Source organism: Metopolophium dirhodum, chromosome 6 (genome assembly GCF_019925205.1).
Source record: "Metopolophium dirhodum isolate CAU chromosome 6, ASM1992520v1, whole genome shotgun sequence".
Classification (NCBI taxonomy): domain Eukaryota; kingdom Metazoa; phylum Arthropoda; class Insecta; order Hemiptera; family Aphididae; genus Metopolophium; species Metopolophium dirhodum.
The window spans coordinates 21,393,169-21,666,205 of NC_083565.1; the positions used below are offsets into that span (position 1 = coordinate 21,393,169).

A 273,037-nucleotide genomic window follows, 5' to 3' on the forward strand; every position below is an offset into this window, starting at 1 on the left:
ACACAGAATCGTTTTTCTTATACAATGATATTATATCATTAAATTCAAATTTAACACCATCCATTACAGTGACCCACTAGTAACCTCCTGTATAGCAGAGCGACATCCACTTAGCCACCTTTTTAAATTTCAAATTTGATAAAGGTTGTCAAAATTAAAACTTGAAATGCTTATAAAAAAAAACTTTGCAATTTTTTTTTGATAAAGGTAGATAATGTTATAAGGAATCTTTTATTACATTTTCAAATCTTAGATTTAAAAAAAAAATTTTCAACTAAATTCTCAACTCAAAATAATTTTTCTAATTTTCGTGATTTTTCCGTATTTTGTCAAGATTCGTACTTTAAATGCTTATAAAAAAACTGTGACTAAGGATTTTTAATTTGTTTCATCTGTCCTTGAAACAATATAATAGGAGCTTTCTATTAAATTTTTAAGCTTTTTTACCCAACAAATAAAATTGTATTGATATATTTTATAGAAAAAAAAAACTAAAAACATTGGAAACTGAAAATGTCCGTAAATAGCTCAAAAAAGAATCATAAGAATAAAAACACCTATTATCAATATATTGTAGAAGATAATATGTATAAAAAGGGGTTTATTACAGATAGGCCTATGCACGGCGTTGTTCGTTGGTAGTACACTAGTACCGAGTCACGATTCACGGATCCGCGAGTTGTGCCACACAAGTTGGGTTTCGTTAGGTTTAGTGAGGTTTAGTGAGGTTTAGTGAGGTTTAATCTAACCTAACGTTGCTGACGGCTTTGGACAGTATTATTATAATTTTTTTTCTATAAATATCAATTAAATTTTATTTGTTGGGTAAAAAAGCGTGAAAATTTAATGCAAGGCTCCTGATATAATGTTACAGTAGCAGTTGAAATATATTAAAAATACATAGGCACAATTTTTTTTATAAGCATTTTAAGTACGAATTTTGAAAAAAATTTTTCGTTTTTGAATTACAACAAAATACGAAAATTGTTACTTGAGAAATCGAGTAAATATTCAATGTTGTAAAAATTTGAACTTAAAACGCTCATAAAAATTAAATTTGATTTGCTTGTAGACCAATTTTTTTTGATAAAGGTAGATAAATTTATAAGGAATCTTTTATTACATAGATTATTACTTAGAATTAAAAAATAAATTTTTATGAATTCTCAATTCAAAATAATTTTTCTAATTTTCGTGATTTTTCCGTATTTTGTCAAGATTCGTACTTTAAATGCTTATAAAAAAACTGTGACTAAGGATTTTTAATATGTTTCATCTGTCCTTGAAACAATATAATAGGAGCCTTCTATAAAATTGTTAAGCTTTTTTACCCAACAAATAAAATTGTATTGATATATTTTATAGAAAAAAAAAACTAAAAACATTGGAAACTGAAAATGTCCGTAAATAGCTCAAAAAAGAATCATAAGAATAAAAACACCTATTATCAATATATTGTAGAAGATATGTATAAAAAGGGGTTTATTACAGATAGGCCTATGCACGGCGTTGTTCGTTGGTAGTACACTAGTACCGAGTCACGATTCACGGATCGCGAGTTGAGCCACACAAGTTGGGTTTCGTTAGGTTTAGTGAGGTTTGGTGAGGTTTAATCTAACCTAACGTTGCTGACGGCATTGGACGGTATTATTATTTAGATTTAAATAATTTCGATAATGGTAGCGCCATCTAGCGCCGCCCAAAAATTTTAAAACTAAGTCGTGCTTGAAGAACTGGTCCTCGCAGTTGCTCAATTTCCTAGCTAGATAGCGTTGTCATATACGATTTACAACACGGGCTAAGATGAATCTCCAAAACTTCAAGACACTGCAATTTTATTTGCAAATAGTTGAGTAACAGAATTCATATTTTTTATGCCATATAGATATTGTAGTTTGACTCCAAGATTTTTGTATTCATTTTTATGTCGAAATATATAGAAACGTATTTTTAAAAAGTAGGTAGGTACCTATCAATTTTTGATTCTGAGCGGAGCGAGGAAGCTACCCACTAATTAGTGGTTTTACAATGGTGTTCATTTTTATTTTTTTATATCTTGAATACAAAATTTTTACCAGAAAGAGTACTTCGATTTCAACATTTAGTACCTTATCTTTTAGAAAATTGGATCAGGATGGTACTTTAGAGTGGTCGATTTTATCAATAGTTATTTAACGCCACGGAAAAAACCATCGAAAAATTTTAATTTCTAACACTTTGTTTATCACCATAGAAACGAATTAAAAATAATAATATTACAATATTAATTCAACTTTTATGATAATATAATAAATAATAACAATATAAAATATCCAGACTGACAAACCGTCTCCGCTCTGAATCGTTTTACTTATACAATGATATTATATCATTGAATTTAAGTTTAATACAACCCTGAATCCATTATACAATGACCCACTTGTAACCTACTGTACATCAGAGCGATATCCACTTACCCACTTTTTTTTTATTTGTCTGTTGTATTTGCATTTTTCAACACATGATTATATGATTAACTATTTTGTGTTCATTTATTTTTAATTTTTTTAAATTAATTTTTTTTTTGATTTATGATAATACAATGATTATTAATTGTGCTTTTTATAAGCGTTTGAAGCATAGACCTATATAAAAGATTATTCTTTTATAGGTCTATGGTTTAAAGTCATGAAATAGGATATTTTAATAAATAATTACAATTTTTCTTCTAATAGTTTTAGTTATTATAGTTATGTTGTAATTAAAAAAATATTAACTGTAGGGATACTCTTCACACAAAAATTAGAAAGATCCAGACCTGGGTAAAACACTTTTAAAAAGTATTTGGAATAAATATTCGATTACTCATGAAAAATAGTACCTATTCAGAATATGTATTCAAATACTTCTTAAAAACAATATTCTGAATAAAGTATTTAAAATACTTTTCACTTGTTGTTATAAATATTAAACCATTGATACTTTTCATCGAGAAAATTTTAAATTAGCACCAACATACATAATTTAATAATTTAAAATACAATATAATATTTATGTTGTTAACATTTGATTTAAAATTTTAAAATTTGTATAATACTGTGAAAATATCCCGAAGTACAAGAAAAACAATCATTATTGTAAATAAAAAGTATTTTTTAATAGGAATAAAATAGGTACTTTGAAAAATATTCTAAATAGTTATTCAGAATACTTTTGGCAAAAGTACTATATAAGTATTCTAAATAGTACCCAAGATCAAAAAATCGAAGTATAGGTACCTGTCAGCGGTATTTAAAAATATCATAATTTATTTGAATAAATGCATTATTAAAATAAAATTGAAGGTAAGCATGCTTAGTGAATCATCAACAACTTTGTATTATACAACAATAATAGTTGTATATAACTATAATTTTAATATACATATTTGTATAATTTATTAGTTAATATATTATAGGTAGTATTATGTTCTATATTGATGTTTATATTTTAGTAATGTAATAGTATTGTATAAATTCTGTGTCACTTATTGTTGGAATAAAGCCATGTTTATTATTATATAGTTAACTAAAATTCCTAACGACCTTAGGGGCTTCAGTTTTATTTAATACTTTAATCGGTATAATTAAATTGGTAATCAATTAATAATAATAATTATACAAATACATCAGAGAATCTTCGAAAACGGTTGAAATTTTATTGGCGCGCATCTGTTATCACTATTGTTGTTACCACATCCATGGTTATTGTGATACCATCAGACTCCATCATTTCAAAACACATTTTTTACGTGCCCGAATATGTTCCGATGCTAATGGCCCGCCTGTAGTCTGTTGTCTGTTCGTTATCTGCTCCTTATGCCGTAGACCGTGGACATGTTTATTGTTTAATAATTGATTCCAATCAAAGTTTTTCTCTAGTTGTGTTCATCATTAATTACATATTTTTATTACTCAACTTTCTGATGCTAAGATATATATAATTTTTTAGACATGGAAAGTAAAGTGTGTAAAGTTATTAGCACTAAGAGAATCCACAGTGACGACGATGACGATAATATAAATTCAAAACAAACAAAAAGACACACTAGTCGAGATCGTCAATCAACGAAAGATAAATCTGACAAAGGAGGTAGTCGTAATTATGAAGAGTTGAAAGTCGGTGATCCATACTATTCAGGTGGAACTGCTACTGATAACCGTAAAGGTGGAGATCGGTATAAGGATGAATCTAGACATAGAAGACGCCATAGGAGTAGAGATCGTCAAGAAAAAGAAAACAGATCTAGAAATTCAGACAGCAAAAAAGAGGAAAAAATTGGAGCTCCATACTATTCAGGTGGAATAGCAGGGATTGATGAACGCGAGAGCGGTGAAGAAACAAGCAACGATGAAGATGATAAAATTGGACAACGGTACTATTCCACAGAAACGGCAGATACTCAAAGAAAGAATAGTGAAAACTATTGGAACAAATATGCCAAAAAAGATAAAAGGCCAAACGTATGTGTATATGTCCAACTTAATAAAAATTGAAATAAATATGAATAATACTTTTTTTTTCTCAGGGTGACGTAAACGATGTACCATTACATCAGAAAAAAACCGTGGAACTACTTACATCTAAAACTGGAGGTGCCTATATCCCACCTGCTAAATTGAGAATGATGCAGGAAAGCATCACAGATAAGTCAAGGTGTTTGTCACATTTAATTATTCTATTTCAAATAATTATAAGGAATACACATTTGGTGCTTATTGGTATATATATTTTGTAATAGAATTGTCTATGCATTAAGTTTTAATAGACAATGTTTTTTTTTGTTGATTTTACACTTATTTATTTTGAATTTATGGTAATACCCCTATAAAATCTAGATATTTTATGCACCCAATCAATTAACAATTAACAATACATTAACATCACGGTTATCTACACAAACGTGTAGATAATAGTGATTAACATTGTCTATTTGAGTTTAAACAAAGTCTCAAGTCTTTTAATCTATAAAAAAACGAAAATACTAAATTGTATATGATGTGGATTGTATTTTCATAATAGTATTGACTAATGAGTAAGCGGTGATAGCTTACAACACATTAGACCAATATTTTTCAACCACCATGTCAAATATAATGTGTGTGACGTATATGTATGATAAATGATAATTGATAACTATTGTGTGGAAAAGTATGAAATAAAAAGGTAGATAAACATTTAATTTAACATAATATAATGCAATTATAAATATTTCTAGCACTGGCATTAAATATTTTAATTTTTTTTAATAATTACATTTTGTCCAAAAAAAATCTAGTTTATAGCATTTATCTAATTATCTACGATATTAAATTCTGCATTTCATATAATTGTAATTTATGATAATTTTAGTGCCGCATATCAAAGAATTGCCTGGGAGGCATTGAAGAAGTCAATACATGGTTTAACCAACAAGATTAATGTAGACAATATAGGAAAAGTTACTAGAGACTTACTACGAGAAAATATTGTTCGGGGTAGAGGTTTACTTTGCCGGTCCATTATGCAAGCTCAATTAGCTTCAACAACATATACCCACGTGTATGCTGCTTTAGTGGCCATCATAAACACAAAAGTAATTGCATTTATTAAAAAATATTAAATCTTTATTTACATAATTGGTAAATAACAATTGCATTAAATTATTTTTAGTTTCCAAACATAGGAGAATTACTGTTAACAAGGTGTATTGTACAATTTAAAAGAGCATATCGTAGAAGTGAAAAATCTCAATGTTTAGGATCAGTAACATTTATTGCTCATTTGATTAATCAGAGTGTTGTAAGTTTCAATCTTTTAATGTGTTGTGTTAAACAATAATTATGACTACAAATAATTTTTATTTTATACTTCAGGCACATGAGATATTAGCTTTAGAGTTATTAACTCTATTTGTAGAGACACCTACTGAAGATTCCATAGAAGTAGCTGTAGCATTTTTGAAAGAATGTGGGCAAAAAATGAGCCAAGTCTCTAAAAAGGGAATGAACGCCATTTTTGACATGCTTCGGAATATATTACATGATGGGCAACTTGATAAAAGGGTAAATAAAATAAATATATATTATCAATATTTTAATATCATACTTCATAACATAAATAATTGTTAAGAAAAATTATTTTTTATTATCATTAAATATAAAAATACATACCTAGTTTAAGTGTTTATTATTTATTTATTTGTTAACACAATGTGTGTAGTGCTAACATTATTGAAATAAACATACATTTTTATGTAAAAAATGTAAAAACCAAGAATAAAACAATTGCATTTTAAATACTAAATTAATTGTAATTACGAATAGTAGACTAATTATAAATATATCTTAATTTGAAATAATACTATAGAATAATTATAATTTGTCACTGTAAAAACATTCAAATCTAGGTTTAAAAATGTATAATATACTAATTTTTTTCTTTACTGCACTTATTTAGTTATTTATTTTAGATTTTGTTAAAATGTTATAGGTTCAATACATGATCGAGGTCATGTTTCAAATCCGCAAAGATGGTTTCAAAGATCATCCAGCTGTAATTGAACAACTTGATTTAGTCCCAGAAGAGGATCAATTTACACACCTACTAACTTTAGACTCTGCTAAAGATACACAAGACATTCTCAGTAATTATACATTTATTCTGAAATAATATTTTATCTAAAATTTTTTGTTTTTTTAGATGTATATAAATTTGATACGGACTTTGAAAGTAATGAAGAACGTTATAAATCATTAAGAGCCGAAATATTAGGTTCGGACAATGAAGATGACAGTGGTTCAGAAAATGAGGGTGATGATGATGGTGATGACGATGATGATGACGATGAAGAAGATAATGGCGAAGAGAAAGGTACAATTTTGTTTAATCTAAAATCGAGTCTAAAATGAATTGTTTTATTTTATTAGTGATATAAATTAATTATTTAGTTACAACTTAATAAATTAATTATAATTAAGAAAAATGCATAATGTTAAAATGTTATTTCTTTGAATGAGTTCTTAAAATATATAATTATTCTATAAGATTCATAAGTACACAATTTGAACATTCAATAATCTATAATATGTCTGTTTTATGAATAAGCCCATAAGATTTAAAATTAGAAATAGTAATTTTTTAATTACTATACAATTCTAATTAAGATTTATTGGGTAACATATTACCATTACATTTAAAATACAGTTCCAGTTTTTTTTAAAATTATTATTATAATGTTATTAAATTGTATTGCTAGTGGTTCATCAAAACTTATGATTTATACCTAAGTATTATATTTTCAACTTTTTTATAAACTATATAAGTTATCTATTCTAATAGTAATAATTTGTTAAATATTATAATTTAATATCTATGTATACAGTAAAAATAATTATGCACAGTAGTTAGGCTGACTTGCCCAATTAAACTTAAAAACTATTTTTTTAGTTTTATTTTATTCATCTGCAAAATCTCAAAGTTGTATGTGTTTTAAATTTTAAATTTATGGAATTGTGCTTCACCTGATAACATAAATGGTTGTAAGAAAATTGTATTAGTGTCTGAATGAAATGATTGATTGATGGTATTTTGATGTCCTATTTTGAAATTTTTCTAGTTTTTGCAAAGTTTTTTCCTGATAGGAGAACTATCTAATAGTAGAGAGCAAAAAACTTGCTTCTATTATAAAATAGCACATTTCCAACCAAGGATATTTTTCTATTTTTTCTATACTTATAATAGTGCTTTACTTGTATATATTATTTCCATTCAAACATACAACATAGCAAATTTGGGTTCAGCAGAACCAATTTTGTTTTGTTATGTTTAATATTAAGAGTGAATTGACTGTGTATCATTAAATGAAAAGGTAAGAATATAATCTAGAGCACATCATAGGATTATATTGATACATAAAAAAACTTACATACTACAAATTCTCATTGTCAATAAAAAAAACTCGTATTATAGAGACATTTTTTAAATTGAATTAAATGCATTTAATTCTCAAAAGTATTTCGTTAAACAGAACATTTTATTAAATAGAAGTTTGTTGTATAGAATTTTTACTGTATTATAATTTTAATATGAGCTATAAACTTATACTTTACAATTATAACATAATATTACAATCATTTTTAAATGCTCATAACTTCATAATAGTTTAAATATAAATTAAAATCTAAATTATTGCCTATATAATATTTTTACCCTTAAACTGTATGATAATTGGCCAATTCCCTATAATAATAAAGGGTTTTTTTTTATTTTTAAAAGAATATTTAAAATCTATTATTTGAGGTAAAATAAGCAAATTATACATTTATACAATATTATATACAACAATAAATTAACAACAATGACGTACGTCACAATTTAATTATGAAACCTTAGTATTTTGTTCTCTTATGTCTTATTCTATTAATTTATTTTAATAGTAATATTATCATTAATCAATATTACAAATAAAAAAAAATGTATATTTAATTAAATATGTAGCCTATTAACATAAACTTTGAATAGAAAAATTAGTTGACTTAATCAAACAAAAAAAGTAGGTGTTGGTTTATAAAGTATATCTGGTTTATGTGGAAATAAAATAATTTATACTTCCTAATTTTCTGTAATCTTAGTATTAACTTTTTTTAATGTATACTTTGTATGTTTTAATGATTAATAATAATTTTATTTGTTATATAAAAAAATGATTAAATATTATTCATTAAAGTTTTATATTTATTTTTTAGAAGGAGAAGGTAAAGTTATCATTGATAATACAGAAACTAACATGATATCGTTAAGAAAAACAATTTACTTAACGATACACTCCTCATTGGATTATGAGGAATGTGCTCATAAACTGATGAAAATGCAGCTTAAGCCGGGCCAAGAGATTGAAATGTGTCACATGTTTCTTGATTGTTGTGGTGAACAAAGAACATACGAAAAGTTTTTTGGCCTTTTAGCGCAAGTAAATATTCAACTAAAATATAGTTTAACAACTTAATCTTTTATAAAGAATCTAGTGTTATTCATTGGTACATTCTTATATTTTCTCTTGACTTAATTTATATTTTTTAACTGTTTTTAGAGATTTTGCCAAATAAACAATGTGTTTATTGAGCCATTAGAAAAAATATTTATTGACAGTTATGCAACTGTTCACCGTTTAGAGACAAATAAATTGCGAAATGTAGCAAGATTTTTTGCGCATTTATTGTTCACCGACTCTATTTCATGGGTAGTTTTGTCGACAATACATCTTAATGAAGATGAAACCACTTCTTCTAGTAGAATTTACATTAAAATTCTTTTCCAAGAATTAGCAGAACACATGGGGCTTAATAAATTGAATGCTCGAGTTCAGAATCCGTAAGTAAAATTGTTGCAATCTATTTTAATACTTATTTCATTTATTCAATATAGGTATGTTAATTTTTAATACATAAATAATTTGTTGATTGTTGATCGTTTCAGGGAATTAAAACTAGCTTTTGAAGGAATTTTCCCTAAAGACAACCCTAAAAATACTAGGTTTTCTATCAATTTTTTCACCTCTATTGGTTTGGGAGGCTTAACGTAAGTTTTTATTTATATTTTTTTTAAATGTTAATTGTTAAGTAAAATTATTTATTTGATCATTTATTCGGTGTTCTAGTGATGAATTGAGAGACTTTTTAAAAGTCCAACCAAAACAAGTTCCTGCTATAGCTACAATCATTGACCAGCTATCAGAATCATCAGATAGTGACAGTGACAGTAGTTCAAGTGGTAGCAGTAGTAGTAGCAGCAGCAGCAGCAGTAGCAGCAGCAGCAGTAGTGGTTCCAGCAATAGCAGCAGCAGCAGCAGCAGCAGCAGTAGCAATAGTTCAAGCAACAAAAGTAAGTACTACAGCTAACTAAGTAAAAATTTTATATTATCTGAATAAATATACATATTAAACATGATGTGATTATTTAAAATATGTATAAATAGGGCTGTTTGATTGTCGTAATACATACTCGACCGTCTAAAAGTATTAAATAATTAAAAATTTCAGTTTATTGAAGGTTTTTATCAAGAAGTGCTAGAGTGCTCGATTGTTGAAATAGTTAATGACCTACTAAAAACAATACGTCAAAATTAACTACAAAATTACCTATTGAAACAATTGATTAATCGAATAAAAATTTAAAGCAATAAAATATTGATTAATACAATCGATAGAAGTTTAACGGTTTAAGTTCAGCTGTATTATATTTCCTGCCAGATTTATGATTTACTCATAGACTTATGCATTTGTTGGCTTTTATTCAATATTTTAATTTTCAAGTGAGATATGAGCATTTTTAAATTTTGATATTTCACATACCCATATCTTTCTTGAACATGAAAATTTCGAAAAATCGGCAACGCTTAAGCACAGATAATGTTTTTATCTACACATTTAATAATAGGTAAATTATTCACTCTAGTATCAAAACTAACAGCACACTATTGAAATAAGTGAACAAAAATTTGGTATGTCATACGTATATAAGACGTAGACAACAAATGCATGGGTAGCATCCTCTTAGGATTTTTCAAATACAATGATTTATCTTTAGATTAATATTTAATACACTTTTAAAATACTAAAAACTAAAAAGTATACAGGGTTTTCTGTTGATTCTGATGATTAGATTGATGACCAATAACATGTTGTCACTGTCAGTGGCTATTGTCGTCCTGAGCTATTTAATAACAACTACATTAATATCTATAGGCAGGGCTGAAAGGGTGGCCACAGGAATTTGAATGGGGAGCATACTATTTTCAAACATTAGGATGTGTTTTAATGTATATATTATACAGTTTTTTTTCCATAAAACTTCAGGTCTAGGAGTGTGTATGGCTACTTGCTACTAGACTTCCTCAAAGCGGCGACTGCCTTATGACATAACTAAGGATCCTTAGTGACACAAATTTTAAGATCTAAAGTGGTGCAAAAACTAAAATTGTAATATAGTGTAGATAGGTAGGTTTACAATTTTTGTAGATGGGCACTAATTTTATAGTTACATACTAATAATAAAATGCCCCTGTTATAGGAAATACATTTAAAGACTAAAACTCACAGCAGTTGAGTAAAAATAAAAATAAATCCATACCTATTTATTAAATTTCATAATAGTTAGTTATAGAATTATTATTGGTAAGTTATTTTATAATGATTGCTAATACTAATTAATTAAATTTTCAAAATATTTTATTATATTATAATATGTTAATTTATAGTTAATACAATTCAACAAACAAGAGACAACATTCAAAAAGATTTTCTTTTTAGTACATAATATTAGAGATAACTTTCTGTACTATAGTTTTTTGATTAATTAATACGTTTTACAATGTACGGTAGTATTTTGATTAATCGGTAATATAATTAATCAGTGGGGACTACTTTTTAAAAAATAATCGATTAAACCAATTAGTATAAAACAAAATATACAGCGCGTTGAATACAATTTACTTTTATCATGACGGCATCTTAATAGCTAATAAAATTCAAAGATTATATTATTCTATTAAATAATTATGTATCTATTTTCTATTTTAATTATAATACATGGTCAGAATTTTTCAAATCTCCAAACTTCAATATTATTGCTTTGATAAACTATTTTAGGACACTAGTAAATAATTTCAGTTTCAACTGAATTGTTATACATACTATAGCTAATAATATAACTATATAACTTGATATTCATACACTATACAACATAAAATAACATAATATTTTTATCAATTAATTTAAGTTTACCTTTTTTTTTTAATTTAATATATCAGGGGTAACCACAACGAGGCTCGCTAGCTAAGTTATTTCTATAAATAAATAAATGAATAAATGTTCCTTTGTTTGTTATAAAATGAAAAATGTGTTAATTTTATAAATCATTTTATAAACATATCTTAACAATGTGGCTCGTTTCAACTAGCTTCATAAATTTGCGGTTCCCAAAATTAAGATTAGTGGCTACCACTGGTAATATTATATTTTTATCAAACATCCAGGTATGTTATTAATGTAATATTTTATATTTTATAAAAGAAAAAAGTTGTAAACATAAAAATAAAAGTATAAATTGTGAGTAAATGCAATGAAAAATGTTTTATTTGTTTTATTCAAATGGGCTAATGCCTTAATCATATCACTTAACTAATGTAAATTATAAATTAATAAAATAATAATAGTGGAGCTAAGTGAGAGTCTTGTGGTGAAACACTTAATGTATTATTAAAAGGATCAAGAATAAATGTCTTAACCTTGCAATCGGCTTTCTGTTAGTGACTTAAAAAATAAACCATGGTAAAAATGATTACAAATTCCAATATATAGTTTTAAAAACTATTTTAGATGTTTTATGATACCTAATGTATTTTAAAATTACCACTCATATATTATTTAACATTTCATAAATATTTTTTCTTGTATTTTATAGAAAATAAAAAAAGAAAAGATCATGAGAAATCTAAGAAAAATGCTGAAAGAAAAGAAAATGAAAAACCTAAAAAAAACGAGAAAAGAAATGAAATTGATAAACCTCGAAGATATGAAGAAAGAAAGGACAATGATATGCCTAGACAAAAAGAAGACAGAAATGAAAATGATAGTTGGAGGAGAAATGAAGATAAAAAAGATAACGATAAATCAAGAAAATATGAAGAAAGGAACGATAAGACAAGAAGATATGAAGAAAGAAAAGAAAATAATGATAAACCTAAAAGATATGAGGAAAGAAGAGATAATGATATGGCAAGACGAAATGAAGAAAGAAAGCTTAATGACCGATCTAGAAGAAATGAAGATAGAAATGAAAATGATATATCAAAGAAAAATGAAGAAAGAAAGGAAAATTACAGACCTAGAAAAAATGATGAAAGAAAAGAAAATGATAGACCGAGAAGAAATGAAGAGAGGAAGGAAAATGATAGACATAGTAGAAATGAAATTGACAAATCTAAAAGAAATGAAAATGAAAAATCTCGAAGAAATGAAGAAAGAAGGGAAAATGATAGATCTACAAGGAGAAATGAGGAAGGGAAAGAAAATGATAGAAAACGGTAAATTATATGGTTTAGTTTTATATTATTTTAACTTTTAATTATCTACATACATATTATTATATAAGAAAACCATTCAATGTCAATAATTTTTTTGTAACAACAAAAATAAATGATTCATTGATTTTATTTATTTTGTTATTGTACACATTATTATTTAATAATTATTGTATTATGTAAATTATGTAATTTAGTGTTTGATATAAAAGAAATGATTAAATATAATATTTTCTATTTATGATAAATATTCAAATTACTGAATTGGATTAAAGTCATTAAGTTATAATAAATAAAAATATATACCTTAATTATTTACATAATTTACACAAATACATAATTATTTAATTTTACAACGTAAGCAAACTCTAACCCTCGCAAACAGCAGAGCTCGTATTTGTGTTGCTAGTTCAATTCACTAACTATACCTACGAATAATCATATTATTTTTTCATAGCAGTTCAACATACAAAAATAACCTGTGAAAATAAAATAATTATTACTAGTAAGTAGTAGGTATTATAAGCTTCCTTTAGAATAATTTTTCGTATGCTTTAATTTATCATTGATTTCAAATTTACGGGCTACGGATGTCCATTTCCGTATTCATCTACTACAACTACAGTGTACAGTTGGAAGTTACACCCATTTAGTCCATGTGTACCATCTAAACATATACGTTGTCCTTTCCAAATTTTAATGATAACTCAGATTGAAATTGAGTCATTATTACAAGACAAAAATCATTCTTAGTGAAGCATGCAACACAATATTATCATTTAACTCATTGTTGCTTATAATATAAAATTGGACGATTTATCACATACGTCACACCTAGGTAAATTGTTAATCTCGCACATGCTTACGCGCACCACACGTGAGTGTGTTCATTTAGTGCTATTCAAATATATTCTCAGGATCTGCTAAATATTTGATGCACGGATCGATAGGTTATCAAAGTTCGACTTTATTTTTATATATTACGAGATCATAGATCATGGTTGCTCGTTTCTGTCTCGTTACACTTTCAAGTTAGCCACCTAGGTAGGATATGCGACGTCGTCATAGACGTAGTCAAATTTGATGCATTCATTTGACGTCAACTAATATAGGCAGGTATATTATAGACATTAGGTAGGTGACACTCACCAAAAAAAAAAAAAAAAACACTACACGACACAACTTGAGACAGTGGCGGTTTTGAGGGTGAGGCGAATGAGGCACCGCCTCACTTGTAATTTTCAGGAAAATAAAATAAATATATGTTTCTTTATATTAGTATTTTGTACTATTTTGAGTTTTAAAATTTTAATCGTATACTTTAATTTTTAATTTTAATTTATATAGGTACTCGTACTTTGGACATTAAATGCTTTAGAATTTAAGTTTAATTAACAACAATATTGAATATTATTTTTTTGTACAAAACTTGTACAGTTGTCCCTACGAACGCGAGAACGGCTGCGCGTCGATGTAACACAACTTAGCGCCCGGTGCCGCCACCGCTAAAGCGCCTTAGTCTACGCACGCACATATTGTAAGCTCGTAAAATAGTGTGAATAGCGCATGCGCGGACCGCCGCCAGAGGCGACTAAAATCAACCGCTCAACGGTATTATAAACTAGTGATGGGCACAATCGAATAGTTGACACTATCGAATATCTATTCGAATGTTTTTGACATAACCGATTTAGTAGTTTTTAATAGAAACTATCGAATAGTTCGGTGGACTATTAATAGCCTAAGTGGTTCTCGTTTGCGTGAAACGGCTCTTATTTTTTTATTATGTTGTACGTTTGTATTGTTTTTAATACAGAGATGACCACATGAGACATGAGTACCTTTATCGGCAAACGGGTCGCTGCTCTATTGTATTTTTTAGACTTTTGACTGACGGCGGCATCGCATTCTTATTTGTTAAGATTAACCAGTGGTGAATATTCCAGCTGTTCTGGTTATTTAATTTGGTTGCGAGTTTAAAACGATCTTATCATAGGTCTATGGGCAACCAGTACTATCTATTCGATAAATTATTCGAATAAAAACGATTCGATAAATTATTCGAATAAACTGTTCGAATAGTTTTCATATTCTAATAGGTTATAGATGACTATCGAATTGTTCAAATAGTGAACTACTATCTAATGAACTACTATGTAATATGCAACATCAATAATAATTTTTATTTTTATTATATTTATTATTTAATTATTTATAAATTAACTTAACTTGAATTTGATTAAAAGTAACTCGTTATTTATTAAGTTTATATCAATTAAAATAAGTTAAGTTAAATTAAATTACATTTTAAAAAGTTAAAATTAACTTAACTTTAACTTTTTAACTCGTTTATGCCCAGGCTTGTATAATACTAAGTGCAGACAATACAATATAATTATTATTAATATTCAATGTAAGTTTTTTAGTGGTTAGTACGTCATATCGCTTTAAACGCGCTTGTGTCATAATGCATTATTGTAATTTATAAGTATTATAGCTAATAGCTCCTAACCGTCAAGTTGGAATTTGCGTCGGAAAATTGTAAAACGAAATATTGGTAGAACGCGTCCAACAGTAAATTTCTGTTCTTCCGATCCGGTATGAACTGACCGGGTTTCCGTTTGAAGATTTTGTTGTACGGTGTTTCCAGCGGTGGTAATTTTCTAAATTTCCTTTAATTATTTTATGATTATAAGCAGGGCTCGTAACTTCATGCACTAACAAATGCATAAATAAGCATGCATTCATGCACTAAAAATTGTCAAAATATGCATTAAAAAATTCACTAAAAAGTTCAACAATATTCATTTATATGCCCCAAAATTTTTAAATTATGCACTCAAAATATGCGTTATGTAAAAAAAATCATGAGCAAATTTTAAAATAATAAAAATAAATCCGAAAATTTCAAATTCCGTCACTAAATTTGGCAAACGGCCCGCAACTGTTTGTTTTGCTTTCGGCATTGTTTAAATAAAATATGAATAATGTGTACGCGGTACCTATACCCAGTGATGTAAAAATACCGTATTTTATTTTTCAGTTGTATAATACGTGTATTATACATGGATTATACGTAGGTGTATAATACAGTATTTTTCAAAAATCGTATGTAGTTTAGATAATTGTTAAAAATATAGCTACCAGAGTGTAATAAGAATGTAATATCAATAATATTTCAGTTTATTTATGAATTATAAAACATTTTGATTATTAAATCATGTAATGGCAGTCTGGTAATAAATTAATAACTACCTAATAGAAAATATATGAAAATGTATTGGTTCTAAGTTTTGAGTACCTATTAGGTTTTAATATTTGCAGTTATTTGAATTAGTACCTATGTAATTATTTAATTAGTAAGTGTTTACTTTTTTGAATCAGTTTTTAGACGTATTAATAAATTATTTGCCAAACGAAATGCATTATAGGCATAAGCCTCTTTACAAAATATTTCCAACATAATACTTGGTAAAATATTTGTCAACAATAGCTTTTTGCTTTGAAGGTCATTCCCATAGTAAAAACAAACAGTTACTAACGTTTAGTAACTTCCATTAATTGTAACTTGTAGCCTGTAGGTAGTTAAATAGAATTATTAGAATTTAGTAGAATATTACACTACGGTCTTAGGTGTAGTGTCCACGATTATGACGTATGACTTATCAGTTATCAGTAAGATATCAGACTACTATTTACGAACGATTTACAAATGTTTACGACTAGAATCATAGAACTTAGGTTAGTTGATCTATGACTAGAATAGTCTAGTCCTTTGGTGTTGATCTTTATAATATCTTTCCTATAATATGATCGTGACTTCCACCTACTAATAACCATGTTACTTGTGTGGCCGTGCTCCGTCGTTGTATTACTGTTATAAGTTGAAACATTGTGTTGCGTATATTTTCTCTTTATTATTGATCTACCATTTACCACAATTTTTTTTTTATACTATTTGTATTTTATTTTTTTAAACATGACGTATAATACGTTTGTATAATACAATTTACATCACTGCCTATACCTCACACGAAAACACTGAAACAGGAAATTGAACGGACGAACGCATACGATTCATACGAGTACACTATACTCTTTCAATGTATACAATTATAAATGCGGGTTGGTGAGAAGCTGCACGCGCGTACATGCAGGTTCGTTTTGACGACAGAATTTGTGGTAGCGATTACATTGTTTCCGCGGTATTACGTAAAACGCATAAAATCTAAATAGGTATGTATTAACCTAACCTAACCATTTTTTTGATAGGACACTAGGTAAACACACACACACACACACTCACACAAGAATGAAAATAAATCAAAACACTATAATAGTTTTGTAAACGGGAAAGTAAATAGGAAACAAGAAACTTTTCAAATATTTGTCTAAAAAATATTTACATGAAATAATATGCACTAACGACTGTGAAATATCGACTAAAACAAAAACATGCACTATCAAACTTCATATTACTATTGTTATGAAACGGATTTGTATCTCAGTTAGCATGTTTTCCTGTGTAGCAAAAAAAAAAAACATGCAGATATGCGTGAACTTACGAGCCCTGATTATAATAAGTAACAACAATACACGGGGTTGCTTCACAAATTTGCTGTGCGGTTGCGCGTGGGTTAGTGAGAGAAAACATACGCGGTGCCCTGATACCAGCGCATCCCAAACGGCTCCCGTCGAAAAAGGTTTTCCGAACAGGTCAATTCCCAAACGGCTCCCGTAGGCAGGGCACGGACCCAGAGCAAAGATCTAGGGGGGGGGGGGGGAGCAACAATTTTTTTACAACACAAATACAATTATAATAAAATATTATACTTTATTCTTAATTTAAAAATGTTGTCATAATAGTAAAAAAATAAAAGTTATAAACGAAGATTTGGTCTCCCTTACCTACCACCGTCAGAAGTCTTGAATTGTTTCACAGACAATTTAATGGCTGTCAAACCGAAAGACGATAAAATTGTGTAAAGTGTTCGATTATATTTCTAACATTATGTAATGTCAGATAGCCGTTTCCCTCCGGAAATGTGGGCTGAGTGTTCATCTTCCCTTTCTTTGACTACAAATGGCTGTGAATCGTACCACAGCAGATTCAACAGTGTATTCAATACTGCTCATTCCAATATTTTTAAGGTTATTGACACATTAACCCAAATACAATCTGAGACTCAAATTAAAGCTCGAAGTCATGTAAATAAACCGAAATTGACAAAAAAACACCAGCTCATTGAAAACATTATTCAAGAATTTTCATCGAATTTAATACCAACCATAGATTATATAAAAAAAAACACTGCGTCAAAAATTTACCTATTGTATGATTTTTTCAGGGTTTGAAACCGTTTTCAAAACCGATTTCAGAAACCGGTATAAACTGTTATAAAACAGAAACCGAAACCGTAATCAAAACCAAAACCAGAAAAAATTGGATACCGGTATTATAATTTAAAACCAAAACCGTAAAAATTGGAAATCGTTTTTTTTTTAATTGTCGTGTTTTTAAATACGTAAATTCTATTAATACGCATAATTAATACTCATAATAAAATTGAGATCATGATTAAAATGTTGATAACCATTTCATTATTCGTAAAAGAAAATTGGAAACCGGTGTACAAAACCGAAACCGAAATCAAAATTTCTTAATACCGGTATTGCTAAGTTGAAACCGAAATCGTAAAATTTCAAAACCGGTATACAAAATCGAAGCCAAAACCGAAATTTTCTAATACCGGTATTGAAAAATTGAAACCGAAATCGAAAAAATTAAAAACCCGAAACCGAAATTATTTCAATCGGTTTCTCAAGCCCTGGATTTTTTTATAATTTTACTTATATGTACATTTATTTTTTTACAATTTCATTTTCTATTTTTTAACATTTAATTTACAAGATATAATTTTTATAATTTAACTAAAAACAACAACACATTTTTAACCACACCTCTTTTGAGACAGTCATAAGTCTGTATGAAGTGGGAAGGAATTTGTGTTTTAAAAAACCGGAGCCGTTTGGGAATTGACCCTATTGTAAAACTGGAGCCGAATGGTCTACGTCCGCCCTGACATCCCCTGCTCAATTCACAGTTGCTCTTCGGTATCGTCACATACTGTCAGAAAACGCCATTATATTAAAATGTTCAGGTCAATGATTATGGATTTAATGTATCCTTAAGTTGGCTAAAGCCTACAGAGGTACTGCAGTACTTGAGGTATACCTAATATAAAATGTTAGGCTTGATGTTATAAACTTACTTGGCAGCCATTAATTATGAAATGTTCACAAAAAAAAAAAAATGTTAATGCAAATTTACATCACTACTCCTAATATATTGTTTCAAAGACAGATGAAAAATCCAGTCACAATTTTTTTTAGTTCAAATATTGACAAAATACGTAAAATTCACAAAAATGCGCGAATTATTTTGAGTGATAAAAATGTTTCTATTAAAATCGTCTTTTTGAAATCGACTCTCTTATATTTTCGATAAATTCATAAAAACGTTATATTTATAAAAAAAGCAATTATTAAAAATTGTTGTAATGAGACAACATCCACTGACACATATACCCCAAAAGCATATAGTACGCGCCATCTCGCAGTCATTTTCGCGTTGCTATTTTTTTTAAAAACTACACAAAATGATGTACCTATATAGTCTATGTCGTAACGTGCGACCGAAAGAGTGCGCATTATGATTTATAACACCCAGGCCACACGCAGTCATTTTACCCAAATGTCATCCAAATTAGTACAAAAAAGCAAGGCTGGGCAAGTTAATGATTTTTTTAACTCAGTTGAGTTAAGTTAATATACACCAATAACAAAAAGTTAAAAGTTAAAAGTTAATTCAATTATAGGTTAACTCAGTTAAGATAAAAGTTAATACACACTTTTTGTTAACTTTTTATTAATCATATAAAATAAATCAAATAAAAGTGTATTTTATTCTTAAAAATAGAGGAAAGGAGTTGAAAAAAAATAAGTAATATGATAGTAATATACCCTGAAAGTATTCAAAACACTTAATGAGTTTCAATTCGAATACTATATACTTTAAGTCATAAGTACTTATAGTCAAGTCTTTAGTCGTATATACATTTTTTGGTTTGAATAAATAATAAATTATCCTTTATTACAGTAGAGGCCAGAGGCATACTCAGGAATATTCAATGGAAAAAAAATATGTTTCATGTTAATTAAATAAACCAAAATAAATGTGGTTTTAATATATTATTAATGTTTGTGTTTAGGCTACTATACTACTATAGTAAGCCAAAATTCTAAAAAATGTTGTTTATTGACATACAAAATCGTTATGTATATGACAAATGTAATATGTCAAAGAGCTGCTAATAAACACACAACTCTACCTAAACATATGTTTTTTTTAATTTGGACCAAAAGCAACAAGTATGGATAATGGATATGCCATATGCGGACGCAATAGCTGAAGGTTTGAAATAATGAAAAAACATGGTCTTAAATTTATTGTGGTTATTTATTTATTGTAAATATGTATTTAAATTGTACATTAAATAAACACATAAAAAGAACAATAGTCAATAATATCATAACTATAAATACCTATATATTACTGGTTATTTAATATGTAATTACGTCCAAATTTGAACGTAAAATAACAATAAAAAAACTGTGTTTTATATTTTTGGGATTTTTTGGTTACCTACTTACGTGGAAACCTTAACTTAAATTTTCAATTTTTAGCTATAATAGTTGAACATTTTATAGATTGTTAACTACAAAATCAATTTAAAATTTGATAAACGTTGTCAAAATTGAACTTTAAATTTTTATAAAAACAATCGGCATATGTATTTTAAATATTTTTCAACTATTATTGTAACAATATATCAGAAGCCTTGTATTAATTGTTCACTCTTTTTGACCCAACAAATAACATTTTATATTACTTAAAAAGTATTCTGTGGTGAATGGTGATACTTGCAAACTTCTGTTTTTCAAATGAGAACCTTTCTTTTTTACAGTAAATGTTTTGTTTAGTTAATTCAATTATAGGTTAACTCAGTTAAGATAAAAGTTAATACACACTTTTTGTTAACTTTTTATTAATCATATAAAATAAATCAAATAAAAGTGTATTTTATTCTTAAAAATAAAAAATGTTTATTAAAAAATAAATATATAATACTGTAAGGTATCAAACAAATTAAATCTTGCGCTAAAAACACAAAAATTAAAGAAAAATAAAACATGTTTTAATTATTATAATATTGACTCATAATGTTTTACCGAATCAAAAAGACGACACAGATTAACCCATAATAGACTTATAAAACGATTTTGTGAACTACAACTTTTGGCCTCTTAGCCATCGATATATTACAGGTGCAAGCTCATTAAACAAGACGTGCATTGTGTACTAATATCCTTTAAGTAATCACAGTAAACAGAGATGTTATAATATATTAAAAAAAATAGTTTATAAATATTTAATACCTATTTGGCACGGGGTATATTACACTGTCCTTCCAGCATTGAACTTTTTTTTTTTAAAAACTCTGCCACTAATTAGCTGCAATTAGCATCCATTTATTCATGACTCTTGTTGTACGAATTATTTATAAAAACAGCAAGAGAGGACTGCCGTAACGTTACCCCTGACCCCCACAAAAGAAATAATCACCTTTACACAATTTTTGTTGAACAAATATGAGACCGCCATTGGCACGGATTTGGGTATGGTAGGCGTATTCGTCGCGTAACGTCAAATTGGATTAACTCATCAACCGCTCAAATTCAAAGTCCACGTAGAAAACTATGAAAATATATATATATATATATATAATATACTATCGGGAAAATACTTGGCTACATATTATTATTGCCTATACGACAAAATAACTCGGTACGAATTTTTCTTAATCGTTTAAAACATTATAGACGTACAAACAAGAAGCATTAATTGCATCAAAACCCCGAGCACCGCGGTGTGTGCTCAAAATTATTATTATTATTATTATACTTATTAGTTAGCGGCTAGGTATAGCGGCTTTATGCTGGCTTACATACTATCAGGCGCCGCATGGGCCCACGCAATCTATACATATATAGGTACCTATATACAGCTGCTACTAAATGCGCAATGAGCTTACCGTGGATTTGGTCGGGTGAATTAACGATATTATAATTATTTATCACGCACGCAGTTGTAGTGTATACGGTTAATTCGCGGCTCGTAATATTTGATGTGCATTGTGCATTTCAAGTTGAACGGAAGTCATTAGTCTCTCGGACCCGTATCACAATATTCCTCGGAAAACCACTATACACGGGCGTTAAATACTTTATAATGACCGGTTCGTGGCGAGATCATAGGTACAGGTACTGTGAAATAATATTGTAATAATAATATTAGTGCCGGAACACACTATGCGTTTTGTCGGTTGCCGATTAATACAGTCCCGATAAACCGCAATCGGGAAAACTGACCAAACTACACGGTTTATCGGTTGCCGATTTAAAAAGCGCGGCAAATATTTTAATTTAAAATATGTTATTTTAAATATCAGGCTATATTATGACTGCTTTCAACGAAATTGAGCTTGTACAGAATACTATATTACTATATACTGGTATAATTGATTATAGATTAATAAGAAACCATATTTTATATGTAATACCTATAATATTTATAATTATTTGATTTCAACGAATTGGTTAAATGACGTGTATAAATGTGTATATCTACGTCATTGTAGAATGTTATAAGATAATGTGTACATGAGCACCTACCTAGCACCTAAGTACGATTTAGTTTGCCTTTAGCTGCAAGAGTGTTCGGATGTCTTGTTTGATTTTTATTAAATTATTCCGAATTTGCCAATAAATTAAAATTAAATGAGTTCTCTTGCGGAAATACTATGTTTGGCTGAAGCTGCAGGTGAACTTGATGAACCAATACCATCAAAGAGTAGAAGATACTGGGTCCATCCACTTCATAGTAGTCGAGATGATGATAACCGATTTACTGTATTTTTCAACGACATAAAAAAATATCCTGAAAAGTTTTACGATTACTATCGTATGTCAATTTTATCATTTGAAGAACTACTAGAAAAAGTGAGGCCAAAAATTACAAAAGAGATCACCCATCTACGATATCCAATAAGTGCTGAAGAAAGATTGACGGTGACATTAAGGTATGTTTTACAAGAGAGTTTAATAAAAGGACAATAATATAATTATTATAAACAAAATAAAGGACATAAAAATATTGACTTTTTTCATTCATGAAATGTTTTATTACTTTTTTTAAAATATAAATCATGCATCATTACAGGTCGATTAAAAGTACCTTTATACACCTAGTTAAATAATATTTAATACTTAAATACTAGTTCAATTTTATAATAATTAATAACATTGGATTGTACAAAATTATAATAATTTTATATTTAAAATATGAATATAATATTAAAACAGAACCATTACCTCATGAGTTCTTCTTCTTCTTTAAATTTTTACGTAAATTATATAATATAAACTAATAATGAAAATAAAATACATAGTACCTACTTGGTTGATAAATGAAATATAATTCTAGTGAAAAAATAGTTATTAAAAGTTATTGAATACAAAGTGGAATATAATATTCTAAAAATGTATATCAATGTTTATTCTAAATATAATATATTATGCTTATGAATTATTGTCAGGTGGTGAAAGTTGCGAGCTTGGTGTATATTGTTGGCCTTGAATACTAGCGTGTTCTGTATTAGAGTATTGGGAGTTATGATGATTTATAGGCATTTCATTATGTGCCAACGATGATTGCGATTGAGATGCGTATGGATATGACTGATATGAGTATGGATATTGCATACTAGAAGGTATGTTTTGAGTCACAGGGTAATATGTAGGTGTAGGGTATGGACCGCCAATTGGATGACTGGGTGTAGTTTTTGGTTGAGTTAATTCTTTCAAATATTTGAGAGCATGAATTTGAAAATCTAATTTTTGATCATTATTTAGTTTTTTCAAAAATGGAAGAAATGACAATACTAAATTTCTATCTGGATCCGAATCTTTTTCATTATTTTTTTTTAAATGTTCGATCAAACTACTTTGAAATGGTGTTACTTTGGTTTTTTTATGTTTAAAAGTTTGGAAATAATGTGAATCATTACGCTGTACCTCAGATACTTCAGAAATATCATTATCATCCATATCGACTGTATCGTCCGCACTATGTCTTGCATCATCTTCTACTGCTTCAAAATTACCAGTTGTTCTATAAATGAAAAATATAATAAATATAATGTTGACATTTTTGCTCAGTCAAAAAGCTTGAAAATTGAATACAAGGGTTCTCATAAGTTTTTCTAACAATCAATAATCATCAAAAAATTTCATAAACGCATTAACACAATTTTTTTAGAGACATACTTACTTTCTTTTTTTAACTGTGACATTTAAAAAAGACAAAGTTTCAGCGTAAGCATATGGTTTTCTTTTCATTCCCTCTGATCCACTTCTTACATTTTTTTCTTCAGACAAATATTTATTGTAAGCATCACGAATATGTCTCCATTTTTTATTCTTTAATTCATTAACTAAATAGGTATAATATAAATAATTTGTATTAATTACATTCAAATTTTGTGATAATGATGAATAGTGTTGAATATAATATTATTATGAAATTGCTATTTTTAAGTCTTGTAAGGTATTTGAATAATTGTATTTTAATACTTTTTTTGTATTTAAATACTATTCTAAATACTTAAAAGAAAATATATTCGATTATGGATTTTTAAAAATGTTTTTAGTATTAGATTCTGAACGGAGTGTTTTTTATTTTTTTATTTTTGTGTCTTAGGAGAAAATCCGGAGCAGTAATAGTGCTTCAATCTTAAAAATCAAGGGTGGTTTCGGATAGCAAAGTAAATGTATATTGTACTTTGAGTGGTAAAAGTAAAAAATTTTCAGTTATTTTAAAATGTGCCGTTAAACACAAAAAAAAAAAAAATTAGAAGAAAACGGGAATTTTTACGCAAAACCAGTTTTTGACAAAATTGAATTTTTAATTTGGCTGTTACTCAAAACCTAAAAACTGTAGATACTTTAAATTTTCATTAAATTGGCATTACCTATACATGGTAAAACTTTTGATTTTTCTTGAGCTATTTATGGACGGTTAAAATTTTCGATTTTTCTTTTTCTTTTCTTAAGTTTTTTTTTAAAATGTATATAAAAAAATTTGCCTGGCCAAAAAAATTTGAAAATGTAATTCAAGAATTCTCATAAGTTTTACGTATAACCATTAAAAAAAATAGGTCACGTAGATCACAATTTTTTTTATATAAGCGTAGAAAGTTTAAATATTTACTAAATATGATAAAAATGTTAGATATTTTGAAGTCGAACATTCATAAAATTTTAAGTATTTATACCTAATGTTTGAAATTATGTTATAAAAAAATATTGCATTGTTTTTTTAAAAAGTGAAATTCTTATATAACATAATAAAAACCTGAAATTGATTTGTGTAAAAACAGCATTATTTCAACGTTTATTAAACTTATTGCTAAAATACTTTTTAAATTTTAACAGATATTTATCAACGGGAATTCATTTCTCTGCCCTACATTTTGATTTTCGTATTGGCAAAACAACTATCAACCAAATCGTCCGTGAAACTTGTATGATTTTATGGTCAGTGTTACAACCTACAGAAATGCCGGAACCAAACAGAGAAAAATGGATTGAAATTTCGGAACTTTATTATAAAAAAACAAATTTTCCAAATTGTCTCGGGTCCATTGATGGTAAACACATAAGATGCAGAAACCCAAACAATTCTGGATCTCTTTTTTATAATTATAAGAAGTACTTTTCAATCGTACTTATGGCAGTGGTAGATGCGAATTTAAATTTTATTTTTATCGATGTTGGAGCGTACGGGCGAGAAGCTGATTCAAACGTTTTTCGAAAAAGTGTAATTGGGAAAAAGTTATATACAAATCAACTCCAAATTCCAGATCCAGTATTGTTGCCATCAACAGAAAATAATATACAACCATTTGTATTTGTAGCCGATGAGGCATTTGGAATACACACAAATTTATTACGACCATATCCAGGACGGGGTCTGAATAATGCTCGTAGAATATTTAATTATAGGTTATCGAGAGCAAGACGTACCGTGGAGTGTGCTTTTGGAGTATTGGCCAACAAGTGGAATGTATTGCATACGGCTATTCTAGTAGAACCCGATTTTTGTGATCACATCATAAAAGCATGTTGTGTTTTGCACAACTATGTAAGAAAGAGAGACGGATGTAATTATGATGAAAATACTGCAGATACGGCTTATATAAATAACCTGGACGATTTTGAAGGATATGGCAGGTACGTAAATCGTAATGGGATGGAAATAAGAGACAGTTTTGCGAATTATTTTATAAATGAAGGGGCTGTGCCATTTCAATATAGAACAACAATTTAAAACTATGACAAATGTGTAGTTAGTATTAAATTGTGTGTAAATATTTTCTAAATATTCTGTTTTAAATAAAATATAATTGAATATTTGAATAAATATATTATTATTATAATATTATGTTAAAACTATCGTGAGAATAAAGTGTAATATAATACAGTAATATGTTAAATTAGGTATGTATTGGTGGTTATTTATAAAAAAATATTACCAACATAATATTTAATTTTGTAGATATAATACTGTTTATTTTTGGTCAGGTGGCACTGCTGGGAGCCTTCCTTCTCTTGTTATTATTTTTCTTTTTCACAATACTTACTTAAATTGTCACCACACTTACTCATTATACACTTATGTGTAGATTGTAAATATACTTTATTTTTAATAAAAAAAAAAAATAAAAAAAAAAAAAGAAAGATATAATACTGTAATATAGAATTCGTATGTATCATACCTATATATTAATTGTAATTACTATACTATTATACTATTTTACTACATTACTACTTAATTATAATTACCTTTTTCTTCTTTTTGTTCGGTTAAAAAATTATTCCAATTTGTAGAATAAACAGCCTCCGCTACCTTCATCCAACATGCACTTTTCAAGTCCTTATCACTATATTCTTTGGAACTCATGTCCCATAGACAAGGATAGTTCTGGACTTCCGAAATTAATTTCTCCGTCGAATACATATTTATAATTTATATAAAAAAAACTAAATATTTTATAATTTAAATAAGTTTAAATAAAAAGCTCTATCAACCGCAACCGATACTCCGTAGGTGTGGTCGGCTCTATACAAAATAATGTGTTGTGGGGTAATTTCGGAAACGCATCGGTAAAGTCAACCGCAACATGTTGCGGCTGGTTCCCGACGGTATTAAATCGGTTCGCCGAATCGGTTAGTCTGGCCCGATAGCGCGGTTTGTATGTTTATTATAGATGTTGCGGTCGTCTACCGATCGGTTGCGTATTATCGGCAGCCGACAAAACGCATAGTGTGATCCGGCACTTATTGAGTCCATAATATAGTCGTCGATAAAATTATTATATTTGAAATTGCTTATAATAATACAATTATTGGTATTCGACTGCTTATAGAAAATATCCAAACGAAGGCCAATGACGATAATATTATTTTACCATAATTCACGAGGTAAGGTGATATTTTGTTCCTTTTTGGGGACACTTTATTCCTTTTTCAAAATAATCAAATGCAGAACAAAAAAAAGTTGGGTAATTTGATGTCGCTCTGCTGTACAGTAGGTAATGGATGGTATTAAATTTGAATTCAATGATATAATATCATTGTATAAGAAAAACGATTCTGAGCGAAAACGATCATTCAGCCTATGATATTACCAGGTATATTTGATGATATTATTGTGAATAAAGTAATTTATATATAACCTATTTACGTGGAACCCTATCAAATGTTGTAGAAATATGAATTTCAAACGTTCATAAAAATTTAATTTTACTTTCTTGTAGACATTTATTTTTTTGATAAAGGTAGACCAACTTATGGATAATCTTGTATTACATTTTCAAATCTTAGATTTAAAAAGAAAATTTTTTTTGAATTTTCAACTTAAAATAATTTACTTATTAAGAATGCTAATTAGAAAAAAAAACTAAAAAAAATGGAAACTGAAAATATCCGTAAACAGCTCAAAATATATCAAAATATTCGGAAAATATTATGGTGTATAGAAAATGCTTATATAAACATTCAGTCAAAATGTCATGTACCTACAATCATTTGTTTTAGTGTTGCACCAAAAACCAAAATCGATTTTCTCAAAAACAGATTTTGTGTAATAATTCCCGTTTTTCCTTAATTTTTATTTTATTTTTCACGTCGCTTTTGAAAACTACCTAGGACATTTTTACTTTTGACCCCCCCAAAGTACCAACTAGATTCACTTTCCTATCAGAAACGATACTGTTGAAGAAAATCCAAACACATTAACTGTCCTAAAAGGTGATGACAGACACAAAAAAAAAAAAAATAAATAAAAAAACACACATCATTGTAAAATCAATACATTCATCGTTCCACTCAGAATCTAAAAAACTAAAAAACAACACACATCATTATAAAATCAATACATTCATCGCTTCGCTCAGAATCTATAAAATCTTAAAACGGAACGAAATGTCCTATTAGTTATTACCGAACAAAATGTCCTACATACTGCGACATTTTGTTCCGCGGGGATATTTTATTCCTCTCGGTGGACTTTTTGTTCCGTTTTGTGATAAATTTGATCCTTTGAAAAAACTTAAAATTGGAACAAAAAATCCTATTACGGAACAAAATGACCTAGTGCGACATTTTGTTCCGCGGGGATATTTTGTTCCCCTCGGTGGACTTTTTGTTCCGTTTTGTGATTAATTTAATCCTTTTATAAAATTATATAACGGAACAAAATATTACAGTGGAGGTCAGTGGCATTCTCATAAATATCCAATGGAGGAAAGGAGTTGAAAAAAAATAAGTAATATGATAGTAATATACCCTGAAAGTATTCAAAACACTTAATAAGTTTCAATTCGAATACTATATACTTTAAGTCATAAGTACTTATAGTCAAGTCTTTAGTCGTATATACATTTTTTGGTTTGAATAAATAATAAATTATCCTTTATTACAGTAGAGGCCAGAGGCATACTCAGGAATATTCAATGGAAAAAAAATATGTTTCATGTTGTGCTCAATTGCTTTATATATTTTATTGATAAATATATAGTCGGACTAAGTACCTACATAAGCGCAACTAGGGTTACATTTTTGTGGGGGATACAGCCTACCTAACAAAACTATATATTTAAAATAACTCATGGATCTATATCTAAATCAATAAGTGACTTTTTTTTTTGGGGGGGGGGGGGGGCTAATTCGTAGTCAGAGGGCTAAGCACCCCTCAGTTGCACCACTGTCTAAGTACTTGGCAGTGTTGCAAGATAAGAGGAGTACTATTAAGACAGACATAAACCTTATTTTAACAAAAAATATTGTTGCACATGAACGACGAAAATTGTCTGGAGTTGTAAGTGAATAATAATTAAATAAACCAAAATAAATGTGGTTTTAATATATTATTAATGTTTGTGTTTAGGCTACTATACTACTATAGTAAGCCAAAATTCTAAAAAATGTTGTTTATTGACATACAAATTCGTTATGTATATGACAAATGTAATATGTCAAAGAGCTGCTAATAAACACACAACTCTACCTAAACATATGTTTTTTTAATTTGGACCAAAAGCAACTAGTATGGATAATGGATATGCCATATGCGGACGCAATAGCTGAAGGTTTGAAATAATGAAAAAACACGGTCTTAAATTTATTGTGGTTATTTATTTATTGTAAATATGTATTTAAATTGTACATTAAATAAACACATAAAAAGAACAATAGTCAATAATAACATAACTATAAATACCTATATATTACTGGTAATTTAATATGTAATTTCGTCCAAATTTGAACGTAAAATAACAATAAAAACACTGTGTTTTATATTTTTGAGATTTTTTGGTTACCTACTTACGTGGAAACCTTAACTTAAATTTTCAATTTTTAGCTATAATAGTTGAACATATTATAGATTGTTAACTACAAAATCAATTTAAAATTTGATAAACGTTGTCAAAATTGAACTTTAAATTCTTATAAAAACAATCGACATATGTATTTTAAATATTTTTCAACTACTATTGTAACAATATATCAGAAGCCTTGTTTTAATTTTTCACTCTTTTTGACCCAACAAATAACATTTTATATTACTTAAAAAGTATTCTGTGGTGAATGGTGATACCTGCAAACTTCTGTTTTTCAAATGAGAACCTTTCTTTTTTACAGTAAATGTTTTGGTAAATAAATTTTTTGAAAATGGAGGTACCTGATTCAAAATCTGAACTAGTACCTTTTTATTTGTTTAAATGTTAACACTAAGGATAATAGTCATTAAAAATGGTCTTATAAAAATATAAAACAGAATGTAATATTAGATCTAGTATTTATTAAGCTTTGACCATTTTTACAAATTATAATAATTATTGTTGTTAGATATATGTAAATTACTAAAATGCATTTTACCATTGCCTACAAAGCTAAATAATGAACAGTATAAAAGGTTGAAAAAAATTTCAATAATTTTAAAATATGGTTTTAAAATATGTATAACGATTTCAAAAAAATTCTTGGTGAATCACTCTGTATATATTACTAGCAAATAATATTTTTTTAATAATGAACTCATCTTATATAGACCAGATGCAGTTTTACAACATTCGAATACGACGGACCTCAGAGTTTCTAAAAAATAAATTAATAAAGTACAAAGTATTTACGTGATGGAGTAATAGTTTAATATTGATTAAATAATACATAGAATGATATTTTAGTGCGCCGATTACATAATATAATTTTACAAACATTTATCATCTTCACTATATATCAACTTAATGTTATGATTATAATGTATAATTTATACGATGTGTAAAATAATAAATAATTGTGATACTATAGGGAACATCGTAAAGATTATCAAATAACAGTAGGTAATATAGAAGTTTTGTGTTTTCATTGTTTTTTTTTTCACACATTGGAACAAATTTTTGGGAAACAGGCGACCGTCATATTTATGTAGGTAATATTTCTAATATTACCAATCAGAAGGGTAGTTTTAAAAATAAATTACGCGCCACTGCCGCAGATTAATAATGATAATAATATGTATTATAATATGCACGACGACCGGTCACTGCGGCGGCAGATATACCTTTTGTGTGAGAATATTGTGCGAAGTGAAACCGTGAAAACAATAATATTAAATTCTTCACGGCGGTGGTGATCGGATGCGTATGTTATATACTATATAATATTATTACACAGTGCAGTATTATTTTTTTTTTAAGAACAAAAATCACAATTGTAAATAATTGAAAATATATTATCATAATATTATTTTAATTATAATCTCACGGCGGGCTTGCTGACTGGCACCGTACGGGACTTACACGCACGTTGGTTCCTCAACACGGTAATGATTGCACCGCGTCCAATTCTTCAAATTGCCCAGCTCTTTGTCGATGCAAATGTAACACTCAAAATCACAAACGCACTTCTTCGCCGGGTCCGTGCATGCTGTGTTGCATTCATCTTCGGAGTAGTACTGTCGGACACCATCATCGTTTGTATAGCACGTGTAACACGTAAAATTGAATTTCTCCCAGTATCTGGTTATGCACGGTCTTTTATCTTTGAGGTGGCAATCTGACTCCAGACATTGCTGGCACGTTTCGAAGATTATGTTGTCAAACGCCGTTACGACGAGCGAGTACAAGTTTAATGAATCGAACGTCACCGTGAAAGCGAACACGACCAGAGCGGCGTATGGCAGAATCATATTGTTGTTGTTGTTTATACCTACACAAACCTAAATATGCGGTACGATATCCGTTATTTCAGAATCTGCTCCTTGGCGGATCGCTTGCAGTGTTGTCTCGAAGTCGATGCGGTGAATGAGTGCGTGTGTATTATCGCCCCGATAATTAGGTATATAAAATATAGGTGCAGGGCGAACGATAAACTATATTATAATTTGTTTGTGCGCTAATAGCTGATTGACTGTCATTTCGGTTAGCATATCGTTTTTATAACCAAACAGGTGCCGGTTACGCAATCGTGGCGTCGTGTAATTGGTCAGGTCTAAATGTGGTAGGGTTATGCAATGGGCGGTCGAATATTGTGATCACGACAAACCTACTATAAGTATAATATTTGACTTCCGTCGTATAGTGTGTGCCAAAAATCCCCTATCGCTCCAACATCATCTCAGTGTCAAATCCACGTGGTGATGCTTACAGACAGTGTTGGGAATTATCTAGATAAGATTTTTTGAAAAAAATTATCTTTTAGAGTATCTAGATAATTATGTTACGATTTATCTAATGTTCATCTTAGATAAAAAATTGGCTTTTCTAGATAAATATTATAGTACCCCTACAAAATTATAAAACCAATGTTACTAAAGTTCTTAAATAATATAAATTATTTATAAAATTAGAAGAATATATTTCTTGTTATTATTGTCAACGACGGTATTTCGATAATACGAGAACCTGTGTGCGGGCATGCTATACATCGTTCTCTACTAGCCATAAATCATGAGCTTATTACAATTAATTAGGTATAGGTTTATTTCCCCGCATCCATTTTAAAAATAAATTAAAATTAACTTCGTAGAAATGAGAACGCACCAGTACGCTGATGAAAACCGGTTGAACCTCCGATAATGATGCGTCGAAGCGCGATGCAGTGCGTTTTTTGAAATAGTATTATTTCATAAGACTAAATTTAAAGTTAAGACAATTTAGATATCAGTACCCCTCATAGACCATAGACCATAGTCCATAGTAGTATAGTTTAGTAGCCTCAAATTATATTTGATCAGTTGATTACCCATACCATCATAATTTAATATATGTAAATTTATTACACTAGGTTATGTTCAGTATCTAAAAATACATTGGTAGTTTTATGTCTTAAATTTAAAAAATACAATATCATTTTGCTAATTGATAGTAGCAACTTGCTACTATGGCTTGATTTTCAGAAAAATGTAGGTATACTTATATGGTCACAAATCCTATATTTTTGACTTAACAAATCAATTTTGTTTTACTGGTATCATAGTTTTTACTTTTTACAATGAAAACTTAATATACATAAAAAAAATAGTCATACACTCATACATCACGATTAATCAAAGTACCTATTATAATATTATGTTAATTAAATATATGATACTAAAACAACTTTGTATAAAAATAATTATATCTCATTTGTATTTAAATAATAATTAATGTATTAATACAATTATTGTATTACATAAAATGTATCACAATTGAAATTTACTTTTCATTATAGTTATATTAAATATATTTTTAAAATAAGTATAAAAATAATAACCAAAAAGCTACGCCTAACTGATCTAAGTAACTTAAACAAGGCTATATTGTATACAGGTACTAATATTATTATTATTATTATTATTAAAATTATTGAAAATATTTTTTTTATTAATATTTTGCAGTTGTAATTTTATAATTTATATTTTGTTTTATAAACTATTAAAAATTTTGTATTCAATAATAAAACAATACGCTTATATTTTAGCATTCAACTATTAAACTATTTCTTACCAAACATTGATTATAATGTAATATTTACTATTTATATGTTTTTTAAATATTTAAGGTGAAGTTTATTCTTTTTTATATTGGTTTAATATGATTTACAAGTGGCTATAGCCTATAAGTGCATACAGAGGCATTTGACAATATTTATTTAGAACCAACTTTTCCTTGAGATAATACAAATAAATAATTTTTTACTTGATTAGTTTGTATTAAAATGTATAAATTATTATTAATTCATTATTGTATGCATTTGTATAACTAAGTAGGGGTAGAATTATTATAGTACCTATTAAAGAATAAAGAGTCAGCTAACTACATAATTTTGAACATTCAAACCAATACCAGTATTCCAAGTATTGGTTTAAATGTTTTGATGTTTCATTCTTATAGCTAAAATATTCAAATAGTTACATTTGAAGGCTCAATCCGTTGTTATTATAAATATTATGTCAATATATTAATATATATCTAATATTACAAAAATACTAAAAAACATTAAAAATAAGTGTAAAAAAATGATATTTATCTAGATATTTATCTAGATAAATGTATTGTTGTATTTATCTTTATCTAGATAAATTACATTTATGTTATCTTTATTTTTATCTAGATAATATTTTGTTAAAATTATCTTATCTTATCTAGATAATTTTTTAGTTATCTATTCCCAACACTGCTTACAGTGTAAGTTACAGATTTGGTTTTTTCGACAGCAATTTATTTGAAACGCATGACATAAAATTGTAATTTTCTTATAGATTACCGATGATAAAACCACCTAAGGGGAATGCAAACGGACAGTTTTCAAGGAGTTAAAAACAGGCAATTCGCAAATGTGCATGCGTAGTAAGTGACATTATTCATTAGTGTGTATGACTGTGTGTAAATAAAATAGCGGAGCACTCCCGCAAGATCACGCCAACGGGTGAACGCTAAACAATTTATGCTCATTTGTATGTAATTGTTGTCAATCTTACCGATGGATCTAATAACCCGATGAGACTACTAAAAACTTATTTGAATTCGTTGATAAGTCTACTTGAGATCGATCAAAAATAGTCTGTACATAAATTTGCACAATAAGCCATTAAACCATTATTGGGATAACAAGATTCACAAACATAGCATGAATCACAGGATAGAGAAATTAACCAATTGATTATACAGTGCATTTAGCTTATAACCAAAAGTTTATTATAACTCAACAAGGGAGAATAGTACGAAATAATTTATTATCTTATAAGTGTATAGAGTAATTCACTAAGCATGGGCATTGCACCCCCCCCTGTATTCATTTAATAATTAATTCATTCAAATTTGGAATTTTTTAACTTACTTAAACTTTAAAGGCCATATTTAAAATTTCTTGAATTTTTGTATTAGGTACCTACTGAAAAAGTATTCTGTGATGATACCTACAAACTTCAATACAGTAATATGTGCTTCAATCTAAGGTTGGCACAATAACTGTGATCAAAACTTGAAAGTAGTTTTTGACATGATTAAAATTTGAAATTTAAAATTTCCTATCCTGACAAACCATCTCCGCTCAGAATCATTTTTCGTATACAATGATATTATATCATTGAATTCAAATTTAACACCGCCCATTACAGTGACCCACTTGAAACTTAATGTACAGCAGAGTGTCACCCAATTACCCGCTTTTTCGTTATTATTTTTTATACGCAACGCAATTTGTAAAACGCCATGATTTAATTTACTTTATTATTACAATAGGTAGGTACGTCAGTATTGAGTTAGGTATAAGTGAACTACAATAATATATGATAAAATAATATTAAAATTGTATAATGTGTGTAAATGTTTATATACCATGTTTTAAGCAAAATTAACTTAACGTACTGTATAGGGTAAATAGTAATGTATCTAATAATAGTAATAATATACAAAGTAATTAACCAAATGCTGTAACATAATATAATTTATGGTTGTGCACACAGGTGAAATGAACAGTGATTTCGCTGCACCTGACTATATTTATTTTGGATATTTATTTAAAAGGCTTGTATGGTTATAATAAAGTATAAATAATTTTGAAAATACGGAATCTATAAATATAAAACAAAGTTTAAAAAAAGGTTACTTTCACCAATTATAACTCAACGTGATATTATATTACCTAAACTCTGAAAGTCTGAAATAGATACACTTAATTACAATTAATACCTGCCATTTCATAGAGGTTTTTAATATGTTAATTTATTTATACAGTACTTAATTGATAAAAATAAAATAAAAAACAAAAGTCAAATATAAAGGGTTAAAATCAGTATTAACCGAAACCGACACCGAAATTTTATATTTTTGAAAACCGAAACCAGAACCGGAACTGAAAATTTGGATTTTTTAGAACTGAAACCAAAACCCAAACCGACAAAATCTAAAGGTTTAAGTCCCTGGTTAAAAGACATTTTATAACTAAATGATGGGGTAGGAAACGCTCTGCAGTACAGTTGTAGGCGGGGCCGTGGAGGTCGAGTGTACCTATCTCGTCGTTGAGTAAATTTTACTGTAACTTATTATATTGTGTTAAATTACGGTGAACGATTCAGTGCGAAGACTGACCCTCTATAATATTACAAAACAATTGTATTATACATTTATATTGCTATTATTCTTACTTGCGTTAAATCCCCAATCCTATAGGTTATACAAATTGAAGATTTTATGCATTTTTATCTTCAAAATATCTAGTTTTTAATTTAAATTTCCAATTAGGTATTGAGAAGTTTTTGTTTTTGATCCACAAAGGTACATAACCTATACTAAATTCACCGAATTTGACACCCATCTGAAAAGATAATGAAGTTGAAAATCTACGTATTTTTACTGTTTACTAGAGTAATATTACAAACACAATAAAAAATCAACACATATCATCATTGTAAAATCAAAAATTATACCTTAGAATCTAAAACTATAGGAAAGGTATAATATACAACTAATTTTTGAGTAACTGTATTGAATATCTTAAGAGTGCTAATCATCCAAATCCACCCCTAACACCTATATCTACAGTTGCAATAATGACTTGTATGGTATCTTCTAAGAATAATATTAATTGATGTGCTTTTAACCATAATTATTTCACTAAGGTATCTAGATAGTCATGATATTAAATATGATTATCACTGTTATTACCTACCTATAACAATTCAATACGTGTACCCAATCGTTTAAATATTTTTATAGACTATATTAAATTTAATAATGATAGACAAATGATAATTTATAGACAGGTATTTTAAAAAAAAATGTAATTTATTCGTTAAATATGTGTAAGTAATAATTACTGTTTCACGAGTCACAGAATTATTATACCCGTCGATAATTATTTATAAATCTTATTTTTGAAAATTATTATCTAGAGGTATAATGATCCTACTGTTATAATAATTTAAGTATTTATAATCGAAATCAAAATTTTAGTTTTAGTTTTGAGTCTACTATTTATAGTAAGTTTTGAAGCACGAACTTATACGACTAAAAGGTCTTCCTTATTAATTGGCCCAACCTCTTGGCTATTTTTTTTTTAATTTTTTAGTTAATATCAAATGTATACAAATATTTACTAAATTAAGCGTGGGATAAAAAATAAAATAAAATAAATAAAATTCAACGAATCAACTGACACGAGGAGAATGACGTCTAAAGAAAGACGACCACCGAACGTAACAAAAAAGTTTATTATTTACAAATACTCATCAGGTACAGTATCTGTGGGGCAAGGCCGTGGACACCTTACCCAGACAGCATTTTGTAATGATAACATTATTATAATAGTATTATAATAACTTTATGGTAATATTATTCGTTATTAGAATGTTATAATAATATTATTATAACATTTTTTTACTATACATTTTAAAAGTAATTACAGTAATTAAAATAATATATAATATGTTTTATACGTTGCACCTGCAGAGGTTTTTCGACCATTTTAGGAAGCAAGCCCTAGGAAAGTAGGAACCTTTATAATACCAGTGGCGTCATTTGTGGCGAGGCTTGGTGGGAATTTTCCCTTTTCTGATTTAAAAAGCATGAGTCGGTGCCCTGTGGTTTTCAACTATAACCATTAGGTACTATACCATATAAGCTCAAAAACATGCCTATACTTATAGGAAAATATTATACTTTGGATGTACTAAGAAACGTTTGTCACGATGATAAATCGGTAATTACTAATTAATAGTTGGAATATATATTCATATTTAGACGCATGCGTGAACGTGCATAAAAGCTGATACCTATGTATGTAGCTAGGTATGTGTTTTATAATGGAAAACGTTTGAACGCGCGCATGGCTTCTGATTGGTTATCTAGCGTCAATGCGTCATGTATACAAAAGTTGTAACGTTATTAGGATTCAACACTCGTCATAATCTTAAATTGCACGGAATATATCATTGAGGATAGGTCGAGGCTTGCAATTTTCAAGGTATCTTCGTTCCATTCAAAGCGGTGCTTGCTAAAGTATTTTGAGATGCAAGGTAAACGTCGAACATTTTTAAGTTTTAAACACCGTTACACCGAATATTAAATAACGAGTTGAACACAGTTTGAATTCTATAGAGTTGCCATTTTTAACGGGCAATGAAGTATATGCTAGATCAGCTAGTTTGTAATAAATGTCGCGGGCCACATTCGGGCAACAAATATATTTTATTACATTTTCAAAAAATTGTAAAAAAAGTACATGTAATACTTTAAATATGATCGTTTGCCCTCAAAGGAAATTGCAATACAATAATATTTAATATAAAGTACTCACCGGAATTGTTCATGTTTTTTAAAATCGAAACATAAAATGTCTTCGTTGTTTTCCTTTTTTATCTCATACTACAAATTAAAAACATGGATATATTATATTATTATAAAAACAAATTACATTATTAGCGTACTTTTATTAATTTTTCTTTCTGAATTAGAGATGGCTTCAGCCGACAGTAAACTTGTATTGTCTTCTCCATTTTAATATATAATTAGACTTGTAAGACAAATAAAAATTACGCGTCCAATATATTTTATTCACAAACTATTATATGAAATAATGCATAATGAAAACAAATCAAGACCAAGTAAAATATATTAATATCTCATAATATTTTGGAAATGTTGGCCACCTAATTAGACAATAATATAAGCCAAATACACTCATTAAATACTCGTAATCTTGATAACTATTATGTGTTTATGTGCACAATAGTATACGTGTACTGCCTGCCCGAACTCAAGAAAAATGTAAAACATTATTTATAATAATACAACCAAGTGCATCAACCCGTAGTGCTATTAAGATTATGTTTCAAAATAATATGAAAATATAAATATAGAAATTCAGAATACGAGGTTAATATTATTTGGTTTGGGGCGGGTGGTTGTCCGCGTCCGGGCGGTATGTAGTAGCGCAATATTGCACAACATCCCTGTACACATCAATTATTTACAGTGTAAAAATTAAAGCATGTCAAAACATGGAACCCACGTTATAACTTATAATGGAATCAATGTGCTTATGTGCACATCGTGACAAAATAAATATTATGATAATATATAAGATAGCTAGGTATCATCACAGTTTCTTTGATACACAACCTCCGCTCTTTACTTCACCTGTATCGTAGTTCACCGGTTCTTATTGGCTGCAGTCAATCACATTTATTTATATGTATGAGTTATTATTTAAGCATCATCGCCCCATTTTTACGGTTAAATTATGCATATTTTATCCAAAATATGATTTTTGTAATTTTTAAACACACCTGAAAACCATATTTTCGAATCATTGAGATTTTTTTGCACCTCTTAAGGATGACCCCAGTGAAAATAAAAACTTCCGTTTTTCAAATAGGAAGCTCCTTCTTTCATTTTTAATTATTAAGCCGGTAATTTTTTGTATAACTTAATACTATATAAACATACGATCGCACCGTGATCCCTTAAAGTTTTGCTCAACGGATATGCATTAGTCATTAATAGTAGAACGGATGACACTAACAGATTCCTATACTGCGAATACTGCAAAGAATCAAATGATATCTACATAGTAGCCTGCAGGCTCCTTTTAGAAAAATCTTAAGACACGTGGTCCACAAGAGTATGCACATACAGTCAAATACACAAATGTCTTTGTGCCTGTTTCATGCACTATAATATTTAATTGTGTACGTTTATAAGTCACACCGTATATTATACAATTTGAGTGCTAAATAACTTTTCAGAATACGCCAGATAAGTAAAAGGAAAAAAATTAATAAAAATAAGATGTTTGACCTTTTTAATTGCAAAATAATTCGATTTTCCAAATAGCTGTGTGGTAAGTAATCCTTGCAGGACGGGTGACATATAATACTCTATATTATTACTCTTTAGGAAATCAAGGTTTTTCTAATTAAGTACCGACAACCGCTATATTAGAGGCACCACCAATTTAAAATTTGTAACAAAAATATTATATTTTCGTTTGCCGAAATAAAATTGTTGTGTTAGCCTATTATATTATGTAAAATACGAATTTTTTTATCCTTTTTTATTGCACATATTAGAGGGTTGGAGTAACCTAACCTCTCTTTAAAAATGTCAAGTTCATACTTTTATCTTTTTTGAGAACTAGCGATATGAGTACTTGGATTTTATATACATAGGTTTAAATTGTCCTAAATAATTTATTAAACTACTCTCACGATAACAGTGTTGGTGACAGGGAACAAATTGTATACATGTTCGGAAAAAATCGTAAACTCTACTTACTTGTAAAAATTCATAGAATGCCGTCTGCCGCTGTGTTATATTTTCATTAATTAATTTTTATATTTCTTCCTTATAATAATATATATATATAATTTATTTATTACCTCATATAATGCACACATATAATATGATGTCATGTACACAAAACCCTTATGCCGTTAGCCAGCCGTTAATTTGTAGTTTTCAATTATTCACTTCACAGTATACTACGAAAACAATAGTGTTTCCCTTTCACGTTTATATTATGAGACGATGTAAAATATAAAATCACAACACAATATCGATAGTTATTTTACTTGTAGTTAGAAAAAAACAATAATATTGATAATTTATTGAAACAAAGACCATAATAACGTATTTTAATGGAAATATTTGATTTTCAGATACAAGTTTTATAATAATTTTATGTTGAAATTTGGAAGAAATTACATTATTGAATAACCGTTTTAGTAATTTTGTTGTAATTGTATATTATTAATATTATTAATGCAAATTACCGGCTACCGTATTAACAAATAAGTAATAACAATATAAATTTAATATAAAATATATCCACACTGACAAACCGTAACCACTCAAAATCGTTTTTCGTATACAATGATATCGTTGAGTTCAAATTTAATACCATCCATTATACAGTGACCTACTTGTAACCTACTGTACAGCAGAGCGACACCCACTTGCCCACCTTTTTTAATGTGATTGTGTATTGTAAACAAAAATAAAACGTAGTTGTTAAAAGTTTAAAATCTCTAAGAATAATATAATAACTTTTGAATTACAGAAAAATAACTTAAATTGTTATTTTGGCTTTAATAAATCAGATTTTACAAAATTTTGATTTATATTTTTAATGTTTTTTTTAACTGTTCTAAGAACATCTTTTTAGGAACTAATATTGCATCGGACTTTCAAGCTTAACACTCACAAAAATAAAGTCGAAAAAAAACGCACAATCAATATTAATATTGTAAGACCAATATAAATGCACCACATATCGCTCGGAATCTAAGAATAAACAGGTTTAATTATAATATAGTAGGTACAATGACATGAGCAAATATTTATAATATTGTTATCTGTACCAATCGTGTATAAATATTTTTACTCACGTGCAAATTGTTTTACCAGTTATTGGTATATAATATATTTTTTTATTAATTTACCAACTTTTACCACTCACGAACATAATATTTTTGTGTCAGCCCCGGTCACACTTGAACAAGGTAATTAATTTTAGTCTTTACCACTTGTATTGAACATGTATAGCATATATTGTTATTACTTATCAAATACACAATATATTATTATATTTTGATGTTTTTGCGTTAGACTGACTGGCATATTCCACTCCAAATGACTGCAGTGTTTTCTATTTGCAACGTGAGTTAAAACAGTAAAACGTTCGATATTGTATTTTATTAGTTTTATGTTGTGTGTAGTATATATTGTGTGCGATGTTATTTTTAGATTATAAATTATTCTATTTACGTATCAATAATATTAGAATATTAAATAATTTTAATATTTATCTTAAATTTTAAGAAATAAATAAAATACGAGTTATGACCATAAGCTTTATCATAAAAAAAATAAAAATTTATATTTCGATTTTACACTACATTCGTTATATTTTATGATAGGTAGTATATTTATATTATGTATAAGTAGTTAGTATATAATATTATATTATACTCGCATTTTTCATTTAAATGTTTAAATTATTCATTAATTGTATATTCTACTAGTTGTTAAATTAATTAATTATTATCAGCGTTTAACATTTTATCAACTCGCTAATATTAAGTTAACATTGTTTGCCAAAAATATACATTAAAGTTAAATGATTTAATTCTCAGTGTGTCAAAACGTACTTTGAAATAAACATTGAATCAATAACTTTTGATTATAAATTGTCAGTTCGATATTAAGTAAAATAATATAGTAATATTATAAAATAATAATATATTTAAGCAAGTAACATACGTAGTTTTTTTTATCCATTAAAACAGTTTAAATTTTTCATATTAGGTACCTATTATAATATTACCAAATGTATAATATTTTATATTTTGTAATTAGCTTAGAATTATCACAGTTGTAAAGTACTTGTGGTGAATGGTTAATAATTATTGTTTTAAATTTTATTCATATAAACAAAATACTAAAATACCCTCTATCGCTCAATCATAATGAATTCGCATAATATAATATTCATTTATTAAATGGTTAGCGATTTTAATTATTAAAATCATCGATTTGGACATATTTACAATGGAATTTTGTATTGTTGTATCTAAAAATTATTGCATAATTTAATTTTAAACAAAACATTTGTACAACACAGTGGTCGTAAAATCGATTTTGACAACGTTTCGAATAACGTAGTATACGGTGTTACATTTTTTTTTTTTTTTGCAAAGCGGTCATCTGAATTATGAAAAGTTTATACATTATAACATACGCCCGTATCCAACGGTCGTTGAAAAGCTTAAAACAAAATATGTCAACCTTATCCTCGGACGCGTCCATTCACTCTCACGAACCCTCGGGATAATAACTCCTTCACATATTTTGTGTGTTCACAGTTATTTTATTTCACCACAAAAATTCGGACGATTTCGTTGTCCACGTACATACTTATAATACACAATAGTGACGTGTGTACGTGTGTGTGTAATTAAAATTTAGTAATATAAAAATTAATTTTGCAATCGTTATAATATCGTCGTATGAACAGCGAACAGCATGAACAATATTATTATACCGGCAAATTTTATCAGAATTTAATTTTCCAGAAAAAAAATGTATAAATTAAAATGTTATGTAATAATAAACTAATATAATATTCCTCGGTAGGTATTTTACTAGGTGACACATACAATAATTACAATTAAAAGGTGGAAAATATTATTACATTTAACACATAAAAATATGCAGCGTTAACAACATTAACACGACAGTTTTGTTCTGGAGATGAAAATATTATGTAGAATTCATACTCATAAGTTTATTTAAAAATGAAATAATGAAAAAAATTTACTATTAAAGGTTGTGATTTGTTTATTATTTTAAAATGTTTAACAATTTCGCATAGTTGTTAGTAGGTCAACTGCAATGGCTGCGTATAGGTTCAAAGCAGATTTTGAATTGCTTTTTGTCATTTTTTTTTATCTTAATACTACTGTACCTAATACACACGTATTTTAGTGTTATACATTTGTTTTTAGTATACTTTAAATTTAGAAATTGGTTTAGTGCGAAGACAGACGAATTATATACCCGATTAAAACGTATAATATGAATTTACTAAAATCTGCGGTGGTCGGGGAGCAGACTTCGTATACGTGAAACGTCCAGTGTTTTGTTTTCTTATATTAATATACCTAGTGTGGTCATCGGCCGAAACAAGTCTAAACACCAATAATATTATTACGGTTTGTGTGCGTATATACTCCACGCAGCCGTACGATAAAAATGCGCCATTATAAGATTTTGACGATGGACCAAACTGGCTACACTGTACAATGTCGTCGCCGCCGTCGTCCGTCCCAACTCCATCCCCTTGTCACGGGACGGCCGAGTTTAGTGGTGTGGGTAGAGGGTTGTCGGAGGGACGGTGGCGTCACGGGTTGGCGGAGGGATGGCTGCGTTATCGGGGGTTGAAGAGGGTAGTCGTAAGCGTATGGGCCGTGTTTGACGTACACACACATTTCAGTAGTGTGCTTTCGGTGGTCGGTTGCGAACCTCTCGCGTTTCGCCATGCCGTCGCCGACCCTACAAGTCTGAGTGGTTATTATTATATTTTGTAAAATTGTATTCGTACACGATACCGTTATACTTTACGCCCGACCATAATATACTATATTGTTATTGACCACGGGGTCGACGTTTTAATTTGCCACCGTCGCGACGTTGACGATTTCCGTTCGAATTTTATCGTGAATTTGTTTTTACCTCCATATTATTATATTATAGGCACACGTGTGCGCGTGACAATAATATTACTATACCGCACTCGTCGTGTAGGTACACGCCGCGTTACTCTGAGAACAGGTAATTTGGTGTGTTGTCATTAATACCTAATTAATCGTTTTCTGTTGATAGAAAACAAAAAAATCTACATCGGCAAGTGTGACACCCTCGCGGTGTAGGTACAACGTATTCGGGATAAACCGCGGTATAGTGATGACGATTTAGGCACGTGTTATAAAATATATTGTGAGATAAAACTGAATATTATGCGTTTTGTACCGGCACGTATCTCACGTATAGTAATAAAAGTCTGCACTTTATTCGATTAGTCCGACGTTTTCGCAGTGACTGCATTAATTTAATAAAATAATTAATTAATTAATGATTTACCTCGCATTGTGTACGCAGCAGCTAGTTTCTACATATTATTATGTCGGCGAAAATTAACGTTTAAAACCTGTCATGCGGCTTAAAAGAAATAACCGACACTGCTAAACTTACTCAAGCCTAACGTCAACCTAACGGCGAATATAGGTATTTATACGTTTATTCAAACCTACATCCGTTTTCTATTTGTGTAGCTCTAGATAATTCTCGGAAAATAATATAATGCATTGACTTCCGTGTACACGACTTTTGCGCATCGTTCAATTAGGCTGAAACATTTGGTTGCATAGACATCAACTATAACTATACTCATCGTGCTTCGTATCCATAATTAAAATATCTAAATATATTAACGGCATTAACTGATGGATTAAGCTTTTACAGTAATAATATTACTAATAGTAATACGTTTTGTTTTTATAAAATAGTTAAAATCATTAATCGTGTTTATCAAAACTGAGCGAATGCTATTATTGAAATGACTCGTTACCATAATGGTTCCATCACCTCTGTATTACGCTTTCTATTATTGTTACATGGTAGAAAAAAAAATGCTTTTCTAATAGTGTACCTAACGGGATCTAAATAATTGTAATACCCAAAGTAAAGATTTTTAGAAATTTATCAATAAAAATTAGCAAAATTAAAATTGTCCAAAATTTCCATCCAATTTTTGTTGACTCATAATATTATATTATTGTTTTTATTAATGTTTATAATAAATTATGCTCATTACTGGCCGTATATTTCCGTGTTTGTTATCCATTTGAGTATTGTGTTAATATTATCTTAGAGAACTTACTTACAATTTGTATTCAACTAACACAACCAAATAAAATACAATTTCAAAGTATACGCAATTGTTTATTTCTATTTGAACCATTCAGCGTGAATAAACAAAAATTAGTATTAACTACCTTCATAAAGTAATAAATATATATGCATATCAACATGGTTTTAAATTAACGAATTATTTTTCGGGTCAACTTAAAAATCCTAAGTTATTACAATGGACACTTTTACCTTGTACGGTCATTAAATTAATCGGAAAATTAACTAACGTCTACAGTCGAGTTTAAACGTTTAAAAAAAGTAAACATTAATGTTTTAATAAGTTGATAACCACGTTTGGACAAATCAACTGTGAGTGATGGTTTGTAATATGCATATATGTTTGACAATTAATGTAAATGATGTGCTTTGTTTTTCGATTTCGATATTTTCCATACAGTTATACTGAATGTAAAATTATTCTAAACGTAAATTTCCAATATTTTTCACATACCCCAGTGAATACTTTTACTGTAGGTAATTAAAATAGTTATAATTGATTTTCTGAAGTTGTATGGATTTCTCGTAGATAATCTAAATATATTGAGTAGTTGTGAACATCGCTAGGTACTTCACTTCGCATTGTTTTGAAACTTAAATAGTCCTTAGGTAATCCTCAAGTTTTGTTGGTTTTATCTTGTAAATTGATCATCCCCAGATATAATAGTACTAACTTAGTAATTTACGTTAGTACAGTTGACGGGATGTTTCTGATCATTTCAATCAGATAAATGAAACAGATAACATTTTGGTAGTAGCTTATATACGTCTTGTTTCCTGGATAAATTAATTAGAGGCTGTATGTAAGCGTCTGATTTATGATGTGTAAATCAATTTCAGATTCCAAATCATCTTACTGGTTTTATATAATATCAAGAAGTTTGTAATCTTCCCACTGGAGTTCAAATCACATCCTGTTCCATTTCATAAATTATTATGCTTACCATATTATTACGATAAATTGTCAAAGCTATAACTCCAACTCTGCCTTTTAGCTACTTTCTATATTTCAACGTAATATCGTTACGTTTCGTTGATATTTTGATTGAACACACACTTTTATACATGCCCTATAGTATATGTACAGGTATTAAAAATAAATAAATATCTCTACAATTTTAACCACGAATAAATTTAAAATCGTTTCCTGTTTAGTTATAACTTATTTTTATTGAATATGTCTGAATGTTAGTCCAAAATATGATACATAATATAATTTGCATATACAATACTTATTATATTAATATATTTTAATATATTTAACAATATATTTTTATTCAATATAAAATTAATATTCAGTCAAACGATAATAAGTGGGTATATTACGGGTGTGAGTATGTATAATTTTTTTTTAAATCGTCTATGATCTAAAATATAATGAATAAAAATATTAGACTAAAATTCTCTTGAGATTTGTTTTCATTTGACTTGTTTAATTGGCAATTCACTTTTAATATCATTTTTAATAAGATTATTTATTTATGAATGTTGGTTTTGATGAATTGGGTTTTTTGTCTGTCTTTATAATGCATAATAATATAATAATATTAATTAGAAATATGAATAATTTATCCATGCGTTGATGTTACTGTAAATATTATTCCTTGGTTTTTATTTCTGCATAAACTTATTTTAGATTCTGAGTGAAACGATGAATGTATTGATTTTACAATGATGTGTGTTTTTTTTTTTTATTTTTTTTTATTTTTATTTTTTTATTTTTGTGTCTGTGTACACGATAAGTAGTCGAAATAATGCTTCGATTTTCGACTTCAGTATCTTGTTCGATGGGAAAGTGAATATCGTTGGTGCATTGGGGAGGTCAAAATTTTAATTTCCCAGTAGTTTTCAAAAGCGATGTGAAAAACAAAAGAAAAATTAAGGAAAAACGGGAATTTTTACGCAAAATCGATTTTTAACAAAATCGATTTTGGTTATTGGTGTAACTCTAAAACAAATGACCGTAGATGCATGAAATTTTCACTGGTTGTTTATATTTGCATTTTCTATACACAATACAATTTTGAAAATAATTTGACTTTTTTTGAACTGTTTACGGACATTGTCAGTTTTCAGTTTTTTTAAATTTTTTTTCTATAAATATCAATAAAATTTTATTTGTTGGGTAAAAAAGCTTGAAAATTTAATAGAAGGCTCCTAGGTTATTGTTTCAAAGGCAGATGAAAAAAATTAAAAATCCTTAGTCACAGTTTTTTTTTATACACGTTTAAAGTTCAAATCTTGAAAAAATACGGAAAAATCACGAAAATTTGCAAATTATTTTGAGTTAGAAATTCATAAAAAATTTTCTTTTTAAATCTAAGATTTTAAAATCTAATACAAGATTCCTCATAAGTTTGTCTAACTTTATCAAAAAAAAAATTTCTACAAGAAAGTCAAATTAAATTTTTATGAGCGTTTTAAATTCATATTTTTACAACATTAGATATTCACTCGATTTCTCATGTACCGATTTCCTTATTTTCTTGTAATTCAAAAACGAATAACTGTAGATACATGAAAATTTCACTGAATGTTTATATTAGCATTTCCTATACACCATACAATTTTGAAAATATTTTGACACTTTTTGAGCTGTTTACGGGCATTTTCAGTTTTCAATTTTTTTAGTTTTTTTTTCTATAAATATCAATAAAGTTTTATCTGTTGGGCCAAAAAGTGTAAAAATTTAATACAAGACTCCTGATATATTTTTACAATAGCAGTTGAAAAATATTGAAAATACATAGGCACAGTTTTTTTTTATAAGCATTTAAAGATCAAATTTGGACAGAATTTATCAAATTTATAATTTAATAATTATTTTGTAGTTAAAAATTTATAAAATGTTCAACTTTTATAGCTAAGGATTGAAAATTGAAAACAAGGCTCCACGTAAATAGGTTATTTATAAATTACTTTATTCACAATAATATCATCAAATATACTTGGTAATATCATAGGCTGACTGACCGTTTTCGCTCAGAATCGTTTTTCTTATACAATGATATTATATCATTGAATTCAAATTTAACACCATCCATTACAGTGACCCACTTGTAACCTACTGTACAGCAGAGCGACATCCACTTATCCACCTTTTTTTTCATAAATTTAGAATATTATGGGCACATTTTTTGGAATATTATCTTATTTTTGTACAATTTATTGATATAAATTTAAAATTACAAATATGTATTCCGTTACTTATGATTCATAATGTAGAATATTGTAAAAAAATCATTAAATCGTGTATAATTTTAAATTCAGAGCGAAACTGTGTGTAAAAAAATTGTTGTATACAATATGTCATACTTAACCTTTTATGACAGTTTTGCTTAGATTTTCAACTTCAAAATCTTTTCTTGTAGGAAAATGAATCTAGTTGGTACTTCGAGGAGAGTAAAAAATGTTCAATTATTTTCATAATTATTGGGTAAAACAAATTTTTTTTCGCAAATCCAGTTTTTGACAAAATTGGTTTAGGTACCCACTGATTTTGCTGTTAGTAATTCAAAAACTAACTATCGTAGTTACTTGTATTTTCCCCCAAATATTAGCATTTTCTATTCATGGTAACATTTAAAAAAATTTTCAATTTTTTTTGAGCTGAAAAAAATTCTTCTCTTGAATAAAAACTTTAATTTATAGCCACTTCGATTGCCCTTTTTTTTTTTTTATTTATAAATACGCCTCAACTACCGGGGTTATTGGCGTTTCAAAATACAAATTACAGATTAATTAAAAATTTTGCATAAGAATTATAGAGTATGTAAAAAGAAAAAAACAGAATGTATATAAGATAATTAATATGATAGGTACAATAAGTTTTCTGAAAATATACATCGATTGCCTTTTTTATAGTGTACACCGCATTACTTATAACAATATAGTAAAATAAATTACTATACTATTTATAATAGCGAGATATGATACTATAATAATATTATATACTTAGTAATATTGGCATTAGACTGACAGGCCCATGTCCGCTTAGAATAAATTGTTTTTCGTATGCAATGATTTATCATTGAGTTCAAATTGATCACATCCGTATAGGAATACTGTAATAGTGACCTACTCAATGACGAGGTAAAATCTAATTTTTCTGTATAGCAGAGCGGTTTCCTACTTTACCCTTTTTTAAATATAAAATACAAGAATGGAAATAAATGCAACTGGTGGGCAATTCAATGCATATAATAAGGAAAAGTTATGGTATTGTAGTGAATAGTTTTTCGCTTTTATTTACCATCCTTTTTATAATATTATGGTGTTTTATAATATTTTGCATGATTTACCGACGTAACGTATAATACGTGTACATGGAACAACTTAGACGACCTATTGTAAAAATCGACCCATCGTTGTCATTCATTAATTAATTATATTATTAAATTTATTAGAAACGTTTTGACAAGTTACAGGTTACGGACTACGGCGCACGATACGAATAAAGTAAAATGTGAAAATTTACAACATATTAATATTATTGTACTCTTACATAATTCATCAAACAATAAAAACTGAACAAATATTATATCAACCAACACAAATTTGTTATAGTGTTATACAATGTTAGGTATTCATTATGTTTAATATTTTAATGTTATAAACGATATCATCATTGTCGTATTAATTCGGATACTTTAGAATTTGAATGCAATGAAAATTAAGATGTATTTGTTTCATTACCTAATCGAAACGAATGTAAATTATTCAAAAAAGAAAAGAAACAAAAAAACAACCTGAGAAGTGAGAAGTGGCTCCGCTGCAGTATAGTATGTATAGGCGCTCTTCGTCGTAAAATAATTATTTTCACCTGTAATTTATATGTTATTAATTAATTTGAATTCAATGATCGTTCTATTTGTTCAAAAAACCATTCTCAATATCAGAAAATCTTATTGCACATCTAGATTATTAGGGGAACCACTATTCCAAATTTCAAGATCGTACTTTTGTAGTTTTCGAATTGTGGCGATGAATGAGTGAGTGAGTGGTATTTGGCTCATATATAATATATGTAGATTGTAGGAGATTTCAAATTCCTAATATAAATAATATTTTAAAATTTAAACAAAATACATAAAATCGTTTTTTTTTCAAATACCTGATTTCGTCAAAATGTTATCTCGAAATGACTACCTGGAATTAAAATTTAAAACACACAAGCCTTGGCTAGGTATTATAAAATGTTATACATTTTTAACAACAAATAATTTCCAAATTTTCGTGATTTTACAAATTTTGTTAACATTTGAACTTACAAATTTAAATCCTTATTAATTAACTAAGACCATTAATAATAAACTCAGCTGTGTAATATACAAATTTTAGCTATACTTTACTGTAGTAACATTGTGGCTGGAAATTATTATCAATTATGATTATAATTATAATTTATTATGATTGGTATTTACAGCGTTCAAAATACGTTCACATAATTAACATCATGCATCGATGCATTATCGTAATTTTCAATGATTCTATATTATTATAGTAGTGTATGTTCGCCATATGTATAGCCGTAGATGAAAACAAATTTTTAATAGGAACTATCGACCATAAGTTATCAGGTGTATCATAGAAACATTAAAATTAATTTTTCACATTAAGTATATTCATTATTAGATACAAAAAAGAAACAAAATCATAAACCTAAAGTTTTTGAATTAAAATTAAATTTTATATATATATATGCCAATATATGTTAGTTATTACATAAAATATATGATTTCCAAGTTGTCGCTTAAAATTATTTTGATGGCATCACTTTTATAATATAACCCTTGTATAGTTACGAGGAATGCATAATATTATATTTAATCGGTAATCCATAAGGTTTAATAGATACGAAAGGAACTGGATTATAAAAAGTTTTACTAAACTATTAGAAATCGGCCTTTGCACCTTCAGATTAAAGTCAAATAGACTCAGAAAATATAATAAACCAATGGAAAATTAAAAATTATTTTTTAGAAATTTATATTTAACTTTTCAAACTATACTTTTATTTTATGATCGTCCTAATTACCGTAAAGTAAAAAGTATGATTATTATTATTATTATTAGTATCATCAATTATTGAGATTAAAATCGAGTAAACTATCACAATGTAGTCTATTTCTTGACAAAATTTGACCACATTAAAAAGTTCATAATAAAAAAAGATCATAATAATATTATATTTGAATTAATTGACTCGTGAAACTAATGTAGCAGATAACTCAGGAAAATAATTTAACATTTAAATCTACGGCATAATATTATTAACACTAAGTATTTGTGTAATGGACAGAAACCCACAATATTTAATAACAATAAACTAAAATATAATAAAAATAAAATGTGTACAAAATAATCAAAATCAGTATAGGTACGAGGGGGGGGGGGGGGTAGGTACTACGATTGTAAATTACAATTTTAACAATAAATGATTTTTTTTTTTTTGATTTTGATTTCATTGATTGATTGTAATTTTCTCCGTGGAGATAATATTATACTCATGATTATAATTATATAGTCATAATATACACCACAATGGCATACGCAATTCGGTTTTCGATAGTCATAATAATATATTATTATAAGGGTATCGAGATGCAAATCAATATTGTTTAAAAAATATATTTTATCCTTTTGCACGAATTCGGAAAAAAAATGTAACAAATATAAGCGGTGGAATGCAATGACACTTTACAATGATTCCGGGAAATCAATTTACGACAAACTGTTGAATTTTAATTATAACCATTACGTATGATGTTCGCTGTTACTACTGTATTGGTTTGTATTAAGTCAGACTGTAAAAAAAAAAAAATCTAATAATATTCTTTTATTTGTGATAAAACTAATTAAAATCCATGTAATATAATAGAAGTGGTGTGACGCCGCCAAGTGAATTAATTACTTATATTTCAGTAAGAATTTAAAAATACATTAAAATAATAATGAAAATATTTTTCATAATAATAATACTATGCATTACTTACTATGTTTTATAGAAATTTCCTCGGAACTAATAATAATGTATTTTGAAATAATGCAACGGATTATTTTCTTTTTATGAATTACTATTAAATTCTAAAAACATTTCTCAGGAAGAGATTATAAGATATAATCCCGTTCAGGGCGAAGACTTTTTGAACGGAAAATGGATGGTGAATATTACGCGTTCAACAAGCGAATTTGGCAGTAGTTTTTGGTTGGAATGCGGTTATTTAATATTTTATAACTAATGCATACAAATTACAAATAATAATAATATAAATAATTTTATTAAAATTCATTATTAAAACTTTAGGTTCATTTTGCTGTTATTATGGTTCACTTGTTCGAAATAGTTTGATATATAAATAAATGATAAATTAATGAAATTCCCTTTAGAAACAAAATATATTATATCGACTTATACTACCTATATATATCGTTATTCAATAATATTGAATAATGATTTTCGAAATCCGTTAATGTTGACAATATTGTGAAAATGTGAACTACATAATAATTATCCGTACGAATAATATTATGCTATTCACAGTAGTAGGTAATTCTCACTGATTTAAACGCTAAAAATCCATGTTTATTACACTGTGGCAGGTTCAGAATGAATCGAGTTTAGTATTAATAATAAAATATGTTCAGTTTTAATTCAAATACACATACAGTTTAAAAATGAACATTTTTTGTTTTTATTTGGTGGTAGAGGGGGGAGGGGGGCTCAAGTATTCTATAAAATATTTTTAACGGTACCTAGGCAATATTGGAGTAGCTCGTCGGTTTTAGTAATTTTCTCAAAAACGACCGCGACATTTTAAAAACTGCCTCTTTGGAATACAAACCGCGTACTTACAATCAAACTTTATAAAAGTTCTTATTTTCCCCTAATAATGTTAAGAGGCTGATTTCAGCGCACTAATTGTGTTACCCCTGTGGCGTTTAATAATACAGAAAATTTGCAGCACACGTATTTTTCATACGTTTTAGACCAATAAGCGGAAGTAAATTACACATACTTCTAAATGTCCGATTTAAATTGTTTATACATGTATGAACTCATTGATAAAAAAATCTAGGCTTCTTAGGAAGTCAATTTTAAATTTATAATGATCTTAAAGTGGCCATTTTTTTTTTAGAAATCCCATGAAATAATTACATTACATTTGTATTTATTTTGGGAACATCTGATTTTAAATAAAAAAAAGTGATTCCCAAGAAGCATAGTCTAGAAGTTTATAAATTCAACCATGTTTTCGAAATTACAATCGAACTAAGGGAAGTATGATTAATTTACTATACAATATTGCGGTGTTAGCTTTAATATTATAGTGAATTTATATAATATCATCAAACTCAAAGGTAAGGACATTATTTATTTCATCTCATAGATTTCAGTGATATTTTAATTTCAAAGGGAGTAATGAGTATTTTAAAATGATATATTTTACAGTTCACTTATTATTTAATATTATCTAAAAAACACTAGTTTGGTTCTTCTGAACGCATGAGACTTGTTATACAATCCAGAAAAAGAAAACAAATAGCGTGCCTACATGTCACTAATAACAAACAAATATTTTATCATTATACAATAGCTTGTTTTAGAATTAAAAATATTTAATTGTTTTTTTTATTATTGCTTATAATATAGCAATAAGTACTAAACGATTACCGCTCATTAACTCAGTTTATAGATTGAAATTATCATTAACGGGATTTAGGGATATAATTCTGTGCATTTTATAATAATTATTATATTTTACTTTAGTATGGACAAATGTTTAATCAATAATTACTTTTTTTACATACACAAATTATAGAATATAGAATATATAGAATATAAAATTTTACGGTTTGTTCGATTATTATAAGTTGTTTTGAAGAAACAGTGTTTTTGGTACATTATCCTATAGGCAGTAATAATATTCTGAAGTGATAAAATCATTGATCATTTTGCATTACACGAAACCGTTCTAAAATGTCTAACTAAATATTCAAACATAATTTGATTGAGTCGGGTTAAAATGATTAAGCTTCTAATAAGTGAAATTATATAATACCCATGCAGTGTTAGTGTTTCCCTGTCATAGATGACGGTTAGGAGTGGAAAATGGACAGCGTAGCATAATTAATAAAACCCATTTCGGGTAAACTTTCTAAAAGTTGTAAGAATCGGATTAATTTTTATAAAGTGTACTTTTTTAATATTTTTAAAATATAAATAATTAAATTATAATGTAGTACCTCAAAAACTTTTCGTACCACGATTACTCTTAATATTTGCTTTTTATGACAGCCAATATAATGTATTAACTGATTAGTTTTATAAAAATCTTCCCATTCTTATATCTATGTAAATTTGTATTTTTTCTGATTCGTTTGATATTTCTTGAACTAGAATGGTTCGACAAAAATAATATTATGTAGTTTCATTATTTCCATTTCCAGACAATTATATCCGTTACATATTGTGTAGTTCAAAAGATAGATATTTTGATGTTACATTACTGACTCGGTTTTCCCCAAGGCAATATTTTTATATCGTTGATAATGGGGACCAAGGTACGAACTTACAAACGAGTTCATTTTGAATTCATTATACACGCAGATAACTACCGTAATGGGGAAGCGTTGAGAGTATTTCTTGTTTTTAGTCTCTGGGGATATGTGATTCAATTTTAAATAAAATCTGTTTTAAACATTGATTTTGTATACATTGTTTATTTATTTATAACTTGAGAGACAGTCGTGTGATATCATATTATTAGGTTTTCCCATTGAAAATATCACAATTTACCATAGATTGCATTTCCATAATATGTGACGCGTTGTCGGCACGTCCTATTATATAGAGGTGTAGAGGTATTAGATAGTGTTCTAGGTTCAAGATCGAATTCAACAAACTATATACCTAAATTCTAAAACTATTAAACTTAAAGTATTCGAATAATTTTCAATGGACATTTTTTTAATGACACTTAAAGTCGACTTGAAAGTTACTATATTGAATCTCAATTATTTAGAAAGATAATACATTTTGTCACTTACATTTTAAATGTGTTATTGAGCTATTATATTATATAAAAAAAATCGAGCGGTTAACAAATTTATAGTGGTCACTGATTATATTTCATTAATATTTGGACAAAAAATTTGCATATGATTTATTTATTAATTAATTATTAGTATACAGTTAGGGTATAATAGAGGTAGCCAATAGCTGCTGACAAATATTAATTAGATTTGTCAACGTAAATACTAAGTATGTGATAACTTTTTTTTTCCCAAAATTACCTTTTTTTTTTAAATATTTAATTTACGATTATCGTAATATTGTTATAATATCTGAGTTAAAAAGGAATTTTCAAAATGTCTATATGAATAAATTAGTCGTGCAATTATTGGTTATGTATGTTATTAACATAATAGTAAAATTTCTACTACACAATGTATACATAATGTATAATATGTTACGGGCAATGTGGAATACTGGACAATGTGAACCACGTTTTTTTTTTTCTAACCAACTAATATTATTTTTTATTTTCATTATAAATTATAATTTTATAATAACCTATTGGCTATTTATAAAAATGTATAGTATTGCTTTTTTTATAATTTAAAAATGTTTACCTATTTATAATATTTTTTTAAAAAACAACGATTATTAATTTTATTATCATATTACGTGAATTTTATCATCATATTATTTTTATAATAAATTAAATTCAATGCAATTTTACAATAAACTATGAAACTAAACAATGTTATTAATTTTATTCATATATTATAATATTACGAATATTTTGATGGAATAACAAAAAAAATTAACAAATATTATCGTTTTGTTTTTATTATTACATTGCCCGTAACATATATACACATTGTGTTACACCAGTTTTTAAAATAATATCTAGGCATTAATGATAATACAAATAATATAATAATTTTGTTGTAGTAAAATATAAAAATAAATTACTATCAGTCATATTTAAAATAACTTTGTTAAATTATGAAACAGTTATAAATTATAACTGTAATAAAAATTAGGGCTCGGATTTATATGTATTTATATAACCAAAGTACGTATTTATACAACAAAAATATGTACATAAATATGTGCTAAAGAATTCAAAATATGTATTATCAAAAAAAAAATAAAAATAATAATTATAATTCGTAATAGGTATAATAAATTGTAATTGCCTTCATACAGGAGGCTGGCTTTATTATATAGTATATATGAGTACTTAATTTTTTGTTAATCTCAATTTTATATTGTTTTATTCTTACTATGTAATTGTTAAGCTATCATAGTCTAAACTAGCGGCTTTTAAATAATAATAAAAAAAAAAAAAAAGGTATAATAAATTATAATAAAATATTTATATTTATCTAATTATATTGATTGCAATTAATAACATTCATTTTTAAACTTTCGAATCCAAAAGATCGCCGATATTGTCGTAAAATTTTTATAATAATAAATAATAAAATAAAATGTAATAAAAATTGTTTATTTATTTAGTTATCTAATTATTATATTGATTACAGTTATAATAATAACATGCACTTTAAAATTTTCGAATTTAAAAGATCGTCGATATAATATATAGTCATGATAACCTTTCAATAATTCTGAACTCTGAAGAAAAGACATTAAAACAGTATAACTGTCTAAATAATATTTGAGAAAAAATTGAATAGTTGAGAAATATGTAAAAACATGTATTTATGACAAAATATGTAAAAATGTGTAAAATCAAATATAGCTCGTTTTATCAAAAAACTTGTGAAACAAATTTATCACTTGCCGAATCTTGTTTATCACGTTGCAGAGAAAATATGTATTTACATATAAATCCAAGCCCTAGTTATAATAGTTTATAATATTATTATGTTTTAGTGTTATTGTTGTATTCACTAAAAAATAAAAATCACTGTTAAATTTTCGTAATTGGCGAAGGATATGATTTTTTAAATAAATATAGTTGTGGAGTTGTGGTAGAAGTTTTTTTTTACACGTTATGGCTTTTTAAATAATGCACCGGCACCACGACAGTCTTAAAACAGTGGCTAAACAATTTATGACCTTAATGTACATTACATTGCACTTAGAAATAAAGAGCGTTAAAAATAAATGAAAAGCTTTCGGTTACTTTACAAAAAATATTATAGATTCTTCATTTTATCGTACGAAAAAAACCACTGTTCAAATTTATAGTTTCTAAACAACTTTATCTATAAAAAGATCTAAACATTTAGAACTATTTTAAAAATCTTACTTACTTTGGTATATATTAAATTAACCACTCGTTAAAATTGTAAATAGAAATCACGAAGCTATAAATATTGACAAGGTTTAAGTGATCAATAACAATTAAACAATAATTATTAACTTTAAAAGTGTAATAAAAACGCTGTACAGTTTCGTGTATAAATAACCTAGTAATATTTAACAATATTACGTTCCGTAGAAACGAATAAAAAATTACATTATAATATTAATTCTACTTAAAGGCTATAATAAATAATACAAATTTAAAGAATCCAGACTGATAAACCGTCTCCGCTCAGAATCGTTTTTCTTATACAATGATATTATATCATTGAATTCAAGTTTAATTCAATCCATTATATATTGTCCCACTTATAACCTACTGTACAGCAGAGTGACATCCACTTACCCGCTTTTTATATTTATATTTACCTTTAATTTATTTTTATCAAAATGAAGAAAAAATAAAATTGTTTGTACGATGTAACATTGGTGTAAAATGTATTACATTTTATTTAGTGAGTGAATGCTTAAAAACATAAATAGTTAAAAATAAATAAACTTCTTAAATTTTGGTTATCTAAAAATAACAACCTGGTGGACTTCAGAATATAACATATTATGTTTACCGATTATTTAAAGATTAAAACGTTAAATAATATTTTAAGACATTTTTTGCTACAATATCTTCTACAATTGAATCGTTAACATTTTAAAGCTTTAGTTGATAGATTAACACCGACAATTAGTAGGTACCTAATTAACCGCTTATTATTAACACCGCGCCGGGTTATCTATCCGACTAGCTATTTGTGGCGAATTCAAAAGTATTTGTTAAATTATAAAAAAAAAATTTCGTTGGTATATAATATTATAAGTAATAAACTAATAGATATCTTTCCTCCCCTAGGAAAATTGAGGAATCATAGCTGATATATTTTTGGGTACAGTGGACTATAACTGCATGCAGTTGAAAAACATCTAACATCATGCTACATTTTGTTAGGAATTTAATTTAATTTTTTGTTTTCATCGATGATTTGTGTTTTCATGGTTATAAACAAAGCGTTCCGAAAATCGGGCTCGTAAAAATCGGTTGATAAAAATAAAGTTGTACCCAGCCCCAAAACATAATAATATTATCTATGTTAAAAACTAAAATAAATAAAATTTACATTAGTTACCAGAAATCCGTAATACTATTATATAGAATTGAAGATGGTAAGAACAAGATTGCTTGTTAAGTTGCTTGGTGTGGCGTGGTGGTTGAATTCAGTCACGAAACGTGTTCCGAGTGCAAGCACCGGCTGGTGTCACTAGTTCCGGGATGGGTAACACACGGGTGTTTTTAGTGATAAATCCTTGCACACACTTACACACACGTGTTTCGATTCAACCCTACAAAAAGCTAATATTGCTATATAGTTGATATAGGTCAATGAAAAACAAATAATAATAATTAATAAATATCCATATAAATCAGCATGGTTTTTTTGTTAAGTGAACTATTTTAATATAAAATAAAATTACGAGCGTATTATACCATATTTTTACTATTACGCACACGCCTCAATCTATTTTCGATATATTTTATCATGATAGAAGGGCTTAAATTACGTGCTTTAATACTGTGGCTAAAGTATTAACAATGTTTCGTTCTTGGGATTACGCACAGACTTTTTGTTGAAACAATACTTTGGTTTCGAACGTAACAAACGAAAGACGTTTGGGTCACTGCCAACACTATAATATACTATATAGGTACCTACTCGATATAATATTACCTATAATACAATATATTTCACAGCGATGTAATACGTCTTATCGTAGGACTTATGGCACATCGAAAAAAATTACGCATTAACGTAAATGATAAAATATATGTTTTGTTGAATACGACAATAATTATATAACATAAAAAATATGTAAGCCTTTTTTTTTTTTTTTTTAACTAAAACAAAAAGAAAAACTAAAGAAAAATACATATAGGGGCACGTCATAATATAAAATCAAATATTATTTATTCGCGTTGTTTTCCAGTACGTTGTGGTAACGTTGCACTAATGTAATAATAATATCCTGCATTAGTGCATTACCATTTACCAATCCAGTATTAAGGTGAGTAAAGGTGATACCAAAATTGAAACCATACGTCTTGATCAATACGAAAAATATCTGAATTTAAATAATGACGTTAATACTAGTACTTCTTAAGACGCAAAATCAAATCAACCCAGTACATAATATAATATTATATATAAATACAACTGAGCGTTTATAATGAATACACACAGCTTTTAATCTGAGATGCTAACAAATTCCAATTAAACATTTAAAACAATCACGGAACCACGAGAAAGTTTTAACATAAATTTGGTTGCGATATTTTTGGGCCCCATCAAAAAGATTTTAGCATAAGAGCGAGGTTGTAATATTTTGTCGCAACTGCTTTCAGAAAATGGTTCATCTTATAGCATTGCGGTGGAAATACAATTTAATAGCTCTAAAAACAAAATATTATTTTCCGGTATTATAGCGACTATATAGTATATAGTACTTAATTATGTTTTAAAAAAAATATAATAAAATGGCAAATCTGTGATTTATTATTTGTGGATATAATAGTTGTGTATAATATAAATAGTATGACGAGAAATACATCAAAGTTATGTCCCTACCTATGCATAATTTATGAGATTTTTGAAATTTTACGTAATCATTGCAGAAAGTTACTGAAAAATTATGCGTAATATTTTAATAATTTTATAATATTTCTGGCAAATGGTAAGCGATAAATCGTATACACATGAGTAAAAAACAGTTTTACGCTATACAAAATATTACGGATTTACAATTTTATAGCTTATTTCGATAAGGTTTTAAATAATGAAATATTATGTTCAGTTTTGAATATAATTATAATTTATATATTATAATAAATAATATATTAAATACCTAAATGTTTGATTTTTATTATTTCTTTACGTTTTATGGTTAAATATATTACCTATTATATTATAATATTATACTGTAAGTCATTGTTACGTACAAAATGACGTCCATATAGAATATGTAAATACAATGTAACATTAATTATTGACAACCGGACTAGGTACAATAAATATAATTTTTCAAAACAATTTTTTTTTAAACTTCCATTTTAATATTTAACAACTTTTTATTTTAAAAGCAAATTACGGTTTTCACAGTTGAGTTCCCACTATCTACTAGTAAAGTCTAACAAAACTTGGTCTTTTGTATAAAAATTGGTATTTTGCATTCTAATTTACGCTCTAAGGACTGTCTTACAATATATAATATACATAATACATATAGTTAAAATTCCTATTGTGTCTTGTTTTATATCACACAATTTGAATTTTTTTTATGTCTTACGAATGCGTAACTGTAATATAACTGTATTATAGGTACTATCGTATTCTTGTATTTTTATTTTCATCACACTTTATCATATATATTTGTTTGAAACGACTTGATATTTTAAAAATGTACATTGGTTTTAAATTAGAATTGTACAATTAAATTAAAGACAATAATAATGATTTAGTAATTTGATAAAATAGTACTATCTATTATTGCAGATAATTTCAATTTTAGTTTTAAAATGCTTGAGAGTGGCTTGATAGTGTCACCATTGGATTACTTCTGTCTTAAGATCCACTCATGTATTTTTGATTACTCTTAGCATATATGCTTATTTTGTCAATTGATACACACTGGATATTACTTAGGTATTTAAAATGAAAATGTTTTAAAGGTTGGCAAGGTTTAAAAATTAGTTTGAAAAACTATAAAAGAAAAAAAAAATTTTTATATTTTTTATTATAACATGTCTTTGAGACATTATTTGTAGGTTTTTGAATTTGTAACAAAAAATACTGAACTAAATAAGAAACGATGACGATTCGGTTATTTAAGAAGATAATTTCTGATGTATTCCTCTCTGCAAATAATGTATTCGAAACTTATACACAAAGGCGCCCAAGTACACTAGGAAAACTAATTATATGTGAAACTTGAAACTACAATTGCATAAAATTGTCTCATACACTTATATATTATAGTAGTTTGACGCTGTAATGAGTTTCGTGCAACTTATTTTTTTTTTAAACACGTTTTGCATGCACTTTTAGTTTTCACTTTGTCCATCAGTACAAAACAACATTTTGTCGTATTGATAAAATAAAATAAAATAAAGTAACAAACAAGATTTTTATAAGGACTTATGGATTTCTGATCCTTAACATGACCAAGTCACCAAGTAATAGCTAATATCCAATAAATGCAATATTATAATTAATTAGGTTGTAAGAAGAATGAGTATATACTCTCAAGAGACACCCTACTAAATATTCCACTATCATACAATTATATTATATTTACATAGTATTATATAATATTAGGTACCTATACATTATAACTACTTATATTAAAATTGCATGCAGGTCTGGTACCCATTGTTGTGCTATAATTATAATGGTATTTATAATTAACTATTTAACGTTGCACGTATATGTTATTATTTTCATTAAGGTAATTTAAAATTATTTTTATTTTTTACTGAATTTATCGTTCAGTATTGTAGGTATTAACTATTAAAAGACCCGGTGCCATTGTAATTTTGTACACAAAATTACTCTCTATGGGAATAATGATTCTGTTCTGTAGAAACAACAAAATTTGATAATTAATTTTTTTACTAATATTTGGTAGTACTCTACAGGCCGCACCGAACTCAGTTTTTCAATATTTTAATCTTAAACTTTATTATATGTCTTCAAAATTAGTACAATTTCAAGCATTTTTTTATAAATTATATAATACCATTGCAGTGGCGTATTTAGGAATTTTGCTAGGGGGGGGGGGGGGTGAAATATATAATAATAAGTACACCCATAAATACGTACATAATATTTTTAAAATCTTCTAACTTGTTGAGGTTAGTGTGAATCAAGGTTAAATGAGAATGAACACAAATTATATAGTACCTAATAGCATTTATTATAAATTCATACTAACGTAAATTCCGTGTTTAATACGATAAACAAAAAAAATAGTTATAATACAAAATCCCGTTTTCTATTTTTTTTTTGTATGCTCAGTTCATCGATAACCTCATCTGGCATGATTATTGTATTGACCGGTGACATGCCAATAAAGCCAACACATTAAGAGTTTTACAATCATAGTTTAAACCTCGGTTACGCTTAACTTAGGTTTAAATTATGATTATAAAACGGGCCCTAAGTCGGTTCCAATGAACAAAGTATATAATAATAAATACTTAATTTATAGTTATTATTCAATATTAGATAGGAAAATTTATAAAATATTTACTTCTGTCATACTATTTATTAGGTAAGACTTAATACTTAATAATAACTTGAAAAAAATCGTTCAGGCGTGGCAATTGATACAGGCACAGTACAAAATATTTTCAAGAATTCATGAATATTTGGATAAAACTCTTTATCACAAACATCTAAAGCATGTAACCCAGAGGTGAATACAATTTCTTCAGTCACTAACTACACTTCAGTCACTAAAAATAAAGCCACGCCCTATGGTAAATCTACTGCAGTCTTCATGATAATTTTGATTTATTTACCGACTATTTATCGGTTTAGTTTATTATAAATACTCATGCATGAAACATAAATCATAGAAAATTAAAAAATACAGTACACCATACTACCATAGAGGTATATGTTTTGCTGTCCAATAGACATATATATGCCGCGAACGACTAGTGCCGTATAGTATATCAGAGCGGTAAAAATACTACGGCTAGAACATTTAGAAAACAGACATACTTAAGAGTAAGAAATAAGAAAACTTAACTTTACAAAAAAAAGGTCAAGAGGGGGGGGGGGATCTAAAAAAAAATAATTCCCGTAAAGTCGTTATTTCGATATGATACACCCTATCGACCCCCCTCCTAAATAAGTATCGGGTAGTAGATTAGTGCGGAAAAGTATGAAAACTAAGGTGGAAACTAATATATAACATTTCATTTTCAAATGTTATAGAATTGCGGGAAATTTGAAAAACTAGCACCGAGCCCCTTTTAAAGGAAAATTTAATATGTACGATTATATTTTATTTTTTATTTCAAGGTCTTGAGATTATGTAAGTTACAAATAAGTTTTTTTGGTTATTCGATGATTCTTTTTATGCGTTATTATTACTAAATATTGACTTTAAATATCTTATTTTTTCAAACTACAAAATCATGGTTTACATTTCTAAGCAAAAAATGTTAAAGATATCTAAACTATTTATTTCATGATGATATTCCAATCTCGTAAAACGTATATATATTTGAATATTCAACTGAAATAGTTAAATTATATTAAATACAAAAAGATATACTGAAATCGCCAAAAAAATGTTAATAATTCATTATGATAATATATTTATGACAGCTGCTCGACTCTCAACATGTCATTGGTGACGTCTGTGGAAAGATCATTGCGTGAATGTCGTTCACTTTCGTTCCGATTTCGTCACCCGAATGTATTTTAGGATTCAGCTGTCAAAAAGCCAATATCCTGTTATACCTACCTAGCTAGTACCTACTGTTATTATAATAATTACAGTTTGTATTTTATGAACATCTGGACAGATCAATTTGTGAACGGCGATTGACGAAATTTTTATCGCCGTCGTATGACTCCAACATTTTCAACCAAAAATCGATAAGAAAAAAAAAGAACATAATTTAATATTATGATATAACATCAAATTAATGAAAATTATATAATATTGATGGAACAAAATCTAGACTCATTTTTTTTTCAAAGATTATTACATAACATAATATAGTACCTACCTATGTTTAATTATTTATTTTGGCTATTCTATTATATATATTATTTCTATTATTTATACAGATCAAAAAACGTACCAGTTGCATTTATATATTATGAATCTAACACTAAACATCTCTCTAAAAATCGGTGTTATGTAATATTGTATTATTATATTATTACTGGAAATATATTTATATTTATGTATATAATGTCATAATATATATGTATATAATATTACATGCTAAGTCTGTATACATATATATATATATATATATATATATATGAGTAATTATAATATTTAGTTCTTGTGAGTTATATTATTAAATAATAATGATTGATATTACAGTACCTATATAAACGTCAACTAAACGTAGATTAAGATGCTCATCATGATCAAAGAAATAAGCATACAAAATCAGTTATTAAATAGTGTTAATAATCAGGAAAAAAAGTTGTATTAGGAGAAATCATAAATTAATATTATGTGTGCATTTGAAGCTGTCGATATAATATTGTAACAGTTTAACTGTTAATGTTCTCGTAATTATATAATGTTTTAAATGTATCTTTAAAATAATATGACTTCCGCATTAAAAATGTCGATAGAATAAGTACCTATATACAATAAGACATTGAATGATAAAAAAAAAAACGTAACTATTAAGTATAAATATTATGAGTTTTTTTTGCTTGGCCTATTTTATATTTTATATCAGATTGCAATCATGTTATATGTGCGTGGATGAACTCTGGATTTGCTTACCTCAGACTTTTTGCTAATCAATGTAAAAGTCAATGGTTTAATATAACAATATTTATAATATCCTCAATGAAGATTCATCATACTAATAAATAAGTACTGTAATATTGGAATTGAATAAAACAACTACCAACACTTTTTTTCAACAACGAGTAAAAATATGCTGTTCGGTTTAGTATTTTAGATTCTGAGTGGAACGATGAATGTATTGATTTTACAATGATGTGTGTTTTTTATTTTTTTTTGTGTCTGTCATCACCTTTTAGGACAGTTAAAGTGTTTGGATTTTCTTCAACAGTATCGTTTCTGATAGGAAAGTGAATCTAGTTGGTACTTTGGGGGGTTAAAAGTAAAAATGTCCTAGTAGTTTTCAAAAGCGACGTGAAAAATAAAATAAAAATTAAGGAAAAACGGGAATTTTTACGCAAAATCTGTTTACGAGAAAATCGATCTTGGTTTTTGGCGCAACTCTAAAACAAATGATTGTAGGTACATGAAATTTTGACTGAATGTTTATATAAACATTTTCTATACGCCATAACATTTTCCGAATATTTTGACTTATTTTGAGCTGTTTACGTACATTTTCCGTTTCCATTTTTTTTAGTTTTTTTTTGCTATAAGTATTAATACAATTTTATTTGTTGGTTAAAAAAGCTTGAAAATTTAATAGAAGGCTCCTAGGTTATTGTTTCAAAGGCAGATAAAAAAATTTAAAAATCCTTAATTACAGTTTTTATTTATAAGCATTTAAAGTTCAAATTTTGACAAAATACGGAAAAATCACGAAAATTAGCAAATTATTTTGAGTTGAGAATTCATAATAATTTTTATTTTTAAATCTAAGATTTAATAATGTAATGCAAGATTATCTATAAGTTTGTTTACCTTTATAAAAAAAAAAATGTCTACAAGAAAGTAAAATTACATTTTTATGAGCGTTTGAAATTCATATTTTTACAACATTTGATATTCACTCGATATCGTGAAAGCGTGAAAAATTAATATAAGGCTCCTGTTATATCGTTTTAATAGCAGTTACAAAATATTAAAAATACATAGGCACGATTTTTTTTTATAAGCATTTAAAGTTCAAATTTTGACAAAATTTATCAAATTTTTAATTTAATAATTATTTTGTAGTTAAAAATTTATAAAATGTTCAACTTTTATAGCTAAGGATTGAAAATTGAAAACAAGGCTCCACGTAAATAGGTTATATATAAATTACTTTATTCACAATAATATCATCAAATATACTTGGTAATATCATAGGCTGACTGACCGTTTTCGGTCAGAATCGTTTTTCTTATACAATGATATTATATCATTGAATTCAAATTTAACACCATCCATTACAGTGACCCACTTGTAACCTACTGTACAGTAGAGCGACATCCACTTACCCACCTTTTTATATTAATTTAGTACATACAATTTACCAACTGTCCAAAAAAACTGAAAATATTTTTTTATTCTATAATCATTTTTCGAGATGTCTTATTACCTCTTTAAGAAAATTTGTCAACATAATATAATACCTATACGTGTAATATTTTAATTATTCTACTTGCTCTGGCGAACATCGGTGTAGACATACAGTATTTATTTGAAAAATCTCGAAAAGGCTGAGTTTTAAAATACTTTTCAATAAAACAATGAACAAACACACTTTATTTTTTCACCAGGTTATGGTCATAGTTATTGACTGCATTATACAGGCAAATACAATATTATGCCAATGGTTGTATGCGGATAGCACTGATAATTGAACAAGTTTTACTATCCACTTATTGACAAATTATAATTCTATCATTTATATGTATATTTTACATATATTTACATACTATATGTATATTTTCACTGCGGTGGACAGAGGAGTAACTGCTTTACGTTTTATTATAAGAGAATTTGATAATTTTTTTTTTTTTATAGGTTTACCCAAAACACATAATATATATTCAAATACGCTCGTCAAGATGGGCGTTGGTCATTCGAACAGACAAGATCGCTCGTGTCCTTTGGATGGTGATGGTGAGTGATTATAACTATATTTACATATCCAATTATAAAAGTGTAGACATATTATAATATTATATAGACAATAAACAATTACAAGTATCGTTCACGTGACGTATCAATTATGTTACACACATTACACATAATATTATTATATCACCGTCAGTAATAATAATATTGTTGTCATAGATCATGATTACAATAGAGATTCAATGTGGCCATATTATTATATCATGACCACATTACAGCTTCAATTAAATTTTAAATAATTTATTGTATTTTATCAGATGTCCCTCGTAAATAATCATTGTGAATGTTATTTTTTTGGTTTGCTAATCGATAAGAAAACATAAAAAAAATAAAAAAAACTGTACAATTTTGTCCATTTATTTCTATTTAAAGATAATTATGTTATATGGTACTTCTGTACTTTGTTTTCTGTTTTATTTATCGCGAAACGTGTCGGTGAAATATTGAAATGTAACGAAATTGGGAACTGTAAATATTCCATAAAATACAGTACCTATAATGATGTTATAAAAATATACGATGAAAGAAAATTATATTTTTTTATTGTCTTTTTGTCAAATTTTAGTTTCTGAGCGGAGCGAAAGAATGTATTGATTTTACAATGATGTGTTTTTTTCTGTCTGCCAGCACCTTTTTAGGATAGTAAAAATATTCTGATTTTCTACTTCAACATCTTTTCTGGTAGGAAAATATCTGGTTGGTACTTTGGAGGATCAAAACTAAGTAAGTAAATTCCCAATAGTTTTCAAATGCGTTGGGAAGAACAAAAAAAAAAGTAATTTTGCGATAAAATCAATTTTTTTTTTGAAGCAACTCAAGAACTCATAATTGTAACCTTTTCACCAAATGTCTATTTTCCATATATTATAATAACTAATTTTAATTGTTTTTGAGCCATGAGAAGTTTATGATTTTTTTTTATCAATTACGTTTTATCAATTTATAATTTTTTGCCCGATCAAATACTTGTAAAATATATAATACAGATATAAAATTTCTCATAAGTTGTTAATATTTTAATTTAAAAAAAAAATAACGTTATGAGTGCAGTTAAAATTTGGACTAAATTCATAAAAAGCTCGACAATTTAAAAATTATTTTTTGGTTAGAAATTCATAAAAAAATGTTTTTTCACAGCTAACATTTGAAAATGTAATAGAAGATTCCTCGAAAAGTTATTCCTTAAACAGAAAATAAAAGTTTACTGTTAAATATCTTTAACTCTATGGGCGTTAAATTATACTAAATTCTAATTTTCTTTATGTATATAATTAAATATTATCTAAGTGTTGGTACGCATTTACGATTATTGTTTGAATGTATATATTATTAATTGTACACATTACGCAATATTGATATTTGAATCAGGAACAGTTTTCTAATATAATATGATATATTTTGTATTTGTCCCGTGATCCAAGTAACGGCACAATTTTTATATTTCCTACCTACTTTAAACCGATGATACACGTCGACGATAGGTTAACACATTTTGGGTCGGTTGATTTTACCAAAATATCATTATAATTTTGAACTGAATAGTAAAACTATATTGTGTTGACCCAAGGTAAGTGTGAAATAATATAATACCTACGTATTTCATCGATGAACCGATGGCATTATAATATTATGGAGTCATTCCATTCACAACCTCATTGGACAACCGACCATCGTAATAAGAACTAAGAAGTATTATTATTTTCTTCGCTTCAACATAGTACCTAATAAATTATTTATTAGTAATGGTTGGAGGCCGTAATTAATACATATTGAAGGTATTTTATGACTCACGCGTAAAGGTTTATTATACATTTATAAGACTATAAGCACGGACGATGGACATAATATTATATTGAAAGGCTATTGTTGTTATGATATTTTATTTTTTTTAATACTCAGCATAGATGTTTTATTCGATTACACAAATATTATCGAATGCTACATTTCACAGTGTTACCTCATAAATTACACCGATAAAAGGGCGGAGAGCGGGGTTAGTTGTTACAATTTACACATAATATATAATTTAATAATAATACTTTTATTATTATCGTAATTAACGTTTGGCACAATTATTGAGGAACTTCTTATAGGTATCATTTTGTATCAAAATAGTAAGAAAAGGTAAATTTTTACTACTAAAATAAAAATGTTAATTGAATCGTAATACAATTTGGAGACTGTTGGTACTTGTTATGCACAGAGACTGTCGATTGCGCTCCAATGTCAGGTAAACAAAATGTTCCTCCTTTATCATGTTGTTATTGCGTCTTGTTACAAAGTAACTGAGCGTTAAATTACACTATTTATAATGGTATGTAGTGGTGTACAATAATAATGATTTGAGATTGAGAAAATTAATTAAGCTAAACATTTTACATAAACACATATAATAATATTTTCATATCATTATTTATTATGATGTATCTAGGTCATATGGATCAGTCTAACATTTAATGATTAAAATAAAATAACAATAATAAACAGAATAAACCAGAGAAAGTCGCTCTGATGAACAGTAGGTGTCCAGAGGGGTCGCTGTGACGGATTGGTTATATTTGAAGTCAATTATATAAAATCATTGCATTCGAAAACCGATCCTGAGCGAACACTGTCTGTCTCCCTTTGATATTAGGTACTAAGTATATTTTATGATATTTGTTGCCCCCCTCCCTCCCCCCCAAAAAAGACTAACTAAATTCACTTTCTTCCCAGAAAATGTGCTGAAATAGAAAATCAAAGGATTTTTACTACCCAAAAAGGTAAACACAGACACAGACAAAACAATTAAAAAAAACCACACATCACTGTATAATACTAAAATCAATACGTTCATCTATAAAATTGCAATTAGTATTAAAATATATTAATTTTATTTAGTTTAATATTATAAACATAAGTTTTAAGTGAAATAACATTACGGTACTATTATATTAAATTGTAAGGGGGTTTTATTTTATTTTTTAAATTGTTTATCAATACATTCTCATAATTTTATTTTCATATGTTGACCCCGACCCAATACAAACTACGAACTATCTTCATATTTTTAATTTACCTGACTTAGGGACGCAACCAAACACTGGAAAGGTATAAAAGATCGAAATTGGACGCAATCAGATAACGCCCGTTATGCAATAGCTGCAATGTTTCGTAACCATTTTAAAATCGTGGGTCAACCCATCAAACTTCACATGATGTCCAGTTTTTTTTAACCTCTACCAGGAAATTGGAAATATTAAAAACAAAAAAATACCTTTGGTACATTATATTATACTTTGGTAATAGGTATTGTGTTATTTTTATTTATTATTTTTAGCAACATTATAATAGTCACATACATGAGTGTAGTAATATATTATAATTTATAATATTATTATTTAATGTTTAAGTTGTTTTTTTTTTTTTGTTATACCAGCATTAATGTTGTACATCTCATAATAACCGAACATTCCATCAAATGAAATGTCAAATGGGTAGTTTTTATTCATCTTCTTACTAGCAGCTCGAAAAGTTACTTTTAAAATACTTATCTAGATTTTATATTACTATTTTGTTTGACATATTTTATACGATTCTAAAACCAATATTGACAGGCATAATAATAACATGTCATAAATGGGATTATAGGACTCGATAAGATATAACACGGAGACATACCACACGTCCACATAGCATTACGTATGTAACTATATATACGCATTGACGTTTGATTGGAAAATAGTAGTAATCCAATTTTGTTTAAATATATTTATATTTACGCATTGGACTATTTTCTTGCACGAAGACATAATATTAGAAAGAAAAAAAAAACATTTTAAACCTCAATGCTCATGGGAAAAATATAATATATTGATTATTGAATAATGATGTACGTTTTGAATTATAATTGCTTTATCTTATTTAAACCAAACAAGTTAATAGGTGCATATTTAGTGTCTTTGTATGTAGTGTACCTACATTATATTAAATGTGGTTACCAAAATTAATGGCAATCGCATTTTAACCGGGTCGTTTTGAACATGGATTTTGATGACATTTAAACCAAAACGTTCAGGTAGCATTTCGAAAGAAATCGAGCTAAGTCTAATGACTGATAAATGATAATATAGTGACCACAATGTTCAGTTAGCTGATTTGCTGCTCTCTAAAAATGCTCCGATCAGTACCTCTATAATATATATTATTAAGCACGTCAAACTTTGGAATGGCAACTTGTGTCCATTATTAACGTTTTTTCTGTATGTCAACGACGGCTACCTCTTTAACGGAAACAATAAACATGTGCCGTTTTATTTTCCTTCTTGAATTTTTACGAACCGTTCAGATCCATGGTCGCAACCAATGACTGATTCCATCCACCCATATAATTTCCTAGATAATATTGTCCATTATCTACTCCCGACATTGTTAGGTAATCCTAAGAGCTATGACGATCCTATATCTGACATACGGGGCTATCTTCTTGACCATTTTTACCGTTTTGACCGTTTTGTGTTCGTTTTCCGCGTACATTTTAATAAATAACTAGTTTGTGTGTTAAAATGTAATCGACTTCGCAAAACGATAAAGTCAATTTCACACGGTTATTTTATTTAAGTCATATTTAGACTTTTAGTTGTGTGTTATCCTACACGGCCAAGTTCCAAAAATTGAAAATCAACCGTCCTAACCGGATATATTATAGTAACATTTCCACGCCTATTAAAAAACGATTAAAAAACTTCGTATTTTTTGCACGAAGTTTTATCTCGTGAATATTCGGCTGAAAACATGACGTAAAAGTTGACCAACGATGATCACGTGGACGGTAATAATTGGTGACCACCGCTGGCGCAACAGGTGCTGGCGGCGCTCTGGTCAGTGGCACTGGTCGGGCTGATGAGCACAGAATAACTGTGACAGTAAGATTTGAGTACCCGATGATGTCCACGACGGCCGTGTCAAATGGACAAGTCTGCAGTGGACCCGTAAGATGACTTTTACGAGTTCACGTGTGGCAAGTTTGACTCAGAGTCGTCAATGTGGACAACTACGAATTCACGTGCAGTGAGGTAAACTTTATGTTCGCGGACAGACTGTGGCGGCTCTTGAATGTGCGGTTTGATGGGCATGGACTAGCAACGAATGAAGGACCGGGACTGGGTCAGTGTGGCTGGTTGGAGATCGATGGCGAAACGTGAAACGGCTCCACGGATACTGGTGTGGTGGACGGACACTGTGTACCGGTTCCGTGGCCTGGACACGCCTATGACGGCACTTTATGGGGGGAGGAGGGCATTTTCAAAACAGCAATGATATTATTATTTTAGGGGCGGAAAAAATTGTACACGTCAATCACAAAAGCGAATACGTCATGTTGACGTGGACCGCGCGTCACTGGAGCTCAACCCGGTATACCTTAAACACGTACTGAGCAACAAAAAAAGGCTAAGCTATAATTATACTACTGGAACACGGTATGCCAAAGTTGAACTCCGGAAGTCTCTCTGGGTTTGAAGTAGGTACTCCTGACCAAGATGGTTGACGGTGACATACCGATCGGTGAGAGCCAAGACCGTGGCCAAGTTGGTGGCCGACCACCTGTCCGTAACGTTGAGCGAGTACCTACATCAGCAGGTTAACGCCGTGCACGGATAAGTTGATCGGTGCAATTACGGTAGATGGTTTATTACCTACTTCTCGTTGTGGTTAGACTATATGGTAGAGATTATTTAGATTCTGTGTTGTTGTTTGCTAAATTATGGTGTATTCGAAACTTTGAGAATCTGCACGTGCCGGTCAACAAGTCCGAATAGATTGGAACCTAACCCTGTCGATAGAATATAGCAAACAATTAGCGGTGGGTAAATCCTTTTCGATAAGTAGACCTTTTGCTGCCCTCATAATTCCCCCCCCCCCCCAAAAAAAAAAAAATGCTTGGTGAAATTTTCACCCACACCTCTCTTCAGAGGTTACGCGTTCTTCAGTCTTTGATTAAAATACCTAAAATATTAAATTGTATTTAAATACCTACTGTCTTTTACAATATGATATAACTATAGAAAATAATAAAAGGAATTATTTCCTATAATATTATCTTTATTTTGTCAAATAAATTATGAAAATAATATCGAGAGGTAGTAACTGAATGTGAGTAACGATCTGTGACATAAGTATTTGTTCTCAATAATATTTTAATTAGTTTAAATGATGACTGATGAGAACGGTCTTTCACAAATGAATAGACTAGCTTATAGTTGGAATACCTATAGTATTGCTATTTTTAAAAATATGTATAATAAAAGTTCTCTGAAAACTTCTACACTTTTAAATTATCAACCATATTAAAATCAAGTTTCCTAATAGGTAGCAAATAGTCTTACCCAAGTATATATTTAGTATTTACCAGATTGGATTATTCTAAGAAAACACGTCGTATTCTATAAATAATTAATAAACCAAGTTGAATCACTATCCACATCAATATTATTTCAATATGATGATTCAAAACTGTTTATTTGACCTTTCTTATAGTTTAACCTGATGTGCAAATTTTATCATAAAAATAAATTCCGTTGTCTGATTTTTTAGCGTTTATTCTCCATTATTATTGTTATTGTTACCATGGTCTTCATCATTGCTTTGTTTATTTCATTCGGCTAATGGGCTATTCGCTCGTCGTTAAATCTAGGGAAAAAAACAAAACGATTCGCTTAACCACGAAACCGTAATACTTTTCGGCGACAATTAATGATTTTATTTATTAACACAATGAACGCGTCAGTAGAATAATGTACAAGGGGAGTATTTCGCAATGTTCAATACAACGATTGCATGTAATTGATATTATTTACTCTCGAAATAAAAGGCTTTTGGTAGATACAATAGAACGGATTCCCTATGCTGTTCGTGCATGTCCTGTCGGCAGAGACTTTTCTATTAATAGTTATTATCTACTCATTTAATAGTATTTTATTCGAGTATCACCAACTTCTAGATATATTATAAATCATGCATCTACTTGAATGTATAATATAAACCATAGTTATTATTTACATCTACGAATATGACGTGTAGTCATAATATGCCATGACACTATGTTCGAACTTCGATTTCTTAATTATATTTTCTTTTAAAAACCGTAAACACAAATACATTTTTTTAACCCAAATATTGATTGACGATTTGATTGGAATATTGACATCGAGTTCCAGGGCCCATGGTTGGCATACGATATTACATTGTTTGGTTCGTGTTTAGGACTATAATGTTTTTTTTTTTTTTTCCCCAGGAACCGTCTATGACGATGCAATGATGGTGCCATTGTTTATTGTTAATTCATTATTATATTATTCACATAATAATATATTGTTTTATAACTAAAATATTAGCTAAAATATTTTTATTGACAGTAAAATAGTAAATACTTATCGAACATGTCTTATATTCGTAATTTTAATGTTTAAAGAAGAAAATTATTATACACGTTTTGGTCCAATTAATATTTTAGTTCCGGTTTGGATATATCAAAAGCTATTAATGAACACTTTAAATCGTCTAAACGTACATATTAGTTTTTTTTTTTTTTAATGTTGATAAAAGTTTGTTTCTAAATCAATTTAAAGGAGTGGCTAAGCAACGCATCTTTTTTAGCTGATCGACAGAATCCACGAGTTTCCACGATTGTCAGTAATCCTCAAATGCAGCCATGTGGTGATGGAGTGCACACTGCAGATTAGTGCAAACGTGAACTGATCAGCCAAATAATAGTTTTTACACAAAATGCTACTGTATAATAATTAATAATTTCAATTGATTACAATGAGAATGTGAATATGAATGAGAAATGAAAAAAAACTGAAAACTTTATAATAATTTAATTAAAATTATATTTTATTCGTGTACACATTCAATAAATTACATAACTTCTGTTGGTCGGCGTAAATTAAAAAACATTATTAAAACAATTAAACAATATTGCGTTGTTAAAATATTTTTGAGTAGATAATATGCAGTAAGTAATGTTTGCATATATGTTGATTATTTATAATGATATGTATGATGTTTAAAATACAATATCATTACTTAATGAAAATAATTGAGTTAAAAACGTTTTCATGAAAATCATGCCTATAAATCGATAAACTTACATTTGAACACAAATAAATAAATAAACAATATATATATAATATATTTTACCATCAAATTATCTAATATAGGTACATTCATGTAAAAAAAAATAGATTAAATTTATAAAAAGTTATTGACAAACACTGTGAGACACGCATGTATACATTGATGAACTATTGAACTGTATTATACTATTATATTATATTAACTATTATAAAATTTAAAAATCTATGTGTGTGTATCAGTCATGTTTTAGACCATGAAATGTTATATATTATGGTGGTATGTCTAAAACTTTTAGGAATTATAATAAAAACGTGGTATTTTCTTAAAATATGTTAACTTTTTTATTTGTTGCAGCTGTTCTCTCAAAAACTATGTTTAATATGAATAATTTAAAACACGATAATTGTATGTAATTAACATTTCTTATACATACTTTTTACCCGTTGGTATTTATATTGGGATAATTTTCTATGAATTTGATGCATAAATGGCACACATCATCAATTTTTTTTTAAATTCACAGCTACCATATTATATTTTTAGACAAAAGTTAAAATCTAATATAATACCACGATACGACCTATATGTTAATGTAGTGATATAAAAATAATATGTATATCTCGTACATACCAATTTTATTTTTAATTATTTGATCAAAATACAATGTTCAGTGACGATAATATTGTGCCCCGCAGTAGATAATTTATTTAATGTTTCTACATTAAATACGAGAGATGGTTGTTAGCAGCAGCAACTAGTGCGACTATCTGTGTTTCTTATAATACTTCAAACGGAGTGAGCCCTGCGAAACAAAGATTATAATCTTTTTAACTCATTACAATTCCGTTTGCTCGCTGAGAAAACTCTATCTCGGACACCATTGTCATTTATATCCGTCTCTTTATTTTACAGAATCGATTAAACAAATTAAAACGATTTCGTCTGGCATCTGGTCGTAAAAACGTAGATAGATGAAAACTGATTGAACCCCATTAAATTGGTCAGTGGACCATTTAATACGCCATAGGTTGCTCGGGTTCCGCAAAGTAATCCGATAAAATGTATCCAACCCTAAAATGATTATGGTTCGGTAAGAAAAAAAAAAATTCCGTCCAGAAACCAAAAATTACCAATAACCCATACGTGTACCGTACCGGCGTACTGGTTTCAAATAATCAACGAAAAATGATCAGGAAACGCACACGTTTTTTAAGAATAATATTATAAACTTACGTTTTCCAAGACGTAACGAGAAAAAAATTAAAACGGACTATGACGGACAGCTGTCTAGTTGTTGTTGTAGGCGTCGAGTGTTGTAGCCTTACTGTAATAAATGACGTGTTAAATTCGGATTAAGTGAAAAATCATTCGACTTATGCGAATAACGATTATTTGAGCGGAGACCGCCTGTCAGACTGTATTTCTTAAAATATTCTATTAAATATGTATACTCAATGACATTATTCATTTATTTTTCCATTAGTAGAACTAATTTTTGTTATTATATATATTACAATTATATATATTATTAAATATTTATGATTATAATTTATTAAGTCTAATCCAACGTACTGTAAAAATACGTGAATAGGTTCGTTGTTTAAAGAGCACAACATTTATCTAAATATTTTAAAAATTGAATTATATGTATACTAAATATGAATGTTAGTATAATGGCAAAAAGCTCTCCAAGTCCTAAAGACAAATATTTTTTTGAATTTTAAACTTTTTTATAATAGCGTATAACATTTTTTACTATCATCTATTGAAAAAAAAAAACTAAAAATATTTACAATTTAAAATGCACTGAAATTAAGCTACAAAATATTTTTAAAATGCAAATTTACATTTTTGATGGAATTTCTATGCAGGTAAATCTAACTGCGGCAATTCATTATTTTTAATTACAACATAACAACAAAATCGATATTTTCAATTTTGGTTTTAACGTAAATAAAAACGTTAAAACCCAATTCCCTTCTCTATTATTTTAGTAGTATCTTAAATATATAATATTATTATCATTTGATACAGACCTATATATCGCAACGGCCATAAATGTTTAACGGTCACGTTTATAGTACTAAAAATGGCCAACACTTTTTATTCTCGGTAGTCGTTCGACGGACTTGCGTAAAAAATACAAATAAAAATCCCAGCAAGGTCCGATTTACTCCAGAGATGACCGATAACTTGATACTCAAACGAAACTTTCTAAAACTTTTGTAAATTAAATAACAACACTATACAAGCACAGGTGCTCCAAGTAACCATTGGTTCCTATACCAACATTTATTTGCAAGTTAGTCTGTTACAGGCTATTAACTATAAATATTGAACTATGAACCTAAGGATAGTACTAACCAAGAGTACTCCTGATCAAAAGAGGCTCACCTACACCGAGAAGCACCACATCAAACACTATTATTCAAAGACGTCATCTTAAAAACGTATTTTTCTATTAGAAACTTTTGAATACTTATTGATTTAAATATTTAATTACTTTCTTAATCCGTCATATTAAGTCTTTGCTAAGAGCTTTATTATTTATTTAGCTTTATTTAAATATTATTTTATAATCATAAAAACGGTTAAATTAAATGTTACGTAAATTTCAACTTGCAAGCCCTATACATTTTAATCTGTTAAAAAAATACTTTATTGTGAAAACAATAATTGTTAGTGCCTAAATAAACTATTCTGTTCTTTTCGAAGTGAGAATATGAAAATAAGTTCATATATTTAACATAAGTATATAATATTAAATGTTGATTTAATAAGTATAAGTGTATACTTACTTTACGTTTTAAATGAATTCGATTTTTTAGTTACTAGAATAATTACTGTATAAAAAAACAAATTTATATTCTACTTAATTAACGGTAGGTAGTTAAAATATGGTTTTTTAATGCCTAAGGGTAAAATAATTAGAGCACACAACTGTTGAATTATCAAATAGATTATTGAAGAATGAAATGAGTATAAAACGATTTTAGCAAATATATATTATGATGTAAATTTCAATAAATGAAATAATATTAAGATAAAAAAATACATAGTTATAAATATTATTATTCTAGGCGTATGAATATAATAATTATTTTAAAACATCACAGACAATAATATTACATTTCTAATTGTTTGTGTACAGCTTAACATTTCATCTACAATTTATTAGCCAGTATTGCAGTTCAAGTTTACAACGAAGACAATATTATGCTAATTCTTAAAATATATTACTATATTAGTTTGATAACTGCATAGTAAATTTGTTTACATTAATCTGGTAGAACGATGAATGGGAACTCAATTATTTAAATTCAAGAAAATATTTTAACAAATATATAGAGCATAACATGCAACATTATTATGTTATAAATGTAGTCATGTAGAGTATAATATAATATGAAGAAATGTTCTAAAACCAATATCGTATGATACACACATGTTACAATGATGGATATTATATATTATTTTTATTTTTGAAAGATATTTACAATATATTTTTACGAATAATAAGCAATATGATTAAGAGTATTTATGACTTATATATAGTTATGTAAATTAATGATTTAACATGACGTTTGCCATTGATAGCATTACTTATTTTGTACACTTAATAATTAGAGGTGATTTTTTTTTTTTTGTGAAATAAGTTGTCAAGTTGCTTATTTAGCAGCTCACAACATAACTTTCATTTAAGACGTCTTGAAAGATTACCGGGAATTGGAGGGACGATTGTGGGTTCGGGTGGGTGGAAAATACTGCGGCAACGTTTGTATAATAGTTTTGGTTCTTCATGAAAGGATTTCATCTTGAGATACGAAATGTATTGTGTGGTTATAAACGTGGGAAGGGGCATATTTATTAATTATCTGAGTGCCATATTTAGAAATATTTGAATTTTGATGATATTGGATTTTTTGCATTACCCCAAAGTCGAAGGTCATATGAGTGCAGTGTTGTGAACCCCTGTCTGTATGCTATACGCAGTATGATATATAGTAATAGTATAATATAGAATAGTGTGTAAGCATATTAATATGTGAACAGGCAGAGTCACGCGGGCTAAGGGAATTCGCTGTGTGGACAGTTTTGAGCCCGAGCGAGCCCCTACCGTGTCTCGCTGTCTGTATAAGAGTCAGTGTAGTACTGTCAGACCATCGAGCAGAACTTCTGTTAATCTTTTAAGTCTAATTATTTAAATCTAAGTATTCTGTACAACTGATTATATTAATAAAGTATTAGTGATAACTCATACACCACGTATTTCTTATTAGCGAACAAACTCGGTTTTGGAGACGTCCATAACAGCAGACAGCTTTAATCAGGTATTTGTGAATAAAAAGTTTAGTGTTGATGAGTGTGTATTCATTATTACTGCAAAATATTTTTAGCAAGCGTAGGCGATAATTTAAATGAAGCCTTTTGGATTTTAAGTGAGGGGCCTACGTAAGTATATGATTTAATGATAGTCCTAGGTATTCGAACGTGGATGAAATAGGTACCATAACTGTATTATAGATAGACTCATGGTCAAGGAGAAAGTCTGAGTGCAAATGTAGTCTAGACGGATTTATATTGGTTTATTTTGAACCACCATTCGGTGTACCAATCTTCCATGAGTGTTAAGTGAAGCTATAACCGGATCAGAATTAATGGAAATCATGGCCTTGTCGTCTGCGTACTCCAAAATTAGGTTGTTTATACAGTGATCAGAGGCTTATTTTGTGTCATAAAAAAAACAGTGGAGAGTATTCTCCCTTGGGGGGACACCAGCTGAAATATTGGCTACAGTTGAGAGTGCATAACCAAATCTAATTTAAAAACGACGATTTGACGGATAAGATTTTATGATTTATATATTATGTAAAGGGTCCAAGAATGTTTTAGATTTCAGAATAGGTCATTGATAGGTTAAAACCTTAACGTGTACAGTAATTTTTATTTTCAAGTGAGTATCATAATATGGCATCTATTACTCTGTATTCTGTGCACTTGTTATATTATAGAGTGGGTAGAGTGGAATCAACATTGAGAATCAAGCAGAATAGAATTTTCGGAAAGTCCTTGGTGAAATTCGGTACAAGAGAAGTTTCCCCAGAACTAACGTATAGAAGGTATATAGAGTCAAGTGGATTTTAGGCTGGGGGACTAAAATAATAGGACACAACATCCAAAATATTGGAAAGTAGTGAAGTTTTAATGTGACATTAAATAGTATATGAGTAAGGTGGATAATTACTTTTTTTTGGTAGACATCAAGCAACTTTGCCTGTGATGAGATCAAAACCAAGGGATTCATTTTAAGGGTACTTATCAATTAAATATTCAACTTCGCTTAGTGTAAACTGTTATACTGGATGAAAAACCGGAAGTGGATAATTCAGAAACTCAACGCACATTCTTAATTATGTTGTTTTGAATCATGCATTTTTCTTAACGCCATTACTACAATATTATTTTGTAATTTAAAATATTTGTTCTACTTATAATATAATAATATAATATTGTGCCTTGAATAGTCAAATTTAAAAAAAACAATAATACATTACAAGTAAATGTAGGTAACTAAATTATTCATAATATTATTATAAAATATATTATTGAAGATTAAAAAGTAAATAAAACAATACATACTCGTATAGTGTGTTTACTTTAATTTACAAAGAATATTTTATGAGGACGCCATAATAAAAGCTCGCATGTGTTGTATCCGTCATAGAAACGTACAATATACTCAATTTGTGTTCAGCAGTTCCAATTAATGTATAACATAAAATACTCTAATAATAGAGTGAAATTAATGTTATATTATCAAACTCAAAGGCAAGAATTTTAGGTATCTATGTTTTATTAGGTACCTACGAGTTTTGTTGATATTTAATTATTTTAAGTAGGTTATGTGTATATTATAAAATACCACAATTTAAAAAATACTTATTCATAACTCTCTTAAAAATTAAAATAACGTAAAAAACCAACGAGAAACCCAAAATCATGTTTTTTACCAATTAAAACAAAATTCTTCGGAAGTTATTTTTACGGGAATTCAATAAAAAAAGTTAAGCGCGGAGCTACAAGAATTTTTATGAGCAGTTAGAGTTCAAATTTTGATGACGCTATATTCAAACGTATATTAATGATTTTTAAGGTTTTATTTTTAAACGATTTGTGGTGTATGGTTATTATTCAAAAAATATTTATCGCAGACACATGCAAACTTCCAGCATTACTTATATTATCATTTTATATACCAACAAAATTCACTTTCAAATTATTTAGACTAATATTAAGCTATGCATCCCAATCGTAGATACTTTAAATGTTCATATCTACAAATATAGAAATTTCTATAGGCATACTTATTTGTTATAAGCTATTACCATATTGATTTTCGACGAAATTCATTAAAATCAGAAAAATTTACAATTATTTTGTCGTTAAAAATCCATACATTTTTCACTCTCAATACAAGGTTCCTTCATAAGTTGATCTTCTCCAAACATTCTAAAAATATCGAAAATACGTCACATAGGCGCAATTTTTTTTTTATACAGACACTGTCAAAAATGTAATTTTGATGAAATTTTAAAATCACATGCATAATAACGGTTTTAGTTATGATGTTGTAATTCAAAAATTATACTTTTACTTTTATGACTTGAACACTGTCAATAAGTTTCAAAATATTAGCTTTAATTTGATAACATGCGACGAATTATTATTCAAACAAGAAATTGGATTATTTTCTATTGCAAAATAATTGGTAGTTAGAGGAAGTGAAAGCAGTGAAGATTACATAATACAGACTTCATTATACTAGGTTTTGAAACGTTCATCGCTTGATGTCGGAAAACAAATTAAATTTAGTGAACTAAATGATTTCGAAGGATGTAATTTTTTTTTTCTATAATTCAGGTAATTCAACGACTTAATTTGATTTGACCATGATTTATGCGATTTGCTCCGTAGTTGATTTGATTTAACGTTAAATTGCTTAAAGAGAATGACGGGGAAGAGATGGCATTAACAAAAAAAATACAACAACTCTGTTTTTCACAATGCACAGTGACAACTAATTGATTACGTTTTCAATTGCGTGTTGCTTTCTGTTGGCCTAGGTGGGAGTTTCTGTGTGTGTTTTATTGTTTTAATTTAACTTCCTTTCTTTTATCCTTATTCTAACCCTATTCAATTCTGGCAACCATTGAACTATCACAGTATATATAATAATATATGTGTGTATAGCTGTATAATATTATTGATGTACACATATTACACAGTCGTGTGTACATTCGAAGTTTTCATTGTAATCTTGTTGATCTACGATTGACTGTGATGAACGAGCAATTTATTATTGAATTTATTTTTAAACAATTTTCATTATTTTACGAAACGGTTTTTTTTTTTTTTGGAATTATTTTTTATCAGTGCCTCAATTACGTCAAGGTTGTTGGCTTACAATATTTACAACAGTAATATATATATAAGTTTACATCATGAGATTAAAGATTATATAATTATCGAATTGTACTATATACTATAGAGTGCCTACTACCTATATACAAATGAATAAGAAAAAAATAAAATAAATTTGATAACATTATATAATTTAGTAATTTTTAAGAGTTTTATGATTTTTTTGATATTTTTTTGGTCAGGTTCAAATGCTTCGTATAAGTGTTCAGGTATATTTAAGATTGTTTTGGTAGCTAAATTGTTGCGATAGTAGAATAAGATATGTTTGACGGTCAGAGCTTCCTTCTCCTCAAGTTAAGCACTGACTTACTTCTTCATATCTCATAACTTGTCTCATAAGGTAGTCGCGTGTTAGAAAAGTATGTCCCATTCTTAGCCTTTGATTATGAAACGTTCTTAGGTTATCATAATATTAAAGTTTTAAATAGTTTGATTATTAAAATAGGTTTAAAAAGAGTTAATTCAAGTTAATCTTAAAATTCTTTAAAATAATCAGATATATTATTATACTTGTTAGTTGTTAGTAATATACTCAACATGTTATTATGAATTTATTTCTAACCTATATATTCTGTAAGATACTCTATATTTTCTTTGTTTGTGTTTATATACACTTTTACAATATATTTATAATATACATTGTTAGAATACTTACTAGGTACTGAAAAAAATATAAACGTCTAGACAATGGTAAGATACGGTTAAGAACAATGCCATGAATCATTGTGCTGAATATAGATATTATATTTAAATAACATAATATATTTTTCTTTATATTTAAAATAAAATAATTTTTTTGATACCCATATGATACTTTATTTTTAAAATATATGTCAAACGCTTCATTAAAAATATAATTACTGAATATTCCATACTAATATAGAAAATCACAAACGTAAAATGCATTTTGGCTTTTATATTTTCTGCAATTTATTCAGAAATGAATAAAGGAAACTTTTAAATGAATTGCATTTCGCAAGCTTTTCACGTTTCATATTTAAAAATTCAAATAAGATGTAATATAAGACATTTTATCATCATCTATATTCTTAATTGTTATTTACTTTACTACAAGAACCTTTAAAATTAAAATTTTATAAAGTATAGGTGTATGAGACATTTTATCAGCATTTATATTCTTAATTTTTATTTAACTTGACTACAATAACCTTAAAAATTAAAATAGTTATTATTATTTTTATTTATATTCCAAATGATTTTTCGATGTTAAAGCATTGCTAGCTAATAAATAAACAAAATATTGATATTAAATTACTATTGAAAAAGAAAGAAAACAGAGAAACGTAGCTACCTATCAAATAATAACAGTAATATAGAATGGCTGAATTTAAAAGGAAATCACTCATTATTGAAATTTTCAAACACATTCATATTTGATTGAGAAGCTACTTTAGTTATTTATACAGTTTGCTGAAGGGCATACTAGGCCGTAACTAATATAAATAAATAATACCCATTTCAAAAATTACTTTCATCAACACAATTATAGTTATTCAATATAGGCACCTAGTTAGAATTTTCTCCATATTTATACGAAATGTCTAATAATAAAAACAATAAAACATATTATAATTCAATAAAATTACTGTACTTATACTTACTTATTATCTTAATTATATTCAAGAATTTAAATTTTTATAATTTCTTTTTATATTATAATATAACAACTTTACTATCTTAGTAGGTGTATTAAATATATTATAATAATTCAATTCAAAATTACATTATCATTTCCTGTGGCATAAAAATAACGGTTGTTAATTGTGTAAACGTATTCATATTATATCGCATGATAATTATGTATCTAACCTAACCTTACCTTACCTTGCAGTATTCAAATTTTCCAATTGAAAAATTGAGTTAGTCTCTCCCGTGTGAAATACTAAAACATCTCAAAGAATAAAGATCAAATGATTTTTTATCAAAACGTTAAATAAATGCTAGAGATTGAAAATTCGTCTCAAGTCTTTCACATTGGCATTTTCTGTTACTGTCATACTATTTTTAATTTAAGTACAACTATTAAAAAACGATTAAGAGTGAAAATCGAATAACCCGCAACATAGACTTCAGAGTTTAAAATATTAAGAATATGGTTTAAAAGACTGCAAATACAAATTCTGTACCTCTCAAATGTTCACTGCACAATTTACTGACTCGTTTAAATAAACTTAACAGTAAATTATGCAGCGAGTCGTCTGGTGCTCAAAATCAATAACGGATAATTCGGAAATAGGATTACCACATTAGTGTAAGCAAATACATTACAATTAAATAGTTAAATTGAATAGTACACAGTATTGAATGAAGTATTGTTCGAATAATAATATGCCCCAAGTATATTTTGTCCTGGAATATTGTTAGTGACTTGATTATAATATTATTGATTATTTACCAATTATTTAACTATTTAACTATTTTTTTTACTTTGATTTATTGATTTGTAATCTATCGTATACGATATACATGTTTTGTCTTATTTATATTTTATTTATTTTATGTTATCTGCTCAATTTGGTCATTTAACATCTATCATATTTATATACACAGGTTGCTTGACACGAAAAAAACCAACAAAAAAAACTATGTCAGATGTTCAGAGGAAAACTATTTTGTGTACCAAATATAAAACTGTTGTAACGACTGTTGTGATAACGATAAAACTTAGATGGGAAAAAACCGACTCCGAGAGCATCGCAAGGGACTCCCTTATGTGAGATAAGTCCTGTTGGTGGAGACACGTAGAATCGTCCAGCCGTTGCCAGTGACTTATCATAAGTCATTGTTTATTATTAAAGTTTCATAACTAAACTGTTACTGTATAAGAAAAAAATAAAATACATTGTAATAAAACAGCAAATAATTATAAATTAAATAGGTAGGTACTGTATATAAATAGTAAAAAATTATTATCAAAATTAATACAAATCGAGATGAGAAAATATTACTTGTCTTGTTAGTTGTTATACTCAGCTTTGTCTTAATCTTACAATAAATACATTAGAAATAATATAAGACTGCTTAAGTACACTTAATTATCGTTGAGTACACATGGCTTTTGTATATTATACCTACTTCCTACTTTATACAATAACAGTTTAATTATTATTATACTAATATCCAGAATATAAAGGCAGTTTTGACATGAAAACTATTAACAGAGTATAAAATTGAAAATAAATTAAATCATTTCCGTCGCTTATGTGAAAGTGCAGAAAATATACTACGATAAAAAGTAGCAACAATAATGGTCAAATAATAATAAATTCAAATTCAACTGTTATATACCAAATTAATACTACATTTCGACATTAAATGACCTAGATATATTATTATATGGATACCTAAGTAATAACTTTGAATTTTGTTTGTACTGAATATTCTGTCTTAATCATATGTACTTAATTAACTATGCCCTACCATGAAATGTACGGTGAAACTTTAACAATTAAACATGAAACTAGACAGTCCATTTTCAATGTTGAAAACACAGCTTAGGATCAAACACAAACTATAAGCTAGCATGTTGCAATTCTATCAAAACATTGCAAAATGTAATTTGGTTTTGAAAACAGATTATTTTTCTCAGCATTTGTATGTACTTATTGGATAATAGCGAGAGCGTAATAGTTAATTTATTATAGTTTATAAAAAAAAAAAAAATTACTAAATAATAAAACATAAAGTTTAATCTGTGTGATGACATAAGGTACCTACTTGTATAATATATTGTATTTTATAATTTAATATTTATCATCAAATATTAGATAACACTATTTTAATTATACTCTGCAAACTTTCCATAACTTCAACCAGGTGGTAATAACTAATAAGTAACAGTAAACTCGATATTAATTATTAACATGACCATACTCTAAAAAATAAAACAAAACTCTATATAGATAATTAATTTTTTAATCTTTAATATTACATTTTGACCACTTTTGCTTTAGAGTAGGTACCTAGTTAAATATTTTGTTTACTGAAAAAAGGATAAATTTAATAAAATAAAATAAAATATAGAATATGCTGATTGTGAGACGGTTAAAATAACGATAATTTTGATCAATTATGAGAATCTATCATGATTATGTGTTATTAATTGTCTTTAATAAATCATAAATTAACAATATATTTTAAAGAAATAAACATTTTATAAATGTGAAAAAATAAAAATAGTTAATATTATAGCTAATTTTGATTGACACACGTCAATGAATGACATACATCTTTAGAACATTTCCATATAATTGTTATTAATCGGACGAAATCATTCTGTGTATCATATCGTTTTTAATTTCACTACATACGATATTATAATAATATTGTATATTTAAATATATACATATCATAGGTTATACAAATAATTAGGAGTCCAACGTTATATATAAAAAATTAATATATTGCTTCTATTAAACTGTTGAATAAATGTAAACATGAAATGTAGTATATTATATTTTTATAAAGTATATTTTTATTCTGTATGCCTGGAACGAGGAATTATTGTTACATATTATAATATATTTCTGTTTACGTTTTTATTAAATAAATGTATAGTATAAATATTCAAGCAAAATTGTTGAACCAGTATTATGATATCATGTAAACAATGGTTTTATTTTTGCATACCTTGCGAAGAATAATAAACTCACATTTCGTCCATTATTATATTTTAATTATTACCATTCGAACACGTAGAGCGTATAACGCATTTATACCTATATATATTTTTACTACTTTAGTTACGACAACTTACTCACTTTTTGTTGACAAATTACATCATTATAATATTAGATTAAACTTTACTTATTTAGCAACACAATTTCGTGCAAACATAAAACTTTAACGGAATGCCAATAGGTAGGTACATGGTATACAATCACCGTGTCGAATAGTTTCGAGAACTATTACAATAGTTGGGTCACTTTTCTTATATCGATTCACTACCAGAAGAACTATAAATAAACTTATTGCGGTTATGATGGAAAATATTAATTTTTCTGGGAAAATGACTTATATAATTTTATTCCGATTATCAATTTATAAATATAATTTATATAATATTATTGTGATAGTGTTCAATTTTCAATGTTTGAAAAATGTGTTAAATGTTTGATGTGTGAATGAAAGTTATAATCATAGAAAAACAGCAGTAATGAAAAAAATCGAAAAACTAAAAAATATTCAATTTAAAATTTAAAGTCAATCAAAATCGGTAATTTCACTTGATATAATTAGATATTTTTACTGTGATAATAATTGTATACACGTCACACTTTCAATCATTCATCGGATAAGCCTATTATAGCCGGTAGTTTTCTGTATACATTTCTATATAGGTTATTGAATATACTCAAAAAAAATTGTCTAAATAAAGGTACCTATGAATAATAAACATTTAAAATAATTTAAAATAAACATTTAAATCTTAAATTAATATATTAAAGCTCATATAAATTAAACCATTAAAATATAATGTTGTACTTTAGTTATAACTGATTGTTTTTAAGCAAATCCAATATTTAGTAACCATAATTATAATAATTGATACTATGATCATTTCATTTATAACATAGCATATTTGTATAACGATTCGTAAATGCATAACCAAAACAATTTTGTATAATATTATGTAAAAAAAAAAATTTCAAAAATATTATAATATTGTTATACAATATTGGGTTCTTGTAGAAAGCGAGGTGTTGAGAACATTAAATTATTATTAATTATTAATTTGACTATATTTGCTAAAAGCCAGTTGTTTATTTCGAATAGTTATGCCTTAATCATTATAAATAATACAATTACCGAAATTATTGCTTAAAAAATACGGTTACGTTACGTTATGATAAAAACAATTATTTTAAAACCGACCCACCTAATATTTAGGCATAGTGAGATGGTGGTTTATTAACTGGAAACTGTACACAGTATACACATACCTGCTGCAACCGAAACTACATATTATTATTATGAAACCCATATTACGAATAGAGTGGACTCCGGGGAATAATATTATATACTTCTCGTTACGTAAACACGCGGATACTTTAACATGTTAGCAAAAGGATTACGACCCAAGTTAAATAATGAAATAACTCAAATACCCATGTTGTTGTGTATTTATGAAGGTTTTTGGTGTGCGTGCGTGCGAGATGGAGGTTACTGCAGGTTTGAGGGGGTGCGGCGTGTATGATAATATCATATCGGATCATATATGGTAATAAATAAATAAATAATTAATTAAATATCGGTGTGTTCGACTTAATTATGACGTGTACCACACTAGAAAGTCATAATATTATGTGTTCGGGAAATTGTCTATGCGTTTTTCGCAATAACCATTATTTAGACGGGGAGGCAGTGTAAATATAATGCAATTTTTTATATTCGAGCTCCGCTGTGCTGGTGATCAACTGAATGATCGAATACAGTAATATGTGACCTAATAATTTATTATTAACGTGAAAACATAGGAGTGGTACGAATTTCATTTTGTTTGATATCGGTGCACTATGGTTAAACGATGAATACACAATTTTGGCCCCACAACCCGCCTACTCGTTGTGATCGTATCTTTAATGATAATGTGTCGTGTTTCATTCGATTCGAGTATTCGAAGTTGACACCAGTGGTGATTATGTCAATATGATATTATATTAATATTACACTGTTCTTGCTTACCTTCCATATAATATATTATAGAAAAACAATTACATATTATAATAGAAATTAAAATTAAAACCAAAAAAAATTAACTTTTTTTTAGAAATTCAATGTTGATATACGAAGTATGCTATCAGTTGTAAAATATATTATTTTAGCAAATTAAAATGACAGATTGAATGCATTTTTATGAAGTATCAAGGAATTATTAAAAAGTATAAATGTTTTATACTCGTCAATCATCACAAAATTTGATTAGTGGGGACGAAGTAAATTTAAATTTTTCGAAATGAAGTATTGGAACTAACGAAATATCTTTTTTTTTATCATATTAGACGTGTATTAACAAAACCCAATATACTTGTGGTGTAGTTTCATATACTTACGAACACTATAATATAATCAGATATAAGGCTTTAATAAGTATGTACATTTATCAGGTTATTATGAAATTACATAAACTAGAATAAATAAACTTTAAAAAAAAAATGATAATTTAACTAAAATATAACATTTGTTTGTCATTAGTCGTTACACATCATCAACGAGCGAACGAAAAATGTGAATTCCAATGTGTGATAGGTTAAGCAATCATAAATTGGACAACATTTAATATATATTTGTCAAAATATTCTCCTGCAGAACTGTGTCCGTGTGTACATAATAATTATAGTAGGTATAATAATATGGCGATATTTTGAAATAACGTTAACAATTAATTAAAACAAAAACCTCATTAACCTAATTACGTGTATGGTCCGTGAAAATAAAATTATTTTAAACCACTCGACCCAACAACTGTACCAGTCTACCTACTACTACGCGATATGGATTTTTGAGTTTCAGCGAGTGCTTGACAATGTCTCGCTATGCAAAGCGTAGTGAACAAAAAAAAAGAAGAAAATTACGAGGCGATGATGGAGTTAAAAAACGAGCGAGTGTGAATAAAACGAGTAGATAGAAAATGACACCGTCTGATTGTGGAATACTGTACATAGGGTTTTTTCGATTTTATCAAGTATCGCGAATGTTTAATGTCAACCCGTGGCATATAGGGTGTGGCGCTGAAGATGAGGAGAACAGTGTATTGTTTGCGTGTTGCATTTCGTTTCTCGTTTCATGCAATTCACATTTTATAATATTATCTACCACAATTAATACGCATAATACAGTCTATTGTAAAATAGTATTATTGTATTTTACCAAACAGGAAAATATGATTTTCATAAAGCTCGAAATGTTTAATTTTTAAATTATAAATACGCCTCTCTACTTGGCTTGCATTTTAATAATGATATATTGTGAAATTGCACACATAGGAAAAAACTAAAAATATAACTATGGTGAAGTTTTAAATAATATTAATCTCTAAATTGATATATTCAATATTTACTTAATAATATATATTTACTTTAATATATAAAACTTATTGTATGATTTTATATTGAATATTTAGAATTTAAAATTAAATTAGGTAGTTTTGATTTGAAAAAAAAACGTTAACGAAACATTATTGTATGAAAATAAATGTATAAATACAATGTGAAAATAATATTTCTTTATAAAAATAACTGTACACACTAAGAAATTTACATATTAGACGGTAACTGTCAAAAGTTTATATCCCATACATTTCTTCCATAAGCAATTTTGTAGACAGCATTCGAATTATTTTACGGGTTTGTGTCACCAACACGATTTAAGGTAATGTTTTATCGATCATATTTTACTATTGAAATAAATTAAAGAGATTATAATATTATTTATATAATTTGAGTACATGGCTTACTATACATTTTTAACCGTCTGCACGCATGTTATTATAATGTACATTTTGTATTATTTGATATTTCATTTTATTTGTTTTAGATGAATAAGTTATTGTACATTTTAATTTTATTTATAAACTTAATGAATTTAATACTGTCTGTATAACTTTATATTTTAAAATATTGAAACAAATTTATAACTACAGTTTTAGATTCTGGTTAATGGATTATTTGATTACATGTGATATAATTTATTACATTATATTATATTATAGAGTATTAAAATATTTATCTAAAATTTCAACTTTATTTATAGAAACAGCTATCCTATTTTATGTATTTCTGATATTATTAAACAGTATGAGTTGGATAAAATATTATTATGCGTCATAATATTTATATTAATATAACACGGCACCATGGATATGCAATTTAATAGCACGCGTGTGTAGAAATCATTGTCATGGAATTATTCGAGAAATTCGTAGAAGAATTTATAATTATTAATTCGTGCACACAAACATGTGCAAGTGTATTATTATTACTCAGAGTACTCTTCCCACATACAGATATAAGAAACAAAAACAACCAATTAGGTAATAGTAGAAAACTATATTATTATGTTTTTAATTAAATATTTGGTCGTTCTTTTTATAGAAATTCAAATCACGGTTTAAGACAGTACTACGTATAATAATAATATTATAGTACCTATACTCATAATTACTAAAAAAAAAAATATGTATTTGAAGTATTTTTATATTACAAATGGTTTTGAATCACGATTTTTACGAGAAATAATGTTACATAATATTGATTACATAACGAAAATAGTAATTGATTTTTTCGTCGGGTTGAGCGAACCGTGTTGAATGTCTGCAACTATACATACGGTTGGTCTATATTATAGACTCTATAATATTATCTTTGTGCAGCACTTTCAAAATAATTTTACTTAAAATCCTAATTCCCGCGAATTAAAATCCAAAAATACACGAAAAATAGTTAAACACTTTTCAAATATATATTTTAATCTTAATACGAGAATTATTTGTTTTATTATTGCACATAATAATATAGTATTATGTCAAGTATGGTTCACTCGAAGAGCATATTATAAATATAGATTTTGTCTTAGCCACTTATTTATCTTAAAATACTTTCCTCGAGATTAATGTGGTTGTCGGCATACTAGTATAATAGAAATATATCGTGTAGATTCGCAATATGAACTTATATAAACACTTACTGGAACGCAATAATAGGGAGTATAATATGATCGTTATAATATCAGCTGTATAGACTTCACATAAAGCGTATAATATAATGTATTATTCACTACCATAACACAAAATATTATGAACAACGTCCACACACGTCTTATTCTCAATTTATATATTTTTATAATATATTATTAAACTAAATTCGACTTAAGTATACGCTTTTATGTTTTTATTTTTATATTATTCGCCGAATCGATTTTTAAAATCCTCAACAACATCTAAAGTTAAAGTAAAAGTGTGGGAAATTAATTTTAAATTTAATCGCGATATTTCAATTTTTGTATTTCAATAGAGTCAGTATATTTTTTCGAGAACTCTGAGCAGTATTTTCAAAAGTTAAGTCGCTTTTTGTGAGAGTTCAAGAAGTTCATAATATCCGATAAGAGAACGCAACAGTAACAATATTTAAGGGGTTCACGTATCTATTTCATTTTTAAAAAATTTAAAAAGAAATAATAAAATGTTTAAAGTGTTCTCGTCTCGTCCCTAATAATATGTGGCATTCTTGATTAATTTGATACAACAAATTAAATATATTTTTTTAAATTTCTTCAACTTTTAGCAAATAATTTAATTTTTTTATTTCCATCAATCGTAAATCAACAACAAACTCATTTTGGTATAATTATCAATTATAAGTTATAACGATAATGTATGAAATATAAATTAACATTCAACATAAAATTTAATTGTAACTAATAATCATAAATAATAAATACATAAATATCCAATCATTATATTTTAGACATGAATTTTATATTTTGTAAATATTATTATTTTTTCACTATGATTTTCAGTATGAAATATATTATATAATTTTAATTAAAATGGTAATGTGTTTTAAATATTGTCGACAATTATTTTTAGGTGTTACAATAGGTATTGAGCTTAGAAAACCAGAACGGAGAGAAAAATTTGCAGGAGATTAAATGATTATAGCACGTACTTAAATAAATAAGTATAAATATTATTCTTTTAATATGAATATTTTGTACACAAACACTTTAAGAAAAATATACTCTGGAGAATAACATTTTATAAATAAAAATAATAATTTTTTATTTAAAGTGGTAATCTATTTAGTTAAGTTCCAAACCATATGCAACACAATCTAATAAAAAGTAATATTAAAGTAAATATAGTAAATATTTAATAGCTTAATTTAATTTTTATAAACATGTTGACATATTATTTAATGTGTGTGCACAACTGTCTTTGAATAAAATGTTTTAAATTATGATTTGTCTTATTCGTTAAAACAATATTACTTTTGGGGGACGAAGTGGCCGATGAGCAGACTAAGGCGTCAGTTGCGACGCGCACCGTCGTCGGTTTGAACTCGGCCACGAGTGGCATTTTCTTCGGGCAGTCAAGGTGTCCGGTGAGAGGCCACCATCCCCCACCCGGTTATGGCAGATACCTACAGGTGCCCACTTAAAAATTCTGCCAAAACAAACACACCCGTGTTCAAAACCTATAGTATCCCCCCCCCCCCCCCCCATAGTTTCACAAACTAATGACCTCAGTTGTTGTTAAAGCCTCAACCAAAAAAAAAAAAAAAACATTACTTTTGTATGTTAAAATATGATATTAATGGTTTTTAATTTTATTATAGTTTTAAACTAGAAAGTAAGTTCCCGCAAATGTAAAATATTTATGTACATTACTTTTAGTTTTTTTAATTGTATTTCGTAGTATCTACTTAAAAACATCAATGACATCGGAATAAGAGACAATAAAAATAATGTCTCATTAACTTTACAACAATTCTCCTATGTCATCCTATCTTCACTTCAAATTTATAAAACCACGATTACAATTTGAAAGATAATAATAATTAATGTTGATATATAAGTACCTAAGCATAAAAAGTCGAAAATGAAAAACCCAAATCTATAATAAATCAATACGTTCATGATTTTAAATATTCAAGGATAAAATCGTATTAATTTCAATAGGAAACGTATTCATATCTTGTATTGTTGTGTGTGGGTGTTTGTAAAGTTGAAGATGAGTTATAGATAATAATATTATATATTAGGTAAATAAAACATAATATTTTAAGGTATTATACACTTAAGTGGATACCTACATACAATAATAGAAAAGTGAAAGTTATTGTCCATCGTCAAAGAAAATATGAAACTATCTTTAACAGATAATAAATGTACAATGTAACTTGACTAAATAATTATATTTTATATTTAAAAAAAATGTTTTTGTTTTACTTTAGGATAAAAACTAATTTATTATTCTATTTGCGTGTATATACGTGAGTTACATAGAAATAAATACACTAGAATAAAGAACACTTTGAATATTGTCAAAACAAAAATAGATACTATTGACCTTAAAGTTCTCATTTGTTTCTCCTATTTTAATGCTTGCATTTATTTAAAATTTGTTTTAATGGATTATATTTAACGACTAAATAGTAGGTTAATTTTTAACTGTTGAACACTAAGACCTATAATCATAATTATACAAAATTATTTTTTTTAAATTTTTTTTTAGGATTAAGGTAACTACTAGTTCATTAGCCTGTGGTACTGTAGGGGAGGGTACTGTTGATTTGTTTACACGTGTGTGTTTGTTTGCGCAGAATTTTTGATTTGGGCACCCGTAGGTATCTGCCATGCCCGGGTGGGGGATGGCGGCACTTGTTCTCCGGACATTGTGACTTGCCCGAAGAAAAATGCCGCCCGCAACCGAGGTATCGAACTTGGGTCGGCCACTCCGTCCCCCATACAATATTTCATATAGGTAATAAACAACACTTGAATTATCAACGATTTTAAATATTTTAAATAACCACAAAGTAATTAATTAATTTAATATAGTGTAATGTAATGAAAATTCAATCTATTTTTCCCAATGTTAAAAAAATTTAACGTTGGCTAATAACCTTTTAGTCAATGCCTTAAAAAATTAATAAAAATAATAAATAACCACAAGTCACAATAGTTGTATCTGTGTGGTTAAATCATTATTTAAATATAAAAATTATAAGCTATTATATGTATTATTATTATGATATAATTCTTGAATTTCGGCTTGTGTGTATGGTACAATATAATTTAAAAAACATGATCAGAACGCTTAAGTGAAAAACAATTAAACGGATTTGTTGAATTAGATACAACATTAACTGCAGATGAAATAAAATGAAAAAAATAGCAATTTTAAGAACAACAAATTGTTTAAATTCTTAAAATATACTATGCGTGTGCAATTTCAAAAAAAAAATACACATATAGGTACAATATAATATATATTATGTTTAATATGAATATTATTATTATATCACAATATTTTCAAAACCGTGAATAATCTATAAACAATAACGCTAAACGTCTAAACGAAACAGTTAACAATAATAGGTAATAATTATATAATAATATATTAATATTACGATTGGAATTGAAAACAATACGAAAATTCAACATGATACAAATTTCAATAAGCTATATAGCTAATACAATATCACATAATATACGTATTATATCCGTTCTTCCATTGTACGCACGTGCGGTCACTTGTCCTGACTCGTTTTACCGGAACGAATCTCTCCGATTGCGCCAACGCGCTTTTCGAACATAATATCATTATACGAAAAATGCGTTTTCATTCGACAGTAGCAGCCTAAACGTAGATCGTACGTGGTTTTTGGCAGTTATTGTTACTGCAATATGTTTCAATTCAATAATATTTGTAATTCAAAAAATGATATATCAAACAATAGATCTATTGATGTAATTCTAAATAAGTTTCCTGTAGTAAATGTTGACTCATATCATCCTCCGCTTGAAATAAGTTGAGTTGTTTCACTTACAAAAATTAAAGATTTAAAATATAATGAAATGGTATAATATGATTGGGAAAGAGCAAATTACTATCAAATACACTTATCATAGGCGTCGATTAATTGGTTTGATATATTTTTAGAAAATAATATAGAATCAAATATTTCAATTTTCTACTCATTGTTATCTAACATAATTAAAAGCTTTGTACCAGCATACATTAAACGCTACTCTTCATACCCTATATTATGGTTTAGTAATGAACTTAAATCACTAATTTATTTATTATAGTTAAATATGCAAAATCTTATTCAAATTAAATAAAATTTTCAATTTTAAGAACTAAATGCAGAAATCTAAGATATATAGACTATTCTACATATTTAAAAAATCTTCAAAATCCTGTAATATCAAATCCCAAATACTTTTGGAAATTCTTTACTTTACTTCTTTCTTTTACTTTACTTTTGGAAGATCACCTTCCAAATTTAATGCATTGTAATAACGTGGAGGCCAAAGATGGATAATCCATAGTAAACATGTTTAAGGAATATTTTTCGGGTGTATACACATTACCTTTACCAAATCCAAATTCCAAACATAACTTTCCTAATTCAATAACAAATATTTGCAATATTGACATTTCTTTAATGGTTATATTTAACGAATTAGACAATATTAATATAAATATATGCCCAGGTCCAGATAATATATCTCCTAAATTTCTTTATAATTACTGTTTCATATTATCATATCCAATTCACTACTTATTCAAACAATCGTTATCCTCTGAAACTTTTCCATCTTATTTTAAAACATTTTATATTTCCGCATTATTTAAAAAAGGAGATCGTTCATCCGTTTTAAATTATCGTCCTATCTCAAAAATATCTATCATATCTAAGATATTCACAAAAATAATAAATGACAAGCTATTTTCTATACCTATTAAAAACATTATTATCAAAGAACAACATGGTTTTCGTACTTGTTTCAACCACTACTAATTTAGTACCACATTCAAACAAATCATTTTTGAATCATTTAACATGAATACACAAACAGATGTGACATATTATACTGGTTTTAAGAAAGCTTTTAATCGGATTGATCATAACTCATTGATATCAAAAATTAAAACGTTATGACATAAAAAATCCTTTATTATCATGGTTTCTTCGTTTTTAACAGAAAGATTTCAAATAGTAAAATATAATGATTTTTTCTGAAATCCAATATCTATAACATTCGGAGTACCAGTGTACCACAAGGAGGCCACATCTCTCCACTATTATTTCTATTATACATAAACGATATTTCTTCTACACTAAAACTTACGAATATTCTACTTTTTGTTGATGATGCCAAAATATATAAAACTATTTGCTCCGTTTCTGAAGTTTTGGAGTTACAATCAGATTTGGACGCATTTTGCGATTGGTGCACAAATAACGGCATTGAATTAAATATAAATAAATGTTCAACTGTCTCATTCTCTCAAAAAAAAAACCATTCTTGATTTTAATTACAAATTTTTAAACCTTGAAATCCAACGTGTAAATTTAATAAACGATTTAGGTGTATTTTTTGACACAAAAATGAATTTTAAAGAACATTATAATATTAATAAAATTAAAAATAAAGCATTATAAAAATTAGGATTCTTGAAACGAAATTGTTCAAATTTTAATAACCATTTCGCATTAAAAAAATATTTATTTTTCTACTGGTAATTTTAATTACAAAAATGACAAAGATGAATCCTCGAAATCCGCATACACATAGTGTATCATCATCACATGATATGGCGTATACTCACTGAACTATTATTACTATTATTACTATTATTACTCGTCTCGACCCATGCTGGATCCGGAAATTTGAAATGACGTGTACATGTTCCTCTTATACAATGCAGAGTATTTCTGAAGTTTACACGACGTTTCATTGTCCACGACGAGCAGATGAGCGTCCGATATCGCCCACGCACGTGATTTTTTCAAAACCGGAAGGAAGTGATCCGAGAGCCCGTTGGACTAGACGGTCGACGACCGGTGGCGCCTCTGGGTTCGGGCGGGCGTGTCTTGATACCTATCTCGTGCAATTTTTCAAAGCCATGATGGTAGATGTGTGTCCATAATATAATAATTCACAAAACTATAGCATAATTATAACTATAACAATAGTGAAGTACTCAGGATTATAGTTTGATTAGGCTTCTATCTGAGTAAATAATTTATATTATTTATTTCTAAACAGTTTTTATATAGTTCAACCAGCACGCCTATGGTCATCTATAGAGCCTTTTCGGGTCGCAATAAACGTGGTAATAATCGATGGTCGATGATACACCATACGTCCATACTACGTTTAGCAATGTTCTAAATCAGCCAAAAAACTGAAACTATGATTATTGACGTCTTTGTAATATTTAACAATTTATAATATATCCACAAAATATATCTTACCATATGTCTATATTTATGAAAAACAATTGATCGGCTCTGTGTACTGAAATGGTGGTAGATAAGATTTTTTTGTTAAATTTCTTTCAAGGGGATCAGAACCCTAGAACCTTATCTCTGCGTACGCCACTGATTAAGTACTCGTCGAATGTGTTAGTGTTTGTGTGTATAAACGGATCCTTCTTAAACGTTCTATAAAACAATATGTATAATATACATTGTATATATATAAACACATATGTGTATTATATTCATTAGAGATGATAATGTATTGCGGAATTCCCGTACGAAGGTGGGGTGTTGTCCTGTTGATTAGAATTAACCTAGGTTCGAGGTAATATAGGCATGATGACTACTATATATAGTGTGCAGTGTGTACGTTTGCGGGAGAGAGCTGATAGCAGGGAGAGCCAGAAAGAGAGAGAGAGAGAGATATGCGTTATAGCGGCTTTCCCGTAACCATTTTATATAAAACAATATACATATTATATTCATTATAAATGATAATGTATTTCAAAATTCCAGTACGAAAGTGGGTGTTGATGAGCATTACCCCGGGTCGGGATATACCTGCACGTTCACTATACCGCAGCCGTGTATTATATACTTGATTCACGGAGGCGTCCGGTATTTTCGGTTTCACGTTATATATGCGTGAATATTATCCGATAGGTATTATGTTACACAAACCACAACGCTTTGATATTTTCAGCAGCTCAAAACATTCGCAGGGTTTGTCCGATATTTTTAATGAATAATAATATATCTATCGATTTGTATAGTAAGCACGCTATTAAAATATTGTAAAATTCTATCGATTACACCGGATAATGCTGTAAAAAAAAAAAAAATAACGCTGAAGATATTATTATTATACTTTAAAACGGCGCCAGTGTTGACGTTTCCGCTGAAAATACCCTTTTCCGGCCATTAACCGAAAGTACTACAGTTTCCGCCCAAAAAAAAACATTCCCCATTTATTATAACGGTCTGTCTTGTATTTCCACACATATACAAATAATTTGTTACAAATGTCAATTACATTATAATATTACGTATAATATATTGAGCAAAACCCTAAGATAAATTTCGTATAATATACAAAATGTACAATTCCGTCATCCGTTTCCGCGGTGGATAGATAGGAATATAATATGATTTAACATGGTTACGCATCATAGTTTGTATACCAGAAAACGATACATTTTGGCTCTTTGATAAAGGACAATAATAATAATAATAATAATAATAATAATTGAAAAGTCGTTAAATATCAACAACAGTTCAATAAAGTCAACAACAACGTATTATTATTATTATATAATAATATACGATTATTTACATGCGGCGGTGGTTCTAGTTTTTCATGTTTTAGATGATGACCCAGGCTTATCACTTGACGTCGTATATCAACCATGGATATTAAAGAATGTATAGGCCATGACTTTATAAATAAAATAGACAAAAGTGTGCCGGGATGAAGAAGAGAGAAATACTGTTTTTTATCATTGCCACTCATTCTTCATTCAGAGGTCTTATCATAATTTATATTATATAATAACCTATATTTATATATATATTTATACTTATGTTAAGACCTCTATAACCTAAAAATATTTTCATGTACGTTTCCGTATGCTAAGCAAAAAGTATGGCCTATCCATTCTTTAATATATAATATGATAACAACAGCACAGCTGATATCGTTATAAAAAACTGAAATGTACCGAAATTGCATATTATACATCACGCCGTGTCAAAAGTAGGTATCTACTTAACAATATTATTACAAAATTAAAATTAATATCAAATAGTTATTATCGTTACGTAAAATCCAACACCATAAGTCGATTTCGTGTGTATTTTGTAGGCGCAATTGCTATAGGCAATGACAAGGAGATATAACATTATAATATATACGAACCATGACCTATAAATGTCTCTCTCGCTGACAAAAATATGCAAATGACTTGCTGTGTACTGCGCATTAGTTTGGCATTCGATTAGTTATGATCGAACGTACATCACAAAACGAAAAGTATAATAAATTATCGTAAAATAACATGCACATACTGCGATGCATGTGTACTTTACATCAATGTGGACACGCTCGAATTTGAAATAATCCGTATTTAATTTAAAAGTTTGGTGGTGATAAATGGTTATCAAGTTATGTCGCTGCTGGACCAAATATCCGGCACATTTTATCGTGATAATAAAAATAAATATTTTTTAAACGTTGAAAAATATAGTATGGAATAAGTTATTTCAAAATATGTTTTGTTCGTCATAAAAAAAAAATAGCACGAATAAATGTTTAAAAAAATATTTTATACAATAATAATGATAATAATAATTAATATTAAAACTATCGTTATTAGTTTATTGTTATTGATATTTATTAAAGCTTTTAATCGATGTTTTAATAGTTATTAGGTAACGAAACACCTATAAAAAAACTTTAAGAAGAATGATGTCAAACGAAAAAAAAATAATGTATTTTTACCTATAATTGCCTGCCACGCCATCTGTTGGAAGTTGTTTAGACGGATTTTAATTTTTATTTATTTACGAGTATTATACTGTTTTAATCAAAGTGGATTTTAATATTTCAAAAACCATTTATGTCACAGTAAAAAATTAATATATCGGCGGGTTTACGTTTATTGATATTTCAGTAAAAACAATAATAGGTATTTAAATTATTTTTTTTTAAAACATGGGGAACTACTTGGTTATTTTAATCAATATCCATTTTCAAAATTAATATCCACCTAATCAAAGTCTTATGACCACCTAGATGTCAGGCGACATCATTTTTAAATTTTTCATATCGTTTTGAGTGGCATGTAAATTATAGTGACCTTGTTATGACAAATTGCGTCTGCAGCGCATGCGGAAGTGTGTTACCATGTGAACCGATTAAAAGTAAACCAAATTAAGTATTCAATCGGGCGGTGATACAATTTCCAGATTAGGCTCTCCACACTATAATATTCAGTTACTCTTGTCACACCCAAATACGGTTGTAATAATTTTCATATATTTTTCTGCTTATAATTATTTATAAAATACGTTTAATTGCCGTCACTTTGCGAATACCTATCCTGTTTGACTTAATGAAGTGAATCCTAAACGCTTGTCATATAACATTCTATTGTGTGGCTCTTCGTCAAAATGACTCAAAATTCCAATTCCCTGTCTTCGGCCTTCGTCGTGTTTGACGGTCGTATACTATTAACATACCTAATATACTCATATTAAACGTATAACCTATATAGTATATATTATATATACATATATATACACCCGTATTGTATAGTAATATTATCTATAAAATCATAGGCGTGCAATTGGGTCAATATTATATAATATAATATTATAACGCACCCGTTGTACCATTACCTCAATCAACCGATATTATGTTTTGTTTCGTGATTTTGTGTGAAACGGGATGAAATGGGAAATATAATTATCAGCGATTTTATTCTGATTGAAGTTATCGAATTATTAAGTTAATTTAAAATGTAAATATATTTTGGCAACGATCTTTATTGTAATCTTTATTATCGAACATTTGTTTACTGGAGTATATGAATCGGACATAACTGGGACAGAACGAAAATCCTCTCTAATAATTTGTGCTGCTGCTACTACGATTCGTAGTCGTTATTCAGATGGATTTGGTGTTTTATTTTCATAACATGATTTACTTAAGCTTTTGACTGTTGAATTAATTTTTTACAGTATACAGCACTGTGCGGGTATACAAATTTATTTTCAATATTTTTAGATTCTAAGCCGATCGATGGATGTATTGGTTGTACACTGATCATAATGATGTGTGTTTTTTTTTGTCATCACCTTTTAGGACAGTAAAAATGCTTGGATTTTCTTCAACAGCTTTTTTCTGATAAGAGAGTGAATCTAGTTTGTATTTAGAAAGGTTAAAACTTAAAAGTAAAAATTGTAGGAAAAGTGACTTGTCCATTAGCCATCATTACTATTTTAATTAGGTGCAAGTACTAGACGAGTATAGGAAAAAACAAATTTCTATGAACTGAACACTGAATAGTTCAATGCAAATCTCACTATAAAATGTAATGAATTTAACTATGAATATATGGTTAGACGAAAAATCAGCTTTCGAATTTAGGTTGAAATACTTAATAATTAATTGTTTTTATTTAGAAGTGTTTCTTGGTCCTCCCGAGACTCGTGAAACACCGTGTTCCCCCGTTCCCCATCTCCCACAGCGACCGACCGCACTCTTACCAAATTCGTTGTCCGTTGCCTACCACAAACGTCAAACACTCAAAGCCACTAATTTTGTATTTTTATCTACGCTTACGATCAAAAAGAACTTATGTTAATGTTGTGAAAAATGAAAATATATTTTATAAATTAACCTGCCATCCGCCAATTTCCCGAGTCAGCTGCTCGTATGGTTAAATTTACCTACTAAGCCAAAGTTTCTGGATAGGTACCTAAGTAAAATATTATATGGTATAGTAAAAACGTATTATTTTTAAATGACTTATTTGCTATTCTACTACACATGATCAATAATAATTTGTTTAATACATTTAATAGTTTTTTTGGTGAACTCCGAGCACTTTCTAATCTATATTACTTATCAATAGCATGTATAGCTGATTAAAGGAATTTTTCAAAATAAATTTATGTGGTGCCTAAGAGTAGATATTATTTATTTACAAAATATAATTTAAACTCTTACAATTAATTTGATCATGGACAAAACGATCGCTGGTCAGTGGCCAGTGCCACCGTCTCGGCGGCGGTGGTAACAGTGTGACGCCTTCCGGGGCATCGCGCGTCAAGTCGCGATACGTACGTTTTCGAACTTTGAACGCGACTTTTCTAACTGCGTTTTGTGTACATCCAACAATATTATTATCAATTTCTCAGACGAATAATTTATGTTGTCGTGATGTAATTAGGTGCGTGCTGCGCGAAAGATAAAATAAATGGTACACGCATTTTCACAGTAGGTACTATTATGTTATGTGTATTATTTTTTTTTTTATAATTCCGCGTTCACACGACACGTATTTTTTGTCATTACCAAATGTTGTATTTTTTTCCCTCCATCCTCTCGACGACGGATGAAGTGCAGTTGAAGAGGAATGAATGAAAAAAAGAAACGAAGCGAAAAAAATCACGGTCAAGACTTATACTCCCGGCACGTGATTATCATTACATAGGTATACGTATATCTTATATTATATATACCCGCTGCCATCTATATATATGTTCGCGTGCGCCCCAGCAGCACTCGAAATAATTGACTCGTCTCGTTTGCGACAAAAGACCGGTACACATATGTACGCGTCTACCTACCTCTACTGCAGCCACCACCATGTGCGGAAATAACATGGCCCGAATAAGGGATGATAAGCACGCGACGACCGTCGGGCCGTTAATAATCCTTTGGACCGTTCGACAAACCTAGTCTGTGGTGAATTTAACGACCTGTGAACTCTTAACGGCGTCACGGTCTTTGTCGCCGTAGTCGTCGTCATATTATATTATACATCGTACAGCACGCACCCACCCACCCACCCACGTATTCGCCGGCGCCCATCGACCGCAATTTGTCAGCCTCGGTGGGTGTGCATACGGATGGTATGGAGTGGGGGTGGGGGCGGTGCCCAATTTATAGTAACCGGCGATAATTGCTCTGCGATTCAAACCGGCGAGAAATCTAGTCGGCAACTAGACCGAATCATTAGTTAATTAAACGAGATGAGCATCGCGCGATATTATTATCATGGGCTTCCGTTTTAGAATAATCTAGCCAAGGTTCCTATTTTTTTTACAAAGTCCCTGTGTAAAAATTATAGTATGAAATTAGTTTCTCTTAGCATACCCAATTAAAACTAAAAAATTAGTTTTGAGTACTTACATAAATTCAATTTATTGGTCAAACCCATTGCATATGACTGCGATTTTTATGCTATATTATTATAATAACATACAATGTCAGTGAGCGAAATGTGTGTTTTTTTTCTCAATAATCAATATTGTTAAATACCAATCTCGTGGTTGCTATTAATTTATGTATTGAGCCATATTTTTCTACTTTTTTCTTCAAATTTAATATTCGTATTTTCGGATTTACGTCACATCGTATTTTTAGTACACGAGAATTATTGAAAAGTACTAAAATAAATTTATAGTACATACAATGTTGATCTATATAAAATACCTCCTCGTAACAAAAGTCAGACAGATATAAATATACTGATATGTCTGACCTTTTATTAATTGAGAAAAATAAAATATTTTACGGTCTAATATTAGAACAGTGGCACAGTGCATATTACAATACGTCCTGCCACGTTCTCATTATGTTATAATAGGTATTATTAGCATGTATTTTGATGTATATTGTAGGTATGAACCTTGAATTTATAAAATATAATGTGTGGCCAATAAATAATAATGGATGTACATTATAAAATATTTTTAAATTATCATCAACGATTTTTAGTTTGTCCATAAAGTCTTTGTACGTCGACAGTTATGAAGAAAAAAAATGTACATTTACCTCATCGCGTCAAATATAATTATTTACAAAAAATACATAATAAAAAGATATTTAGATTTATTATAGATTAATGTAGGCACCTAAGTACTAAATAATACAATATGATGACAATTTTAACTGTAGTTTGTCATAGTAAAATAAGTTTGGATATCAAAAATTAAAAACCTCATATTATATAATGTTTTAAGAATAATTATGATATGTAAAACAGCTTTGTTGTTACGGTTTTTGTGTTTGTGACTTACACATTTTAGCGTGTTGGGCATCGATATATTATTAACTAATATTATGACGTACTTATTAAATGAACGTTATAAACGTCCAACGTTTATCATGATAATAAGTAAATATATATAATGATTTCCAGCAACGTACACGTAAAATAAAATGTGTAGGTACCTATATATTTACAGCACGTCAGCACACACTTTTTCGTTTCCCCATGTGTAAACCCTTATTTCAAGAGCGGATTCTTCGACTGATAAAATCCCATCCCTTTCACTAGAATTTTCAGCGGGCATTCAGAGTCCGCGTAAATACGGGGGTGACCAAGTGGTTACGCACGCGCGTTGCTCGGTAACGTAAATATTAATAAATAATTAATATGTGTGTTAAAATGTTATGGATTTCCCACGACGATAAAGTGAACTTCACGCTTTCGTTTTATTTACGTCATATTATAATACAGCTGTGTACGTTACGTTTTAATGTCGTATCCGGTCTAGTTAAAGATTGAAAATCGACCGAAGAAATTCCGTTTCGACCAGTTCTAGGTACTGGTAATACCTATAATAAGTATATTTTTTGGTAGAATTTAAGGAGATTTAACCTATATCCAAAAGCTTTTCGCACCCATCTAAGAACGATTATACAAATAATTTTAATATTTTCGTTTGTAAATAATATTTCAATAGAAAAGCACTTAAAATATTTTCTTGGGAAAAATAATAAATATTTTAAGTGATACATAATAAACTCCAAATTTCATTGAAACGCATAATATATTTATGTATACCTACGTTAACTGCCTGCCATTATTTTTATGGTAAAAAATTACATAGAACACGTATTAAATTCACCTGTAATCGTCATATCGATATAATATTTATAATTACGCATGAACATCAGAGGTATACAAAATATAATGTTTATTATAGATACAACAAAGTAGTGCTAAATATTAACGAAATACTAACAAATATGAAATTCGTATCGTCAATAGGTTTTTAAATATTAACCGTCCCACTAGTTGGGGGGAGGTCTAATAATTTCATCTAACATTAATAATGTTATATATTATAATATACATTATATATTATTTGATCATCTGGCCAATCGATTTGAATCGTAGCCACATAGTTTTCAATATAAATGTTTTTAAGTCTGTGGTACCTAATTGGGTATGTTTGATCCCTGTGAGAACGACGATCATAATATAGATGGATATTGGATAGCGATTTTATACTACGGTGCATAGGTACACCTCATGTGCAAATACTCAACTTGATAGGTAACATATTAAATGTAACGCAACCAATCGTGAAAAAAATTAACCATTTCATACGAATCGAGAGCCAATGTAATTGCGCAGTTGGGATATTATACCTGATATATAGATATATACTATATACATAATAAATGCAATTACACATATATTATGCATGTGATAATGTAATTATTTGGATACCTGGTTAATGTAGGCAATATAATATATTCATAATATACTATACGAATCGATGTTGAGATAAAATACGCTAACCTATCTTAAATCGAGTCACGTGAAAATATAATATTCAAATAGGCAATCGATTGTGACGGGCACATAGATTGTTGTGTAAAAGTATAAGTTATCTCTGAAAATACGAGGAAAAATGAGATTCTCTTTTGTTTCAATCACTTAAAATTAAATTAAATTAGGATAGGATGCATCAATCAAAGCATTGTTTTGACTGCTTATCGTGTGAAATACTAAAGAGAGAAATTTAAAATAAAAAAAAAAAAAAACATACATCATTCAACCATTGTAAAATCACATTCATCGATCCGCTCAGAGTCTAAAATCCAGTTAAGTCAAGTTATCAAAATATGTTATATTTTATGTATTATTATGTACAAACATACTTTGCCACCCCTAGACAAGTTTCTGAGGACGTATATGAGTGCATCTGTAATACGTGTAGCTAGGAATCGAAAAGGTACATCAAATATTCCATGCCACGAAACGATCAATAAGCCTAAATGATACGCTCCTATAATGGTGCAGCATACAGAATCTATGTATTCAAAAATATGGTGTCTTTAGGTAAACTTAAATATTCTAAACTGCATACCTGAATGAATGCATTAATATACATTTTTAAACGATAGTGAGCGTGCTTGGTGAAACTCCTTTATGTATAAATTATTATTTATTTTTAAACATCGTTCGGTGGACAGCTGCTTTAATCAAGTCGCTTATAGTGTTTGTATTTTTGCGTTTCGTTTATTTTTTTTTATATAATATAATAATATATTGATCCATTTGATCCAAATCACCGTAATCACTGTTCGAGGCATATTGTATATTATACACTATATACGCGTATCCCCCTGCGTGTTCGTATGGCGGATAAATACTCGACTGACGTCTGATAGGACGGACAAAAAGGTGGGAAAGATTCACTAATAAACAATTCAAATACAGGAAGTATTGTGAACGGTATTGTTTATTATATTACTCGTTTTTTTTTTTTTTTTTTATTAAGCTTGAGTCCGGCAACTTAAGCCGATAGCTGTTGGTTTATTTGTTTGTTTGTAGATTGTTGTTAGTAAGGGGAGGAACGGTTTAAAACACGTTTTGTATGTGTGGCAAGGATTCGTTGCTAAAAATCCCGGGTGGTCACCCATCCGGGAACTAGCAACGCCGGCCGTTACGTACACTCAGTGCGTTTCCGCAGTTGAGTAAACGCACTGCGCCACACCAAGCCACAACACTCGTTTTAGTATAATAAATAAATGCATAATATACAAATATCCTTATGGGGTCGACTCAGGCTGAGTCACTCAGCTAATAAAATATGATATTATAGTTCTTAGACACTAATACAGTTTAACCAGCATAACATAAGATGTAACGTTTAATGTACAATATACGATTTTGTAAGTCTGACCTGATCCGAACAATCAATTTCGCCATCCGAATTCTGCCTCTTATTGGTAAAGTGGTAAACAGTTGACTCGCGGCGTGTATCCACCAATAACCGCTGATAAGAAGCCGCCAAATGTACCAGTAAATCTTGTCGCGGTAAAAATCATGGCTTTATTATGCACAAATGTCAAACACTACCGAGTACCAAACTTTATGTAAATAAGCAAAACATACGACTGGAAACGGACCAAGCGTGAAGTGGTCATAACACACGTCACACTGCGTGTGTAAAAAAAAAAAACCGTTGGTCGCAAATGGCGGCGAAACAACAACGACACCGACGTGGCTTTGTATACCACAACCGCAGTAAAAATACTACTTATATTTTTATACAATGTCTTTGACAACAACGCGGGCTGGCTTAAGGTTTATATTATATTATAATAGTCTACAGATATCCGTGTGGCCGTCCGGTCGTGACGTAACCTAACGTCAGACGAGCACAACCTATACTCCATTCCAGATAAGTCTAGAAGAAGTCCCGACGGAAACGCGTCGCGGTTTGCGCATTTGCAGTCTAACTGGCCGCAGGGTCGGTGCGGCCGACTACTGCAGCCAATCACAGCGGTTCTACCGTTCAGAGGCTGCGCAGTTTTTCCGAACTAAAATAGAGTATAGTTAGCGCAGCTGGTTTGTGGTGACGTTATCGTTAATCGATACCACGGTAGATGCTAGCGGTGACCACTTAGATCTGATAATTATTGACCGTGTCGCCTCGGATTATGTTATATTTTCATATAATCTGTGGTGGCACGCTAACACAAACAGTATCGAACACACGGACCCAGAAAACTAGTACATTTCATCGACAAAGCCGAAGTCCGGAAGATAGGTAATATTATTATAAACATTAACCTTCAGGGGCGTATTTACGCGGGTGGATATGGGGATAAATCCGCCCCCATGGCTCTTTAAATACATATTGTGTATTATTATATTATAATTATTACATCGTAATCTGTGAACTAAAATTCTTGTAATCCGCCCCCTACAAAAAATACTAAATACGTCACTGTAAACCTTAGTAAATAAATGTACAAAATATATAGATGGAAAAAACGTAACGCGCGTAATAGTAATTAATAACGTAATCGACGGCTAACCCGACCACGCAGTTGATGCCATAAAACAATAATCATAATATTATAAAAAAAAAATATATCGATCAATTAAACAATAATGGTAATACATAGTTCCGTGAGTACTGTTTTTTGTATCGTACAATCGTATAAAACATAATATGAAATCAAGCCTGTTTGATTTCTGTGCTGTATTCGCACATGGAAAAAAAATGAATAATATAATATTATGTTTCGACGCGAAAATATATTTTATATTTAATTTGGCCATCGGTACGGAATTTGGTTACTTAGTAACGTTTGGCAATTAGATTTTGTAGTTTTGATTTTTTGACGATTGCATTTCCGCATCAATAATATTATATATTGTACCTATAGTACCTACGTACAACGATAAGTTTACAAACTTTAATATAGGACAATGTTTATAATTAAATACAGCGATTCAAGATACTATAGGTATAATACTATACATATTTTGGAACCGTTGAATTCCGTTGAAGTGTACAGATAATACTATACAATGCGTTGAAAATGTTTAACATAAATTGAGGATTACGAATTCCGACCCAATTACCATATTAATGGAATAATTTTTTTTCCTGTCTGCAGTTGTGGGATAGTGCTCGGTTTGAAATCCTATGTATAGAAATTTCAAAATACTTTAGTATTCACCGGAATTACAATTATTTAAGCGAATCATTTTTTTGAAACAATATATTAATTTGGACATCCGGTATTATAGTTGTACCTACTAACAAAATATGCGTACCCTCACCGATTGTTCGGCTCATCCCAAGAATTCCGTTTAATTTACCACTACTCATTATATTTTATATTGAAACCGACCGTAAATGAATATATCAGGTAAAGGTCATCATGAAATCGTTTATTATCCTTGATTGTATAATGGAGTGAATATTTTAAGTTATCAAAATTGTTGTTGTAATTATTGACGTATGAAGTCGTTTGTAGATTGGTATTTTCAATGCTATATAAATAAAAAAAAAACAATAGTCATACGAAATGATAATATTATTATATTATACCTATAGTGTTTATCTGACATCCTTGGCGATGTAGGTACCTTCAATTCATATTTTAATAACAAAACGAAAAGTCAACTATATTATTTATCTACGATTGATACTTCTGAATAAAGATACTTTTTATTTATAGAATGATTTATTATTTACAATGATACTCACTTACAATTTATACGTCATCCGGAATTATTGTCATTCCTTAAAATATGTCAAGTGAGAACATTTCTATTCCACTGATGTTTGATGATATTAAAATTAAAACATACAATTACAGTTTGATTTACGATATTGAATAATAAATTCATATAAAAAAAAAAATGTAACTGTAATTCCGGTATTTACATCCGTCCAGTTCAGTTCAAAATATATTATACCAGATAAGGATTTGTCAGTGTTGTTGAATTATATTTGGAGCAGGTCAATAATTGGGCGGGTTGGTTATTATTAGAGGCGTATGTCATCTTTTCAATCATAAATTGATTAATCATCGCAATTTAAAAATGATTCTGAACGGAACACATGGTGCGTTATGGATTTTGACCGAATACATTCGGCGGATTTTCGCGAAATAATGGAAAATTTTCAATTTTGACGTAGGTATAACCAAATTATTATAGTAAGTATAATAATCACGGTTTATTGTAAGTATTGACCAAAAATAATTGTTTGTACATCGACTGCATATTTCTAGTTTTTGTATTGAATTCCAAGCATATATGTCATATGAAGTATAACCTTTAGTGTCAGTTTTACATTGAATTTTACAGTAGTTATATTGGATTAAAAATAGAACAAGTACAATACTAGGTTGTACAATTTTGAAGGTGTCTAGTGAGTTGTGACCTACCTCGTAATTGAGTAGATCACTGTAATGGCTGTATTAAATTTGAATATTTATCAAAAACAGGTTTTGTGTAAAAACTCTTGTTCATTCCTAATTTTATTTTGGTTTTCCCAATGATTGGGAAAAATATTAGATACCCATTTGACCCACACCCTCCAAAAAACAAAATGTGCCGACTATATTCACTTTCCTAATAGAAAAGATACTGAAAATACTGATAAAAAAAGGTAATGACAGACACGAAAAAATAAAACACACATCATTATAAAATCAATACATTGTCATCGCTCGCTTAGAATTTAAAATAAATAAGAATGTATTTTATTCAATATTATTGCACGTAAAGTATAAGCTACATTCAATGATTTATACACATATTTGTACATATTAATACGCGTTTCTTACGTATTAAAATCTTATGTCAATCAATAACTTAAGTTTGTAAAATATTCGTTTTTAAAAAATACAGTAACAAATATAAATTTTTTGAGTTCCTGAACTTCAAAAATTAAGTAAAATAATATTATTATTGCATTACCTATAAATCCTAATTAAACAAAAAAAAACTATTTTTTTTACTATTCAATGTTTAATAGCACAAAAAAATTAACTTCAGCGTATTATTTTGAAAAGAGAGTTCTTAAAAATGAATTATGCATTCAGAAATCACTTAAAGTTTTCACTATTTTCGGCTCATATTACGTGTATTTCATGTTACATATTATAGTGATTGTGAGTAACTGAGTAAGTAAAGTATATTATATTCTGGTTACCTTTCAAACTTCATAAATATATAAAAAGTTTCCAAAATTAAACAGTACATGCATGGTATAATATTGTGGTATCGTGATTGCTTTCAAAATAATAATATATTATATAATTTTATTAACTATTTAATATATATATATATAAATCTATTAAAATGTATAGGTACAATTATACTATTTATTATATTTTAAAACATAATTATATTATATAAGTTACTAATTTTACTTTAATAATTGGAATAAGCAGGCAGAAATTAAACGATTTAAATTATTAAATTGAATAAAATAATTAATAACAGCAGACGAAGGTTCTTTATTAGCCATATAGTATAATCACTCATCATATATCTGGTTTGCCCCATTTTCAAACAATTTAAGGTACCAGCATAAAGGGGTCTAGAAGTGGGCATAGAAAGGGTTATTATACTTTGTCCCGAATGTCAATGCAAAGTGTATTATTTTTTGGGAGCTCTAGGGCAATGCATTCTAAGTACTTATATTATAATATTCGTTTCATGTAACAGACACTTCAAACTTCAAAGGTGACACTTTAATTTTGCAGCTTTTAGCATTTTCAGGGAATTTCAGTACATATTAATACTTTGTTTCAAGCCCTCAATTTAAATTAGCAAATTCAAAATATTATATCATTTATATCAAGAAATATTGTTTTCGTAATATTGGCTTTAATAGTTATTAGGTAGGTATTTTTAATCCATACCAAATGTCAATCGTTCTATTTATGAATTACGTTACGTTACGTATTTATCTATAGATATGATTGGTTATTGTGTCTTACTGGGTCTTACTCAAACAAATAACAACTAAATGGTCAGTTGATGTTACATTGCAGTCGCGTTTAATTCGAGTACCTTTTGTGTTTGTATTTCATTGTGCGTGCATAAGTTCGATTAATTGTTTTTGTATTATTATTAGTTCAACTAAGATGATAAAGTGTAGAAATGCCGACAGTTAAACCATCATTATCTTCTCGTTTGTGCCTATCAAACTAATTTAGGGTAACTTTTTAAGGGCATTATTGCACCGAAAATGAATTTTATGGTGCGTTTTAAATTATTTTTTAAAGCATTCGTTTTGTTTATAGTTTTTAAGGGATTTAAATACTGGTTCTAGTATTATTACACTTGGACATTTTTACAATTTTTAATAAATAAAAGTAAAGTTGGTGATGCTATTTTACCGGCAGACGACAAATAACTAAAAATGTAATACTTACTTAAAACACGTCTACGCATACCTACTGTTATTTAATCAAACACGATCCTCTCAGCTGCACGAGAATAACAATATCATGGAATGAATGCAAATATTTAGTATGAATCCAGCGAGTCATAAAAACTGTTCGTTGAACGTGGCCTAGTACTGAATACAATCCGCCGGATCCCATTTTATCTGAGGATATGATGAACTAACGCACAACAAAGCGACTTGACAGTTGGTTCTTGCTTATAATGCTTTGCCAATCTCATGACAAAACCATAAAGCTTCAAAGTTCATAACTCGCTATAACTTATAGTTACGATAGTTTACTTGTTATTACTTTAATACGCTAAGTGAGAAAAACAATTTTGAACGATTAACAATCTGTGTCGAGGGATCGGTGTATATAAGTACCATATATATTATTAAAGCACTTACACAACCTAGCATGATTATAGCTATCAGATTTCACTAATCAGGTGGTCCGTACTATTGTGTGTGTAAATCATTGACCTATAAATATATGAACTGCTCCTTCCACTGACTCATATTCTATACCACCGCGGGACTATTGTTGTTAGGATTTAGAAACAAATAGCTAATAGTTTGGGATACCCATGGGTGAAAACCTAAAAGCATGGTGAAATCAATATAGTATCATGGTTTTGCGGCTCAAGTTAAACATCATTATAGGTCTATAAATGGGGTAAATAATCTCACACGTGGTTTAAGAGGTCGCCTGCTCAAATCCTGTGAGCTATGTACATTATTCTATGACAGTATAGTGCGCATGGTGTGTATGTATATCATGCAGGAACTTAGAGCTTGTGATAAGTCGGTTGGTTGAATACAACTTCAATAATGACCAATGGTAGATAAAATTGCAAATATTTCATTACAAGAGTACATTATCCATAAACAGGCATGATTAAATTTAAAGCCCTCCTGGCTCAACGCTAACAAATAAACGTTAACAATGTTACACGTGAGTGACGTTGACATGATATTAAATATCTATAGTTATACTGACGCATTACAAATTTTGTAATGCGTCAGTATAACTACTCATGTAGAACTAGCCGTAAGTCGAATGCCAATAATTTGGCCTTTGGGCCAACAACACTAATAATCTAATAATAATTGTAATCATAAAAGAAATAATAAATAATCAAATGTAATGAGTATTGACACACTGTATGTCGGTGAGTAGACTGGCCAGTACTGTCGAATCGGCGCCTCGTGTTATTGTTACTAAATGATATTATTTTAATGTTAATAGCACTAAAAATATTTAGTTTATGCATTCAATTGAAATAAGTACACAACAACACAATAATGCGTAGCAACAATATAATTCCAGTTATTAGAAATTGTATATAAAACAATTTAATAACATCTAATTATAATAGAAAATCGTAACAATATAATAAATTATATTCGTCGGTTACAGTCTTGGCGGGTATATGAAATTGATAAGACTGCTGGTGTTGGTAGTATCCATCAATATGATGCGCTTTATGGATAGCAATAAATAATAATAATATAATATAATAAGCTGGCCGATTCAGGGCGTTAATACTCAAAACGAAAATATGTGAAAGGATAAACAAAAAAAGTGATTTATAATTATTTTGATAATGCATATCCGAATATTTAAATTTCTTTTTGATTTGGATATTATTAGAAGGGGTATACTAAAATATTTTTATAAATAAGTGGTACCTACTTACCGTTCACCCTGTTTCCCACAAATTCGAGCACTGTGTATACATATACACTGGCGGCACGATGTAATAATAATATATAATTATATCTATAACTAAACGTCCGAACAGTATACGGAACGCTATCAACCTTTGACAAGTTGAGTATAAATATTGATATGTGAATAATATGAAAATGTACTATTTTGAATTTTGATCATAAAATATGACTAAACAATATTAAAATTATACTTAATTTATAATTTTGTTTTATAAGTTAATTTAATGTTGTTTTTTCAAAAGGTCTAAATTTAACACTATATATGTAATGTACAGTAATTATTATTGCCATTTTTATTTTGTAAAAAAAAAGGTTTGTTTAGTAATATTTTAAAATACTTCTTTATAAATACCATGAAATGTGATACATTACCCGAAAACCGAAACAAATATAACTATCATACAATTTTAAACATTTTAATACAACGACTAATGTACCAATGATATGCAAAATCATATTCTAATCAAATGCGATATTATAATGTATTTTACAACAATTGTATGAACGATTTTCTTTTATGGATGCAAGTTTCAAAACTTAGATTAACGGCTGAATTTCGTTTAAAATTTAAATACATAATAAATAGCTTGCAAAATAAACTAAAAACACTACATTGAATATACACATTTATTTTTGAACAGATACCACAAAGTGGTCTAAAATGGCATAAACATAACAACTCTGAATTCCACATTACATTTGATTATTCAATAAACTGTTTTATTTATTAAATGAACCGAGGTTTCTACTGTTAGTTACATAATATGTAATAAGTGGAGTATAGTTGTTTCTAAGTTAAGATCATTTAATTTAAGACATTGAACTCTCCCATCAAATTATATTTTTGTTAAATTATCGTGGTTATAACATATTATCATATATTATCTATCAACAGTATATTACGCGTTTTGTGATTTGATTTGAATCGGGTGTGCAAATACAATAAATTGTATAACTATGTATTCCATTTTGGAAACATATCTAAAAAATATTTAGATCGCGCAATAAATAATATGTCGTTTCTGACATGTTTAACTAACAAATGCACTTTCAAGTATTATAGGTTGGTACATACTCTTTGAGATTTATAAAAATTTTCTATCTCGTGCTTGGAAAAAAAATATAAGCACGTATAAATAATCAAAAAGATTTGGATGTGTAGGTACGTCGGTGAAAATATTATAAATTGAAAAATGACTGAGAAATTGAATTTATACAGCGACTATATACATATTTCTATCACAACGTTACCAAAATCGTCTATAGAACACGAGTATAGAGTACAAAGCAGAGTAGGTACCTAAAGAGAGTTATATATGTTTGTAAAGAAGCGTATCTTTTATAATTTCCTTTGATCTCAAACTTCATCACCCGGAAAAATAAATAAATGGATTTTCATTCATGAATATAATTGTTGTTGTAAATGCTTGAACCTTTACTGCGCAAATTATGCATTTTAATTAGAATCAAAAAATAAGTCCGTACATGTATTTAAGAATAAAAAATTATGTGCTACGTAGTGAAATCCATTGAAATAATAATAATATTATAGCTATTTATTATTACTGTTTTAGAAAAATATTAGTTTAGGTTTTGAACAAACAATACGTCATAATAGCTATGTCATTCAGTGGTAAGAGAATTTTAACTATAGAGCTGAAAATGCAATATAAAATTAAACCTAAAGAATAAAATTGAAATCTAAAAAATTAAATTAAATTTAAAATAAGTTCTTCATTATAATCATTTGAATAAGCATTTAACAATTATTTTAAAAATCAGGATAATATCAACATTTAAAAATATAAAAATGTTTTAATTCTTATTGAGTAGAATAAAACTTATTTTTCGTATTTAGATACACTATACAAATTTAAATTATTCAATTTATTTAGTTAAAAGTGTTTAAAAACCAAGTGTAAAACGTTTGTTTACAGAAATTATTAATAAACATACTGTGAAATGCAATAAAAAATAAAAATCAATACGAAATTTAATAAATTTTATTTTTATAATATGATGGTTCAAAATGTGTAACTAGGAAAGCAACAATAATCTAAAATATATATTTTTTAAAAATGCATAGGCCTACCTAATTATAATGTTTATAGACAAAGTTCATCGTATATATTATCATAATAAATAACTTTTTTTGGGAAAAGTCAAATATTTTAAAAGGAAAGTAGTTAATATAAGATAGAACCTTAAGTCAAGATGATTAAAAAATTATTAGTTATGAAATATTATTTAATTTTCAAAATAAAAACAGGCAAAAACTAGTGTTTCGTCTTTTTTCGATTGCATCGCGTAATTTGGATCTTGTAGAAGTTTTATCAACTCAAATTTATTCATTTCAAAATATTTTATAACATTTATATGAAACAAATTGTTTTCAAAACTTAACTGATTAATCAATCTAACTATAGTAACGATTTAAAATTAAAAATTTAAGGACGAGTTGGTAAAAAAATCACCCAGTCTTATAATAATTATGAATTATTTAAATACTGAATAATGCAGAATTATTCAGCTATTACATTTAAAAATTGAACTAAACTTAAAGGATTCGTATAACTCGTTTAACTGTGTTCATAATACTATATTATGGTGTGCACTAGTGGCCAGTTAAAATAGTCGTAAAACAGGAAGTACGATTCGCAATACACTTTGCAGCTGTTCGGCAAAGGAATATAGCGGTATTAATAATGGCGTGTTTGCGTTTGATGTGAGTTAATAATAATAATAATAGTATCGTGTGGCACGTGGTTCCTACACACCTATGCCCCTAAATTGCATACTCCGAGCGCCGTGTCACTTTTATCCACGGCGTGAAACACAATATTATTATTATTGGTTCGTGAAGAATATTTCGCGTGGAACCCCTGCGGTACGTGTCTGTACAAAATATGTTTTTGGGAAATCCCCTTGGACCAGGTATATTGTAGCGAGGTTCTCCTAACACACTTGCTGCGCAGTGTGTCACGGCCGAGGCTCACGCTCCACAAAGGACGTATATCTCTGCGGTGTCGTGTGACTTTTATTTACGCAATCTCTGTGTGTTATTTACGTATAATACTATACAATGCGAAGTTAGGGTCAGTAAGTATGTCTAGATATGGTCTCCGACGGATAAAACGGTAAGTTTATACATACATGTGATATGTAGTATCCTCCACGCTTTGAGTTGGGTCATAACGTGAATGTATTCTGTATGTGTGTGTGTGTGTGTATGTGTGTGTCACAATCGCACGTTATAATAATAATATGTACATAACAACGGTCTCGTGTAGATGCCATTTAAGTCCAGTGTATTATGTCGTGCCACTGGTGGCGTCCTCGCGTGAGACGCTTAAATGTTTGTCAACCATGTTTGTTTACCTACGACTATATACTGGCGTTGTCTGAGAAATTAAAGGAAATAAATAAAACACGGAAGTGTTATCATCTATATAATCCATATAAATGGATAAGATAAGCGTGTGTGACGGTGACAATGTTTAACTTCAACCGCAGAAGATAAAAACAATGGGCTCATATTATATAAAATGCTATTAAAATACATAAGCTGCAGTGCATGTCAAAATGTGTCATTGCAACTCTTGAGCGTCGTCCTCGCTGCAATCAGTAGTCGAGATGCGCACGCAATCACCCGGTCATTGGTCGGTGACGTGTCAAGGTAAAATAAAATAAAATAAAATATTTAATACCTAAATATGATCTACGTGTATATTCTACGCTGAAAATCGTAGTAAATACTAAAAAAATTGAGGTGTAGGTATAAAAAATATTATAAAATTATATTGTATATAATAATAATATTATGTACCTATTGCATTTTGTGTAAGCATAAAGTGTTGCCCGGCGTATTATATAGGCAAAATAGGTACATTACTGCAGTATTCGATATTAACCATGACCATTACATTTTAGCTTATCACAACTTCGTTCACTCACAAACCAAACCACATATTACTCCACCGTAAATACCCAAAAACATAACTTAAAAATATTAATGATATTTTAAAAATAAACTTAATTGCATAAATAAATGTTTTTAGGCTGACAAATCGTCATAAAATAAAATAAAGTGATGTCACGTTTAAGTACAAATACATCCATAAGACTTTAAAAAAGTTAATATTCCTGATTATTAATTGTATGAATATATTTTAAAAAACGAAAAATCTAGTTTTCTGTAACCAAAGAAAATATATTATGATTGTTTAAAATAATTTTATTTAGCATTTGTATAATTTAAATTTTTATATAATATAGTAAACATATTATAAAATACATTGAAGTTGTTCAAGTCGTTTTATCAAATTGTGTAAGTATGAATGAACTACAATTTCGAAAATAATGAAATATCATTACAGTTTACTTTTTATATTATTATTATAATATTTTGTAATTTTTTAAACGAAAATTTCGTATTTTTAACTGCGTAGTGTGCATATAGATTATAACGTGCATTATAACATGTTTATTATAATAACGTTTTACATTATCGAGTTTTTCTCGTGCACGTGTTATCTTTTGTACGAAATTTTTATAGTTGGTAATTTTCCATTCAAAATTCTCACCAGTGCGGGTATTGAAGAAAGTTGGAAAGCTGTATGATACTGAATATATTATATTAAAATATAAAATATAGCGTAGTTGCATGCACACTTGGTGTGTTATACGTACGCATAATAATAAATTCGATTTGTATAGCTTTAGAAAATATTTATATTGCTCATTTCTTTTTACATATCAATGAAACGACTCGTATACGACAATTATCTTCCAAGCCCAATTATATTGTCTATGGCGCATAATAAAGTACAATATTGTATTATCATAATGTGATTTCGGAATTATTATTGACTTGTAGGCACAAGTAAAAACTGATCGATAAAACGAATTTGACGATAAAGCCAACAGATTTAACGGCTTATTTTTAATGTCGACTTTGGTCGATAAAATAATAATATGTCGTGTGTGAGCTATTGTAAGCGGGTGTCGAGCAATTATGGAAATATAATTTTATAGGTATCCACTCAACTCGCTACACTGCCTACACTACAATAATTAATTAACAACGTTTAACATAAAAACAGGTTTATGAGTGCTGTTTAAAAATTTAAAAAACAACAAATAATAATATCTATCAACTATCTATAAGTTTCGCAAAAAGTGGTTGTTGTACATAATATCAGTTATTAATTTATTATACATTTTATAATTTAACGAGTTCGAGTTATAGAGTTTGTGTAAGAATATAAAAACGAAAGAAAAACATAATAAGCGTTACTATAAACGTTTTCTTCAGCAAACATATTTATTATACTGGAATTATGTGTTTTTTTAAAAATTTAATTAACATTTTTTTTATGTTTACGTGCCTGAACGAATTTCCACTTTGCGAACATTAATCGGCACATTTACAGAACAATGCGTCGAATAGAGACAGTAATAATCTTTTAAGAATATATTCTGGTGGGGAAATCGCAAAACCATAACAATGATTGTTAGTTGTAGTTGTCGCAAACGAATTAACGATTATAATATTATTATGATAAAAAAAATAACACCGTCGTTCCAACAATATAAATGTTCGTACTTCTAATACTATAACACCTTACCGTATGCTACAAAAAAAAAAGTCATTAAAATAAATTGAAAACTATTCATAAAAATAACTTTATTTGATGATTATAGAATAACATTAATTAATATTGAGTCCAGTCCAAATAAAATATACCATCAAATGAAATGTTTTTAAAATCCAAAACATTAGGACTATTGGTGAAATTTCGACGAATAAAACTTTGTGATGGGTGGATAAACACAACTGATACAGTCGTTTTAAGTGTTTTCCATGGAAAATAGAATTTTTTTTTTACAGTTTTATTTATAAAAGAAAAAATATACAAACCTTACAATATAAATACCATTCTACGACTCTAGTATCGGAAAAAAACCGGATATATCTGTACCTCGGTTATGGATGGACGACGTGTAAATACGTCTAGTACTTAGTTCGGCGAGAGATCGTTTTATTGTTATTGGTATCGGAAAGTAAGAAAGGAAGGAAGGAAGGTAGAAAAAAACAGTAAAAAAATGCAACTGCGATCGAAGGCACCAGACTGAATCGGAGGATCAGGCACTCCCATAATGACCATGGAAACCATTTCTAAATCGTTTACAGTATAGTTTGGCTACTTCACTAACGTTACGGAGGTCCTTGTGGAGAGGGTTGCTGAAAACTATATAATATAGATAGGTGCCGCGAAGATAACACGATGGACTATTTGGGATTGGAACACTTGTGTTTTATTGGTGTTTGATATTTTTGCCGAACTCCAAATCCGTATGGCACGTAAAGTAAATAAACCGGAAACCATTTCCACGTTGATGACGTCACACCACCAGCATTGTCTCCGTCTGTATAATGCATATTTTACATTGCACATATTATGCGTTCAGCAGTTGCGATTTTGTGTCAGTAGAATGAATAACATTGTACTATTGTCGAACTAGAATGTAAGAACATTGTATGTGCGATCATTCAAGTTTTTTTTTTTTAACTTTCGACCAAAAGTTATTACTGCTCAACCATTAATTTAATATACATATAAAACATAATATAGGTAATAAATATTTATTATTATTATAATTATAGTGATAGTAATAATGAGACATAGTTTAAACTTTAAGCTACCTATACTTAATATTTCAACAGTTAAAATATAATATAAGCCCAATAAAGATAGGTATAATATTAATAACGTAGTATAGGTTCATATTAGGAAAATATGAAGTCATCATCTTAACTACGTAACTGATGTAGTTTTCAAAATCGTATTTGTAGAAGAACTAAAACTACAATGAAACGTAAATATTTCATTAGCATTTATATTATCAAAAACATACATTTTTACAAAACATTTATATCGGTCAAATGATCACTAATAACAAATAAAGAAGAGCCTGTTAATATTATTTATGTATAATAATCAACGATAGGTTTTATTATGGCGCAAAAATATTTTAAAACATTGAATCAAATCTAAAATAATTAAGCCTGTAAAACAATTATTTTCTATTTATTTGAATAGTATATATCTACCTTCATCTTCACGGCAATTACGTGTATTTCTGAAATTATAACAATTTTAATCCATTTACTTTTGTGTAAAATGCAAAGTTTTGTTATATTCATATGCGTTAATATTCTAACTTTAAATTAATAATAATTATTATATATTGTATAATGAGTTTTGGGTTGGTTCTGCATATTATTATGTTAAATATATAATAATAGTATATGACGTATACCTATTAGAAAAGCTAAAAAGTGACGTGACCGGAGATTGAGCTGAACTTTAGGATTGGATTTATACATCTGCAATTTAATAATGCTTACCTACATATTTTATATACCTAACCAAATTAATTATCGTATTAAAACTCATTCCTCTCAATGTTTTAAATACTGTTTTCCTTTTATCATAGAATAACCCGTTGTGCAATCAACAATAACTATGCATACCTACGTTATGTATAAAAATAATCAATTTATATACATTTTATATATTAATATTTCTATAAACGGAAACAAATGTTAAAGCCTTTTTAATTTTCTGGATAAGATAGCTGGTCAGGCCCATTTATAAATAATTGTATAATGATAATAAATCGGTCCATTATTACGAACTATAAATTGATAATATTTGTGACATGCCTTGTGGCACCTATTAATTATTTAGATTATGATTATTTGATTTCTACTCCTATGGTAATATAATATTATAATCTCATATTATACGATAATGTACAATGTGATTTAAAAACAGAAATTCCACACTGACGGCAGACCTATGTTTATGGTAGGTATATACTATATAGGTATTATTTACTGTCGAATGGTTTAAAATAAAATGTTTATGTGTACAATATTTTAAACTCCCCAGGTTGGACAGGATTTTTTTTTATATAAACCAATATATTATTATAATATCGTAATAAATTAATTCCTTAGTATATTTTTACAAAAAAATAACTTATATAATTGATATACAAATATTGTACTTTGACTTGAAATAATGTTTGAGAATATATATTATATGCCAAGCATATATTTTTACAGTGAGGATATATTATAGGTATATTTAATAATAATATATTGCATTACTTTTAAATCAAACGTTTTATGTAATTTTCTTATATTTTGTGTTATTCTAGTTTAAAGTAATCTATTTTCAACATTTTGTTTTAAATGACGTGAAAGTCACACAATAATATTTTGAAACAACCGATGTCGGCGTCAGATGTGTTTCAATCTTATAATATGAAATGACGTTAAAGACCATTGTGGTCATTTTTTTTTCACAGAGTGACCAAAGCTATTCGTATTTTTTGAAAGGATTTCAAAAACAAACTTTACCAAACAAACATGAAATGTTAGCACAGAAAAGTAATTGTTTCGTGTTTATCTGAAACATGACAGAAATAAATAAATAAAAACATTACAACTTATGTTGACACGTACTCGAATAAATTACAAAGATAAACCGGATACAACTCTATGAAAACTTAACTGGTGTATTGACTTATTAATAAGTTGAATTGGTAAACGTTAAAACGATATTTCAACAAATTATTTCGATTTCGTAGTAGTGACTATATTAGGAGTCACCAAGAATATTTAGAGGGATATTGGTCGATCTCATTAAAAATAAACTATACCAATATCTATTGATCACGTACGTAATATTAAATTATAAGACTTAGACTGACTTTTACGCTTTATATACAAAGTAAAGTATTTATTAGCGAAAAAAAGAGTAAAAATTTCCGATTTCCAAAGAAAATAAGAATATTATTATACAATTATTTGTTATTATATCTAATAATATAAACAATATATCAATTTGCCTAAACAAATAGACAGTAAGTAGTCGATTACCAGATACTTGAAATTTTTATACTTGTTGAAAAAGGTATGTGACCCCTGCCTTATATCTTTAAAAGCATAGCGTTTTCGTAATATTTTCAAATTAAACTGTAAATTAATCTAAAATTATTATACATTTGTCCTCATTGGCTATCACAATTAATCATACACACGTAATTATAACCCTCGTTGATGCGTTTACCATATTATCATTTTTATACTAATATGATACGAATTATAAAATATAAATTAATGACAGTTATATAACTTTTAAATATAACATTATTACATAAAGGTATCTAAATGTAAATATAACGTTTGTACGCAGAAAAACGTAAATTGCCACAGTTTGTACATAAATTCCACTGTACCTACATAACATAATCGTTAGGTAGTTCATTAGTAAATGTATATTGTATATAATATAATATTATTATATTTGCAAAGAACCAAAATGTTATGCGGAAATAGCCAAGAGCAATATTAAACACGAATAAATTAGCATTTATCAACCTACTGTTGAATTCAATCTTATACCAACAAATATTCGCACCTTCTTGAACTTCCTAAGATTTACATAATTAAACATATATATCGCGGAATAGTTTTATAAAGGTAATTAAAGTACAACTCAAGCGTATTCGATTAGGTAGGACTTTGATGAATTAACTTGAGTGTAATATTATGTATTATAATAACATAATATTATTATGTTATTGCATTTGGTCCATATGTAGACGAAACATTTATTTTGCAAAGCAGTGCATAGAGTGCACAATATAACATTATGCTATATAATATTATATGGGACACAATATCGATTTTCTCATAAGACATATGAACTTTTTACCCTTTTTCTACTTATATTATTGTGCATTCGCCGCAATTCCTTAAACAAATATCCAACTCAGGTAAAAGAAAACATACGAGGCTTTACTTTTCATGCTTTCGTCGTTTATTTCCGTTACTTCATGTCAGAAAGGGATTTTCATAAAAGCATCAGCACTAAAAAAAAAAAAAAAACCAACTATTTTTTGACCTCTTTTATAGGCTCAAAAACTGCAAGCCCCGGACAAGTACGAAATGTAAATGTACAGAACCAATTATAAGCCTGACGTATACTCGAAAGTCGAAACGCTCTTTTATGTTGAAGCATAATAGATAGAAGCAGTAATATTACGAAGAACTTTAGCCGTTCTTTGAAGAAAATTAAAAAAATCTGACATTTTATTCGAACATTAATTTATTTCTCGTTGTCTGGAAAACAAACGAAAAAAAAACTGAATAATTATTTGTGCCGCTATTTTTTTTTTTGTCAAAGTATTTCATTCGGATTCCAAAGTTTTTCTTTAGATATTTCACTGCAGGACACAAAACTTTAAGTTCCAATTATTAACGTATTACAACGTTTAACGTTATAAACTTAACGTCATATCCACGTTTCTTACTGTTCATGGTGAATGTGTGGGACCCATAACAGAGTTCTGATAATAGGCACCTAGGTATTAGATTTATTTCGATTGTATTTTTTTTTTTATTATTATTATTATTATTATTATTACTATTGATCTGAAACTTCAGCAGCTAAGGCCACTAGTTTTTCAAATCTTTATACAACGTTTTATGATTAGAGCGAGGATTTATATGGATTAAAAACCAACCGAAACACGCTGAAAAATCTTAAATATGCATAAATATATGCACTAAAATGTTGAAATATGCATAAAAAAAGTATTTTTTGAACATTTAATTAAAACAATATATTAAGTAATAAAAACGTGAATTACGACGGAAAGCAAATACGGAAACAATGTCAATGGTCAAAGGTCGTAATCGATATATTTTTATCTTGGTATACGTATTTTATTTCACCGATTATTGATTCATGGCAATTTTTGGGAAAACCGGTTACCGGTTATAAATAGGTATATAATATTTGTTTCTTCTATGACTGCAATAGTAGGTATATATTTTAAAAATGTATAAAAAAAAAACGAAAAAAACATTGAAATATGCATTAAAAGATGCAAATATATGCAATTAAAATTGTAAGATAGAAAAAAATGAGTAAATGTCGAAATATGCAAAATTATGCACTTTCGACCAAAAGTTATTACTGCTCAACCATTAATTTAATATACATATAAAACATAATATAGGTAATAAATATTTATTATTAATATAATTATAGTGATAGTAATATATAATAATAATGAGACATAGCTTAAGATGTCAACAGTTAAAATATAATTATTTAAAATTTAAAATTATAAAAGTTTAATCATTATATAATTATTTTCAAACTTAACTATTTGAAAAATATCACTGCACAGTGTTGGAACATTCGTTTTTAAATATTAGTATTTAAAATTTATAACTTATATTAAAAATTGTTTTGAACTTATTAAAGCCGTATGAGGATCTTTAAAGATGCAAAACCTTTTGAACTAAAATCAAAAAAAATAGTAAATATGTTCCACCTAATATTATTATAATAATTTCTAAGGTATATTTAATTGTTTGATATATTATGACGGTACATGCTTAATATCAAGTTCAACTTTTGAAATAAAAAATTTAAGTTTTCATTGGTTTCATACTATATTTATTTTTTTAAATGTAATTTCTATTTTAAATTAGATAGGTTTGTTACCTAGAAATTTATGACCGAATATCATATACCAACATAATATTATAGTAACGATAAAAAAATCAGATATTCAAATATTTACCTTTATTTTAAAGCTAAAACAGAAATATATTTTTAAAAAAAAAAGTATGAGCTATACTTGGCGAGAAGATGTGTATGGCTATTAATTTGCATTGTGTGTTCAACGTGAAATAATCTCATAACACCGAACAAACTTATTAATTAATTATTTATTATTCACTGAACAGTAATTTCATGAAAACCTATACTTAATTTAAGTGGTCGGATAATTAATTGTCGAACCACTTTAAATTAATATAAACATTCTTAGGAAAACTGCTGAACTTAGGAAAAATATAATAATTTTATAAATTTAAGTTCACCGATACACGTACATAATATATTACGTAACGGTTAGGTAATTTTGTTTATCAGTAAATATATAAACTCAAAATAGTCATATTTGATATTTTTTTAGGTTTCGTTGCTAATTTAAGATTTTGATTTATCATCCCGTGAACACAGTATTTACAGTATTACAGTACCTACCTAGTAATATACCGGATTTGCTTACACTAATTTAGAACTTGAATAGTTGATTAATAAACGTCGGTAATTTAAGATAGTATATAAATGCATACCTACTGAAATTATTCATGATATCTATTGTCTAACCAAATTAAATGATTTCCCTTCTAGAAAATAAAAATAATAACCAGTTTGATTTCATCACTGATGTAAATATAATATGTCTACATCATATCATACAGATATGGACAAACTAAGTTAGCCTTATAGAATAATGTACCTACCTACATTTTAATCTTAGTTAATTATTTATACATTTTATGAAACAAATTGCACGCGTAGGTTACCTAAATTAAATTCATATTATTACTATACATTTTGAATTATACTTTTTCGAACATTATTTCAATTAATTCGTTCCTTTTATTACGCACAGTTAATGATCAATATTTCTTAGTAAAACATATTTTGTTAGTGAATCTTAAGGGTCTCCACTCTCCAGTCACTTTTGTCAAAAGTCAAAACTAATGTAGATTTGACAAATTTCAACATAAATTTCGTTTATTTAAATATTTTTAAATATATTATTTAAATTCCGTATCATAAAATAAATCTTAAGAGGGCTTCAGGGGGCCACGTAAATGAAAAAAAAATTGTTTACTGACCAAAAAGTTAGACAAAAATGTAGGAATTTAGTTTGAAGGGTTTACATTTTTAAAACTGATTTTTATTGAATGCCTAGTTTATTTTAGGTTCGTCAAGGCGTTTTGGATATCTATTTTTTGAGCTCTGACACCCATGAATAAGAATATGATATTTTTGTATTTATATTAACACATTAATACATTAACATTAACACATTTATTCACTTACAATAATTTGAATATTAAAATTCACCTCGATGGAAACTTAGTAAACTTGTTAATCAATCATCATAATCCGTTTTTAAAATTAAAGTTCATCAAACCAATTTCCTCCACTTATGCATGGCTTTTTCGTCTAACAGTTTTTTCATCGACTGCAATCCCCTTACCAATAAATGTCTGATAGTTATATTTAGTTTTTAATGTCAAAAATAACCTACAAAGGATAATATATTTATAAAAATTTGTTGATATTATAATATTATGATATAATATATTCCTTTGAATATTATGCAGTTTTAATGTTGAATGATATTTTAAAAGTTTTCTTTTTGATTTCAGTAAACTTTGATCACTTTGAAATTTTGCGAGCAATCGGTAAAGGCAGTTTTGGGAAAGTAAGTACTAACAATACCCTGTGAGTTATATTATGTTGTTGTATTTAGTTTGTTAATTGTTTTGTGTGTTGTGATAATTAAAATGTGATCAACATATCATGTAGTGAAAATATAAATACCCACGTATGCATAATTTTTGTCATATATTTTTAATTAAGTAAAATATATAATTTTACCTGGACGGTATCACGTTGATGTAAATGATATAATATCTAGCTGGTAATCCGGAAAAACGATGAAAAATACATGACGTAGCAATTATTTCTAAGACTCGCATTTGAAACATCATTGTGGTGAGCTCAACTGGAAAATAATAACATCAATAAAACCTGGTGGTTTTTTTTTATTATCCGCTAGTGTGGAAGATTATAATAATAATAATATAATCTGGTGGATTACATTGCAGTATTATTGTCTTAAAATATTACATAAATAATGGTATCTATAAATTATAATTTTAATACTCTACCTATTTCAATGTACTATGCCGTTCGATTCGTATCGTAGTCGATGACATTTTATGTTTTGGTTGAGCTCAGTCCTTATTACGGGTTGATTAACTTTCCTCCCCCCCCCCCCCCCCCCCCACCGAATATTTTCAGTCTAGTAGGACATTTCCACCCCGACATATTTTTGATGCGGACATTTTCCCCCCATTTTTTTATAGTTTATTATTGACTAATAATATTGAATTTAATAATAAAATATTATTTATTATTTAATATGAAATTATTTTTTTTAAATAAAATAAAAATATACAAACATATTTTTATTTTCATAAATATAATAGGTTATAAATTTATATGTTTGATCCCCAGAACAAATTAAAACAATAAACATTTTAAAAAAATAAGTATAAAATAAAATATAATTATTAATTAATAAAAATGGCTAAACATTCCGACATAAAAATGATACTTTTTGTTTAAAACATATGATTACTGATTCTATTTCCAACACATATTTTTTTAGCCTTTGTTCATATTATTTTTTTTTTTGTTATAACAGTACCAGTTTGGATATTTAACAATTTAATAATTTCTTTTGAATTTGAATCAAGTAGTTCAGTTGATAAAAAATATACATCTATAATTTATTATATTTATGAAAATATTTTAAAATATTAGACAATAATAATTTCATATGAAATAATAAAATAATATTATTAAATAGTAAACTTTAAAAATAAATTGGGGGGGGGGGAATTTCCGGGGGAGAAATGTCCACGATTCGTTACACTCATATTTCTAGTAAGTAATCATAATTGTATTAAATATTAATTGTAAATTGGGCACATGCCGGTAATGTGTGCTTAAATAAATAAATTAATTAATTAATTTTCCTAGGTAATTAAAATACACATTATGGTTGCCGGTAGGTATAACAACCAGAAATCGTGTAAATAATTATTTATATCTGACAAATAGTAGGTACTTTATATTATGCGCTAATGCCTATAAACTCGAAACTTAAAAGTTAAGTTAAGTTAAGTTTCTTTTGAGAAATTTTATTTTTGGTTTCATGTGCAACCTAATTTTTGCAACTCATCATCGTTATAGTAATAATTTGTGCGCGCTCAATCTAACCCGAATTGACATTAGGTACTAATCACGTACGTTTTACAAAGGTACTTTACGAGTACCTAAATAATATAATATATCATTGCGACGGAAAAAGCTTACGCTCAATTGAAAAATAAACATCAATAAAACCTATTTGTTTTTATAATTTTCCTCTAGTGTAGAAGAATATAATATAATCTGGCGCATTACTGTTGTACACCATATTATTGTCTTAAAATATAACATAAATTATGGTGTCTATAAATTATTATTTTATACTATACCATCATGTGCAGTACTACACCGTTTGATTAAAGTTGATGAAATGTTATGATTTGGTAGAGCTCAGTTCTTATCGCGGGTTGTTAAAAGTTTCTTTTTTATTTCCCTTCATTACAATCGAACTCGTTGAATGATTGGTTTTCGGGAACAACGCTGTCGTCTTTTTTTTTACAGTTTATCGATTACAGGTTACACACATTTTCCTAATTAAAAATACACACTATTATACCAACCCCAAAAATCGTGCAAAAAATATTTTATGCCTGACGAATTATACTTTATGCGCTTATGCCTGATTTATCGAACCTGAAAATACGTTTTTTTTTTGTGGAATTTTATTTTTTAAATGTTTTTGAGTTTAACGCAATGTAATTTTTTCAACTCATCGGTAGTATATGTGCGCGCGCAATCTGACCCAAATTTACACTACTAACCACGTACCTACGTTTTACATATCTTCATGTACTTATACAGGTACTCTATGTGTCATTAAGATGTCGTTAACGGACCTGCTCTTATACAATTAAAAGGTAAGATTATTATCTCGGCAATGGCATAGGATTTTTATTATATTTTAATCTTAAAACAAATTATGAGTATTTTAAAATTTAAAATTGTCTTAACATCTTAAAATACTCATAGCTTTAAAATTAAAATATAATATAAAAACCTATGCCATTGCCGAGGTTATAATTTTACCTTTAAATTTTATAAGAGATCAATTCAGTCTAATGTTTAAGCTAACGGAGCTAAACGTGATTTGCTGAGCGTAAAATTTTCTATATTACGCACTTGTAAGACGGAGACAATACGCGGAGACAATACGATATGCGGGTTCCACGTCATAGTAATAGATTGGATTATAAATTTATAACTGAATTCAAATATATAAAAGTATCTTGAAAATATTGTTCTGAGAATATTAAATTTAGTTTTAGTTTATAAATTAGTTCAAATTGGTATTAAATTATTAAAGCTACATTGGGATGGACTGCGTGAATTAATTCTCAGCATTATTAATAGACAAAACCATGTTTAAACGAAATAAAAGTTCAGTTATTTTTGAAAACGAGTGCTTGCTTGTTCAATTCATAAATTTCTAATCTCAAAAGGTTCAATTTTACTTTCATATATTGTATTCTGCAAGAATATTTTTTTTAGTTTATAATAAATGAGGCTTTTTCATTATCCCAAAAAATGTTATTTGTTTTACTTGGAATATAAAAATAATACAATCATTTTAGTTTAAACGAACCGTGTTCAAGATGAAAACATAAAATTCATTGTCATCGTTAAATAAAATAATACAAATATGTATTGTTGAATACATAATAAATATTTATTTGAAGTTAAATTAATAATTGTTTTTTTTTTTATTATTCATTATATTTTCTCTTTTCAGTCTCATAGAAAATAATTTAATATCCAGTCATGATGACTGTAATTTGTGGTATTCCATTTTAAATCCTGTATTTTTTAAAAGCTTGGCATTATGTTTTTGATTTTAAATTTCATGAATTTGGATTAACGGTGAAGGATTATTCGTGTTGTAATAAACCAAGGGCGGGTTTGGGCCAACAATAGTTGGTAAATTATTATTGTTAAATTAATCATTTATCGAAAATTAAATAACTCTCGTTAAACCGTACAAAATCGACAATGTCATAATATTTGATTTTATAAAAAAAAAACATATAAATTATTCGTACACCAGCAATCAGCGTTAGTGTAATTTTTAATATTATTATGATGGATAATAATATATCACATAGTATACCTGATAAAATGTAAATAGATAAAAGTAAAAAAATAAAAAACCATAAGTGTACATTACGTACAAGTATCGTTTACGTGTTTATCAATTGAAATTATTAACTATAATTACTCAAGTGTGTCTTAATTAGTACGCTGTCGTTTCAACAATTTTTTATAGCCTCACGTAGGGCCCATAAAATGTTTACAATTAGTGGTTTTTTCTATCTCTGAATACGGACCATTATGAGTTAATTAATTTGATAAAACGTTCGTATACGACGTGATAGAATTTCTACTAATTTGACAGTAAAATGTTGTATTAAAATTAAATGTCTAGTCAATTTAGGTAACGTAATGTAAAACACATAAATACTTTAACATTAATACTCACTTTGTTGCCGCTCGGTACAAATAATTCTACATACACAATACCGTTAATAGCAATTGAATTCCATTATGCGTGGAATAGAATTGCATTTTCAATTTTCTTAATCACACGATTCGTTAACAAAGTTACTTAAATTAAATTACGAGAATCGATGAAAAGGTTGTAGCTTAATAAATATAAATGTGTATTGTGTGTATATATTTTTTCCAAAAGGCGATTCCGTGCAACATATTGCTATCCAATAGAACTCTTGTCCAAAAACCAATATAAGTTATAGTTTTATCTATAATTAACATCCAAAATAACTTTTAGTATTTTATTGAGCACATAAAATGTAATTAATGTAGTTATAATTATGTATATACATGTATGTATCTGTGTGTGTATGTGTGAATGTGTCAGTGAGAGTATACATGTGCTTATAAATTTACTTACAGTATTGAGATTAAACATAATTATAAATAATTATATCTTTGTAAAATCATGTATACAATGTAGTTTTTATTTATCAATAGATTACCATAATATTCACAGTCTTATAAATAGTTTGTATATTTAGTGCACAAAAAGGATCAACATTTGTATCGCATGGATTTTTCATATTTTAACCATGTATCAGTTTTCCAAAAATAAAATTTTAACCGTTTTCGGTTAGGTTCTAACCGAACTATTATAATGTATAGTTCTAATTTTAAATGAAAATTTTTGATTAAATTATTGGATACTATATAAGTTAGTAACATTTGTTTTTTAAGTTTTTTTGCCAGGCTGGAAATATCACGATTTTTATTTACTTTTTGTACTAATTTAGTAATAGAATTTTCACTTATAAATCTGCAAAAATATATAATATAAATAGGGTGATTTTTCAGACATGATCACTCCCACTTTGTCCTTTAGAATTACATTTACTCAAATTCTGATTTTCAGAATTTTTAAGTATATCTATAAAGACCATATTTTCAAATTACAGATATTTCTAGTACTACTTAAGGAGGGTCCTGTGGCGATACAAACATATATTTTTTAAACGAGAACCCCCCTTTTTACACTAAATTATTTAACGGGTAATTTTCTTGAAAATGTTGATGTATCTAAATCGAAATATCTTATAAGAAGTTCCGGAGTTGTTAAAATGTTTGTACTAAGGATAACAATCATTAACTACTAAGTATATTTTATGATATTATTGTTATTTAAGTCATTTATTTTACAATTAGACATTAGTAAGACACTGATAGTAGGCTGGCTAAAAAAAATTGCATTTGGATATTCCAAATTGTAAGCGGCAGCCAGCAATGCGACATTATAATATAGACTCCGTTATGGGTTTTGTCTTTTACTCAGGGACCAACAATCATAGTTAATAAATATGAACAATTACCATCAAACATGTAATATTAATTTATAGTCAGTTACCCAGATACCCCAATCCGCGCCCCGAAAATAATCATAATAATATTATCTTATTAATCATTCTGATTATTAATTATATTATGATTTTCATTAAATTATTCTATTAGTAGGTAATACAGCAAAATATACTGGCTTGAAACACCTGACGAAGTTAATAGATTTTAATAAACCGTAAACACAAAAGTGTAGTAACCACGTCATTATTGTACAAAAATAAATTACATTACGTTAGTACCTATTCGAGTTTATATTCACAAATACAAATCAACTTTAATTCGGTTCACCTATTATAATATATCCGGAACTGGGAAAATATGCGTCATTAACAGTTGTCATTAACAAGCATGTACCAGTTGCCCCCAAATATACCTATTTTTATACCAATTCCCCCCTAAACTACCTAGAGAAAAATGTACCTGTTGTCCTCATATGTTAAAATTATTATACACGGTTACAATATATAGCCCTTAAAATAAGAGAGGTGAATATACAAATAATAAATAAAATTATTTATAAAAATAATGTAAAATAGTATAAAACGATAGAATCAAATTTATATTAATATATTTGTAATTATATATGATATTGTATTTTGTAATAAATAATAAATATAATATATTATACAAATAATATGGATAAAATGAAAATTGAGTTGATAATAATAGCCTACTACTTGGTGCAAAGCGAGGATTTTACCAAAACGCGTAAATTTAGGCGCGTCTAAGTGGATAGCCGATTTATCGCGTGGGTAACGAGTAACGACAATTATATTAGGCTTTATCGGAATACGATATAAAAATCGTTAAGCTCAGAATCTATAATAATAAATTATATTCGTATGAAAATAGTATTTACCAGTTTTTTTTTTGACGTTGCCACTAACAGACAATATTTTAGACTATTTTTTATTATTTTTTTTTGTTATCATTTTGTAAATTTGTAAACATTAAACAAATAAAAAATTAATTTTATTTGGCATTTTGATTCTCTTTTACTGTGGTCATGTTATAGTGAAATTGTTATTTTTTTATAATCCGAATAATTATTCTAAAACTATTATACATAATTTAAAATTAAATTTACAAATTAATTAGCTTTCGTGTTAACGAAGTTGTCAATAATATCATCATCACAATTAAATTTATTCACTATTTCCGTTTCAATTAAAAGTATAATAATATACTCGTGCTAGACAATATCCCATGGCTCATTGTAAACCTTAGTAGTTAAGTTTTGATTAATTAAAGTTTTCTGAAACTATTCTTTCACGGTTTTATTATTGTCATTGAGATTAATCTTAATAGTAATTTTAATATAGGATAAGGGGGGGACGAGGTGGCCGAGCGGTCTAACGCGACGGATTCGGCACAGCCGGTCCGAGTTCGATCCTCGACCACTGGGCGGCATTTTTCTCCGTGCAAGTCACGGTGTCCGGAGAACAAGTGCCGCCATCCCCCCACCCCGGGGCACGGCAGAAACCTACGGGTGCCCCATTAGAAATTCTGCCAAACACAACACACACGTGTACCAACCTACCCAACCTACCAACTTACCCAATATAAAACCTACAGTGCCCTCCCCACACCCAATGGCCTATGTTGCCGCGGGTTACCCAATAAAAAAAAAAAAAAAAAAAAAAATATAGGATAAGATTCTTGAACTTTATAATCATGAATCATATTTTACACCAAATCCAAAAACGAAGTTTATTCAATAGTTGGAAATTCTCATAATGCTGCATGTATAAAATATAATGTTATCTCTCCTACAATATCTCCGTTATTCAAATGCTGTACCTAAATCAAGATTTGATTTTTGCAACTCACTTGGATTCAATTTTATCAATGAATCGCCGGAGATATTTAAAGTTTAAAAAGAGGAACCCTCGTAGCGTTTAGTTCGATTATGAGAAATTTATAACTTAGGTCAGCGCGTTGCCGCGATCCCAGTAGGAACGAAATTCGACGATGACACTCTAAAATTCAATACACATTGCTGATTTTTGTTGTAAATTTTTTTTAAAAATGAAAACAAATTTATTTAAATTAATTTAATTGAGTGCTCGTGGACAGATACATGCTGTTTTTCCTTCTGGTTGCGTACACGAATAAATCAAAAGGTTTTCCGACGCGTGAGCTGGCCACATACAACAATTGTCCGTGCGAGAATCACCGTGGATTCTCCACATCCACACACCTGCAACGATTGTCCTTGTGCTTTATCGATGGTAATTTCAAAAGCTAGTCGCACCGGAAACGTTTGAATTCAAATGGCATATCCGTTGGGATTATTGGAATACTAACCAATACGTGGCAACAGAACCTAGCCCACAAACCCGCAGCGATCGTCCTTGTGCTTTATCGATGGTCATTTCAAAAGCTAGTCGCACCGGAAACGTTTGAACTCAAACGGCATATCTGTTGGAATTATTGGAATACCTTTACGTGGCAACAGAACGCACATATTCCCCCTGAATTTTCGATTCAAAATTGTAGCTTCAATGACATTGTTCGCAGAAATTCTCGTACCACTGCAAAGAATATGAAGGACGCGTCAATTTTCAATGTTAAAATCTGTGTTCGTACACGAAGTTATAATCATTTTTATGGTTTGTCAGCATCGATTAATTTGGATTTACCCATTGCTACAATCATATTACACTATAATATGTATATATAATAAATAAATATAACGATTTTCAACGTTTTAATTAATTTTTATAAGATAATTAAAATAATACGAAATACAAAAATAAACAACACAACAGCAAATATACGACGCGGATACGCTGCAATTATTAACCGATGGCCGTGTTATTAACTTAAAGGTCAATTTTATTTTGTCAAAGTCGTTCGAGCACATCCAATGCTGGATCTCTATACCATTGTATCATTTCACTACTCTCGATAGCCATGCTGTTGAACTATTATCTTTAAAAACCTGGTGATGTGATATTTTTATAATATAATATTTATTATTTAATGAAAAACGATTTTTACAATTGCATTAGCGTATGTGTACGGAGGATAGGATGTGATATGCCAGAAACCTTCGCGAGAGTGTATACTTGCCACTACTTACCATACATCCACATGCGGCGAGGAATTATTATATAAATATTATTGCAGGAATGCATAAAGTACAAACAGACGTACTTTTTACAGATCGCTTTTATATATTATTATACTATAGAAGATACACACAATAGTAATACCTACTAATAATTTATGATAAATACAATTATTTTAGTTTTGAACTTAAAAGAACCTGTTCAATTTAAAAATTCCGGTTCGGTTCCAGTCCCTGATTTTAACTATACATCAGAAAATAAAAATGTTTTCAAGATAATCAAAACGTCCAATAATGGTTGTTTTTCTTACATCTATTATTATATTTTGTCAAGCTTATATTTATGAATTGAATGCTCTCATTGGTTTATTTTTTATCATTAAAATATCACTTGTCAATATTATGATAACTTACTGGAACTTATAACGTTATACATTATAATATCTCAGAGTGAATCTCATAATGTATAACAATAATATTATCGTAAAGTTATCAGCTTGTTATACGACCAGTGTTAGAAATTATCTAGATAAATTATCCAGATAATTATTTTTTTATCTTTTATTTTATCTAAATAAATAAATTAAGTTATCCAAGTATTGATTTTAGCTAAAAATTTAACTTTTCTGGATAAATTTACAAGATAAATTTTTTGGTGAAAATTAGCTAGATCTGTTCGAAAATGTTTCATTTTTATTCTCATTATCTGAGGCACAACTTGTACGTAAAATAACATCCAGGGCTAATAATATATGACATTATTCTACAAAAGACTATAAATTATTCCTGTTTAGTACTTATTACTTATTAGTTATTAATATTCTGTATTCGGTTATTCAGGTTAGGTTAGGTTACGTTTTTTAATTTATGTAATTACCCTATATTAGTATATTACTGTCGCAAAAAATATGTCTTTATTGAGAAATAAAGATAAACCAGCCGTCTATTCTTTCCGTATTTGCAATGCGTCTGAAATTAATGACAATTGATAAATCTGACGAGCAATACATGAGATGCTATTTATATATTTTGGGTTTTATGTTTTATATTATAAATCTATGGACTATAAACAATCTCTAAACCAATTTTAAATGCACATGACGTATAATAATAATAATAAACATTTTTTCGTATACACAAATACACAATACTCGTAAATATCTTTTCAATATTGTTAATTAATAACAGTGTGTGACACGAAAAGTGGCCGTTGACCTCACCACCCACCCGGAAAGAACGACCGTTAGCCATGGGTTCTCTTGTGTGTGTATTATTTTGTGTACTTACATGACGGTATATATATTTTTTTTAAATTAGTTGTTTTAATTTTAATTTCTAAAATTATCTGTTCTTTAAATATTTATATAATTATCTAGATAAATATTTTTATCTTTTATCTTTTTGTTAGATGTATTTGATTTGTTTATCTTTTATCTGTATCTTAGATAAAATTTAGTGTTGTTATCTTTATCTAGATGATTTTTTTGTTATCTGTTCCTAACACCTACGACCCACTTTTATTCACGAATAAACATTGCAGAGAAGATGAATTGAACCTATACAGTATAGTACCCGACAAGACATTATATTGGACTAATTAAACCTAAATAATTGTTAGGCATTCAATTGAAGGTAACATTTACATGTGTGACTTATTATCATAAACAACACACTAATGTCCCGTATGCATAGACAATTTATGACACATTGACTAAGAATACGGAAATTAGATATAATATTATGTGCCGATAGGTAGGTAGGTACACCGTTCAAAACTAAACTAATATTTTAATTGTACTACGAGTTTTTCTTTCAAACATTTATTATTTTTATTTAAATATATACTTTTTAATCGAAAAAAAATTGGTAGAAGAGAGAAAAAACTTTATTTTAAGTGAACCCGTCTGTCGAGTGTCGGGTTGTCTATATGACACAGTGTAAAAATTCAGACATAATTGTTACAATATTATAAAATATGGATAAAATAGTATATAAATTAAATTAATGAAATTAAAAAAAGTAAAACATACAATAAAATATGGAGTGATTTTGGAACATAAATATAAATCATTATGCTTAAAAAGCGGCGTTCTAGATTGCTAGTATAAGAAAAGTGGTAGATTACATTTTAAATTTAACAACTCTGGAAATTATTATTGCCCACATTACCCCCCCCCCCCTCCCCCAGACGATGATGATAAAAGATAGAAACTAGTTATAACGCGTAAAATATATCAAATTGCAATACATTTTAAATATACCTACCACTTACCAGCTACCACATTATTTGAGTTGAATAATTGCATTGCGATTCATCAGTATGTTGGCCATTGGGGTGAGAACAATATTATTTCTGTCACCAAAAAAATAACAATAATTAATTGCACTGTTACACATAAGGGTAGATGTCAAACCATTATAATAATACTGAGAGAATAATTATCGTTTACAACGGGTCATTTAGTAAATATTATACGATTTCGTCTGGACTTGAAAGATGGTATAGGGTATTTCTCTAAAACCATTTTTTGTTGAAATTCTGCAGGGTAGTCAATATAATATATTGTCACCATAGTGTTTGCGTTTAATTTTAATAGCTTTGTATTATTATAAACATCTAGAACTCGTACAATGTATTAATGTGGTGTGATTTCGTAGACTACAATATCATATTATGCATAGACATATTAATAAATGAACTGCGCTTTCCTCGCCCATCTATCCGAATCTGAAATGTAAATTGTGTGAGTGAGATAGAAACTGTTGGGTGCAATAATGAAAGAAATAATAATTATATTTCATTCATGCCATGAAATTATTGTAATTTATAGATTATTAAACTAAGAAGTAGTTATGACCATCATTGATATTTGATAATGTCATAAATAATATCATGGAATAATTTGAGTATTCAATTATTTCCATGCTTGCCCCCAACTGTTTTCTTCTCTCTCATAAATGTCGGTTTCATGATTTCTCTCTCTAAGCGCAGTCCATTTATTTATATGTCTATGATATTATGATATAATAATAACATGAAATATATTATTCTATTAAATGTTTTATAAGTCTATATAATTCTATTGATAATAGTTAATAACTGTTAATAATTCTATACAAGTCGTTTATTATTGTTGTCTATATTATAGGTGTGTATAGTGGAGAAAAAAAATTCTCGTCAAATGTACGCAATGAAGTACATGCAGAAGAGTCGTTGCGTTGAAAGGGATGCCTTAAAAAATGTACTACGAGAAATGGAAATATTAACCACGCTCGAACATCCGTTCCTGGTAAATCTATGGTTCTCTTTTCAAGGTATGCATCATTAAAAAATATTTAGTACTATGTCAATAATACATATTTAAAATTGAGACTGTACGCTTTTTATGGCATTATACGTTTGAATCAACCGAAATTTTCTTGCAAAATACCTACCTACGTAGGTTACGTAGGTACTTCAGTTGTAGTTATTTTGTTTAAAATAAATTATTGCACGACGCGAATTATTCTCAGATAATATGCTTAACTGTGTGAGGCTATGAACGAATAATTTAAATATTATTTTATCTTACTCGTCTGAGGAACAAATTGTAAATCTTTTCAACAGAATTGTGTAATCTCTGTATCACATTCAGTGCTTACTACTTACTGTTATACTGAAGAAACAAAAATGTCTAAGATTCCAATATTATCTCATAATAGCAGTTCAGTATAATCGCTATATTATAATAATATTATAAGCATTATTTCGTGGTAATAATGTGAACGTCTTGTTTGAGTTCCTTGATTAATTAAATGGGTTAAAATCGTAATGTTGTTAAGATTACTAAATGTATAGTGTGCGATATTTGTATAAGCGGCCAAGCGGGTTCATTAGTACCGTCATTGATCGTTATTTAACACCTATTTTGTATACCTAGTATAGTATAGTTTTTTTTTTTTAATAAGATAACATAATAATTAAAGTTATCTGAGTTCTGACTAATATTTGGGCAGAATCCGATTCCGCCAAATGAGACGCCTAATTGATCGATTCGACGTTTCCAACGAAAACATTTCTGTACCTACTACCTATAATTAAAAGCTGTTACACAGTATATTTGTATTGGACTAGTTAATATTAATACATTATTAATGAAAATATTGGTTGGCGATATATTAAAAAAGTTTTTTGTAATAAGTGTACCTGCGCTATACACTAAAAATAAAACTAAGTATTTTCCAAGAAATTGATTTGACACAAACTCGAACCATATATTATATTCGACAACTACCATCGAAAAACAAATAAATTATAAACTCAAATTTTAAGAGCAAAGCAGTCGATGATCCGTGTTCTAAACCAAAAAAAAAAAATAATAATAATAATAATTCTAAGAGAAGTATTTCAAATACAAGAGGTATATCTGAGCTCGTGAATGATGTCGTAAAACGACTTTGAAAAATTATTTATGATGTTGGTCGTCAAAATTTACTACCAGAAAATCCAATAAATATTGGAGATAATATACACGAAGCTTTAAGCAATATAAACGCAAATATAAAACAATTGTGAAACATCAAACCGCAAAAAGAAAAATGATTTAGTTATAAGTTATATAACCGATTGCAGAAACAGAATAGTTGGCAGGTTAGTTGCGTTTAGTGAAATAATATCCATATAAATAAGAGGCAGTTTCGAGTGGGCGTAAGTGATCCACAGCAAATAGTCTATCGCACTCTTGGTTCTGAAATTCGGTACATAAGTAATCCTATATCCGAGAATATTGTGCACTTTGAAGTCAATTATTTTAATTTTGTCATTTCAAAGAGGACGGTGCTAACACAGGGATTTGTCGGCTCATAAAATAAGAAAATATTTTTTTTTTGTTAATATAGGGTCACCCAAACTGCTATTGGTCACAGGAAATAAAAAAAGTTAATATCATTTTAGACCTGAATTTTATATTTAGTCAAAACCACCAGAATGATCGTGTTAAATATGCGTGTAGCTTACAAAATTTGTCGGAGTTTAAGACAGAGTAAATCCTCACTGGCATTGTTTAATAAGTCACGAGCAATGCCGTACCGGATCAGCTGACAAGTATTAAATATTTATCAAATGAAAATGTTGTTGTAAAAAAGAAAAACATAATATAAAAAAATATTCCATCTGACTATCTATTTTATATTCTGAGCGGAGCGATGTTTTATTATTCTTTCAATTTAATTATAAATTTAAAAACAGTTTATTGGTATTGGTTTAGTGTAAGTAGGTTAGGTTAGGTTAGGTTAGGGATGATGAATACGAAATATGTTTAGTACACTGTTTTTCATTATGTAAGAGTATAAAAAAAAATTAACCTTATTTTAGTGTTTACAGTCTACATTAAGTATTATAATACATTATACCAACTCACTATATACTTCAGTCTCGACTATTATCACAGTACAACTGAGTTCTTGGAATCGCTTTATTATTCTTCCGATACTAAAATGTGTAATATTATAATGTTTTTCAATATTTTATAGTAAAGCTAAGGGCATAATATTTTAATAATGCACAGAAATCGTTTTGTCGAAAACACGAAATCGGTCAATATCTCATTAGGTGGAAGAGCTCTCAAGACACACACGAAACAACATGTTACGCCCGAATATTTAAATTACTGAATTTAAAACAAACTAGACGTCTTACTTTATCGATTGGACGAATGTTGTACAACTGATGATGGGCTATTATAATAGTATATTTTTTAGACACATATTTAACGAGCAGGTTTGTTTTAATTACTGCGTAGTTAGGTAATTTAATGTTTGAGAGTTGACCAGCAGCTATAAAAAATTATACTTTTCGGCCCAAGTCGCAAATGGCGTAACTCCATTTTTTTGAATTTCGGAATTATTGGTGTTTAAAAAAATAAGAAAAAAAACCGGATCGTATGATAAAGTTGTAACTGAAATCGTATCATTTTATCCCCCATGAAATTGATGGTTAGAAATCATCGTATCTCCGATGTAATTATTTTAGGACCCTAGAAAAAGTCGCATCTCCATATTATTATCATTGTAATAAAGATGAAGATATGCCCTTTGCAAGCCCTTTGCGAATTATGGTATTACGCCGACATAATGTTTTTTCCTCTCATGAAAAATTTGTCATTTTGGACATACGCTTTTTGCGACTCAGGCTGACGACTAACTATACTACTATAGTGAGTAACGCGGATATACTAACTGCATATTATTATTATAATAGTTCGTTAAAAATATTTCATCGGTTATGCGATATTCGATCATCAGATGGTATACTTTAGGACTTTTGCGCGTCATTATTATATAGCACTTGAATATTTCGTCACAAAAGTTATGGAGAATAATAATATTATTATGTTCCGACGAAACGTCGAGCGACGGCGACAATTCAAAAACCTTGTCGAATATCAATAACTAGCCGGTGGGTACCTACATTGTGTTTCAGACGAGGAAGACCTATTCATGGTTTCAGACTTGTTATTGGGTGGTGACCTGAGGTACCACTTGGGTCAAGACGTTAAGTTCGGCGAAAATTCAATCAAACTGTTTGCGTGCGAAATTGGCTCTGCGCTGGAATATTTGCAAAGCGAGCATATAGTTCACAGGTGAGTGTGCACACCGCAACAATAATTTAGTGTTTCGAGGGCGAAAGCATCGCACTGGCGTACATAAAATAATGTACATGTTTTGTATTAATATGATTGTTTGTTTGGATCGCGTGTGTCGATTGGTTTTTAATTTTATAATCTGGTAAATAAATAATTTTAGTAGGTTGTTTTGGATATTTAAGACGTTTTCGGGTTGAACGAGTTCCGGACGTATTAAAAACACGTCGGTGGGTAGGACTTAAAAGAAAAATACAAAAAAACTATACAATAATTTACATAAATATTCACAAGGGTTTGAAGAATATCGTCATTACTATCAATAAGCCTACTCACCGGAAAACATCGGTCTGATATTTCGATCGGGAAATTAATGACGTTTACGGCGAGAATCACAAAACTATATGATTCGACTATTATAGGAGAGAGTCGTTTTGGGAGGGTCTCTCGGGCCGTTAATAATTATAGGTGTATTGTCAATTTATCATCGATGATATTGATTTGTAACATCAAGTTTAATAATAATATTGTGAGACCATTTTTTTTACAAACTAATTCAGCACGAGCTAATAATAGAACAAAACATCGTAATCATCATCCAAACCACAGTTGTAATATTATTATAATCGTATTTGCGTTGTTTGTAGACAAATAATAATACAATTTTGTTGACGTAGACCACTCATGGAAATACTCAAATGCCTAATAATTGATTATTGTGTTTTTGAAAATAATAATATTTTAAGTACTCACTCCAATTATTAGGTATTTTAATATAATCCATTAAAATTATAATTATTTACTACCTACCTATGTTTTGGTATTATAATTTTTTTTATTATTATTAGTATATGATGATAAACTTTTTTTTTAAATTTCATAACATCAAAATCATCAGAATATTTGTTTGATCATTTCCACGAATATTTGATGAAAATTATATTATACAATTTCAAGTTTAGTTAAGAGGTGAAAAGCTGTAAAGATCGAAATGCACTTTACCTTTGGCGTGGCTGTCAAAACGTTCAATGATTACAAAATATAAAAATCCACTAATTCAATATAATCGATTATTATTTATTTACCCATGACAATATTCCGTTTTCAATTAATATAAAGTCAACAAAAGTCGTTATTGGAAAAACAACAAATTTATATTTATTATTATAACGTTAAACTGCGTTTTAAGAACGGACATTTTAATAAAAAAAAAAAACCCATGAAAAGGCCAAAGAGTGAATATATTATTTTTGTGTTTAAAATGATTCACCAATCACGATGTCTGGTACATAATATCGTTCGTGGTGTACGCCAAGTGCTCCAAATGTGGTTTTCGCGGAGGGTTTTTCTATTTTTTTCCGTTACATTCACAGTTACACCCACCTACCTACTCTTTATCATCTCCCTCACGTATATATTTTCTAGAAAGTTCGCCGTATCCGCTCTAAGCACACCGATTATGTTGTTACAGATAGTTTCTCGGCCATTAACTTCACTTCTAACACCGTATGTGAGTAAATACGTCTGCGACACGCGCGTGCAATGTGGGTATTATGACGTGTTAATATGTCGTGCGTAGGTGTGCGGATTTACTCCATTCGCGTAGCCGTCGTACTGTTATTATACCCGCTTACTTACACGTTACCGGATACCGGATACGTATAAAAAGTAGCAGAGTGTACATGACGTGCGGCTCTCTATTGTACAACGCGCGCGTGGTTATAAATAGCAATATACCCTAAGGTAGGTTAGGTTTTGTTACCTACCAACAATATATTATATTATATTATACGAGATAAACTACGCTTATACTAAAGGAAACCCGAAACGTGGTGCTTTGGTGTTGAGTCGTTGTAGTGTTACGCCTCAGTACAATACCAGCTATTATCTAAATACGTTCTATATCGGATGAACCTCTCACGTCTTCGCCCCATGACATAATATATTATTAATAATATACGAATTGATCAAGTAGGTATAGGTGAGTATTGTTTTACACGTACGGTTACAATGTGTGCCTCCTAACAAGGCGATTATATTTTTTTCGCTTATTTATATTTTATTCGTATGGCTCGACAACAAATCGACATTGCAGCAAATTAGATAAAATTATGAAGATATTATTATAACATGAATAGATTTAAAAATAATAATTATGATAGTGATGATAAAAAATAAAAACAATATCGCGTGAGACGTGTAGTATTAACTATAAAATTACTAGTATTTAATTAATTAGTGCACCAAATTCACTTTGGTGTAGAGTGGTTATTCACAGATGCATGTCCAATTCCCTTAACCATTTTATTGCCTCCGGTGTAATCGCGTGGATTCCCTCAATGACCTGGGTGAATTTTCTCAATCCACATTCTGCCATGATTTGTTTTACTGTTTGTTTGTGATTACCACAGTCACATATTATGTTGTAGTCGCCATGTGTGCATCATGTCAGCACAACAGCCATGGCCAGTACGAAGGCGATTTAGTACAGACCATTCCTTTCCAGGCAATTCCATTCCCATAACCCCTTGATTGGGGTAGGGTAACCCAAGTTATTGTTTGGTATGTTAGATTGTGTCCATTGATCACGCCAACACTTGCTCGTTTCAAACCAGGATTTTATTAGGTCTCTGGCCATCTTCCAAGGTGGCTATCTTGGTTTTAGTCTCAATGTTGGTGTATCTTCCAATATTTCGGCTAGTAACGAATTCTTCCTATCTTCTGCTTTCCTAATTGTTTTAATAAGTTTTTCTTTTCTTCTTAGACCTGGGGAGCTACGTTGGTTAACACCGGTAACCACTGCAGCTGAGTTGACTTAAATTTTTTTGCTAAACAGTCACTGCAGGACATTATTTCTAAACAGCGATGGTTCCGTCATATACGGTTGGGTCGTTTTCACGGTAAATCGAAACGTTTTCAAAAACATAAATAATTTTACGTGACGCGAAATTTTCGAGAAAACAAACATATATTATATTATTATTATATGATATTATTCAAAGTAACGATGTACCGCGGTTCGATGTAACGACTTCGAATAATAATTGTGTATGAAAAATATATTTTAAGAAACACCGATCTACCAAGGAAACGAGACCGTTTTACTGACGAAAGAACTGCGTCGCTGTTTACAAATAATTATTTATTAATATTTATTAAAAACAACATAATAAATTATTATGTTGTTTTTAAATCGACGACTAATAGTTTCTCGTGATTGTTGTGTGAATACAAAATATTTGAACACATTATTTTTGATGACTATGGCTGAGTGATTTCTGCAGCCCTCGCCCCGGTGAGGACGCTCACGTGCGTGTCCGTGTGGGTCTGCGTGGTGGGTGTGGGTGGGCAAGACGTGTGAATGGGTGGGTCGCCGCAGGTGATTGATTGAGCCTCGTCTTTACCGCCGAGTGATCTCGACGACGACAACGACAACAACAACAACAAAAACGTATCAACATTTTGCACGAGAGTTGTAGTAATAACCATCCACGTTTTCGATCGACTAATGCTATTTCGCGTTGAGCCTGCTGTAACCGTATACCTAGGTAACAGCTTGAATACATCCTTATTGCGGTGAATTATTGATCGTTATAAATTTATAATCTTTAAAAATATATTTTTTAAAAGTCTAATAATTATTGAATTTTTAAATTCGATTGAAAATATACAAAGTATTATAATAATATGTTTAATATACGATTCGACTGATTACAACTTTTTCCCATACCCTTTTGCACGCTCTCTCTGCAGGGACATAAAGCCGGAGAATATTCTGCTGGACGAAGAAGGTAAGGATAGACATATTTATTGTTTTAGTGTATTACGTTATGAAACTTACGGGATACAGATCGCGGATGAACTAAATTGTCCGTGATTTAAAATCACCACGAAATCGTATTATTATCCATTATATTACTAGAAAGTCAAATTTTTTTCATTAAATGCGGTGACCCAGTGCCTTCGGCAGGAAATTAAATTGTCAATTAATGTGAAACATTATTCTTCAGCCGCTGTTGCGCCATCAAGCCCATCAATATCTTGGGTTAAAGATCACCGCACATTTTAAAACCACTTAGTTAAGAGCTTTACTCAAACTTTAAATGGTATCAGATATTTCAGATAAATCCATTATATCTATTAAAACTAACGATTTCTTATTTCTCAAATAAGATTAAATTAAATTAACTGCTATTTTTAAGGCATGTGGTTACTACACTGACTGTTGAGATTTTGATTTTACTTGTTTAAGAACGATTTTTATACACATTAATAAGTATAAAAACCAATTAGTGTTTAAAGTTTAAACACTAAGACTTGATTATAAATTTAAAGACACTAATATCCAACACTCTAGATATTATAAATTACTGATATTTTTTTTCTTCGTTATTCAATGAAATGGTATAAACCTACATAAAATTGTGTCTAGGTTAAAATGTTAATCATCAATGAAATCTACAAAATAATCTAAGTACACAATATTGCATAAGTACGTTTGAAAATATTATCTACCCAAAATGCAATATTATTTTTGATTTTAAATGATAATATTAATATATTTTAATATAGTCGATATTTGTCTATATCCCTTTACCATATTTTAATGTTGTTCAGTTGTAGTGATTTACTAAATAAACTACAAGATAACTCAAAACCAACATTTTTAAATTTGGGATATTTTGAGTTCAAAACTATAGGGTCACTCCAGAAAGGGTTAAAAACAAAATTCATTATTATAATACAAATTATAAAAAAACTCTTTAACTTTAAATGTATTCTAAAATATGAAAATGTGTATTATAAATGTTATAGGTACCTATGATATAACGAGAACGCAGTTGTTTTAAGTTCATAAAATACTAACTAGTTTAATAACTCTTTAGGTAACTATACTCTATAAGCTATGAGTTAATTTAACGATATTTATAAAAATTAATTTAAAAATAAACTTTTTCAAATATTAGTAGTTTAGGATAATTGTATAATACAATATTAGAAACACTATACAAGGTTATAATCATACAACAAATATTTTTATATTATAACAATAAGATGAACAACTTATTCACCATTTTATATCTTAATATTTTATGTTATAGGTCACGCACATATTACCGACTTTAATATAGCAGCTACACTACGTGGAAAAAAATTAGCGTCATCGCTGTCCGGCACCAAACCTTATATAGGTATGTATAAATTGCTTATGTATATCCTCTTTTTTTATAACATGTGTTATTATTTTGTTGTTTTTAATTTATATTAAAATATCATTACGATTTTGTTATAAGAATCGTATAAAATACTATATTAAAATATTATACTATCATCATATTAATATAAAGGACTTATGAAACGAAAATATTTAAATAAGAAATTATTCGCGTGTCATTATGCAAAATAATATTATGGATCTTTTTTTTTTTTTTTTTTATTTATTTGAAGAAATCTACAATCTATACATGCTTTTTGTATAATAAGTAGGTTTGATATATGAAAGGTAAAATATGGTATGAGTGGTTAGATTAGGGAAGATACCCAGTGGTAACACCCTGTGAAATGGATCTATAATATAACTGCAGTGGTTCGAAACGGCAAATAATACATTCAATAACAATAAGAATACAAATATAACAATTATTATTTTTTGATTAAAATGTATACCTAACTTATAATGTTATAACAGATTCAATTTACATTAAATAAATCAAAGTATCCACTTTTGGAAACACCGGAAATAAATAAGATTTAAAAAATACTGAATAGAATTAATATTGAGTAAAAAGAATAACACAGACCACAGTACATTTTAATAAATGTATTTAAAAATAAAACTACTGACAAAAACGCTATAAGACATTATATTAAATGAAAATGAACACAAAGTTAAGATAATTATGTAAGCCCCGAAATAAAATGTAAAAAAAAAAAATAAACACTGTAATTTAGCTAGGCTATTAGCCATATCAATTAATGTAAATGTAAATATAATTGTAGACTAATGACTTAGCTGTTGAAACATTTACACCCAATAACAAAAAAAAATTAACACAATTAACAAATCATTGTTTAAAAAAAAAAATACTTAAAGATTGGATGATATTAATTTATTATACTTCTAAGAAAGGAAATAATCTTTGAGTTTAATTATTATAGACATAACATAAACAGCAATTTTTATTCGAATTTGTTTTTAAATAGTTTTATTCAATTAAAACGTAACCGCGTACAACTATCGAACCATGGTTTTGTATTAATTTCCTAAATTCTAGTTAAAATACAAGAGTGAACTGAAATAAATTATTAAAATATTGTTCTTATACTTATTTTTAGTCCAAACGAGAAAATTGGTTTTTCGATTTTTAGTATTCGTACGAAAAAACACAATACCAGTGGAAATAAAATGAACAATAGTAAACTTTGGTGATGACTTTGTACAGCATTTTATTTGTAAGACCATTTATTTGTTATTAAAGTTTTAATACAAATTCCAAATCACACAATACCACGGAGTATTACGTAAGTGAACAAGAAAAAAAAATCACAACTTAAAAAGTGCCCTTAAACACACAACAATAGTTATATCACTTGGATCACTGCGGGATATCAAAAACAGAAATTGGAGAAAAGAATATAAATGTAGTCATTAAAAATAAAAAGTTAGAAATTACGATTTATACATATCACGACCTACGACTGTTGGTATACAAAATATTGTAATGAGTCGAACATTGCAATTTAATTTTCAACTATCTTCAGTTTTGAAATCCATTTTTTTATTTCACATTAGTTGATATCCTTGAATTATAATTTATAATGCAATAATAATATAATACATATTGTTCTCAATGAGAATACGGCGAAATCACTGTAACTTTGGCTATTATTATATAAAAGAAAACTTCGATAAATCTTAGAATTATAATATTATTGAAATTTGAAACAATCATAACGGTAAAAATACGTTATTATAAATATTATTTTGACTATTGTATTATTATGGTACTTCGCTGCTACGTCGGATAATAATAAATTATTAATACAATCTTTCGACGTTTACGGATCGACATTCACATAATATTGATATAATCGCGAGTGTGGTTGTGCTTATTTTTTTATACTTCTCGATAAACGAAACATCGATTGCGGATCATTTATTAGATTTCAGAACCGTCATTGTCAGTCTCGTTTTCCGTAAGTACCTACTACGGTCGAAGAAGATTTTCCTCGAACGAACCACCGCCGAGAAAAACATTGTACGATGTTATGTGATAAATAATAATAATCGAATCCTTAACGCCATAGTTTTCATACCAATATCTCTATTATGAAATATATATGCCGACCTGTAACAGCCATTCAGTATTTGATTCTGACACACCGTATTTTTTTTAGGATTTACCGACATCGAACCGTAACATTTTAGAGCTTGGACGTTGTCCGAATATGGAGGTGAAAAACTGTGTATTATTCGTAAAGTATTATCGTCTTGTACTGCGTATGGTAAAAAAAAAAAAAAACGTTTTACCGATATGTTATAATATTATTATACTTCTCCGATTGTTGAAAATGGCCTTCGTAGTCGAGTCTTTCTATTTTTATCCGGATCGATTAGTTTTTACTTTTTGGCAATACTATAGAAAGTTTTTAATTTTTTGCTTGCAGTAATAACAAAACCCCATACACAAAATATTACGATTTCGATGGTCAACAACTTTAGATAATAATATAATATTATGTTCAGTTATATTGTTCGTTGTTATTACTATGCGATAAAAAATTATTGGGTATTGAAAGTCGTTAGGTACATATGTGTAGTACATTATCACAATTTATATATTTTAGAATTATCAAAAACATTTAAAATGCTCAACCTATTATTAAAAGTTTATGAATTAAAGAGATATCTAAAAATAAATTAGTAATATTATGTCTGTAAACTTTTTTAATTGTTGTTTAATTTTACAGATAGTTTGTAAATTATTATGTTAACTAAACATAAGATAAAAAAATGTATAATAAATGTTACATATTAAGTTTATAACACCTTTATAATAAATGTAATCTAATCATACTAAAATGTAACACTGTAATTTAGCTAAGCAAATAACCTAACCGACTAATGTTAATGTACCTAATTATAATTGCTATAACAGTAATGGCTTTACTGTTGAAGGCTTTACACTCAATAAAAAAAAATAAATACTATCTTAATAAAATATGTATTGTTAAAAGTAATACATTTTTTATTTAATAACGTTTCTAATTCTTTTTTTTTAAACAGAGTTGTGTTTATTTAAATCATATTAAGGTACCTCTATTTATCCGTTATAAAATGTCAAAGAATATCTAGACAATAAATAAAAACTAATGAAATTAGAAAAACAAATTTAAAATTTGAAAGACAAATTTATATTGTACTGCTATGTACTAATATAATATACTAGAATATATTTTTATTTTTTTTTTGCTTATATTGTATAATGATACGATTAAAATACGTTTTACCGATTTCACCATATTTTATTATATTGGTGAATATTATTAATAATTTTATAAAAGGAATATATCTAATAATCCTAAGAAGTGTTCAATAATATAATATTATGGTATAGTGTATTTTAATGATTTTGCTATTTTCATATCACTTAAAAACACATGGTAGGTAGTTTAATGACTATAATTAGTATTGTAATACATTCTAATTAATTTGACTAATTCCATTATTCCTGATAAACAGCACCAGAAGTGTACTTATGCTCGTTGGGCGAATGCGCTGGATACTCGTATCCCGTCGATTGGTGGTCACTAGGCGTCACACTTTATGAAGTCATGTCGAGGTGCCGACCGTACGACATCCATTCTGGTACAACACCGAGGGAAGTTCGGTCTATGGTGATGAATTCGACGTCGTCCACGGCAATACCACCGAAATGTTCAGAACAATTGAGCGTATTATTCCAAAGAGTAAGGAACATTGTTAATTAACATAATTTTCTATTATACGGGCGGGGACTGGGGGGGGGGGGGAGGGGAGCCGGGAAGGGGAGTCGTTTATAGTCCATCCCTCAAAATAATTTACTTATTCAGAAGGCATGAATAATAATATAGCTAATAGAACAATTCATCATAGTAATGATTCGACAGAGCGTGTGACTTATTAATCAATAATTATCTATTATTATATAGTAGATAAAGAATTTAATTTTTAAATTCGACATTATCATTATTAGCTATAGCTGCAATCCGTGGGCCATGGTGGAAACACGGTTCTAACTACGGTTAGACACCATTGAGCACTAAATACAATCATAATGATAATACTCAATAAATATAATAATATAACCAGGTACCTATTAAATTTATTGTGCGTTTGTTTTGCATTTGGTGATGTTTATGAAGTATGATACAAAAATATTTTAATCGATCAATTTATTGGTAGAAAAAGAAGAGTTTTGGCACGGTAGACAAAAATAGTTTGTGGCAAATAATTATATTCCTAGGTAAATTATTTTTGTTCATAGTATATTACCCTGTATGGATAGAACCACTTTTTATGGTTTGGAGTGTTAACCCCTTATAAACCCACCTAATGGGAGATGAGGAGAGGGATGTTTGCAAATGTTTGACCCTATAGGCGCCAAATGAATTGGCACTGTCTGAACCACAGTAATTTCAGTCGTTCGACTATGTTTGTAGAGAACGTACACTCATTATAATAACTCTGAGGAGTGAGGACACAAAACTGAAAACACTCATTAAAACAATTGTTTTTGTTGGTAAAATATTATACTCTATCCAGAATAAGAACGCATCAAGCGGCCACGGCAAAACCGATTTTGCTACGTAAATTTGGTGCGTTCTTATTCTGAATAGAGTAGATATAATATATTATTAGATAAATAATATTACAATTGAAACAAAGTAGGTAGGTACTAATTCTATACACACATAAATTATTATTATTGAAGATTTTATTTATAATTATAATTAAATATGTTTTCATACCTACTTATGAATATATTTTATATGTATATATATTAAAATATTTGAATTATAAATTAATATAAAATATGATATTTAATAATATCGTTCCTACATTTGTTAAATTATATGTATTTTTGTTCATCGTTTCTTCAAAGTGCAGCAAGACAACACATCTATGACCCAACAAAACCCCGTCCGTTTTTAATATATTTTCCTTTTTTAGTGAGTTTTTTTTTTAAATTCGGTGTTATATTATATTATAAGGGTATTAAAAAAGAAAACACATTTTAAAGACGCAAAAAACAGTAAAAAAAATCTTTGTTTGTTTTTAGTAATATTATATTATTTTATTTATTTATTTATTTTTTTGTTTTTTGCTGAATTATACTTTTACATTTTTTAAAAAGAAGTAGTAAAAAAAATAGTAGAGTTTATCAGCTGTGTGAAAATATCTGAACAATTTCAAAATACTGTTTTATCACAAATCATTACAGTGTACAGATTATTGCAATTATCCCGTCATGCAGCAATGGTATTCGGCTGAAATATCAATTCAATTTGAAATCCCAATTATTGCTAAATATACCTACTAACGATACATGTTTAGATATAATATGATGATTATTAATCACGGTAAATACTGCTCGACTGCCGTATAGTATAGCAGGTAACATTTAACATTCATTAATTTAACATCAGTGACAAAAGGAACTTGCTGAAACAAAAAATATAATAAATTTACCTATTATACCCATATTGTATAAAAAATACGGTCTGCACCACTACATGGTTGGGTAAATAATATTATTCCGCCAATCATAATATGGAGTTGAATAATAATTATTTTATTTATAATACTCTAAAGGTGAAACAAAAATGAGATCGCTAAAAAAAATATAATTCGTGTGTGGTTTATTTGAATACTATCCTATGGTAAAAGTTAAAACAAAAATGTCAGCCGGTACATGACTATATTATTAGGTATATCAACAATAGAAAAATGATTTTACCTCGAATTAATTGGAATCCACAGGAGTGGCGTAAAATGTAAATAGATATAGTCGTTTTTTCAAACATTTAAAATATAATACCTACATTTTATATTCACTGAACAACATTAATTTAAATGTATTTTTAATGTACAATATTACCGATCCCTGTCGTATCTATTCCTGCATAATATTATAATATAATTAAAACGGCTCGGCGAGGTGCAGTGGCTGAAATCAATCACGCAACGTGATTGAGAGTAAGCAACGGCCACTGCTACTAGTTCCCGGATGGGTGACCACCCGGGTCCGTAGTGGCAAAAATATTGCCACACACATACACGTAGTGTTGCTAACCAACCATACCAACCGTAACCCCTACAACCGCTGATGGTCATATATAGTTGCCTGGCTCTAGTCCAATAAAACAAAGAATGTAAATATATAAAATATATAAAATACAATACGATAGCTTTATGGTATGTGACAGATTTGGATACATCCTGGAAAATACGAATGGATTGTTGTCGGGCGCGTGTCTTTTATCGAAAGTTGTTTTAACAATTTATTTTACTGTTATTATATTATTATCTATGTTCACTATATGCTAATGAGAAGATCTCTGTGATATTTTCCTTCGAATTGTCGGAGAGTTTTTCCCGGGATGTTATTCGAAGCGAGTTTAGAAATTAGTGGTTTAGGATAGTTTCGTTAAACTTTTTGTAGGGGTACCGTGACGAGGATTGGGAGGCCTCGATGATGTGTTTAAGTGTAAATATTATGGTTTTGTGGTTCACTAATGCTCATCGATACTTATATACCTATATAACTTATGTGGTGATTTGTAATTGGTCGATGTTTACTGATTGGAAAGATTGCATAAATATTATGTTTATCTTTGATGCACTATATTGGAATAAACTTGAATATTAAAGGATATTATATAATGAGTTAATTATGAGGAAATATTAACTAATTTTATTTTAGATTGTCTTTTAGCTAGCCCATTAGATTATTGCTTTCTCTGTATTATATGAGGTATACTATTGCGGAGATCAAAATACAGCAAAGTTGGTCAAATATTAACAAAGTGATTATTTAGTAACAAATTTACCTATAGCGTAAATAGGTATAAGAAAGTAAATATAAATAAACATTTATCTATCATTATTAATATAATTTATTCATACCTAAAAATATACAATGATTAATTATAGGTAGGTATATCAATTTAATTTTAAAAATGTAACGAAAATAGATAGTCCTTATATAGGTAGTTTTCACCTTTGAAAAAAAAATCATAATACTATTTATACACAAAAAAAACAAAAAAAAAAATAACAAAGACATTCTTCCGTCCATAGCGTATTGTTAAAAAATAATTCAATAGTAGGAAGAATATATTTTGTTTTTGAATAAACCATCCATAATGATAATATAATAATAATAATATAGTAGGTACATTTACATTATGACGTATTATTATAGCTATATGGTGAAGGTTAAAAGTGACTAAAAAAAAAAATGCGCCTTTGTCGCAACAATTCTTCTTAAAACTGCGGTTGAAAATTAATGCAATACTTTTTATATAACGATTCGGCCGCGGCGTTTGTTTTTACTTTTTTAATTGTTTCTATTATTATTATTGTTATAGCTGCTGTGCATTAACCCGGACGAGAGAATCACCACGGTCAAGAAACTGAAATCCATTCCGTGTATAAGTCGATACAATTTCGGAATGATATTAGAAAAACAAATCAGGCCACCGTTCACGCCGCCGGTAAGCTCCACGCAATAACGATTTTATTATTATTATTACACTTGCTGGATATCGAACTGCAAATATTCGCGTTTCGGACTCGGAGTAGTGTACAATATATAGTTATCGGACGCATATAATACGATAGCAAATTGTTTCGAAACTATTTGCAGAAATAACAAAACATGTTTTAATTAGTATTGCGCACATTGGACGGCGCGGGATAATGTGTTGCGTGTAAAACTTTTATCTTAATAATAATAATATTAATATACAATGCCGAATGATGTCCAGCTGGCTCTCGAATAATGATATTTCTCTGCGCCGCCCCTACGCGACGATATTGTATTCACGCCCAAACGGCAGTATAATAATAATATGGATTTCAACAATCTAATTCTATAACCGGACTCGACGAGATCCGTATAAATTAACCCGAAACAGTATTGTTATCACTAGGGCTGAGATTTCGACGCACTTTTAATTTTTTTCCCGGGGTTGCTGTACGATGCTCGCCTCGTCACAAATCCGTAACATGTACTTTTGAATGAGAATAAGAAAATTATTTTTTTTGTATTTTTTGACAAATTTAGACAGACTTTCAGATTAAAAGAAATCCAAGTTAAAGTTAATCCTAAAGAAATCCTGAAGTTAAGACTAGGACTTAGGGCATTACTTTTCCAGCCCTAGTTATCCCCAAATAGGTGATGCCTAACTCCTATTTGACGACAAGAATCAATAGACTACAGGACGTAGTACAGGTATAATAAACTAGGTATAGCCGGTACCTATAAGCACACTAGTGGAAGACGCAAACGCTATGGGAAAACTGCGCGCAATTTAATACCTCAAGTATTTTGAAGTTTAAGTCGACCTATTAATTCGTGAAGGAATTTATAACAACGTCTAATCAGCGTTTTCTATCACATATTTGATTATTATTATAAGACGTATTCATAATATATTATACAAAGTCATGTTGGAAAAAAAAATTGAGTTTCAATAGACATAATATCACATTTTACGTACCGGTATACGTTTATGTCCATGTTATATTGTTCATAATGTTTTATGAACACATTCAAACAATTATTTGATTTAATGCATAATATCGTCATAGGTTATATATATTTTTGGGTCTGTACAGTAATTTTAAAATTATATTATATGGCATACGAAATTATAGATCATACTAATAAGTAAGAACAGAGATAATATATGAAACACTCACTGAGTTATCAGAATTTCCAATTATCTTTAAAACAGCTTCTTCGAAATTGTTTAGTTTAAAATTCACTTAAAAAATAATGAAGCGTGAACAGCAGTTATTATATTACTGTACAACATCGAGTTTAAGTAAACTCGCTTTTTTCATTACCTATAGAAACATTTTGCTTTAAAAAGTAAATACATATTACCTATTATAAAAAATAAGTAAATAGTTATAACCTAAGGTGGAAAAATAAAACGCAATAGGTGTTTGAAAAAAATGGTTTGAATTAAATAAAAAAGTGAAAAAAAATTAAATCATCACTGTTATTTTTTTAAATCTAATTAGAAAGACAGGCTGAATTGTGATCCGACGTTTGAACTGGAAGAGATGATAGTCGAACCCAACCCGCTGCATCGAAAGCCCAGACGGTTGGCAAAGCAAAGGTCACTGAGAACTTCCATGACAATAGAAGTAAGAAGTTTAACTTTCGTGGAAATATATTGTGTTAGTAACTATTTATTTTTTACGACGATTTTCCCACATAACAGGACACAGAGACTAGCAGACAACTTCAACATTTTAAATGCTATAATCGCGAGAAGGAACTTGAAAGGCGAGAAATGGAACGCAAGGAACACGACTGGGAGCAGGAGTTGATTAAAGCTATGAACGCTTCTACCATACCAGCGATGTAAGTTCAAACGTTGAATAGAGATCATTTTAGATTAATTAGAAATATATAATATTGCCACAAGATAAATTCCAGTGATTACAAGGTATGAAAAAACATCCGCGACTCGTCGTAATTGGCAAAAAAAAAACCGTTTGAGTGAATATTTTTTAATTTTTTTTTTTTTTAGGTGTAAAGGCTTCAACAACTAAGTCATTAGCCTAAAATTGTAATTACATTGGCACTAATACAATTAGTATGGTTATTTGCTCAGCCTAATTACGTACGATGATTACATTTTTTCTTTTTATAATCTAATTTTAATGTTTACATACTATGTTTGCATGTTATCTTCACTTATCTTGTATTACATTTTGGTGTCAGTACCGATGTTTTTGAAAAAAATTGTGCATTGAGTAGGTGTTGTGTTCCTTGAGTGCTTCTTCCACAGTCGAAGGGTGGCTTGAGAATGGTTCTTTTGGTGAATATTTAATTTGCTGCTTGTTAAAGACATAATTTCTAAGCGTATCTTCAAATACGATTTAATCAGGTAAATAGACATTTCCCCCCCACATTCCCCTGACTTTTTTCGGTCTAGTAGGACATTTCTCCTTGATATATTTTTGATGCCGACATTTTCCCCAAATTTTTTTTTTAAATGTTTACTATTATATTATTTAATATGAAATTATTATTTTTAAATAAAATATAAAATATAAAATTATGTTTTTATTTTCATAAATATAATAGATTATAAATATATATGTTTGATTTACTGAACTACTTAAAACAATAACAATTTAAGAAAAAATAAGTATAAAATAAAATATTATTAATAAAAATGGGTAAAAATTCCGACATAAAAATGATAAATTTTGTTTGCTTACTGATTCTTTTGTTATTTCTAAACAAATATATTTTAGCCTTTGTTCATATTTTTTTTTTTTTTTTTGTTATAACTGCACCAGTTTGGATATTTAACATTTTAATAATTGCTTTTGCATTTGAAAGTAGTTCAGTTGATAAAAAATATACATCTATAATTTATTATATTTATGGTAATATTTGAAAATATTAGACAATAGGCAAAATAATAATTTCATATTTAATAATAAATTTATATTATTAAATAGAAAACTTTAAAAAAAAAATGGGAGGAAAATGTCTGCATAATATATAATATATAATATATCGGGAGGGGGGAATGTTCTACTATAACAAAAACAGACGGGGGAGAAATGTCCGCGATACCTAATCGACACCCAATTATCGATAACCATACAATGGCTAATTATTTGATAACTTTGAATGTATTCTTAACCACAACGTACTATAGCCGAATCCGGCGATGAAAACGATTACACCTTAACCTCAAGTATGGTACGTCTATATATTATTATAACCGAATTACCCATGTCTCATCGATCGTATCTGTTCCGGCCTTTAGGTAATTCGTTTCAGTATTATCATTATCAGTATTAGTATTCATCTAAATTGACGTGCCAAACGTCACTATTTTTTACTGCATACGGAACGTCAAATGTTTTTTACGCCGTTTACTTTTTTATCATATTATCATGACTCTGAATACATCTTCAACCGTCAAATTAGCTCCAACAGGTGACGGCCATTTAGGGTAAATGGAAGAGTTTATATTTTTTTTTATATCATATTTAAGTGGTACCTATTAAGACTTAATGAACTTTATTAGAGTTTGATCGTGCACTGCTCTTTTATAATTATTTACAGAAATACATAAGCCAAAATACTCGACTCTTTTATCATTTCTACATTATATCACGTTATTAATTGTATGTCTGCAATACCGTTTTGACAATCAACGAACAGACGTTATCTTAAAGTCACTTTAACTTAATATCCGGCAACTTCTCGGTATTTTATTCCGTTTCGAGGATCGTGGACTGTTATTTTTTCGATTTTACTCGGAAAACGCTTCTTGTTTGTATGTTAATATATATTATACCAAACGAAAACCGACAGGATGACAGTTATTATAAAATCACCAGAAAAGTATTCCGACAGACCGACAACTGTATTGTTTATTCCTGCAGTATAATATATTATATATTTTATTTATACATTATTGCAATGCGATAATATTTAAAATGTTTGAAAACTTGGACGGATACCGATGAGCAACTACAGCTAACAGCCCCTGTTTATTTTTCCAAATCTATTATAGTTTGATAATTTTGTACGATGTAAGATGTGTCTGTATAGTTGTCGTATAACGACAATTTATATATTATTTTAAATATCAGAATATACATTTTAAGACTAGGACGGATATCATCGATGTGCAGCAGTCCTTACCCATTGTTTATTTTTTCATTCCATTCATTTTATCGTAGCACGATGTGGGATAATGTATCTTAGTAGTAGTAAATTAAATATGATTGAATTGCTTATTAATTGTTATCAAAATATACGTTAAATAAAAATGTTAGACATAAGTTCTATAGTTGAACAATATACGGGCGAATCGACCAATAATATATTGATTTCTACCCCAAAATGTATGAGGTAGGTACATATGCACAAACTATACAATTATACGTCATAACAAAACATAAGCCCCCACGGCACACACACATCAATCAGAATTTTAGATGACGTAATTGACAGAATTTTATGAATCCCAAAATCAGCGTTTCTCGATTTTAAAAATTGTTAAACAATATCATATAATCACCGAAATCTCATAGTTTCCATATAGTACAAGCTCACCCAACATAATATCATCTTGGTTGTCTAATCAACAACTTAATTACTGCTTTGAAATTAATATTAAATACATTAATTATAATTATTTGGTTCTATTGTCTCTTATTTACAGAGCAGACACAATAAATAACTATAATAACGTTTTAAGTAGATAAAACTTTTATTTTGTTTTAATAACATTGGATTTTTCGTTTCATTTCTAAGTAATGACTTCTAGACAATCGTAAACAGCAGTTATGCGAAAAGTTTAGCAATTTTGTTTTGTTATCGATCCTATCTTTTTACAACATATTAAACTTTTTTCAAATGATGTATATTGTGTCAAAACAAAACGCTAAGCAATGTTATGTCTACAGTTGTCCGTCTGCTATTATCAAATATCGAGAAGATATACGCACTTACAACAATAATATCATATGTTTTATAAATTGTATTTACCGATAGATATTTCTAATCGATAATAATTTGAACATTAAATTATAACAATAATGATCACTTACAATCGTTGGCACCAATTAAAATGTGTTTTACTTATATTTTTTTAGTGTAAGATCTGTAAGCAGATATAAGAACTATTTTTATTTACGATACCTAGCAATTAAATTTAAATCAACTTCATAACACCAGTTATACTCGCAAGTCGCAGAATTAATTCAATTGATATTAGATACTTCGTTAAGATACCTTATTTCGTAGTCATTTTAAACCCTCAAAACACCAACGAAACGATTCCATAAAAATATTTTAATATATATTTCTTTATCAGCCCGAAATCTGAATAGAACCAAACAATAATTTACGATCCTCCCAATTTATCAGTGTTTGTCTTATAACAGATTTAATTCAAACTCTTCGTGGCACTTTGAAAAAATCAACAAAAAATCTCATTACTCTAAAAAGTTTACGAATGGATTATAAAATACCCAATATTAGTTTTGATAAATTTAATTAAAAAACAATACAAATCGTTCTGGTCTTTTTCACAGCTCTTAGAATGTGAGGTGTTTTATAACGATAATATTTTAATTATTCTCGGCGCGTTTCACAAACAAATCGTAATTAAAATACAAAAGAAAAAGACAGCAGTGCAATCCGTGCTGATAATTTAACATAATATTATATATATTCTCGCAGCTGAGAATAATCAACAAAGATAAAACACAATATCGTCCTATATATATTTTCACGTTCAAATTATTCGTCGTGTGGTTGTCGTTTGAATCGATTTTAGTTTTTCCGAAGAAAATAAATGTTGACTCGGTTTTCTTTTCTCTCGACTACAAACACAATATATTCGGAAATATTCACAATGTTATTTTCCGTCGGAAACGTCATAACGACAGTATAATATTGTCAACAATTATTCAACAGTAGTAAACATCTAACCTAACCACTCTGTCAGAAGTTGGAAGGAAACCTAAATGTACGTTGAGCGTTGTGACTAAATACCTTTGTAAATAATTTTCAGTTAATGTCAAACTAATGGACATAAAAGGCGATGTTTTAAAGATCAATAATAAAAAAAAAAAAAAATACGTTATAATATATATTATACAAGCATGCTATTCTGTTTAATCACATAAGTTCTCCTTAGTTCATACACTTTTCTATCAGCTAACGTGGTTGTTCGCACGGTGTTTTTCATTACAACGGAAAGATAAAATACATTTACCAAAACCACTTGTTTCTTTATTGTTGATATACTTATGTGATTTCTCTATGAAAATAATATAGACTCAACATAAATAACGTCTACAACATAAACTATTTATGCTGCACACGGTCTGTTGTAGGAACAGTAGGCGATTTACATTATTTTTTAAATGTTCCAGACGCCTATTTAATTAAACGAACGATGATTGTGTTTTTTTCTAAAATTGTCGATGGTCGAACCATAATTTTTGTTAAATATATTATTATTTTATTGTGATACATACGGTCCACTTAAGTTTAGAAGTTTAGTAAACTAACTACCCCAAATAGTTTGAATAAAATAATTATGATAGAATTACCCATCGAATTACCCACCTATTTAGGTGTTGATATAATATTATAAATCTAGAAATTGAATGCAATTTTTTTCGTATTCTCCATTAGATTGTTGATTTAAGTCTTAAAATATATATGGACCATTTGAAACAATTTCTACTTATCGATCATTATATATTATGATATATAGTTCATAGGTATTATGGAACCAGGTCGCGCGCGAGCTACAACAACAAAGCGGGGTAGGTAGGTAGGCAATATTATTCGAGTAAGACACAATGTATCGTCAATAAAAGTAAAAAGACAAAAAAAAGTTTTCAAAAAACATCTAGGCCATTCCGATTCGGGAGGTATTTCCGGTCATAGGTCACCGCCGTGCCGTTTCTACCGTTTTCCTATAATATTATTAGTAATATAATTTAGTGACGACGACGGCGGCGGCGAATCTTTTACGCTCGTTTGTATAAAAATAATAATAATAATAATTTGCACGGTTTTGCCGTGACAATAATACCTATGCAGACGATGGGCGAGAAAAAAAATTTCCGTGTTTATGTGCAGCGTACCGGCCATGGTGACGGACAGGGATGGAGGGGGTGAATTGCTGACGGTGCCCATGATGACGACTGAACGCCGGCGGTCCAGTTGCAAGCTGAACATCTCGCCGGTCAGCATCCAGACCAGACTGTTTTCCGCGCAGGCCGATACCGGAAGCTGATACAATCACGAGGAGCAGGGCAATTGAATTATGCCACCGGAAATCTACTGGCCGTCACGATTTTATTATTATTGTTTTATGTAATTATTAATATTATTACTTTGTGTACTCATTATTATAATAATACTATACATTACTATATTTATTATGTCGTCCACGTGATCGTGATATTTTGGTACTATACAATATTGTACTGTATATTAGATATTCCGCCTCCTCCTAATCGACGCGTGGGCCTAACAAAAACAACAACAACAGCAAGTACATCGATGATGATGATGATGATGGTGATGATAATAATTGTTCGAGCCATGGACATTTTGTTACAATATAACCCGTAAATACTGTACGCGACATTATGATATTGTCGTAATTACAATATTATTTTGTTATACTTAAGCGTCTGCTTCGTCACGACTGTCTATCCGTTATAAATCATAATATTAGATGTATATAGGTATAGTAAGTACTGCGACAGAGCTAAACCAAAGTGATATTTTTTAGTTTTGCTATATCTGCATTGTTCGTTCTGTATAAGCCATAACGGTATTAAATTATAATACATAAGATTTCCCCTCACAGACACAACGCAAGTGTTTTCCGAAAAATTGTGTCTATATATAGGTACTTTATAATATGATACATACTATCACGTAATATTAGAAATCTAAAACAATTAAAATAGGTTATCTACACTTAAATAGCTTATTTGTAGAGTTATATTATTATATTATTATACATCCTGATTGAACAATGCCGTGCTAACTTTCATTGGCGCCCCACGGCAATAATATTTTCCGCCCCTATATATGTACTTTGCAGCCCTAGGGAACTTTCCCAATTTTCCCTCCTCCCCATTGGCACGGATCTGTCAGAACACCACGGTGTTTTCCCGTTCTCCTTTGTTGTGTTCACTCTGTATAATAATAATATAATAATATATTGTATTTTGTACACTTAGTAATAGACGTGTAGCGCAGTATAATAATATTTTAGGTATAATACTTGTTCATTATTATTATTATTATTATATAATATTGTTATGTTACAGTTAAATACTTTGAACGTGTGGTTTGTAATGTTTTTACGGATCACTATTCATCAATGGTTAAAACAACGAAGTGTTAACTCTGAACCAAAAATTACTAACAATCTAATTATTGAAATAACTTAGTCCAACCCAAGTACAAGCCATGCGTTTAATGTACTGGTCAACAGATACTGCCAAATGTCAGTATATGTGTTTGCCATTGTCTAACGCAATGTATACTCATTGAATAAAGTATCAAAATATCAAGTAATGGCATAATATGATATTAACCTAATTTAATATGATAATATTATATTGAGATAATCATGTTCAATTAACGACGGCCATTTTGGTCGCTGTTAATCAACGTGTTCAAAATATTTAAATAAATTGACGTGTAAATATTGTACTCGCGTATTTGAACGTATATTATGCTCACGTCTACTTTAATTAAGCAACCTATATCAACAGTAACATAATATTTTAACCACGCACGTTGTGGGTTTGAAGTGAAAAGGTTCCATTTCGGTTTGTTTTTCAACAAAATCCAGTTGTATAGAGACGCATATTCTGTACTGTATACATTTTCGATCAAAAACTATGTTATTATAGCGGTCATTGAACAATATTATTAAATTAATTAATTATATTTTTAATGGTTCTATAGAACAGTCGATAGATACAGTTAATAGTTTAAAGTTGGAAAAGAGATTTTTTTTGAAATAAATATAATTTAGAATACAGTGTTTTGAGTTCTCACACTAATAAATACCGTTATGATAATATATTACTATAATATTGTTTAAAAATAAGACAGTTCCATTAGATAGAAATATTTCAGTCTCAGCGGAAATTGTTTTTTTTTTTCTTAATGATTATCGACAGCTATCTATAACATATTTTTCAACCCTATTTTTACATTGGGTTGCTACAATTTAACATAATATAACATTTAATGTATTGTGCAATATGTATAAAAAATACCGATTTTGAGACCTTTCGTTCCAAGCTCACTTTATTATTATCCGAGGGTAAAAATAAAATTCAATCAAATTTTGTGTCGTAAGCACTGCCAAAAAAAAAAATCAGACGATAGTACTATATAGACGAAGAGAAATATTGCAATGTTGAAAAAACAATGTGTCTTATAATAGTTTATGGTGAGCTTTGTTGAATTCGGATATTATATTATTAAACGAAAACTTTTGCCACCTCCGCAATATGATTTAATCTCGGCAAACCAGAGAGTAAAAAATTAATATCAAAGTCTCAGCGTTTTATATTTGAATAAAAACGTTTACATTTTTTGTAAAAACAGAACGCGTATAAATTATGAAAAATTAAATAATATTATCAATTATTGAAAATACTATACACTCATCATTTGACACATTTCGTTTTAATAAATCTGTATACATTTTCTAGTTTCATGCGATTAAGATTCCACAATAATCATCCCCACGCAATAATACTATTGGAATTCAACACTGCGGCAATGCGAGAAATAATAATTTATTGTTAATGCGAATTTCGTTTTCGTTTTTTATTCAAATATTCCACAGTGCAATATGTTGATAGGCACACACGTGTTCCTCCCCCTACCGACGTAAAAACCTACAAAAACAAAAATAGCTAATGACCTTAGTTACCGGGCTTAAGATCAATTAAAAAAAAAAAAATATGTTGATATAATGAGTTTATAAACTAAGTACAATTATTATTCGTATTGTAGCGTATTTATTTTGTTTTGTTTTGTTTTTTTTTTTAATTGTAAACAAATAACTTTTTGTACATTTAACATAATTTAGTTATATTTATAGGGAAATGAAAGTAAATTATTTCTTATTTTGTACGACTTTCAGGGTTATTATTAAGACGATCAGAAAACTGTGTCTGTTATAATAATATTTTAATCACAAAATAAATAATTGTGACATTTTGTACAATCCCTAAAAGTCAAATTAAGAAGAAAAAATACATATTCTGTATAGATCATTAAAAATCTGTTATGTCGAATGTATATTATAATGTATACGATATATTATAACGTATATTAAATAGATGTACATTATTTTATCATTCCTACTATTTAGGGCGTATAGAAGTGTAATTATTTTAAAAATACAGGTAATTAAAAACGATATATTATCATGGTACCTATCTTTATAATTTCAATAAATGTATATCATAATTGATTTGAATAAAATAGAATATTAAGTATTTTATATTATAATAATATTATATTTACTTCCCAATTACCAATAATCAACCGAAAAATGTTTTATTTTTCAATTATATGTATTTAATATTTTTATTGTTTTTCAATATTATTGTATAGGTGTATAATTAGCACGACTTGTTGTATACGTGCAGACAAGACAATTTAATTTAAAGAAACGAGCATTTAACATATTATTGAATAGTTGTATTGGACAAAAATAGATAGTTACATAGGTAATTCAAGATGGTATAGATAGAGGTAGGTTGAACCAGTATCTATAACTGTTGTTTTTATAAAACTTAAAACATAGAACTCCAGTATCTTTACCTACTGTTTATTTTTGTTTTTAATAACTTACTATACAGCTGAAACTTGTGTCTTGGATTTTTATTTTGAATTTTGAATGTCATATTATTATGCCATGTCAGATTAGTGTGTTCGTTAGAGGTCACCCGCATAATAATATTTAAAAAAAATGTTTTCTGTTAAACTTATTACTTAGTAATACCTATAAACTTTTATATGCTTACATTTTATCGTATTTTGGTAAATCAGCGAAGAAAGTGTTTCGGCACATCCTAGCCATAACCATTACCCATGCAATCTATATTTTATGATTTCATATTAATTTACAAGCCTACGAATAATTATGTCAGTCATCAAAACATTTATAACATTGTCTAGATTATAATGCAGTTGAAGGAATTTCTTTTTTTATTACCCACTAGGTACACACGCTACGCATAATATTTACAACCTCGATTTCATATCACAAAACATTTTCGATGCAAATCGATCAAATACATAATATTATGTTTACATATTTTATAGTAATATCAATAATATATACATAATAATATTATTACAGAATATTGTAAACAATTTAAAGGATCCGCGGCTTTTCTGATTGAAAATCGAAATATTCATGAATGCATTCGCGGCGATACGAATGAATTGTTATCGTGATCCCCGACGACGAATAAGAAATGGACGGTTTTCAATAATAATTTACATACATACGGCGTGCTCATAATATAATATAAAATATGTTCCGATAGGAAGTAAGGATAAATCGTTTAGAACAAGTCACGTACCTTTTGCGGGAGGCGTATTTCGCGCAAATCGAAAAATGCGAGGCAGAATAAAAATAATGCTAAACAAAAAATATTATGTAAATATTATTATTAACCGGCTGCGTTCGTGCAACCCCATATTTCAAACGGTTATGATGGCGTTTTATGTGGTTTACTGGTATACATAATTTAATTTTTTTATAAGTGCTATTCGGCTTTTTACGATATAACAATACCTATTAATAATGTGGCTATGCGTGGCGCGTTGGCTGCTACCGTTCCAGTAACGGCCACAGCTACTAGCTCCTGGATGGGTGACCACCCGGGTTCATAGTAGTTAAAAACCTTGCCACACATGCACGTGCTTGCTTCCTACCGTAACAGCTGTAAAAAAAAAAACAACCCACCGTACCAACCTTACCCCTACAACAGCTAATGGCCTTAGTTGTCGGGCTTAAGTTCAATAAAAAAAAAAAAAAAATAAAAAAATATTAATAATAAAGGTATTATACTGGTACATAGGCATATAAGTAACAAGTAGGTATAGGTGTTTGAAAAAAATAATATTATGTAATAATTTTTCTAATACTTATATGAAAATCTCGCGTCACGGTGTTTATTGGTCTCACTGCTCCGAAAAGGCTCGGCCGATTTTAATAAAAAATTATTTGTACATTCGGTAGAATGAGAAAATGTCCTAAATTATTTTTCACCCTCCTATACCCCCAACCCGCGTAAGTGCTCAAACGGGGTTTTTGAGATTTACGGCGGAGATTTTTGTTTAAAAATGTTCGCTATTGGTTGTAGGGGAAATATTTAGTAGAAACAAGTGTTTATTATTCGGTTGCCATTGGTTAATCGGGAAAATCAGGTACAAGAATGCGTCAAATCAAATGTTTGCACATTTTATGCGTTCCAACGATCACAATTTTGTTCACACGCAACGAAGTGCGGGGGATCAACTAGTAGTTCAATAATAGTTCAATAATATTGGATAACAAGATGTAATCCTAACTGCTGTAATAATCATTCATTGTTTGGATATTGACTAGACACAAAGTTTTCTCTAATGGGTTATATTATAAAATATAATTCGTTGTCACTGGGACTAAGTATAGTAGGGGTCAGACCGTGATCGAGTTACCTTCTGAATACGAAGTCCCATTCTAGACGGGTAGATCAGGTGAGTCAATGAATCCAGATACCTGCAGACCACTTGGAAATTTAATACCAGTCATAATATTATCATTAATTTATTTTCATTATGCATATAATTAATGAAGTGCAATTATGTTATCATATTATATCAGAGTTTGCCAAAATCAAAGACCTATAGGTACTTGCTGGAGATCAGATTTGTGTGTCAGTTTAATTATTAGTAATTAGAACCGTAAATTAAACAAGTGGGGGAATTAGATAACTACATTGCTGTACAGTTGTAGGTGTCGAGTGTACTTCGTCATTGAACAAGTCACCGCAATATACATTATGATAAATTTAAGTTGAATGATAACTACTATCATTGCGTATGACAAACGATTCAGAGTGAAGGCAGTCCGTCAGCCTATATAACTATAAATAGTATATGATATATTTAAATTACTATAAATTACAGTTATTTATTTTACTAAAATCGATACCGGTACAGACATAGACTTCAATCAAAGTACACATTATACCCTCTTAAAACTTACTCCTTTGGGAAGCGCCAATAGTACTTTATAATGGATAGGCCGCTTTATAGTGGAGTAAACATACTATATTATGCGTTTAAATTACTATTTTTTAGATCATAATATTCTCGCAGTAGACAACGATCACCTGCCTAACTTTGATACTTCAGCACACGTAAAACGAGCTGCGCGTTGTCCACATTAATTATTTTGTATTGTATAACTTTTAGTAAGTTCTGTTTTATAGCCATAAATACATGCACATTTTTACATGAAATGTATTAAAGTATAAAATATAAAATAATAATAATATTGTTAACTTATATTATTAAGTAATATTATTCCTGTGAGGCGAGTTAAATAATTTATTCATCTTTTTAGAGAGCCAATGAATAAAAAAAAGTATGGAAACCGCTGAACTACCGATGCCATTATAAAATGCGTCAAAAATTTTATTATTAATATTATTCATCTAAAACGCACTGTACATTTTTAGCATATTCTCATTAATACAATAGGTACAATACACGTCTCATATTCACGCGTTCGCAATAATTGAGTTGTGTAACACTGACAGTAAATAATAATGAATATTCTTTTAATGAGGGTGTCGCCTACGGGCTACGGGCTTATGACTGTTGTAAAAGCATAATGTGCACCTACAGTACGCGAATGGTAAAATAAAGGGTTTTAAAAATATTATGTTCGTTAGATCTAAAATTCGAGAAAAACAACCGAAACTATACTACTCCCCCGTCTAAACTTTAAATCGGTATTCTAAACACGCTATACTTAATTATTAGTACCTAATTAACTATAATACTTATTCGTACAGTGTTCGATTCTCGACAGATATTCTGCTCCTGTTCGAAAATTCAAAATCGAAAACGTAATTCAGTCGTCGTCGTTCAATATGCAAATAAAAAAAAATTTAACGTCGCGAACTTTTCGAGAAAACGAGTCTGTATTTACATCCGAAAGAATACAATTTATAGTTGCTCTGTTCGATATAAAAGTATATACCACTCAGCGGCGGCGGCGGCGGCGGCGAGATCGTTGTTTAAACCTTCGTCACGGGCCACGGAAAACTTTTGTCGCGCGTGAGTGCCGCTCGCACGTCCGGAACGGCGCGTACCCCACCACCCGCCACCCATCACCCATCACCTCGTTCGTACCCACATGTGCGGATAACGTTGCGATCGCCCACCCACACACACACACACAGACTTTGGTTTTTCCGAAACTTTCTGTTTCGCGTATATTTACCGTGAAAAGAAAAGAGAAAAATAAACGCCTAACGCATCACACGGTCGCCACTCGCTCTCCCATCCCAAATATAGCCACACGCACCGATTACCGCTGATATCGTTTAGTTTCGTTTGGTTTTCATCCTATTTGTTCGCAGTTTTACGACGTCGATAGGTAGGTATAGGCATTGCCCTGCACTGTTTTCGCGCCACCGTCCGCACCGCGAAAGTATCGCCCCTGTGCAGTTTATACCTTCGCGGCGAATCGATTTTGTTCGAAACGCTTCTTTTTTTTTTTTTGTATTTTCAACACATCAATCTTCACGAACACCGGGAAAAACTGGTTTGCGTTATTTGAGTTTTTTCTTTTTTCCCACCATTTTCCCTTGGTTTTGTTCCTTCAAACGGTCCAGCCAAAGAACGCAGTCAATTACCTATACCCGCATTAAAGTTTGAAGAAAATAATTACTCTAATTTATAAAGTTTACGCGTATACATATCTTTACACTCATTAGTCTTTATATATTGTAGTAGTTTGCTAACTATATAATATTATATTACTATTCGCGCGATAATCAAAAACTTAACCTGCTCTACGCATGGCTCGATACATAATTTTTAGTAAATTGTTTTTTAATCGTTTGAAAAACACTGCTGACATATTGTATTAACTCAGTATTTAGGAATTTTTCTAGGGGGGAGGGATGAAATATATAATAATATACCCATAAATACATAATATACATTTTTAAAATCCCCTAACTTGTTACCTATTGAGGTTAGCGTGGATCAAGGCGAAATAAAAATTAACACAAATCGTATAGTACCTAATAACATTCATTTATTATAAACTCATACTACCTAGTGCCAATCCCGTGTGATAAACAATAAAAAATAGTTATAATAAAAAAATCACGTTTTCTATTTTTTTTGGAATTTCAGTCCATCGATAACCTCATCTGGTATTTTTTTTTTTTTTTTTTTTTTTATTGAGTAACCCGCGGCAACATAGGCCATTGGGTGTGGGGAGGGTACTGTAGGTTTTTTATATTGGGTAGGTTTGGTAGGTTTTATATTGGGTAGGTTGGTACACGTGTGTGTTGTGTTTGGCAGAATTTCTAATGGGGCACCCGTAGGTTTCTGCCGTGCCCCGGGGTGGGGGGATGGCGGCACTTGTTCTCCGGACACCGTGACTTGCCCGAAGAAAAATGCCGCCCAGTGGCCGGGAGTCGAACCCGCGACTGCCAGCGCCGCAGTCGACGCGTTAGACCGCTCGGCCACCTCGTCCCCCCTCATCTGGTATGATTATTGTATTGACCGGTGACATGCCGATAAAGCCAACACATTAAGTCGGATCTAATAAACAAAGTATATAATAATTACCACTTAATTTTTAATTACTATTCAATATTAGATAGGAAAATCGATAAAATATTTACTTCTGTCATACTAATTACTAGGTAAGACTTAATAAAAACTTGAAAAACATCGTTCAGGTGTAGCCTGTATAGTATACAGGCAAAGTACAAAATATTTTCAAGAGTTCATGAATATTTGGATAAAACTCTTTATCACAAACATCTAAAGCACATGTAATCCAGAGGTGAATACAATTTTTTCAGTCACCAACTACACTTCAGTCACTAAAAATAAACCCACGCCCTATGGTAAATCTACGGTCTTCATGGTAATTTTGTTTTATTTACCGACTGTTTATCGGGTTTATTATAGACACTCGTGCGTGAAAAAAAATTCGCAGAAAAGTAAAAAATACAGTACACCATATGCTACCATAGAGGTATATGTTTTTGTTGTCCGACAGTCACATAATATATTCCGCGAACGACTAGTGGCGTATAGTATATCAGAGTGGTACAATTACCACGGCTAGAACATTTAGAAAACAGACATATTTAAAAGTCATATCATATTGTGAAATACGGAAAATGAAAAACTTAACTTTACAAAAAAAAAAAAAGGCCAAGGGGGATCTATCCCCCATACCCCCCCACCCCCGTAAATACGCCTCTGTATTCACAGCGATCCTATCCGAACGGTATACTTTGTGGTTTTCCGGATACCGACGTTATTCTGTGTATAATATATATATTATGAATCCACTTAATGAGATTTTAATATTCAAAAAAGTTTAAACGGTTTTACATGCAACGTAATATTTTAGTTGATTAATAATTTGAGTTTCGTGGTTTATAAGTTATATTTATAATTTACAATTTATTATATATTTTTCGTGAGATATTCAATGTTCAAACTTTTTCCCAGTGGGCGGTAAATTGAATTGAATTAATGAAATTTCCCGAGGCATAATTAATACAGGGAAAGAAAAAGAGAATTTCGCGAAATACATTATAAACTGTGTTTGTTTCTAAGGAAAACATTTCGAGTTCCTCACTAATCTCTATTAAAACGTATCATCAACTTTTACTGTGAATGTTGTGTGCTTTTAAATAATTTCCACAAAATATTGCACTGAAACCAAATAATAGTGTACCTACCTACATATTACTATAATAAATAACGATTGAAACTAAAAATACATAATCCTCACTTGGGATCTGTAATATATTATAATGGACCAGAGTTGCATATACGGTTTTAACCTTATAGGTGGATAATACTGTGCAGAACATTATACACGCGATATTGAATATATTTTATTATTTATACTAAACTGTAGTGAAATAAATATACGAAAATTATAAAGGGAAAATGGAAAAGTAATGATTATATAGAAAAAGAAAATGGTTTGGAGATAAAGTGATATTCTACGTAATAATATTGTATGGGAGGTCGATGATCCATTCAAATATGGTCTTCCTAAGAGTGAGGTGCTACGACGAACCCTTCTACTATCATAATGCACATTGCACGTGTTAAACAGTATAATAAATTATTAATATTTGTTTACGTAATAAGATGTTACAGTATATTATGGATATATATTTACGCGTTCTGGTTTGATTTATCGTTGATTGGTGATTTTATTTAGTTAAAAGGGTACGTATAATTATTCGACTTCTTTATTATATTTTGTATCTTACAATAATATATATACCTAGATGTATTATGAAATATTATAATTTGTTTACCTGGGTATGTAGTCGTATTCGTGGAGGATATGGGGTTGAGTTCGATGTTCGAAGTCACTGCGGCGTATATTACGTGTTTTGATTTGTATATTTAAGAATTGGTTTATTAAGAGATATTATTCTCCTGAGTTCTATGTATGATATTGATGTCATTTGAACACTAATAGTTTATGAATTTATTGTCTATGATTTGGGATGTGGCTATTATCGAATGCTCTCAAAATTCCTACATCCGTAGCAAGGGTACAGATTGTAGTCAATTCGCCGACCAAATGTAATTTAAGTTAATGAGCAGTTATTATTATACTAATTATATTCTAAATAGACAGTTGCATAACTGTGTAATAATACTTAATAATACTTATATTCTAAACACAGCTCTTAAAAATCCCTACATCCGTAGCAAGAGTACTTAATATAGTCGATTCGCCAACCGAATGTAATTTAAGTTAATGAGCACTTATTATTATACTAATTATATTCTAAATACACAGTTGAATAACTGTGTAATAATACCATAAGAGGCCTATGATACGATGATAGTCACATAATCTTATATTATCGCAAAGAGTAAATAGATAGGTGAATAAACAATTGACAAGGTGAATTTGTTCGATAATACAAAATAATTAATTTAGACAGTCATACCGAATGCTGGAATAACTCAACAGGTGTACACATACATTTATAAACGCATTCGCTTTGAATGGCAAAAATAATATTGTCTAAGTGCATACTTTAGGCGTGGACGTTGTGCATCGGATCCTCTTGTGTGAAAGACAGTCGTAGAAGTCGATTCTGTACAATTCTTATATAGATTTATTTTTGTGTAATCCCTTCTTTTGGTGTGCATCGATTAGTACACGTAATGTTAAAGTATTGATGTGTTTATGATCTGCTTTTATTTTGTGCGATGTGACAAACAGCACTGCTGGTAATTTATTTTGTTGTCTTGATCGAGGATTTTTGAAGGGGTCTTACAGTATAGTATAATATTTTAAAATTAATTTGATAAACAAGTAGGTGGTCCTATAACTAGTTGTTTGTAAAAATAAGCACACCACCAGTAGTCGTTTCAAACAGAAATCAAATCTTTTAATATGGATTGTAATAAAAAATATCAAATTGGAAAAGATTTCGTTGGGTTTTAAATAATATTATGCTTATACCGTCTTCAAATTCAAAAATTCACCAAATCATTAACGTATTGGTGTCATAATATCAATACCTAAAAACCGTAACCACATGGACACGAGCTTCTTTAATATAATTCGTCAGTAAAAATAATAAGTCTAAATTCAATTGTTTTCAAAAAAAAAGTAGAAAACAAATAATTTCCCTAAGTATTATACTTGCAACCGATAAAATGTACAAAAATCCCCACGACTTATCATATTAAAAAAAAAAAAAAAAAACCAATGTTGAAGAGAGATATTTTTGTATTTGGCTAAAAATAAAATGGAATCCTTTAAGACTAACAAAATGAAGTTTGCAATCCGTTTGAATTACGCAATAATTTGTCGGAATTGAACATATACGCTAAACGTCAATTGATTTATTAAGTCGGAGGTTTAATCATTTGACATTTTAAAAAGTTTAAATGTATTATCCCTCGTCAAATTATGGAAGTTTCAATAATATTATTTATGAATACATTTTGTACAAATATTTTAACTCGCCCATAATTTAACATTAATATTGGATTAAATCAAACTATACAAACATATACATAATTTAAATACAATTACATAATATAATTTTCGACGAACTAAATTCAATGACTGTCTGAAAGTATTTTATTTGGCAAACCTGAATGATATTATGAATGGACATAATATTTTTATGCATCAACAATAATAGTATTCTTCACAATAAATAGTTTTTATTCGATAATAATATAATATAATATAAAAATGATGCACAGCTTTATAGATTTACCCTATCACCTACAATAATATATTTGATGGTTTTTCACAACGGTTTACATATTTTATTTTAGATCTGAGCAATCCGATCGATTAACCGTCGATTGCTGCGAAAAAATAGTTCGGTGATAAAATGTCCCAGGTCTGAGAAAAAATGTCCTCGCCTAACCTTTAGATTCAGTAACTCTCCGTAACTTGAAACTTATGTTTGTCAGCTGTTTCGTGCGATACCACTATTGACACTGCATCAGGTTTATTGTCCTATTCGTTAAGGCAAGGCTGGGCATTAACGAGCTAAAAAGTTAAAGTTAAGTTAAAAAGTTAATTTAATTTTAACTTTTTAACTTAACTAGTTACTTTTGGCTTTTCGTTAACTTAACTGTTAACTTACTAAATTTCTTTCTTAATTAACGTGAAATTAACGAGTTAATTTTTCATTTTAAGAAGTAAGTTAAGTTAATTTATTTTGTTTTTAATTTGATAATATATCACTATTTCAGTTTATTTCGTTTTCATGTCAAAAATATGTATCGTAAATTGTTTAAAGTTAAAAATGTATATCATTCGAATCTAATTTATATGGAAATACTGTATGAAGTATTAACACTATATCCTATAATTTAGTTTTGGGTTGGAAAAAAATTAAGTACGCTAGCGTTGTATAAACAAATTAACTATTTTTAACTTAATAAAAAGTTACCAAAAAGCGTGTATTAATTTTTAACTTAACTGAGTTAAAAAAAATCATTAACTTGCCCAGCCTTGCGTTAAGGACAATAAATTGTGCTGGACGGAACTTCTGCTTTTTGTTTTGTGACGACTTACAATGTACGCATATAGTCAAACACTAAAACGAGATCCTCGTTATTGCGCTGTTGGCTTGTATAACATTCTTAGATTTTTTTTAAATTTAAAATTTACATGTTTGAATATATTATGGTTAGGTATTTTGTCCAGGCTTAGGAACTAGATTTACGATGTTGTATACAGAGCGGAGTTTTTTAAACTATTGTTTGCTGATGGTGAGCAAAAGGCGACTACGTGATACTAACGGAAATAAATTGCATTATTTATCACTGTTACAAAAAATAACGAATAACAGGTCATACACATATTTCCATAAATAAATAACAGTATTCCATTAGTATTGAATTGTAATATTTTACTGCTTTATCGTTTTGAATAATTTCTGGTTACACCATTAGTGGTACGCAACTGTCCGCAATAAGTGTACACAAAATACGATAAAATGGCACGCAAAAAAAAGTACAAAACCTCTGACATATAATTAACGAGCGTACAGACCAAAGGTATAGGTAATAGTCCTTTATATTCAACTATAGCTGGCACGGCAATGCTTAGCTATTTATAGGTTTTTGTGATTGTTCAACTCCTTTTGGGTTCAGCAATGTCTTTTTAACTGTTTATTGTATTATATTTTAATTTATAGCCATCCTGGCCGGCGTTGTCCGTGAGATTCGCTTGTGATTATGCGAACAATGTATTATCAGGTAGTGGGCAATCTACTTGCGATAGATCGCAGACCCCGCGTGGTTCGTTCGGCGTATTTAGCATTATTTTTAGGGGTGGCTGATAAGAATTTTAGAATTTTAACAAAGTCGTGTGTGGGGGCTACAATAATTATATAATGATACATATGTATTTAAGGAGCCACGGGGGCGAGTAAATACCCTCCGTAAATACGCTTCTGGAGGAAGTAAATGTATAATTTAACTTAAATTAGGTATCAAAAAAACGCAAAAAATTTGTCCTCCAAAACCGTGGTCCGTACACGATACATATTACATTCTGTACCAAAATACACAGACTTGTAGCATTAATAATAATAATAATTATTATTATTAAAACCAATAGCAACCATTTATAAACAAAAATAATTATTAATCTCAAAATCCCTGGCGAGAACCTTCCCGGGTTGGACCTCTTATTTACCTTTTTTCGCGACAAAACGTAGTTTATCTTCTCCCTTCAGGTATTATAATCTATCTCTGTACCAAATTTCATCGCAATCAGATGAACGGTTAAGGAATGCATAAAAGACATAGATAGGTATAGAGGTACAAACACTTTTTGTCTGTTATATAATATATTATATACATAGATAAGACGCGCAGTCGACGCGAGTTGAGGGTTTCGTTACCTTGGCTACTGACTATTTGCGCTCTCGCGATAATCCTGACAACAATTTTAGGTACCAAAATATACAATCTAATAAAATATGCAAAATATTATAATAATTATAAGCGCGTGGAACTTATCTATGTTTTTTTCCGCCTCTCACTCACTCTCTCCGCTTTGCTCCTTTCGAACAACACACACGTCATTTTCGCGTCCGTAGTATTGGACCGCGCACGGACAAGCCGATGCGGCGGTGGGTCGGCGGCATCAATCCGACGAGACGTGACGACCAAGACGACGTCGGCGATGCTGCGGCCCGTCAGTGCGGTGATGTGCGTGACGGCCGTCGTGGTCGCGCATTTGTGGATCGGTCGAACCGGCGCCGCCGTCCCGGCTCGGACGCCGCCCATCAAGTGGCTGATCAACACGGGAAACATGGTAGGCCGATGGCCCCCGCCACCGTGGACCGGCAGAAACAGCTGCAACAACAACACCGCGACGCCGAACACCATCAGCCGGATGCAGATGATCCGCGGCGGCACGGCGGCCGTGCTGGTCATGCCCACCGGGGACGGCGGCCGGAGGTGTTGCAGTGACGGCACCCTGGCGCAGTTCTCCCTGGGCCTGGTGGACCTCAAGCACGGACTCAACAACCTGTACCCGGCCGTACAGCCGTTTCCGGATTGGCGGACGTTCGTGGACGAGGTCTCGCCACCGGGAGCGAAACCACCGGGAACGGAACCGCCGGTATTGGAACCGCCGGTATTGGAACCGCCGGTATTGGAACCCCCGGTGTCGAATGAACAGGACCAGAACACCACCGAACCGGATGAACGCGGCGAGGAAGTCCCCGCCGACGGCCGCGACGCAGGAAACCCCGGTGGCCACCGGCGCATCATCAACGCCGTGGACGCATTCCTGGACGATCGAGGACGAATCCTCTGGGTCCTCGACTCCGGACAGGCAGGCGAAGACGCGTGTAACGGCATCATGCCGTCCAGTTGTGATGGATCCGAGGCGTCGGATACGGACGATCAGCTGCTGAAACCAAAATTCGTAGCTATCGACGTGTATACGAACCAGGTACTATTATAGTATAGGTATAATATTATAATAATATAGTATCTGATAGTGGTATCAGGCCTGTACAAAATGTAACTCAAGAGGTTCAAACCACTCGAAAGTGTAAAATAAATAAATATCAACGCTAGCTAACGCGTCAAACTTTAAAAGTCGAAACTATAACGTTTCGTGTTTCAGGTCATCGACGTTGTAAGTCTGTCGCGCGTTTGGCGGCCCGGGGTGAGCTGTTTCCAGTACATAGTGTCCGTGTACCTGGACTCCGAAGAAAGCGATAACGACAGTGCTTCAGCAGGCAGCGAGACCGCTGGCGGAGAAGTCAGGTGCACCTTAGACTGGCCACTGGTGGTAATCGGCGACGCCGGCACCAACCGGGTGTTGGTGTACACGCACAGCAACGACCGGTTCGCCGAGATCATATTGCCACTGGAAGAAGAAAACGATGCGTTGCACGACGCCGAAAACAACGGTACAGGCGACACTAGGGACGGTGACGATGGCGGCCGACCGGACGTCAACGACCCGAAACTCCATCGGCATTCCCGATGGCCGACCCCTCCGATCCGAGACATACTCTACTTGGTCCCAATGTCCATCAAACAGGGTCAAGTCAGGCTGTTGATCACTTACCACGGCTGCCGCGAAGTGTACAAACTCCGGTTGGAACCGTCCACTTCCGATCCGCCGTCATACGACGACGGTCCCGAGACCCACGACACGACTCTAGCGTCGCTGTCCCCGATCATCGGTACGCTGGCCGTCCTCGGCCGGAAGCCGTGCCGGATGGTCTTACTGGGCACGGACCGCCGGCGGACGGACGTCGTCGGCGAAAATTTCGGGGACGGGGGGACCACCGTGTACTTCCGGTTGGAGAACACCAACGACATATGGTCGTGGAAGGTGTTCAGCAGTAAGAAAAAGCTGACCGGATCGTATCTGTACATAGACGAACGCGAATTCCGGTTGGTCCGGCTCGGCCGGACGTGTCGCGTCCCCGTCGCGGTTTCGGTCGCACCGGCGGCCGTCGGGAACGGCTGCGCCGGGGACGCGGACAGCGATCCTGCGGCCGTCGAGAAGTCGGCCCCGCAAAAACAGATCCGGCAAATCGTGTGGATGCTGGAGACGAACTTCGTCGATCACTTCGCGGGCACTGCGGACAGGATGGGCGCCAACGCCAAGCTGCAGCCTCTCGGAGCGCCGCTGAACGACGTGAATGCCGCCCGACCGTTGAGTTTCGACGCTTCGATGCAAACTTTTCCGCTGCGAAGTCAGCCGGCCAAAGGCTTCCGGCTGCACCGAAACTCCGCTCTGGGGCGACGACGACTACGTTGTAGCGGCCACACCGTCAGATGACAGTTATAATATTAATTGGACGGATCGTCGTGTGTCGCGTCTCAGTAACCTGTGCCTAATCCCAGTACTTGGAAAATGACAAATCCCCTGATCCCGACTAGGACATTACGTGCATTCTCGTAGTATATGGGTACAGCCCATCGATGTATTACTAAAATATCAGCTGGTGGACCAAATTTAAGAGGCAATTTATTTTACAAACTTACGCGCAAATTCGGTCATACGCATTGAAATCTTTTTCGTACGAAAAATATCAAGACGAATTTTGGTACCCGTCGTGGTATATTAATAATCCCCTATAACATATTAAATTATAATTGTACAGTATCGTGCACCATATTATTATTATTGTGTCAAACTGTAATACTTACGATCTTGTAATATTTTATTCACAGCCGATTCCTATTATTGTTAAGAACTTTTTTAAAAAAAAAAATCATAATATTAGCTATTTGATAAACGTACTTTTTATCGTTGTTAATAAATTGTTATGGTTTAAAATTATATTTATATTTTGTGTTCACGTATACTATTATAATACCTGTTACGCAATCAGAAAAATAGGGACACGAGATATTTTTTTTATAAAGTAGTAATTTCCTGTTTAAAAATATAACAATTTTGTTATTGTTTTATTTTAAATAATGGCGTTTATTGAGGATTTATTTTTTATTTTATTTTTTTTTTGTTATTGTTATAGTACAAAATATTGTACTTTCATATTTGAATAGCGGATGTTTCAATAATTTAATTTTAGTAAACCTAAACCTCAATACTCGAACGAATAAAAAAAAATGTATACTTTCGTACTCTGAGAAGATTATTGATTATCATATTGCAATAAAAAAAAGGGCGAAGTAGGTAACAGCTCTGCTGCAAGTAGAGTATACTTCAGCATTGAAGAGCGAGTCAATGCAATGCACCGGCCGGTATGTGTTAAATTTGAATTTAATGATAAATCATAGCATACGAAAAACGATTCAGAGTTATTAAGACGGTCAGTCAGCCTATATTACTAAGTACCTACTGATATTATTGCTATTTAAGTCATTCATTTTACTATTAATAAATACTTTTTTTAGTAATACACTATGTATTGAATTAGTTTTCACCGAAAACATTGCATTTGGAAATGCCATCTCGTGCGTATAAAATATTATAGTAATAATACTTTTTAAATTACAACGAAACAACTAAAATCATTATTTTTCGTTTAAAATTTAAATATCTAATTTCGTTCAAACATAACCTTAAAATATATATAAAAAATATAAAAATAACAACAACTCATGAAAAAGCTTGTGCTCAATTTTTAAGCTGAACAAAAAAAAAGTACTTTACAGTTATAATATTATATTGTGTATTATTATAGTTTTGGAAGTCTACGTCATACGAATAAAATGTACAATATGCAGCGGTGAAATAGTACGACGAACAAAATATTTTAATTAGGTGCCTTTCAATGCAAAACATGAATAGATTATCTCAATTCACATTCGATTTAATGTGGTGGTGGTAATTCAAATGCCATTTGAATGCCATTTGTCCATTCCTTTCATTCAAACATTTCGTACCAAGTAGATCGAAGCATAAATCTGTCATGGCATCTCTTACCGTATCATTGCGACGATGAGGCAGGAGATGCCATGGCCTTTTACAGGCGAGCGTGTAATGTTTTGTCACAGCTGCAAAGTGGACTGTAAAAAAAATATATTACAATGTACGTACCGTGACATATATGTTTCTTATAAGACAACAAATAATACTTTTCGTATTATACACGAGTACAATATGACGCATCACGCATGTATATAATTATCTTCAGTTATTGTTAATTTTATTGTTATAATCATTATATTACGGGTAGGCGTATTATTATTGTTGATAAATAGTAATCAACAATCGTCATAATGACGTGCTAATATCACTACAGATGATATTAGTACGAAGTATTTTTTATGATATTGGATTATAATAAATTCTATGAAAACAGTATTTTTGCTGTCCTGTCAGATATTTCGTTCAAACGTTTTAAAATATCTTATTACGTCACAATTTTTATCACCTTTTAAGAGATTTGATATTATACAAAAGTAAATTTGAATGAAACCAAATTTAAGTCATAAATATATTTATATAGGAATACTTATCTAATGTAATTACTAACTTATAAGTGGTAGGTACTACTATTGATAGTTTTTCCGTAATGATGAAATTAGAGAAGAGAAAACCGTTTTACGTTGGGAATGGTGGATAAGGCTACAACTATACTGAAGTTATAGGTTACATAACACATTTTCACGAAAGAAAGAAACTATTGGTTTTGGCCGTGTAATATAATTTTAATTTCTTTGACATCAAGTTGGCACACAACATTAGAGTTTGAAGGAATGTATAATATAACATCAATGCATATGAGTTTTTAAAATAATTGATCCATCTCAAGTAGACACCTCGTATTAATTAATTCAAATCAGTTTTCAGTAGTCTCGTCGCGTTATCAGGTCCATCGGTATGATCGACAAAATATTGGTTCATTTTGATTAATGCAATTGTCCGTTTGGACATTTAAGGGGTTCATACCGACCGTTTTTAAGGAGTTCGATATAGGCAACTTTTTATGTGAGTGTAGTAGTTTGTGATCATTAGTGCGAGCGATTGTGTGTAAAATAAATAGCTGAGTGCTCGTGCACGTGCACGTGATTAACGCGGCATTTTACAGAATAATAAAATTACAAAAGTGAAACACTGAAACTTAGTAAGTATCCTATTTCCTATAATATTATAGTTTACTGAGTGACATTATATAGTATGCACACTTAACCAATATGCGAATTTGAAGGAAGAAGTTTTTCTAGGTTTGTATACGGGTCGATTTCCGATATGTCATTTTCAATGTCTAGTATTTAGCTCTACAATATAATTGTGATATTTTAATTTTTGAATTTGAACTATTGAGTTTTTAAATTAAAATATCGAAAGTTAACTTTTATACAGGCGCAGATTAATTTGTCCCTCCACACCATTTTGTACCTATGCACAAGGACACAAATTTGAGTCAAACTCAGTCCCAAACGTTTGTAATATAAATTGTTATATTTTTTTTTTAAATTATCTTTCGGTCCGTGACTATGACAAGCGCGACACTAAATTAAATAGTTGTTTTAAGATCACTTCAGATTTAATGTTGAGCATAGAGTATAAGTGGTTAGGGGGGGGGGGGGGAGGAGGAGGGTGGCTAAGAGATTTCAGATATTTTAGAAATTATTTTAACTGTTTGAAACGTTGACAATAATTATGTACAGAAATAGATTTTGTTCATGCAATTTACATTTTAAACCGGTGATGCCACTTTAAGCCTAAACTCGCGTAACAGCTGATCGTTGCGCGACAATTAGTAGTCGAGAACGGCCATTGGATGTGCAAAGGTCTTCACCACAAGGTTTTTCTTATATTTTCATCGTCGTCTTTCCGTTCGTACGTCTTTATTTCGTCACGACGCCGTGAAAACCACTTCCGATTTCCTACAAGTTGTCGTTACCACTTTAACACGAGTGTGTTGTTGTAGTTGCAGTGTGGGCTCGTAGGTTCTAATAATGATTAATACTATTGATTATTAATTGTATTTTTTTTTTGTCAAAAGTATTAATAATGCTTATCAGCCAGACAAAACTGTAAGGCTTTAAACGATCGGATTTTAATTCTGAAAAAAGATCTTATTTACTTGATTATTGTCTATAAGTGATCGACCAAGGGTTTTTTCTTTTATAAAATCTAAACTATTACAAATGTTTAAAAAAAACAGTTTTTAATTTTAAATATCCCGACCTTTATTAACTGAACGAAAAACTTTTTTTTAAATAGTAAAACAAACAACAATTTCAGAAATAATATCCGACCACATACTAATGTCTCGCTTTTTGGCCTCCATTATTATTTTTACATCGGTAATAATATCCGATCCCCTTAAAGATTAGATACTAGATATAGGATGTTCTCTTGCCGAACACTGTAAGTTCTCTTATCGAAGAAAGAATCAATTATTTTCGTCAAGTCGGAATTAATGTCCATTTTGTGAATTTTGTGAAGGACGCCTTTGTTGCACACTTGATCAAAGGCCTTTTTCACATCTAAAAAGACCACCACGGATCGAATGTAGTATTTGACATTTTTTTCTTATTACTGTTGTTTCTGCAAATAAACATTATGTAATGCAAAGTTGTATGGCTACACTTTAAATATAATTAGGGTTCTAAATTTGAAATATTTCAAAATTGAAAATTTCACTGTTCTTGAAATATTCAATGACATTATGAAAAATATTTTTTCTTCTTTTAAACGTGTTCGGTTATAGATGATTAAAAACAATACACTGATTACACACTTAGAATTAAAGAAAAACATATTATTTTTGTTGATTTATTATTTCATATTTGTATATTCTATATTATATAGTGCTGAAAAATATTCCTGGCATTATTTTAAGAATAAAAACATTTTTTATATGAGTTTTAAAATATTTTTGTATATTATTGATCCAAAAGATAATGGTTCGAAATAAAGTTGAAGTCAATTCCAACAATGAATGAAATAATAGTGTATTTTCAGTAATTATAAAGTAAATAATAAATGTATTACTTAAATCATATAGTTTGTTATAACTATTATAGATTTTTTAAACAACTTATAAATTATATTTAAATATGTTACATATTTTCTTTGTTTCATACAATAAACCAACTTTTAAAAATATTCACTTAGAAGTTGACGACTATAAACGTTTAGGTATAATAAACATTTTGTTTTTATTTTTCATTAAAATGAAATATTTCATGAATTTTTCATGAAATATTTCAAGAAAATAAATTTCATGAAATTTTAAAACCCTAAATATAATAGATGTGTATTTGGAGTATAATCTGATAGGTATGAGCTTTTAGATAAATATGTCTTCTTTAGAACTCGACCAATCAACCGTGTAAGGAACATTACAAGATATGAGTAACAAATTAAAATTTACAGTTAGGCTAACAAAGACATATGTGGCACGCACACCTATACTAACTTTGATGAACACACAACTAACAACGAAGGCGACTTCGGTGGCGGTAGAAGTTACCACAACGGTACCGTCAAAAAAATAATTTTGAACTATATAGGACAATTCATTTTTAGATTCTCTTTTGAGCGGATTTAGTTTTTTTTTTTTATTTAAATATTGCTGGATCAAAAAGCTTGACAATATTTTAATACAAGATTCCTCATAAGTTGTTATAATACAGTTCAAAAATATTCAAGATACATTAGAACGATATTTTTTCTTTAAGCATTTACATTTCAAACTTTGACAAAATTCATTAATATCACGAACATTTTAAAATTATTTTGTAGTTAAAAATGAATTAAATGTTCAATTTTTATTGCTTAAAATTGAACAATTAAAGCAAAGCTTTTTATAAATATTTCATGCTGTAACCAAAAAATCTAAAAAAAAAATATTAAAATACTATATTTTGATAAACAATAATTTTAGCTAAGATTCGTAAAGAATAACAATTTTAGTTTTGTTTAATTTGAAAACATTATTCATGGACACTTGAAACTTTTAAGTTGAAATGTGCCTTTATTAGAGTATATTTAAAGAAACACGCTTTAGTACTTACGAGACATTTCTATAACCTCAATTTCAGATATTACTCGTTGTCACTTTTTTTTTATTAATAAAACTACTGACTATTGAGCTACTAATTTATTATTATACCAATCATACATAATTACAGAAACGATAATAACAGTTGCATAACAATTTGAACAAGTTAAACGAATACATTAATATAGGAAAAAACATTAAAGCACTTGTAAAATACATAAACTCTACGGCGTTATCAAAAGTTACCGGTAACATGATCAATTTTTTCCAAGATCGGTGAAAAAAAGAAGTTTTACTTTAAAAAAATAATTGTGTTTCTTAAGTACTCGCGTGGGAAGTGAAACAGTCTTTCGCAGTTGTTGGGCTTGTGGAATTTTCAAACCAAAATCTACGGTTACTCGTAATTGAATTAGGTAAAACGAAATATCAAAAACCGTTTGAGGAGAAATGGTATTATTTTATGGATGAATATTCAATGTCGTAAAAATTTGAAATTTAAAAGCTCATAATAAATTAATGAGATTCCAGTAAACTTTTTTTTTATTATAAGTATAAAAACTTATTGAGAAACTTTTATTTAATTTTAAAACCTTAGATACGAAAAGAAAAGTTTGACCTACAAAACAATTTAAGAATTTTCTCAGTTGACGAATTTCTGACACTAAAAAAAAAAAATGGTATATTGTGCTCACTATTTAACTCTGCTCACGGTCTGAACAAGAGTCTGCCTCAATCATAAGTATAATATCATTATATTCAGGAAATACGTGTGATTAATGGTTTTTATAATTAAATAGATAGTATAATGAATCAATATGATAACATATATTTTGGTTTTAGTCTTTTCAAATCCTTTCTCTATCAACTGTTACCTCTTCAGCAATTAAACTGTCGATTATTGTCATCTTTTTTTTTTCATCTCGTTTACCAACAGTATTATGTATCCTACTTCCATTTTACCCAAACCTACTTTAATTTGAAAGTGGAAATATAATTGAATATCGTTTATTTAAAATTTTGAATGGATCTTATCGAAACGGATACATATACCGTAAGCCCATAAATATTATAGACACATTTTGAACGTCTAATCGCACCTTCTGGAAATTTGTTCGTAAGAACAAACCCTATTCCGGAGGCCTTGTTATTCGATCGTCCACCGTTTAGAAATATTGCTGATGCTGGATTCATTAACTCCCTTTTGAAAATTAGCTCTCTAACTTCTTTACTGACTCTACGAAATAGTCCTTATCCAACCATTCCCCAATAACGATTTTCCTTGCGTGGCATCACATTTTTTGGCTCTGATGGTGTTCCGGGTGATTATTTGTTTGTTGATGATGGATTCATTCCCTCCTTTTTTTTTTAAATTAGTTCTTCAACTTTTCTACTTAAATCCGGAAACCCTTAAAAAGTTGAAAACGTCCACCACATTGCTAATCTGTCTTATATTACCCAGCTATTCGAATCTTTAGTCCTCTTTAATTACCTTTTATCTGACAATCATCGTGGTATTCATTCTCGTTGATAAACTATAAGCATGTCATTTTTTATTCACGTCCTTCATCATTATATATTTTTTTTTGCCAACATTTTCAAGTTTCCGTGAGCTACACTAATTATTTGTCTATGGTATTTGATAGAATATACCATAACAATCTAGGTAATACATTGTTGAATTCCGACTTTGGTGAATCTTTGCTTTACTGTCTAGTCTCCATTTTGTTTGAACAAAATAAATAAATGAATTAATTTAACGGTACTTCACCCCCCCCTAAATGTACCAACTATATTAATTGTACAACCAGAAACCACCCTCAAAGTTGAAGTATCTGCTCCGAAAACTACGTGTTGAAAGACAATAGATATTAAAACAAATACATTGTATAAACTTCTTTACTGCCAGCACTTCTTTACATGACTTGAACAAAAATGGCACCCTCGTATTACATTTATACTATGTATAATGATTTTGACTCTGACCAAAAAAAAAAAAAAAAATTGTAGATAACCTACAATATTTATATATTATGAAGTTGGAAGTCTACATATACAAAATATACAATTTAAATAATATATATTATATAGTCGTGATTCACTCCTATAATACCAACATAAAACAAATACAGTATTTTAATTGCATTTTTTTTTAATATATTAATAAAGCTTCAATACGTATATAACAATAATTAATACTGCGACAAAATACTATTGTCAACATTTATTTCGATGATGTAATGTACATTGTATAATTTGATTTTGTTTATCAGCTTATACTCATGTATAAATATTAAAATAAATATAAATAAACTAATACACAACATAAAGTACCTTAATTATTATACAAACATTAAAATATAATTTAATACGATGGTGGTAGTTTAAACACTGTTTTTCCATTCCTTTCATCCACACATGGCACACGAAGTATATTGAAGTATAAAGTTCCCATGAGATCTCCGGTCGAATGATTTGCCTTTTTCAGACAATTGTAAAACGTTTTGTCACAAATACAATGAGATCTGTGAAAAAAATAATAAATTTAATACACTTCTAATGAAATGTGTTCTTCAGTTTAATTTGTCTGCATAGAACTCCTAAAAAAATCGTTATAGTTACTCTATCAACAAGGCTCCATACGTTGTTATTACTTTCGTTATACTTTTTAGATTTGCGACACGTTTAGACTAAAAATGCGTTGGGTACATAATATTATTGATTAAATAAACTAATATATTTTATATTATGTATAATTAATCAACGATAATACCTAATAATAAAAAAAATATATTTGTTTACGTTATTATCTTCGGTAATGCCTTAAACAAGTGTAACTATAAATTGCAATATCAAATACGATCATATTATACAACTGCAATAAATTAATATAAAAAGAAATATATCTTCTGTGTAATTCGTACACAGTTAATGATATTAAAATATTATAATATTTTGTCTTTAAATCGCAGCTATAGTACTTACTTTGTGTACATGGAATCGTTGGTGATGTTGTATCTAGTAGCATACGATCTGACTTTTGATGGGCACAGATCGTGGGTTCTACAACACATGTCCAGTTTGACCTCTGGTCCCAAATCAAAATACGTTGTAGCTAGATCCCCACTGCCACACCATTTTGTACCTATAAACAAATACATAAGCTTAGTAAGTAAGTACGAACGAACTTACAGTCCCAAATTTTACATTTCAATATTTTTACATTTAACGTTTAACTGTTGACGATTTTGTACAAAAATTGACTATTGTAAATTTCTTTTTAGAAATTACTACCTATTCGATAGTAATTTTAATATTTCTGTAAATTAGATATCTGTAACTTTTGTTTATTTCATATCTGTAAAAAAGGCCTTACCTGTAAGTATGAAAATAACCAAGCAATAATTCAAATAGGCATAGAGTAATTTAATATTTATCAACACGAACACGTCCATAACGCTAAGTATGTTCATTATGTATATGCATAATATATTCTTATTTCCTAGTATTTTTCCAGGAAAATTGCAATAAATATGTTAGTTCTAATTATTGTTATGACAGAAAGAGCTCATTGTAGAAGTCCAACCAACCAATACGCAAGTACTTAATACAAACAAGATCGATCGCCCTGTAGTATAGTAATGAACTAATGAATAATGATTGTAAAATATAAACGTTACATATCCATGCGCGCATTGTTCTTCTAAAAACAATTAATTATTAAAAACATCATAATGATAGCTTAATTTGTCTGCATCCGTGCAACAATAAATTGTTTATGGAAACTGTATAATTAAAATTGCGTAAGAGCGTAAAACATTTTTCTATTTATATTGCGAACAAAAAAAAGGTTTCGATTTGAATATCGATATTTGAATCTCATTCAACTAAAATTCGAACAAATTGACATTCACTCGCCCGGTGACTGCAGAGTAAAATGATTTTGAAAGTAATGTGCAAGCATCTGGTATACTTTGTACTCGGAATAAATTGCACGCGTAACATTTTAGTCAATTTGTTATGACGTGCAGTGCGTATAAAAACATTAGTGAAATTATTTAACTATATATTATAATATAATTATGTACCTATATGTAACATCTGAAACGCGCTGTTAAGACTCTATCAGAGTACTTTAGAAAACAGCGTGCCTGCGCGAAAATTCGTAAATTGTTACATTAGAGGTGTTCGCTAATCGTTGGAGTAACAATAATAATTTATAATACTAATAGTCGGCTAATTGTTTCGATAATAGTTTATATAATGTTATGAAGTATTTATTGATTTACGCTTCGTAACTTATACACAACATTATAATTATATTGTACGTTTAAAATTCTTTTATCATATTGTAGTCCACTATTAATAATTGTTCTAGATCTCCTGGTCAATTGTCGCACGAGTAGGATGTGTAAGACGAGTACAACACGACAGCGCGGGAAAACCAATTTGCACACATACACACAATATACTGTTACAATTATAATAATATATTATTATAATTTATAACTATTATATTGATACACAGAACTAAATACATCTGTTATTAAGTGCCTATCGATTAAGACGTGATTTTAAGGATGGTGCGATTTTTAACTCTTTTGACGCCGTCGTATTCGCAATGATGACTTTAGAATGTGTGATATTAGTGCATAGGCAAATCTTTATACGTAATAATGACATGCATCATTAATTAATATTGTAGGAACATATTATTACCAACATCATAGCTCAAAAATAATAACCAAATAGGTTTATTAAGTCATTATTATTTTATAAAAAATGTTATTCATTTTTTACATTTTAAAAATTGGTTAAATGTACAACCTCCCCCCTCCGAATCACCATGTCGGGGCATGTGTTCAAAACCGAGGTAATAAAGGAATACATCTGAATAATAAGATGCAGATAATCGTATGAAAAAGTATAATACGACTGAGTGTTCAGACAAACTATGGTAAATCATCGTCTAATTAAAAAATAATTATGATCAAAACAAAAAAGTACTTACCAAATCATCCTACTCATTCCTCCCAGTGTAATGATATTATAGTAGGGGGATCATTTAAATGTATATAATAGAGGATACTTTAAATATAGGTAAGTTGTAAACCTACTTTTGATAAAAATACATTTTTAATTGAACGATATTATGTATACATAAGCATGTAGGTAAACATCATTTATATGTACACACCTGTTACGCACTAGAATAAAAATCTCATATTTATGACCATTTACATAACTGCTGTATACACATTTAGGTAATTATATTCTTTACAGTACTTGTAACTAGTATTATGGTATAATAATTGTTCTATCATATTTGTATTATATTAATTATTCCTTGTAATTATTCCATGATTAACTTCAGGCGCTTCAACCTTCCCCACTGTGCCCATCTAGGGCACTCGAATTCCTATCTCACTACCGTAGACTAAGCTGGGTGCAGCTAATTAAAATAACTAAACGACTCAATCTAAATTCTCGATTACGCCCACTCAAAACATTAATTGTCAATAGTAACAAATACACTAACATCAACTCTAAACTGCTCATCTATAAATCCCTAATTTAATCGGTTTGGTAATAGAAACGTTTCAAAATATTGTAAATCCCTCCCTCCTTATAACGTCACTAACTCTCGAACAACACTATACATTCCGAGCTAAAATTAAAGTTAGTCCATAAAGAAAATAAAATAAGTACATTATATTACCAACGCTTCCAAAACCGTCTTACCTCCGACCCATTAATACGAAATCCTACCATCCTTTCCATACGCGCCAATTGTCCAGACGTATCAAACCACTACGGTGTCGTGAGCTTCTTACCCCCCCCCCCCCCCCCCGTCATAACCTATGTTCATTTTCGGTTAAACAAAAAAATAAAAACCATCCGCGAGAGTCATTGATGGATGACTGCTCACAATATCAAAGCCCATCACAAAAATATTTTTATTATATTTTCTTATCATTAGTTTATTATTATTTCTCATTATGAACGTGATTAATTAATATATATATTATGTAATAATATTCAAAATGTTTGATATGGGACGTAACTCATCACTATACAACTGTCTTGAACTCGAAATTAAAATAATATACGTTTTGTCAAGGGGACTATTGTTAATATACTTAGCGCTATCTAGTGGTTACGTGGTAAAGATAAAAAAATCAAATATCCATTTTTTTGTGAAACATAAAATTAATAACGAACCTGGTAGTATTCCCGAGTACAGCGAACTGGACGTAGTCGTTTGGACGCCGTTCGAGTTCATTTCTTTGCCGCCGTCGACCCCACGCGCGTGCAGCCTCACCTCTTCGGGATTTACTTGGTGAGGGTCCAACAGATCGCATTGGCCAATCAGTTTCATCATTTGGTCCAGGGTGATCCGCAGCGGCTTGTTGATTCTCGTCAGATTTTTCAACATTTCTTTGCCCTCGTCGTCGTTGCTAAAAATTATATTTAATTGTTTGCTTTATAATATAGATAAGAGATTATCATCGTTGTGCGTGACAATAATTATTATAGGTAAAATGGTACGATAGTAATGGTACGAGTTAGTTTTAACGACGGAAAAAAACGAGATTCCCGGCAAACGTGTTTTAATATTATTTTGTTAGGTACTTTTCCATAATTTCGCGACGATAGACGAAAATAATAACATAAATAATAAAACTCATTACCAGCATTATAATACTAACACAATAATAATACATAGTTTAATAATATGGAGCCACGCACACGAGCTTTTTAGGGAGTTGATATACGCGAGTTTGATACGATTTTGAGAACATTTAAAACTTAAATATTAATATTGAATTTAAACGCCAAATCAACATAATTTGCAAGTGGTCCTACCATCGTAGTTGGTCGTTGCGTAATTGCGAGATTAAATAATAAATCATTATAATATAGAAAGCGCTTACGCGTGAAAAAGAACCGCATTTGGGAGTGAGCTATACAACATTCGCGTTCTTGAGAAACCAAATCGATTTTTATTTGCTTGATACCGTTGTAAAAAAAAAAAAATTATTATATTGTTTTAAAATCCGTAATTTGTATGTTTTCCAGCGGAAGTCAAAGAAAAGAAAAAAAATGATTTGTGGGAGTGTGTTAGCTTCCTATTAAGAGGATGTCGGCGCACTGTTTGTTTTCTCTCTGTCTGGCCCACGCGCATCATAGCAATTTTTACGTTCACGATAATGATTATTATAATCATAAAATCAATTTCTAAAATTAGAGCGAAATTACCTATCACAAAATTGAAAGGTGAGATTATTATCTAGGCGGCACCTCATATTATAGGCGTTTTATTATATTTTAATTTTAAGACGAGTCATGAATATTCTAAGATGTACCTACAAACAATTTACAATTTTAAAATGCTCAATGCGATACCACTGATATAAATTTCATTTGATTCGTATCAGGTACTGGAGGTATGGTACGCATAATTACACCTACCTACTTATTTTTCCAAAGTGATTAGGTGCCTACAATTACGCGTCCTTGATACGCGTTCATGGCCCATTGTCATTCCGATTGTGTTTGTGTGTACAAATAAACAAATAAAGGATTTTTGATTTTTTTTTGTTTTTTTTATGATTTTCGGTTTGACGAACTGTTCACAATAGTTTTGGCACACGAACGATGCATTGCGATTCTTTCGCGCGAAATTTATCAAAGGATAATAATATTATTATGCACGTCACATCGCAAGGACGATAATTTTATAATATTATTTTATCATATTAATAATATGATGCACAAACACTATGATTACATTTTCTTTCGGTGACGCGTAAAAGCCGTTTATTCAATGTTTTGTACCGGAAAAAAAAATACTCTGAACTCTGGAGACGCCCTACTCGTTTTACGTCTATGATGTGTACATTTGTTAATTATACCCAAACGTAGTTGCCTTTGGTTGTGCTGTAATTGTCTCTTAGTATTTCATCGTGGTGAGATGGTTTTTAGTTTTCCATTATATCAAATTAGTAATAAATAATAATAAATAGAAAATCATTGACAATATTACTTATCATCCTGGAAAATGTTTGTAAAAAAATCATCAATAGTGCAAGCTTTCATTTCACCCACAAATTAATAAAATTAAAACAGTTTACTAATTTAAATGGAAAAAGTAGTATTTAAAACAAACCATTTTTGCTTTATAGGTTAAAAAATAAAGTAATCTTATTAAATTAGTATCTTATTATAATTTGCTTTTACCGTTTTAAATAATTTAAATAACATAATTTTAGAAAATAAAAATTATTTAAAAGGACTGATATTTTAAATAAAGAAAATTGGTTTTGTAAAAAATACTTATTTTTCCGGTAGTTGAAATTAATAAAAATCATTTCATTTATTTTTATATTTTAATATTTATAAAATATATATTTATTAGTACTATACCAGTCACCGGTGAAACAATATAATATCATAAATCATAATATTAATAATACCAATACAAAACTATTTATATGCAATAAATTATAATTGAAATAAAATATCTACACAGAATGATTGTGAATTAGATTTTCAGTATTCTGTTGAATATAATAATTACGATTTCTAAGGAAAAATCGATCGATATGCAAATTGTATTCTTGTAGGTATCTGGTCATTATTATAATTAGATCAACCCATACTTTTAACAAGAAACTACTAAAAAAAAAAAATGTATTACGTATATTATATTATTATAATAAAATATAGCTATAAAACTTAATTGAAGCACTTTGATGAACTTTTACGGTGCCCGCTAATAATATGCGGGGTTTCAGAGAAAAATTCTCTCTCGGTTTATAGTGATGATAATTATAATGCCTAACAAAGTCTCGTTAGTCCCGCAAAAAAATTTAAATTTCTAAACTAATATTGTATAGTGAAACGGTGAAACTAAAATAAAAATATACTTAAAAGCACCAACAGACGTTTTCGAAATCAGTACCTATTATAGCTGCAATCTGTGGTTTTGAAATATTCAGGTTTATTTTAGCTATAATAATCGAAAAATAGTATTATAGTACCCCATTAGTACCTAATAAAGAATCATTTTTGAACACGAATCGCGTGAATTCTCAATATGTTACACAATATCGCATGCGCCATGGCGCCACGTGCGATGACAGTTCAATAGTTGTATAGAGTATAGTTATAATTGTTATTATTACGCCAAAAGGAAAATGTCGATAACACGGTTGGAAACAACAAATTAATTTATATAATATTATTATGATTTGTGATCGAGCCGCTGATGATCAAAACGTCTACAGATCAACTCGCATGCACGATGCACCACATTGCTATAATTATAATTTGTAACACACAATATATTATGTAAATATCGACGACAACCTGTTGTTGCGGCATCGACCCGCAGCCTGCTCCATTTCGGACTTTTGTAGATACGATTTTTAATTTACACGTCACGTTATTATTATTATTATTATGCTGTTAATGGGTTTGCGCAACGTTGTGGTAAAACCGTCGTCTCGTTAAGCTTCGGAATCGAATGACCGTGAGACGATTGCATAGGTCAGTGATTCGACAACGTGGGGCGATATGCCATTGGCCGACATTTGTCTTTGTGGGGGGGCACTTGATATTTTCAACTATCATCAAAACCCGGCAGACTTCAACATATTTACTGCCTGAATACAAACATGCATACCATAAGTATACAAATTTATAAATAAAGTAAATAAATGAATAACACGATATTATGCGTATAGTATGTTTAACTTAATAGGATGTCAGCGCACTATTTGTTTTCTCTCTCCGACCCACAATATATGTAATATAACGAACTTACGTTTAGCAGAACTTACCCTGTGTTATTAGTAGTTTTAATATTATTCAGCGAACTCACCTATTATCAAACTTTGAGTTAAGAACATTATTACCTGTGCCTCTGCGTTGGCTATTTTATGATAATTTTTTTACTGTGTAAGTTATGAGCGTGTAAATAACTACAGTATAAAAATGCATATAAATTGTGTAAAGATATCGTTAAAAAGCCGAGGTAGGGACGACACTAGTAATGTCCTCAGCTTAAAGTTTGATAATAGGCGAATTCACTCGAATATTAAAAGTGACGGCACTGGTTCGATCCTGCTAATCATAAATTTGGTATGTCCCGCGTGGGTCAGAGAGAGATGGCATCCTCTTGATGTTATAAATCTGTTAGTATTACGAGTGGTGTTGTAAACGGACGACTAAACAATAAGCTCCCTTCCCCTTCACTAATCTACCCTCCTCCCCCCACCACCACAACCAATAACTGCCTGTGGCCATGGAGTACGGATGATATACTGAAACACTTAATTATTATTTATTAGGTAATAGCTGCTAACACAGAATAGGTTAAATAATATTATTATGGTATTGATATTGTAAACTCGATGTGAAATGAGAAGCGGACGGTGTACGCAGGGAAAGGCTGTATTGAAATATTGTTCTATTCCTCTCCGGTCTAAACTCGACACATTTTATTGCGTTGATCGACGCGATTGGTCGGTACCTATACGTAATATTACTTGTGTAATGTCGTGTATAATATGAATACATGTTTAGAAAAACAATCTTTTTATTAACACTATAATATAATGTCGCTTAGCCGGTAATTTGATAGTCGGGAACCACCGAAGTAGTGATTAGTGGAAGTGGTGTTATGGACGATGAACGATAAAAAGATATTTTTAAAATAATATCATAATAATATACATTATTGCGAATGAAAATAATATTCTTAATAGACAAAACAGCTGTCACGAGATCAATAGAATAAAATCACAAATATTATTTTCTGATATATCGCGTAGTGTTTCGTGCGGTTTATACGCTTTGAAAATAAAATAAAATTGTCCGTGATTAATATTATAAATACTGGCGTGTACCTACCACATACCTTGTACTAAGTATATAGTAGTCAATCGTAGTGTACCTACCTATACTTAATTGTTCGCATTAATTCATCAGTCCGGCTGGATGAGCGACTGACATAACGTGCGTTTTGTAGCATTAATAATAGTTGTGGTAGTTATCTGCAATGATTCACGTTCGTCTTTCGTACAAGCTCGCGCGTTTAGGTGCCTATATTATGGCTACATACCTTCATTGTGTATTATTATAGTATTATATTATTATTATTATTTATTGCCGTCCGGCCGTCGCCACTTCCTGGTGGCACGCACAATAATAATAATAATGTTATGTGTAACGATGAACGTGTTTTAATTTTGCGAACGTGTGCGCAGAGGTCAACACAATTATTATTGTCCGACGAGTGACGTGCCGAGAACGCACAATAAAACCGAAAAACGTACGTTATTATATTATAAATATTATTATTATTATTATTATTATTATTATTATTACGTTGTGCGCACGGCAGAAACCCACGTGCGTACAATATTAATATTTATATTATAAAATGCATAAAAATAATAATAATATTATAATTCAGTATAAATAATAATATATGAATCGCTGCCGCCCCGGAAGACCCTTTAGTGTTGCCTGTCCTGCGTCGCAGAGTATACAGAGAAAGACATAAACCAACGAGGACGGTGATAAAACTCGGATTCACCCCTCCGAAAAGAGAGGCCCTTCGTCATCCCTCGTCGGGACTAGGACGTTTTAGCTTTGGCCATAAATGAATATTTATTCAATTTTGTATATTATGATAATATATTATATTGTATGTAATTTATTAGTTAGGTATTGTAGATTATAGTTTGTCACCGCGGTTTTTCCGAGGACGTAAAAACATTAATAATAAGCAACACATTTTTATTATAACACAACGTAGGTAGTTACTTTTAATCCCGACTGTCGTCGGCGTTCAAGTTGAAACCGTACTCCAAATTTTGGATTGTGTTTTTTTTTTTTTTAATAAAGACCGCATTTAACCAGGCCTATATAGGTACCTGCCTACGCATAACCACAATCCCTCACTCATTTAACAGTTTGTTAAACTATTGTTTATGTTGATGGTGAATTTTTTGATGGTCTTTTGTGCTAACTTTTGACTCCCTAGACCGTAATAAATAAACAAGTCGTTCCGACATAACTACGTCGGTCGTGTTTCAATATACTCTTCGAACGCGGAATTTATTTTTTAATTGAGGGGGCCTCGATAATTGTTTGAGGGGCTAAGCCCTCACTTATCTACCGATCGGCACCCGTGATTTTAACCTGTAGTAAACTAGTGCTGTGTTGCAGGAATACAGAGAAAAATTAGAGAAAGGCATAAACCAACGAGGACGGTGATAAAACTCAGATTCACCCCTCCGAAAAGACTAAAGAGAGGCCCTTCATCATCCCTCGCCGGGACTAGGACGTTTCAGCTTTGACCATAAATGTATATTTATTCAATTTTGTATATTAAGATGATATATAATATTATAATTTTTATGTAATTTATTAGGTAGGTGTTGTAGGCTATAGTTTGTCACCGCGGTTTTCCAAGGACGTAAGTACATAATAATAAGCAATACATTTTTATTATAACACAACGAAGGTAGTTACTTTTAATCCCAACTGTCGTCGGCGTTCAAGTTGAAACCTTAGTCGGAATTTTAGGCCAAGGAATATGGGTACGTATAACTACAATCCCTCACTCATCTAACAGTTTGTTAAACTATTGTTTATGTTGATGGTGAATTGTTCGATGGTCTTTTGTGCTAACTTTTGACTCCCTAGACCGTAATAAATAAACAGGTCGTTCCGACATAACGTCGGTCGTGTTTCAATATGATTACAATACTCTTCGAACGCGGAATTTCTTTTTTAATTGAGGGGGGGGGGGGGCTTATCTACCGAACACTACCCGTGATTGTAACCAACTGTATATGAGACTACTGTACACTGAGACGAAATACTCTTCCGAGCGTTTTGCGTTCCGCTGCGGCATGCCCGTAATAATGATTTGTGTATTTTTTTAATTTAATTATTATAGTGTCGTCGAGTGGAGTAGTTATTCTAACGACTCAGTTTTTCATCACATTATAATATAATATATACAATTATAGTGTTCTTCCGACCGGTAGTTTTCTATACCGCGGAATTCGGGTTCATATCGTTAATTATGCACATTTCTCGAGGCGGAAAAATCGCTTAGAAACGCGAGAAAACCGCGAAAACCGAACGATTATTAGGTGACGACGAGAGGACTGCGCACTGTCTATTTCTGTTGTTCGTCAGTGCATACGCATCTCTTTGTCGTTTCCGCTCGGTGTTCGCTTTTTTTTTTCGAAATATATATTACTTGCCATGTATATATTATATAGGTATACTTACCTCTTACCGCGTGTGTCCGCAAAACCTGTGTACACTCTAAACGGCTCAGTCACCCACATTACTCGGTAACTCTATAGATATTTTAGGATTCTGTCTGCGGGAGATTGATGATCCAATAGTCTTGTTTCATGTCCCGCGCAAACAGAATTCAAAAATATGTATACCGTATACTGAGTAATATGGGTAATTTATTTATACAGTTTACCCTGTTTTTGCGGTCTTACCGTGGTATATCATACATATAAGTACTATTACAAGGCGATTATGTTAAGGGTGATTTTTATAAATATATTTTTCCCATAAATGCATATAATTGTATAACTTTTTACATTCACGGAAAATTCAATTTTTTTTTTACTATTTTCTATCTTCTTTTTCATTTTTTAAGTTTCATTTTTTTTTTGAAGACAGCTTGCGTTTTTAATTTCATATCCCAAAACAGAAACCTTTCTAAATATTATTCAATGTAATAAAATTAGAATTTCGAATGTGTATACACATAGATATATTACATTATCAACTATAGTTGATTGGAATGTGTAGTTTTAAAGTTTAAATGCGCGGTGTGGCTGCACAGAAAGTTACCCCTCTCAATATTCCTTTTTTTCCACTACTCAGCTTAATATCTTATCTGTAATTACTTATAACTAGTTAACTACTCGTCTACTCGTTTAAAACTTGATTTAAATTATATAATGTATTGAAATTCTCAGAAAAAATGTTCCATTATAAAATTAAAAAATATAAGTATATGAAGTCGTCCAAAAAAGTAATAAAAATGTAATAAAATAATAAAAAATATATTTTTTTTTTCAATATTGTTTTTTAATGACTTAAAACTGTGTAAAACAATATTTCAAAAAATAAATAACAGTTACGAACAGCGATAGAGGTAGATTATAAAGTAGGTAAATCGAAACCGCGTACTTTTGATAACACTATACCACGCGTGGTTCTGACTCTGATTTAAGAAATTTATTAGGTAATGATTGATAAGTATACTTAAATATAATATTATTATGATGTAAATTATGGCAGAAAAAAAACAGACAAGTTAATACTTTTTTCTGTTTTGTGTATTTATTATGCATACTTATATGTAGTATGTAAATACGAATTATGTTTTATGAGTAATTAATTTACTCTTAATTAGATATTTAATGGTTTTAAAAACTAAAAAAACTGTTTAGTAACTCGCTGTAGTTAGTGTCATTATTTTATGTACCTGCCTAACTTAATCTATTTGTATATTTGATCCTAAATTAGAATTTCTTTTTTTAAAAACTAAAATCAATTAAATTACGACGTAAACTTACAATTGTATGCAGTCATCATTTATAGTTTACTCAACAGCCAGGCCATTTAATATTTATTAAATGGCCTGGCTGTTGAGTAAACTATAAATTATTTATTCGCCACCAACAGATATTTATACTAGGTACTAGCTAAATATTATTATTGTTGCAGAATGTACAGAGCTCCATGATACAAATAAAATAATATTGCATCTATTAATATCAAAATGCTGATATTATTGAATTTTAACTTGTCGAGACTTTTGAAAAATATCGCTTGACCTAACTTACGTATAATATGTATGAATAAAAAATATTTAGGCCGCAAATTACATATTATAATATACAAAATATACCCACAATTTTAAATGGGACCCATTATTATACGCAGAGGATAGACTGACGCTAATAGGCTCCAATGTATTTTGTATTATGTATTTTCGTCGTAATTTACTCACTAGATTTCGACGAGCTCGCAGTTGAGGAGCGCTTTGCCTTCGCCAATCTCCACAATGGCTATGGTCTGGTCATGGTGATAAATCATGCGCAGAGACGTTGGCTTCAGCTTGTATCCCGTGTAAGTTTTGGTCGGACTGCTCGCACCGTGGGCCCCGCAGAGGACGCTGGCCAACAGGGTGCAAACCACCCACAAGTACGACGCAGACATTTCGGCGATTTATTTATTTATTGTTTTCTGTATTTAAAACACTTGGGTCACGTGACATTTGGTTGGCGAGTGGCGATAGGAGACGAACCGAGTCTATGTTCCTGTTGCTGTTGCTGCTGAAAATAAACACCACGACTTTATAATGCTAAGCTGTATACTTGTATAACAATAACAGTTTTGAGAAAATACAAGCGTATTATTACAAAAGTAATTTTTATTAATGTAATTTATATCAGTTTATTAAAATTGTATATTTTTTAAAAATTGTCCGAGTATATTAGAGTAGAGTGTAAGACATAATGTGTTTAGGTACCTACTAGACATAATACGAAATCTACCTCAACTTTATGTAAAATCATTCAGACTGAAAATTTACATCTTGAATAAAAGTAGTTTGTATCGCCGCACACTTCTTAAATAGTATAAAAATAAATCTAATCGTTTGATAATAATTATTGCATATACGTACAACGCGTACTTAACTCCAAAAATAAAAAATAAATGTTGACACGCGCAGTTAGAAGGACCTGGGCTGAAATTACACCCAGGCATCATTTTCCATTCTTATATTTTATTTTACCTATATCATGTAATACTACATATTTTTATGTAGCACGAGGTATCAGCTTGTTATTGTTAGTTAAAATAAAAATATATAATATGAGCAAAATACATGTTCGACAAATCGACAGTGTGATGATAATGTGATATTATATTATAACTTAAACGCGTAGCGCATCTACAGCGGTAAGTTATAGGCGGGGTTTGAAACCGATATTTGATACCAATATTAAATACCGGTTATGACCGTTAAAAACCGAAATCGATACCGAAACCGAGAAGAAAATCGGAAAAAATATTTACGGTTTCAATATAGGTATCACAGTTATTCGTTTTGCTTGAAATACTCGAGTTTAATATTAAAATGCATGATATGAACAATTTAACATGACATTTTACATGAAACCGCGATGGTATTATAATATATAAACGATTCGGTTTTCGTTCTTCCGCGAGAGAGAGAGAGATCGGTTAAAATAGGATTCGGGCGAGATCTTCTACCTAAAACTGGATCCACCGCAGATCGTGGTATCGTTCGTTTTCGATTACTCTATATATAGGCATTTACACGCTTGACGACGACGAAATTTTCCAGTCGGTTCAAATTTTACACGCTCTTTCTACATAATATAATAGGTACTGCTATGCAGCTGCAGGTGAGCGGATTGGATAAACAGACAAGCGTAAAATATATTTTATTTTAAGTCATAAAATATAATACCTAATGCGATATTATTATCATTACGGTATACAACATTATTAACGTACTGTAATAATAGACGCACACGTTTCATCGCATTTTAGTGTGACTAAACGTGTACAGGCCTATCGAATTATTTTAAATTATGAGTACTTATTAGTTATTACCGTTAGTGCATTATAGATGAGCCAGAGACTAAGCGGTCGAATTTCGATATCGATTATAGACGCACGATGAATTTTTTTTTTAATAAAACATTAATTGCTTCCAATCTATGTTCGGTGAAAACTATAGCGGTTCTCATTTGAAAAAAAAACAAGTTTATAACACCACGACAGCATGATACTCCCACCGCGTGTTATACGCGTATCACCTACATGACATAAAAAACCTGAGTAAGTATTTCAAAACAACTTCTGTGGGTATATTTAAAAAATTTAAAAATCAGAGTTTGAATAAATGCTTAACGAACTGTGCAGCAATATACACGCCGAGTGAATCGCTCAGTGTGTACACCTACACGCGACATACAAAAACCGAGCAATTAAAAATATTATTTAAACATTTTAAAAATCAAAATTTGAATACCTAAATGCCTAATGAACTGCGTGGTGATCACTAAGCGTCTTATATTATGCCATTACCACATATTATTATCATACTACTCGCCGTCACTATACTATAACACTATATTATACCTACCTATTACAACTGTTAGCTACTACTACTACTTCCACTACTCCATAATATATACCTACGCGTAGATGTAAATTATATGGTAATATTTCGGTTGATCTTTGACCTCGAACGTAACGCACATGGTATTATTATGGTGCGACGAGCGCAATACAGCTCCGGAGGCGACGGCCTATAACGGTACTCGAAAAGAAATAATAATAATAATAATAATAATATTCGAAAATAACAATCGCTGCAACTGGCGCTGCTGGGAGATCGCCTTACACACAATAATATTATGGGTACGTCCTACGACACATATACCTACGTAATAATAATATACACAAGACGGTTAGCGTACTTTTGAAAACTCATACGGCCGATAACGAGACGACCATAACGTTTATAAAATAATAATATTACCATGTACGACACCGCAACGACGTTGTCCGGTCGCAGTCGTCGGCGAAACATCGGCAGCGCTTTTGAACTTTAATGTTACCATCTCGAGACGGTTTTCGTAAGGATATAATATAATATAATGGTAATAATATTACAAGATCGATTGTCGCATAACACTATATAAGTAAACTAATTGTTATTGTCTGCGAAAAACCTTATATTATACTCCGCCATTATTCGCAGGCGCGTTACGCAACCGTCTTCTTAATCCGCGAGTTTTTGACTACCGTCCGCCGTGACGAATAATCAGCTATTGTCCGAAACGCGTACAAAGTACTGTGAACGTTTCAATAATAATAATAATTGTTACACATTATTATTATTATTATTATTATCATGACGCGCGTTGTACGCACACATATGCAATGACAGCTTTCGAAACGAAATACGAAACCGGTACGGTTTTAAAAAGCGCCGTCGGTGATTATGATGTAGCTGGTACGTATAGGTTGGGTTAGCCTAGCCTAACCTAACCTATACGCATCGCGTACAAATTTATTTCAAATTACAATACATATTATCATCGTTTCGTGTACCCAATATTGGGCGGTTAAATACTTAAATATTGACGTCGTATCGAGAGCGTGCTTCTCTATAAGTCGTGCGATACTAACATATTTATTGTTCGACTCGCGCTGATATCGTTATTATAATATAATATTATTATATTATTAATATGAAAACAAAAAAAAATATTTGGACACGACTACTTGACTACATTCCCCGACGCGTGTCTCTTAACGGGTTTTCTTTTTAGGGTTTTTGGCTGTACGAAACAATTATTATTTTATATTTTACAGTATAATATAATGTTAGGCATATGTAAAGTACGTTGTTAATGTTTTCATTATTATTATATGTATTACCTACTTTCGAGCTATTATTTTCTATGATAATAATAATAATAATATATCGGTACATTTTATCGTATAACAACATAATAATATCATATTAGTATAGCTATATTATAGGTACTGCAAGAACAACGAATTTTGTTTTGCTTTCTTTTGATAATGTTTATAACGAAATACCACGTGTATCATTGTGTGTGTGTGTGTGTGTGTGTGTGTGTGTGTGTGTGTGTGTGTGTGTGTGTGTATTATAATATTTTGATGTAGAATAAATAGATGCGAAGATATTAGAAAAACGTTTAACCTCAATGAAAAAAAAATAATAAAAAAACAGATACTACACGTGATTAAGAAAATAATCATAAAATATTTGTACACATCAAGAAGACCATAGCTCGCTCTATGTAAAATTTAGTCAAGTAAATGTTGGTCTTCAATTTAGTTGTATTAAATAAATACCTATCCACCCATTATACATTACTGAAAAATGCAGTACACACTCGCAACACACGCACACACACACACACACACACACACACCAACACATACACACACAAACGGCATAAATTGGAGATAACGACTAATAAAACAATTTAAAAAACAAGTCTGTCGTGAATTCGTGAATAATAATGTAATTGCGCTTCATGGACGATTTTTATCAAAACAATTATTATTTCGTACAGCAACAATAATAATAATATGATCTCGGGTCGACATACTACAGTGGTATTGTATATTATTATGTATGGCAAACAAAACGCATTGTGAAACTTTTAACGCAAACAATCCGGTTCTTTCACACAGTTTTTTATTTATATAAAATTAAAAAAATACTTTCTACTAACGATGCCTATACTATTATGTATTATCTCAGTGTCTGCGTGTATTTTAACAATGTGGAATTGTAAAGTGTACGTTATAATAATTCCACATTAGAATACATAGTAGTAATAATAATAATGAATTAACGTAGTGAAAATCACAATAAAATAATGTAAAACAAAAAATGACGAGTTGTTTAAAATCTTTAGAAAAAATTCGAATCGTTTTATTTTTTTAGATTCTGAGCGGAGCGAAACGCGTAAGTCCAAATAGACGATTTTTTCAAAATAAATCTCATTGGAATCCTATAGTGTATGCGATAATATTATTTTATCATATTATCATTGAGTTGATTATTCAAACAACCGTCATTATGACATTGTAGATACACGAATATTGTGTAATCGGGCAGCCAGCCGTGGACTTATTTTTAATGACTGTGGGTGTACATATTGTATGGATGCAAAAAACAAGCACGTGTACTACAGTCGATGAGTATTATGTACCTATTTTAAACTATTGTATAAATATAGTAAAAATTAACGAAATCTATACGTACCTACGTCTTATTGTATCGGCTGAAAAATAAACCGTAGTGTTTCAAAACTATTTCATATTTTGATCTATGAGAATACGACGCGTGTCAGACGTCAGTTCGACTTGAACGTTCAACCCGACTCTATGTCCTGTGATAATTATTGCTATACCATCATCGATAATTATTGCAAACCATTGTACCGACAAGTTTTCGAAAAATAATTCGCCCATGTTCATGATATATTATAATAATATGTTCTTGAATAACACATATATACCTATATTTTGTTTCATTACTACGTCTGCAGTGGACACAACAATAATAATTGGCGTAGGTACATATTTTGTACGATTGATAAACATTTCATTACACATTATAATAACCCATAATAATAATATGACGAATAATATGCGCGTGCAGTGCACATGATATTATATTGAGCTATTACAATGTCCATCGAACGGAGAAGTATGCATTATGTATTATTATTATTATTATTATTACTAGCTGCTGGGGGCCTCGGCGTAAGCGAGTACCCTTGGTCGGGAATACACCTGGGTATATAATTTAGAGAGTCTAATTAAAAATAGTAATAACCACTTACGAGGAACCTTGTTATATATTTTCAAGCATTTTCGCTCTAAAACAAAAATGCTATCAAACACAAATCGAAAACAAAAAAACTAAAGAACATTTCAAACATCTATGATAATAGCTGCAGAACAAAGGACACAATGTTTTGAAATTTTTATAATACTTTGTATAGTAAATGCTAATACAAATTATATAAATTTGATAAAAATGTAATGTCGCTATACGGTTGTTCTTTTGGAACTACAATGAAAAAATTTAAAAGCTAATCTCGCGTGGAAAATCCCATTTTCCCGAACTATTTTTCCTGATAATTTAAAAAAAATATCGAGCTCAGCGTCTAAAAATATGTGGTAACAACTTTTTTTTTTTTTGAAATAGGGGCAAGGACACCCGGTCGTGTATTAAGGGCTGTAATAAATTTGAAATATCAGTGAGACGAAATTACTAAATCCAAGTCTTTTATACACCATTTAAGTATAATTTATTCATAGAAAATAAATATGCTTATTTTTTTATTATTGTATACAACTGCAGAATTGTGTATAAGTTTGCTGATAAATGCACGTTAATATAATATATTGCATATTAAACGTAGGTTAAAAAAATAAAAACAATAACCGCCGTTTATATAATTATATACAACTATATGATATTAGAGCTATATTATAATTTATAACGATGGATATTTCTTCTTCGATACCTAACTTCATACGTTCTCAGTGCGTTTTAATATTCACAGTAATCAATAGATTGTACGTGCAAAACGAATCTTGGCTGCATATTCAGCTTGAACGTACAAAACTTACTTAGTATTACAAATGTGTGCTGAATACATACATCAAATAAAATTTACAATGAGTTTGTACAGGTAAATAATAATAATTTGTTATAACCCATAGCCTAGAGTCAACAATTATATTATTAAATTTAATATAGGTGCCATTATTTGGCATACTTAAAATGTATTCACGATTACGAGGGACTGAAATCAAACATATTTCATAGACCTAATTGCATTATGCATTTGAATGCAAATTTGAAAGGTTAAGGCATATTTTGTTATTGATATGTATAATAATTGATTTGCGCATTTGATACATTCTTAATAAATCAATGAACTATTTCCTCTATCCAAGAAAATATCCATGTGAAAATGGTTCGAAATATTTGAAATTGAATCGAAAACAAACTAAAATATATGTGTTCGGTACGCAAGTGTACAATGGAATTATATTACTGAAAGACGTATAGCGAATACGAAAAAAGACGAGTGCTATGCACATTTATTAGAATTGTATAATACATTATAGAATTATTGAACAATAATATTAACGAAAGAAACAATCATAATATGAATTAAAAATAATAAAATCCTAGCAATCACTAAATTTGTGTGGTTAGTAACAATTTTATTATAGTGTCAACTAATTTTAATATACTTATAGTTGATCGGGTAAAACATTCGAATTGTTCAAATTATATATTTACAATATACATTATATACCGACGCCGGTTCAAAACCTCGGCCGCGGGCGGCATTTTTCTTCGGGCAGGTCACGGTGTCCGGAGAGAAGTGCCGCCATCCCCCACCCGGGCATGAGAGATACCAACAGGTGCCCAATAAAAAATCTGCCAAACCAAAAACACACGTGTTTTCTAAACCTGTGATTTCCTACCCTACAAAAACAAAAACAGCTAATAGGCGGGCTATAGTTGCCGCCTGCCGGGCTTTACGATCAGTTGAAAAAAAAAAATAATAATAATATATTTACTATGTTTACTTTTCATAGATTCAACCTTTTAAAATATCGAATAATTTATGTTGAAATAATATCATGTTATTTTTGAAATTATAACGTTGTGATAGCTATACCTAATAATTATGATTTATAGTAAAATCGATTTATTTTATTTTCTGTAATGATTGTTTATTAAATAATATTTAATTTTAGTTAAGTATTTTGTTATTCTGAAACTAAGAAAATACTAAGTTAATTCAAGGTCAGAAATCATTATGATTATAAAATGCACATAATTTATTACTGTTTAGTAGAAATAGAAGAAAATTCCATAAATAACAGCGTATATTTTATTATTTTCAGTGTTTATGGTAAAAATGATAAATTCATTTTTTATTACTCAAACTTATCAGTCAGATAATACCGTTGTGTTAATAATATGTTAACACGTGTCCAATCATAGTTAGTGCGTTTGACTGAAAATTACGTTTGTAGTATATTATAATATTATTTACTATAATAACTATTGTACTCGTATGTCGTATTGTCTTTAAACCACAAGATGACCTGCAACAGGACAAAAATGCTGATGGATTTCGAATTCGTTTTAAAAAACTATACGTATTGCATATTATGTTCAATTTTGAAAGTCTGGACATTGCGTAACAACTATAATTGATTTAAATCGTAGTGCGACGGTTACCGAAGTTAAATTATTAATTTCACCAAAGTCAATACGTTTAGTAGGCGAGTACCTATAAAGTAGGTACCTAAGTGCATTCTTTTTCTACGTTTAGACTAAACAAATGTCGCAAAAGCCGTCACTTTGCCTTGATACGAACCTGCAACAAATTATGGAATCTTATCGTTGTAGATTTGTCTTTCGTTGTGTTTGAACGTTCGATTCGTTACAGTTACTCAGATATTACACTGTTTTAGTGCACAATATAATATTATATCGATTTCGCGACGTCGTTTATTTCGTAAAAGCGCATGTATATGAGTTTCTTTGGTTTTGACAAAAATCGAAAACCGTGTAAATAGCCCATATTTTTAATTGTTATACTGCGGCCGCCGCCGTAGTTTTCTAACCCATATACTATATTATAGCTACACACACACACATAACAAGTACGCGGTCGACACAAAATAGACATAGGTAGTACGTATTAATTCGAGTTCAGGCGGCGTACAATATTATACCAGTCTTTCCTGTATGATATATTATTATTATATGCACGTCGCATCGAGTTTGTTCTCGTTCGATTCGGTTGTCGAGATTATATTACACTACACGTCGTATTGTGGGTATACACGTAGAGTACAACGACGCGCGCGTTAGCCGGATGTGCGTTGTCAATGAATATTATAGACTTTCTCGAAATCGATTTGCCGACGAAACGGTCGAAATCGTTTCAATTCGCAGTCGACTAAATCGTATTCGTCGATTCTTTAGCGCGGGGTTTTTTTTTTGAAATTAACAACTCTCGCAGTGTTCCGTTGCGGATAGACCGACACGATTGCGTGAAAACGGTCGCAGAAATACGTCGGTTTAATATAATATTATTGCAATATAATTATATTATTATTATTATATATGTCTAGCGAATCGTCCGCATTTAAACAGCACGTACACTCCGGATCGACTTCAGCTGTTCGTCTATAATACAGATAATCAAACAGGAGAAAAAAATAAACGGACGATACGTGACTGTTAGTACTAACGCGCGCTCGACGTCGAAATCGGCGCGTACTGTAATCGCATTTTCCCCATTTAAATCGGAAACTCGTCCACGTCATGGTAGGTACACCATGACTGTTGCAGACATACTTACAGTACCTGATTTTATTACGGTGGCCGGTACAGAGCAATCCGAATTCCGGACGAAATATTTCTACCAGGCCGATTATGCGAGATTACCTACAATCTATAGGTGCCTAAAATTTATATAATACACATTTACTCCCGCCTGACACATCAAAACTTGCCAAACTATTTGAATGCTGCAGTGGAAAGCAGCGATTACACTTTATAAATATTTAGCTACCTATACCTATATCTATCTCAGATTTTTGTGAAACACAAAAACAGATATTTTGATTTGTTTTTATTAAAAATTAAAACTTAAAATTGTTTTGATTAAAACCCACAAAAATCCATGTCAAACTATTATCCAAAAACCCATAACCATATTTAAAATAAAAACTAATTATGCAATAGTAGTCATTTAATGGGAAAACACAATCGACCTAACCACCTTTGACTGGACAAAAAATATATTAATATTATGGATAGTCTCGCACGCGTTTACGGTATCGAATTTGCCATTGAAAATAAAACGTGGTAGAATAATGAGTTGGATGACAAAAAAAAACATTTTTGAACAAAGCGGAGAGACACGGGTGACAATATACTAGCTATATGTATACATGCTAGCTGCCGCTAGATGTATAGGTACCTATACTTATTGTTTGAGAGTCGTTCGTTATCGAGTCGGAACGTGGACAATTCGTAAAATCGTAAAAAAAAAAACGATAACAAACAAACACCAATGCTGATAAAAAAAAAATTAAAGAAACGACGACATAAAAAAAACGGACTAAGTCTATAACAGGCTATATCTCGCAGTGTTGTACTCACCGGCGACGACGATAACGATTGTGTGTGTCGATATATCCTCGCGCGTTTGTGAATTGCGCTCGCCGAAAATGTTCGATCGAGAAACCGCGGAAAATGGATATACACCTGCAATACACGATGTCGGAAAACTATGCCGGCAGATAAAATCGCACGCGCCGGTGACTTTAACGTCGGCGGATATCCGGGCAGAGAAGAAATAATAATAATAATAATAATAATACCTACGAGAAGTGATCGGCACGACACGCAACACGCGACTGGTGTGCGTCGACGTCGGTGCGCACACGGCGACGATGGTCACATTACCTTAGGATGCGATGCGCTGTTTGGCGAGCGCGATCTGTTTCCCGTCCTGACCGCGGTCGTGCATTTACGCTCATGAATTAAATTTCCAATTTCGGAATTTTCCGGTAGACACATTATGACGTATAAACTTGTACACACGGTACGTCTCATGCATACCGATCGTTTCAAAGACTCGGATTCGATTTTCTACTGTAGCGTTTAAGAACAACTACTGCTGTTTCGTCGACAACAACAAAACTTTTTTTTTTTTTACGAAAACATTGTTTTATTTTTAAAGCCATTTAAGCAGGAGATTTTTTTCATAATATCATCTGTGTGCATTTAAATCCGAATTCAAATGTGTGGTTTACAAGTGGTTCTACTTAACGCATATTATATACAATATCTGATATGAACATTATTTGAATATAATTGTGTGCGTTTAGCACTCATGGAGTTTAAATAAGACAGACGTTAACCACTTATATAATATTATCTTAGTAAGTTATTATTTTTTTTTTTTGTCTGACTATGACGACGTTCAAACATTCAATAGACTATTATCATACCCCTATGGTGCTCAGAATAAGCGGACGTACCAATATTATAGTGACCTGTCGGAATCTATAGTATATTATACTCGCCGGAATTTCGATTCGAGTACATCGACATTTTCAAAAATATAATCTTCATAACGATTTGCGTACTAAATCGATAATTAATTGAAAATATAGACTGAACCACGACGCTTGCTTAAAAAAATCCAAAAATCAGATTTCTGATAAACGCATAAAAAACCGATTGAACAGGTTAGGTTAGGTTAGGTTACGTGCGTCGACGATTTCCGTACAATTTAATCACATCGTTATCATAATGGTTGCAATATCGTCGTGTCTCGTCGGTGATATTAATGTTATATCTAGGCCAACGGATGAAAGTGCGTTCGTTTTGTACGACCGTCGCCGTCGTCGTTATTTTCATGTTACGACGAGTTTGGCGGCTCTCTCGCGGTTGTGGTTCAGACCGCGCGACCTCCTCGCCCGACGGCAGATCATAATTTATGTACCTACAATGCAGTTCGCATCTGCCGAGACCGCAAAACCGCGAGGAGACGATGACGGCGGCCTCGCGATTTATTTTCAAGTTTTTCTTTCTGCTCACTCGGTGTTCCCGAAACCGCGTTTACATTACGGGCACATCTGCCTAAACATTAATTCGTATTGTCGGATCGTCACGGGTTTCCATTGTTATTATTGATTTCCGTTCACGTTTTAGCGCGGTATTAGTGCTATGAATCGGCTGACGACCACCGGCTGCACGGATTTTTAAATGAAACTGGTGACCGCGGTAATAATATACGCGTATATTATGCCCATTGTACCGAAATTAAATCGCAGTATCACCGCAGCAATAATATTATAACAATAAAATTATGGTCGAGGGACAAAATCCACTACAGTACTATAATGTGTCGCGAGTATAATAATGTCTGTGTATTGTAAACAATCGCGTTAATCCGATTCTATTTTTCTACACTTTTTTAGCCAACTCGTGCCAAGTGCACGAGAGTCACCTCCATCCGATTTCTGAAATTATCGTTGCATTGATATGTACGCAACGTTACCTATACGTCCGCGACCATTCGATTTTTAATTTATTTACGCATAATATACGATTGAATTCACGGTATTATGTGGGGCTTACTGAGTATTCTATCAACCGAAATAATATTATATTGACCATAACCATTATATTAATATATTATGTGGGTAATCGAAATCGAGTTGGCAAAATGCCTCTCTATCAAACGTTGGTATAAAATTAACAAATCATCATGGCTCCCTATTATGAACTATCATTATCTAAGCTACGTCATCAAAACTGATCATTCAAATTTCAATTTTTTTACGTACATCAAAAGTTATGGTCATCTGCAACTGTCATCGTTTGTATTGAACGGACTACGGACATGCAATTAAATTTCAATTAAATATGACCTTTGAGTCAGGGCTTGAAACCGATTGAAATAATTTCGATTCGGTATCAATTTTGTAAACCGGTTTTTAATTTTTTCGATTTCGGTTTCAATTTTTCAATACCAGTATTAGGAAATTTCGGTTTTTGTTTCGATGTTGTAAACCGGTTTTGAAATTTTACGATTTCGGTTTCAACTTTGCAATACCGGTATTACGAAATTTCGGTTTCGGTTTTGTATACCGGTTTCCAATTTTCTTTTGCGAATAATGAAATGGTTATCAACATTTTAATCATGATCTCAATTTTACTATGTGTATTAATGGAATTTACGTATTTAAAAACACGTCAAATAACGATTTCCAATTTTTTCAGATTTCGGTTTTGAATTTAATACCGGTATCCATTTTTTTTCGGTTTTGTTTTTGATTACGGTTTCGGTTTTGTTTTTACAACGGTTTATACCGGTTTCTGAAATCAGTTTTGAAAACAGTGTCAAGCCCTGCTTTGAGTATAGGTATCTACACGTTACCATATCCGGAGGTCAGAATTCGAATAAATGGGGGAGAAATCGCTTGGTGAATTACCCTGCGTATTATACTATAAATTATATTACATTTATTTTGTGCTGTGCGTGAGTGTACACTACGCGAATTATGTAAGTACAAGTAATACACGAAGAAGATTTAGAACAGTCGTTCGTGCCAACATTGCCGTTTTAACAACTTCGCCGGATAACTGCGGATTGATAAGAATGCGAGGAAATGATTAGAGATTAGACACAACAATATACATAATATTATTAAACTTTTCGCCATCGAAGTGCCCGACATCTTGGATGTGTTTCAACACCGGTGCGTGGGGGGTTTTGAACTGGGTGAGTCAATCAAACGAAAGAAATACACGTTCGTCTTGAAATAATTCTCGACCGCTCTCTATAGAAATATACGTGAATTTAAAATACAAATTAAAAAAAAAAAAAACGTATGCATTGGAATAATATTACAACATTTATGTATTATAATCGTATACTGTACCTATATGTATATTGCATATAATAGTAATATAATATACGATGTTATTAAGAAATAAAGAGTGTGGGAAATATGCTGAATTCTACAACCTCGTAAATTATATTATTATAAATTATGATATTGTGTTTTATCACTTTCGAAATTTGAACTTCTGACCACGCCAAACGTTTGTGCATCGTTTGTGCAGAAATGTGCACCAAGTCCAATCGTTTGTGCACAAAAACTAAAAGCTCTATCCCTAAAACAAAATGGGGGGGGGCCATTGAAACGGTAGCCCCCCCCCCCACATTGAATATTTGGATTTTTGAATGTGCCAAACGTTTGTGCATCGTTTGTGCAGAAATGTGCACCAGGTCCCGACGTTTGTGCACAAAAACTCCCAGCGCTATCCAAAAAATAAAGTGGGGGGGGGGGGCATTGAAACGAGACACCCTCTTTTTTGAAATTTTAAATATTTGTCATATTAATAAATGTTGTTTACGTACCTAATAGGTTTAATAGAATCTTACTATTGCCATGTAAACGTCTAGAAATAGTAGGGCAGTAGGTTCATAATATATTATATTTAAATATTGCATTATAATAATATGAATAATATAATAATATTATGTTTTAAATATTCCTAGGTTATTTAAAAATTAAATACCAGCGTTTCTAAAATACAAATACAAAAATCTTAATTTAAAATATCTAAAAACATAACTACCGCTTATAAATTATAACCACAGGTTAGCAATACTAACTTAAAAATAAAAAGTTATAAATTAATATAATAATTGCTTAAGTCGTATACAACCGAACGCAACTTAACCTAATAACTATTAGTTGTTACATCTTATAATACGTATTTGGGTATAACATTTAATTTTACACTTTTAATTTAATTCTGAATTGAAAATGTATCCCTCATACAGTTTTTTACTGTTACTAAAATAAACATTAAGGTTTATATGTAATATTATACCCACTCAGCATTCAATATTTTTATAATTGGATATTAAGATTGACAAAAGAAAATTTCCCGCCAAATTAATTTTTGAATAATTTAAATTTTGAACACATTTTTGAATTTATCATGTATTAAAAAACTAAAAACCCAACTAACTGTACCAACATTCCCTACTAATTATACGAATGGAGATACCAATATAAAAATTAAACTAACCAAACTTCAAAATCAATATTTAATATTCAATATTTATAAAGGCAACTGCCTTTTAGGAAAACAAAAAAAAATTTGGAAAAAATTTAAGTGTAGGAATACACATAACAAAGTACAAACTAAAATGCCCAGAAAAAACTATTTAAAATATTTATTACATTAAACAAGGATTACCTAGCCTGGAGGCAAATGCATTTTAAAAAAGAAAAAAAAAATTAAATAAATTATATTGTGGGAATACACATTACAAACTTCAACCAAGTTATCAATTTTCAAGTCAATAAATCAACTAGAGTTGCATAATTAAAAAAAAAATTGAAGGGGGGTGTTGGCGCCCGCAGGCAAATTCATTTTAGAAAACCAAAAAAAAATTTCGAATAAATTTAAATGTAGGAAATCAGATTACAGAGTACAAACTAAAATTCCCAGAATATTAAACAGAAAAAACTATTTAAAATATTTATTTCATTAAGCAAAGATTACCCAAGAGGTACCAGATTGTCAATGTTTAAAATATTTGGGTGGAGGTGAAATCCTAAAAAAAAAATTGAAGGAGGGTGTTGGCGCCCGCAGGCAAATGCATTTTAGGAAACCAAAAAAAAAATTTGAAATAATTTAACTATTGGAATACACATTCCAAATTACAATCTAAAATGTCCAGAATCTTAAACAGAAAAAACTATTCAAAATATTTAGTTCATTAAAGAATTATTTAAGATTATTCATAGGGCACCAAGTAATCAATTTTCAAGTCAATACAAAATATTCAACTAGAGTTACAATACAAAAAAAAAAAAAAATGAAGGAGGGTGTTGGCGCCTGCAGGCAAATGCATTTTAGGAAACCGAAAAAAAATATCGAATAAATTTAACTGTAGGATATCACATTACAGAGTACAAACTAAAATGCCCAGAATCTTAAACAAAAAAAAAACCATTTAAAATATTTAGTTCATTGAAGATACGGATTATTCAAGGGTACCCAATTGTCAATGTTTAAAATATTTGGCTAGAGATAAAATTATAAAAAAAAAATTAAAGGAGGGTGTTGGCACCCGCAGGCAAATGCATTTTAGGAAACCAAAAATAAATTTTGAATTAATTTAACTATTGGAATACACATTACAAATTACAATCTAAAATGTCCAGAATCTTAAACAGAACAAACCATTTAAAATATTTAGTTCATTGAAGATAAGGATTATTCAAGGGTACCCGATTGTCAATGATTAAAATATTTGGTTGGAGGTGAAATCCAAAAAAAAAATTGAAGGAGGGTGTTGGCGCCCGCAGGCAAATGCATTTTAGGAAACCAAAAAAAAATTTTGAAAAAATTGAACTTCAGGAATACACATTACAAAGTACAAACTAAAATGCCCAGAATCTTAAACAAAAAAAAACCATTTAAAATATTTAGTTCATTGAAGATAAGGATTATTCAAGGGTACCCAATTGTCAATGTTTAAAATATTTGGCTAGAGATAAAATTATAAAAAAAAAATTAAAGGAGGGTGTTGGCACCCGCAGGCAAATGCATTTTAGGAAACCAAAAAATAAATTTTGAATTAATTTAACTATTGGAATACACATTACAAATTACAATCTAAAATGTCCAGAATCTTAAACAGAAAAAACTATTCAAAATATTTAGTTCATTAAAGAATGATTATTCATAGGGCACCAAGTTATCAATTTTCAAGTCAATACAAAATATTCAACTAGAGTTACAATACTAAAAAAAAAAAAATTGAAGGAGGGTGTTGGCGCCTGCAGGCAATTGCATTTTAGGAAACCAAAAAAAAATTTGAAAAAATTCAACTGTAGGAATACACATTACAAAGTACAATCTAAAATGCCCAGAATATTAAACAGAAAAAACTATTTAAAATATGTATTTCCTTAAACAAGGATTATTCAAAAGGTACCAGATTGTCAATGTTTAAAAAATTTGGCTGGAGGTGAAATCCAAAAAAAAAATTGAAGGAGGGTGTTGGCGCCCGCAGGCAAATGCATTTTAGGAAACCAAAAAAAAATTTTGAAAAAATTTAATTGTAGGAATACACATTAAAAAGTACAATCTAAAATGCCCAGAATATTAAACAGAAAAAACTATTTAAAATATGTATTTCCTTAAACAAGGATTATTCAAAAGGTACTAGATTGTCAATGTTTAAAATATTTGGTTGGAGGTGAAATCCAAAAAAAAAATTGAAGGAGGGTGTTGGCGCCCGCAGGCAAATGCATTTTAGGAAACCAAAAAAAAATTTTGAAAAAATTGAACTGTAGGAATACACATTACAAAGTACAAACTAAAATGCCCAGAATCTTAAACAAAAAAAAACCATTTAAAATATTTAGTTCATTGAAGATAAGGATTATTCAAGGGTACCCAATTGTCAATGTTTAAAATATTTGGCTAGAGATAAAATTATAAAAAAAAAATTAAAGGAGGGTGTTGGCACCCGCAGGCAAATGCATTTTAGGAAACCAAAAATAAATTTTGAATTAATTTAACTATTGGAATACACATTACAAATTACAATCTAAAATGTCCAGAATCTTAAACAGAAAAAACTATTCAAAATATTTAGTTCATTAAAGAATGATTATTCATAGGGCACCAAGTTATCAATTTTCAAGTCAATACAAAATATTCAACTAGAGTTACAATACTAAAAAAAAAAAAATTGAAGGAGGGTGTTGGCGCCTGCAGGCAATTGCATTTTAGGAAACCAAAAAAAAATTTGAAAAAATTCAACTGTAGGAATACACATTACAAAGTACAATCTAAAATGCCCAGAATATTAAACAGAAAAAACTATTTAAAATATGTATTTCCTTAAACAAGGATTATTCAAAAGGTACTAGATTGTCAATGTTTAAAATATTTGGTTGGAGGTGAAATCCAAAAAAAAAATTGAAGGAGGGTGTTGGCGCCCGCAGGCAAATGCATTTTAGGAAACCAAAAAAAAATTTTGAAAAAATTGAACTGTAGGAATACACATTACAAAGTACAAACTAAAATGCCCAGAATCTTAAACAAAAAAAAACCATTTAAAATATTTAGTTCATTGAAGATAAGGATTATTCAAGGGTACCCAATTGTCAATGTTTAAAATATTTGGCTAGAGATAAAATTATAAAAAAAAAATTAAAGGAGGGTATTGGCACCCGCAGGCAAATGCATTTTAGGAAACCAAAAAAAAATTTTGAAAAAATTGAACTTCAGGAATACACATTACAAAGTACAAACTAAAATGCCCAGAATCTTAAACAAAAAAAAACCATTTAAAATATTTAGTTCATTGAAGATACGGATTATTCAAGGGTACCCAATTGTCAATGTTTAAAATATTTGGCTAGAGATAAAATTATAAAAAAAAAATTGAAGGAGGGTGTTGGCGCCTGCAGGCAATTGCATTTTAGGAAACCAAAAAAAATTTTGAAAAAATTCAACTGTAGGAATACACATTACAAATTACAATCTAAAATGTCCAGAATCTTAAACAGAACAAACCATTTAAAATATTTAGTTCATTGAAGATAAGGATTATTCAAGGGTACCCGATTGTCAATGATTAAAATATTTGGTTGGAGGTGAAATCCAAAAAAAAAATTGAAGGAGGGTGTTGGCGCCCGCAGGCAAATGCATTTTAGGAAACCAAAAAAAAATTTTGAAAAAATTGAACTTCAGGAATACACATTACAAAGTACAAACTAAAATGCCCAGAATCTTAAACAAAAAAAAACCATTTAAAATATTTAGTTCATTGAAGATAAGGATTATTCAAGGGTACCCAATTGTCAATGTTTAAAATATTTGGCTAGAGATAAAATTATAAAAAAAAAATTAAAGGAGGGTGTTGGCGCCCGCAGGCAAATGCATTTTAGGAAACCAAAAAAAAAATTTGAAATAATTTAACTATTGGAATACACATTCCAAATTACAATCTAAAATGTCCAGAATCTTAAACAGAAAAAACTATTCAAAATATTTAGTTCATTAAAGAATTATTTAAGATTATTCATAGGGCACCAAGTAATCAATTTTCAAGTCAATACAAAATATTCAACTAGAGTTACAATACAAAAAAAAAAAAAAATGAAGGAGGGTGTTGGCGCCCGCAGGCAAATGCATTTTAGGAAACCGAAAAAAAATATCGAATAAATTTAACTGTAGGATATCACATTACAGAGTACAAACTAAAATGCCCAGAATCTTAAACAAAAAAAAACCATTTAAAATATTTAGTTCATTGAAGATACGGATTATTCAAGGGTACCCAATTGTCAATGTTTAAAATATTTGGCTAGAGATAAAATTATAAAAAAAAAATTAAAGGAGGGTGTTGGCACCCGCAGGCAAATGCATTTTAGGAAACCAAAAATAAATTTTGAATTAATTTAACTATTGGAATACACATTACAAATTACAATCTAAAATGTCCAGAATCTTAAACAGAACAAACCATTTAAAATATTTAGTTCATTGAAGATAAGGATTATTCAAGGGTACCCGATTGTCAATGATTAAAATATTTGGTTGGAGGTGAAATCCAAAAAAAAAATTGAAGGAGGGTGTTGGCGCCCGCAGGCAAATGCATTTTAGGAAACCAAAAAAAAATTTTGAAAAAATTGAACTTCAGGAATACACATTACAAAGTACAAACTAAAATGCCCAGAATCTTAAACAAAAAAAAACCATTTAAAATATTTAGTTCATTGAAGATAAGGATTATTCAAGGGTACCCAATTGTCAATGTTTAAAATATTTGGCTAGAGATAAAATTATAAAAAAAAAATTAAAGGAGGGTGTTGGCACCCGCAGGCAAATGCATTTTAGGAAACCAAAAAATAAATTTTGAATTAATTTAACTATTGGAATACACATTACAAATTACAATCTAAAATGTCCAGAATCTTAAACAGAAAAAACTATTCAAAATATTTAGTTCATTAAAGAATGATTATTCATAGGGCACCAAGTTATCAATTTTCAAGTCAATACAAAATATTCAACTAGAGTAACAATACTAAAAAAAAAAAAATTGAAGGAGGGTGTTGGCGCCTGCAGGCAATTGCATTTTAGGAAACCAAAAAAAAATTTGAAAAAATTCAACTGTAGGAATACACATTACAAAGTACAATCTAAAATGCCCAGAATATTAAACAGAAAAAACTATTTAAAATATGTATTTCCTTAAACAAGGATTATTCAAAAGGTACCAGATTGTCAATGTTTAAAAAATTTGGCTGGAGGTGAAATCCAAAAAAAAAATTGAAGGAGGGTGTTGGCGCCCGCAGGCAAATGCATTTTAGGAAACCAAAAAAAAATTTTGAAAAAATTTAATTGTAGGAATACACATTAAAAAGTACAATCTAAAATGCCCAGAATATTAAACAGAAAAAACTATTTAAAATATGTATTTCCTTAAACAAGGATTATTCAAAAGGTACTAGATTGTCAATGTTTAAAATATTTGGTTGGAGGTGAAATCCAAAAAAAAAATTGAAGGAGGGTGTTGGCGCCCGCAGGCAAATGCATTTTAGGAAACCAAAAAAAAATTTTGAAAAAATTGAACTGTAGGAATACACATTACAAAGTACAAACTAAAATGCCCAGAATCTTAAACAAAAAAAAACCATTTAAAATATTTAGTTCATTGAAGATAAGGATTATTCAAGGGTACCCAATTGTCAATGTTTAAAATATTTGGCTAGAGATAAAATTATAAAAAAAAAATTAAAGGAGGGTATTGGCACCCGCAGGCAAATGCATTTTAGGAAACCAAAAAAAAATTTTGAAAAAATTGAACTTCAGGAATACACATTACAAAGTACAAACTAAAATGCCCAGAATCTTAAACAAAAAAAAACCATTTAAAATATTTAGTTCATTGAAGATACGGATTATTCAAGGGTACCCAATTGTCAATGTTTAAAATATTTGGCTAGAGATAAAATTATAAAAAAAAAATTGAAGGAGGGTGTTGGCGCCTGCAGGCAATTGCATTTTAGGAAACCAAAAAAAAATTTGAAAAAATTCAACTGTAGGAATACACATTACAAAGTACAATCTAAAATGCCCAGAATATTAAACAGAAAAAACTATTTAAAATATGTATTTCCTTAAACAAGGATTATTCAAAAGGTACCAGATTGTCAATGTTTAAAAAATTTGGCTGGAGGTGAAATCCAAAAAAAAAATTGAAGGAGGGTGTTGGCGCCCGCAGGCAAATGCATTTTAGGAAACCAAAAAAAAATTTTGAAAAAATTTAATTGTAGGAATACACATTAAAAAGTACAATCTAAAATGCCCAGAATATTAAACAGAAAAAACTATTTAAAATATGTATTTCCTTAAACAAGGATTATTCAAAAGGTACTAGATTGTCAATGTTTAAAATATTTGGTTGGAGGTGAAATCCAAAAAAAAAATTGAAGGAGGGTGTTGGCGCCCGCAGGCAAATGCATTTTAGGAAACCAAAAAAAAATTTTGAAAAAATTGAACTGTAGGAATACACATTACAAAGTACAAACTAAAATGCCCAGAATCTTAAACAAAAAAAAACCATTTAAAATATTTAGTTCATTGAAGATAAGGATTATTCAAGGGTACCCAATTGTCAATGTTTAAAATATTTGGCTAGAGATAAAATTATAAAAAAAAAATTAAAGGAGGGTATTGGCACCCGCAGGCAAATGCATTTTAGGAAACCAAAAAAAAATTTTGAAAAAATTGAACTTCAGGAATACACATTACAAAGTACAAACTAAAATGCCCAGAATCTTAAACAAAAAAAAACCATTTAAAATATTTAGTTCATTGAAGATACGGATTATTCAAGGGTACCCAATTGTCAATGTTTAAAATATTTGGCTAGAGATAAAATTATAAAAAAAAAATTGAAGGAGGGTGTTGGCGCCTGCAGGCAATTGCATTTTAGGAAACCAAAAAAAAATTTGAAAAAATTCAACTGTAGGAATACACATTACAAAGTACAATCTAAAATGCCCAGAATATTAAACAGAAAAAACTATTTAAAATATGTATTTCCTTAAACAAGGATTATTCAAAAGGTACCAGATTGTCAATGTTTAAAAAATTTGGCTGGAGGTGAAATCCAAAAAAAAAATTGAAGGAGGGTGTTGGCGCCCGCAGGCAAATGCATTTTAGGAAACCAAAAAAAAATTTTGAAAAAATTTAATTGTAGGAATACACATTAAAAAGTACAATCTAAAATGCCCAGAATATTAAACAGAAAAAACTATTTAAAATATGTATTTCCTTAAACAAGGATTATTCAAAAGGTACTAGATTGTCAATGTTTAAAATATTTGGTTGGAGGTGAAATCCAAAAAAAAAATTGAAGGAGGGTGTTGGCGCCCGCAGGCAAATGCATTTTAGGAAACCAAAAAAAAATTTTGAAAAAATTGAACTGTAGGAATACACATTACAAAGTACAAACTAAAATGCCCAGAATCTTAAACAAAAAAAAACCATTTAAAATATTTAGTTCATTGAAGATAAGGATTATTCAAGGGTACCCAATTGTCAATGTTTAAAATATTTGGCTAGAGATAAAATTATAAAAAAAAAATTAAAGGAGGGTGTTGGCACCCGCAGGCAAATGCATTTTAGGAAACCAAAAATAAATTTTGAATTAATTTAACTATTGGAATACACATTACAAATTACAATCTAAAATGTCCAGAATCTTAAACAGAAAAAACTATTCAAAATATTTAGTTCATTAAAGAATGATTATTCATAGGGCACCAAGTTATCAATTTTCAAGTCAATACAAAATATTCAACTAGAGTTACAATACTAAAAAAAAAAAAAATTGAAGGAGGGTGTTGGCGCCTGCAGGCAATTGCATTTTAGGAAACCAAAAAAAAATTTGAAAAAATTCAACTGTAGGAATACACATTACAAAGTACAATCTAAAATGCCCAGAATATTAAACAGAAAAAACTATTTAAAATATGTATTTCCTTAAACAAGGATTATTCAAAAGGTACCAGATTGTCAATGTTTAAAAAATTTGGCTGGAAGTGAAATCCAAAAAAAAAATTGAAGGAGGGTGTTGGCGCCCGCAGGCAAATGCATTTTAGGAAACCAAAAAAAAATTTTGAAAAAATTTAATTGTAGGAATACACATTAAAAAGTACAATCTAAAATGCCCAGAATATTAAACAGAAAAAACTATTTAAAATATGTATTTCCTTAAACAAGGATTATTCAAAAGGTACTAGATTGTCAATGTTTAAAATATTTGGTTGGAGGTGAAATCCAAAAAAAAAATTGAAGGAGGGTGTTGGCACCCGCAGGCAAATGCATTTTAGGAAACCAAAAAAAAATTTTGAAAAAATTGAACTTCAGGAATACACATTACAAAGTACAAACTAAAATGCCCAGAATCTTAAACAAAAAAAAACCATTTAAAATATTTAGTTCATTGAAGATACGGATTATTCAAGGGTACCCAATTGTCAATGTTTAAAATATTTGGCTAGAGATAAAATTATAAAAAAAAAAATTGAAGGAGGGTGTTGGCGCCTGCAGGCAATTGCATTTTAGGAAACCAAAAAAAATTTTGAAAAAATTCAACTGTAGGAATACACATTACAAATTACAATCTAAAATGTCCAGAATCTTAAACAGAACAAACCATTTAAAATATTTAGTTCATTGAAGATAAGGATTATTCAAGGGTACCCGATTGTCAATGATTAAAATATTTGGTTGGAGGTGAAATCCAAAAAAAAAATTGAAGGAGGGTGTTGGCGCCCGCAGGCAAATGCATTTTAGGAAACCAAAAAAAAATTTTGAAAAAATTGAACTTCAGGAATACACATTACAAAGTACAAACTAAAATGCCCAGAATCTTAAACAAAAAAAAACCATTTAAAATATTTAGTTCATTGAAGATAAGGATTATTCAAGGGTACCCAATTGTCAATGTTTAAAATATTTGGCTAGAGATAAAATTATAAAAAAAAAATTAAAGGAGGGTGTTGGCACCCGCAGGCAAATGCATTTTAGGAAACCAAAAATAAATTTTGAATTAATTTAACTATTGGAATACACATTACAAATTACAATCTAAAATGTCCAGAATCTTAAACAGAAAAAACTATTCAAAATATTTAGTTCATTAAAGAATGATTATTCATAGGGCACCAAGTTATCAATTTTCAAGTCAATACAAAATATTCAACTAGAGTTACAATACTAAAAAAAAAAAAATTGAAGGAGGGTGTTGGCGCCTGCAGGCAATTGCATTTTAGGAAACCAAAAAAAAATTTGAAAAAATTCAACTGTAGGAATACACATTACAAAGTACAATCTAAAATGCCCAGAATATTAAACAGAAAAAACTATTTAAAATATGTATTTCCTTAAACAAGGATTATTCAAAAGGTACCAGATTGTCAATGTTTAAAAAATTTGGCTGGAGGTGAAATCCAAAAAAAAAATTGAAGGAGGGTGTTGGCGCCCGCAGGCAAATGCATTTTAGGAAACCAAAAAAAAATTTTGAAAAAATTTAATTGTAGGAATACACATTAAAAAGTACAATCTAAAATGCCCAGAATATTAAACAGAAAAAACTATTTAAAATATGTATTTCCTTAAACAAGGATTATTCAAAAGGTACTAGATTGTCAATGTTTAAAATATTTGGTTGGAGGTGAAATCCAAAAAAAAAATTGAAGGAGGGTGTTGGCGCCCGCAGGCAAATGCATTTTAGGAAACCAAAAAAAAATTTTGAAAAAATTGAACTGTAGGAATACACATTACAAAGTACAAACTAAAATGCCCAGAATCTTAAACAAAAAAAAACCATTTAAAATATTTAGTTCATTGAAGATAAGGATTATTCAAGGGTACCCAATTGTCAATGTTTAAAATATTTGGCTAGAGATAAAATTATAAAAAAAAAATTAAAGGAGGGTATTGGCACCCGCAGGCAAATGCATTTTAGGAAACCAAAAAAAAATTTTGAAAAAATTGAACTTCAGGAATACACATTACAAAGTACAAACTAAAATGCCCAGAATCTTAAACAAAAAAAAACCATTTAAAATATTTAGTTCATTGAAGATACGGATTATTCAAGGGTACCCAATTGTCAATGTTTAAAATATTTGGCTAGACATAAAATTATAAAAAAAAAATTGAAGGAGGGTGTTGGCGCCTGCAGGCAATTGCATTTTAGGAAACCAAAAAAAATTTTGAAAAAATTCAACTGTAGGAAGACACATTACAAATTACAATCTAAAATGTCCAGAATCTTAAACAGAACAAATCATTTAAAATATTTAGTTCATTGAAGATAAGGATTATTCAAGGGTACCCGATTGTCAATGATTAAAATATTTGGTTGGAGGTGAAATCCAAAAAAAAAATTGAAGGAGGGTGTTGGCGCCCGCAGGCAAATGCATTTTAGGAAACCAAAAAAAAATTTTGAAAAAATTGAACTTCAGGAATACACATTACAAAGTACAAACTAAAATGCCCAGAATCTTAAACAAAAAAAAACCATTTAAAATATTTAGTTCATTGAAGATAAGGATTATTCAAGGGTACCCAATTGTCAATGTTTAAAATATTTGGCTAGAGATAAAATTATAAAAAAAAAATTAAAGGAGGGTGTTGGCACCCGCAGGCAAATGCATTTTAGGAAACCAAAAAATAAATTTTGAATTAATTTAACTATTGGAATACACATTACAAATTACAATCTAAAATGTCCAGAATCTTAAACAGAAAAAACTATTCAAAATATTTAGTTCATTAAAGAATGATTATTCATAGGGCACCAAGTTATCAATTTTCAAGTCAATACAAAATATTCAACTAGAGTTACAATACTAAAAAAAAAAAAATTGAAGGAGGGTGTTGGCGCCTGCAGGCAATTGCATTTTAGGAAACCAAAAAAAAATTTGAAAAAATTCAACTGTAGGAATACACATTACAAAGTACAATCTAAAATGCCCAGAATATTAAACAGAAAAAACTATTTAAAATATGTATTTCCTTAAACAAGGATTATTCAAAAGGTACCAGATTGTCAATGTTTAAAAAATTTGGCTGGAGGTGAAATCCAAAAAAAAAATTGAAGGAGGGTGTTGGCGCCCGCAGGCAAATGCATTTTAGGAAACCAAAAAAAAATTTTGAAAAAATTTAATTGTAGGAATACACATTAAAAAGTACAATCTAAAATGCCCAGAATATTAAACAGAAAAAACTATTTAAAATATGTATTTCCTTAAACAAGGATTATTCAAAAGGTACTAGATTGTCAATGTTTAAAATATTTGGTTGGAGGTGAAATCCAAAAAAAAAATTGAAGGAGGGTGTTGGCGCCCGCAGGCAAATGCATTTTAGGAAACCAAAAAAAAATTTTGAAAAAATTGAACTGTAGGAATACACATTACAAAGTACAAACTAAAATGCCCAGAATCTTAAACAAAAAAAAACCATTTAAAATATTTAGTTCATTGAAGATAAGGATTATTCAAGGGTACCCAATTGTCAATGTTTAAAATATTTGGCTAGAGATAAAATTATAAAAAAAAAATTAAAGGAGGGTGTTGGCACCCGCAGGCAAATGCATTTTAGGAAACCAAAAATAAATTTTGAATTAATTTAACTATTGGAATACACATTACAAATTACAATCTAAAATGTCCAGAATCTTAAACAGAAAAAACTATTCAAAATATTTAGTTCATTAAAGAATGATTATTCATAGGGCACCAAGTTATCAATTTTCAAGTCAATACAAAATATTCAACTAGAGTTACAATACTAAAAAAAAAAAAATTGAAGGAGGGTGTTGGCGCCTGCAGGCAATTGCATTTTAGGAAACCAAAAAAAAATTTGAAAAAATTCAACTGTAGGAATACACATTACAAAGTACAATCTAAAATGCCCAGAATATTAAACAGAAAAAACTATTTAAAATATGTATTTCCTTAAACAAGGATTATTCAAAAGGTACCAGATTGTCAATGTTTAAAAAATTTGGCTGGAGGTGAAATCCAAAAAAAAAATTGAAGGAGGGTGTTGGCGCCCGCAGGCAAATGCATTTTAGAAAACCAAAAAAAAATTTTGAAAAAATTTAATTGTAGGAATACACATTAAAAAGTACAATCTAAAATGCCCAGAATATTAAACAGAAAAAACTATTTAAAATATGTATTTCCTTAAACAAGGATTATTCAAAAGGTACTAGATTGTCAATGTTTAAAATATTTGGTTGGAGGTGAAATCCAAAAAAAAAATTGAAGGAGGGTGTTGGCGCCCGCAGGCAAATGCATTTTAGGAAACCAAAAAAAAATTTTGAAAAAATTGAACTGTAGGAATACACATTACAAAGTACAAACTAAAATGCCCAGAATCTTAAACAAAAAAAAACCATTTAAAATATTTAGTTCATTGAAGATAAGGATTATTCAAGGGTACCCAATTGTCAATGTTTAAAATATTTGGCTAGAGATAAAATTATAAAAAAAAAATTAAAGGAGGGTGTTGGCACCCGCAGGCAAATGCATTTTAGGAAACCAAAAATAAATTTTGAATTAATTTAACTATTGGAATACACATTACAAATTACAATCTAAAATGTCCAGAATCTTAAACAGAAAAAACTATTCAAAATAGTTAGTTCATTAAAGAATGATTATTCATAGGGCACCAAGTTATCAATTTTCAAGTCAATACAAAATATTCAACTAGAGTTACAATACTAAAAAAAAAAAAATTGAAGGAGGGTGTTGGCGCCTGCAGGCAATTGCATTTTAGGAAACCAAAAAAAAATTTGAAAAAATTCAACTGTAGGAATACACATTACAAAGTACAATCTAAAATGCCCAGAATATTAAACAGAAAAAACTATTTAAAATATGTATTTCCTTAAACAAGGATTATTCAAAAGGTACCAGATTGTCAATGTTTAAAAAATTTGGCTGGAGGTGAAATCCAAAAAAAAAATTGAAGGAGGGTGTTGGCGCCCGCAGGCAAATGCATTTTAGGAAACCAAAAAAAAATTTTGAAAAAATTTAATTGTAGGAATACACATTAAAAAGTACAATCTAAAATGCCCAGAATATTAAACAGAAAAAACTATTTAAAATATGTATTTCCTTAAACAAGGATTATTCAAAAGGTACTAGATTGTCAATGTTTAAAATATTTGGTTGGAGGTGAAATCCAAAAAAAAAATTGAAGGAGGGTGTTGGCGCCCGCAGTCAAATGCATTTTAGGAAACCAAAAAAAAATTTTGAAAAAATTGAACTGTAGGAATACACATTACAAAGTACAAACTAAAATGCCCAGAATCTTAAACAAAAAAAAACCATTTAAAATATTTAGTTCATTGAAGATAAGGATTATTCAAGGGTACCCAATTGTCAATGTTTAAAATATTTGGCTAGAGATAAAATTATAAAAAAAAAATTAAAGGAGGGTGTTGGCACCCGCAGGCAAATGCATTTTAGGAAACCAAAAATAAATTTTGAATTAATTTAACTATTGGAATACACATTACAAATTACAATCTAAAATGTCCAGAATCTTAAACAGAAAAAACTATTCAAAATATTTAGTTCATTAAAGAATGATTATTCATAGGGCACCAAGTTATCAATTTTCAAGTCAATACAAAATATTCAACTAGAGTTACAATACTAAAAAAAAAAAAATTGAAGGAGGGTGTTGGCGCCTGCAGGCAATTGCATTTTAGGAAACCAAAAAAAAATTTGAAAAAATTCAACTGTAGGAATACACATTACAAAGTACAATCTAAAATGCCCAGAATATTAAACAGAAAAAACTATTTAAAATATGTATTTCCTTAAACAAGGATTATTCAAAAGGTACCAGATTGTCAATGTTTAAAAAATTTGGCTGGAGGTGAAATCCAAAAAAAAAATTGAAGGAGGGTGTTGGCGCCCGCAGGCAAATGCATTTTAGGAAACCAAAAAAAAATTTTGAAAAAATTTAATTGTAGGAATACACATTAAAAAGTACAATCTAAAATGCCCAGAATATTAAACAGAAAAAACTATTTAAAATATGTATTTCCTTAAACAAGGATTATTCAAAAGGTACTAGATTGTCAATGTTTAAAATATTTGGTTGGAGGTGAAATCCAAAAAAAAAATTGAAGGAGGGTGTTGGCGCCCGCAGGCAAATGCATTTTAGGAAACCAAAAAAAAATTTTGAAAAAATTGAACTGTAGGAATACACATTACAAAGTACAAACTAAAATGCCCAGAATCTTAAACAAAAAAAAACCATTTAAAATATTTAGTTCATTGAAGATAAGGATTATTCAAGGGTACCCAATTGTCAATGTTTAAAATATTTGGCTAGAGATAAAATTATAAAAAAAAAATTAAAGGAGGGTATTGGCACCCGCAGGCAAATGCATTTTAGGAAACCAAAAAAAAATTTTGAAAAAATTGAACTTCAGGAATACACATTACAAAGTACAAACTAAAATGCCCAGAATCTTAAACAAAAAAAAACCATTTAAAATATTTAGTTCATTGAAGATACGGATTATTCAAGGGTACCCAATTGTCAATGTTTAAAATATTTGGCTAGAGATAAAATTATAAAAAAAAAATTGAAGGAGGGTGTTGGCGCCTGCAGGCAATTGCATTTAAGGAAACCAAAAAAAATTTTGAAAAAATTCAACTGTAGGAATACACATTACAAATTACAATCTAAAATGTCCAGAATCTTAAACAGAACAAACCATTTAAAATATTTAGTTCATTGAAGATAAGGATTATTCAAGGGTACCCGATTGTCAATGATTAAAATATTTGGTTGGAGGTGAAATCCAAAAAAAAAATTGAAGGAGGGTGTTGGCGCCCGCAGGCAAATGCATTTTAGGAAACCAAAAAAAAATTTTGAAAAAATTGAACTTCAGGAATACACATTACAAAGTACAAACTAAAATGCCCAGAATCTTAAACAAAAAAAAACCATTTAAAATATTTAGTTCATTGAAGATAAGGATTATTCAAGGGTACCCAATTGTCAATGTTTAAAAAATTTGGCTGGAGGTGAAATCCAAAAAAAAAATTGAAGGAGGATGTTGGCGCCCGCAGGCAAATGCATTTTAGGAAACCAAAAAAAAATTTTGAAAAAATTTAACTGTAAGAATACACATTACAAAGTACAATCTAAAATGTCCAGAATCTTAAACAGAAAAAACTATTCAAAATATTTAGTTCATTAAAGAATGATTATTCATAGGGCACCAAGTTATCAATTTTCAAGTCAATACAAAATATTCAACTAGAGTTACAATACTAAAAAAAAAAAAATTTAAGGAGGGTGTTGGCGCCTGCAGGCAATTGCATTTTAGGAAACCAAAAAAAAATTTGAAAAAATTCAACTGTAGGAATACACATTACAAAGTACAATCTAAAATGCCCAGAATATTAAACAGAAAAAACTATTTAAAATATGTATTTCCTTAAACAAGGATTATTCAAAAGGTACCAGATTGTCAATGTTTAAAAAATTTGGCTGGAGGTGAAATCCAAAAAAAAAAATTGAAGGAGGGTGTTGGCGCCCGCAGGCAAATGCATTTTAGGAAACCAAAAAAAAATTTTGAAAAAATTTAATTGTAGGAATACACATTAAAAAGTACAATCTAAAATGCCCAGAATATTAAACAGAAAAAACTATTTAAAATATGTATTTCCTTAAACAAGGATTATTCAAAAGGTACTAGATTGTCAATGTTTAAAATATTTGGTTGGAGGTGAAATCCAAAAAAAAAATTGAAGGAGGGTGTTGGCGCCCGCAGGCAAATGCATTTTAGGAAACCAAAAAAAAATTTTGAAAAAATTGAACTGTAGGAATACACATTACAAAGTACAAACTAAAATGCCCAGAATCTTAAACAAAAAAAAACCATTTAAAATATTTAGTTCATTGAAGATAAGGATTATTCAAGGGTACCCAATTGTCAATGTTTAAAATATTTGGCTAGAGATAAAATTATAAAAAAAAAATTGAAGGAGGGTGTTGGCGCCCGCAGGCAAATGCATTTTAGGAAACCAAAAATAAATTTTGAATTAATTTAACTATTGGAATACACATTACAAATTACAATCTAAAATGTCCAGAATCTTAAACAGAAAAAACTATTCAAAATATTTAGTTCATTAAAGAATGATTATTCATAGGGCACCAAGTAATCAATTTTCAAGTCAATACAAAATATTCAACTAGAGTTACAATACTAAAAAAAAAAAAATTGAAGGAGGGTGTTGGCGCCCGCAGGCAAATGCATTTTAGGAAACCAAAAAAAAATTTTGAAAAAATTTAACTGTAAGAATACACATTACAAAGTACAATCTAAAATGTCCAGAATCTTAAACAGAAAAAACTATTCAAAATATTTAGTTCATTAAAGAATGATTATTCATAGGGCACCAAGTTATCAATTTTCAAGTCAATACAAAATATTCAACTAGAGTTACAATACTAAAAAAAAAAAAATTTAAGGAGGGTGTTGGCGCCTGCAGGCAATTGCATTTTAGGAAACCAAAAAAAAATTTGAAAAAATTCAACTGTAGGAATACACATTACAAAGTACAATCTAAAATGCCCAGAATATTAAACAGAAAAAACTATTTAAAATATGTATTTCCTTAAACAAGGATTATTCAAAAGGTACCAGATTGTCAATGTTTAAAAAATTTGGCTGGAGGTGAAATCCAAAAAAAAAATTTAAGGAGGGTGTTGGCGCCCGCAGGCAAATGCATTTTAGGAAACCAAAAAAAAATTTTGAAAAAATTTAATTGTAGGAATACACATTACAAAGTACAAACTAAAATGCCTAGAATCTTAAACAGAAAAAACTATTCAAAATATTTAGTTCATTAAAGAATGATTATTCATAGGGCACCAAGTAATAAATTTTCAAGTCAATACAAAATATTCAACTAGAGTTACAATACTAAAAAAAAAAAAATTGAAGGAGGGTGTTGGCGCCCGCAGGCAAATGCATTTTAGGAAACCAAAAAAAAATTTTGAAAAAATTTAACTGTAGGAATACACATTACAAAGTACAATCTAAAATGTCCAGAATCTTAAACAGAAAAAACTATTCAAAATATTTAGTTCATTAAAGAATGATTATTCATAGGGCACCAAGTTATCAATTTTCAAGTCAATACAAAATATTCAACTAGAGTTACAATACTAAAAAAAAAAAAATTGAAGGAGGGTGTTGGCGCCTGCAGGCAATTGCATTTTAGAAAACCAAAAAAAAATTTGAAAAAATTCAACTGTAGGAATACACATTACAAAGTACAATCTAAAATGCCCAGAATATTAAACAGAAAAAACTATTTAAAATATGTATTTCCTTAAACAAGGATTATTCAAAAGGTACCAGATTGTCAATGTTTAAAAAATTTGGCTGGAGGTGAAATCCAAAAAAAAAATTGAAGGAGGGTGTTGGCGCCCGCAGGCAAATGCATTTTAGGAAACCAAAAAAAAATTTTGAAAAAATTTAATTGTAGGAATACACATTACAAAGTACAAACTAAAATGCCTAGAATCTTAAACAGAAAAAACTATTCAAAATATTTACTTCATTAAAGAATGATTATTCATAGGGCACCAAGTAATCAATTTTCAAGTCAATACAAAATATTCAACTAGAGTTACAATACTAAAAAAAAAAAAATTGAAGGAGGGTGTTGGTGCCCGCAGGCAAATGCATTTTAGGAAACCAAAAAAAAATTTTGAAAAAATTTAACTGTAGGAATACACATTACAAAGTACAATCTAAAATGCCCAGAATATTAAACAGAAAAAACTATTTAAAATATGTATTTCCTTAAACAAGGATTATTCAAAAGGTACCAGATTGTCAATGTTTAAAAAATTTGGCTGGAGGTGAAATCCAAAAAAAAAATTGAAGGAGGGTGTTGGCGCCCGCAGGCAAATGCATTTTAGGAAACCAAAAAAAAATTTTGAAAAAATTTAATTGTAGGAATACACATTACAAAGTACAAACTAAAATGCCTAGAATCTTAAACAAAAAAAAACCATTTAAAATATTTAGTTCATTGAAGATAAGGATTATTCAAGGGTACCCAATTGTCAATGTTTAAAATATTTGGCTAGAGATAAAATTATAAAAAAAAAATTGAAGGAGGGTGTTGGCGCCCGCAGGCAAATGCATTTTAGGAAACCAAAAATAAATTTTGAATTGATTTAACTATTGGAATACACATTACAAATTACAATCTAAAATGTCCAGAATCTTAAACAGAAAAAACTATTCAAAATATTTAGTTCATTAAAGAATGATTATTCATAGGGCACCAATTAATCAATTTTCAAGTCAATACAAAATATTCAACTAGAGTTACAATACTAAAAAAAAAAAATTGAAGGAGGGTGTTGGTGCCCGCAGGCAAATGCATTTTAGGAAACCAAAAAAAAATTTTGAAAAAATTTAACTGTAGGAATACACATTACAAAGTACAATCTAAAATGCCCAGAATATTAAACAGAAAAAACTATTTAAAATATGTATTTCCTTAAACAAGGATTATTCAAAAGGTACCAGATTGTCAATGTTTAAAAAATTTGGCTGGAGGTGAAATCCAAAAAAAAAATTGAAGGAGGGTGTTGGCGCCCACAGGCAATTGCATTTTAGGAAACCAAAAAAAATTTTGATAAAATTTAACTGTAGGAATACACATTACAGAGTACAAACTAAAATGCCCAGAATATTAAACAAAAAAAAATTCATTTAAAATATTTAGTTCATTGAAGATAAGGATTATTCAAGGGTACCCGATTGTCAATGTTTAAAATATTTGGCTAGAGGTGAAATCCTAAAAAAAAAATTGACGGAGGCTGTTGGCGCCCACAGGCAATTGCATTTTAGGAAACCAAAAAAAATTTTGATAAAATTTAACTGTAGGAATACACATTACAGAGTACAAACTAAAATGCCCAGAATATTAAACAGAAAAAACTATTTAAAATATTTAGTTCATTGAAGATAAAGATTATTCAAGGGTACCCGATTGTTAATGTTTAAAATATTTGGCTGGAGGTGAAATCCAAAAAAAAAATTGAAGGAGGTTGTTGGCGCCCGCAGGCAAATGCATTTTAGGAAACCAAAAAAAATTTTTGAAAAAATTTAACTGTAAGAATACACATTACAAATTACAAACTAAAATGCCCAGAATCTTAAACAGAAAAAACTATTCAAAATATTTAGTTCATTAAAGAATGATTATTTACAGGCACAAAGTTATCAATTTTCACTTATCAATACTAAATATTCAAGTAGAATGAAGGAGGGTGTTGGCGCCGGCTTGTCAGTGTTTAAAAAATCTATATAGAAAGATCTATATAGGAATTGAATAACAGTAAAAAGTTCTCTGATGACTCACAAATTTGAAAATATTCATATTAAAAATCATTTGAATTAAATTTATGAAAAAAAATTGAAAGGGTAACGTGGGCTTCCGCAGGCAAACGCATTTTAAGAAGCAGATAAAAATTTTGAAAAAAATCATTTGACACCAAGTTGTTAATGTCTTAAAAAAAGATATATATAAAAAAATCAAAAAAAGTTAAATATATAAAAAAATAAATTGAATGGGGAACGTGAGAGAACCTAGCCCGTCTCTTTTCAAATTATATATTATATATTATAGCCGGTTAATCTTGAAAAAATTTTATACAAAAAAATCTATTAGAGTTCAAAGAAGTGAAAAAAAAATTGTTTGAGAAATCTGGGTGAAATAACACTAAACAAAAGAATACGCTGGAAGCTAAATACTGCAATAGATATGAACTACAATCCCAAAACTAGGTGTTGTTTACATTATAATAATGCGAACAGTTATTATGATCAGAGGTGTATCACGGTAATATATGTATTAGAAAATGTATAAAAATGAATGTAAATTATAAAGGATGCAAAGAAATTAAATGAGAAAAGGTCCTGCACGGACTCTACTATGTGATTGTAATTTATGAAGGACATAAAATGTTTAATTTAAAATAATATTGTGTTTGGTGGGTCTACAGTCAATATTAAATTACAAACTATAAAGTCTAAATGCAAATAAAAACATAGTCAGATATCTGTTTTAGTCTTTCTAAATATGTGCGGAAAAAAATTAGATTTAGTACAATGTAAAAAAATGTGGAAAGGAAACCCTGAGAATTCTTTGACAATAGGATATTAAAACACAAAACCATATATTAAATTAAAACTATTGATTTTATACATTTTCTATTTACAAAAACTCATAAGTATTGAACACCTTATAAAACCCAGATAAAATAATATTTTGTTATATTTTAAAATACATTTTATAATTTGATGTGGTAAAAAAATCATTATTTAATGTTGGCTGTATTGAAGTTTTTAATAACTATACTGGTACAACTCTTGCTGACAGTCTTTAAGACCGTGTTAAAAACTATGATAATTAGTTAACATCTAATTTCCTGCCCTATCCTAACCTAACCTAACCTAACCAAATTAATAATATTTAAATATTTCCTTTCATTGTTATGTTTACAATATCGATTACCTTGATAGTTAGTAGGAAAAGATCATCGCAAAGCTCACGACCGGTGATGGTAGTCGTCTATCATCACCATAGCTTCAACTAACCGTAGGTTTACCTAACTAACCTTCTTATGACTTATTAGGACACATTGAATAAAAAGATCCTGATTTGCAGGTTGCTGAACTTAAGTGTTTGATTATCAAGTTGATCCTTAGATTGTTGACACCTTAATCCATGCTATGGACGAAGCCCATAGATAATAAAGATATGGATAGTCCACGCCTATGTTAAATTCATTTTAGGCCGCGTTCCCGCGGAAAGCAATTGAGGCTCCTTTATATTGAAAGTCGATACTCGAGATAGGTATACTTTATTTGGCCTCAATTGTTCCCCTCGAAGACCGCTGATAAGACCATTATGTTATCTTTATTATCTATGATGGAGCCATACCCAGCTCACTCGTGTAAACAATTTGAAGCAGTGGCGTAGCCAAGGGGGAGGGCAGAGTGGCCATGCCCCCCCCCCCCATCGACCGTGTTTTTTATTATTTTTGTTTTTATATCAGTACGTCCATAGTATTAAAAAAGTAGAAATGTTATTCATTATCACGATTTATGATGGTCTTCTTAAATCGTGTTTATTATATATATCTGTGCCGCTGTAGTTGTACCTATTCGGTTACAAACGTGAGTGTGGTGATACGTCGTGGTATCACCACTTACTAACACGTCTAATGTTACCAATCGTTTTGTCTAGGCCAGTAGTGGCCAAACTACGGCCCGCGGGCCAACTCCGGCCCGCGAAAGAACTATAATATTTTACATTTACGAAAAAAAAAAAAAAAAACGAAAATACAGTATATATTCTATAAACATATTATAAATAGCATTATCTTATCTTATCTTATTTTCGTAGAAACATCAATGTAGGTACCTACAACGAGTAATATTAATGTGCTCGTTGCGCGACCAAATTTATCTACATTGTAGTTTCTACAGCCATCGTGATCAGTCGTGATCAGTCAAATTAATACATTTTAAAATATGTTTTGTAAGTGTAAAACGATATTTTGTATACCTATTTTATATTTATTTTTATATGTGTAGTTAATAATTTATTTAGGTCGGCAGAGTCCTACCCCCACCTCCACGCGGTGCCGACTGGAAACGGAATTCCGGTTCCGGCCAACGGGGGAGGCACAGAAGGCAAACTGTATAAAACCGAACACCGGCGGGTCAACACCAGCGACCAGAGGGCCAACATCGCCCTCCAACCACCGACAACCGACCGAAGGCTCGACGCGAAGACAACCGGGAAGCGGGGACCAAACGGTTAGATCGCCCAGCGCCTCAGTACCATCATCCGAAACTGCCCACAGCGGCAATTGTGCCCTCGGCATTAGTAGGACACCCACAGCACGGCTTGATCACCGTCCGGGTGATCGCGATTGATGTGGAAGGGCGCTCGGGTCGAACGCCTCAAGTCTCCGCCGACCGGGGACCCAACGCACTGAGCAGCAGTAGCAAGACACACGGAGGAAACAGAAGGAAAACTAGGAAACCAACAACGGCGACACGCGAACTCCATAACAGCTCAAGGAGAAGACGCGACGAACGAGAAGTCAAGACTGGCGGGCAGCGAAGCCGGGTCGAGAACAGACAAACGAAATCAGCAGGCCTACAGCCAAAATGTTATTCCTCACCCGATAAAATGTAATAAAATTAATTTAAATGTGCGCCCTGAGGGGAACCCAAAAAAAAAAACAGGTGTAAAACATTATATAAATTGTATTAACTTTATGTATAATAAACGATGGCGGCGCCGCGGCAGTAATGCGAAAGCAGTTCCCACGGCGCCGTCGGTTATAAACAGAAAAAAAAAAAGTTAATAATTTATTTAAAAGCAATTTTTGAAAATGTAAGCCGATTTAATTTTTTTTCATTTGTAGTAATTATTAAGTTAAGTATTAAATAAAGACATTAAAATTATTATGTACAGTAAAAACGTCGTTAAATATGAAATTGTATACCTATACCTAAAATTCTGATTACTTAAAAGTAAAAAAAATTTTTATGGCCCGCGGTAAAAATTTTTTTTTTTCTGGCCCGAGGTAAAAAAAGTTTGGCCACCACTGGTCTAGGCGATCAGCAGTGAATTTTATATATCGTCGGCTACCCAGTAACCCACTGTTTTAGTCATTCTTTAAACCTCTGTCTCTCAAAGGCATGCGAGGTATCTTCAATTAAAAATATGAACGGTATAATTGGTACAGTTGCTACATTTTTTTCTTATTCAGCGAAACGTATGGATAAATTAAAACATTACATTGATGCAAGTAATTCTAATAAAAGTGGTCATAATACAAAAAAAAATTATGATAATCAAGCAGTCTTAGCTGCTGCTTCTATTTACGAGAATGACTTTTTAGTTAGTATGAATACATGTTTGAAAGCCGAGTTATTCATACGGAGAAATCAATGGCAATTGAGAGAAAATTTACCAGAGACTGCTGTAGAAGCAATTCAACACTGCACAGAACTTTTTCCAAATATAAAGAAGATTCTTCAATTATTTGCTACTCTGCCTGTAACATCCGCTACTCCAGAACGTACATTTTCAGTTCTTAAAAGACTGAAAACATATTTAAGAGCTACAATGAACGAAGAAAGGTTGAATGGTTTGGCCTTAGCTACAATAAATAAAGATGAATTGGAATATGAAAACGTAGAAAAAGATATAATGACTGCATTTATAAATAAATCTCCTAGGAGGATGAAAGTTGTAGATTGGACATAATAATAGTATTAAATATATTTACCTTATATTTATTAAGTTGTTTGCAATAAATTATTATAAATAAAAAGTTGTTAAATATTTTGTTAATTTCAGCCGGATGTATTTAGTGTTTTATGTGGTCACATAATAAGTATACGAATTATCTCAATTATTTTTTATAATGAAAACAGTAAAAATTTAATTTTTATAAGATTTTTTTTTGCCCCACCCCCCCTTTAGAAATCCTGGCTACGCCACTGATTTGAAGCACATAAAAGCGATCAACGCGTCTCTATTAATGATTTATCAGCGTCTAAGCCCAGCCCACCTTCAGATTATTCTCTATGCAAAAAGTAAATTTAAGACAAATTTGTAAATCAATGCACAGTCTCTCTATTGTACCTACTAATATTTTTGATTTCATTAATTTTCGGTATTTTCTATTATTAGATTGGGAAAACATAAGACAATATAATTTACACAAGACTGTGGCTAACACAATCATACTTTGATAAAAGTATATGATATAAGTACCTTCTATATTTGAATTAATCGTTTTTTTTTAGGGTCATTTATTGGTGGACGGCACTTTAACTACGGTCCCTCGACTTACTGAGGCAAGCTTGAGGAATTTCCTTTTAGGAGATTAATTAAATCCTCAAACATAACTCTTAATTCGAGAGTTTGTAACTAATACAATCATAATATAATATGAGTATAGGACATTTCGTAATATTTTTTTATAATATTTACTGTTAGTGAAATATTAAGTTTGTATTTCTAATATAATATATTTTATGATATTTATGGACGACACTTGCACCATGGCCCCTCGATATAGTAATGTGGCGACCCGGCACATCTCTTTTAGATAAATGGTTAAATGCTTAATCAAGTCTTCCAATTTACTAAACATTTATATTTTATAGATGATTTGAAAAAAAATTTAAAATTGAAGAGAGACTGTGTGAATTAACAACATTTATAGTATGAAATGGTTATTTGAACACCTGTTATGATGTGTTATATTGAACTTAAGTTAATTTTTTATAATGTACTACAGTAAACATTTGATAATTTATTACAATATACGTATATTATACATAGATTTCAAGTATGATTTTTTTAATTTTTTTTTGAAAGTTACCTACCTACTACAGTACAAGACATTTTATTTTTATATTTTGAAGCAATATATGTTTTGGATTATTTAGATCTAGGTATATAAACTAAATTTCAGACCCATAGTTTAGTATTTTAATCAGAATTTTATCAGACTCTACTAGAATGTTGTAGTTAAATTAAACTATAATAAGTATGTGGAAGAACAGTACCTAACTTTCTATGATAATTTGTTATGAATATAAAATTTTAAGTAATAGCTCAAATTTAGCACTTTTACGGTGCTTAATACATTTTCCTAATATTTTAACAGAAATTATGGAGCTAAATATATAGAAATACCTATATTATGTCACGGTCCATAGTTCATAGTTTTGTTTCATTTATAATAATAATGCTTTTTAATATACTTTTTCATAAATTAATATTTATTACAGTTAGCCTTTATGATTTGTTTGAACTATTAGTACGTATTTTTTTTGGGAGATCCCTATTATTACAACACCGTTACCAATATGCGTTTTACCTACCAAGTGTGTAAATAAAGATTTTTTTTTTGTAAACCAATTTGAATTATAATTTATTAATTTAAAAAAATGTTAATAAAAACGTTTTCATTCAGTATTTTTTTGAATTTTAAGTGCATACTTTTGAATATTTCAGTGCATATATTTGTCTGTTTTTAGTGCATACATGCAGGCAAATATTTAACACTTTTTCATTGCATTAAATTCACAGCCCTGCTAATTACTTTTACTTCCAATCATAATACCTACCACAGTTAATGTTAAATGTCAAATTGTCAACAATCAACTGCTTCTTCTACTTGATAACACTAAGAGGATGTCAGATTTTTAGCGCACCATTTATTTCTCTCTCTAACCCAAACATTTTAGTGTTTTCTTAATCGTACATTTGGTATGCTACGCGTGGGTCAAAGATGGGAAACAAATAGTGCGCTGACATCCCAACCGGGAACAAGTTTACACGAGTGAGCTGGGTATGGCTCCATCATAGATAATAAAGATATGGATAGGACATAATGGTCTTATTAGCGGTCTTCGAGGGGAACAATAAATTGAGGCCAAATAAAGTATACTTATATCGAGTATCGACTATCGACTATCAATATAAAAAAGCCTCAATTGCCTTCCCGTCCGGGAACGCGGCCTCAAATGTATTTAACATAGGCATGGACTATCCATATCTTTATTATCTATGGGCTTCATCCATAGCATGGATTAAGGTGTCAACAATCAAAGGATCAACTTGATAATCAAACACTCAAGTTTGGCAACCTGCATCTCAGGATCTTATTATTCAAAGTGTCCTAATGAGTCATAAGAAGGTTTATTAGGTAAACTTATGGTTAGTTGAAGCCAAAGAGTCAATAAGGCCTTTGCAATTCAAGATCTTTTCCTACGTATTCGGCATTGTTAACATAACTATTCTACCTTTACACTTTTTCTTCCCCCGTCTCTCACAGCTATATACAGGTTCAGCCACTCTCATTCCACACCTCCATATGATCGGTATTCTGTCTATCCATCTCTTCTTCAGTCTTCTCGTCCATCATTTCTCCCCTAAATTAACTTCTATAGCCACTCTCACTATCTCTTATCATACAGTGACCGAACCACCTAAACCTATTCTCTCTTGTTTTCAATACAATATGTACACTGCCCTTAATTAATTAATTTCTTATTCTATCCTCTTTTGTACCTTAACACCTTACTTATTATTCTCATATCTGCTACTCTCACTCCACTTACCTACCCTAACCTTACATTTCTTTTTCATCTTTCCCTTCCATACACCAAACATTCTGAAATCCTGTTGACCCATTTCCTTATCTTCGCCATATCACACACTTCCTAATTCCTATTCACTCAGACTCTAGTTACCTACAAGTCATCGTACTTGATTATCGGTGAAAATATTTAAATATCATTGAGCGAATTCCCTACTCGAAAGAATTGCTTAAAAAAATATCATACCTCACCAATTTTCTAATTTTGAACACGACTTTATTGATAGCCCGAATAGTGTTATACCAGTATAGTTACAATACAAATATTGAAAATTTTCGGGCAATACATCCCCTGATCAATTAACTATAATAAAAAAAAACCTACTGAGAAATAAGAAAATACATACCCCGTGACGGAATCAAAATCTGCTACGAAACTTAGTCTTCGAAACACTGAAACGTTCACACATTTCAATCTGCTTATGATATATTATTCCCAGTTTGAAAATGTTCACTGACGAATACCATTTCTGAAATAACACGCATCTTATGCAGTAAAATGTTCTACAATATTCTAATGACCTATGCGTTACAGTCTACAGATATTATATAAACCTATACTCGACTACCAGAATTTAAATTAAAGAATGTGATATACCTAGATAACATATCGATCGATTCTAAAACAGAAATTTAACCTAGGTACAAATAATATCACAATATCAAATAGTGAAATGTGAAAATTTGAAGAAAATTTCCTATAGGTATATCCCGTAAAACCCCCAAAATAAAACGTACGTTTGAGGTATTCTCTTAAAACCCAAATATTTAATGCCCGTATCCCGTATGAATAGAAAATGTATGTTTCACATTTAACGAAAACTAAAACTATCGTGACGAAACTGAATTATGAAGAACGTATAAAACAAAAATAATCGTCACCAAGTGATAGGTATAATCTGCTATGTACTTACAAATCATATTAAATAACATTAATCATTATGTATTTTATTATTTTGTTAGGTAGGTATAAAAACCTACCTTCCTACTTATAAAAGCATTATCTAATCATTGATTTAAAATTTTAAAAATTATTCTACTATAACAATAAATTAACAGTTGTAGGCAAAGTATTATAATTTAAGGTATTTTTCATAATATCCTAATTTTTGTACACCTATAACAACTGGTTTTCAAAAACTACTCTACGTCTAGCGGGTATATAAGTTTGTCTGACAATAAATATTTATATTAGGTCTACCGCGTCAACAGAGTAGTAGGACAAAACTTACGTAATTATTTATTCTTCCGGCGAAACGCGGTCCCTTTGAGTGTATAATATTGTCTAGTGTCAGAGCTGTGCGTCTCCGTCAAGGAAAATGCAGCGCGCGTCTTCATATAGCCGATCCAAAAGTTCAGTCTGGAAGTATTGAGATTAATGACATTTATAAAAATAGGCACCTAGCTTAATAACCAGAATGGAACGAAATATGTGAGTACGTATTGGAATCGCTGTTCGACTCAAACGATTGTCATTTGCCATAGATTATTTATAATTATAACCTAACCGTCCCAATCATGGAAAATATATATATGGTCCTAACCGATGGATGATGGATATTTTTACATTATCTTCAAAAAAACATTTATTTGTTTCTACTAGACGCAAATGCGGTAAATTTAATTCAAATTTATAATATAGATAACGGTTTTTTTACTTGGTAATCATTTATTTATTACTTGGTTTATAAACAAATTCTAATTGATATAATATAATAGTAATTATATAAAAATAGTTTTATTGATCCCAATATTTAAAAATAATGTTTCAAATAAAATAATAAAACAAATTTAAGAAATACCTATTAATTAATATGCATTACCTAAATAACAAAATAACTAAATAAATTCATGTTTTTTTTTAAACATTTTCACGTCCACCCCCCCCCCCCCACCCTTACGAAATTGTGTCACTCCTCCTTAGAGTGGTGCACCCCTTAGGTTAAGAGCCCTTGAAATAATGCATGTTAAAAAAACAGCCATATCCTCCCCCCCACCCTTTGACAAAATCATTCGACTCATTTAGCTACTTTATGAATTAAGATCGATACATTGAACGTACAAAACTGTACCTACCTACATAATTGTTATCAACCTATTAACCCATCAATAATATTATATTTTTTATTGTGTACACTAATTGATTGGTATATACAAAATAACGTTAAGTTATAAATAGGACGTGGATTTAAATGATAAGAAAAATGCCTTAAAAATATGATTTAATGCTCTTATATTACAAAGCTTAATAAAATGGCCAGAAAAATTAAAAGTCCAATTTAAACGAATATAAAATAGAATTTAGATAAGTGTATAGGTAGTGTATTCGTTATATTTTGAGTTTCATTATAGCACATCAGTCGATCAGATGCTAATTAATATTTAAATTAAAAAAATTCGACAGTAATTCCATATTGGCAAGTGTTGTTTTCTATAACTGAAGACTGAAGTTATAGTATCAAACATAATGGGTTCGTAAAAAAATAGAAATATAAGAAAAAAAATTACTTTTATTTAATTGTATTTAATTTTTTTCTAATAAGTTTTTATAAAATTGACTTTATCCCATATAAATGTTCTAATTTCATTTTTCAATTCGTTCATAATATATGAAACGAATTCTTTGCTTGGAAAGCAATGTTTTAGAAAATTCAGAAAATGCAGTTTATATTTAAATATTATAAATAATAATTTCTGATGCATTGATGCGGAAGAGTGAGGGGGTGGACAATCAGCCGAACCGAAATCTAACATCTTAAACACTTAATATAAACAATTTTTCACACACGCGTCATGGTATGAAAATAAAAAAAATATTTATACCGATTTTCTGCCGAAAAAATTAATTACTTTTATCTCAATATTATTTATTAGTTAACGATATCTTTGCTCAGAATCGTTTTTCGTTTGTTCGTTTTGTATTTTAATAATGTATACGTGGATATATTATTATTACTAATAATTATAGTAGTTGTGTTTGTTTTATTTCATTAATTTATTTAGTACTATACCAATAAATTATATATTAATTAATAATTTTTAAAACATTGTGTTCAAAAAAATAAAAAAAAAATGTGATTTTAATTAGAGTCTTGTAATGTACCTACCTATATTTAAAAAATAAATAAATATAATAATAACAGTTGAACTTTTAGGGACATAATAGGTAACACATTCGTGTATGTAGTATTACACTATTTATATAGGTATATTTATATACCTATATACGAGTATATGAGTAGGTATATTATTAATAAGTGCGCACACGTCAGGATAGGCAGTTGACCATTCCGTGAATATACTTTTATGTGTACATAGTTATACATCCCTAATCCCTATGATATAGAATATAGATATTAGGTGAACATTAGAAGTTAAGTATGTGACACTAAATTAATAGTTACCTATAACTTATAACGTTGTATTTGGAAAAAAAATTACCAGTTATTAATAAAAATTGTATCTTAAAATATTATCAGTTATAAGTCATAACATATATTTCTATAAATTAAACCAAAATATTTATATATTTATATTAAGTACCCTGTATAGGTATGCACCTATTAATTATAATTATTCTACAAACAGGGACAAGAAAAACGACGACGGCGTTTATATCTCGCGTATTTTATACATTTCTAGTTCAGAACTAAAATATGCGCCTACAACACTTGGATAGCACATTTTTCGTGACATTAAATATTTGTTTTAAGTCTTAAAAGTAAATTTAAGCCCCAAAAGAATATAAAAACAAACTTACTTTAATCATCGACTCCTTCGGCGGAATCCGTGACGTGTGTGAACTGCGACGCCCATGACGAAACGCTCCAGAATACAGCCAGAACTTAGAATATTGTGATTTATGAAAAATAAAATTATACGAAACGCAGTAAGTTTTTTGCTCATAATATCTTCTTTGCTTATTGAAATTTTAGAATTTTTAATCGACTGTGTCTTCTGCGACGACTTTGAGATTTGCCATAGATTAAATGAATAAATGATAGATATTATACTAGGTACGTCAATATGATGAATCCACGGATATAATATAATGCAACTTTTTATATCAAAGAGTTCTGTGTTAAGGACCAATTTGTTCATTGAAATTTGATATGACAATGAACCAAAATAGTTTATAATTTTGAATTTTAATTATAATAATAAGATAAAGGTATTATTTAAATTATTATTTTCGTTTATCAATTTAATTATTGATTAAGGTGGTGAATAGATATTAGATATTAGATAATAGATATTCATAATTTTATGAATTATTAAATAAAAATGTGATTAATGGATTTTAGAGTTGACATAAAGCCATAAACGTATACAGTGAATTCATCAAATACTATAATACCAACTATATTTTTACAATGATGTGTGTCTTTTTTTTTTTAATATTTTTAATTATTTTTTCTTGTGGTCTGTGTAAACGATAAGTATTCGTAATAAAGATTCAATTTTCATATATAATATTGTATTATAGGCACTCAGTATGTAATCATATGTTTATTTTTAGTTTAATTTAATTGTAGGTATTTAGTAAATAATAATAGGTATACGAAATTGTGTTTTCGAATAGCAATTTAGTAAAAATTAAAAGCTATTAAAAAATCTATTATTTGTATTTATTTGTTAATAATAATTAAGACTTAAATATTAGCAGTAATCTTGTTCCTTTCACAAAATGTTTTTTAATTATTTTTTATTTAATTTACATTTATCCCAAAGTGATCTCTGAATAATCATTCAATGATGAATTTAATAGTTACATTCTCGGTTACATTAATTGGATTATAAATTAAAATAAACTACAGTTTCCAGCTTCTACTACAACATTATTTTATATTTTATTTTATGTTTTTAATTTTTTAAACGCAGTCTGCACCTTGTGTTGGTGATTTTACACGTAATATAATAAAATTGATACTAGTGATGAGTAGGTAAGTACCTTATTGTTTAATCAAATTATTTACACGATTATTAACTAAAAAAATATCTATGAAGTATAAACATCCGCATTTCCATTAACTATAAATTCATAATTGTATGAGCTATACATATTACATATATTTTTCGAAAAAACTATTTAAAAAAACAAGAATAATTCCTATTTGGTGTCACACGGGTTAATCTAGCAACTGACTGCTACGACAACTGTGCAATTTTTTTTAAGCATAATACGTTTTGAAATCGTCTAGAAAAGAGTTTGTTTTAAGACTGTCATTTTAAGAGTGTATTGTTATATTATATTATAATGAAATTAATAATTATAGTAAAATATATAATTGCAAGACATTTAATACCTATATCTATAGCCATCTAGGGTATAAACTACACTAAAAAAGGTGTAAGTATGCTAATAAAATATATGAGGTGTATAATGTATTTATGTAAATAAAAATATAAAATATAAAGATTAATAACATTATATTGTTTTAAATACTTCGCGCAAACCTAAGGTGATACCCGACGTATAGTATAACATGCGAAAAGGTGCGTATTATACTTGGCGTGGTGAAACGAAGACGGTCTCGCGTATTTTATAGATTGCGCTATTGGGATTAAACTTATAAATGCTTCTACGTCACAAAGTTAACAGATTGTCCGTGGCAATAAATATTTAATTTAAGTCTAAAAAGTAAATGTAAAATAGTAGGTAATAATATGAAAACAAACTTACTCGTAAACATCTACTCTTCCGGTGAAACGTAGCTAGAGTGCCGCCATCGCCGAAGAAACAGCTATCTTCATCCATCTTCATCTAATCATCTCACTCCGATGAGCTGAAACTTGAAAGTATCGAAATATTTTATGAAAATAACCTGATCAAACGAAATTTGCGAGTTTGTGTTACAACTTATCCGGTTTAACGAACTGTCCGTTTATATTAGTAGCCTATTATTTTTTTGTTCACTGAAATCAAAATATACAATATATTATATTTATAATACAATAGTATTTCTGAAAATATTAGAATTTTTAACCGTCGCCGACGAATTTCGACAATTGACGATTGCCATAGATATTATAAAATATATTATGCCATAGATATTATAAAATATATTATTTAGTATGATAAATCCAAAAAACTTATATATTATTATATAAGTACTCAGTATACCTATACCCCACACAGCATATTCCAATGAAAACGATTGAATAAATATTTATTTGTAATTTTAAATTAAATATTTATAACAATATATTTACCCAATAATTAGTAAACTTTAAAATAACCTACGACAACTGTGCAATTTTTTTTAAGCATAATACGTTTTGAAAACGTCCAGAAAAGAGTTTATTTTAAGACTGTCTGTCTTGATAACAACTAATTTAATTTAGAGTGTATTGTTATATTATATTATAATGAAATTAATAATTATAGTAAAATATATAATTGCAAGACATTTAATACCTATATCTATAGCCATCTAAGGTATAAACTACACTAAAAAAGGTGTAAGTATGATAATAAAATATATGAGGTGTATAATGTATTTATGTATATAAAAATATAAAATATAAAGATTAATAACATTATATTGTTTTAAATACTTCGCGCAAACCTAAGGTGATACCCGGCGTATAGTATAACATGCAAAAAGGTGCGTATTAAACTTGGCGTGGTGAAACGAAGACGGTCTCGCGTATTTTATAGTTTGCGCTATTGGGATTAAACTTATAAATGCTTCTACGACACCTAGTTAACAGATTGTCCGTGGCAATAAATATTTAATTTAAGTCTAAAAAGTAAATGTAAAATAGTAGGTAATAATATGAAAACAAACTTACTCGTAAACATCTACTCTTCCGGTGAAACGTAGCTAGAGTGCCGCCATCGCCGAAGAAACAGCTATCTTCATCCATCTTCATCTAACCATCTCACTCCGATGAGCTAAAACTTGAAAGTATCGAAATATTTTATGAAAATAACCTGATCAAACGAAATTTGCGAGTTTGTGTTACAACTTATCCGGCCTAACGAACTGTCTGTTTATATTTGTGGCCTATTATTTTTTTGTTCACCGAAATCAAAATATACAATATATATTATATTTATAATACAATAGTATTTCTGAAACTATTAGAATTTTTAACCGTCGCCGACGAATTTCGACAATTGACGATTGTCATCGATATTATAAAATATATTATGCCATAGATATTATAAAATATATTATGCCATAGATATTATAAAATAATTATATTATTTACTATGATAAATCCAAAGAACTTATATATTATTATATAAGTACTCAGTATACCTATACGGTATATTTATAAATCGTATGTTCTTTTACAGAAATCCTTGTGATCTGCAATGCACCTATTCTGGTTTTCTATTTCAATTATAGTTCGCATGCCAAATTTAACTATACAAACTGGTCCGCAAGTTTATAGACATTCTAATACATTCTCCCGCCAGTGCCAATAGACAAAGTGTTTGAGAAGTTATATTTTTTTGGTACCTAATTAATTTACAATATGAATTATTATAAGTTACCTATGTAGGTACTTGTCCAAAACTCGACTACCTGCAAATCATTAGTTTTTATGGTATAGCCTTACGAAGTTCACGATTTTCGGTGTTTGACGCACCCGTACAACGCTTAAAGTTTACCGAGCTTAAGTATTACAAATTAATTTTTTTTTTAATCTAGGTAAATCAACGTTTTAAAATTGATGATGCAAAAATAATTCTGACACCCACCCAAGGTGGTTTTACATAACAAGTCGAGGGATGTTTTTGATTTTATTTGTTCGAGCAAGCGCAGTGTGGTACACCGGGTACATATGAAAATACCAAAGATGTCAATTAGTTATAATACATATAACTTAAAAATAAGACTGACCGCCAAGTTCAGACTTCCTTGTCGTTTTCAGTTAAAAACTAATGATTTCCGGCAATTATTTTTTGCAATATCATTCTTAATTCGTTGTTACTTGTAATATATACATATGCCTATTTTAAAAAAGGTTTGGCGTGGTCAGAAGTTCAAATTTTGAATGTGGGGGGGGGGGGGGGCAATTGAAATGGACCTTTTTACGTCTGCGCATCATTTGCGCCCATTTACGTTCCCGTTTGGTAGTTTTCAACGTTGTAATACGTAATAATATTTACACTTATAATAATGTATAATATTATATTGATGGACGTCTTTAAAAAAATACGGTGCGATGCATTAATTGTGCGGCGTCGTTAGGTAGCCAATCAAACGGCGTCATGTTTTAGCTGGTACCTATATTATAATATGATATTAACTAAGACAACGAGCAACACTCCAGTATACAGCATTATTTAAATATTTCGACTTACAAGTATAAAGGTAGGCACGGCGCTCTCTATAATTTTGAGTATACACACCGCAGACACAATGCGCGTGATGCAATTTAAAAGACCGTTTTTTTGAATAAGACCAAACAATGGCCTGCTCATCACTTCCATAATATACTAAAAATCAGTACAACTGCTGTTAACGTATAAGCGTTATAATATTACGTCTCGTACCGGGTGTATAGCTCCATTTGCTATCTTTGAATTAATTTTGAAATTTGTGATACACGAACAGCGGTATTAAAAACTTAACCGGAATAATGACCCTATTATATTATAATATATATTATACCCTTTTACTCATATTATATTATGCTAATGATGCGTTTTCTAGATTAACCAAGTTCAGACTTACCGATTTACATACGTTAAGAAGTATATTATTGTTGCCGAACAATGTCCGTTCGTTTGTCGGAAAAATATGTGAAATGAGACGTCTAATTTTCTAAACAAAACGTGGTATTTGTTTTATATAAAGCTATTTGATTATCTATGGATTTTATTGTTATCAACTATGCCTACAGTCTACAATATAATATTATAAAAATGTAAAACCTGAATAAATTGTTCACAAACTTATCTGTATATCATTAGAAATAAATTCTTAATGAAACGCGTAAATAAAATAACTGTATCCCAATGGCCTATATGTCACCGACGGTAGTTGATTTAAAAAAATATGCAAATAACCTACGAAAAATTAATATGACTTCAACTGCAGCGGTGCGTATCTAAGTTTTGATAGTTTTTATTATATTTATACTATGTTATAATATGTATTGGTATGAGCTCAGAGCTCTGTCGATACGTATTACATACGTATTATAGCGTGTTGTCGGCCTTCCACGAAACATTATACAATTTAATTTCACGTCATTGTGAATCCTATAACAGTAATATGTATCAACAAAGAGGGGAAAGTACATTTTGCTGTACAATTTGTAGGTGTCTAGTGTAACTCGTCAATTGAGTAAGTCTCTGCAATATATGAACGTGTGTATAAATTCAATGACAATACAAAAAGCGATTCTGAACGGCAGCCCATATATTATATTATAAGGATATTTAATAAATTATTTGTTGAACTTTTAGCAATACAGTACGTTGAATTAATTTTTCCTAAAACATTGGATTTATTATATTATTTATATACAATTTAATAACTATTAGTATAGTACATACCTAACCGATATGTTTAAACTATATATATTATTGTTATTGACTTTTGAGTCAATACAGATTTACCGTAGAACGGTGTGAATAAGTTCGTGGTAACTACCTATATAAATAGAAAATAGCATAAGAATAATCTAAATGTTTTAAAATAAGCAATATTGTGAATATATAAATATTTTAACTTTTTTTTTTTTTCATTTAAAAATATATAATATTAACAATCTATACGACGAGGCATAAAAAGTAAGTGTGGTGACATAAAATAACATTAATTGTAGAGCAGGAATGGTCTCAGCGTTGTCACCTGACAAGAAATAAAATATTATAACGTTATAGGTATGTAACTATGTAAGACTTTTAAATACCAGCTAAAATATTTTTGAGTTACAAAAAAATTACTAAAACCGTTATTATTCGTTTAAATATCTAATGTCGTCCAAATTTTAACATAACATTTCTATTATAAAAAATGTTGTTCATATAGTTTTTAGATTTTTTGGTTACAGTTATAACTATACTTATGAGTTATGAGGAATCTTGTATTCAATTTTCAACCCTTTTAACTAATCGAAAATTGATATCGATATTCATAGGAAAAATTAAAAAGAACTCGAAAATATCAAATCTCTTTAAATAGGTCTAAATGAGTTAAAAGTTTAAAAATTACCCCATGCGTAGAAAATTATAATATAAACATTTGATGAAAATTTCAAGTATTTACAAATTTTATTTTTTAAATTAATAAAAATAACGAAAACCCTGATTTTGTCAAAAACTAGTATTGCGTAAAAAAATAACGTTTATCCCCATTATTTAAGCAAATACTGAGCATTTTTAAGCTTGACTTTCTAATCCTAACCTACGCATTCATCGCTTCTCTCAGAATCTAAAATTAAAAATAATATTATATTATTAGAGACATTTATTTAGATTTAATATTTTAACAGTTTCAGAATTCATACAGTATCTATAATTTCAGCAACCAAAAAATCACCTTTGTGACTAGCTTTTGAAAATTCTTTGTAGTTCTACTCTTTCGTATTGTATTTCATAATTTAATTTCATCTTAATCTTGAAAACGTTGGGCGATAATAATATAAGCGCTGCTGTTTTAATTTTATATTTAGTTACTGAAATTTCCGAATCAAGAGATTACACTGATAGAAGTGGCAAACAAACAATCACAAAACGGCAGGGTTAGTAAAAATGTTCAAGTAATTACAAACTGGTGTGCTTGAAACAAAAACAATAAACCGCAAAGTGCCACATTAATAAAGAATAAAATATAAAAGTACAATTTTTTTAATAATTACATACATTTTCTCACCGATGTTTATCTTTTTTTCCATGGTCATCATTACCTAGATTGCCAACGACATGCATTCGGTGTTACATCATTATATTAATATTATAATACGTATGCTATACGCTGGTGAAAATAGATTGATATTCAACTTTAATAATTCAAAAACCAGTACCGTCCTAATGATATAAATAATAATAATAATAATAATATGATGGCTGTCCCAGATTACAGAAAAGTTGTATAAACACGAATCGAGTGATGATTACTGTTTATTTGTGAATTTATCTCAGACCGTAATCAGATTTTACAAATTATTATGTAAAACGTAAGATTACAAATTAAATCCGGTATAATTACATCCCGTCGTGTAGTCGACGGTCTTGCAAATAATATTAACATAATACATTTACGCATATTATTGGTGATGTTATGAATCTTGAATTGTGGAGACCGACCAAACTTGCAAGTTTCTATTCAAGGCTGAACAATTTTAAATATCCAAAATATATCTTTGCTGTATGCCAGTATAAATGTCGTAAGTCAAAAACGCCAAGTTTTCAGGAAGAAAAAACCAAACATTGAAAAATGATTTAAAATCGTTGATAATAATGTTTTGGCTGATAATTAGTTTAGTTTAATATTTATCAAACCTACTTTCATATTAAATTTTATGTAGAAATTTAAAATCAATTCTTCGTGGTTTTTGAGTGACTTATGAGATAGTGGGATTTTTTTTTATATGACTTACGCTAACGGGGCATGCATTTAAAATTATTACTAAACTTGGCTTAAGATATTAAGACTATTTAAAAATTATTTACGTCAGATTATCAAATATTAACTAGACATACCTACGTGTTTTGTACCCAATATAATTTGACTTAAAATGTTTAGACCAAAACAATTTATTATATCACCGTTGAGTTATAGTTTTGACTTAGGACATATTTATACACCAAAGATATATTATGTCGAATCCGAAACGAACAAATAATATAATAATAAGATATAGGTAATCATTATAATGTATAATACTATTGATACTTATACAACATACATTGTATATTAATATTTAATTAGTACCTTTTCTTTTCTCTAAATATTAAGTTAAAGTATTATAGGCTAAAAATCTCTGTAATTAATCCTTTTACCAAACATAAAAAAAAAATAATACTAATATAAAGCCGAAACTATAGTTGTAAAATACAAAAAATAATTATATTTACCACAATATAGTTTCATTTCATTTTCAAATTTGGAAATGGATTTATATGGATAACTGATATGTGAAAGACAATATTACATATAATATAATTGTTTAAAAATTATTATTATTTATTGAGTACTTATACATAGTAAATAATTAAAATACTGGACAATACTGACGGAACTTTTTTTTGTGATAAATGTTTATTGCTAGTAAAGTCGTAAACGATTTATTGCAACGCAACGCTTATAAACAGTTCGAAAGTGGAAACAAGTTTGACCATAGGTTTGTAGGCCACAATATTATAATATTATATTATACTGAAGCAGGGCAGTTGCTGTAGGAATAATAAAAACGATAGTGGTAATATTCAAAAGAGACATGCGCACCTACCGGTTTTAGGTTTTAGAATAATATCGACATAATTTCTCGTAGATAACTAACCCGATGATAAACGTATTTTAATAATTTAATATTATAATATGTATTGAATTGAATACGAACACAATAATTATTGAATTTTGACGTGCCAAAATATTGTTTTCCTAACAGGTTACCAAAACTAAATCCTATCGGATGGACTCGTCTGTTCAGACAACGGTGCGTATAATAATATTATACTATAACCAACGCATTTCTATACCGATCAGATATCGCACTAATCAAACTGCACTCGACAAAACACTGAAATAACCGACCCAAATGAGATATCGCTGGATCACTACCCGATCCTTCTTATCGGTTTTCAGACTCTCTCTCTCTTACTATCCTACCACCTAAACCCCTGTCCTTAATCCTTATACATAAACTGGAAAAATGTTCCAACCCACTCTTAGATCAGTTCATTTTAAAATCGAGTCCACACGTCGACTCACTGGACGATAACACACAGATTCAGCCAATTTACGAATTTATTATACTTATTACTTATCGCCATTTTATAATATTATCAATTTACTCAATAAAATACTGCTGCTAATGATTAATGATTTTATATTTTATTCAAATTTTAAATGTTTGTTTAATTTTAATATTTAGGTGTCTATTCGTTTATTATTACATAGTAAAAGTGTGTGTTTATTTTTAATTTTGTATACATCGTTATATATTGCCTAAAGATGGTTCAAGGCTTAAACTAGTAAGTAGTTTGTTTTAATTTATTACATCCATTTTTGATATTTGTACATTTTTATTTAAATTATTTATCATACATATATCATTTTTAATTTTGCAATATAAACATTATAAACTATTGATTTTAATCACGTCTGTCAATTTTATTAATGACAAGGAACTATTCACGGCGTATTAACGTCTTAAGTCATTCATGATTCATATTATCACGATAATAATTATTAAGATTGAAGATACAAAGTATTATATCACTGTAAATCAGCCGATGTTGTCAGAATTCTTAAATATCTTGTTATATAATAATGTTATGACACTAAATGGGTACCTAATCAAATTAAATCTGTCTGCATCAACTTGATAAAAAATTATTTATTTAATAAAACAATAGAACAATATAACCTTTTAAAGAAATTAGAATACTTTACTTAGCACTTGTTGAATCTCAAATTACATGAAGTATAATAGTTTGGGGTGGCGCCTATGATAAATTTAAGTCAACTACCTACTAAAAACTGTCGAAAAACACTCAAAAAGAATTTATGGTTTCGACGAAAACTATCTGAAGAGTTTAACATTGTGAATATCAACTAATACCTATTTTTAAAAAAGTATTAAACATACTTTAAAAAAATATAATTTATCGTCTCTTTTGAACCATTGTATGCACATACAAGGTATGCACAATGCACTATGCAGCAAACAAAATATATTGGACAATTTGGCCAATGAAAACTGGATTTCTAAAGGTTTTTGATTTTTTTGGCGGGACTTCGGTTTTATACAATATTCAATGCCCAATATTATTTTGGCAACATGCAGTTATCGTTATTTTTAAAAGAACAACTTCCCACGCTGGCTAATGTGAGAATAAAATCAGCTGCTGATACGTGGATAAAATGAATATACTTTATAACTAACTACTATTTAACTACCTATGTTATATTATATTATTTCTTCTTTTATTTTTCTAAAAGTTTTCTAAGGGGTTTGATATAGGCAATTCTAACGACATGAACATTTTATAATATTACGTGGGGCCCGGTAAGAAAATGTTCTAAATTGCATATTTTTCATAAATCTTTTTATCCAACAAAAATCGTTTTTTTAATGCAAGGCGCATCCAGGGGCAGACTGGCAGATCGGGAGATCGGGAAATTTCTCGATTGGTCGATTGAATAATCGAATTATGGGACCGTCTAGGGCCGGGTGTTTTTTGATCTATTTAAAGTCTATAAAATATAACATAATTAATAATAATCATACCTAACATTATATTTTATTGTTCTAAATTAATATTGTTTATGGGTCCCACACTCTCTGCACGTGAACATAATAATGTTCAGTGTGGCCATTATTATGTAGAAATAAATAAAATCGTACTCTTTAATGCGAAAAACAAGAAGCAACATTTTACTGTGTAAACAGAATGAATTTATCACTTCATAATTTAATGAAAAATTATCAAGCATTTCATGTTGAATGAATGAGTGATTTACAATTTTGATAACAATTATGCCGAAAAAATGAAACACAATACAATTGAAGTTGCAAATAACAATAAATATAATTAGTTTAAAGGAAAAAAGGTATCGTCAAGTCGAGGCGATGTGGGGGGGGGGGGTACTCGATGGGGTCACGCGTGTCGGCGGTGATCAGTATAAGTGCAGATGACTCGTCCGATGAGGAGAGTGCATCGCACGCAGAACATCACGATATGATATGTGATGAAGTTCCAGTAGTATACTTATATTTCATACTATACAATATTTTCGGACAATACGCTCGATGAAGTAAAGTACCCATCTAGATATTAGAGTAATAAAGTCTAACAATTGGACGATATCTGTAGACTATGGCGTGCTAAGTATTAATTAATAATTATTATGGCATACAAAAAATTCGCATTATGACAATGTACCGATAATCAGTGTAAGTGCAGAATATATGACTCGTCCGATGAGAAGAGTGCATCGCACGCTGAACATCATGACGTAGTCTCTCTAGCGCCGGCCGCCGGAGAACGTGTATCGGTGACTTACCACCGATCACTCCAAAAGTGCACTGTCACAAATCTCGACCCCACGTCATCACCTCGTCTTGTCCGCTGCCCTCAGCCAGGGAGGAAACTCTCGGACAGTGTCACATTTGCTATCGTGTAATCATACTAATAAACGTTGCAATTCTGCAGCTTGTAGTCCGTATGAAAGTCTGTTGAAGTTATATTTCTGAACAATGCAGTAGGTGTAATAATGTAAAATCATTTAGATAATTTTGAAGTGTATTCATTAATATTGTACAGTGATTGTTGTACACATCGCGAATTGTATAACAAATCTATCCATACCTACTTTGTACGGATCGCGCGATGTGCACAAAAATCACTGCAGTAGTTACACATTGTGAAATCTAAATATCTAATCATTTAGGAGCTACGACTAAAAAATAAAAAATAAAAATATTATATTGTTTAAATAATAATAAATACTATTTTTTTTTAGAAAATCTGTTTGTAAATGTATAAAATCTTTTATGTTCTTCAATGTATGTCCACGGTTTAAATCACAATAATAATTTATACGTGCAATAAAGTGTGCAAAAGGAATTTAAATATTGCGTAAAACGTTGGGCCGATAGAATATAGTAAAAAATTATAACCTGTATTCTGTTCCCAGTATAAAAATACTAACAACAAAATTATTGTCATAGGAATATAGGAGGTATACCTACTAAATCATCCAAATTAAAACCATTGCTCGAAAATATAAATGATTTATATCAGTCACTGCACTCACAACGGATATGTGAACATCCGATTGCAATAAATCTTCTACAACTGTCACGTGACATTTTAAATTCAGTTATCGTATATATTGCCGTATACATCGTATACTTGCGACGAGAGAAGTTATTGACAGTCATACTGGTCAAAATATGGCTACCTACTGTTCTTACAAATATTGTTGATTAATAGCCTATTTTCGAATAAAATAGTAACTGTAGTATCTGAAAACGAGTCAAATATTAAAAATTCTGTAAATGAACATATTCTTAAATGGCATCATCAATGTGTGACACATAAACTTGACTTAATTGTTAAGCGTGAATAAGTCAATAAACGGAAATACCCATAATAAACAAATTTTAAAATAAAACGTAAGACAATAGTAGCATCTTAAACACTGCAGCAGCTATGCTACAGGAAAATTAAAAGTTTTCCAATTGCAAATGAATCAAACTATATTAAAAGTTGAGCAATATGGCACTACAAAATGGAATTGTCTAGTCTGGTAATGATTGAAAAATTTTTGTATACTAAAAGTCCTCTGTCCTCTATACCATGGCATCTCTTCCTCGTGCTCAAAATTGTTTAAACGCATCCGAATGGGAAATAATATCAGATTGTATTTCTATTTTAAAGCCATTTGAAATAATAAATTATGACATAGAATTCATAGGAATTATCAGGAGAAAATTATTCATCATTATCCGCCATAGTTATAGCCATTGTATATTTTGAATATAATATAGGTAGGTAGTGATTATGACTTATAATATGAATCATATATTATTATAACTTCTGACAGTTTAAGCTAAAAAAGTTATCATAGTACAATAATAGTTAGTAGTTAGGTTTTTACAATAAGTTGAACAATAATACATATATATATATACTTGTTTTACCGTTAATAAAACGAATAATAGAAAAATAATGCATAATTATATTATGTAATATAAATGTAATGTATTATTGTACATATACATATTATTAATAATAATTTAAACATTTTTCAAGATTAGATAAGACGTAAGATTTACAGAAATATTACGATTGTAATTTATTGGCAAATGATAATAAAACAAATTCAGTTTCCATGAAAATATAAACATATGGATGGACGTTATAACTTAAAACAGTAATAATAATATAGGTAAACTATTGCTTACGGCTAATACTTACTAGCTGATTTAATACCGTTTTTTCACCACGTGCATCTTTATTGATTTCTCGTTGTTATTTATTTTTTGAACACGTAGACTTCTCCTCGATAAACTGCTAAACAATAATATATAATATTGTTACAGCGACCGTAGAATTTTTCCCACAGTATTTGATTTTTAATCAAACTGTCTGTCAAAGTAAAGTTGTAGTCAAATAGTACGACGGACTTTTCTTTATACCCAAAGACGCATTAAGTACCTATAACACTGACAAAATAAAACATAACATCAACTGACACTTTCGATACGACTACGTGGGTGAACTATTAGTGAAATATATCACTTTTTAGCTGAATTTCAAACGTACGTTCCATAGTATAACTGTAATACGCAACAGTCATCATAACATAGAATAAAAGATAATATTATTTTGTTTTTTTTTTGTTCTCATAATCTAATACCATTTTTGAATACAATACTTATACCTATTTATCGTGCATAGTATTTATTTTATTTAGCATAAGTTCTCACGCATTATGATATAATATACATACTTTGACATATTATTGGAATTATATTTTAGTCAAATGATAATATTGATATATTCATTGTAATTTGAAATTGATAAATGTTATTGTAAATTGTAATAATTATATAATTTATTGTTATAATTGTGAATAGATACTGAGTTGCAAACATGAAGTTTTTTATTTTACCAAACTTTAATTATTATGTTAGCTTAAAAACAAAATCAAATTTGAGGAGAACCAAAAACATTCATTAGTGAAATCAATAGTAATTAAAAATCCAATCATCGTCACCAATGATTTTTCATTTCGTTCTGCTTGATTTGTATTAATTATAAAATATATTTTAAATCGTTATTATATTATAATATTATTTATTATATAAATTGACAAATTTAATGAATTGAAGTATATTTTATGGACATATTAGATTTTGAGCTGAACGATGTATGTATTGATTTTATAATGATGTGTATTCAAAAAAAAAAGTTGTGTCTGTCGCCATCCAGTAGATAGCAGTATAATTAATACTTTGACTATCTTTTGACTTTAACTTCTATATATTTTTTTGGAGGAAAGTGAATCTTGTTGGTACATTTAGAGGTAAAAATAAAAATAAATTTCAGTAATTTTCTTAATTTATTTGTGCGTTTGTTTTTTGTTATACAAAATGCATACTCATCGTTTATTTTATTTTATTTATAATAATATAGGTGTAACAATTAAATTACTAAACAAGTTTACAAATCTATTCCAAATTTAACGTGGACATATTAACGTGATAGTTTTAGCTATTATAGTAAGTACATAAAACACAAACATAAATTATATTAATACCAAATGTTGATAGCTTAATTTGAAACATTTCTCCTACTTACTCATCTGATGCAAAAGTTATTTATACAACTTCAGCCGATTACTAGTTATATGTCGTGAAATTTGTGGTAAACAACGTAAGTAGTTTCCAAAGTCCATGATTAAAACGTATTATATTGTTGGAGTGAATATTTATATAACAATTAATATAATATTATTAATGTTGTAAACAAAATGTCCTTTATTATTTAACTATAAATAGTTACTATTAGTACTTATACCTATTTGATTATGAAATAAATTTAAAAAAAAAGCCTATTGAAAATGGCTGTTAAAAAAATTTATTTATTTAGAAGTCATATTATGACGTCTTGAAACCTGTCTTAACCTTAAGTTCCGATTATAGGCAGCCAGCCCCACCTCTGGCAAGAACTACTCGGGCTATAATTTAGTTATATTTAAAAACTCACATTTTCACTATAAAAAGAGGAGAACTTTAAACCATTCAATACCGTTTTTATTTATTGATACCACTAATACAAAAGAAGTTGTTATACAAAAAGTTGTAAGTCATTTTTTAAACTAGAATAATATCTACCTTAACAAAACGTTCATGATATTGTCATATTGAAAAAATAACAACGATATTGCAAAGCAAAAGTACTTTTCTTCTATTATAGTGAATATAATATGGTTTCTTGACTACAGAATTTCCTTAAACAAGGATTATTCAAAAGGTACCAGATTGTCAATGTTTAAAATATTTGGCTGGAGGTGAAATCCTAAAAAATAAATTGAAGGAGGGTGTTGGCGCCCGCAGGCAAATGCATTTTAGTAAACAAAATAAAAATATAAATTTCAGACGCTCATAAAAATTTAATTTAAGTTTCTGCTAGACATTTTTTTTTTGATAAAGGTAGACAAACTTATGAGTAATCTTATATTACCTTTTCAAATCATAGATAGAATTCTCATCAAAATAATTTGCTATTTTTCGTGGTTTTCCGTATTTTGTCAAAATTTGAACTTTAAATGCTTATAATTAAAAACTGTGACTAAGGATTTTTAATTTTTTTCATCTGCCTTTGAAACAATAACCTAGGAGCCTTCTATTAAATTTTCAAGCTTTTTTACTCAACAGATAAAATTTTATTGATATTTATAGAAAAAAAAACTAAAAAAATTGAAAACTGACAATGGCCGTAAACAGCTCAAAAAGAGTCAAAATATTTTGTAAATTTTATGGTGTATAGAATTACATGTATTATGTACATAGAGTTACACCAAAAACCAAAATCGATTTTCTCGAAAACAGATTTTGCGTAAAAATTCCCATTTTTCCTTAATTTTTCTTTTGAAATTATTACTTTTGACCCCCCAAAGTAGCAACTAGATTCACTTTCCTATCAGAAAAGTTACTATTGAAGAAAATCCAAGCACTTTTACTGTCCTAAAAGGTGATGACAGACACAAAAATAAAAAAAAAAATAAAAAAAATAAAAAAAAACACACATCATTGTAGAATCAATACATTCATCGCTTCGCTCAGAATCTAAAAAAAAATTGAAGGAGGGTGTTGGCGCCCGCAGGCAAATGCATTTTAGGAAACCAAAAAAAAATTTTGAAAAAATTTAACTGTAGGAATACACATTACAAAGTACAATCTAAAATGCCCAGAATCTTAAACAGAAAAAACTATTCAAAATATTTAATTCATTAAAGAATGATTATTCATAGGGCACCAAGTAATTAATTTTCAAGTCAATACAAAATATTCAACTAGAGTTACATTACTAAAAAAAAAAATTGAAGGAGGGTGTTGGCGCCCGCAGGCAAATGCATTTTAGGAAACCAAAAAAAAATTTTGAATAAATTCAACTGTAGGAATACACATTACAAAATACAAACTAAAATGCCCAGAATCTTAAACAAAAAAAAACCATTTAATATATTTAGTTCATTAAAGATAAGGATTTTTAAAGGGTACCCGATTGTCAATGTTTAAAATATTTGGGTGGAGGTGAAAACCTAAAAAAAAAATTGAAGGAGGGTGTTGGCGCCCGCAGGCAAATGCATTTTAGGAAACCGAAAAAAAATTTCAAATAAATTTAACTGTAGGAAATCACATTACAGAGTACATACTAAAATGCCCAGAATATTAAACAGAAAAACCATTTAATATATTTAGTTCATTAAAGAATGATTATTCAAGGGTACCCGATTGTCAATGTTTAAAATATTTGGGTGGAGGTGAAATCCTAAAAAAAAAATTGAAGGAGGGTGTTGGCGCCTGCAGGCAAATGCATTTTAGGAAACCAAAAAAAAATTTTGAAATAATTTAACTATTGGAATACACATTCTAAATTACAATCTAAAATGTCCAGAATCTTAAACAGAAAAAACTATTCAAAATATTTAGTTCATTAAAGAATGATTATTCAAGGGTACCCGATTGTCAATGTTTAAAATATTTGGGTGGAGGTGAAATCCTAAAAAAAAAATTGAAGGAGGGTGTTGGCGCCCGCAGGCAAATGCATTTTAGGAAACCGAAAAAAAATTTCGAATAAATTTAACTGTAGGAAATCACATTACAGATTACAAACTAAAATGCCCAGAATATTTAAAAGAAAAAAACCATTTAATATATTTAGTTCATTAAAGATAAGGATTATTCAAGGGTACCCGATTGTTAATGTGCAAAATATTTGGGTGGAGGTGAAATACTAAAAAAAAAATTGAAGGAGGGTGTTGGCGCCTGCAGGCAATTGCATTTTAGGAAACCAAAAAAAAATTTTGAATGAATTTAACTGTAGGAATACACATTACAAATTACAAACTAAAATGTCCAGAATCTTAAACAGAAAAAACTATTCAAAATATTTAGTTTATTAAAGAATGATTATTCATAGGGCATTAAGTTATCAATTTTCAAGTCAATACAAAATATTCAACTAGAGTTAAATTACTAAAAAAAAAAATTGAAGGAGGGTGTTGGCGGCCGCAGGCAAATGCATTTTAGGAAACCGAAAAAAAATTTCGAATAAATTTAACTGTAGGAAATCACATTACAGAGTACATACTAAAATGCCCAGAATATTAAACAGAAAAACCATTTAATATATTTAGTTCATTAAAGATAAGGATTATTCAAGGGTACCCGATTGTTAATGTTTAAAAAATTTGGCTGGAGGTGAAATCCTAAATAAAAAATTGAAGGAGGGTGTTGGCGCCCGCAGGCAAATGCATTTTAGGAAACCAAAAAAAAATTTGGAAATAATTTAACTATTGGAATACACATTACAAATTACAATCTAAAATGTCCAGAATCTTAAACAGAAAAAACTTAACTGTAGGAATACACATTACAAAGTACAATCTAAAATGCCCAGAATCTTAAACAAAAAAAAACCATTTAAAATATTTAGTTCATTGAAGATAAGGATTGTTCAAGGGTACCCGATTGTCAATGTTTAAAAAAATTGGCTAGAGATAAAATTATAAAAAAAAAATTGAAGGAGGGTGTTGGCGCCCGCAGGCAAATGCATTTTAGGAAACCAAAAAAAAATTTTGAAATAATTTAACTATTGGAATACACATTACAAATTACAATCTAAAATGTCCAGAATCTTAAACAGAAAAAACTACCTATTCAAAATATTTAGTTCATTAAAGAATGATTATTCAAGGGTACCCGATTGTCAATGTTTAAAATATTTGGGTGGAGGTGAAATCCTAAAAAAAAAATTGAAGGAGGGTGTTGGCGCCTGCAGGCAAATGCATTTTATGAAACCAAAAAAAAATTTTGAAATAATTTAACTATTGGAATACACATTCTAAATTACAATCTAAAATGTCCAGAATCTTAAACAGAAAAAACTATTCAAAATATTTAGTTCATTAAAGAATGATTATTCAAGGGTACCCGATTGTCAATGTTTAAAATATTTGGGTGGAGGTGAAATCCTAAAAAAAAAATTGAAGGAGGGTGTTGGCTCCCGCAGGCAAATGCATTTTAGGAAACCGAAAAAAAATTTCGAATAAATTTAACTGTAGGAAATCACATTACAGATTACAAACTAAAATGCCCAGAATATTTAAAAGAAAAAAACCATTTAATATATTTAGTTCATTAAAGATAAGGATTATTCAAGGGTACCCGATTGTTAATGTGCAAAATATTTGGGTGGAGGAGAAATACTAAAAAAAAAATTGAAGGAGGGTGTTGGCGCCTGCAGGCAATTGCATTTTAGGAAACCAAAAAACAATTTTGAAAAAAATTACTATAGGAATACACATTACAAAGTACAAACTAAAATGCCCAGAATCTTAAACAGAAAAAACAATTCAAAATATTTATTTCATTAAAGAAGGATTATTCAAAGGGTACCAGATTGTCAATGTTTAAAAAATTTGGCTGGAGGTGAAATCCTAAAAAAAAAATTGAAGGAGGGTGTTGGCGCCTGCAGGCAAATGCATTTTAGTAAACCAAAAAAATATTTTTGAATAAATTTAACTGTAGCAAATCACATTACAAATTACAATCTAAAATGTCCAGAATCTTAAACAGAAAAAACTATTCAAAATATTTAGTTCATTAAAGATAAATTGAAGGAGGGTGTTGGCGCCCGCAGGCAAATGCATTTTAGGAAACCAAAAAAAAATTTTGAAAAAAATTAACTGTAGGAATACACATTACAAAGTACAATCTAAAATCTAAAATCTAAAAAGAATGATTATTTACAGGCACAAAGTTATCAATTTTCACTTATCAATACTAAATATTCAAGTAGAATGAAGGAGGGTGTTGGCGCCGGCTTGTCAGTGTTTAAAAAATCTATATAGAAAGATCTATATAGGAATTGAATAACAGTAAAAAGTTCTCTGATGACTCACAAATTTGAAAATATTCATATTAAAAATCATTTGAATTAAATTTATGAAAAAAAATTGAAAGGGTAACGTGGGCTTCCGCAGGCAAACGCATTTTAAGAAGCAGATAAAAATTTTGAAAAAAATCATTTGACACCAAGTTGTTAATGTCTTAAAAAAAGATATATATAAAAAAATCAAAAAAAGTTAAATATATAAAAAAATAAATTGAATGGGGAACGTGAGAGAACCTAGCCCGTCTCTTTTCAAATTATATATTATATATTATAGCCGGTTAATCTTGAAAAAATTTTATACAAAAAAATCTATTAGAGTTCAAAGAAGTGAAAAAAAAATTGTTTGAGAAATCTGGGTGAAATAACACTAAACAAAAGAATACGCTGGAAGCTAAATACTGCAATAGATATGAACTACAATCCCAAAACTAGGTGTTGTTTACATTATAATAATGCGAACAGTTATTATGATCAGAGGTGTATCACGGTAATATATGTATTAGAAAATGTATAAAAATGAATGTAAATTATAAAGGATGCAAAGAAATTAAATGAGAAAAGGTCCTGCACGGACTCTACTATGTGATTGTAATTTATGAAGGACATAAAATGTTTAATTTAAAATAATATTGTGTTTGGTGGGTCTACAGTCAATATTAAATTACAAACTATAAAGTCTAAATGCAAATAAAAACATAGTCAGATATCTGTTTTAGTCTTTCTAAATATGTGCGGAAAAAAATTAGATTTAGTACAATGTAAAAAAATGTGGAAAGGAAACCCTGAGAATTCTTTGACAATAGGATATTAAAACACAAAACCATATATTAAATTAAAACTATTGATTTTATACATTTTCTATTTACAAAAACTCATAAGTATTGAACACCTTATAAAACCCAGATAAAATAATATTTTGTTATATTTTAAAATACATTTTATAATTTGATGTGGTAAAAAAATCATTATTTAATGTTGGCTGTATTGAAGTTTTTAATAACTATACTGGTACAACTCTTGCTGACAGTCTTTAAGACCGTGTTAAAAACTATGATAATTAGTTAACATCTAATTTCCTGCCCTATCCTAACCTAACCTAACCTAACCAAATTAATAATATTTAAATATTTCCTTTCATTGTTATGTTTACAATATCGATTACCTTGATAGTTAGTAGGAAAAGATCATCGCAAAGCTCACGACCGGTGATGGTAGTCGTCTATCATCACCATAGCTTCAACTAACCGTAGGTTTACCTAACTAACCTTCTTATGACTTATTAGGACACATTGAATAAAAAGATCCTGATTTGCAGGTTGCTGAACTTAAGTGTTTGATTATCAAGTTGATCCTTAGATTGTTGACACCTTAATCCATGCTATGGACGAAGCCCATAGATAATAAAGATATGGATAGTCCACGCCTATGTTAAATTCATTTTAGGCCGCGTTCCCGCGGAAAGCAATTGAGGCTCCTTTATATTGAAAGTCGATACTCGAGATAGGTATACTTTATTTGGCCTCAATTGTTCCCCTCGAAGACCGCTGATAAGACCATTATGTTATCTTTATTATCTATGATGGAGCCATACCCAGCTCACTCGTGTAAACAATTTGAAGCAGTGGCGTAGCCAAGGGGGAGGGCAGAGTGGCCATGCCCCCCCCCATCGACCGTGTTTTTTATTATTTTTGTTTTTATATCAGTACGTCCATAGTATTAAAAAAGTAGAAATGTTATTCATTATCACGATTTATGATGGTCTTCTTAAATCGTGTTTATTATATATATCTGTGCCGCTGTAGTTGTACCTATTCGGTTACAAACGTGAGTGTGGTGATACGTCGTGGTATCACCACTTACTAACACGTCTAATGTTACCAATCGTTTTGTCTAGGCCAGTAGTGGCCAAACTACGGCCCGCGGGCCAACTCCGGCCCGCGAAAGAACTATAATATTTTACATTTACGAAAAAAAAAAAAAAAACGAAAATACAGTATATATTCTATAAACATATTATAAATAGCATTATCTTATCTTATCTTATTTTCGTAGAAACATCAATGTAGGTACCTACAACGAGTAATATTAATGTGCTCGTTGCGCGACCAAATTTATCTACATTGTAGTTTCTACAGCCATCGTGATCAGTCGTGATCAGTCAAATTAATACATTTTAAAATATGTTTTGTAAGTGTAAAACGATATTTTGTATACCTATTTTATATTTATTTTTATATGTGTAGTTAATAATTTATTTAGGTCGGCAGAGTCCTACCCCCACCTCCACGCGGTGCCGACTGGAAACGGAATTCCGGTTCCGGCCAACGGGGGAGGCACAGAAGCCAAACTGTATAAAACCGAACACCGGCGGGTCAACACCAGCGACCAGAGGGCCAACATCGCCCTCCAACCACCGACAACCGACCGAAGGCTCGACGCGAAGACAACCGGGAAGCGGGGACCAAACGGTTAGATCGCCCAGCGCCTCAGTACCATCATCCGAAACTGCCCACAGCGGCAATTGTGCCCTCGGCATTAGTAGGACACCCACAGCACGGCTTGATCACCGTCCGGGTGATCGCGATTGATGTGGAAGGGCGCTCGGGTCGAACGCCTCAAGTCTCCGCCGACCGGGGACCCAACGCACTGAGCAGCAGTAGCAAGACACACGGAGGAAACAGAAGGAAAACTAGGAAACCAACAACGGCGACACGCGAACTCCATAACAGCTCAAGGAGAAGACGCGACGAACGAGAAGTCAAGACTGGCGGGCAGCGAAGCCGGGTCGAGAACAGACAAACGAAATCAGCAGGCCTACAGCCAAAATGTTATTCCTCACCCGATAAAATGTAATAAAATTAATTTAAATGTGCGCCCTGAGGGGAACCCAAAAAAAAAAACAGGTGTAAAACATTATATAAATTGTATTAACTTTATGTATAATAAACGATGGCGGCGCCGCGGCAGTAATGCGAAAGCAGTTCCCACGGCGCCGTCGGTTATAAACAGAAAAAAAAAAAGTTAATAATTTATTTAAAAGCAATTTTTGAAAATGTAAGCCGATTTAATTTTTTTTCATTTGTAGTAATTATTAAGTTAAGTATTAAATAAAGACATTAAAATTATTATGTACAGTAAAAACGTCGTTAAATATGAAATTGTATACCTATACCTAAAATTCTGATTACTTAAAAGTAAAAAAAATTTTTATGGCCCGCGGTAAAAATTTTTTTTTTTCTGGCCCGAGGTAAAAAAAGTTTGGCCACCACTGGTCTAGGCGATCAGCAGTGAATTTTATATATCGTCGGCTACCCAGTAACCCACTGTTTTAGTCATTCTTTAAACCTCTGTCTCTCAAAGGCATGCGAGGTATCTTCAATTAAAAATATGAACGGTATAATTGGTACAGTTGCTACATTTTTTTCTTATTCAGCGAAACGTATGGATAAATTAAAACATTACATTGATGCAAGTAATTCTAATAAAAGTGGTCATAATACAAAAAAAAATTATGATAATCAAGCAGTCTTAGCTGCTGCTTCTATTTACGAGAATGACTTTTTAGTTAGTATGAATACATGTTTGAAAGCCGAGTTATTCATACGGAGAAATCAATGGCAATTGAGAGAAAATTTACCAGAGACTGCTGTAGAAGCAATTCAACACTGCACAGAACTTTTTCCAAATATAAAGAAGATTCTTCAATTATTTGCTACTCTGCCTGTAACATCCGCTACTCCAGAACGTACATTTTCAGTTCTTAAAAGACTGAAAACATATTTAAGAGCTACAATGAACGAAGAAAGGTTGAATGGTTTGGCCTTAGCTACAATAAATAAAGATGAATTGGAATATGAAAACGTAGAAAAAGATATAATGACTGCATTTATAAATAAATCTCCTAGGAGGATGAAAGTTGTAGATTGGACATAATAATAGTATTAAATATATTTACCTTATATTTATTAAGTTGTTTGCAATAAATTATTATAAATAAAAAGTTGTTAAATATTTTGTTAATTTCAGCCGGATGTATTTAGTGTTTTATGTGGTCACATAATAAGTATACGAATTATCTCAATTATTTTTTATAATGAAAACAGTAAAAATTTAATTTTTATAAGATTTTTTTTTGCCCCACCCCCCCTTTAGAAATCCTGGCTACGCCACTGATTTGAAGCACATAAAAGCGATCAACGCGTCTCTATTAATGATTTATCAGCGTCTAAGCCCAGCCCACCTTCAGATTATTCTCTATGCAAAAAGTAAATTTAAGACAAATTTGTAAATCAATGCACAGTCTCTCTATTGTACCTACTAATATTTTTGATTTCATTAATTTTCGGTATTTTCTATTATTAGATTGGGAAAACATAAGACAATATAATTTACACAAGACTGTGGCTAACACAATCATACTTTGATAAAAGTATATGATATAAGTACCTTCTATATTTGAACTAATCGTTTTTTTTTAGGGTCATTTATTGGTGGACGGCACTTTAACTACGGTCCCTCGACTTACTGAGGCAAGCTTGAGGAATTTCCTTTTAGGAAATTAATTAAATCCTCAAACATAACTCTTAATTCGAGAGTTTGTAACTAATACAATCATAATATAATATGAGTATAGGACATTTCGTAATATTTTTTTATAATATTTACTGTTAGTGAAATATTAAGTTTGTATTTCTAATATAATATATTTTATGATATTTATGGACGACACTTGCACCATGGCCCCTCGATATACTAATGTGGCGACCCGGCACATCTCTTTTAGATAAATGGTTAAATACTTAATCAAGTCTTCCAATTTACTAAACATTTATATTTTATAGATGATTTGAAAAAAAATTTAAAATTGAAGAGAGACTGTGTGAATTAACAACATTTTTAGTATGAAATGGTTATTTGAACACCTGTTATAATGTGTTATATTGAACTTAAGTTAATTTTTTATAATGTACTATAGTAAACATTTGAACATTTATTACAATATACGTATATTATACATAGATTTCAAGTATGATTTTTTTTACTTTTTTTTTTGAAAGTTACCTACCTACTACAGTACAAGACATTTTATTTTTATATTTTGAAGCAATATATGTTTTGGATTATTTAGATCTAGGTATATAAACTAAATTTCAGACCCATAGTTTATTATTTAAATCAGAATTTTATCAGACTCTACTAGAATGTTGTAGTTAAATTAAACTATAATAAGTATGTGGAATAACAGTACCTAACTTTCTATGATAATTTGTTATGAATATAAAATTTTAAGTAATAGCTCAAATTTAGCACTTTTACGGTGCTTAATACATTTTCCTAATATTTTAACAGAAATTATGGAGCTAAATATATAGAAATACCTATATTATGTCACGGTTCATAGTTCATAGTTTTGTTTCATTTATAATAATAATGCTTTTTAATATACTTTTTCATAAATTAATATTTATTACAGTTAGCCTTTATGATTTGTTTGAACTATAAGTACGTATTTTTTTTGGGAGATCCCTATTATTACAACACCGTTACCAATATGCGTTTTTTTTGGCTAGTTAATATAATTGAATGTTTTCATGATTTCTTCGTATTTATGCTTATTTTCTTAAAATGTTTTTATATTTTCGGTTCATCCGTTACCTACCTACATACCTACCTACCAAGTGTGTAAATAAAGAATTTTTTTTGTAAACCAATTTGAATTATAATTTATTAATTTAAAAAAATGTTAATAAAAACGTTTTCATTCAGTATTTTTTTGAATTTTAAGTGCATACTTTTGAATATTTCAGTGCATATATTTGTCTGTTTTTAGTGCATACATGCAGGCAAATATTTAACACTTTTTCATTGCATTAAATTCACAGCCCTGCTAATTACTTTTACTTCCAATCATAATACCTACCACAGTTAATGTTAAATGTCAAATTGTCAACAATCAACTGCTTCTTCTACTTGATAACACTAAGAGGATGTCAGATTTTTAGCGCACCATTTATTTCTCTCTCTGACCCAAACATTTTAGTGTTTTCTTAATCGCACATTTGGTATGCTACGCGTGGGTCAAAGATGGGAAACAAATAGTGCGCTGACATCCCAACCGGGAACAAGTTTACACGAGTGAGCTGGGTATGGCTCCATCATAGATAATAAAGATATATGGATAGGACATAATGGTCTTATTAGCGGTCTTCGAGGGGAACAATAAATTGAGGCCAAATAAAGTATACTTATATCGAGTATCGATTATCGACTATCAATATAAAGAAGCCTCAATTGCCTTCCCGTCCGGGAACGCGGCCTCAAATGTATTCAACATAGGCATGGACTATCCATATCTTTATTATCTATGGGCTTCATCCATAGCATGGATTAAGGTGTCAACAATCAAAGGATCAACTTGATAATCAAACACTTAAGTTTGGCAACCTGCATCTCAGGATCTTATTATTCAAAGTGTCCTAATGAGTCATAAGAAGGTTAATTAGGTAAACTTATGGTTAGTTGAAGCCAAAGAGTCAATAAGGCCTTTGCAATTCAAGATCTTTTCCTACGTATTCGGCATTGTTAACATAACTATTCTACCTTTACACTTTTTCTTCCCCCGTCTCTCACAGCTATATACAGGTTCAGCCACTCTCATTCCACACCTCCATATGATCGGTATTCTGTCTATCCATCTCTTCTTCAGTCTTCTCGTCCATCATTTCTCCCCTAAATTAACTTCTATAGCCACTCTCACTATCTCTTATCATACAGTGACCGAACCACCTAAACCTATTCTCTCTTGTTTTCACTGCAATATGTACACTACCCTTAATTAATTAATTTCTTATTCTATCCTCTTTTGTACCTTAACACCTTACTTATTATTCTCATATCTGCTACTCTCACTCCACTTACCTACCCTAACCTTACATTTCTTTTTCATCTTTCCCTTCCATACACCAAACATTCTGAAATCCTGTTGACCCATTTCCTTATCTTCGCCATATCACACACTTCCTAATTCCTATTCACTCAGACTCTAGTTACCTACAAGTCATCGTACTTGATTATCGGTGAAAATATTTAAATATCATTGAGCGAATTCCCTACTCGAAAGAATTGCTTAAAAAAATATCATACCTCACCAATTTTCTAATTTTGAACACGACTTTATTGATAGCCCGAATAGTGTTATACCAGTATAGTTACAATACAAATATTGAAAATTTTCGGGCAATACATCCCCTGATCAATTAACT

The 273,037-nt window shown here is 29.5% G+C and overlaps 6 protein-coding genes across 11 annotated transcripts; 3 read left to right on the top strand and 3 right to left on the bottom strand.

Moving 5' to 3' along the window:
• The first annotated feature begins 3,808 nt into the window (after positions 1-3,808).
• Positions 3,809-13,210, top strand: LOC132946832 (pre-mRNA-splicing factor CWC22 homolog). The gene is made up of 12 exons (XM_061016923.1): positions 3,809-4,481; positions 4,547-4,674; positions 5,371-5,593; positions 5,671-5,799; positions 5,874-6,062; positions 6,490-6,643; positions 6,700-6,870; positions 8,745-8,968; positions 9,089-9,369; positions 9,475-9,576; positions 9,656-9,879; positions 12,460-13,210. Exons 1-12 carry the CDS (start codon positions 3,972-3,974, stop codon positions 13,083-13,085), a joined length of 2,961 nt encoding a protein of 986 aa, XP_060872906.1. The 5' UTR covers positions 3,809-3,971; the 3' UTR covers positions 13,086-13,210.
• Positions 13,211-23,177: 9,967 nt separating this feature from the next.
• Positions 23,178-27,598, bottom strand: LOC132947855 (uncharacterized). The gene is made up of 3 exons (XM_061018089.1): positions 27,104-27,598; positions 24,531-24,693; positions 23,178-24,371 (listed from the first exon to the last, which is right to left on the bottom strand). The coding sequence occupies exons 1-3, from the start codon at positions 27,276-27,278 to the stop codon at positions 23,780-23,782; spliced, it is 930 nt and encodes a 309-aa protein (XP_060874072.1). The 5' UTR covers positions 27,279-27,598; the 3' UTR covers positions 23,178-23,779.
• A 2,462-nt stretch (positions 27,599-30,060) lies between these two features.
• Positions 30,061-32,200, bottom strand: LOC132947104 (uncharacterized). The gene has a single exon (XM_061017304.1). It carries the CDS (start codon positions 32,010-32,012, stop codon positions 31,620-31,622), a length of 393 nt encoding a protein of 130 aa, XP_060873287.1. The 5' UTR covers positions 32,013-32,200; the 3' UTR covers positions 30,061-31,619.
• Positions 32,201-44,319: 12,119 nt separating this feature from the next.
• On the top strand, positions 44,320-167,621 carry LOC132947146 (serine/threonine-protein kinase 32A). 3 transcript variants are annotated; one of them, XR_009664846.1, is made up of 13 exons: positions 44,320-44,637; positions 67,583-67,681; positions 129,107-129,162; positions 140,784-140,949; positions 144,095-144,254; positions 148,008-148,045; positions 149,357-149,446; positions 152,998-153,224; positions 156,888-157,013; positions 158,551-158,676; positions 158,754-158,896; positions 164,171-164,407; positions 164,532-167,621. XR_009664846.1 is itself a non-coding variant. In XM_061017354.1 (12 exons), the coding sequence occupies exons 2-12, from the start codon at positions 67,627-67,629 to the stop codon at positions 164,325-164,327; spliced, it is 1,344 nt and encodes a 447-aa protein (XP_060873337.1). In that variant the 5' UTR covers positions 44,320-44,637; positions 67,583-67,626; the 3' UTR covers positions 164,328-164,463. The 3 variants fall into 3 exon arrangements, 2 of the variants coding, with proteins under 2 accessions (XP_060873337.1, XP_060873338.1); XM_061017354.1 differs by lacking the exon at positions 164,532-167,621 and having other exon boundaries at positions 164,171-164,463; XM_061017355.1 differs by lacking the exons at positions 44,320-44,637; positions 164,532-167,621 and adding an exon at positions 44,654-45,090 and having other exon boundaries at positions 164,171-164,463.
• Positions 167,622-179,051: 11,430 nt separating this feature from the next.
• LOC132946156 (uncharacterized) lies at positions 179,052-181,462 on the top strand. Its single transcript, XM_061016005.1, has 2 exons — positions 179,052-179,828; positions 180,006-181,462. Exons 1-2 carry the CDS (start codon positions 179,052-179,054, stop codon positions 181,176-181,178), a joined length of 1,950 nt encoding a protein of 649 aa, XP_060871988.1. The 3' UTR covers positions 181,179-181,462.
• Positions 181,463-189,008: 7,546 nt separating this feature from the next.
• On the bottom strand, positions 189,009-211,977 carry LOC132946774 (uncharacterized). Of its 4 annotated transcripts, none has more exons than XM_061016838.1 (5): positions 211,691-211,977; positions 201,896-202,217; positions 193,048-193,283; positions 189,811-189,970; positions 189,009-189,350 (listed from the first exon to the last, which is right to left on the bottom strand). In XM_061016838.1, exons 2-5 carry the CDS (start codon positions 202,102-202,104, stop codon positions 189,191-189,193), a joined length of 765 nt encoding a protein of 254 aa, XP_060872821.1. In that variant the 5' UTR covers positions 202,105-202,217; positions 211,691-211,977; the 3' UTR covers positions 189,009-189,190. The 4 variants fall into 4 exon arrangements, with proteins under 4 accessions (XP_060872821.1, XP_060872822.1, XP_060872823.1 ...); XM_061016839.1 differs by having other exon boundaries at positions 201,896-202,220; XM_061016840.1 differs by lacking the exon at positions 211,691-211,977 and adding an exon at positions 204,467-204,745.
• Between the last annotated feature and the right edge of the window lie 61,060 nt (positions 211,978-273,037).

Bases quoted from the DNA above. Each gene is read 5' to 3' on its own strand.
- LOC132946832 (XM_061016923.1), top strand. From the start codon at position 3,972: ATGGAAAGTAAAGTGTGTAAAGTTATTAGCACTAAGAGAATCCACAGT. The intron at 4,675-5,370 runs GTGTTTGTCACA...TGATAATTTTAG, and splicing joins AGCATCACAGATAAGTCAAG to TGCCGCATATCAAAGAATTG. The intron at 9,577-9,655 runs GTAAGTTTTTAT...TCGGTGTTCTAG, and splicing joins ATTGGTTTGGGAGGCTTAAC to TGATGAATTGAGAGACTTTT.
- LOC132947855 (XM_061018089.1), bottom strand. From the start codon at position 27,278: ATGTATTCGACGGAGAAATTAATTTCGGAAGTCCAGAACTATCCTTGT. The intron at 24,694-27,103 runs GTAATTATAATT...ATACCTATTTAG, and splicing joins CGAACAAAAAGAAGAAAAAG to TTAATGAATTAAAGAATAAA. The intron at 24,372-24,530 runs GTAAGTATGTCT...TTTCATTTATAG, and splicing joins GTCACAGTTAAAAAAAGAAA to AACAACTGGTAATTTTGAAG.
- LOC132947104 (XM_061017304.1), bottom strand. From the start codon at position 32,012: ATGATTCTGCCATACGCCGCTCTGGTCGTGTTCGCTTTCACGGTGACG.
- LOC132947146 (XM_061017354.1), top strand. From the start codon at position 67,627: ATGGGCGTTGGTCATTCGAACAGACAAGATCGCTCGTGTCCTTTGGAT. The intron at 149,447-152,997 runs GTATGTATAAAT...CCTGATAAACAG, and splicing joins CGGCACCAAACCTTATATAG to CACCAGAAGTGTACTTATGC. The intron at 158,677-158,753 runs GTAAGAAGTTTA...CCCACATAACAG, and splicing joins GAACTTCCATGACAATAGAA to GACACAGAGACTAGCAGACA.
- LOC132946156 (XM_061016005.1), top strand. From the start codon at position 179,052: ATGCTGCGGCCCGTCAGTGCGGTGATGTGCGTGACGGCCGTCGTGGTC. The intron at 179,829-180,005 runs GTACTATTATAG...TTCGTGTTTCAG, and splicing joins TCGACGTGTATACGAACCAG to GTCATCGACGTTGTAAGTCT.
- LOC132946774 (XM_061016838.1), bottom strand. From the start codon at position 202,104: ATGTCTGCGTCGTACTTGTGGGTGGTTTGCACCCTGTTGGCCAGCGTC. The intron at 193,284-201,895 runs GTGAGTAAATTA...TATAATTTTTAG, and splicing joins TGCGAGCTCGTCGAAATCTA to CAACGACGACGAGGGCAAAG. The intron at 189,971-193,047 runs GTTCGTTATTAA...ATTTGTTTATAG, and splicing joins GTACTCGGGAATACTACCAG to GTACAAAATGGTGTGGCAGT.